Below are 285,000 nucleotides of genomic sequence, written 5' to 3' on the forward strand. Positions count from 1 at the left end.
CAGTACAGTACATATTTATTAGTAGATTACACAGTACAGTACATATTTATTAGTAGATTACACAGTTCAGTACATATTTATTAGTAGATTACACAGTTCAGTACATATTTATTAGTAGATTACACAGTTCAGTACATATTTATTAGTAGATTACACAGTACAGTACATATTTATTAGTAGATTACACAGTTCAGTACATATTTATTAGTAGATTACACAGTTCAGTACATATTTATTAGTAGATTACAAAGTTCAGTACATATTTATTAGTAGATTACACAGTACAGTACATATTTATTAGTAGATTACACGGTTCAGTACATATTTATTAGTAGATTACACAGTTCAGTACATATTTAATAGTAGATTACACAGTACAGTACATATTTATTAGTAGATTACACGGTTCAGTACATATTTATTAGTAGATTACACAGTTCAGTACATATTTATTAGTAGATTACACAGTACAGTACATATTTATTAGTAGATTACACGGTTCAGTACATATTTATTAGTAGATTACACAGTACAGTACATATTTATTAGTAGATTACACAGTACAGTACATATTTATTAGTAGATTACACAGTTCAGTACATATTTATTAGTAGATTACACAGTACAGTACATATTTATTAGTAGATTACACAGTTCAGTACATATTTATTAGTAGATTACACGGTTCAGTACATATTTATTAGTAGATTACACGGTTCAGTACATATTTATTAGTAGATTACACAGTTCGGTACATATTTATTAGTAGATTACACAGTTCGGTACATATTTATGAGTAGATTACACAGTTCAGTACATATTTATGAGTAGATTACACAGTTCAGTACATATTTATGAGTAGATTACACAGTTCAGTACATATTTATTAGTAGATTACACAGTTCAGTACATATTTATTAGTAGATTACACAGTTCAGTACATATTTATTAGTAGATTACACAGTTCAGTACATATTTATTAGTAGATTACACAGTACAGTACATATTTATTAGTAGATTACACAGTACAGTACATATTTATTAGTAGATTACACAGTACAGTACATATTTATGAGTAGATTACACAGTACAATACATATTTATGAGTAGATTACACAGTTCAGTACATATTTATTAGTAGATTACACAGTTCGGTACATATTTATGAGTAGATTACACAGTTCAGTACATATTTATGAGTAGATTACACAGTTCAGTACATATTTATGAGTAGATTACACAGTTCAGTACATATTTATTAGTAGATTACACAGTTCAGTACATATTTATTAGTAGATTACACAGTTCAGTACATATTTATTAGTAGATTACACAGTTCAGTACATATTTATTAGTAGATTACACAGTACAGTACATATTTATTAGTAGATTACACAGTACAGTACATATTTATTAGTAGATTACACAGTACAGTACATATTTATGAGTAGATTACACAGTACAATACATATTTATGAGTAGATTACACAGTTCAGTACATATTTATTAGTAGATTGCACAGTACAGTACATATTTCGTACAATTGACCACTAAATGGTAACACCCCAATAAGTTTTTCAACATGTTTAAGGGTCCACGTTAATCAATTCATGGTAAAATGTTACAAAACACTCTCTAAAATTTTAGGACTCCAGCGAACCAAGGTGAGAACCATTTTTCCAAAATATAGACAACATGGAGCAGCTAGAAGTGGTCGGCCTTCAGTGTTTTGTACTACCTTGTTAATGAAATAAAGTTTCAAATATTTTTTTTTTAATTTAATTTCTTTATTTATTTTTATTTCAAATATAATTTAATTTTTTTCCACATTCAATGTCTTTATTAAGCAGAGGTAAACACAAGTCTCAAAAGAGCCAAAAAGTGCCGATGTTAAGCGGCTAAAGCTCCATTGAAGCCCTCGATGACGTCACACGTCACTAGGCCCCGCCTTTTAAACGAACACGCGCTCTTTTTTTTTTTTTTTTCCTTTTTTTTGAATTTTATAAACCTTTATAATATGAAACATTTACATACAATCAAGTAATAATAATAATCAAAACAAGTACATAAATAGTACAAAATAGTGCCAGGGGGTTGTAAACTCAATAAAGTAACTCAAATAGAATGCAATATGTAACAAAATGTAAAGCCATAGGCTCACACAATTTCAGTAAATAACTAAAATGTGGAACACAGCATCATAGTTTTCACAGCTTTTTGGTTGTTAGTGGTTGAAAACTGTTTTTAAAATAAAGTTCTAATTCTTTTTTAAAGGCACAAAAAACAAGCCGGGTATTGAGAAACTTACATTTATGAATATAAAACTTAGCCAAAAGTATAATGAGGTTGCAAAGATAAAATTATTTTTCACATTTTTTCTCATACTGTGTAAATCCAAATAGCACATCTTTAAAACAAAACACACATTAGTCATGGATATTGTCCAGGAATTTTTAATATAATTATCTTTTTTTTAAAAATTTTATTTTATAAACATTTATAAATTGCGACATTTATAAACAATTGAGAAATAGTAATAATTAAAGCTGCAAGCAGCGTTGGACGGGCCCGCGTATTTGGCAGGTGCTAGTCCTAAGTGTCCCAATACTTTTGTCTACTTGTAGTCTGAAGTGTCCCAAGACTTTTGTCTAGTGTACCTACCTTGTCTGCATTGTGTGGGCACGTTGGTGCTTCCTGCTTTTAAGCAGTCTTTGAAGGCTCATAAAATCAAAACCGGAGAAGTTATAAAAAAAAAGCGCTTCTGTTGTTGTATTCACAAGGGTTTAATCTCTCTCCTGTGTAATTTTGAAGGCGAAACGACAAACGCGCTCAGAGGAGTTCGTTTTTGAAGGAAGGTGACCGGTTTTTACAAAAAATTTGTTTTGAAGGGGGAATAGCAAACTTCCTGTTGATTTTTGCTGGGGGTTGTCAATTTATGAAATGTAGGTCTAAGTGAGACCTACATAGAGGTTTTTGTTTCATGTCTCTCCGAGCTTCCCAGTGGGAGTTACAGGCAGTTTTGTCAGATTTTTCATCCGAGGAGCAGTTTTTTGTGCGTTCTATTAAAAAATTGCTGTAGAGCACAATTTTTAGATTTGGGGTTAGGTTTTTTCCATTAGATCACAGTTTTAGCCAGTCCTGATGTGTGTGTTCAGTTTGGTGAGTTTTGAAGCATGTTAAGGGGGTCAAATTACAGCTCAAAGAGGCAAAAGTGACTGTTTTTAGTACTTTTTTGTCTTGAAGGGGGAATTGCCAACTTCCTGTAGATTTTAGCCCGAGAATGTACCATTATGAAAGTTAGGTCTGAGTCAGACCTACATAGAGGTTTTTGTTTCATGTCTTTCCGACCTTCCTAGTGGGAGTTACAGGCAGTCTAGTTTTTTTTTCCCTAGGGGGCGCTAGAGCGCAATTTTGATTTTTGCGGTTCAGTTTTTTTATTAAAAGACCATTTTCGCAGGTCCTGATGGGTGGGTCAAATATGGTGAGTTTTGAAGCATGTTAAGTGGGTCAAATTAGTGCTCAAAGAGGCGGCGGAAGAATAATAAAGAATAAAACGAACGAATAACAATAGGTCCTTATGTCCCATTGCAAAAGGACTCCCTGTGGGAGTCCTTTTGCAATGGGCCATTGCGGGCCCTAATAATAATAATAAAACCTTAGAAATTCAATAGGTCCTTATGTCCCATTGCGGGCCCTAATAATCAAAATAAGTACAAAAATAGTACTAAACAGCGCCAGGGGGTTGTAAACTCAATAAAGTAACTAAAATAGAATGCAAAATATATATATGTAACAAAATGTAAAGACCTGGGCTCACTCAATTTCAGAAATTACTTAAATTTGGAACACAGCATCATAGTTTTCACAGCTTTTTGGTTGTTAGAGGTAGAAAGTGTTTTTAATTAAATTTCTAATTACTTTTTAAAGGCACAAAAAACAGGTCGGGTATTAAGAAACGTACATTTATGAATATAAAACTTAGCCAATATTATAATGAGGTTGCAAAGATAAAATTCATTTTCAAATGTTTTCTCCAAATCCAAATAGCACATCTTTAAAACAAAGCACACATTTGTAAATGGTAAATGGGTTATACCTGTGTAGCGCTTTTCTGCCTTCTAGGTACTCAAAGTGCTTCGACACTATTTCCACATTCACACACTGATGGAGGGAGCTGCCATGCAAGGCCCTAACCAGCACCCATCAGGAGCAAGGGTGAAGTGTCTTGCTCAAGGACACAACGGACGTGACAAGGTTGGTAAAAAGGTGGGGATCGAACCATGAACCCTCAGGTCCTGGCACGGCCACTCTTCCAGCCGCGCCACGCCGCCCCCATATTTGTCATGAATATTGTCCAGGATTTCGAATATAAAATGTATTTATTTTAATTTTTTATTTCCTTTCTTTCTTTCTTTAGTTTATTCCGAACATGAACACACTTACATCATAATACATCACACAATTTCATTTTACATCATGCCCGAAAAGGAGTAGGAAGAAGCAAAGCTTATTTAATCCTACCCCTTTCCCACTTCAAAGCGTTTACAAATATATAGAATAATTTACTGACCTTTTTATATAATAAAATAACATCTATGAATTAAAGCTGCAAGCAGCATTGGTCGGGCCCGCGTATTTGGCAGGTGCTAGTCCTAAGTGTCCCAATACTTTTGTCTACTTTTAGTCTGAAGTGTCCCAAGACTTTTGTCTAGTGTACCTACCTTGTCTGCATTGTGTGGGCACGTTGGTGCTTCCTGCTTTTAAGCAGCCATCTTAAAAAAAAAACTTTGAAGGGTCATAAAATCAAAACCGGAGCAGGTATTAAAAAGCTGTTCTGTTAATTTATACACAAGGGTTTAATCTCTCTCCTGTGTTAGTTTGAAGCCTAAACGACAAACGCGCTCAGAGGAGATAGTTTTTGAAGGAAGGTGACCGGTTTTTACAAAAAAATTGTTTTGAAGGGGGAATAGCAAACTTCCTGTAGGTTTTGCTGGGGGTTGTCAATTTATGAAATGTAGGTCTAAGTAAGACCTACGGAGAGGTTTTTGTTTCATGTCTCTCCGACCTTCCCAGTGGGAGTTACAGGCAGTTTTGTCATTTTTTTCTTCCGAGGAGCAGTTTTTTTCTCCGTTTTATTCAAAAATTGCTCTAGAGCGCAATTTTATGATTTGGGGTTAGGTTTTTTTTTATTAGATCGCAATTTTTGCCAGTCCTGATGTGTGTGTTCAGTTTGGTGAGTTTTGAAGCATGTTAAAAGGGTCAAATTACAGCTCAAAAAGGCAAAAGTGACTGTTTTTAGTACTTTTTTGTCTTGAAGGGGGAATTGCCAACTTCCTATTGATTTTTGCCCGAGAATATACAATTATAAAAACTAGGTCTAAGTCAGACCTACATAGAGGTTTTTGTTTCATGTCTTTCCAACCTTCCTAGTGGGAGTTACAGGCAGTCTAGTTTTATTTTTTCCTAGGGGGCGCTAGAGCGCAATTTTGATTTTTGCGGTCCGGTTGTTTTATTAAAAGACAATTTTCGCAGGTCCTGATGTGTGGGTCAAATATGGTGAGTTTTGAAGCATGTTAAGTGGGTCAAATTAGTGCTCAAAGAGGCGGCCGGTATAATAATAATAATAAAACCTTACAAATTCAATAGGTCCTTATGTCCCATTGCATAAGGACTCCCTTTGGGAGTCCTTATGCAATGGGCCATGCGGGCCCTAATTAGTATACAACAGTTTTGTAATATGTAATTAATTAATTAATACAGTCATTATTAACATACTGAGATGAAGAATATCTTATTTTCAATAAGGTTGAAAGTATTTCTCATAATTCTTCTTCTTTGTACTCTGTAAGCACTATTATTTTGAACAACCTCTTAAACTGGATCATATCAGTACAATTTTTAACTTCTTTACTTAATCCATTCCATAATTTAATTCCACATACTGATATGCTAAAAGTTCTAAGTGTTGTACGTGCATATACAGGTAAAAGCCAGTAAATTAGAATATTTTGAAAAACTTGATTTATTTCAGTAATTGCATTCAAAAGGTGTAACTTGTACATTATATTTATTCATTGCACACAGACTGATGCATTCAAATGTTTATTTCATTTAATTTTGATGATTTGAAGTGGCAACAAATGAAAATCCAAAATTCCGTGTGTCACAAAATTAGAATATTACTTAAGGCTAATACAAAAAAGGGATTTTTAGAAATGTTGGCCAACTGAAAAGTATGAAAATGAAAAATATGAGCATGTACAATACTCAATACTTGGTTGGAGCTCCTTTTGCCTCAATTACTGCGTTAATGCGGCGTGGCATGGAGTCGATGAGTTTCTGGCACTGCTCAGGTGTTATGAGAGCCCAGGTTGCTCTGATAGTGGCCTTCAACTCTTCTGCGTTTTTGGGTCTGGCATTCTGCATCTTCCTTTTCACAATACCCCACAGATTTTCTATGGGGCTGAGGTCAGGGGAGTTGGCGGGCCAATTTAGAACAGAAATACCATGGTCCGTAAACCAGGCACGGGTAGATTTTGCGCTGTGTGCAGGCGCCAAGTCCTGTTGGAACTTGAAATCTCCATCTCCATAGAGCAGGTCAGCAGCAGGAAGCATGAAGTGCTCTAAAACTTGCTGGTAGACGGCTGCGTTGACCCTGGATCTCAGGAAACAGAGTGGACCGACACCAGCAGATGACATGGCACCCCAAACCATCACCCAACCATGCAAATTTTGCATTTCCTTTGGAAATCGAGGTCCCAGAGTCTGGAGGAAGACAGGAGAGGCACAGGATCCACGTTGCCTGAAGTCTAGTGTAAAGTTTCCACCATCAGTGATGGTTTGGGGTGCCATGTCATCTGCTGGTGTCGGTCCACTCTGTTTCCTGAGATCCAGGGTCAACGCAGCCGTCTACCAGCAAGTTTTAGAGCACTTCATGCTTCCTGCTGCTGACCTGCTCTATGGAGATGGAGATTTCAAGTTCCAACAGGACTTGGCGCCTGCACACAGCGCAAAATCTACCCGTGCCTGGTTTACGGACCATGGTATTTCTGTTCTAAATTGGCCCGCCAACTCCCCTGACCTTAGCCCCATAGAAAATCTGTGGGGTATTGTGAAAAGGAAGATGCAGAATGCCAGACCCAAAAACGCAGAAGAGTTGAAGGCCACTATCAGAGCAACCTGGGCTCTCATAACACCTGAGCAGTGCCAGAAACTCATCGACTCCATGCCACGCCGCATTAACGCAGTAATTGAGGCAAAAGGAGCTCCAACCAAGTATTGAGTATTGTACATGCTCATATTTTTCATTTTCATACTTTTCAGTTGGCCAACATTTCTAAAAATCCCTTTTTTGTATTAGCCTTAAGTAATATTCTAATTTTGTGACACACGGAATTTTGGATTTTCATTTGTTGCCACTTCAAATCATCAAAATTAAATGAAATAAACATTTGAATGCATCAGTCTGTGTGCAATGAATAAATATAATGTACAAGTTACACCTTTTGAATGCAATTACTGAAATAAATCAAGTTTTTCAAAATATTCTAATTTACTGGCTTTTACCTGTATGTCAGAGGTTCTGAAATGTCTTGTATAACCTTTTTTTATCGTTACCATATCTATTCCATGACAGTCGGTCGAGGTCTTGGATTTACAATTTTTTACAATTTTGATTATTTCTTCTTTTGTTACACTTTTAAGAAACATGGAATTGGGGATTTCTGTCTATGAGCTCACTCAAGGCCTCAACTGACCCATCATCTGCATTTGGAATTCTTTGATCCAGATTTTTTTCCGATATTAACAAAATAATCGTTGAAGAAATCTGCGTTCAAGGCTTATTAGTGATTCCCAGAGCCCAAAAAAAGTCTGCGGGCTGTAGAGCGTTTTCTATTCGGGCTCCAGCACTATGGAATGCCCTCCCGGTAACAATTAGAGATGCTACCTCAGTAGAAACATTGAAGTCCCATCTCAAAACTCATTTGTATACTCTAGCCTTTGAATAGCCCCCCTTTTTTTAGACCAGTTGATCTGCCGTTTCTTTTCTTTTCTCCTCTGTTCCCCCCTATCCCTTGTGGAAGGGGAGACACACAGATCCGGTGGCCATGGATGGGGTGCTGGCTGTCCGGGGTCGGGACCCGGGGTGGACCACTCGCCTGTATATTGGTTGGGAACATCTCTGCGCTGCTGACCCGTCTCCGCTCGGGATGGGTTCCTGCTGACCCCACTATGGACTGGACTCTTACTGTTATGCTGGATCCACTATGGACTGGACTCTCACAATATTATGTTAGACCCACTCGACATCCATTGCATTCGGTCTCCCTAGAGGGGGGGGGGGGGGTTACCCACATATGCGGTCCTCTCCAAGGTTTCTCATAGTCATTCACATCGACGTCCCACTGGGGTGAGTTTTTCCTTGCCCTTATGTGGGCTATACCGAGGATGTCGTTGTGGCTTGTGCAGCCCTTTGAGACACTTGTGATTTAGGGCTATATAAATAAACTTTGATTGATTGATTGATTGATTGAAACGTTCAGCTATTTGGTTCATATTGTAATTTTTTTGTATTTCCATCTAGAAAGTACTGGGGGTAATCTTTCTTAGCACCATTTTTAATGATGCTATTTAGGATGCCCCATGTTGCTCTCATGTTGTTTTTGTTCTTGTTTAATAATTGACTGTAGTATTCAATCAATCAATCAATCAATGTTTATTTATATAGCCCTAAATCACAAGTGTCTCAAAGGGCTGCACGAGCCACAACGACATCCTCGGTACAAAGCCCACATACGGGCAAGGAAAAACTCACCCCAGTGGGACGTCGATGTGAATGACTATGAGAAACCTTGGAGAGGACCGCATATGTGGGTAACCCCCCCCCCCCCTCTAGGGAGACCGAATGCAATGGATGTCGAGTGGGTCGGGCAATATGCCCATTCGTATAGTTAGGAGGAGATGCCTCATTTAGCGCAAAAAATTCGTCTGGTTTGAGCCAGGTTTCGCTAAGACCAATGACGTTAAGATTGTTGTCTCTAATGACCTCATTAACTAATAACGTTTTGGGAGACAATGATCTTATGTTTAAAAAGCCCATATTATAAGTATTGGGCTGTTTTGACGAGTTTTTGTTTAAATTATCCGTAGTAGAAATATTAATAATGTTGCGTTTATTATACGTAGTGCACTTTAAATAGTTTCGACCATATCTAGGAATTGATACGACGGGAATTTTCAGATTGTTTGCTTGATGCTGCGATCGACTGAACGCATCATGATTTGCCACCTCAGTAGAATGCATATCTACCCCGGACACATTCACAACAGAAAACACATTATGTGAGTTGTGTGTTATTCTAAGAAAATTGCTATGCGTACAGGAATTATCCAGCCTGGTGCTGGCTAGTTCTAGCTTAACTGACTCCTCACCCGGACTAGCAGGCTCTGTAATTGCCTGTGACCGGGCTTGCTCTAGTGTAGTTAGTCAAATGTGACTTAAACAGTAGTCTATATTCTTAGACAGGATGATGGCGCCTTCCTGGTTAGGGTGAAGGCCGTCCCTCATCAGCAAGCCTGGTTTGCCCCAGAAAGAGGGCCAATTATCAATAAACGTTAGTCCCTGTTGTCTACAGAAGCTAGTATTCCTTCTTACATGTTCGTAGTATACCAATTAGTTTGTTTTTATATTTCTTATACTTATTTTCTGCCTCTATAGATCTCTGTGTTATAAATATTCGATACAATGTGTTTTTTTTGTGACAAGCATTTTTCAGTCCTTTTGTCATCCATGGTTGGTTGTTTTTCTTTTGCTTCTTACTACGTTCTTTCCATGGGCAATGTTTATCATAGAGTGTAGGAAAGGTGTTAACAAAATTCCCATATGCATCATCTACATCATCTTCATTATATACGTTGTCCCAAATTTGTTTCCTCAGATCCTTCCTGAAGGAAATCATTCCTTCCTCTGTGCATAGTCTTTGAAATGTCTTTTTGTCAATGTTCTTCTTCCTGTAGTTCCCATCATAAATAGTGAAGACTGGCAGATGGTCGCTGATGTCGGTTGTTAACAGTCCACTTGTTGTATTATTTTCAAAGACATTGTCAATAAGTGTAGCACTGTGACTTGCAATTCTGGTTGGCCTTGTGATTTGGGGATACAAACTCATACTATACATTGTATCTGTCAAGACTTGGACTTTGGCTTGGTTTGTTCTCCCGTGGTGCAAATGAACTGGACTGGTCATGGCGTGAAGGTAAATACATGATTTATTTAAACTATCAAAAAAGGAATAAACGAAAAGCGCGCACAGGGGCGGAGGTACAAAACTAGACTTTAAACACAAAACTTGCACATTGGCAGAAACTATGAACAATTAAACAAAACACTAACTGTGGCTTAACAAACAAAAACTTACTTGGCATGGAACCGGCATGAAAAAAAAGAGTAGCAAGGGTCATCAGGGTGTGGAGAGTGTGCAGGAGCATAAATGCGGGGATGTCGTCAGGACGAACAACAGAAAATGAATGAACTTAAATACTATGGACATGATTAGTGAATGCAGGTGCGTGATGTGACAGGTGAAAACCAATGGTTGCTATGGTGACAAGAGTGCACAATGAGTCCAAACGTGGAACAGGTGCGTGACGTGACAGGTGAAACTAATGGTTGCTATGGTGACAAAACAAAACAAAAGTGCACAAAAAGTCCAAAATTTAAACCGAACATTACTAAAACAAAACATGATCACACAGACATGACAGTATCTGTGAAATCATTAATGGACTTTTGCTTGTTGGGGTTCAAGAGATCAATGTTGAAGTCTCCACATAGAAAAAGTACTTTTTGACTGATTCCATTGAAAGTTCCCTTAATCCAGTCTTCAAATCCTTCAATAAAGTTAAAGTTAAAGTTAAAGTACCAATGATTGTCACACACACACTAGGTGTGGCGAAATTATTCTCTGCATTTGACCCATCACCCTTGATCACCCCCTGGGAGGTGAGGGGAGCAGTGGGCAGCAGCGGTGGCCGCGCCCGGGAATCATTTTTGGTGATTTAACCCCCAATTCCGAAGTGTCCCAAGACTTTTGTCTAGTGTACCTACCTTGTCTGCATTGTGTGGGCACGTTGGTGCTTCCTGCTTTTGAGCAGCCATCTTAAAAAAAACAGCACCGCAGGAGCATCGGTGCAGCGGGTCTTTGAAGGGTCATAAAATCAAAACCGGAGCAGGTATCACAACTCTTTCACCAACTTTTAATCAGAAGGGTTCAATCTCTCTCCTGTGTTAGTTTGAAGCCGAAACAACAAACGCGCTCAGAGGAGATAATGTTTGAAGAAAGGTGACGGGTTTTTACAAAAATGTTGTGTTGAAGGGGGAATAGCAAACTTCCTGTATATTTTTGCTGGGGGTTGTCAATTTATGAAATGTAGGTCTAAGTGAGACCTACGGAGAGGTTTTCGTTTCATGTCTCTCCGACCTTCCCAGTGGGAGTTACAGGCAGTTTTGTCAGATTTTTCATCCGAGGAGCAGTTTTTTGTGCGTTTTATTAAAAAATTGCTGTAGAGCACAATTTTTAGATTTGGGGTTAGGTTTTTTCATTAGATCACAGTTTTAGCCAGTCCTGATGTGTGTGTTCAGTTTGGTGAGTTTTGAAGCATGTTAAGGGGGTCAAATTACAGCTCAAAGAGGCAAAAGTGACTGTTTTTAGTACTTTTTTGTCTTGAAGGGGGAATTGCCAACTTCCTGTTGATTTTAGCCCGAGAATGTACCATTATGAAAGTTAGGTCTGATTCAGACCTACATAGAGGATTTTGTTTCATGTCTCTCTGACTTTCCTAGTGGGAGTTACAGGCAGTCTAGTTTTTTTTCAAATCCTTCAATACTTGAGTTGGGTGCCCTATATATACAACTGATCAATACATTTCTACTTCTTTCATGACATATCTCAATGGTTATACACTCTAAAACATTGTCAATAGCCAGTGACATGTTTTTTTACCACCTTGTAATGGAAGTCCTTCATCACATATACAGCAACTCCGCCTCCATTCTTATTTACTCTATTAATATAATTGAGTTCATATCCTTCTAGTCCAAAGTCCATTCCTTTTTTCGGATCCATCCATGTCTCTGATACAGCGATCATTTTGAAAGGTTCTTTAAATTGTTCCAAAAATGATTTCATATTGTTCAAATTGGCATACAAGCTTCTGCAGTTAATGTGAATAATTGACAGTTTGTTATTGGAATTAATGTTGGTGTTGTACTGTACTTCTGTATAATATAAACAATTATTGTCCATGTGAGAAAAAAAAATGTGTGTCTGGATCTATAGCACTGTCCAATTCCGTCCTGTTATATTCAATGCTGGAAAAGGTTATAAATTCTCTGTTTGATTGATTATTGTTTGTTTGTGTCATGGTTGTGTTTAATTATTTTATAAACCTTTATTTATAAATTGCAACATTTACAAACAATTGAGAAATAATAATAATCAAAATAAGTACAAAAACAGCGCCAGGGGGTTGTAAACTCAAAGTAACTAAAATAGAATGCTATATGTATACATATACAGTATATATATGTATATATATATATATATATATATATATATATATATATATATATATATATATATATATATATATATATATATATATATATATATATATATATATGTCTTAATAAGGTTATCCAAAAAATAGTGCTCGATACCGTAGTAGAGCGCAATATATGTATGTGTGGGAAAAAAAATCACAAGACTATTTCATCTCTACAGGCCTGTTTCATGAGGGGGGGTACCCTCAATCATCAGGAGATTTTAATGGGAGCATTCGCATACCATGGTTTATATAGGGCACAGAGTGGGTGGGTACAGGCTGGCCTAGGGGCGTGGTGATTGGCTCATGTGTTACCTAGGAGGTGTTTCCGTCTATGGCGGCATGCTGTTACAATTTCGCTGCGCTTGTTGAGGGATGACAGGTCTGGACGGTAAATAATAAACAGTTTCTCTTTCAAGCATAGGTTGCATCTTTTATTACCACTATTGTAAGGTGTGCTGGATGCAAGAATTTGCCATGTTATTGAATATTCAACATTATTGTCTTTGAGGTCCCAAATGTGTTTGCTGAGTTCTGTGGTATTTTGCAGGTTTTTGTTCCTGAAAGAAGCCTTGTGATTGTTCCATCTGGTTTTGAATTCTCCCTCGGTTAATCCTACATATGTGTCGGATGTGTTAATGTCCTTGCGTATTACCTTAGATTGGTAGACAACTGATGTTTGTAAGCATCCCCCGTTGAGAGGGCAATCAGGTTTCTTTCGACAGTTACAGCCTTTGTTGGTTTTGGAGTCGCTCTGTCTGGGGGCCGACGGCTCATTTGCAATTGTTTTGTTGTGGTTTGAGATGATTTGTCGTATATTGTATATATAACAAAGTGCAAAGCTATAGGTTCACACAAGTTCAGTAAATAATTTAAATTTGGAACACAGCATCATTGTTTTATTTCGAATATACATATACATATACATATATATATATATATATATATATATATATATATATATATATATATACTGCGATGAGGTGGCGACTTGTCCAGGGTGTACCCCGCCTTCTGCCCGATTGTAGCTGAGATAGGCTCCAGCGCCCCCCGCGACCCCAAAAGGGAATAAGCGGTAGAAAATGGATGGATGGATATATATATATATATATATATATATATTTTTTTTTTATGGTTTAGGTTTTTTATTTTATTTATTTTGTTATAAATCTTTATTTATAACTTTTACCATTTAAAAAAACAACCATATGAACAATAACAACCAACCACCGTGGATCGATTGGTGCTGGGCCGCACAAGAAAAAAAAAAAGAAAGAAAAAAAAAAAAAAAAAAAAAAAAAAAAAAAAAATATATATATATATATATATATATATTTTATTTTTTTTATTTTTTAATAAGTCAACATAAAAAACACAAAAGGGGTTGTTTCTTTCTGTTATTAATATTGTGGTTCCTACATTATATATCAATATATATCAATACAGTCTGCAAGGGATACAGTCCGTAAGCACACATGATTGTATTTTTTTATGACAAAAAAAACAAAACAAAACAAAACAAAAAAAACCCATAACCCCCCCCCCCAAGCGTGGACCGGTCCGCAATTACAAAAAGGTTGGGGACCACCGCTGTGTAGTTTAGGTTTTTATTTTTTTTTATTTTTCAACATTTACAAACAGTTGAGAAATAATCATATTTCAGAATATCAAATCGGCTGTACCTCGCGCTCGCGATGACGTCACGCCCGGCTCTCGCGACACTTCCGAAGGCAGCCGAAGACGAGACGGAAGTGGCCGAAGAGCGCACACGCTGCGTCAACCTCCCCCCCCCTCTCCCCCGCCCCTCCTGTTTTAAACATGGCCGCCGCGTCTACTCTGCCAACTAAGTAACGTCCAGCCTGCGAAGTGATCGCCGGCCTGCTGCCTCCTTCTGCCCGCCGTCACCGGCCCTTTTTGGATGCCAACCTCCTCCACTCCCCTCCCCCTCTCCGCTTCCGCAGAACCCGCTTTTATTCGGCGCGATCACCACCGTCTTCAGCAGCCAGCCGCCGGGCCATTTTTGTGAAAGGTGTCTTACTATATAGCCCCTCGGAGTGTCAAGCCGGGTACAGAAGCAGCTTCTCCCCGGCCATGCATTGATCGGAGCCCCCCTCACCCCCAGCTGTGCTCTCCATGAACAATGTGCGACAACTGCGCCGAGCTGGTGGAGGTTTTAAACGAAAGTAAGTCCTTCGCTACATGCTAACTAGCTATCAAAGTGCATGACACCTTTTATCTCCTCCAAGTCTGCCATTTACACGCGTGGGTGCGTGGTTGTCGTGCTGGGTGTTTCATTGCATTCTAGCGGGATTGTCGTGCTCAAATGTTCCAATCATTCTAGTCTTCAAAGGCCACTTTGGGGGGGAGATGAAAGTTAGCCAGCTAGCTAGCCGGGCGAGCTAGCTGGCTAACCTAACATACATTTTCTCCTCGCCTCGCAGTCTTATGTCGCGCTTTTTGCCCGCAACGTCCCACGGAGTGATGGCGTTTTATCACCACCGAGGTTGGAAATGTCTCCTTTTACGGGCGCCGTTAGAGCTAAGCTACCCGCGGCTAAGTTAGCATCCGACATTAATGGCTGATTTTTTTTTTCGTCCCCCCCACAAACACATAATGTCGTTGCCGTGTGAGAAGACGTTGGCTTGGGGGCATAAAGTTCCATTGTCGCGCCGTCATGTCGGACCGAGAATGTGCTATCTCAGCGGCGTCAGGGGAAGGCAGTCAATGTAAACAAGCCCCGCTAGCCGTGCTAAGCTAACAGGTGCTAGCCGTGCTAAGCTAACATGGCTAGTTGTGCTAAGCTAACAGGGGCTAGCCGTGCTAAGATAGAAAGGGCTAGCCGTGCTAAGCTAACAGGGGCCGGCCGTGCTAAGCTAACAAAGCTAGTCGTGCTAAGCTAACAGGTGCTAGCCGCGCTAAGCTAACAGGTGCTAGCCGCGCTAAGCTAACAGGTGCTAGCCGTGCTATGCTAACAGGGGCTAGCCGTGCTAAGCTAACAGGGCCTAGCTAGCTGTTGCCATCATTGCTTCCATTGTGTGTCGCTCAGCTCGTTTGTTCTTTTTTTTTTTTGGACTTGATACAAGCAAGTTAGTGATGGTAAAATGCATCAAAGTCAGCTATCCCACAACATTAGGTACACCACAACTCTACATATATGCTAGAGTGGTCCAAATATGGGTGCAGTCATATTTACAGGTGTTGGAACATGACCAGCTTTGTGTTGTTGTTGTTGTTGTTACTACTGTAATTTAAAGTTGTGTTTGTTTTTGTTACTACTGTAATTTAAAGTAAACGACGCACTAACCCCTGTTCCACCGTGCTGCCCGATATCGAAGATGTGATCATTCATATACAGGTAAAAGCCAGTAAATTAGAATATTTAGAAAAACTTGATTTATTTCAGTAATTGCATTCAAAAGGTGTAACTTGTACATTATATTTATTCATTGCACACAGACTGATGCATTCAAATGTTTATTTCATTTAATTTTGATGATTTGAAGTGGCAACAAATGAAAAATCCAAAATTCCGTGTGTCACAAAATTAGAATATTGTGTAAGGCTAATACAAAAAAGGGATTTTTAGAAATGTTGGCCAACTGAAAAGTATGAAAATGAAAAATATGAGCATGTACAATACTCAATACTTGGTTGGAGCTCCTTTTGCCTGAATTACTGCGTTAATGCGGCGTGGCATGGAGTCGATGAGTTTCTGGCACTGCTCAGGTGTTATGAGAGCCCAGGTTGCTCTGATAGTGGCCTTCAACTCTTCTGCGTTTTTGGGTCTGGCATTCTGCATCTTCCTTTTCACAATACCCCACAGATTTTCTATGGGGCTAAGGTCAGGGGAGTTGGCGGGCCAATTTAGAACAGAAATACCATGGTCCGTAAACCAGGCACGGGTAGATTTTGCGCTGTGTGCAGGCGCCAAGTCCTGTTGGAACTTGAAATCTCCATCTCCATAGAGCAGGTCAGCAGCAGGAAGCATGAAGTGCTCTAAAACTTGCTGGTAGACGGCTGCGTTGACCCTGGATCTCAGGAAACAGAGTGGACCGACACCAGCAGATGACATGGCACCCCAAAGCATCACCCAACCATGCAAATTTTGCATTTCTTTTGGAAATCGAGGTCCCAGAGTCTGGAGGAAGACAGGAGAGGCACAGGATCCACGTTGCCTGAAGTCTAGTGTAAAGTTTCCACCATCAGTGATGGTTTGGGGTGCCATGTCATCTGCTGGTGTCGGTCCACTCTGTTTCCTGAGATCCAGGGTCAACGCAGCCGTCTACCAGCAAGTTTTAGAGCACTTCATGCTTCCTGCTGCTGACCTGCTCTATGGAGATGGAGATTTCAAGTTCCAACAGGACTTGGCGCCTGCACACAGCGCAAAATCTACCCGTGCCTGGTTTACGGACCATGGTATTTCTGTTCTAAATTGGCCCGCCAACTCCCCTGACCTTAGCCCCATAGAAAATCTGTGGGGTATTGTGAAAAGGAAGATGCAGAATGCCAGACCCAAAAACGCAGAAGAGTTGAAGGCCACTATCAGAGCAACCTGGGCTCTCATAACACCTGAGCAGTGCCAGAAACTCATCGACTCCATGCCACGCCGCATTAACGCAGTAATTGAGGCAAAAGGAGCTCCAACCAAGTATTGAGTATTGTACATGCTCATATTTTTCATTTTCATACTTTTCAGTTGGCCAACATTTCTAAAAATCCCTTTTTTGTATTAGCCTTAAGTAATATTCTAATTTTGTGACACACGGAATTTTGGATTTTCATTTGTTGCCACTTCAAATCATCAAAATTAAATGAAATAAACATTTGAATGCATCAGTCTGTGTGCAATGAATAAATATAATGTACAAGTTACACCTTTTGAATGCAATTACTGAAATAAATCAAGTTTTTCTAAATATTCTAATTTACTGGCTTTTACCTGTATATAGCAGAGGTGGGTAGAGTAGCCAGAAATTGAACTCAAGTAAGAGTACTGTTACTTTAGAGATTTATTACTCAAGTAAAAGTAAGGAGTAGTCACCCAAATATTTACTTGAGTAAAAGTAAAAAGTATGTTGTGAAAAAACTACTGAAGTACTGAGTAACTGATGAGTAACATACACACACATATCATATATATATATATATATATATATATATATATATATATATATATATATATATATATATATATATATATATATATACATACACATACACTGATATATACAGTATATAATTTATTTTTTATTTATTTTGCCGTTTTTGTTTACATGTTAAAGGTGTTTTAATGAATATACATGCATGTTTAACACATATAGATTCCTTTCTTTCATGAAGACAAGAATATAAGTTGGTGTATTACCTGATTCTGATGACTTGCATTGATTGTAATCAGACAGTAGTGATGATAACGTCCACGTTTTCAAATGGAGGTGAAAAAAAGTTCCTCCTTTCTGTCTAATACCACAGGAAAGTGGTTGATTTTTGGCATCTTATTTTTCCATATTCGTTTGTATACACTTTACAAGAAATACATTGGCGGCAAACTCCGTAGCTTGCTAGCTTGTTTGCGCTGGCTTTCGGAGACTCTTGTTTTGAAAGCGCAGGCGCGATGGAGCGGCACTTTTATTGTGAAGACAGGAACTGTGCAGTCAGTCTTTAGGCTTTTGACGGGATGCACGGTTGAAATAAAAAAGGGTCTTTTTTCCTTCACACTTTTGATTGATTGATTGGAACGTTTATTAGTAGATTGCACAGTACAGTACATATTCCCTACAATTGACCACTAAATGGTAACACCCCAATAAGTTTTTCAACTTGTTTAAGTCAGGTCATGTGACCGCCTGGCTCTGTTTGATTGGTCCAACGTCACCAGTGACTGCATCTGATTGGTGGAACGGAGTGAACGTCACCAGTGACTATATTTGTTGAAACGCAGGCACTATGAAGGTCTGTCTGACAGACCAAAACAAACAAAGCGTGCATTAACAGATCGATAAAAATTAGTAGCGAGCTGAATGTAGATAAAAGTAGCGGAGTAAAAGTAGCGTTTCTTCTCTATAAATATACTCAAGTAAAAGTAAAAGTATGTTGCATTAAAACTACTCTTAGAAGTACAATTTATCCCAAAAGTTACTCAAGTAGATGTAACGGAGTAAATGTAGCGCGTTACTACCCACCCCTGATATATATATAGATAGATAGATAGATATACATACATATCTGTGTGTATGTATGTACAAACCCCGTTTCCATATGAGTTGGGAAATTGTGTTAGATGTAAATATAAACGGAATACAATGATTTGCAAATCCTTTTCAACCCATATTCAGTTGATATTTGATGTTCAAACTCATAAACTTTATTTATTTTTTTTGCAAATAATAATTAACTTAGAATTTCATGGCTGCAACACGTGCCAAAGTAGTTGGGAAAGGGCATGTTCACCACTGTGTTACATGGCCTTTCCTTTTAACAACACTCAGTAAATGTTTGGGAACTGAGGAGACACATTTTTTGAAGCTTCTCAGGTGGAATTCTTTCCCATTCTTGCTTGATGTACAGCTTAAGTTGTTCAACAGTCCGGGGGGTCTCCCTTGTGGTATTTTAGGGTTCATAATGCGCCACACATTTTCAATGGGAGACAGGTCTGGGCTACAGGCAGGCCAGTCTAGTACCCGCACTCTTTTACTATGAAGCCACGTTGATGTAACACGTGGCTTGGCATAGTCTTGCCAAGCAGGGGCGTCCATGGTAACGTTGCTTGGATGGCAACATATGTTGCTCCAAAACCTGTATGTACCTTACAGCATTAATGGCGCCTTCACAGATGTGTAAGTTACCCATGTCTTGGGCACTAATACACCCCCATACCAGCACACATGCTGCCTTTTACACTTTGACCCTAGAACAATCCGGATGGTTCTTTTCCTCTTTGGTCCGGAGGACACGACGTCCACAGTTTCCAAAAACAATTTGAAATGTGGACTCGTCAGACCACAGAACACTTTTCCACTTTGCATCAGTCCATCTTAGATGAGCTCAGGCCCAGCGAATCTGACGGCGTTTCTGGGTGTTGTTGATAAACGGTTTTCGCCTTGTATAGGAGAGTTTTAACTTGCACTTACAGATGTAGCGACCAACTGTAGTTACTGACAGTGGGTTTCTGAAGTGTTCCGGAGCCCATGTGGTGATATCCTTTACACACTGGTGTCGCTTGTTGATGCAGTACAGCCTGAGGGATCGAAGGTCACGGGCTTAGCTGCTTACGTGCAGTGATTTCTCCAGATTTTCTGAACCCTTTGATGATATTACAGAGCGTAGATGGTGAAATCCCTAAATTCCTTGCAATAGCTGGTTGAGAAAGGTTTTTCTTAAACTGTTCAACAATTTGCCCACACATTTGTTGACAAAGTGGTGACCCTCGCCCCATCCTTGTTTGTGAATGACTGAGCATTTCATGGAATCTACTTTTATACCCAATCATGGCACCCACCTGTTCCCAATTAGCCTGTTCACCTGTGGGATGTTCCAAATAAGTGTTTGATGAGCATTCCTCAACTTGATCAGTATTTATTGCCACCTTTCCCATCTTCTTTGTCACGTGTTGCTGGCATCAAATTCTAAAGTTAATGATTATTTGCACACACAAAAAAAAGTTATCAGTTTGAACATCAAATATGTTGTCTTTGTAGCATATTCAACTGAATATGGGTTGAAAAGGATTTGCAAATCATTGTATTCCGATATATATATATATATATATATATATATATATATATATATATATATATATATATATATAGTGTGTATATGTATGTATGACACGTAGACTTACAAAAACGAATTAGTTTTATATTGAAGATATGATCATTTTTATGTTAACTCCCACAGTTTATTAACCCCCACAGTTTAACTCCCACCGTTGTTGTTGGTATTAACTCCCACCGTTGTTGTTGGTATTAACTCCCACTGTTGTAGTTATTAACTCCCACAGTTGTTGTTGTTATTAACTCCCACAGTTTATTAACTTCCACCATTGTTGTTGTTACTAACTCCCACCGTTGTTGTTATTAACTCCCACCGTTGTTGTTGTTGTTGGTATTAACTCCCACCGTTGTTGTTGTTGGTTTTATCTCCCACCGTTGTTATTAACTCCCACAGTTTGTTATTAACTCCCACCGTTGTTGTTGTTAACTCCCACCCTTGTTATTAACTCCCACAGTTTAACTCCCACAGTTTAACTCCCACCGTTGTTGTTGTTATTAACTCCCACCGTTGTTGTTGTTGTTATTAACTCCCACTGTTGTTGTTAGTATTAACTCCCACCATTGTTGTTGTTGGTATTAACTCCCACCGTTGTTGTTAAATCCCACCATTGTTGTTGTTGTTAACTCCCACAGTTTATTAACTCCCACCGTTGTTGTTGGTATTAACTCCCACCGTTGTTGTTGTTAACTCCCACCATTGTTGTTGTTATTAACTCCCACAGTTTGTTATTAACTCCCACAGTTGTTGTTGTTGTTATTAACTCCCACCGTTGTTGTTGTTGATATTAACTCCCACCGTTGTTGTTGTTGATATTAACTCCCACCGTTGTTGTTGTTGGTATTAACTCCCACCGTTGTTGTTGTTGATATTAACTCCCACCGTTGTTGTTGTTGATATTAACTCCCACCGTTGTTGTTGTTGGTATTAACTCCCACCGTTGTTGTTGTTGTTATTAACTCCCACCGTTGTTGTTGTTGGTATTAACTCCCACCGTTGTTGTTAACTCCCACCATTGTTGTTGTTATTAACTCCCACAGTTTGTTATTAACTCCCACAGTTGTTGTTGTTGTTGTTGTTGTTATTAACTCCCACCGTTGTTGTTGGTATTAACTTCCACCGTTGTTGTTGTTAACTCCCACCGTTGTTGTTGTTGTTATTAACTCCCACCGTTGTTGTTGGTATTAACTCCCACCATTGTTGTTGTTGGTATTAACTCCCACCGTTGTTGTTAACTCCCACCGTTGTTGTTAAGTCCCACCATTGTTGTTGTTATAAACTCCCACAGTTTAATAACTCCCACAGTTTATTAACTCCCACCGTTGTTGTTGTTATTGGTATTAACTCCCACCGTTGTTGTTGGTATTAACTCCCACCGTTGTTGTTGTTGTTGGTATTAACTCCCACAGTTGTTGTTGTTGTTGGTATTAACTCCCACCGTTGTTGTTGTTGTTGGTATTAACTCCCACAGTTGTTGTTGTTGTTGGTATTAACTCCCACCGTTGTTGTTAAGTCCCACCATTGTTGTTGTTATAAACTCCCACAGTTTAATAACTCCCACAGTTTATTAACTCCCACCGTTGTTGTTGTTATTGGTATTAACTCCCACCGTTGTTGTTGTTGGTGGTATTAACTCCCACCGTTGTTGTTGTTGTTGGTATTAACTCCCACAGTTGTTGTTGTTGTTGTTGGTATTAACTCCCACAGTTGTTGTTGTTGGTATTAACTCCCACCGTTGTTGTTGTTGTTGGTATTAACTCCCACAGTTGTTGTTGTTGTTGGTATTAACTCCCACAGTTGTTGTTGTTGTTGGTATTAACTCCCACAGTTGTTGTTGTTGGTATTAACTCCCACCGTTGTTGTTGTTGTTGTTGGTATTAACTCCCACAGTTGTTGTTGGTGGTATTAACTCCCACCGTTGTTGTTGTTGTTGGTATTAACTCCCACAGTTGTTGTTGTTGTTGTTGTTGGTATTAACTCCCACAGTTGTTGTTGTTGGTATTAACTCCCACCGTTGTTGTCGGTATTAACTCCCACAGTTGTTGTTGTTGTTGGTATTAACTCCCACAGTTGTTGTTGTTGTTGGTATTAACTCCCACAGTTGTTGTTGTTGTTGTTGGTATTAACTCCCACAGTTGTTGTTGGTGGTATTAACTCCCACCGTTGTTGTTGTTGTTGGTATTAACTCCCACAGTTGTTGTTGTTGTTGTTGTTGGTATTAACTCCCACAGTTGTTGTTGTTGGTATTAACTCCCACCGTTGTTGTCGGTATTAACTCCCACAGTTGTTGTTGTTGGTATTAACTCCCACAGTTGTTGTTGTTGGTATTAACTCCCACCGTTGTTGTTGGTATTAACTCCCACAGTTGTTGTTGTTGGTATTAACTCCCACAGTTGTTGTTGTTGGTATTAACTCCCACAGTTGTTGTTGTTGGTATTAACTCCCACAGTTGTTGTTGTTGTTGTTGGTATTAACTCCCACAGTTGTTGTCGGTATTAACTCCCACAGTTTTTATGTTATTAACTATTGTAGATTGTTAACATTACAGTTGATGTTACTATTATAGTTTTTATGTTGTTAAATATTACAGATTGTATGTTAACTATCACAGTTGTTATGTTAACTATTCCAGTTTGTATGTTAGTGTTTGCTTTTTACGTTAACATTTTACGTTCTGCTATTCTTGATAACCAGCCCCGACATAAAAACTGTCAAAGTTAGACAAACATTTTTGCAGCAGAAACATTTGGGACAAGTTTGGGGAGATTTTGCTGTTATGAATCATAATTGGTTAATAACCGTAACGGCACAAATGAATAGCAGTGTTATTGTAATAGTTGCAAAGACGAGGGGGGCAACTTCACACAGATGAATAATGTCATTTCAAAATAAAACCCATCGATTGTTCATTAAGTGAAGTTATTATTACTTGTGTACTCACAATTGCTTTTGAATAGGGCTGTCAAAGTTACCACCATATATCAGTTCCAATAACATAACTCATTTTTTTTAATGCACGGTCAACTATGAGCCACAAGCAGAAAACTAGCGAGCAGAAATGGACAAAGAAAAGTGCACATTATGGAAATAGCAGCTTTAAAACCATGTTGGCCCGACAAGAAAGGACTGTTTTTGTGTCCAAATGTTCTGCTGATGACCTTTGACCCGAGACTTGCTGCTTCAGCGTGGTAGACAAAACCTTTGTTAGGCCCCCCCTCCCCCTTCACTTGTGCTTGTCCAAATATTTATGCTGCTTTGTTTATAGGACCAGGTGTCAGCACGGGGACAGGTGCACACAGGGGATCTTAAAGTCCCAGGAGAACCACAAACGTCACCCTAAAAAAATCAAGGTGTTGCAAACAAGCTCATAAACACATTATAACGGAACTGTGTGCATAACTCCAGGTATCTAAAAGCTGGCGTCACACCGAGCCACACCTCCACTCCACCATATTAGGTCAATTATATTATTTGGCACATTTTCATTTTTAGCAAGCAATTTTGTAAAGCGTGTTTTGTCATTGATGCAACATTTAAAATGAAAACGTGTGGTGAACATGTTTTATTTTTGGTTAATAGTGCTGGGCAATATGGCAGAAAACTATCACCATATAAGTGTGTTGTATCACTAATTATTAGTGCTGATTATTATGGCTGAAAACTATCACAATATAAGTGTTATATCGCTAATTATTAGTGCTGAGTATTATGTCTGAAAACTATCACAAAATAAGTGTTATATCAGTAATTATTAGTGCTGATTATTATGTCAAACTATCACAATATAAATGTTATATCACTAATTATTAGTGCTGATTATTATGTCTGAAAACTATCACAATATAAGTGTTATATCACTAATTATTAGTGCTGATTATTATGTCTGAAAACTATCACAATATAAGTGTTATATCACTAATTATTAGTGCTGATTGTTATGTCTGAAAACTATCACAATATAAGTGTTATAGCACTAATTATTAGTACTGATTATTATGTCTGAAAACTATCACAATATAAGTGTTATATCTCTAATTATTAGTGCTGATTATGTCTGAAAACTATCACAATATAAGTGTTATATCACTAATTATTAGTGCTGATTATTATGGATAAAAACTATCACAATATAAGACTTATATCGCTAATTATTAGTGCTGATTATTATGGCTGAAAACCATCACGATATAAGTGTTATATCATTAATTATTAGTGCTGATTATTATGGCTGAAAACTATCACAATATAAGTGTTATAGCACTAATTATTAGTGCTGATTATTATGTCTGAAAACTATCACAATATAAGTGTTATATTGCTAATTATTAGTGCTGATTATTATGGCTGAAAACTATCACAGTATAAGTGTTATATCTCTAATTATTAGTGCTGATTATTATGGATAAAAACTATCACAATATTAGTCTATATCGCTAATTATTAGTGCTGATTATTATGGCTGAAAACCATCACAATATAAGTGTTATATCATTAATTATTAGTGCTGATTATTATGGCTGAAAACTATCACAATATAAGTGTTATGTCGCTAATTATTAGTGCTGATTATTATGTCTGAAAACTATCACAATATAAGTGTTATATCGCTAATTATTAGTGCTGATTATTATGGCTGAAAACTATCACAGTATAAGTGTTATATCTCTAATTATTAGTGCTGATTGTTATGTCTGAAAACTATCACAATATAAGTGTTATATCACTAATTATTAGTGCTGATTATTATGTCTGAAAACTATCACGATATAAGTGCGTTATATCACTAATTATTAGTGCTGATTGTTATGTCTGAAAACTATCACAATATAAGTGTTATATCACTAATTATTAGTGCTGATTATTATGGCTGAAAACCATCACAATATAAGTGTTATATCTCTAATTATTAGTGCTGATTATTATGGCTGAAAACTATCACAATATAAGTGTTATATTGCTAATTATTAGTGCTGATTATTATGGATAAAAACTATCACAATATAAGTCTTATATCACTAATTATTAGTGCTGATTGTTATGCCTGAAAACTATCACAATATAAGTGTTATATCACTAATTATTAGTGCTGATTATTATGTCTGAAAACTATCACGATATAAGTGCGTTATATCACTAATTATTAGTGCTGATTGTTATGTCTGAAAACTATCACAATATAAGTGTTATATCACTAATTATTAGTGCTGATTATTATGGCTGAAAACCATCACAATATAAGTGTTATATCTCTAATTATTAGTGCTGATTATTATGTCTGAAAACTATCACAATATAAGTGTTATATTGCTAATTATTAGTGCTGATTATTATGACTGAAAACTATCACAGTATAAGTGTAATATCTCTAATTATTAGTGCTGATTATTATGGATAAAAACTATCACAATATAAGTCTTATATCACTAATTATTAGTGCTGATTATTATGTCTGAAAACTATCACGATATAAGTGTTATATCACTAATTATTAGTGCTGAGTATTATGTCTGAAAACTATCACAATATAAGTGTTATATCGCTAATTATTAGTGCTGATTATTATGGATAAAAACCATCACAATATAAGTCTTATATCGCTAATTATTAGTGCTGATTATTATGGCTGAAAACCATCACAATATAAGTGTTATATCATTAATTATTAGTGCTGATTATTATGGCTGAAAACTATCACAATATAAGTGTTATAGCACTAATTATTAGTGCTGATTATTATGTCTGAAAACTATCACAATATAAGTGTTATATTGCTAATTATTAGTGCTGATTATTATGGCTGAAAACTATCACAGTATAAGTGTTATATCTCTAATTATTAGTGCTGATTATTATGGATAAAAACCTTCACAATATTAGTCTTATATCGCTAATTATTAGTGCTGATTATTATGGCTGAAAACCATCACAATATAAGTGTTATATCATTAATTATTAGTGCTGATTATTATGGCTGAAAACTATCACAATATAAGTGTTATGTCGCTAATTATTAGTGCTGATTATTATGTCTGAAAACTATCACAATATAAGTGTTATATCGCTAATTATTAGTGCTGATTATTATGGCTGAAAACTATCACAGTATAAGTGTTATATCTCTAATTATTAGTGCTGATTGTTATGTCTGAAAACTATCACAATATAAGTGTTATATCACTAATTATTAGTGCTGATTATTATGTCTGAAAACTATCACGATATAAGTGCGTTATATCACTAATTATTAGTGCTGATTGTTATGTCTGAAAACTATCACAATATAAGTGTTATATCACTAATTATTAGTGCTGATTATTATGGCTGAAAACTATCACAATATAAGTGTTGTATTGCTAATTATTAGTGCTGATTATTATGGCTGAAAACTATCACAGTATAAGTGTAATATCTCTAATTATTAGTGCTGATTATTATGGATAAAAACTATGACAATATAAGTCTTATATCGCTAATTATTAGTGCTGATTATTATGGAGCAAGGGCTTCCTCTCAGCCTCTTAGTCCATGACTGAGGACTGTGGACACTGACACCTGTGTTCCAGCAGCTTCCAATTCATTGCAGACCTGCTTTTTGGTGGTTCTCGGTTGACTCTTGATCATCCTGACCAATTGTCTCTCAGCAGCAGGTGATAGCTTGCGTTTTCTTCCTGATCGTGGCAGTGACAAAACTGTGCCATGCACTTTATACTAATTGCCCGCACAGTTGCTCTTGGGACCTTAAGATGCTTTGAAATGGCTCCAAGTGAATTTTCCTGACTTGTTCCATCCCTAATCACATGGACTTAGGTGTACCTAATGAAGTGTCCCCACCTGTGTGCTTGCTCCTCAGTTTCAGATGCAGACGGCAGTGAGGGCGGCTTCCAGTTGAAGAAGGATCAAGCCCTGCGAGTGCTGGCTCACATCGGCTCGTGGACACAGAGGTGAGCGCCACTTCCTTTCCCCTCGCCAAAACCACGTTAGACGCTGAAGCCCAGCTAGAAGGTTCCATGCGGGGCTTGGCGCTCTGCACGGTGTCCATCACTCCGTGCGGAATCGAACTTGCTTTAAGGACGCCATTTCGTTCATGGCTGCGACAACCAAACATGTCGTCAGAATTCTAGAAATATTCCACAAAGCCATAGAAAGTGCAGTCATTTGATGGTGTAAGGGGGCGTGGCCACTGGAACACTGGCCAGCATGAGGGAGAAGTCCATGGCGGTGCAAAGATAGTATGAGAGTACACCCTTAGACGTGGAAATTATCTTGGAATGAACTCTTATTCAAATCCTTACTGTTGCCATGGCAACGCGAGCGCTCTCTCACAGCTTCCTGTTTCCTTTGCAGACAATGTCTGTGCTGCTTCAAGGAGTACAAGCACCTGGAAGTCTTCAACCAGCTGGTGTGCGCCCTCATCAACCTGGTCGTGGTCCAGATCGCCAGCCTCAGGGAGCGCCTTTGCAGCGTCCAGGGCCACGCCCACGAAGGAGGCGGGTCTGGAGCCGCGCAGGAGGCGGCGGCGGAGCAGCAGCACAAGCCCCTCCCTCAGCCGGCCTCGCCCGGGGACGACGAGCCGGTCAACGTCGAGCGGGACTCTGCGGAGGAGGACGCTGACACTCCGGACCCGAACCGCGAGCGGGGTCATGGGGGAAACCCGTCTGGGGAAACCCAGATGCAGCCGGGACTCGGGGAGAGCGCCGGTGGCTCCGAAGCTGCTGACGGTTGCTTGGCGGCGGGCAGCACCGGACACGAGGGCCATGACACGTTAAGCATGTGGAGCACCGAGGAGAGAGAGAAACTTCTGCTGTGTGCTGCCAAGATCTTCCAGATCCAGTTCCCTCTTTACACTGCCTACAAACACAACACACACCCCACCATCGAGGTGAGCACACACACACACACACACACACACACACACACACTTACCTTGTATCTGTGGCTTCCCCAGTTGTTTAACACGATGTGTGTCTTCCAGGACATATCTGCTCATGAAAGCAGCATCCTGGGCTCCTACTGTGACATGAATGTAAGCGCTGCACCTTCACCAACCACCTTAAATATGTCTTTGTTCCACCTTAAATATGTCTTTATTCCACCTTAAATGTCTTTGTTCCACCTTAAATATGTCTTTGTTCCACCTTAAATACGTCTTTTCCACCTTAAATATGTCTTTGTTCCACCTTAAATACGTCTCTTCCATACGTCTTTTCCACCTTAAATACGTCTTTTCCACCTTAAATACGTCTTTTCCACCTTAAATACGTCTTTTCACCTTAAATACGTCTTTGTTCCACCTTAAATATGTCTTTGTTCCACCTTAAATACGTCTCTTCCATACGTCTTTTCCACCTTAAATACGTCTTTTCCACCTTAAATACGTCTTTTCCACCTTAAATTCGTCTTTTCCACCTTAAATACGTCTTTATCACCATAAATGTCTTTTCCACATTAAATACGTCTTTATCACCATAAATGTCTTTTTCACCTTAAATACATCTTTTCCACCTTAAATACGTCTTTATCACCATGAATGTCTTTTCCACCTTAAATACGTCTTTTCCACCTTAAATACCGGTATGTCTTTATCACCATAAATGTATTTTCCACCTTAAATACATCTTTTCCACCTTAAATACATCTTTTCCACCTTAGATACGTCTTTTCTGTCTTTTCCACCTTAAATACGTCTTTTCCATACGTCTTTTCCACCATTAAAAATGTATTTTCCACCTTAAAAATGTATTTTCCACCTTAAATACATCTTTTCCATTCGTCTTTTCCACCTCAAATTTGTCTTTTCCACCTTAAATACGTCTTTTCCAAATAAAAAATGTATTTTCCACCTTAAATACATCTTTTCCATTTGTCTTTTCCAACTTAAATACGTTTTTTCCCCCATGTTTTTTCCACCTTAAATACCGTATTTTCCGCACCATAAGGCGCCCTGGGTTATAAGCCGCGCCTTCAATGAACGGCATATTTCAAAACTTTGTCCACCAATAAGCCGCCCCATGTTGTAAGCCGCATCTAACTGCGCTAAAGGAATGTCAAAAAAACAGTCAGATAGGTCAGTCAAACTTTAATAATATATTAAAAACCAGCGTTCTAACAACTCTGTTCACTCCCAAAATGTACGCAAATGTGCAATCACAAACATACGTATATCAACATGGACAGAGCTGCGTGAAAAAAGCCACCCGGCCTCTTCGCGTAAACTTAAACTTACCTTAACCACTCGCTCATCTTTTCTTCATCCATCCCTTCGAGTTAGCTTTTATGATGACGCCGGCTGGAAAGGTCTCTTTTGGCAAGGTCTTCCTTTTGAATATCACCATGGGTGGAAGTTTCTGGCCATTAGCATGGCAAGCTAGAACCACAGTGAAGGATGACTTCTCATTCCCTGTGGTGCGAATATTCACCGTACGTGCTCCCGTTGTATCCACAGTGCGGTTCACAGGAATAGCAGTTGCTGTGAAATAGTAATCCGTGTGCGGATGGAGAGATTGCGTCTTTTCATGAACCGGATCCCTGTCGCTTAGTAGGAGCCATTTTGTGGTCTTTACAGATGTAAACACACAAAGGAAATGAAACGTACGGTGATATCCGCGCGCTTTTTCTTCTTCTACGCGGGCGGGTGGTTGCTTACAGTAGAAGAAGAAGCGCTTCCTGTTCTATGGGGGCGGGTGCTTACCTTGGCGGTTGCTTGCGTAGAAGAAGAAGCGCTTCCTGTTCTACCGGGAAAAAAGATGGCGGCTGTTTACCGAAGTTGCGAGACCGAAACTTTATGAAAATGAATCTTAATATTTATCCATATATAAAGCGCACCGGGTTATAAGGCGCACTGTCAGCTTTTGAGAAAATTTGTGGTTTTTAGGTGCGCCTTATAGTGCGGAAAATACGGTATGTCTTTTTCCATACGTCTTTTCCACCTTAAATATGTCTTTACCACCTTAAATATGTCTTTTCCACCGTAAATACGACTTTTCCACCTTAAATACATCTTTTCCACCTTAAATACGTCTTTTCCATACGTCTTTTCCACCATAAAAATGTATTTTCCACCTTAAATATGTTTTTTTCCATATGTCTCTTCCACCTCAAATATGTCTCTTCCACCTCAAATTTGTCTTTTCCACCTTAAATACGTCTTTTCCAAATAAAAAATGTATTTTCCACCTTAAATACATCTTTTCCATTTGTCTTTTCCAACTTAAATACGTTTTTTCCCCCCCATGTTTTTTCCACCTTAAATGTCTTTTTCCATACGTCTTTTCCACCTTAAATACGTCTTTTTTGTCTTTACCACCTTAAATATGTCTTTACCACTTTAAATGTCTTTTCCACCGTAAATACGACTTTCCACCTTAAATGTCTTTTCCACCTTAAATACGTCTTTTCCATACGTCTTTTCCACCTTAAATATGTCTTTACCACCTTACATACGTCTTTTCCATACGTCTTTTCCACCTTACATACGTCATATTCATACGTCTTTTCCACCTTAAATACGTCTTTTCCATTTGTCTTTACCACCTTAAATGTCTTTACCACCTTTAAATACGTCTTTTCCATACGTCTTTTCCACCTTACATACGTCATATTGATACGTCTTTCCACCTTAAATACGTCTTTTCCATTTGTCTTTTCCACCTTAAATATGTCTTTACCACTTTAAATGTCTTCCACCGTAAATACGACTTTCCACCTTAAATGTCTTTTCCACCTTAAATACGTCTTTTCCATACGTCTTTTCCACCTTAAATATGTCTTTACCACCTTACATACGTCTTTTCCATACGTCTTTTCCACCTTACATACGTCATATTCATACGTCTTTTCCACCTTAAATACGTCTTTTCCATTTGTCTTTACCACCTTAAATGTCTTTACCACCTTAAATACGTCTTTTCCATACGTCTTTTCCACCTTACATACGTCATATTGATATGTCTTTCCACCTTAAATATGTCTTTTCCATTTGTCTTTTCCACCTTAAATACGTCTTTTCCATTTGTCTTTTCCACCTTAAATATGTCTTTACCACTTTAAATGTCTTTTCCACCGTAAATACGACTTTCCACCTTAAATGTCTTTTCCACCTTACATACGTCATATTCATACGTCTTTTCCACCTTAAATACGTCTTTTCCATTTGTCTTTACCACCTTAAATGTCTTTACCACTTTAAATGTCTTTTCCACCGTAAATACGACTTTCCACCTTAAATGTCTTTACCACCTTAAATACGTCTTTTCCATACGTCTTTTCCACCTTACATACGTCATATTGATACGTCTTTTCCACCTTAAATATGTCTTTACCACCTGAAATACGTCTTTTCCACCTTAAATATGTCTTTTCCATTTGTCTTTACCACCTTAAATATGTCTTTACCACTTTAAATGTCTTTTCCACCGTAAATACGACTTTCCACCTTAAATGTCTTTACCACCTTAAATACGTCTTTTCCATACGTCTTTTCCACCTTACATACGTCATATTGATATGTCTTTTCCACCTTAAATATGTCTTTTCCACCTTAAATATGTCTTTACCACCTGAAATACGTCTTTTCCATACGTCTTTTCCACCTTAAATATGTCTTTTCCACCTTAAATACGTCTTTTCCATACGTCTTTTCCACCTTACATACGTCATATTCATACGTCTTTTCCACCTTAAATACGTCTTTTCCATTTGTCTTTACCACCTTAAATATGTCTTTACCACTTTAAATGTCTTTTCCACCGTAAATACGACTTTCCACCTTAAATGTCTTTACCACCTTAAATACGTCTTTTCCATACGTCTTTTCCACCTTACATACGTCATATTGATACGTCTTTTCCACCTTAAATATGTCTTTTCCACCTTAAATACGTCTTTTCCATTTGTCTTTTCCACCTTAAATATGTCTTTACCACCTAAAATACGTCTTTTCCATACGTCTTTTCCACCTTAAATATGTCTTTTCCATCTTAAATACGTCTTTTCCATTTGTCTTTACCACCTTAAATATGTCTTTACCACCTTAAATATGTCTTTACCACTTTAAATGTCTTTTCCACCGTAAATACGACTTTCCACCTTAAATGTCTTTTCCACCTTACATACGTCATATTCATACGTCTTTTCCACCTTAAATATGTCTTTTCCCATGTTTTTTCCACCTTGAATATGTCTTTTCCATACGTCTTTTCCACTTTAAATGTCTTTTCCATACATCTTTTCCACCTAAAATGTGTTTTCCATACATCTTTTCCACCTTAAATATGTCTTTTCCACCTTAAATACGTCTTGTCCATACGTCTTTTCCACCTTAAATATGTCTTTACCACCTTAAATACGTCTTTTCCACCTTAAATACGTCTTTTCCATTTGTCTTTTCCACCTTAAATATGTCTTTACCACCTGAAATACGTCTTTTCCATACGTCTTTTCCACCTTACATACGTCATACTCATACGTCTTTTCCACCTTAAATACGTCTTTTCCATTTGTCTTTTCCACCTTAAATATGTCTTTTCCACCTTAAATACGTCTTTTCCATTTGTCTTTACCACCTTAAATATGTCTTTACCACTTTAAATGTCTTTTCCACCGTAAATACGACTTTCCACCTTAAATGTCTTTTCCACCTTACATACGTCATATTCATACGTCTTTTCCACCTTAAATATGTCTTTTCCACCTTAAATACGTCTTTTCTATTTGTCTTTTCCACCTTAAATATGTTTTTCCCCATGTTTTTTCCACCTTGACTGTCTTTTCCATACGTCTTTTCCACCTTAAATGTCTTTTCCATACATCTTTTCCACCTTAAATATGTCTTTTCCACCTTAAATACGTCTTTTCCATACGTCTTTTTCATCTTAAATATGTCTTTTCCATACGTCTTTTTCACCTTAAATATGTCTTTTCCATACGTCTTTTACACCTTGAATACGTCATATCCATACGTCTTTTCCACCATAAATGTCTTTTCCACATTAAATACGTATTTTCCATACGTCTCTTCCGCCTTAAATGTGTTTGCTCCGCCTTAAATGTGTTTGTTCCACCTCAAATATGTTTGCACAATTAGCTCCTTCTCTTTCATTATTTAGCTCTGAAATGCCGAGAGGTGACAAGAAGTGAAGTTTAACAATTTTTTTCTACAAGGAGTAAGTACGTAGGAGAGTGACCCGAGCTAAAATGGTTGCCTGTCTCTCATGCGAGTGTCCGCCTAATTTAGCTTGCCCAGGGAGTGATAGAAACTGAAAGTTAACTTAACATTCTCCTCCACTCTCTCTCTCCGGGCTGCTACATTGTTAAACGAGAGAAAATGTGTATATAAGCCGCACCCACTAAATTTAGAATACAAAGTATTTTTCCATATTAGCTGCATGGGACTGTTTAGTAAGTAAGAATAGTTTTAGTTATATTGCAAAAACCTAGAAACGTTGTTTGGCGTGATTAATGAAGAATCCATACGAGTGGAAACGCTATGGATGGCTGGAAGACGGAATGGCACGGTTCAAAGCCAGTCCAAACACACGCTGCAGTTAGCAAACTCGTCCAACAGATGGCGCCATAGCACAAACAATATCACACCTTTTTCAGTGTCTTCGCCTGTTGTTGTTTTTTTACATATACGGCCGTCAGCGAAGAAAAATCCATAAATAAGCCGCAGGTTTGAAATGGAATGTAGGGTATGTCAGAAAGCTTATGTAACGAGTGTGTCAGCTTGTGATTTCTAATTATTCTGCCAAAAGGAGGGAAAATGTTCCTTCCAACATGGCTGCGTCTTTTCAAAGTAAAAGCTCTAAACCTGTGTCCAGGACGTGGAGGTCCCGCTGCACCTGCTGCGCTACGTGTGTCTCTTCTGCAGGGAGCACGGCCTGTCGCTCATGAAGGAGTGCTTCGAGTCGGCCACGCCCGAGAGTCTGCCCTTCCCCATCGCGCACGCCTTCATCAACATCGTCTCCAACGTGAGTCCCCGCAGGCTCCCCCCCCCCCCCCGTGACGTGTGTTCACCTCGGTTTGTTTGTGCGCAGATCCGGATATGGTTGCACATTCCTGCAGTCATGCAGCACATCATCCCCTTCCGCACGTATGTCATACGGTACGTGGACGTGCACCATCACACGCTACTTCTTACCACTCAATGGTTTTAAACGTACTTGCTGCTCGAGTTGTGGCCAACTTTGTGCTACTTTAGGGGGTTTTGACTGGAAAAAGACCATTTCAGGATGTCATTAAGTGTGCTGTACTTCAGGGTTTAGTTGGGATTTATTTGATTAAATGTATTTTTTCTCCCTTTATTTGCAGTATATTTAATTTATTAGATTTGTTTTTAGTTTTTAGTTTTATCCTGTTAAACTGTAAGCAGGTTAGAAATAATTATTGAATTTGTTTAAAATCAAGAGTAGGATTTCTAATTCAGCCTGAGTGGCCCCGGGCCCCCCTGTAGTGGAAAAGTTGGCCCCCACGAGCCGTCAAAGAAGGTATCTGTTTCTCAACTGTGGTCCGTATGGGCTAGTGCAGGGGTGCTCACACTTTTTCTGCAGGCGAGCTACTTTTCAATTGATCAAGTCGTGGGGATCTACCTCATTCATATATATAATTTATATTTACTTATTTATGAAATATATGTTTTTGTTAACAAGTTAAAGGTGTTTAATGATAATGCAAGCATGTTTAACACATATAGTTAATATTGTTAAAAAATGAAAGGTGTTTAATGATAATACAAGCATGTTTAATACATATAGTTAATATTGTTAACAAGTTAAAGGTGTTTAATGATAATACAAGCATGTTTAACACATATAGTTAATATTGTTAAAAAATGTAAGGTGTTTAATGATAATACAAGAATGTTTAATACATATAGTTAATATGGTTAACAAGTAAAAGGTGTTTAATGATAATACAAGAATGTTTAATACATATGGTTAATATTGTTAACAACTTAAAGGTGTTTAAAGATAATACAAGCATGTTTAACACATATAGTTAATATTGTTAATAAGTTAAAGGTGTTTAAAGATAATACAAGCATGTTTAACACATAGTTAATGTTAAAAAATGAAAGGTGTTTAATGATAATACAAGAATGTTTAATACATATAGTTAATATTGTTAACAAGTAAAAGGTGTTTAATGATAATACAAGAATGTTTAATACATATGGTTAATATTGTTAACAACTTAAAGGTGTTTAAAGATAATACAAGCATGTTTAACACATATAGTTAATATTGTTAATAAGTTAAAGGTGTTTAAAGATAATACAAGCATGTTTAACACATAGTTAATATTGTTAAAAAATTAAAGGTGTTTAATGATAATACAAGAATGTTTAATACATATAGTTAATATTGTTAACAAGTAAAAGGTGTTTAATGATAATACAAGAATGTTTAATACATATGGTTAATATTGTTAACAACTTAAAGGTGTTTAAAGATAATACAAGCATGTTTAACACATATAGTTAATATTGTTAATAAGTTTAAGGTGTTTAAAGATAATACAAGCATGTTTAACACATATAGTTAATATTGTTAATAAGTTAAAGGTGTTTAAAGATAATACAAGCATGTTTAACACATATAGTTAATATTGTTAATAAGTTAAAGGTGTTTAAAGATAATACAAGCATGTTTAACACATATAGATTCCTTTCTTTCATGAAGACAAGAATATAAATTGGTGTATTACCTGATTCTGATGACTTGCATTGATTGGAATCAGACAGTGGTGATGATAATGTCCGCATTTTCGAATGGAGGAGAAAAAAAGTCCTCCTTTCTGTCCAATACCACATGAAAGTGGTTGTTTTTTGGCATCTTATTTGTCCAGCTTCCGTACTCCTTTGTATACACTTTACAAGAAATACATTGTCGGCAAACTCCGGAGCTTGCTAGCTTGTGCACGCCAGATTTCTGAGACTCTTATTTTGGTAGCACAACTGTGCAACTGTGCAGTCGGTCTTTGGCGTTTTGACGACAGGTACGGCGCCAGAGTCTGTTGAAATAAAGTGTTTCTCGCCTTCCTGTCGGTAATTTTAAAGAGCTGGCAGCAGCCAGCGTCATCTCAGAAGACCCTCGGGTGCCGTGAATGTCAATCAAGTGACGAAAGTGACGTCATAGTGAAGATTTATGATCGCTCATTTTTAGGACTATTTTTTTAATGCCTGGCTGGTGATCGACTGACACACCCTCCGAGATCGACCGGTAGCTCGCGATCAACGTAATGAGCACCCCTGGGCTAGTGGTACTCGGTTGTAGTACACTTCTCCACCACTTGTGGCAGTAATGACAATATCAAACAAACAGAAGTTGTAGAAAAGTTTAAGCGCAAAAATGATGACTATAGTGTGGAAGATGTGTTTTCGTTTGCTCTTTCATTTTGACGGTTTTTAAGAAACTATTAATTTAGAATTTATTTTAGCATTGCATAATAAGTAAATGTATTTTTTGTACCTTCTTCGGCTGTGGTCCGTATGGGCTGCAGTGGTACTCAGTTGTAGTACACGTTTCCGCCACTTGTGGCAGTAATGACAATATCAAACAAACAGAAGTCAGGAGAAGAAGTTGTAGAAAAGTTTAAGGGCAAGAATTATGACTATAGTGTGGTAGATGTGTTTTCGTTTGCACTTTAATTTAGACAGTTTTTAAGAAACTATTGATTTAGAATTTATTTTAGCATTGCATAATAATAAGTAAATGTATTTTTTGTACCTTCAGCTGTGGTCCATATGGGTCGCAGTGGTACTCAGTTGTAGTACAATTTTCCACCACTTGTGGCAGTAATGACAATATCAAACAAACAGAAGTTGTAGAAAAGTTTAAGCGCAAAAATGATGACTATAGTGTGGAAGATGTGTTTTCGTTTGCACTTTAATTTTGACAGTTTTTAAGAAACTATTAATTTAGAATTTATTTTAGCATTGCATAATAAGTAAATGTATTTTTTGTACCTTCTTCAGCTGTGGTCCGTATGGGCTGCAGTGGTACTCAGTTGTAGTACACGTTTCAGCCACTTGTGGCAGTAATGACTATATCAAACAAACAGAAGTCAGGAGAAGAAGTTGTAGAAAAGTTTAAGGGCAAGAATTATGACTATAGTGTGGTAGATGTGTTTTCGTTTGCACTTTAATTTAGACAGTTTTTAAGAAACTATTGATTTAGAATTTATTTTAGCATTGCATAATAATAAGTAAATGTATTTTTTGTACCTTCAGCTGTGGTCCATATGGGTCGCAGTGGTACTCAGTTGTAGTACAATTTTCCACCACTTGTGGCAGTAATGACATTATCAAACAAACAGAAGTTGTAGAAAAGTTTAAGCGCAAAAATGATGACTATAGTGTGGAAGATGGGTTTTCGTTTGCACTTTAATTTTGACAGTTTTTAAGAAACTATTAATTTAGAATTTATTTTAGCATTGCATAATAAGTAAATGTATTTTTTGTACCTTCTTCAGCTGTGGTCCGTATGGGCTGCAGTGGTACTCTGTTGTAGTACACTTATCCACCACTTGTGGCAGTAATGACAATACCAAACAAACAGAAGTCAGGAGAATAAGTTGTAGAAAAGTTTAAGCGCAAGAATTATGACAATAGTGTGGTAGATGTGTTTTCGTTTGCACTTTAATTTAGACAGTTTTTAAGAAACTATTGATTTAGAATTTATTTTAGCATTGCATAATAATAAGTAAATGTATTTTTTGTACCTTCAGCTGTGGTCCATATGGGTCGCAGTGGTACTCAGTTGTAGTACAATTTTCCACCACTTGTGGCAGTAATGACATTATCAAACAAACAGAAGTTGTAGAAAAGTTTAAGCGCAAAAATGATGACTATAGTGTGGAAGATGGGTTTTCGTTTGCACTTTAATTTTGACAGTTTTTAAGAAACTATTAATTTAGAATTTATTTTAGCATTGCATAATAAGTAAATGTATTTTTTGTACCTTCTTCAGCTGTGGTCCGTATGGGCTGCAGTGGTACTCGGTTGTAGTACACTTCTCCACCACTTGTGGCAGTAATGACAATATCAAACAAACAGAAGTCAGGAGAAGAAGTTGTAGAAAAGTTTAAGGGCAAGAATTATGACTATAGTGTGGTAGATGTGTTTTCGTTTGCACTTTAATTTAGACAGTTTTTAAGAAACTATTGATTTAGAATTTATTTTAGCATTGCATAATAATAAGTAAATGTATTTTTTGTACCTACAGCTGTGGTCCATATGGGTCGCAGTGGTACTCAGTTGTAGTACAATTTTCCACCACTTGTGGCAGTAATGACAATATCAAACAAACAGAAGTCAGGAGAAGAAGTTGTAGAAAAGTTTAAGCGCAAGAATTATGACAATAGTGTGGTAGATGTGTTTTCGTTTGCACTTTAATTTAGACAGTTTTTAAGAAACTATTTTAGAATTTATTTTAGCATTGCATAATAATAAGTAAATGTATTTTTTGTACCTTCAGCTGTGGTCCATATGGGTCGCAGTGGTACTCAGTTGTAGTACAATTTTCCACCACTTGTGGCAGTAATGACAATATCAAACAAACAGAAGTTGTAGAAAAGTTTAAGCGCAAAAATGATGACTATAGTGTGGAAGATGTGTTTTCGTTTGCTCTTTCATTTTGACGGTTTTTAAGAAACTATTAATTTAGAATTTATTTTAGCATTGCATAATAAGTAAATGTATTTTTTGTACCTTCTTCAGCTGTGGTCCGTATGGGCTGCAGTGGTACTCAGTTGTAGTACACGTTTCCGCCACTTGTGGCAGTAATGACAATATCAAACAAACAGAAGTCAGGAGAAGAAGTTGTAGAAAAGTTTAAGCGCAAGAATGATGACTATAGTGTGGTAGATGTGTTTTCGTTTGCACTTTAATTTAGACAGTTTTTAAGAAACTATTTTAGAATTTATTTTAGCATTGCATAATAATAAGTAAATGTATTTTTTGTACCTTCAGCTGTGGTCCATGTGGGTCGCAGTGGTACTCAGTTGTAGTACAATTTTCCACCACTTGTAGCCGTAATGACAATATCAAACAAACAGAAGTCTGGAGCTAAAGTCTGAGAGGTTTCTTATACGCAAAAATTATGACTATAGTGTGGAAGATGGGTTTTCTTTTGCACTTTAATTTTGACAGTATTATATTAGTTTCAAATGTATTTTAGCACTGTATAATAAAATGTATTTTTTGTACCTTCTTTTGCAGTTTATTTGATACATATTTATTTTTATGATTTTATTTTTTAGGTTTATTCTGTTAAATTGTAAGCAGGTTGGAAATATTATTAAATACGTTTAAAATCAAGAGTAGAATTTCTAATTCAGTAGTGGTAAAGTTGGGCCCCGCAAGCGCCCTCTAGAACAGTGGTTTTCAACCACTGGCCGTGAGATACAGTCTGGTGTGCCGTGGGAGATTATGTTATTTCGCCTATTTGGGTAAAAAATATTTTATGCTAACCAGTAATTATAATCTGCAAATAAAGTGCCGTAGTTGAGTGTTGGTAAACGTTGTATCTAATGCTTTAAACCAAAAATACACAAAAGGCGAGTGCCCCTAAAAAGGCATTGAAGCTTAGGGAAGGCTATGGAAAATGAAACTAAAACCGAACTGGCTACAAAGTAAACAAAAACAGAATGCTGGACGACAGCAAAGACTTACTGTGGAGCAAAGACAAAGTACATCCGAATATGACATGACAGTCAACAATGTCCCCACAAAGAAGGATAAAAACAACTGAAATATTCCTGGTTGCTAAAACAAAGTAAATGTGGGAAATATTTCTCAAAGGAAGACATGACACTGCCACAGGAAAATACCAAAAAAAGAGAAAAAGCCACCAAAATAAGAGCGCAAGACAAGAAGTAAAACACTACACTCATGAACACAGCAAAAAACTCAATAAGTCAGGGTGTGATGTGACAGGTGGTGACAGTACACCTACTTTGAGACAAGAGCTAGAGTGATGCATGCTTGGTTATGCTTTAAAGTCATATCCAACAACGAGTTTTTACTGTCAACTGAGTTTAGTTTTTTAATGATTTCTGCTGGTGGCGTGCCTCCGCATTTTTTCAACGCAAAAAATGTGCCTTGGCTCAAAAAAGGTTGAAAAACACTGCCCTCGAGGGCCGTCAAAAGTATCTGTTCCTCAGCTGTGGTCCTCAGTTGTAGTACACTTTTCCACCACTTGTGGCAGTAATGACAATATCAAACAAACAGAAGTCTGGAGCAGAAGTTGTAGAAAAGTTTCTTCAGCGCAAAAATTATAACTATAGTGTGGAATATGTTTTCGTTTTATTGACAGTATTTAAGAAACAAATATGTTATGGATTCAGTTAGACTTTATTTATGTAATTATATGTAAATGTATTTTTCATCAGTTTTCATGATTTAGTATTAATTTTTAGGTTGTTTTTTTTTATCCTGTTAAACTGTAAGTAGGTTAAAAATAATTATCGAATACCATTTAAAATCAAGAATAAGATTTCTAATAGTGGAAAAGGCTAAGAACCCCTGCTGCACTTAATAAATACACTACCGTTCAAAAGTTTGGGGTCACCCAAACAATTTTGTGTTTTCCATGAAAAGTCACACTTATTCACCACCATACGTTGTGAAATGAATAGAGTATAGAGTCAAGACATTGACAAGGTTAGAAATAATGATTTGTATTTGAAATAAGATGTTTTTTACATCAAACTTTGCTTTCGTCAAAGAATCCTCCATTTGCAGCAATTACAGCATTGCAGACCTTTGGCATTCTAGCTGTTCATTTGTTGAGGTAATCTGGAGAAATTGCACCCCACGCTTCTAGAAGCAGCTCCCACAAGTTGGATTGGTTGGATGGGCACTTCTTGCGTACCATACGGTCAAGCTGCTCCCACAACAGCTCAATGGGGTTCAGATCTGGTGACTGCGCTGGCCACTCCATTACCGATAGAATACCAGCTGCCTGCTTCTTCTCTAAATAGTTCTTGCACAATTTGGAGGTGTGTTTTGGGTCATTGTCCTGTTGTAGGATGAAATTGGCTCCAATCAAGCGCTGTCCACTGGGTATGGCATGGCGTTGCAAAATGGAGTGATAGCCTTCCTTATTCAGAATCCCTTTTCTCTCCACCATGTTTAACAGATGGCGTCAGGCATTCTTCCAGTATCTTTTCAGTTGTTCTGCGTCTCACAAACGTTCTTCTTTGGGATCCAAACACCTCAAACTTGGATTCATCCGTCCACAACACTTTTTTCCAGTCTTCCTCTATCCAATGTCTGTGTTCTTTTGCCCATCTTAATCTTTTTCTTTTATTGGCCAGTCTCAATTATGGCTTTTTCTTTGCCACTTTGCCATGAAGCCCAGAATCCCGCAGCCGCCTCTTCACTGTAGATGTTGACACTGGTGTTTTGCGGGTACTATTTAATGAAGATGCCAGTTGGGGACCTGTGAGGCGTCTGTTTCTCAAACTAGAGACTCTAATGTACTTATCTTCTTGCTCAGTTGTGCAACGCGGCCTTCCACTTCTTTTTCTACTCTGGTTAGAGCCTGTTTGTGCTGTCCTCTGAAGGGAGTAGTACACACCGTTGTAGGAAATCTTCAATTTCTTAGCAATTTCTCGCATGGAATAGCCTTCATTTCTAAGAACAAGAATAGACTGTCGAGTTTCAGATGAAAGTTCTCTTTTTCTGGCCATTTTGAGCGTTTAATTGACCCCACAAATGTGATGCTCCAGAAACTCAATCTGCTCAAAGGAAGGTCAGTTTTGTAGCTTCTGTAACAAGCTAAACTGTTTTCAGATGTGTGAACATGATTGCACAAGGGTTTTCTAATCATCAATTAGCCTTCGGAGCCAATGAGCAAACACATTGTACCATTAGAACACTGGAGTGATAGTTGCTGGAAATGGGCCTCTATACATCTATGTAGATATTGCACCAAAAACCAGACATTTGCAGCTAGAATAGTCATTTACCACATTAGCAATGTATAGAGTGTATTTCTTTAAAGTTAAGACTAGTTTAAAGTTATCTTCATTGAAAAGTACAGTGCTTTTCCTTCAAAAATAACGACATTTCAATGTGACCCCAAACTTTTGAACGGTAGTGTGTATATAAATATATTAAAAAAAATTATTTAATTTTTTTAATTGTTTTTATTTATTTTATTTATTTATGTATTTAAATGTATCTATCTATTTTTAAATCTAATTGATCAATATTACTATTTAAACATGTCACCTGATAGGTGTCGTTCTGCCGCTCGCGGGCGGCAGTTAAAATTCTGACGGCTCGGAAGAGCTGTGGTCACCATAGCAACCGTTTCCAGGCCTCCAGCAAAGCTCCCCTCACATGACCTTGGAGGAGGCCGAGTGCAGGCAACGCTGACTCAGCGACTAGTAGGGATGTATATTGTTCAGGTTCTATCCAAACCAATACCCATGGGTACTCTTATCAGCACATCTATACATCAAATCATTTTATTGTACAGCAGCAACATCATGGAACATCTCACAGCAAGGAAGTCTTACAAGTCATCTATGTTTGCAGAACCTTAACGGTCCTCCCGATTAGGAACCGGTACCAAAAAGTACGGGTGCTCAGTACACATCCCGCGTGAATAGAAACATCGTTGCGCCAAATGACATCAGGGCTGTCGTCAGTGTCTTCTTGTCCTGAAGCAAGATGTCTTCCAGGTACCTGTGCAAGCTCTCCGACCAGGAACTGCGGCAGAGCGCGGCACGCAACATGGCCGACATGATGTGGAGCACGGTGAAGGAGCCGCTGGACAGTGCGCTGTGCTTCGACAAGGAGAGTCTGGACCTGGCCTTCAAGTACTTCATGTCGCCCACGCTCACCATGCGCCTGGCCGGCCTCAGCCAGATCACCGTGAGTCCGAATGCACGCCATCTTGGCGCCACGTCTGCCTCCTCACTCACTCACGGCGCTTGAATGTTTCCCTCAGAACCAGCTGCACACTTTCAACGACGTCTGCAACAACGAGTCTCTGGTGTCTGACACGGAAACGTAAGTTGCTCTCTCTCTGTGTGTGTGTGTGTTCTCGTGTGTGTGTTCTCGTGTGTGTGTTCTCGTGTGTGTGTGTGTGTGTTCTCATGTGTGTGTGTGTTCTCGTTTGTGTGTTGTAGTTTGTGTGGGTGTGTTCTCGTGTGTGTGTGTGTGTGTTCTCGTGTGTGTGTTCTCGTTTGTGTGTTGTAGTTTGTGTGGGTGTGTTCTCGTGTGTGTGTGTGTTCTCGTGTGTGTGTTGTAGTGTGTGTGTGTGTGTGTGTTCTCGTGTGTGTGTGTGTGTTCTCGTGTGTGTGTGTTCTCGTGTGTGTGGGTTCTCGTGTTCGTTTGTGTTTGTGTTCGTTTGTGTTTGTGTTCGTTTGTGTTTGTTTGTGTTTGTGTTCGTTTGTGTTCGTTTGTGTTTGTGTTCGTGTTCGTGTTCGTTTGTGTTCGTGTTCGTTTGTGTTCGTGTTTGTTTGTGTTTGTGTTTGTGTTCGTTTGTGTTCGTTAGTGTTTGTGTTTGTGTTTGTGTTCATGTGTGTTTGTGTTCGTGTGTGTTTGTGTTCGTGTTCATTTGTGTTTGTGTTTGTGTTAGTCTTCGTGTGTGTTTGTGTTCGTGTTCGTTTGTGTTCGCGTTCGTGTTTGTTTGTGTTCGTGTTCGTTTGTGTGTTCGTGTGTGTTCGTGTTCGTGTGTGTTCGTGTGTGTTCGTGTGTGTTCGTGTTTGTGTGTGTTTGTGTTCGTGTTCGTTTGTGTTCGTGTGTGTGTGTCCGTGTTTGTTTGCGTTCGTGTTTGTTTGTGTTTGTGTTCGTTTGTGTGTTCGTGTGTGTGTGTTCGTGTGTGTTCGTGTTTGTGTTTGTGTGTGTTTGTGTTCATGTTCGTTTGTGTGTTCGTTTGTGTTTGTGTGTGTTTGTGTTCGTGTGTGTTTGTGTTTGTGTGTGTTTGTGTTCGTGTTCGTGTGTTTTCGTGTTCGTGTGTGTTCGTGTGTGTGTGTGTTCGTGTTCGTGTGTGTGTTCGTGTTCGTGTTCTTTTGTGTGTGTGTTCGTTTGTTTGTGTTCGTGTTTGTGTGTGTTCGTGTTTGTGTGTGTTCGTGTTTGTGTGTGTTTGTGTTCGTGTGTGTTTGTGTTCGTGTGTGTTTGTGTGTGTTTGTGTTTGTGTTCGTGTTCGTGTGTGTTTGTGTTCGTGTGTGTGTTCATGTTTGTTTGTGTGTGTGTGTTCGTGTTCGTGTGTGTGTGTTTGTGTGTGTGTTCGTATTTGTGTGTGTGTTCGTGTTTGTGTGTGTGTGTTTGTGTTCGTGTTCGTGTGTGTGTGTGTTCGTGTGTGTGTTCGTGTTCGTGTGTGTGTTCTTGTTCGTGTGTGTGTTCGTGTGTGTCTTCATTTGTGTGTGTGTTCGTTTGTGTTTGTGTTCGTTTGTGTTAGTGTTTGTGTGTGTTTGTGTGTTCGTGTTTGTGTGTGTTCGTGTGTGTTTGTTTGTGTTCGTGTGTGTTTGTGTTCGTGTGTGTTTGTGTGTTTTCGTGTTTGTGTGTTTTCGTGTTCGTGTTTGTTTGTGTTTGTGTTCATTTGTGTGTTCGTGTTCGTGTGTCTTCGTGTTTGTGTGTGTTTGTGTTCGTTTGTGTTTGTGTTCGTTTGCGTTTGTGTTTGTTTACACAGTCACCTTTAGGGGACCTCTGACGGTATGGGGACAAAACAACAGGTCCCCTAAAGGCAAACCTTTTTAAATGATAGTCAGATCCATTGTGAAGATGCCTCAGTGATTTTTAAGCTTTGAAGCGGGAATGGCCAGCAGTGAAGTTGTGTGTGTGTGTGTGTGTGTGTGTGTGTGTGTGTGTGTGTGTGTGTGTGTGTGTGTGTGTGTGTGTGTGTGTGTACAAACGCATTACGGCCTACTCAAGGAGATTGCAGGTCAAATAGTAGATTAAGAGATAATCAGCAAGACTGGTTAAGTAGAACAGTTCTTTATGTTCAATGTTGTTAAAAATACAAGTTTAAATGAGTTTGTATTTTATTTCTGTGGTTTAAGGTAAGATAAGATAATCCTTTATTGATCCCACAACAGGGAAATTTGGGTTACTTTGTTTACGTGTTTCAAATATTGGTAAAAGAGAAAATACATTTTCTTCAAAAGTGAAACATTTGTAGTCCTGGCATTAATAGTACTGTGATTCTGGATGGTATCCATCCTTTGTTAAAACTCATATATTTGTCCAAAAACAAAATCTGGTTCAGTGTTCCTTAGGATGATATTTTCATACAGCATGATTATAAAACATTATTACCTTCTGACAAAGCTTAACCTATTGTTACTATAACAATCTACAAGGTTAATGTAGGTTGCTTCTCTTTCTCCCCCTCCATTTTTCTGCATTCTTTCGTATCTCAAGTTATCATTACGTATATGTATTGTTGCATTTGAACAACTGTATTGTTGATAATAAAGGTAAAAGTATTGGTAGTGTTCTTCATCAATAGTGATATTTCTATTGGTATTTGTATTGATCCATTTGTAGTGTAATAATGCTCATTGTCATTTCTGTATTATTTTTTTATTTTTCGCTAACTGCTTATTTGCTATTACTTTTACCATCATATTTGTACATGTTGTATTTGCTGATGTTGCTCTATTGTTGTTGTTTGCTGTTGTTGTTTTTGTCTCTCTGTCTAATCCCCCTCTTGTCCCCACAATTTCCCCCTCTGTCTTCTTTTTTTTTCTCTTTCTATCCCCTCCTGCTCCGGCCCGGCTGCACTAAATGATAATATAAATACATTTAAATGTGGTCCCCATAGGAAGTCTATTTCCCCAGAGTCCCCAGTAAGAATGATCAGCACATTACTTCATCAATCCAGAGATTTAAAGACATGTATGAGCTAACTGGACAGTGGACATTTTACACCATTTTACCTTTTTATGCCTCGACAACATGTAGAAAGGCTGGTCCTCACAAGTCATAATCAAAAACTTGCTCCCCATTCCAAATGATAACCAGTATGTGTGTGTGTGTGTGTGTTCCAGGTCCATAGCAAAGGAACTGGCTGACTGGTTGATCCACAATAATGTGGTGGAGCACATTTTTGGACCTAACTTGCACATTGAGGTGAGCGTTGCTGAAGATGGCATGTTTCACACACTTTATGGCGTGGAGCAGGGGGGGGCCATTATGTTGATGATGGAGGGTGTGTCAGTCTGGACAAATAAGATGGCAAAAAGCAAGCACTTTCATGTGGTATTGGACAAAAAGGAGGACTTTTTTCCTCCTCCATTTGAAAATGAAGGTTTGAGTCCCGTGCAGACTCTACATAGTACCGTATTTTCCGCACTATAAGGCGCACCGGATTATTAGCCGCACCTTCAATGAATTACATATTTCATAACTTTGTCCACCAATAAGCCGCCCCGGATTATAAGCCGCGCCTACGCTGCGCTAAAGGGAATGTCAAAAAAACAGTCAGATAGTTCAGTCAAACTTTAATAATATATTGAAAACCAGCGTTCTAACAACTCTGTCCCAAAATGTACGCAAATGTGCAATCACAAACATAGTAAAATTCAAAATGGTGTAGAGCAATAGCAACATAATGTTGCTCGAACGTTAATGTCACAACACACAAAATAAACATAGCGCTCACCTTCTGAAGTTATTCTTCATTCGTAAATCCTTCGAATTCTTCGTCTTCGGTGTCCGAATTGAAAAGTTGCGCAAGCGTGGGATCCAAAAATGGCCGGCTCCGTCTCGTCGAAGTCATCGGATTCAGTGTCGCTGTTGTTGTGCAGCAGTTCTGTGAATCCTGCCTTCCGGAAAGCTCGGACCACAGTTGTGACCGAAATATCTGCCCAGGCATTTACGATCCACTGGCAAATGTTGGCGTATGTCGTCCGGCGCTGTCTGCCCGTCTTAGTGAAGGTGTGTTCGCCTTCGGAGCTGTGTGAAAAAAGCCACCCGGCCTCTTCGCGTAAACTTCCCTTAACCACTCGCTCATCTTTTCTTCATCCATCCATCCCTTCGAGTTAGCTTTTATGATGACGCCGGCTGGAAAGGTCTCTTTTGGCAAGGTCTTCCTTTTGAATATCACCATGGGTGGAAGTTAGCATGGCAAGCTAGAACCACAGTGAAGGATGACTTCTCATTCCCTGTGGTGCGAATATTCACCGTACGTGCTCCCGTTCCACAGTGCGGTTCACAGGAATATCAGTTGCTGTGAAATACGGTAGTAATCCGTGTGCGGATGGAGAGATTGCGTCTTTTTATGAACCGGATCCTTGTCGCTTTGTAGGAGCCATTTTGTGGTCTTTACAGATGTAAACAGGAAATGAAACATACGGTGATATCCGCGCGTTTTTTCTTCTTCTTCCGGGGGCGGGTGGTTGCTTACAGTAGAAGAAGAAGCGCTTCCTGTTCTATGGGGGCGGGTGCTTTCCTTGGCGGTTGCTTGCGTAGAAGAAGAAGCGCTTCCTGTTCTACCGGGAAAAAAGATGGCGGCTGTTTACCGAAGTTGCGAGATCGAAACTTTATGAAAATGAATCGTAATAAAGCGCACCGGGTTATAAGGCGCACTGTCAGCTTTTGAGAAAAATTGTGGTTTTTAGGTGCGCCTTATAGTGCGGAAAATACGGTAACTTTTTTTAAGCTAATTTTGCAGCCGTACACTTAGGAGTTATATCGTTTGATTCCAATTATTACAGCGTCCATTTCAATGTTGACAGTATGTCTTAGTACATTTTCTGCCATTCAGTCCACATTCCATCAGCATTTCCTGCACACGGCAGTTTCTTCATCCAGTTGACGTTTGTGTTTCAGATCATCAAACAGTGCCAAGTGATCCTTAACTTCCTGGCTGCAGAATGCCGACTCAGCACGCAGCACGTGGACTGCATCTGGGCCGCGGCTCAGGTGAGACTCCCTGCCATGTAGCCGGGTGGCATACGACGTCACGTCCGCTTTTCTTCTTGCTTTCATTGCCACGACGGTCGAGCAGTTTGATCAGAAAATGTCGTACTTTTGTTCTGTTCTCGGGTGTTCCAGTTGTTCAACTCGAGCAGGGTTGTCAGACGTAGGTTTAATTCGGCCCGCAAGAGGAGTTTACTCACTATAAAAATTAGCTGCAATTTTTTTTTTTAACCAAACAAACTGCTGTTCTAAATGTGTCCACTGAATATCACAATGGCGATTCAAGTGTAGCCCACGTTAGGGATGTCCCGATCCGATATTTGGATCGGATCGGCCGCCGATATTTGCAAAAAAATGCGTATCGGCAAGGCATGAGAAAATGCCGGTCCAGATCCAGTTAAAAAAAACAAACTCCACTCCGTGTTTTCCAACGCACCGATTTAAATAGTACATTCCACTTTTCTGCTGCTCCCTAATTTCCGTTCCGCATTTTCCAGCACACCTTCAACACATCCACAGGTCTGTGGATTCTCACGCAGTTGCTTTTAGCTGCTGGCATTACACGACAGGCTCTTCTCACTCTTTCCTGTGTCTCCCTCTCACAGACAGCGAGCGCACCTTCTTACACACGTCACATACTGTCACGTCATACTTCACATACGTATACGTCCTCCCCGAGCAGAGAGGTAGCAGCATGGCTAACCTTAGCTGTGATGCTAGCGCAGCCGTGTGACCAACGTTCTCTCTAAGGTGCGCGCCTGTGCAATTGCGCACTGTTTAAGCGTCCTCTGCGCATAGCAATTATATGCCACGCACAAAATCAAATAAAAAAATAAGCGCATAACAATTTTCGACACACCGACACGACAGAGAAAACAGTTTTCGTCATCATTGTTCAAATATTGTAACGTCTGTCGAGACGCTTATCTCCATTCGGTGCCACACGTCCACACCATCAAAATGCTGAGGCAAAAATTTCCACATCAACACCGTATGAAAAAATTAGTGATTTTTTTTAGTTGTGATTTCTTTCTCTGCATGAAAGTTTAAAAGTAGCATATATTAATGCAGTATGAAGAAGAATGTTTTAATGTAGACATGCAAGCCTTGAAAGAAAATGTTGAAAATCAAGACTACATTTCCTGCAAATGGATGCATTTCTACCCTATATTTTAACTTTAGATTTATTCTCATATCAAACTCTTTTGGCTGTCTTTTTGACACTTACATCCGGCGCCCCCTCCACACCCTGGATTATAAATAATGTAAATAATTCAATGTGATTATCTTGTGTGATGACTGTATTATGATGATAGTATATATCTGATAGTATATATCTGTATCATGAATCAATTTAAGTGGACCCCGACTCAAACAAGTTGAAAAACTTATTGGGGTGTTACCATTTAGTGGTCAATTGTACGGAATATGTACTTCACTGTGCAACCTACTAATAAAAGTCTCAATCAATCAATCAAAACACATAGAATCATCATACTGCTGTGATTATATGCATCAAGTGTTCATTCAAAGGCTAAGGCAAAATATCGAGATATATATCGTGTATCGCAATATGGCCTTAAAATATCGCAATATTAAAAAAAGGCCATATCGCCCAGCCCTAGTTTCAATGATGCCATTTCTGTTTGTCATGTATGATTTTGTTTATTTTGTGTTTATCCTTGAATAAACAGGTCAGTTTCTTGTTACCAACCATTGTGTATTATTCAAACTCCCCTAATTCAGCTGGCTAGTTGTTATCAAGAGTACTAAAACCCTTTTCAACATGATTCTGACAACTAAGTAGGCTAAATAACTTTAAACTTTAATACATGCTCGGATAGGCCATTATCGGTCAGTATCGGTATCGGTCAGTATCGGTATCGGATCGGAAGTGCAAAAACAATATCGGTATCGGATCGGAAGTGCAAAAACCTGGATCGGGACATCCCTAGCCCACGTCACACATGACACTATTTAAAGATGACGTGTCAGCTGACTTGAAGTGCCCTCTGGAATGGCTGCCGCTCCTCCAATCAGCGCAGGTGCAAACGATCAGCTGCTTCTGTTGTGGCTGGCAGACTGACGCAGTATCGACGCACAATATCTTCTTTCATCGTAAATTATCCACTCAACGGTAAAATGCAAAGACTTAAGTCAACATGACCATCATCTTTTTACTTAAGAGTTCCGTGCTGGTTGACTGTGCGATGCGCACCCTGAACTCCATTGTAAAAAAAGTGTTTCTACATTTGTAGTTTATTCTGTTTTGTTATGCTTAAATCTACTATGTTCATCTTGATTAGGTTTGATTTCGGCTATGGTGTCATTTTGATAATAGTTTTGTTTATATTGTAATTGTAATATTTGAATGATAATAATAATAATGGATTAGATTTTATATCGCGCTTTTCTATTATTACATACTCAAAGCGCTCACAGAGAAGCGGGAACCCATCATTCATTCACGCCTGGTGGTGGTAAGCTACATTTGTAGCCACAGCTGCCCTGGGGTAGACTGTTGATAGATGAATGTGTTGTGGCAGTTGTGGATGTCACCAATGCGGCGATTGCTTCTCTAAACACGTCTTTAATGAACTGCCAACATGAGAATGCTAAACAGGAGGTGCTTTAAGTGTAATGGTTTTGTAAATATACTGAGAAAAAGTGAAGTGAATTATATTTATATAGCGCTTTTCTCAAGTGACTCAAAGCACTTTACATAGTGAAACCCAATATCTAAGTTACATTTAAAGCAGTGTGGGTGGCACTGGGAGCAGGTGGGTAAAGTGTCTTGCCCAAGGACACAACGGCAGTGGAAGTGGGTATCGAACCTGGAACCCTCAAGTTGCTGGCACGGCCGCTCTACCAACCGAGCTATACCGCCCCAAAAAGTCATTGTGTTCTTCATGCTGTTTTTGAAACTGCTCCAATTTTTCCCTCAGAATTTGTTGTTCTACTTTTGGCCAAAGTGAAACAATCTGAAGTTGTCTTTATTTTTAGGTTATTTCGCTATGATTTTACCAACCCGGCCCACGTAGGAATAGATTTTCCTCTGAGCTAAAATGAGTCTTGACACCCCTGGAAAAGAGAGATAGGAAATATCTTTTCATAGAGTCCCCAAAGAAGTGGTTCATAAAGGTTATAAAGTCAGGGGAAAATATCACTTTCATCATCTCGTGTTTGCAGAGATCACTTTGTAAAAGGTTTGTTTGACAAACTTTCTGTGATGCAATCCAGTTTATTCTCTACTATAAAGGTCAACTTGTGTTCTTTTGTACTTCCTGCCACAGCTGAAACACTGCAGTCGCTACATCCACGACCTTTTTCCTCTGCTCATCAAGAACTTGGACCCGGTGCCTCTGCGCCACGTCCTCAACTTGGTGTCAGGGCTGCACCCCAGCGCGCACACGGAGCAGGTACCTTCTGACTCGCCGAGTACGACACAGAGTTACACCAAAGTGTTTGTTTGCAGACACTCTACCTGGCCTCCATGCTCATCAAGGCTCTGTGGAACAACGCCTTGACCGCCAAGGCGCAGCTGTCCAAGCAGAGCTCCTTCGCCTCGCTGCTCAACACCAACATCTCCATGGGCAACAAGAAGGGTCGGTCCGGCTGCACCACAGCGACAGGAGCGTGGTTCTCACACGCCGCGTCTTTGTCATTGTTTGTCCGCCAGGCTCGCCCGCCGCCAGTCCCGACAGCAGCGACAACAGCGACACGCAGCACAGCGCAGGAAGTGACATGGACATGGACGAGCAGATGATGGCGGGAAGCAAGCGTGGCCAACAGAGGCTCTCTGACACTGAGGTAGGAAGACTTTTGTTTTTAAATACCAACACCAATAGAAACATTAAAGCTGCAAGCAGCATTGGTCGGGCCCGCGTATTTGGCAGGTGCTAGTCCTAAGTGTCCCAATACTTATATCCAGTTTTAGTCCTAAATTTCCCAATACTTTTGTCAAGTTGTAGTCCTAAGTGTCCCAATACTTTTGTCCAGTGTAGGTGTCCCAATACTTTTGTCCAGTGTAGGTGTCCCAATACTTTTGTCCAGTGTAGGTGTCCCAATACTTTTGTCCAGTTGTATTCCTAAGTGTCCCAATACTTATGTCCAGTTTTCGTCCTAAGTGTCCCAATACTTTTGTCAAGTTATAGTCCCAAGTGTCCCAATACTTTTGTCAAGTTTTAATCCTAAGTGTCCCAATACATTTGTCCAGTGTAGGTGTCCCAATACATTTGTCCAGTGTAGGTGTCCCAATACTTTTTTCCAGTGGTAGTCCTAAGTGTCCCAATACTTTTGTCTACTTTTAGTCCGAAGTGTCCCAATACTTTTGTTCAGTGGTAGTCCTAAGTGTCCCAATACTTTTGGCAATTTGTAGTCCTAAGCGTCCCAATACTTTTGTCCAGTTTTCGTCCTAAGTGTCCCAATACTTTTGTCAAGTTGTAGTCCTAAGTGTCCCAATACTTTTGTCCAGTGTAAGTGTCCCAATACTTTTGTCAAGTTGTAGTCCTAAGTGTCCCAATACTTTTGTCCAGTGGTAGTCCTAAGTGTCCCAATACTTTTGTCAAGTTGTAGTCCTAAGTGTCCCAATACTTTTGTCCAGTGTAAGTGTCCCAAAGCTTTTGTCCAGTGGTAGTCCTAAGTGTCCAAATACTTTTGTCTACTTTTAGTCCGAAGTGTCCCAATACTTTTGTTCAGTGGTAGTCCTAAGTGTCCCAATACTTTTGTCAATTTGTAGTCCTAAGCGTCCCAATACTTTTGTCCAGTTTTCGTCCTAAGTGTCCCAATACTTTTGTCAAGTTGTAGTCCTAAGTGTCCCAATACTTTTGTCAAGTTTAGGCGTAAGTGTCCCAATACTTTTGTCCAGTGTAAGTGTCCCAAGACTTTTGTCCAGTGGTAGTTCTAAGTGTCCCAATACTTTTGTCAAGTTGTAGTCCTAAGTGTCCCAATACTTTTGTCCAGTGTAAGTGTCCCAAAGCTTTTGTCCAGTGGTAGTCCTAAGTGTCCAAATACTTTTGTCTACTTTTAGTCCGAAGTGTCCCAATACTTTTGTTCAGTGGTAGTCCTAAGTGTCCCAATACTTTTGTCAATTTGTAGTCCTAAGTGTCCCAATACTTTTGTCCAGTTTTCGTCCTAAGTGTCCCAATACTTTTGTCAAGTTGTAGTCCTAAGTGTCCCAATACTTTTGTCCAGTGTAAGTGTCCCAATACTTTTGTCAAGTTGTAGTCCTAAGTGTCCCAATACTTTTGTCCAGTGGTAGTCATAAGTGTCCCAATACTTTTGTCCAGTTGTAGTCCTAAGTGTCCCAATACTTTTGTCCAGTTGTAATCCTAAGTGTCCCAATACTTTTGTCCAGTTGTAGTCCTAAGTGTCCCAATACTTTTGTTCAGTGGTATTCCTAAGTGTCCCAATACTTTTGTCAAGTTTTAGTCCCAAGAGTCCCAATACTTTTGTTCAGTGGTATTCCTAAGTGTCCCAATAATTTTTTCCAGTGTAAGTGTCCCAATACTTTTGTTCAGTTTCCGTCATAAGTGTCCCAATACTTTTGTCTGCTTTTAGTCCGAATTGTCCCAAGACTTTTGTTTAGTGTACCTACCTTGTCTGCATTGTGTGGGCGCGCTGGTGCTTCCTGCTTTTATTTTAAGCAGCCATCTTAAAAAAACAGCAGCGCAGCAGCATCAGCGCAGCGGCTCTTTGAAGGGTCATAAAATCAAAACCGGAGCAGGTATCAAAACTCTTTCGCCAACTTTTAATCAGAAGGGTTCAATCTCTCTCCTGTGTTAGTTTGAAGCCGAAACAACAAACGCGCTCAGAGGAGATAATGTTTGAAGAAAGGTGACCGGTTTTTACAAAAATGTTGTTTTGAAGGGGGAATAGCAAACTTCCTGTTGATTTTTGCTGGGGGTTGTCAATTTATGAAATGTAGGTCTAAGTGAGACCTACATAGAGGTTTTTGTTTCATGTCTCTCCGACCTTCCCAGTGGGAGTTACAGGCAGTTTTGTCATTTTTTTCTTCCGAGGAGCAGTTTTTTTCTGCGTTTTATTCAAAAATTGCGCTAGAGCGCAATTTTGAGATTTGGGGTTAGGTTTTTTTTTTAGATTGCAATTTTTGCCAGTCCTGATGTGTGTGTTCAGTTCGGTGAGTTTTGAAGCGTGTTAAGGGGGTCAAATTACAGCTCAAAGAGGCAAAAGTGACTGTTTTTAGTACATTTTTGTCTTGAAGGGGGAATTGCCAACTTCCTGTTGATTTTTGCCCGAGGAAATTAAATAATGAAAAGTAGGGCTAAGTGAGCCCTACATAGAGGTTTTTGTTTCATGTCTCTACAACATTCGTACTGGGAGTTATAAGCAGTTTTCTTTCTAGGGGGCGCTAGAGCGCAATTTTGAGTTTTGGGGTTCGTTTTTTTTAATTAAAAGACAATTTTCGCAGGTCCTGATGTGTGGGTCAAATATGGTGAGTTTTGAAGCATGTTAAGTGGGTCAAATTAGTGCTCAAAGAGGCGGCGGAATAATAATAAAACCTTAGAAAAACAATAGGTCCTTATGTCCCATTGCAAAAGGACTCCCGTTGGGATTCCTTTTACTATGGGCCATGCGGGCCCAATAATATGATAGAGATCCACTGATATGGTTTTTTTAGGGCCGATACTGATATCGACTCTTAGTACAAAAGCCAAAAGCAGTGAGGTTGTCACGTTGTGTAAATGGTAAATAAAAAGAGAATACAACAAATCCTTTTCAACTTATCTTCAATTGAATAGACGGCAAAGACAAGATACTTAATGTTCAGACTCGGGATGTCCCGATCCAGGTTTTTGCACTTCCGATCCGATACCGATATTGTTTTTGCATATCCGATACTGACCGATACCGATACTGGCCTATCCAAGCATGTATTAAAGTTTAAAGTTATTTAGCCTACTTATCTAATCCATCATTATTATTATCATTCAAATATTACAATTACAATATAAACAAAACTATTATCAAAATGACACCATAGCCGAATTCAAACCTAATCAAGATGAACATAGTAGATTTAAGCATAACAAAACAGAATAAACTACAAATGTAGAAACACTTTTTTTACAATGGAGTTCAGGGTGCGCATCGCACAGTCAACCAGCACGGAACTCTAACTAAAAAGATGATGGTCATGTTGACTTAAGTCTTTGCATTTTACCGTTGAGTGGATAATTTACGATGAAAGAAGATATTGTGCGTCGATACTGCGTCAGTCTGTCGCCATCTTCTGCCAGCCACAACAGAAGCAGCTGATTGTTTGCACCTGCGCTGATTGGAGGAGCGGCAGCCATTCCAGAGGGCACTTCAAGTCAGCTGACACGTCATCTTTAAATAGTGTCATCTGTGACGTGGGCTAGGGATGTCCCGATCCAGGTTTTTGCACTTCTGATCCGATACCGATATTGTTTTTGCATTTCCGATCCGATACCGATACATACCGATACTGGCCTATCCGAGCATGTATTAAAGTTTAAAGTTATTTAGCCTACTTAGTTGTCAGAATCACGTTGAAAAGGGTTTTAGTACTCTTGATAACAACTAGCCAGCTGAATTAGGGGAGTTTGAATAATACACAATGGTTGGTAACAAGAAACTGACCTGTTTATTCAAGGATAAGCACAAAATAGACAAAATTATACATGACAAACAGAAATGGCATCATTGAAACTAGGGCTGGGCGATATGGCCTTTTTTTAATATTGCGATATTTTAAGGCCATATTGCGATACACGATATATATCTCGATATTTTGCCTTAGCCTTGAATGAACACTTGATGCATATAATCACAGCAGTATGATGATTCTATGTGTTTTGATTGATTGATTGAGACTTTTATTAGTAGGTTGCACAGTGAAGTACATATTCCGTACAATTGACCACTAAATGGTAACACCCCGATAAGTTTTTCAACTTGTTTAAGTCGGGGTCCACTTAAATTGATTCATGATACAGATATATACTATCAGATATATACTATCATCATAATACAGTCATCACACAAGATAATCACATTGAATTATTTACATTATTTATAATCCAGGGTGTGGAGGGGGGCGCCGGATGTAAGTGTCAAAAAGACAGCCAAAAGAGTTTGATATGAGAAGAAATCTAAAGTTAAAATATAGGGTAGAAATGCACCCATTTGCAGGAAATGTAGTCTTGATTTTCAACATTTTCTTTCAAGGCTTGCATGTCTACATTAAAACATTCTTCTTCATACTGCATTAATATATGCTACTTTTAAACTTTCATGCAGAGAAGGAAATCACAACTAAAAAAATCACTAATTTTTTCATACGGTGTTGATGTGGAAATTTTTGCCTCAGCATTTTGATGGTGTGGACGTGTGGCACCGAATGGAGATAAGCGTCTCGACAGACGTCGCAATATTTGAACAATGATGACGAAAACTGTTTCCTCTGTCGTGTCCGTGTGTCGAAAATTGTTACGCGCTTATTTTTTCATTTGATTTTGTGCGTGGCATAGATTTGCCTTGCGCAGAGGACGTTTGAGCGGTGCGTAATTGCACAGGCGAGCACCTTAGAGGGAGCGTTGCTCGCACGGCTGCGCTAGCATCACAGCTAACGTTAGCCATGCTGCTACCTCTCTGCTCGGGGAGGACGTATACGTATGTGACGTATGACGTGACAGTATGTGACGTGTGTAAGAAGGTGCGCTTGCTGTCTGTGAGAGGGAGACACAGGAAAGAGTGAGAAGAGCCTGTCGTGTAATGCCAGCAGCTAAAAGCAACTGTGTGAGAATCCACAGACCTGTGGATGTGTTGAAGGTGTGCTGGAAAATGCGGAACGGAAATTACGGAGCAGCAGAAAAGTGGAATGTATTATTTAAATCGGTGCGTTGGATAACACAGACCGGAGTTTTTTTTTTAAACTGGATCTGGATCGGCATTTTCCCATGCCTTGCCGATATGCAATTTTTGGCAAATATCGGCAGCCGATCCGATCCAAATATCGGATCGAGACATCCCTAGTTCAGACTGACAAACTTTGTTATTTTTTGCAAATAATCATGAACTTAGAATTTAATTGCAGCAACACATTGCAAAAAAGGCATTTTTACCAGTGTGTTACATGGCCTTTCCTTTTAACAACACTCGGTAAAGGTTTGGGAACTGAGGAGACACATTTTTGAAGTGGAATTATTTCCCATTTTTGCTTGATGTACAGCTTAAGTTGTTCAACAGTCCGGGGTCTCCGTTGTGCTATTTTAGGCTTCATAATGCGCCACATTTTTTTTTTTTTCAATGGGAGACAGGTCTGGACTACAGGCAGGCCAGTCTAGTACCCACACTTTTTTACTATGAAGCCACGCTGTTGTAACACGTGCAGAGTTTAGTTTAGTTTATCATTTCTTCGGTCAGTGGTCAACAAATTAAACAAACAGTTTTACATAAACAAACAGTTGTACATTCATAAATTGAAAATGTTGCAGACCGAACACTTAATGCACCTAACCCTATAAACAATGTCAAATACAAGCTGAGCTTCCAAAAATTTGAATTGAAGTCTCAACGATCGTCACACACACACTGGGTGTGGTGAAATTGGTTCCTCTGCATTCGACCCATCCCCTTGTTCACCCCCTGGGAGGTGAGGGGAGCAGTGAGCAGCGCTTGAGAATCATTTTTGGTGATTTAACCCCCAATTCCAACCCTTGATGCTGGGTGCCGAGCATGGAGGCAATGGGTCCCATTTTTATAGTCTTTGGTATGACTCGGCCGAGGTTTGGCTTGGTATTGTCTTGCTGAAATAAGCAGGGGCGTCCATGATAACGTTGCTTGGATGGCAACATATGTTGCTCCAAAAGCTGTATGCACCTTTCAGCATTAATGGTGCCTTCACAGATGTGTAAGTTACCCATGTCTTGGGCACTAATACACCCCCATACCATCACACGTGCTGCCTTTTACACTTTGCATCCATAACAATCCGGATGGTTCTTTTCCTCTTTGGTCCGGAATACACGACGTCCACAGTTTCCAAAAACAATTTGAAATGAGGACTCGTCAGACCACAGAACACTTTTCCACTTTGCATCAGTCCATCTTAGATGAGCTCGGGCCCAGCAAAGCCGGCGCCGTTTCTGGGTGTTGTTGATAAATGGCTTTCGCTTTGCTTAGTACAGTTTTAATTTGCACACACAGATGTAGCGATGAACTGTCGTTACTGACAGTGGTTTTCTGAAGTGTTCCTGAGCCCATGTGGTGATATCCTTTACACACTGATGTCGCTTTTTGACGCAGTACCGCCTGAGGGATCGAAGGTGTGTAATATCATGGCTTACGTGCAGTGATTTCTCCAGATTCTCTGAACCTTTTGATGATATTACGGAGCGTAGATGGTGAATTCCATAAATTCCTTGCAATAGCTGCTTGAGAAATGTTGTTCTTAAACTATTTGCTCAGGCATTTGTTGACAAAGTGGTGACCCTCGCCCCGTCCTTGTTTGTGAACGACTGAGCATTTCATGGAAGCTGCTTTTATACCCAATCATGGCACCCACCTGTTCCCAATTAGCCTGTTCACCTGTGGGATGTTCCAAATAAGTCTTTGATGAGCCTTCCTCAACTTTATCACTCTTTTTTGCCACTTGTGCCAGCTTTTTGGAAACATGTTGCAGGCATCAAATTCCAAATGAGCTAATATTTGCAATAAATAACAAAGTTTCTGAGTTCGAACTTTAATATCTGGTGGGGCGGTATAGCTCGGTTCAGTGTTTCCCACAGGACAGGCATCTATTTGTGGTGGTGTGGTCGGGGGGTGGCGGCGGCAGCGGCGATGACCAAGAAGAACGCGGAGTTGGAATATAATTACAACATTTTGTGTACATATTTATATACAGATTTGAACAATTAGTGATTCACTGAAATATATTTATTAATTGTGGTTCTTACAAAAAATATATCTTATAAAATATAAAAGCTAAAATGTCTTTTAAAGCTCTGCCCCTTTAATTAGTGAATACTAAATATTTTAACTTTAGCCTACTACTACAACCATATTATTTACCAGCAACATGAAGTGAAACAGAGGCAGAGGTGTCCTGCCACAGTCAGTCAACCTCCTCCTCCTCCTCCTGCTGCTGCTGAACAGGCCTACCTCCTCTCCAAGTCGAGCCCTTTTCGGCCGTTGAAAATATTTTTCTATACTCATCTGTGTGAAGGAGTGAACATCCAACATTAGAATGTATTACTAACGAGCAGAAGCGCTCTATGTACAGTACCTTAAGCGGCAGCAGCTCAACACATGCAGGGTTCAACGTTAAGGTTTTTTTCTACTTGCCTGACTTCTCAAATCTACTTGCCCCAATATTTTTACTTGTCCTGCCTAGGTTTTTTTCTGGCTGTGTAGTGCTCATGGCTTATATCTTACTAAAATTCTTCCCGTTGACTATTTACAACACTACACAGTATTTATTATTGGCATTGCATACATGTAAAATTAAATGCTATTTCACATTATTTGACCAGTAGCAGTTACACTCATCTGAACAGGTCAGCCACCTGTTTAAAGCCCGATCACAGTTGAAATCTTGAAATGAAGGGCCTTTAATGGCCAAAACATTAACCTGGACAACATTTTAACAGCTGCTTGGCTCAGATTTTATTCTTTTCATTGCATTCACATGCTGCAGTGGACAGTGGACAATTTAGCTTCAGTCCACGTGTGTTTATTGACAACAGGGTTATAACCTGGACACGTTAGCTCGTCGGTATGGTAACGGGTGACTGTTACTACGTGCGTCTGCCCGGCCCCAGAGTCAAACAGCGGCGGTGTTAATGAAGCAGCGTCAGACTGCTCACCGTCAGTGAAACGCTCGGTGAAATCGCGGATTAACGTTAAATATATGACGAGCCGCGAGCGATGCAGCTATAACCTATCTACTAGAGATGCGCGGTTTGCGGGCACAACCGCGGAGTCCGCGGATTATCCGCGGATCGGGCGGATGAAATTAAAAAAAATTAGATTTTATCCGCGGGTCGGGTCGGGCGGTTGAAATAAAAAAAAATTAGATTTTAAATAGATTCAGGCGGGTGGCAGTTAAACCAATTGGGAAATATATATACATAGTTAAATGTTGTTACCCACATACGAAAAACGAGCAGGCACCTGCTGCATATGCCACAACAGAAGAAAAAAAAAAGAAGAGATGGACACTTTTACGGAGCGGAGAAGGCCCCCGACGCCTCGCCGGGGTCCGGGACCGAGGCCCCTTCCCCCGAGAGGGCCCCACCGGGATCCGTAGCTGAGGCGATCCGCGAGAAGGGCCCGACGCACGTCCAGGGTCATCACCGCGCCCACCGCACCGACACCCCGCCTCGTCCGCCTTCGCCGCGGCCGGCGTCACGCGCAGCAGGTAAGCAGCTTACCTGCCCGCCACCCCCGTGGCCGGGGGCTCGTAACAGGGGTCACTCCGCGCGCTCTGCGCGCGCAGCATACCTGCCCGCCACCCCTGTTGCCGGGGGCGCGTAACAGGGGTCACTCCGCGCGCAGTGCGCTCAGGAAAGGGGTGGGGTTCACCCTGGTTGATATAGACAGCAGGACGGTGGCCATGGACGTCGGAACCCGCTAAGGAGTGTGTAACAACCCACCTGCCGAATCAACTAGCCCTGAAAATGGATGGCGCTGGAGCGTCGGGCCCATATACCCGGCCGTCGCCGGCAGCGAGACGCGCTTGGAGGTGCGCTCAGCGCGGCTCCCATATGATTGCGCACTGGTGTGCGTCTGGGTCGTGACAGCGTGGCACGCGAATGTCTCTGCTGCATTGGATCAGTCTCCTTTCTTTAACAGGCAAAAGCTTTATAACCTCACTAATGCCTTGCATCGTCTATATTAGATATATAACAACGGGCGGGTGCGGGCGGATGGCGGGCGGGTGCGGTTCTGATCAAATGTTACATCGGGTGGATGGCGGATGGTTGACGACTTTCTGATGCGGTTGCGGATGAAATAATTGCCTATCCGCGCATCTCTACTATCTACCTATAACCTATATTACCCTCGTATTTTGATCCCGTCCCGTCCGTCTGTCCCTCTTCTTCTTCTTCTTCTTCTTCTGGCCCACCAGGTGAATTAAGTGCTATTGGCGGAGTTACAATGCATAGTAGGCTACCGCCACCTACTGCACCGGAGTTGTAACTACAAGCAACATTCACAGACAGTCCCATTGCTTTTATGAGCGGTCGAGCGAGTCAAAAGGCGAAAAATCCATTTGTGGCGGACGTAATTCTTTCGTGGCGGGCCGCCACAAATAAATTAATGTGTGGGAAACACTGATATATACACATTGATATATACAGTATATAATTTATATGTATTTATTTTGCTGTTTTTGTTTACATGTTAAAGGTGTTTTAATGAATATACATGCATGTTTAACATATAGATTCCTTTCTTTCATGAAGACAAGAATATAAGTTGGTGTATTACCTGATTCTGATGACTTGCGTTGATTGTAATCAGACAGTAGTGCTGATAACGTCCACGTTTTCAAATGGGGGAGAAGAAAAGTTCCTCCTTTCTGTCTAATACCACATGAAAGTGGTGGGTTTTTGGCATCCTATTTGTCCAGCTTCCATATTCGTTTTTATACACTTTACAAGAAATACATTGGCGGCAAACTCCGTAGCTTGCTAGCTTGTTTGCGCTGGCTTTCGGAGACTCTTGTTTTGAAAGCGCAGGCGCGATGGAGCGGCACTTTTATTGTGAAGACAGGAACTGTGCAGTCAGTCTTTAGGCTTTTGACGGGAAGTACGGTTGAAATAAAAAAGTATCTTTTTTCCTTCACACTTTTGATTGATTGATTGGAACTTTTATTAGTAGATTGCACAGTACAGTACATATTCCGTACAATTGACCACTAAATGGTAACACCCCAATAAGTTTTTCAACTTGTTTAAGTCAGGTCATGTGACCGCCTGGCTCTGTTTGATTGGTCCAACGTCACCAGTGACTGCATCTGATTGGTGGAACGGAGTGAACATCACCAGTGACTATATTTGTGGAAACGCAGGCACTATGAAGGTCTGTCTGACAGACCAAAACAAACAAAGCGTGCATTAACAGATCGATAAAAATTAGTAGCGAGTAGCGAGCTGAATGTAGATAAAAGTAGCGGAGTAAAAGTAGCGTTTCTTCTCTATAAATATACTCAAGTAAAAGTAAAAGTATGTTGCATTAAAACTACTCTTAGAAGTACAATTTATCCCAAAAGTTACTCAAGTAGATGTAACGGAGTAAATGTAGCGCGTTACTACCCACCTCTGTAAATAACAAAGTTTCTGAGTTCGAACGTTAAATATCTTGTCTTTGCAGTCTATTCAATTGAATATAAGTTGAAAAGGATTTGTTGTATTGTCTTTTTATTTACCATTTACTAGAGATGCGCGGATAGGCAATTATTTCATCCGCAACCGCATCAGAAAGTCGTCAACCATCCGCCATCCACCCGATGTAACATTTGATCAGAACCGCACCCGCCCGCACCCGCCCGTTGTTATATATCTAATATAGACGATGCAAGGCATTAGTGAGGTTATAAAGCTTTTGCCTGTTAAAGAAAGGAGACTGATCCAATGCAGCACAGACATTCGCGTGCCACGCTGTCACGACCCAGACGCACACCAGTGCGCAATCATATGGGAGCCGCGCTGAGCGCACCTCCAAGCGCGTCTCGCTGCCGGCGACGACCGGGTATGGGCCCGACGCTCCAGCGCCATCCATTTTCAGGGCTCGTTGATTCGGCAGGTGGGTTGTTACACACTCCTTAGCGGGTTCCGACTTCCATGGCCACCGTCCTGCTGTCTATATCAACCAGGGTGAGCCCCACCCCTTTCGTGAGCGCACTGCGCGCGCAGTGACCCCTGTTACGCGCCCCCGGCAACAGGGGTGGCAGGCAGGTAAGCTGCGCGGGCGGAGCGCGCGGAGTGACCCCTGTTACGAGCCCCCGGCCACGGGGGTGGCGGGCAGGTAAGCTGCTTACCTGCTGCGCGTGACGCCGGCCGCGGCGAAGGCGGACGAGGCGGGGTGTCGGTGCGGTGGTGACCCTGGACGTGTGTCGGGCCCTTCTCGCGGATCGCCTCAGCCACGGCTCCCGGTGGGGCCCTCTCGGGGGAAGGGGCCTCGGTCCCGGACCCCGGCGAGGCGTCCCTTCTCCGCTCCGTAAAAGTGTCCATCTCTTTTTCTTTTTTTTCTTCTGTTGTGGCATATGCAGCAGGTGCCTGCTCGTTTTTCGTATGTGGGTAACAACATTTAACTATGTATATATATTTCCCAATTGGTTTAACTGCCACCCGCCTGAATCTATTTAAAATCTAATTTTTTTTTATTTCAACCGCCCGACCCGACCCGCGGATAAAATCTAATTTTTTTTAATTTCATCCGCCCGATCCGCGGATAATCCGCGGACTCCGCGGTTGTGTCCGCAAACCGCGCATCTCTAATATATATATATATATATATATATATATATATATATATATATATATATATATATACTAGAGATGCGCGGATAGGCAATTATTTCATCCGCAACCGCATCACAAAAGTAGTCAACCATCCGCATCCACCCGAACTAACATTTAATCAAAACCGCACCCGCCCTCGTATGTGTGTGTGTGTGTGTGAGAATGTGTCTGTCTTTGTCATCTTACTTGTTACATAATTGTGCCATTTGTCCCTCGTTAGTGGGACCTGAGTGGGGTGGGAGGGTGGTTTGGGTTTTAAGGGAAAGGGTGTGAATCATTTACTGACTTTAAAATTGTACTTGTTTTGAAAATGCCAATAAAAAAAGTTAAAAAAAAAAAAGAAACGCACCCGCCCGTTGTTGTATATCTAATATAGACGATGCAAGGCATTAGTGAGGTTATAAAGCTTTTGCCTGTTAAAGAAAGGAGACTGATCCAATGCAGCAGAGACATTCAATGCGTGCCACGCTGTCACGGCCCAGACATCATCTGGGAGCCGCGCTGAGCGCACCGGCCTCCAAGCGCGCCCGCGCCACTCAAACTGCTGCAGGCAGCTGCGTTCTATCTTGTTTTAACAACCTGTGGCACTCTTCTGGGATCGCGGCGGACGAAAATGCTCATGCTCAGGGTGTTTGTGGAGGTTCGGGGTTTTGCACAAATGTGATGCACCATGTTAGATGTCCCGGACTCCGCGGTTGTGCCCGCAAACCGCGCATCTCTACCATTTACACAACGTGACAAGTTCACTGCTTTTGGGTTTTGTAACAAAATGAGAAGAGTCAACACTGCTACACGTAGAAATGCAAAATATCGGTGTCGATAATCAGTGGCTTGCTAATGCATAATCATCCAATGGCAGTTGTTGTTGTTGTTGTTGTTGTTTGACTGTCTTGTGGTGGTTGTCAGGAGTCCATGCAGGGCAGCTCTGACGAGACGGCCAACAGCGTGGAGGAGGGCAGCAGCGGGCCGGGCAGCACCAGCGGCCGCAGCGACGCCACCAGCAACGAGGCCGCCTCCAGCAGAGTCAGCCAATCAGCCGGCAGCCCCGGCAGCGAGCTGCACTCGGACGACATGGCAGACAGCGAGGCCCTGAAGGAGGAGGAGGAGGAGGAAGACGAGGAAGACGAGGAGGAGGAGGAGGATGACGATGAGGAGGAAGAGGAGGACGATGACGAGGAGGAGGAGGAGGATGATGAGGCGCATGTTGAAGACGGCCAGCAGAAAGATCCCCGGGACCAAGTAGAGTCGAGGAAGAGGAAGGCGGGCGAGGCTCTCGGTGAAGGCTCCTGCCTAGGGGCGGGGCCTAGTGGAGCCTGTGGCGGGGCCAAACCCAAAGTTCTCTCCTTCAGCCCGGAGACGTCCGCCATCATGGCTACGGCGGCGTCAACGTCACTGGAGAGTTGCATGAGGATGATGGACGTGTGCCCGACGCCGTCGTCCGCTCGACTCGACGACCCCGAGCGCCCCCAGGGGCCGGACGGAAGCCCCTCCCGGGTGGCCCAGGGCCCTCAGGAGCCCCCCTGCATCTCCCGGCCTGCAGACTTCCTCGGAGAGGCCATGGGCGGCGAGCTCTTCACCTGTCGTCGTTTCATCGGCCCTCAGCATCATCACCCCCACCACCATCACCACCACCACCATCACCACCACCACCATCACCATGAAGGGTAAGTCTTCCTCACCAGACTCTTTCGGAGGTCTTTTCTCTCCTTCCTGACAACCCCCCCCTCACAGGCCCATGGTGGAGGACATGCTGAGTGCCGATGACGTCAGCTGCAGCAGCTCCCAGGTCAGCGCCAAGTCCGAGAAGAACATGGCCGACTTTGACGGCGAGGAGTCGGGCTGCGAGGAGGAGCTGGTCCAGATCAACTCCCACGCCGAGCTGAGCTCCCACCTCCAGCAGCACCTCCCCAACCTGGCCTCCATCTACCACGAGCACCTGGGGCAAGGTGAGGTTCTCTTTTTGCACTTTGTTCAGGGACAGCTGCAGTCTGCTTTTGATGTTGTTCAGTGCCAGTTGGCTCAGTTGAGACTAGTACTAAACGCAGAGAATTCTAAGGATATTATTTACAAATGTTAAACGTCTACCACTGAACATTCCAAAGATATCAGCTGCTCTAAAGGTTGAACTTCAAATGGTCACGACTTAGAAGTCATTGGTGAGAACTTGTCTTTTAAATCTCACATTAAAAAACTTGTGGCTAAACTTCAAATGAAAGTCTTTAGAAACTAGTCCTGTTTGTACAAACCCCGTTTCCATATGAGTTGGGAAATTGTGTTAGATGTAAATATAAACGGAATACAATGATTTGCAAATCCTTTTCAACCCATATTCAGTTGAATGCACTACAAAGACAACATATTTGATGTTCAAACTCATAAACTTTTCTTTTTTTTTTTGCAAATAATTAACTTAGAATTTCATGGCTGCAACACGTGACAAAGTAGTTGGGAAAGGGCATGTTCACCACTGTGTTACATCACCTTTTCTTTTAACAACACTCAATAAACGATTGGGAACTGAGGAAACTAATTGTTGAAACTTTGAAAGTGGAATTCTTTCCCATTCTTGTTTTATGTAGAGCTTCAGGCGTTCAACAGTCCGGAAAATGGGAATTCCTGGAATTTTTTGGAACTTGAAAAAAATGATAGTTTGAATGTGCAGGATGAGTGGAATATGTTGAAGGTGGAATGGTTTGAATAGGTTGAAAAATGTGGAAACGGTGTAAGTTTGAAAAATGGCCAATTCAATTTATATAGGAAAAATGTCCCGGAAAACCTGGAATTCTGGGAAATCTGGGATTTTTTTTTACAATTGTTGCAAGGGAGGACACAATTCCCGAACAGGCTGAATATTTTGAAGTTGGAACGGTTTGAATCAAGGGGAAAAAAATGTGGGAGTTGTGGAACTTTGAAAAATGGCCCCTTTTTTTTCAATAGGAATTTTATGGAAATTTGGGAATTTCGGGAAAAAAGGGAATTTTTTGAAAAATGCTAAAACAAAAAACAAAAATAGAATGTTGTGAATGAGTTCAAATGGTTGGTGTTGGAATTTTTCATATCGATCGAGAAATGAAGTATTAACATTATAATTGAGAAATGGTATTACGGAATTCCTGGAATCTCTGGAAAACCGGGAATTTTTCCAGTTCCAGTTTGTTTTTTGTCCTGATTAAGAGGAATGTTTTGACATTCGAACGGTTGAAGTGGGTGGAAAAATGTGGAAGGAGTTGTCGACAGAAAAAAGGGCTTGAAAAAAATGGGAATTCCTGGAATTTTTTTGAACTTGAAAAAATGATAGTTTGAATGTGCAGGATGAGTGGAATATGTTGAAGGTGGAATGGTTTCAATAGGTTGAAAAATGTGGAAACGGTGTAAGTTTGAAAAATGGCCAATTCAATTTATATGGGGAAAAATGTCCCGGAAAACCTGGAATTCTGGGAAATCTGGGATTTTTTTTTTTACAATTGTTGAAAGGGAGCACACAATTCCTGAACAGGCTGAATATTTTGAAATTGGAAAGGTTTGAATAGGATTAAAAATGTGGGAGTTGTGGAACTTTGAAAAATGTCCCTTTCTTTTCAATGGGAATTTTATGGAAATTTGGGAATTTCGGGAAAAAAGGGAATTTTTTGAAAAATGCTAAAACAAAAAACAAAAATAGAATGTTGTGAATGAGTTCAAATGGTTGGTGTTGGAATTTTTCATATCGATCGAGAAATGAAGTATTAACATTATAATTGAGAAATGGTATTACGGAATTCCTGGAATCTCTGGAAAACCGGGAATTTTTCCAGTTCCAGTTTGTTTTTTGTCCTGATTAAGAGGAATGTTTTGACATTCGAACGGTTGAAGTGGGTGGAAAAATGTGGAAGGAGTTGTCGACAGAAAAAAGGGCTTGAAAAAAATGGGAATTCCTGGAATTTTTTTGAACTTGAAAAAATGATAGTTTGAATATGCAGGATGAGTGGAATATGTTGAAGGTGGAATGGTTTCAATAGGTTGAAAAATGTGGAAACGGTGTAAGTTTGAAAAATGGCCAATTCAATTTATATGGGGAAAAATGTCCCGGAAAACCTGGAATTCTGGGAAATCTGGGATTATTTTTTTTACAATTGTTGAAAGGGAGCACACAATTCCTGAACAGGCTGAATATTTTGAAATTGGAAAGGTTTGAATAGGATTAAAAATGTGGGAGTTGTGGAACTTTGAAAAATGTCCCTTTCTTTTCAATGGGAATTTTATGGAAATTTGGGAATTTCGGGAAAAAAGGGAATTTTTTGAAAAATGCTAAAACAAAAAACAAAAATAGAATGTTGTGAATGAGTTCAAATGGTTGGTGTTGGAATTTTTCATATCGATCGAGAAATGAAGTATTAACATTATAATTGAGAAATGGTATTACGGAATTCCTGGAATCTCTGGAAAACCGGGAATTTTTCCAGTTCCAGTTTGTTTTTTGTCCTGATTAAGAGGAATGTTTTGACATTCGAACGGTTGAAGTGGGTGGAAAAATGTGGAAGGAGTTGTCGACAGAAAAAAGGGCTTGAAAAAAATGGGAATTCCTGGAATTTTTTTGAACTTGAAAAAATGATAGTTTGAATATGCAGGATGAGTGGAATATGTTGAAGGTGGAATGGTTTCAATAGGTTGAAAAATGTGGAAACGGTGTAAGTTTGAAAAATGGCCAATTCAATTTATATGGGGAAAAATGTCCCGGAAAACCTGGAATTCTGGGAAATCTGGGATTATTTTTTTTACAATTGTTGAAAGGGAGCACACAATTCCTGAACAGGCTGAATATTTTGAAATTGGAAAGGTTTGAATAGGATTAAAAATGTGGGAGTTGTGGAACTTTGAAAAATGTCCCTTTCTTTTCAATGGGAATTTTATGGAAATTTGGGAATTTCGGGAAAAAAGGGAATTTTTTGAAAAATGCTAAAACAAAAAACAAAAATAGAATGTTGTGAATGAGTTCAAATGGTTGGTGTTGGAATTTTTCATATCGATCGAGAAATGAAGTATTAACATTATAATTGAGAAATGGTATTACGGAATTCCTGGAATCTCTGGAAAACCGGGAATTTTTCCAGTTCCAGTTTGTTTTTTGTCCTGATTAAGAGGAATGTTTTGACATTCGAACGGTTGAAGTGGGTGGAAAAATGTGGAAGGAGTTGTCGACAGAAAAAAGGGCTTGAAAAAAATGGGAATTCCTGGAATTTTTTTGAACTTGAAAAAATGATAGTTTGAATATGCAGGATGAGTGGAATATGTTGAAGGTGGAATGGTTTGAATAGGTTGAAAAATGTGGAAACGGTGTAAGTTTGAAAAATGGCCAATTCAATTTATATGGGGAAAAATGTCCCGGAAAACCTGGAATTCTGGGAAATCTGGGATTTTTTTTTTTACAATTGTTGAAAGGGAGCACACAATTCCTGAACAGGCTGAATATTTTGAAATTGGAAAGGTTTGAATAGGATTAAAAATGTGGGAGTTGTGGAACTTTGAAAAATGTCCCTTTCTTTTCAATGGGAATTTTATGGAAATTTGGGAATTTCGGGGAAAGACGGAATTTTTTGAAAAATGCTTAAAAAAAAAAAAAAAATTGAATGTTGTGAATGAGTTCAAACGGTTGGTGTTGGAATTTTTCAAATCGGTCGAAAAATGTTGAAGTAGTAACATTTTTAATTGAGAAATTGTATTACGGAATTCCAGGAATCTCGGGAAAACAGGGCATTTTTCCAGTTCCAGTTTGTTTTTTGTCCTGATTAAGAGGAATATTTTGACGGAACGGTTGAAGTGGGTGGAAAAATGTGGAAGAAGTAGTCAACAGAAAAAGGGATTTGAAAAAAATGGGAATTCCTGGAATTTGTTGTTTTTTGAACTGGAAAAATTCCCAGTTTCCCCGAGATTCCAGGAATTCCGTAATACCATTGCTCAATTAAAATGTTACTACTTCAACATTTCTCAATCGATTTGAAAAATTCCAACACCAACCATTTGAACTCATTCACAACATTGTTTTTTTTTTTTTTTTTTATAGCATTTTTCGAAAAATTCCCTCTTTTCCCGAAATTCAGAAATTTCCATAAAATTTCTATTGAAAAGAATGGGACATTTTTCCAAGTTTCACAACTCCCACATTTTTTATCCGATTCAAATCGTTCCAACTTCAAAATATTCAGCCTGTTCAGGAATTGTGTGCTCCCTTGCAACAATTGTAAAAAAAAAAAAAATTCCCAGATTTCCCAGAATTCCAGGTTTTCCGGGACATTTTTCCCATATAAATTGAATTGGCCATTTTTCAAACTTACACCGTTTCCACATTTTTCAACCTATACAAACCATTCCACCTTCAACATATTCCACTCATCCTGCACATTCAAACTATCATTTTTTCAAGTTCAAAAAAATTCCAGGAATTCCCATTTTTTTCAAGCCCTTTTGTCTGTCGACAACTCCTTCCACATTTTTCCACCCACTTCAACCGTTCGAATGTCAAAGCATTCCTCTTAATCAGGACAAAAAACAAAGTTGTTTTTTGAACTGGAAAAATTCCCAGTTTCCTCGACATTCCAGGAATTCCGTAATACCATTGCTCAATTAAAAAGTTACTACTTCAACATTTCTCACTCGATTTGAAAAATTCCAACACCAACCATTTGAACTCATTCACAACATTCAATTTTTATTTTATTTTTAGCATTTTTCAAAAAATTCCCTCTTTCCCCGAAATAAAAAATTTCCATAAAATTCCCATTGAAAAGAAAGGGACATTTTTCAATCAATCAACTCATTCACAACATTGTATTTTTTTATTTATTTTTATAGCATTTTTCGAAAAATTCCCTCTTTTCCCGAAATTCCCAAATTTCCATAAAATTCCCATTGAAAAGAATGGGACATTTTTCCAAGTTTCACAACTCCCACATTTTTTATCCGATTCACATCGTTCCAACTTCAAAATATTCAGCCTCTTCAGGAATTGTGTGCTCCCTTTCAACAATTGTAAAAAAATTTTTCCCAGAATTCCAGGTTTTCCGGGACATTTTTCCCATATAAATTGAATTGGCCATTTTTCAAACTTACACCGTTTCCACATTTTTCAACCTATTCAAACCATTCCACCTTCAACATTCCACTCATCCTGCACATTCAAACTATCATTTTTTCAAGTTCAAAAAAATTCCAGGAATTCCCATTTTTTTCAAGCCCTTTTTTCTGTCGACAACTCCTTCCACATTTTTCCACCCACTTCAACCGTTCGAATGTCAAAGCATTCCTCTTAATCAGGACAAAAAACAAAGTTGTTTTTTGAACTGGAAAAATTCCCAGTTTCCCCGACATTCCAGGAATTCCGTAATACCATTGCTCAATTAAAAAGTTACTACTTCAACATTTCTCAATCGATTTGAAAAATTCCAACACCAACCATTTGAACTCATTCACAACATTGTATTTTTTATTTTTTTTTATAGCATTTTTCGAAAAATTCCCTCTTTTCCCGAATTTCCATAAAATTCCCATTGAAAAGAATGGGACATTTTTCCAAGTTTCACAACTCCCACATTTTTTATCCGATTCAAATCGTTCCAACTTCAAAATATTCAGCCTGTTCAGGAATTGTGTGCTCCCTTGCAACAATTGTAAAAAAAAAAGATTCCCAGATTTCCCAGAATTCCAGGTTTTCCGGGACATTTTTCCCATATAAATTGAATTGGCCATTTTTCAAACTTACACCGTTTCCACATTTTTCAACCTATACAAACCATTCCACCTTCAACATATTCCACTCATCCTGCACATTCAAACTATCATTTTTTCAAGTTCAAAAAAATTCCAGGAATTCCCATTTTTTTCAAGCCCTTTTGTCTGTTGACAACTCCTTCCACATTTTTCCACCCACTTCAACCGTTCGAATGTCAAAACATTCCTCTTAATCAGGACAAAAAACAAAGTTGTTTTTTGAACTGGAAAAATTCCCAGTTTCCCCGAGATTCCAGGAATTCCGTAATACCATTGCTCAATTAAAAAGTTACTACTTCAACATTTCTCAATCGATTTGAAAAATTCCAACACCAACCATTTGAACTCATTCACAACATTGTATTTTTTATTTTTTTTTATAGCATTTTTCGAAAAATTCCCTCTTTTCCCGAATTTCCATAAAATTCCCATTGAAAAGAATGGGACATTTTTCCAAGTTTCACAACTCCCACATTTGTTATCCGATTCAAATCGTTCCAACTTCAAGATATTCAGCCTGTTCAGGAATTGTGTGCTCCCTTGCAACAATTGTAAAAAAAAAAATTCCCAGATTTCCCAGAATTCCAGGTTTTCTGGGACATTTTTCCCATATAATTTGAATTGGCCATTTTTCAAACTTACACCGTTTCCACATTTTTCAACCTATTCAAACCATTCCACCTTCAACATATTCCACTCATCCTGCACATTCAAACTATCATTTTTGTCAAGTTCCAAAAAATTCCAGGAATTCCCATTTTTTTCAAGCCCTTTTTTCTGTCGACAACTCCTTCCACATTTTTTCCACCCACTTCAACCGTTCGAATGTCAAAACATTCCTCTTAATCAGGACAAAAAACAAAGTTGTTTTTTGAACTGGAAAAATTCCCAGTTTCCCCGAGATTCCAGGAATTCCGTAATACCATTGCTCAATTAAAAAGTTACTACTTCAACATTTCTCAATCGATTTGAAAAATTCCAACACCAACCATTTGAACTCATTCACAACATTCTATTTTTTTTTTTTTTTTTTTAAAGCATTTTTCAAAAAGTTCACTCTTTTCCCGAAATTCCCAAATTTCCATAAAATTCCCATTGAAAAGAATGGGAAATTTTTCCAAGTTTCACAACTCCCACATTTTTTATCCGATTCAAATCGTTCCAACTTCAAAATATTCAGCCTGTTCAGGAATTGTGTGCTCCCTTTCAACAATTGTAAAAAAAATTCCCGGATTTCCTAGAATACCAGGTTTTCCGCAACATTTTTCCCATACAAATTGAATTGGTCATTTTTCAAACTTACACCGTTTCCACATTTTTCAACCTATTCAAACCATTCCACCTTCAACATATTCCACTCATCCTGCACATTCAAACTATCATTTTTGTCAAGTTCCAAAAAATTCCAGGAAGTCCCATTTTTTTCAAACCCCTTTTTCACCCTTTTTTTCTGTTGATTACTTCTTCCACATTTTTCCACCCACTTCAACCGTTCCGTCAAAACATTCCTCTTAATCAGGACAAAAAACAAACTGGAACTGGAAAAATGCCCGGTTTTCCCGAGATTCCTGGAATTCCGTAATACCATTTCTCAATTAAAAATGTTACTACTTCAACATTTTTCGACCGATTTGAAAAATTCCAACACCAACCGTTTGAACTCATTCACAACATTCAATTTTTTTTATTTTTTTTTAGCATTTTCAAAAAATTCCCTCTTTTCCCGAAATTCCCAAATTTCCATAAAATTCCCATTGAAAAGAAAGGGATATTTTTCAAAGTTCCACAACTCCCACATTTTTAATCCTATTCAAACCTTTCCAACTTCAAAATATTCAGCCTGTTCAGGAATTGTGTGCTCCCTTGCTTCAATTGTAAAAAAAAAAATTTTTTTTAAATTCCCAGATTTCCCAGAATTCCAGGTCTTCCGGGACATTTTTCCCATACAAATTGAATTGGCCATTTTTAAAACTTACACCGTTTCCACATTTTTCAAACCATTCCTGCCCATTCAAACTACCGTATAATTTTTTCAAGTTCCAAAAAATTCCAGAATTTCCCATTTTTTTCAAACCCCTTTTTCGCCCTTTTTTCTGTCGACAACTCCTTCCACATTTTTTCCACCCACTTCAACCGTTCGAATGTCAAAACATTCCTCTTAATCAGGACAAAAAACAAAGTTGTTTTTTGAACTGGAAAAATTCCCAGTTTCCCCGAGATTCCAGGAATTCCGTAATACCATTGCTCAATTAAAAAGTTACTACTTCAACATTTCTCAATCGATTTGAAAAATTCCAACACCAACCATTTGAACTCATTCACAACATTCAATTTTTATTTTATTTTTAGCATTTTTCAAAAAATTCCCTCTTTCCCCGAAATAAAAAATTTCCATAAAATTCCCATTGAAAAGAAAGGGACATTTTCAATCAATCAACTCATTCACAACATTGTATTTTTTTTTTTTTTTTTTGTATAGCATTTTTCGAAAAATTCCCTCTTTTCCCGAAATTCCCAAATTTCCATAAAATTCCCATTGAAAAGAATGGGACATTTTTCCAAGTTTCACAACTCCCACATTTTTTATCCGATTCAAATCGTTCCAACTTCAAAATATTCAGCCTCTTCAGGAATTGTGTGCTCCCTTTCAACAATTGTAAAAAAAAAAAATTCCCAGAATTCCAGGTTTTCCGGGACATTTTTCCCATATAAATTGAATTGGCCATTTTTCAAACTTACACCGTTTCCACATTTTTCAACCTATTCAAACCATTCCACCTTCAACATATTCCACTCATTGTGCATATTCAAACTATCATTTTTTCAAGTTAAAAAAAATTCCAGGAATTCCCATTTTTTTTCAAGCCCTTTTTTCTTTCGACAACTCCTTCCGCATTTTTCCACCCACTTCAACCGTTCAATTTGTCAAAACATTCCTCTTAATCAGGACAAAAAACAAAGTTGTTTTTTGAACTGAAAAAATTCCCAGTTTCCCCGAGATTCCAGGAATTCCGTAATACCATTGCTCAATTAAAAAGTTACTACTTCAACATTTCTCAATCGATTTGAAAAATTCCAACACCAACCATTTGAACTCATTCACAACATTCTATTTTTTTTATTTTTTTTTTATAGCATTTTTCAAAAAAATCCCTCTTTTCCCGAAATTCCCAAATTTCCATAAAATTCCCATTGAAAAGAAAGGGACATTTTTCAAAGTTCTACAACTCCCACAATTTTTATCCGATTCAAACCTTTCCAACTTCAAAATATTCGGCCTGTTCAAGAATTGTGTGCTCCCTTGCTTCAATTGTAAAAAAAAAAATTCCCAGATTTCCCAGAATTCCAGGTCTTCCGGGACATTTTTCCCATACAAATTGAATTGGCCATTTTTAAAACTTACACCGTTTCCACATTTTTCAAACCATTCCTGCCCATTCAAACTACCGTATAATTTTTTCAAGTTCCAAAAAATTCCAGAATTTCCCATTTTTTTCAAACCCCTTTTTCGCCCTTTTTTCTGTCGACAACTCCTTCCACATTTTTTCCACCCACTTCAACCGTTCGAATGTCAAAACATTCCTTTTAATCAGGACAAAAAACAAAGTTGTTTTTTGAACTGGAAAAATTCCCAGTTTCCCCGAGATTCCAGGAATTCCGTAATACCATTGCTCAATTAAAAAGTTACTACTTCAACATTTCTCAATCGATTTGAAAAATTCCAACACCAACCATTTGAACTCATTCACAACATTGTATTTTTTTATTTTTTTTATAGCATTTTTCGAAAAATTCCCTCTTTTCCCAAATTTCCATAAAATTCCCATTGAAAAGAATGGGACATTTTTCCAAGTTTCACAACTCCCACATTTTTTATCCGATTCAAATCGTTCCAACTTCAAAATATTCAGCCTGTTCAGGAATTGTGTGCTCCCTTGCAACAATTGTAAAAAAAAAAAAAATTCCCGGATTTCCTAGAATACTAGGTTTTCCGGGACATTTTTCCCCATACAAATTAACTCGATGAGTTTTTAGCAGGTTAAATAAAGGATACTGATGAATATTAATTGAATGTAATATTTTCAAGAAGCTAAGTTGTGGTGTTGGTGTGCAGGTCCCGCCGTGCACAAGCATCAGTACTCCGGCGGCCACGCGGTGACGGACGTCAACCTGGACAGCGTCTGCAAGAAGGGCAGCACGCTCCTGTGGGACCTGGTGCAGGACGAGGACGCGGTATGATCCGCTTCTACATTTATTTCCTCTATCAATCACAATTTGTCTGTGGAGTGCTTAAAGGGCTTCACAAACCTGAACTGTGTCCCCTGATCTGAACACACATCCGGGCAAAGAAAAACTCCAAAAGCCCAAAAATGCAGACGCATGTCTTCATGAATGTGCCCGTGACAGAGAAATCAACTCAATGAGTTTCTAGCAGTGTCCAGATCTCATTTTTGGATGGCTGATTTTACTGCGATATCATCAAAACGTGCTTGCGTGTAAAGTGTGATATCACGTGCGATACAAGCAGTCCTGCTGTGTGTTTATGTGTTAGTGTGATATCACACGCGATACAAGCAGTCCTGCAGTGTGTTTACATGTCTGTGTGTGATATCACGTGCAATACAAACAGTCCTGCAGTGTGTTTACATGTGTGTGATATCACGTGCGATAACAAGCAGTCTTGCAGCATGTCTGATATCATGTGCGATACAAGTAGTCATGCTGCATGTTTACTTGTGTGTGTGATATCATGTGCGATACAAGCAGTCCTGCAGCGTGTTTACCTCTGTGATATGTGCGATACAAGCAATCCTGCAGCGTGTTTGGTTGTGTGATATCACGTGCGATACAAGCAGTTCTGCAGCGTGTTTGCTTGTGTATGATATCATGTGCGATAAAAGCAGTTCTGCAGCGTGTTTGCTTGTGTATGATATCATGTGCGATACAAGCAGTCCTGCAGCGTGTTTGCTTGTGTGTGATATCATGTGCGATAAAAGCAGTCCTGCATTGTTTGCTTGTGTGTGATATCATGTGCGATGCAAGCAGTCCTGCAGCGTGTTTGCTTGTGTGTATTATCATGTGCGATACAAGTAGTCATGCTGCATGTTTACTTGTGTGTGATATCATGTGCGATACAAGCAGTCCCGCAGAGTGATTACCTGTGTGTGATATCATGTGCGATACAAGCAGTCCTGCAGCGTGTTTACCTCTGTGATATGTGCGATACAAGCAATCCTGCAGCGTGTTTGGTTGTGTGATATCACGTGCGATACAAGCAGTTCTGCAGCGTGTTTGCTTGTGTATGATATCATGTGCGATAAAAGCAGTTCTGCAGCGTGTTTGCTTGTGTATGATATCATGTGCGATACAAGCAGTCCTGCAGCGTGTTTGCTTGTGTGTGATATCATGTGCGATAAAAGCAGTCCTGCATTGTTTGCTTGTGTGTGATATCATGTGCGATGCAAGCAGTCCTGCAGCGTGTTTGCTTGTGTGTATTATCATGTGCGATACAAGTAGTCATGCTGCATGTTTACTTGTGTGTGATATCATGTGTGATACAAGCAGTCCTGTAGCGTGTTTGCTTGGGTGTGATATCATGTGCAATACAAGCAGTCCCGCAGAGTGATTACCTGTGTGTGTGATATCATGTGCGATACAAGCAGTCCTGCAGTGTGTTTGGTTGTGTGATATCACGTGCAATACAAGCAGTCCTGCAGCGTGTTTGCTTGTGTGTGATATCATGTGCGATACTAGCAGTCCTGCATTGTTTGCTTGTGTGTGATATCATGTGCGATTCAAGCAGTCCTGCAGTGTCTTTGGTTGTGTGATATCACGTGCGATACAAGCAGTCCTGCAGCGTATTTGCTTGTGTGTGATATCATGTGTGATACAAGCAGTCCTGCATTGTTTGCTTGTGTGTGATATCTTGTGCGATTCAAGCAGTCCTGCAGTGTGTTCGCTTGTGTATGATATCATGTGCGATACAAGTAGTCCTGCAATGTGTATGATATCATGTGCGATACAAGTAGTCCTGCAATGTGTATGATATCATGTGCGATTTAAGCAGTCCTGCATTGTGTTTGCTTGTGTGTGATATCATGTGTGATTCAAGCAGTCCTGCAGTGTGTTTGCTTGTGTATGATATCATGTGCGATACAAGCAGTCCTGCAGCGTATTTGCTTGTGTGTGATATCATGTGTGATACAAGCTGTCCTGCATTGTTTGCTTGTGTGTGATATCTTGTGCGATTCAAGCAGTCCTGCAGTGTGTTCGCTTGTGTATGATATCATGTGCGATACAAGTAGTCCTGCAATGTGTATGATATCATGTGCGATACAAGTAGTCCTGCAATGTGTATGATATCATGTGCGATTTAAGCAGTCCTGCATTGTGTTTGCTTGTGTGTGATATCATGTGTGATTCAAGCAGTCCTGCAGTGTGTTTGCTTGTGTATGATATCATGTGCGATACAAGCAGTCCTGCAGCGTGTTTGCTTGTGTGTGATATCATGTGCGATACAAGCAGTCCTGCAGTGTCTTTGGTTGTGTGATATCACGTGCGATACAAGCAGTCCTGCAGCGTGTTTGCTTGTGTATGATATCATGTGCGATGCAAGCAGTCCTGCAGCGTGTTTGCTTGTGTGTGATATCATGTGTGATACAAGCAGTCCTGCATTGTTTGCTTGTGTGTGATATCTTGTGCGATTCAAGCAGTCCTGCAGTGTGTTCGCTTGTGTATGATATCATGCGATACAAGTAGTCCTGCAATGTGCATGATATCATGTGCGATACAAGCAGTCCTGCAGCCTGTTTGCTTGTGTGTGATATCATGTGTGATTCAAGCAGTCCTGCAGTGTGTTTGCTTGTGTATGATATCATGTGCGATACAAGCAGTCCTGCAGCGTGTTTGCTTGTGTGTGATATCTTGTGCGTTACAAGCAGTCCTGCAGCGTGTTTGCTTGTGTGTGATATCATGTGCGATACAAGTAGTCATGCTGCATGTTTACTTGTGTGTGATACCATGTGCAATGCAAGCAGTCCTGCAGAGTGTTTACTTCTGTGATATCATGTGTGATACAAGCAATCCCGCAGAGTGATTACGTGTGTGATATGTGCGATACAAGCAATCCTGCAGTATGTTTGGTTGTGTGATATCATGTGCGATACAAGCAGTCATGCAGCCTGTTTGCTTGTGTGTGATATCATGTGCGATTTAAGCAGTCCTGCATTGTGTTTGCTTGTGTGTGATATCATGTGTGATTCAAGCAGTCCTGCAGTGTGTTTGCTTGTGTATATCATGTGCGATACAAGCAGTCCTGCAGCGTGTTTGCTTGTGTGTGATATCATGTGCGATACAAGTAGTCATGCTGCATGTTTACTTGTGTGTGATATCATGTGCAATGCAAGCAGTCCTGCAGAGTGTTTACTTCTGTGATATCATGTGTGATACAAGCAGTCCCGCAGAGTGATTACGTGTGTGATATGTGCGATACAAGCAATCCTGCAGTATGTTTGGTTGTGTGATATCACGTGCGATACAGGCAGTCCTGCAGCGTGTTTGCTTGTGTGTGATATCATGTGTGATACAAGCAGTCCTGCATTGTTTGCTTGTGTGTGATATCTTGTGCGATTCAAGCAGTCCTGCAGCGTGTTTGCTTGTGTATGATATCATGTGCGATACAAGCAGTCCTGCAGCGTGTTTGCTTGTGTGTGATATCATGTGCGATACAAGCAGTCCTGCAGCCTGTTTGCTTGTGTGTGATATCATGTGCGATTTAAGCAGTCCTGCATTGTGTTTGCTTGTGTGTGATATCATGTGTGATTCAAGCAGTCCTGCAGTGTGTTTGCTTGTGTATGATATCATGTGCGATACAAGCAGTCCTGCAGCGTGTTTGCTTGTGTGTGATATCTTGTGCGTTACAAGCAGTTCTGCAGCGTGTTTGCTTGTGTGTAATATCATGTGTGATACAAGTAGTCATGCTGCATGTTTACTTGTGTGTGATATCATGTGCGATACAAGCAGTCCTGCAGCGTGTTTGCTTGTGTGTGATATCATGTGCGATACAAGTAGTCATGCTGCATGTTTACTTGTGTGTGATACCTTGTGCAATGCAAGCAGTCCTGCAGAGTGTTTACTTCTGTGATATCATGTGTGATACAAGCAGTCCCGCAGAGTGATTACGTGTGTGATATGTGCGATACAAGCAATCCTGCAGTATGTTTGGTTGTGTGATATCACGTGCGATACAGGCAGTCCTGCAGCGTGTTTGCTTGTGTGTGATATCATGTGCGATACAAGCAGTCCTGCAGCCTGTTTGCTTGTGTGTGATATCATGTGCGATTTAAGCAGTCCTGCATTGTTTGCTTGTGTGTGATATCATGTGCGATTCAAGCAGTCCTGCAGTGTGTTTGCTTGTGTATATCATGTGCGATACAAGCAGTCCTGCAGCGTGTTTGCTTGTGTGTGATATCTTGTGCGTTACAAGCAGTTCTGCAGCGTGTTTGCTTGTGTGTAATATCATGTGCGATACAAGTAGTCATGCTGCATGTTTGCTTGTGTGTGATATCATGTGCGATACAAGTAGTCATGCTGCATGTTTACTTGTGTGTGATACTATGTGCAATGCAAGCAGTCCTGGAGAGTGTTTACTTCTGTGATATCATGTGTGATACAAGCAGTCCCGCAGAGTGATTACTTGTGTGATATATGCGATACAAGCAGTCCTGCAGCCTGTTTGCTTGTGTGTGATATCATGTGCGATTCAAGCAGTCCTGCATTGTTTGCTTGTGTGTGATATCATGTGCGATTCAAGCAGTCCTGCAGCGTGTTTGCTTGTGTATGATATCATATGCGATGCAAGCAGTCCTGCAGCGTGTTTGCTTGTGTGTGATATCATGTGCGATACAAGTAGTCATGCTGCATGTTTACTTGTGTGATATCATGTGCGATACAAGCAGTCCTGCAGCGTGTTTGCTTGTGTGTGATATCATGTGCGATACAAGCAGTCCTGCATTGTTTGCTTGTGTGTGATATCATGTGCGATTCAAGCAGTCCTGCAGCATGTTTGCTTGTGTATGATATCATATGCGATGCAAGCAGTCCTGCAGCGTGTTTGCTTGTGTGTGATACAAGCAGTTCTGCAGCGTGTTTGCTTGTGTGTGATATCATGTGCGATACAAGTAGTCATGCTGCATGTTTACTTGTGTGTGATATCATGTGCGATACAAGCAGTCCTGCAGCGTGTTTGCTTGTGTGTGATATCATGTGCGATACAAGCAGTCCTGCAGCGTGTTTACTTGTGTACGATATCATGTGCGATGCAAGCAGTCCTGCAGCGTGTTTGCTTGTGTGTGATACAAGCAGTTCTGCAGCGTGTTTGCTTGTGTGTGATATCATGTGCGATACAAGTAGTCATGCTGCATGTTTACTTGTGTGTGATATCATGTGCGATACAAGCAGTCCTGCAGCGTGTTTGCTTGTGTGTGATATCATGTGCGATACAAGCAGTCCTGCAGCGTGTTTACTTGTGTATGATATCATGTGCGATGCAAGCAGTCCTGCAGCGTGTTTGCTTGTGTGTGATACAAGCAGTTCTGCAGCGTGTTTGCTTGTGTGTGATATCATGTGCGATACAAGTAGTCATGCTGCATGTTTACTTGTGTGTGATATCATGTGCGATACAAGCAGTCCTGCAGCGTGTTTGCTTGTGTGTGATATCATGTGCGATACAAGTAGTCATGCTGCATGTTTACTTGTGTGTGATATTATGTGCGATACAAGCAGTCCTGCAGAGGGTTTACTTCTGTGATATCATGTGCGATACAGGCAGCCAGTTAACATCTAAATGTCCTCCAATAAACACACAATTTCTTCTATTTTACTAAAGCCATTTACAAAAGGTAAACACGTTAGGCTATAGGCTACTAGCAACTACACAACAGTTAAGCACACAGTAGCGCACAAGCTAGACATAGATACAAGTAGTCATGCTGCATGTTTACTTGTGTGTGATATCATGTGCGATACAAGCTAGACATAGCTTGTGCAATAAACAATGAATTGACCGATGAACCAGCACATTTGTCATTATAAACAAGTATCAAATAAGTATAGTCACACAGCACTTACAGACGCAAAGTATTAAAGTATCCAGTAACAAATGTGTCCGCATCATTCAACAAACTGCGTCTTTTGGTTACCATTCCACTTCAACTTAAAGATGGCATAATTCCATTCCAGATGGTTGATAATAAATAGGTTAGTGTTTTTCATAGCTACCATTCTTCTCTGACTCATTTGACACATGCCACACTACAAATGAAAAAAAGGTATGATTCACCATCGTCCAGGGGTGACGGAGTCCATGCTGTGTTTCAGATCCACCTGTCTGAGGGTCTCATCAACGAGGCGGAGAAGCTGCTGTGCTCGCTGGTGTGCTGGTTCACCGACCGGCAGATCCGCATGCGCTTCATCGAGGGTTGCCTTGACAACCTGGCACACCACCGGTGAGACCGTGGGCGTGGTGGTCCCGGTAAGGAGGTGACACTAATCATCTTGTTTGTTGTTGCTGCACAGCTCTGTGGTGGTCTCCCTGCGACTGCTCCCCAAGCTCTTTGGCACCTTCCAGCAGTTTGGTTCCAGCTACGACACCCACTGGATTACCATGTAAGTCTGGTGTGGCACCATGCAAGTCTGGTGTGGCACCATGTAAGTCTGGTGTGGCACCATGTAAGTCTGGTGTGGCACCATGTAAGTGTGGTGTGGCACCATGCAAGTCTGGTGTGGCACCATGTAAGTGTGGTGTGGCACCATGCAAGTGTGGTGTGGCACCATGCAAGTGTGGTGTGGCACCATGCAAGTGTGGTGTGGCACCGTGCAAGTGTGGTGTGGCACCGTGTAAGTGTGGTGTGGCACCATGTAAGTGTGGTGTGGCACCGTGTAAGTGTGGTGTGGCACCGTGTAAGTGTGGTGTGGCACCGTGTAAGTGTGGTGTGGCAGCATGGAAGTCTGGTGTGGCACCATGGAAGTCTGGTGTGGCACCATGCAAGTCTGGTGTGGCACCATGCAAGTCTGGTGTGGCACCATGCAAGTGTGGTGTGGCACCATGTAAGTGTGGTGTGGCACCATGTAAGTGTGGTGTGGCACCATGAAAGTCTGGTGTGGCACCATGCTAGTCTGGTGTGGCACCATGTAAGTGTGGTGTGGCACCATGTAAGTGTGGTGTGGCACCATGTAAGTGTGGTGTGGCACCATGTAAGTCTGGTGTGGCACCATGTAAGTGTGGTGTGGCACCGTGTAAGTGTGGTGTGGCACCGTGTAAGTGTGGTGTGGCAGCATGGAAGTCTGGTGTGGCACCATGGAAGTCTGGTGTGGCACCATGCAAGTCTGGTGTGGCACCATGCAAGTCTGGTGTGGCACCATGTAAGTGTGGTGTGGCACCATGAAAGTCTGGTGTGGCACCATGCTAGTCTGGTGTGGCACCATGTAAGTGTGGTGTGGCACCATGCAAGTCTGGTGTGGCACCATGCTAGTCTGGTGTGGCACCATGTAAGTGTGGTGTGGCACCGTGTAAGTGTGGTGTGGCACCGTGTAAGTGTGGTGTGGCACCGTGTAAGTGTGGTGTGGCACCGTGTAAGTGTGGTGTGGCACCGTGTAAGTGTGGTGTGGCACCGTGTAAGTGTGGTGTGGCACCGTGTAAGTGTGGTGTGGCACCGTGTAAGTGTGGTGTGGCACCGTGTAAGTGTGGTGTGGCACCATGTAAGTGTGGTGTGGCACCATGTAAGTGTGGTGTGGCACCGTGTAAGTGTGGTGTGGCACCGTGTAAGTGTGGTGTGGCACCGTGCAAGTGTGGTGTGGCACCATGCAAGTGTGGTGTGGCACCATGCAAGTCTGGTGTGGCACCATGCTAGTCTGGTGTGGCACCATGTAAGTGTGGTGTGGCACCATGTAAGTGTGGTGTGGCACCATGCAAGTCTGGTGTGGTACCATGCTAGTCTGGTGTGGCACCATGCTAGTCTGGTGTGGCACCGTGTAAGTCTGGTGTGGCACCGTGTAAGTGTGGTGTGGCACCGTGTAAGTGTGGTGTGGCACCGTGTAAGTGTGGTGTGGCACCGTGTAAGTGTGGTGTGGCACCGTGTAAGTCTGGTGTGGCACCATGTAAGTGTGGTGTGGCACCATGCAAGTGTGGTCTGGCACCGTGTAAGTCTGGTGTGGCACCGTGTAAGTCTGGTGTGGCACCATGTAAGTGTGGTGTGGCACCATGCAAGTGTGGTGTGGCACCATGTAAGTGTGGTGTGGCACCATGTAAGTGTGGTGTGGCACCATGCAAGTCTGGTGTGGCAGCATGTAAGTGTGGTGTGGCAGCACAGGTGTGTAAGTTGTGTTGTGTACAGGTGGGCGGAGAAGGAGCTGCACATGATGAAGCTCTTCTTTGACAACCTGCAGCACTACATCCAGGAGGTCCGCCTGCAGCGCCACAAGTTTGCACTGTGAGTCTGCTCAGCACACACACACAACTCAACACCCGGACTAAGCGCAACTGAACACTAGACATGTTGAACTAAGCACAACTAGACATGTTGAACTAAGCACAACTAGACATGTTGAACTAAGCACAACTAGACATGTTGAACTAAGCACAACTAGACATGTTGAACTAAGCACAACTTGACACGTTGAACTGAGCGCAACTTGACACGTTGAACTAAGCGCAACTTGACACGTTGAACTAAGCGCAACTTGACACGTTGAACTAAGCGCAACTTGACACGTTGAACTAAGCGCAACTTGACACGTTGAACTAAGCGCAACTTGACACGTTGAACTAAGCGCAACTTGACACGTTGAACTAAGCGCAACTTGACACGTTGAACTGAGCGCAACTTGACACGTTGAACTGAGCGCAACTTGACACGTTGAACTAAGCGCAACTTGACACGTAGAACTAAGCGCAACTTGACACGTAGAACTAAGCGCAACTTGACACGTTGAACTAAGCGCAACTTCACACGTTGAACTAAGCGCAACTTGACGCGTAGAACTAAGCGCAACTTGACACGTTGAACTAAGCGCAACTTGACACGTTGAACTAAGCGCAACTTGACACGTTGAACTAAGCGCAACTTGACACGTTGAACTAAGCGCAACTTGACACGTTGAACTAAGCGCAACTTGACACGTTGAACTAAGCGCAACTTGACACGTAGAACTAAGCGCAACTTGACACGTTGAACTAAGCGCAACTTGACACGTTGAACTAAGCGCAACTTGACACGTAGAACTAAGCGCAACTTGACATGTAGAACTAAGCGCAACTTGACACGTTGAACTAAGCGCAACTTGACGCGTTGAACTAAGCGCAACTTGACACGTTGAACTAAGCGCAACTTGACACGTTGAACTAAGCGCAACTTGACACGTAGAACTAAGCGCAACTTGACGCGTAGAACTAAGCGCAACTTGACACGTTGAACTAAGCGCAACTTGACACGTTGAACTAAGCGCAACTTGACGCGTAGAACTAAGCGCAACTTGACACGTTGAACTAAGCGCAACTTGACGCGTTGAACTAAGCGCAACTTCACACGTTGAACTGAGCGCAACTTGACACGTTGAACTAAGCGCAACTTGACACGTAGAACTAAGCGCAACTTGACACGTAGAACTAAGCGCAACTTGACACGTTGAACTAAGCGCAACTTCACACGTTGAACTAAGCGCAACTTGACGCGTAGAACTAAGCGCAACTTGACACGTTGAACTAAGCGCAACTTGACACGTTGAACTAAGCGCAACTTGACACGTTGAACTAAGCGCAACTTGACACGTTGAACTAAGCGCAACTTGACACGTTGAACTAAGCGCAACTTGACACGTTGAACTAAGCGCAACTTGACACGTAGAACTAAGCGCAACTTGACACGTTGAACTAAGCGCAACTTGACACGTTGAACTAAGCGCAACTTGACACGTAGAACTAAGCGCAACTTGACATGTAGAACTAAGCGCAACTTGACACGTTGAACTAAGCGCAACTTGACGCGTTGAACTAAGCGCAACTTGACACGTTGAACTAAGCGCAACTTGACACGTTGAACTAAGCGCAACTTGACACGTAGAACTAAGCGCAACTTGACGCGTAGAACTAAGCGCAACTTGACACGTTGAACTAAGCGCAACTTGACACGTTGAACTAAGCGCAACTTGACGCGTAGAACTAAGCGCAACTTGACACGTTGAACTAAGCGCAACTTGACGCGTTGAACTAAGCGCAACTTCACACGTTGAACTAAGCGCAACTTGACGCGTAGAACTAAGCGCAACTTGACACGTTGAACTAAGCGCAACTTGACACGTTGAACTAAGCGCAACTTGACACGTTGAACTAAGCGCAACTTGACGCGTAGAACTAAGCACAACTTGACATATTGAACTAAGCACAACTAGACATGTTGAACTAAGCACAACTAGACATGATGAACTAAGCGCAACTAGACATGTTGAACTAAGCGCAACTTGACACGTTGAACTAAGCGCAACTTGACACCTTGAACTAAGCGCAACTTGACATGTTGAACTAAGCACAACTAGACATGTTGAACTAAGCACAACTAGACATGTTGAACTAAGCACAACTAGACCTGTTGAACTAAGCACAACTAGACATGTTGAACTAAGCACAACTAGACATGTTGAACTAAGCACAACTAGACATGTTGAACTAAGCACAACTAGACATGTTGAACTAAGCACAACTAGACCTGTTGAACTAAGCACAACTAGACATGTTGAACTAAGCACAACTAGACATGTTGAACTAAGCACAACTAGACATGTTGAACTAAGCACAACTAGACATGTTGAACTAAGCACAACTAGACCTGTTGAACTAAGCACAACTAGACATGTTGAACTAAGCACAACTAGACATGTTGAACTAAGCACAACTAGACATGTTGAACTAAGCACAACTAGACCTGTTGAACTAAGCACAACTAGACCTGTTGAACTAAGCACAACTAGACCTGTTGAACTAAGCACAACTAGACATGTTGAACTAAGCACAACTAGACATGTTGAACTAAGCACAACTAGACATGTTGAACTAAGCACAACTAGACATGTTGAACTAAGCACAACTAGACATGTTGAACTAAGCACAACTAGACATGTTGAACTAAGCACAACTAGACATGTTGAACTAAGCACAACTAGACATGTTGAACTAAGCACAACTAGACATGTTGAACTAAGCACAACTAGACATGTTGAACTAAGCACAACTAGACATGTTGAACTAAGCACAACTAGACATGTTGAACTAAGCACAACTAGACATGTTGAACTAAGCACAACTAGACATGTTGAACTAAGCACAACTAGACATGTTGAACTAAGCACAACTTGACATGTTGAACTAAGCACAACTAGACATGTTGAACTAAGCACAACTAGACATGTTGAACTAAGCACAACTAGACCTGTTGAACTAAGCACAACTAGACATGTTGAACTAAGCACAACTAGACATGTTGAACTAAGCACAACTAGACATGTTGAACTAAGCACAACTAGACCTGTTGAACTAAGCACAACTAGACCTGTTGAACTAAGCACAACTAGACATGTTGAACTAAGCACAACTAGACATGTTGAACTAAGCACTACTAGACATGTTGAACTAAGCACAACTAGACATGTTGAACTAAGCACAACTAGACATGTAGAACTAAGCACAACTAGACATGTTGAACTAAGCACAACTAGACATGTTGAACTAAGCACAACTAGACATGTTGAACTAAGCACTACTAGACATGTTGAACTAAGCACAACTAGACATGTTGAACTAAGCACAACTAGACATGTTGAACTAAGCACAACTAGACATGTTGAACTAAGCACAACTAGACACGTTGAACTAAGCACAACTAGACACGTTGAACTAAGCACAACTAGACACGTTGAACTAAGCACAACTTGACACGTTGAACTGAGCGCAACTTGACACGTAGAACTAAGCGCAACTTGACACGTAGAACTAAGCGCAACTTGACACGTAGAACTAAGCGCAACTTGACACGTAGAACTAAGCGCAACTTGACACGTTGAACTAAGCGCAACTTGACACGTAGAACTAAGCGCAACTTGACACGTAGAACTAAGCGCAACTTGACACGTTGAACTAAGCGCAACTTGACACCTTGAACTAAGCGCAACTTGACACCTTGAACTAAGCGCAACTTGACACCTTGAACTAAGCGCAACTTGACGCGTAGAACTAAGCGCAACTTGACGCTTAGAACTAAGCGCAACTTGACGCTTAGAACTAAGCGCAACTTGACGCGTAGAACTAAGCGCAACTTGACACGTTGAACTAAGCGCAACTTGACACGTTGAACTAAGCGCAACTTGACACGTTGAACTAAGCGCAACTGGACACGTTGAACTAAGCGCAACTTGACACGTTGAACTAAGCGCAACTTGACACGTTGAACTAAGCGCAACTTGACACGTAGAACTAAGCGCAACTTGACACGTAGAACTAAGCGCAACTTGACACGTAGAACTAAGCGCAACTTGACACGTTGAACTAAGCGCAACTTGACACGTTGAACTAAGCGCAACTTGACACGTTGAACTAAGCGCAACTTGACACGTTGAACTAAGCGCAACTTGACACGTAGAACTAAGCGCAACTTGACACGTAGAACTAAGCGCAACTAGACCTGTTGAACTAAGCACAACTAGACCTGTTGAACTAAGCACAACTAGACCTGTTGAACTAAGCACAACTAGACACGTTGAACTAAGCGCAACTTGACACGTTGAACTAAGCGCAACTTGACACGTAGAACTAAGCGCAACTTGACACGTTGAACTAAGCGCAACTTGACACGTTGAACTAAGCGCAACTTGACACGTAGAACTAAGCGCAACTTGACACGTAGAACTAAGCGCAACTTGACACGTTGAACTAAGCGCAACTTGACACGTTGAACTAAGCGCAACTTGACACCTTGAACTAAGCGCAACTTGACACCTTGAACTAAGCGCAACTTGACACGTAGAACTAAGCGCAACTTGACACGTAGAACTAAGCGCAACTTGACACGTAGAACTAAGCGCAACTTGACACGTAGAACTAAGCGCAACTTGACACCTTGAACTAAGCGCAACTTGACACCTTGAACTAAGCGCAACTTGACACGTAGAACTAAGCGCAACTTGACACGTAGAAGTAAGCGCAACTTGACACGTAGAACTAAGCGCAACTTGACACCTTGAACTAAGCGCAACTTGACATGTAGAACTAAGCTCAACTTGACACCTTGAACTAAGCGCAACTTGACACGTTGAACTAAGCACAACTTGACACGTAGAACTAAGCGCAACTTGACACGTAGAACTAAGCGCAACTTGACACGTAGAACTAAGCGCAACTTGACACGTAGAACTAAGCGCAACTTGACACGTTGAACTAAGCGCAACTTGACACGTTGAACTAAGCGCAACTTGACACCTTGAACTAAGCGCAACTTGACACGTTGAACTAAGCGCAACTTGACACGTTGAACTAAGCGCAACTTGACACGTAGAACTAAGCGCAACTTGACACGTAGAACTAAGCGCAACTTGACACGTTGAACTAAGCGCAACTTGACACGTTGAACTAAGCGCAACTAGACACGTTGAACTAAGCGCAACTTGACACGTTGAACTAAGCGCAACTTGACACGTTGAACTAAGCGCAACTTGACACGTTGAACTAAGCACAACTAGACATGTTGAACTAAGCACAACTAGACCTGTTGAACTAAGCACAACTAGACATGTTGAACTAAGCACAACTAGACATGTAGAACTAAGCACAACTAGACACGTTGAACTAAGCGCAACTAGACACGTTGAACTAAGCGCAACTTGACACGTTGAACTAAGCGCAACTTGACACGTTGAACTAAGCGCAACTTGACACGTAGAACTAAGCGCAACTTGACACGTTGAACTAAGCGCAACTTGACACGTAGAAGTAAGCGCAACTTGACACGTAGAAGTAAGCGCAACTTGACACGTAGAACTAAGCGCAACTTGACACGTTGAACTAAGCGCAACTTGACACGTTGAACTAAGCGCAACTTGACACGTTGAACTAAGCGCAACTTGACACGTTGAACTAAGCGCAACTTGACACGTTGAACTAAGCGCAACTTGACACGTTGAACTAAGCGCAACTAGACATGTTGAACTAAGCACAACTAGACATGTTGAACTAAGCACAACTAGACACGTTGAACTAAGCACAACTAGACATGTTGAACTAAGCACAACTAGACATGTTGAACTCAGCACAACTAGACATGTTGAACTAAGCACAACTAGACATGTTGAACTAAGCACAACTAGACCTGTTGAACTAAGCACAACTAGACATGTTGAACTAAGCACAACTAGACATGTTGAACTAAGCACAACTAGACATGTTGAACTAAGCACAACTAGACATGTTGAACTAAGCACAACTAGACATGTTGAACTAAGCACAACTAGACATGTTGAACTAAGCACAACTAGACCTGTTGAACTAAGCACAACTAGACCTGTTGAACTAAGCACAACTAGACATGTTGAACTAAGCACAACTAGACATGTTGAACTAAGCACAACTAGACATGTTGAACTAAGCACAACTAGACACGTTGAACTAAGCGCAACTTGACACGTTGAACTGAGCGCAACTTGACACGTTGAACCGAGCGCAACTTGACACGTAGATTTAAGCGCAACTTGACACGTAGAACTAAGCGCAACTTGACGCGTTGAACTAAGCGCAACTTGACGCGTTGAACTAAGCGCAACTTGACACGTTGAACTAAGCGCAACTTGACACGTTGAACTAAGCGCAACTTGACACGTAGAACTAAGCGCAACTTGACACGTTGAACTAAGCGCAACTTGACACGTAGAACTAAGCGCAACTTGACACGTTGAACTAAGCGCAACTTGACACGTTGAACTAAGCGCAACTTGACACGTAGAACTAAGCGCAACTTGACATGTTGAGCTAAGCGCAACTAAAGACGTGAACTAAGCACAACTAGACACGATGAACCAGGTTGGTCTGCAGCAGGTTTTGAAAGGATCAAGTCTTGTGTGTTTGCAGGTACAGTCACAGTGCAGAGGTGCAGGTGCGCCTGCAGTTCCTCACCTGTGTCTTCTCCACTCTGGGATCACCTGACCACTTCAGTGAGTTCTACCTTCTCCTCCTCACGTCCGAGTCTCAGTATGTCACCTTGACGTTTGCGGCCGCCTCCTGCCAGGACTAAGTCTGGAGCAGGTGGACATCCTGTGGCACTGCCTGGTGGAGGACGTGGAGTGCTACGACGACGCCCTCCACTGGTTCCTCAACCAGGTGCGCAGCAAGGATCAGCACGCCATGGGCATCGAGACCTACAAGCACCTCTTCCTGGAGAAGGTAGCCAATGGACAAGAACGTTCACCAACATTTCAAATGTCAGATGGAGTTTTTATCTTGATGAACCTGTACGACCACTGAGTGAGCGGGTGGTGTCGCTAGCAAACAGGGACGTGCAAAAATAGAAATAATGACTTCTACGAGATACTTAACGGCTACTACGCGGAACGTCAATACTCATTACCAGCTTGACTCGTGAAAAAGACGACAGTTTTGCCTTGCATGACGACCACTTTATTTTTGTGTTAGTCGTAGGGCTGGGCGGTATACCGGTATTATCGTTAATACCGGAACATTTTAGAAAGATATATATATATTTGAGACAATACCGCCATACCAGTATCTTTTTGATGTTCCCTTTGTTACGGCCGGAATGCCCCAGCAGGCATCGTAGCTGAGGAAGGAACCTGAGATATACGTACAGTAGAGATGCGCGGATAGGCAATTATTTCATTCGCAACCGCATCAGAAAGTCGTCAACCATCCGCCATCCACCCGATGTAACATTTGATCAGAACCGCACCCGCCCGTTGTTATATATCTAATATAGACGATGCAAGGCATTAGTGAGGTTATAAAGCTTTTGCCTGTTAAAGAAAAGAGACTGATGGTTGACTACTTTTGTGATGCGGTTGCGGATGAAATAATTGCCTATCCGCGCATCTCTAGTATATATATATATATATATATATATATATATATATATATATATATATATATATATATATATATATATATATATATATATATATATATATATATATTAGAGATGCGCGGTTTGCGGGCACAACCGCGGATCGGGCGGATGAAATTAAAAAAAATTAGATTTTATCCGCGGGTCGGGTCGGGTCGGGTCGGGTGGTTGAAATAAAAAAAAATTAGATTTTAAATAGATTCAGGCGGGTGGCAGTTAAACCAATTGGGAAATATATATACATAGTTAAATGTTGTTACCCACATACGAAAAACGAGCAGGCACCTGCTGCATATGCCACAACAGAAGAAAAAAAAAAAAAGAGATGGACACTTTTACGGAGCGGAGAAGGGACGCCTCGCCGGGGTCCGGGACCGAGGCCCCTTCCCCCGAGAGGGCCCCACCGGGAGCCGTAAATGAGGCGATCCGCGAGAAGGGCCCGACGCACGTCCAGGGTCACCACCGCGCCCACCGCACCGACACCCCGCCTCGTCCGCCTTCGCCGCGGCCGGCGTCACGCGCAGCAGGTAAGCAGCTTACCTGCCCGCCACCCCCGTGGCCGGGGGCTCGTAACAGGGGTCACTCCGCGTGCTCCGCCCGCGCAGCTTACCTGCCCGCCACCCCCGTGGCCGGGGGCTCGTAACAGGGGTCACTCCGCGTGCAGTGTGCTTACGAAAGGGGTGGGGCTCACCCTGGTTGATATAGACAGCAGCTAGGACGGTGGCCATGGAAGTCGGAACCCGCTAAGGAGTGTGTAACAACCCACCTGCCGAATCAACTAGCCCTGAAAATGGATGGCGCTGGAGCGTCGGGCCCATATACCCGGCCGTCGCCGGCAGCGAGACGCGCTTGGAGGTGCGCTCAGCGCGGCTCCCATATGATTGCGCACTGGTGTGCGTCTGGGTCGTGACAGCGTGGCATGCGAATGTCTGTGCTGCATTGGATCAGTCTCCTTTCTTTAACAGGCAAAAGCTTTATAACCTCACTAATGCCTTGCATCGTCTATATTAGATATATAACAACGGGCGGGTGCGGGCGGATGCGGTTCTGATCAAATGTTAGATCGGGTGGATTGCGGATGGTTGACGACTTTCTGATGCGGTTGCGGATGAAATAATTGCCTATCCGCGCATCTCTAATATATATATATATATGTATGAAATACTTGACTTGGTGAATTCTAGCTGTCAATATACTCCTCCCCTCTTAACCACGCCCTGCCCCACCCCCGACCACGCCCCCCACCCCCCGAAATCGGAGGTCTCAAGGTTGGCAAGTATGGACATTAGACAAACTTTATTGATCCACAAGGGAAATTGTTCCACACAGCTCAGTTATAAGATATAAACATTGGTTGTGCTTTAAAGTCATATCCAACGATTGCGACGACTTTTTACTGTCAACTGAGTTCGTTTTTTTACTGATTTCTGCTGGTGGTGTGCCTCTGCGGTTTTTTCAACGCAAAAAATGTGCCTTGGCTCAAAAAAGGTTGGACTTAGAAGCAGTGCCTGTTTGAAGTGGTTGTGAGTAACCTGGTACCTTGTGGTGTGAAGATGCCTCAGCTGAAGCCAGAGACCATCAGCATGACGGGCCTCAACCTCTTCCAGCACCTTTGTAACCTGGCCCGCCTCGCCACCAGCGCTCTGGACAACGCCGCCAGCTGCGAGGTAAGCCAACGCCTACAGTGGCCACTGAGGCGCTCAACGTCGGATCACATGACTTCCTCTTTGCCTCCGCGTGCAGCTGTGTGGGATGGACCAGCTGTGGGGCATCGCTCTCCGAGCCCAGTCAGCCGACATCAGCCGCGCCGCCATCCAGTACATCAACTCCTACTACATCAACGGTCAGTCTGTCGCCGTCAGACCGGGAAGTTGGCCGCATCGCTCAGTCCGTGTTTGTGTTGTCTCCAGCTGGTAAGACGGGCCTGGAGAAGGAGCAGGAGTTCATCAGGAAGTGCATGGAGAGTCTGCTGATGGCGTCTGCCAACCTGGAGAAGGACGCCCAGTCCAGCCTGACCAGCATCGAGAGGGGGCTGCTCATGCTCAAAACTCACCTGGAGGCCTTCCGACGCAGGTACGGCAGCTCCAGGTGCTCAGGTCTCACAAGGCCGCTCCTTTACCGTCTGGTCTCAAGCTGCGCTCCTTGCCACCTGCACAGGTTCGCCTATCACCTGCGACAGTGGCAGATCGAAGGCACGGGAATCAGCAGCCACCTGAAAGCTCTGAGTGACAAACAGTCGCTTCCACTCAGGATCGTCTGTCAGCCAGCGGGCCTGCCAGATAAGGTATGGTGATATCAGTATCATGTTTCCACCATCTGCTCCTTCCTAACAAGGATGTATGCAGAGTACCCCTTCATAATTAGGAAGATTCTGCAGAACTGCTTGTATCACACACAAGTAAACATGCTGAAGAACTGCTTGTATCGTACATGATATCACACACAAGTCAACACTTGCAGGACTGCTTGTATCGCACATGATATCACACACAAACACGTTGCAGGTCTGCTTGTACTGCATGTAATATCACACTAGTAAACACGCTGCAGGACTGCTTGTATCGCACATGGTATCACACACAAACACGCTGCAGGTCTGCTTGTACTGCATGTAATATCACACTAGTAAACACGCTGCATGACTGCTTGTATCGCACATGGTATAACACACAAGTAAACACACTGCAGGACTGCTTGTAACGCACATGGTATAACACACAAGTAAACACGCTGCAGGACTGCTTGTATCGCACATGGTATAGCACACAAGTAAACACGCTGCAGGACTGCTTGTATCGTACATGATATCACACACAAGTAAACACGCTGCAGGACTGCTTGTATCGCACATGATATCACACACAAACACGTTGCAGGTCTGCTTGTACTGCATGTAATATCACACTAGTAAACACGCTGCAGGACTGCTTGTATCGCACATGGTATACCACACAAGTAAACACACTGCAGGACTGCTTTTATCGCACACAAGTAAACACGCTGCAGGACTGCTTGTATCGCACATATACACAAGTAAACATGTTGAAGAACTGCTTGTATCGTACATGATATCACACACAAGTCAACACTTGCAGGACTGCTTGTATCGCACATGATATCACACACAAACACGCTGCAGGTCTGCTTGTACTGCATGTAATATCACACTAGTAAACACGCTGCAGGACTGCTTGTATCGCACATGGTATAACACACAAGTAAACACGCTGCAGGACTGCTTTCATCGCACACAAGTAAACACTCTGCAGGACTGCCTGTATCGCACATGATGTCACACACAAGTAAACATGCTGAAGGACTGCTTGTATCGTACATGATATCACACACAAGTCAACACTTGCAGGACTGCCTGTATCGCACATGATATCACACACAAACACGTTGCAGGTCTGCTTGTACTGCATGTAATATCACACTAGTAAACACGCTGCAGGACTGCTTGTATCGCACATGGTATAACACACAAGTAAACACGCTGCAGGACTGCTTGTATCGCACATGATATCACACACAAACACGTTGCAGGTCTGCTTGTACTGCATGTAATATCACACTAGTAAACACGCTGCATGACTGCTTGTATCGCACATATACACAAGTAAACATGTTGAAGAACTGCTTGTATCGTACATGATATCACACACAAGTCAACACTTGCAGGACTGCTTGTATCGCACATGATGTCACACACAAACACGCTGCAGGTCTGCTTGTACTGCATGTAATATCACACTAGTAAACACGCTGCAGGACTGCTTGTATCGCACATGGTATAACACACAAGTAAACACGCTGCAGGACTGCTTTTATTGCACACAAGTAAACACTCTGCAGGACTGCTTGTATCGCACATGATGTCACACACAAGTAAACATGCTGAAGGACTGCTTGTATCGCACATGGTATAACACACAAGTAAACACACTGCAGGACTGCTTGTATCGCACATGATATCACACACAAACACGTTGCAGGTCTGCTTGTACTGCATGTAATATCACACTAGTAAACACGCTGCAGGACTGCTTGTATCGCACATGGTATAACACACAAGTAAACGCTGCAGGACTGCTTGTATCGCACATGATATCACACACAAACACGTTGCAGGTCTGCTTGTACTGCATGTAATATCACACTAGTAAACGCGCTGCATGACTGCTTGTATCGCACATGGTATAACACACAAGTAAACACGCTGCAGGACTGCTTTTATCGCACACAAGTAAACACGCTGCAGGACTGCTTGTATCGCACATATACACAAGTAAACATGTTGAAGAACTGCTTGTATCGTACATGATATCACACACAAGTCAACACTTGCAGGACTGCTTGTATCGCACATGATATCACACACAAACACGCTGCAGGACTGCTTGTATCGCACATGATATCACACACAAACACGTTGCAGGTCTGCTTGTACTGCACGTAATATCACACTAGTAAACACGCTGCAGGACTGCTTGTATCGCACATGGTATAACACACAAGTAAACACGCTGCAGGACTGCTTGTATCACACATGATATCACACACAAACACGTTGCAGGTCTGCTTGTACTGCATGTAATATCACACTAGTAAACACGCTGCAGGACTGCTTGTAACGCACATGGTATAACACACAAGTAAACACGCTGCAGGACTGCTTGTATCGCACATGATATCACACACAAACACGTTGCAGGTCTGCTTGTACTGCATGTAATATCACACTAGTAAACACGCTGCATGACTGCTTGTATCGCACATGGTATAACACACAAGTAAACACGCTGCAGGACTGCTTTTATCGCACACAAGTAAACACGCTGCAGGACTGCTTGTATCGCACATATACACAAGTAAACATGTTGAAGAACTGCTTGTATCGTACATGATATCACACACAAGTCAACACTTGCAGGACTGCTTGTATCGCACATGATATCACACACAAACACGTTGCAGGTCTGCTTGTACTGCATGTAATATCACACTAGTAAACATGCTGAAGAACTGCTTGTATCGTACATGATATCACACACAAGTCAACACTTGCAGGACTGCTTGTATCACACATGATATCACACACAAACACGTTGCAGGTCTGCTTGTACTGCATGTAATATCACACTAGTAAACACGCTGCATGACTGCTTGTAACGCACATGGTATAACACACAAGTAAACACACTGCAGGACTGCTTGTATCGCACATGATATCACACACAAACACGCTGCAGGTCTGCTTGTACTGCATGTAATATCACACTAGTAAACACGCTGCAGGACTGCTTGTATCGCACATAGTATAACACACAAGTAAACACGCTGCAGGACTGCTTTTATTGCACACAAGTAAACACTCTGCAGGACTGCTTGTATCGCACATGATGTCACACACAAGTAAACATGCTGAAGGACTGCTTGTATCGTACATGATATCACACACAAGTCAACACTTGCAGGACTGCCTGTATCGCACATGATATCACACACAAACACGCTGCAGGTCTGCTTGTACTGCATGTAATATCACACTAGTAAACACGCTGCAGGACTGCTTGTATCGCACATGGTATAACACACAAGTAAACACGCTGCAGGACTGCTTGTATCGCGCATGATGTGCGACACAAGTAAACACTCTGCAGGACTGCCTGTATCACACATGATATCACACGCGAGTAAACACTGCAGGACTGCTTGTATCACACATGATATTGCGCACCAGTAAACACGCTACAGGACTGCTTGTGTCGCACATGATATCACACACGAGTAAACACGCTTCGGGACTGCTTGTATCACACATGGTATCCTACACAAGTAAGCACTCTGCAGGACCTCTTGCATCGCACATGATATCACACACAAGTAAACATGCTGAAGGACTGCTTGTATCACACATGATATCACACACGAATAAACATGCTGCAGGACTGCTTGTATCAGACACAATATCACACACAAGTCAACACTCTGCAGGACTGCTTGTATCGCACATGATATCACACACAAACACGTTGCAGGTCTGCTTGTACTGCATGTAATATCACACTAGTAAACACGCTGCAGGACTGCTTGTATCGCACATGGTATAACACACAAGTAAACACGCTGCAGGACTGCTTGTATCGCACATGATATCAAACGACTAAACATGCTGCAGCACTGCTCGTTTTCCATGTGATGTCACAGACAAGTAAACACGCTGCAGGACTGCTTGTCTCGCACATGATATCACACGCGAGTAAACACTGCAGGACTGCTTGTATCACACATGATATTGCGCACAAGTAAACACGCTACAGGACTGCTTGTGTCTCACATGATATCACACACGAGTAAACGCGCTTCGGGACTGCTTGTATCACACATGGTATCCTACACAAGTAAACACTCTGCAGGACTGCTTGTATCGTACATGATATCACACACAAGTCAACACTTGCAGGACTGCTTGTATCGCACATGATGTCACACACAAACACGCTGCAGGTCTGCTTGTACTGCATGTAATATCACACTAGTAAACACGCTGCAGGACTGCTTGTAACGCACATGGTATAACACACAAGTAAACACACTGCAGGACTGCTTGTATCGCACATGATATCACACACAAACACGTTGCAGGTCTGCTTGTACTGCACGTAATATCACACTAGTAAACACGCTGCAGGACTGCTTGTATCGCACATGGTATAACACACAAGTAAACACGCTGCAGGACTGCTTTTATCGCACACAAGTAAACACGCTGCAGGACTGCTTGTATCGCACATATACACAAGTAAACATGTTGAAGAACTGCTTGTATCGTACATGATATCACACACAAGTCAACACTCTGCAGGACTGCTTGTATCGCACATGATATCACACACAAACACATTGCAGGTCTGCTTGTACTGCATGTAATATCACACTAGTAAACACGCTGCAGGACTGCTTGTATCGCACATGGTATAACACACAAGTAAACACGCTGCAGGACTGCTTGTATCGCACATGATATCACACACAAACACGTTGCAGGTCTGCTTGTACTGCACGTAATATCACACTAGTAAACACGCTGCAGGACTGCTTGTATCGCACATGGTATAACACACAAGTAAACACGCTGCAGGACTGCTTTTATCGCACACAAGTAAACACGCTGCAGGACTGCTTGTATCGCACATATACACAAGTAAACATGTTGAAGAACTGCTTGTATCGTACATGATATCACACACAAGTCAACACTTGCAGGAATGCTTGTATCGCACATGATATCACACACAAACACGTTGCAGGTCTGCTTGTACTGCATGTAATATCACACTAGTAAACATGCTGAAGAACTGCTTGTATCGTACATGATATCACACACAAGTCAACACTTGCAGGACTGCTTGTATCGCACATGATATCACACACAAACACGTTGCAGGTCTGCTTGTACTGCATGTAATATCACACTAGTAAACACGCTGCAGGACTGCTTGTATCGCACATGGTATAACACACAAGTAAACACGCTACAGGACTGCTTGTATCGCACATGGTATAACACACAAGTAAACACTCTGCAGGACTGCCTGTATCACACATTATATCACACGCGAGTAAACACTGCAGGACTGCTTGTATCACACATGATATTGCGCACCAGTAAACACGCTACAGGACTGCTTGTGTCGCACATGATATCAGACACGAGTAAACACGCTTCGGGACTGCTTGTATCACACATGGTATCCTACACAAGTAAGCACTCTGCAGGACCGCTTGCATCGCACATGATATCACACACAAGTAAACATGCTGAAGGACTGCTTGTATCACACATGATATCAGACACGAATAAACATGCTGCAGGACTGCTTGTATCAGACACAATATCACACACAAGTCAACACTCTGCAGGACTGCTTGTATCGCACATGATATCACACACAAACACGTTGCAGGTCTGCTTGTACTGCATGTAATATCACACTAGTAAACACGCTGCAGGACTGCTTGTATCGCACATGGTATAACACACAAGTAAACACGCTGCAGGACTGCTTTCATCGCACACAAGTAAACACTCTGCAGGACTGCTTGTATCGCACATGATATCAAACGACTAAACATGCTGCAGCACTGCTCGTTTTCCATGTGATGTCACAGACAAGTAAACACGCTGCAGGACTGCTTGTCTCGCGCATGATGTGCGACACAAGTAAACACTCTGCAGGACTGCCTGTATCGCACATGATATCACACGCGAGTAAACACTGCAGGACTGCTTGTATCACACATGATATTGCGCACAAGTAAACACGCTACAGGACTGCTTGTGTCTCACATGATATCACACACGAGTAAACGCGCTTCGGGACTGCTTGTATCACACATGGTATCCTACACAAGTAAACACTCTGCAGGACTGCTTGTATCGCACATGGTATAACACACAAGTAAACACTCTGCAGGACTGCTTGTATCACACATGATATCACTCTCAAGTAAACACTCTGCAGGACTGCTTGTATCGCGCATGATGTGCGACACAAGTAAACACTCTGCAGGACTGCTTGTGTCGCACATGATGTCACACGAGTAAACACTGCAGGACTGCTTGTATCACACATGATATTGCGCACAAGTAAACACGCTGCAGGACGGCTTGTATCGCACATGATATCACACACGAGTAAACACGCTTCGGAACTGCTTGTATCACACATGGTATCCTACACAAGTAAGCACTCTGCAGGACCGCTTGTATCGCACACAAGTAAACATGCAGAAGGACTACTTGTATCGCACATGATATCAGACACGAGTAAACATGCTGCAGGACTGCTTGTATCAGACACAATATCACACACAAGTAAACACGCTGCAGGACTGCTTGTATCGCACATGATATCACACACAAGTAAACACGCTGCAGGACTGCTTGTCTCGCACATGATATTGCACACAAGTAAACACGCTACAGGACTGCTTGTGTCGCACATGATATCAGACACGAGTAAACACGCTCCGAGACTGCTTGTATTGCACATGATATCACACACAAGTAAACACGCTGCAGGACTGCTTGTGTCGCACATGATATCAGACACAAACACGTTGCAGGTCTGCTTGTACTGCATGTAATATCACACTAGTAAACACGCTGCATGACTGCTTGTATCGCACATGGTATAACACACAAGTAAACACGCTGCGTGTGTGATACTGCTTGTATCACACATGGTATCAGACACGAGTAAACATGCTGCAGGACTGCTTGTATCAGACACAATATCACACACAAGTCAACACTCTGCAGGACTGCTTGTATCGCACATGATATCACACACAAGTAAACACGCTACAGGACTGCTTGTGTCGCACATGATATCAGACACGAGTAAACACGCTCCGGGACTGCTTTTATTGCACATGATATCACACACAAGTAAACACGCTGCAGGACTGCTTGTATCACACATGACATCACACACAAGTAAACACGCTGCTGGACTGCTTGTATCGCACATTTTCCACTTCAATAAAATGGATGCATGTTCTTGCGTTACTATTTAGAATGGCTATGCGACTGCGGAGTGGTTGACAGGTGTGTGCATGTTGGTCAGCAGATGACCATCGAGATGTACCCCAGCGACCAAGTGGCGGACCTGCGGGCGGAGGTGACCCACTGGTACGAGAACCTGCAGAAGGAGCAGATGAACCAGCAGGCCCAGCTGCAGGAGTTTGGTCAGAGCAGCAGACAGCCAGGAGACTTCTCAGGTGAAGCCCCGCCCCCCCCTTTAGCGTGCGGCGTGCTCGCTCGCTGACACGCAGCCATGTCGCCAGCAGGGGGTCTGATGGGTCCGGTCCGGATGATCTCGTCGGGTCACGAGCTGACCACGGACTACGACGAGAAGACTCTCCACGAGCTGGGCTTCAAGGACTTGCAGGTGACCTCGCGTCGTCTACTCGGGAGGACGTTTCACGTCAACGCGCACGTGGAGTGTCACCTGGGTTTTTCTTTTGTGTCCAGATGGTCTTCGTGTCTCTGGGGGCGCCGCGGCGGGAGAGGAAGGGGGAGGGCATCCAGCTGCCGGCGTCCTGCCTGCCTCCACCTCAGAAGGAGCACATTCCCATGCTGCTGCTCCTGCAGGAGCCACACCTCACCACGCTCTTTGACCTGCTGGAGATGCTGGCCTGCTTCAAGCCGCCCAACACGGAGAAGGTGCCGGACAGTCCTGAGGTCAGTGCTGGGGGAGGAGCTTACGCAGAGCACGTCTACATTTGCTATGTGTGTAGATGGCACGCTGCGAGGAGCTCCACCTCCACGCCGAGAACCTCTCTCGCCGCGTCTGGGAGCTGCTCATGTTGCTGCCCACCTGTCCCAAGATGCTGGTGGCCTTCCAGAACATCTCCGACGACACGGTCAGCCTCCCGAGCTTCCTGTCTTCCTCCTCCTCCTCCGGGTGTTGTTGACTTTGTCTTTGCAGAATGAAGGTCTGTGCTGGAAGGAGCTGCTGAGGATCAGAAGTGCCCACAAGCTTCTTTACGCTCTGGAGATCATCGAAGCTCTGGGCAAGCCCAACCGCCGCATCCACCGAGAGTCCACGGTAACCCACTTGGAGCTCCACAAACATGACATTATGGGATGGATCCAAAGCATTCTAATATTAACATGCTAGCTTTTTTGACACATTTGCACCTCAGCATCAAATATTTGATTCTTTGACGGATGATGCCTGTAATCATGCTAACGTTCGTATGCCAGCTTTTTTTTTTTAAGCTAATTTTGTAGGCGTACACATAGACATCTTCTAAGGGTACGCAGCACTGGCGCTGACGAGACGCGGGGCCGCCATCTTGGAGTGGTGATCCGCTCCACTCAGTGCAATTCATTTGGCAGGAGCAACTTTCAGTGCATTTAATTCATTTTACCTCACTGAATAATACTGATTTTCACCCGCTTTTTTGTCATACGTGTAGCTATGATAAAGGACACCTGTTTTATTATTGCTTAACAGTAATAGAATATTCTTATATGCTATAAGTGACCAGACGTCAGATCAAAACTGGGAATATAATCCATACTTGCCAACCTTGAGACCTCCGATTTCGGGAGGTGGGGGGAGGGGGTGGGGCGGGCGTGGTCGGGGGTGGGGGTGGGGCGTGGTTGGGGTGGGGGCGTGGTTAAGAGGGGAGGAGTATATTTACAGCTAGAATTCACCAAGTCAAGTATTTCATATATATATATATATATATGTATATCTAAGAAATACTTGACTTTCAGTGAATTCTAGCTATATATATATATATATATATATATTATTTTATTATATATATATATGTATATATAAATAAAAGAAATACTTGAATTTCAGTGTTCATTTATTTACACATACAGGTAAAAGCCAGTAAATTAGAATATTTTGAAAAACTTGATTTATTTCAGTAATTGCATTCAAAAGGTGTAACTTGTACATTATATTTATTCATTGCACACAGACTGATGCATTCAAATGTTTATTTCATTTAATTTTGATGATTTGAAGTGGCAACAAATGAAAATCCAAAATTCCGTACAATATTGTGTAAGGGTTAAATTTTGAAGACACCTGGTGCCACAAACTAATCAGCTGATTAACTCAAAACACCTGCAAAGGGCTTTAAATGGTCTCTCAGTCCAGTTCTGAAGCCTACACAAACATGGGGAAGACTTCAGATTTGACAGCTGTCCAAAAGGCAACCATCGACACATTGCACAAGGAGGGAAAGACACAAAATGTTATTGCTGAAGAGGCTGGCTGTTCTCAGAGCTCTGTGTCCAAACACATTAATGGAGAGGCAAAGGGAAGGAAAAACTGTGGTCAGAAAAAGTGTACAAGCGATAGGGATCACCGCGCCCTGGTCAAGATTGTGAAAAAAAAAAACATTCAAAAATGTGGGGGAGATTCAGAAGGAGTGGACAGCTGCTGGAGTCAGTGCTTCAAGATCCACCACCAAGAGACGCTTGAAAGACATGGGTTTCAACTGCCGCATACCTCGTGTCAAGCCACTGTTGACCAAGAAACAGCGCGCAAAGCGTCTCACCTGGGCTAAGGAAAAAAAGAGCTGGACTGCTGCTGAGTGGTCCAAAGTCATGTTTTCTGACGAAAGCAAATTTTGCATTTCCTTTGGAAATCGAGGTCCCAGAGTCTGGAGGAAGACAGGAGAGGCACAGGATCCACGTTGCCTGAAGTCTAGTGTAAAGTTTCCACCATCAGTGATGGTTTGGGGTGCCATGTCATCTGCTGGTGTCGGTCCACTCTGTTTCCTGAGATCCAGGGTCAACGCAGCCGTCTACCAGCAAGTTTTAGAGCACTTCATGCTTCCTGCTGCTGACCTGCTCTATGGAGATGGAGATTTCAAGTTCCAACAGGACTTGGCGCCTGCACACAGCGCAAAATCTACCCGTGCCTGGTTTACGGACCATGGTATTTCTGTTCTAAATTGGCCCGCCAACTCCCCTGACCTTAGCCCCATAGAAAATCTGTGGGGTATTGTGAAAAGGAAGATGCAGAATGCCAGACCCAAAAACGCAGAAGAGTTGAAGGCCACTATCAGAGCAACCTGGGCTCTCATAACACCTGAGCAGTGCCAGAAACTCATCGACTCCATGCCACGCCGCATTAACGCAGTAATTGAGGCAAAAGGAGCTCCAACCAAGTATTGAGTATTGTACATGCTCATATTTTTCATTTTCATACTTTTCAGTTGGCCAACATTTCTAAAAATCCCTTTTTTGTATTAGCCTTAAGTAATATTCTAATTTTGTGACACACGGAATTTTGGATTTTCATTTGTTGCCACTTCAAATCATCAAAATTAAATGAAATAAACATTTGAATGCATCAGTCTGTGTGCAATGAATAAATATAATGTACAAGTTACACCTTTTGAATGCAATTACTGAAATAAATCAAGTTTTTCAAAATATTCTAATTTACTGGCTTTTACCTGTATGTTATTGATGTTATAGATGGCAGTATTGTCTTGATTTAGAGTGTCACAACATTGCTGTTTACGGCAGACGAACTGCTTTACGGTAGAAAAACGTGACTGCTGCTGTTGTGTGTTGTTTCCGCGCTGGGAGGACGTTAATGAAACTGCCTAACAATAAACCCACATAAGAAACCAAGAACTCGCCCTCCATCATTCTACAGTTATAATGTGATTGGGCAGGGACACTGTTTATATCGTGGGAAAGCGGACTCAGGTCCGCATTGGGGCTGGAGGGGGCGTGGCCTCCAGCTCCGCCTGAATTTCGGGAGATTTTCGGGAGAAAATTTGTCCCGGGAGGTTTTCGGGAGAGGCGCTGAATTTCGTGAGTCTCCCGGAAAATCCGGGAGGGTTGGCAAAATGATATAATCCCAGAGAAGGGGGAACAAAACGGTCAGCTATTTTTAAGTTGAAGAAACAATATGATTAGGTTATATATACATGCTGTCGGAGGCAGATATTTACATATATCCGAATTTAAGTTGTACTTCTTTTATTTCATAGTCATATTTGAAAACAGCTCGTGTTTTCCATTTCTTCTCTTGCTGCTCTGTCTGCAAGTATACTGTGTGTGTTAACCTTGAGTTCTTTGGAATGTGTTTTGACTAGCATTTGTTTTGTCTACAGAGATGGGACGAGAGAGAGGGTGGTGGGATCGGGAAGACAGACCATTCTGGGAGGCGCAATAGAATGTTCTAGGGTTAGACTGGTCTCAATCAATGTATATTGGCAAAGCTTTGAGAATATACAAGAAAATACCTATTCTGTCTCTGGTGGTTTTTCAACTCAGCTTTAAGTGTCGGAAAGAACTTGGGAGCGAATTGTGACTAGAATTCCCTGGGAGGAACAACTGGTCCAAAACGCAACAATGCGTATATCCTACATAAACAATGTATGAATACTTTAGATCATCTATATATCTTATAGACTGTATCTCTGTTGCTGCAGCAGCAGAGAGTTTATTCTGTCTTGACACTTTGTATTGATATTTTGTATTACATTCTTCCCTTAAATGATCATGTTTACAGTGATTGTTTTATATGTATTTTTTATGTATGTCGCTTTGGATAAAAGCGTCTGTCAAATACTTAAACATCCATCCATCCATCTTCTTCCGCTTATCCGAGGTCGGGTCGCGGGGGCAGCAGCCTAAGCAGGGAAGCCCAGACTTCCCTCTCCCCAGCCACTTCGTCCAGCTCCTCCCGGGGGATCCCGAGGCGTTCCCAGGCCAGCCGGGAGACATAGTCTTCCCAACGTGTCCTGGGTCTTCCCCGCGGCCTCCTACCGGTCGGACGTGCCCTAAACACCTCCCTAGGGAGGCGTTCGGGTGGCATCCTGACCAGATGCCCGAACCACCTCATCTGGCTCCTCTCGATGTGGAGGAGCAGCGACTTTACTTTGAGCTCCCCCCGGATGACAGAGCTTCTCACCCTATCTCTAAGGGAGAGCCCCGCCACCCGGCGGAGGAAACTCATTTCGGCCGCTTGTACCCGTGATCTTGTCCTTTCGGTCATAACCCAAAGCTCATGACCATAGGTGAGGATGGGAACGTAGATCGACCGGTAAATTGAGAGCTTTGCCTTCCGGCTCAGCTCCTTCTTCACCACAACGGATCGATACAGCGTCCACATTACTGAAGACGCCGCACCGATCCGCTTGTCGATCTCACGATCCACTCGTCGATCTCACGATCCACTCTTCCCTCACTCGTGAACAAGACTCCGAGGTACTTGAACTCCTCCACTTGGGGCAAGATCTCCTCCCCAACCCGGAGATGGCACTCCACCCTTTTCCGGGCGAGAACCATGGACTCGGACTTAAACATAAACACCTGAAAGCCTTTATATCAGCTAAAACCACCAATCTGCCTTTATCTTCATCATTTATTTCAACTGTATATTATTCAATCAACTTTATTCAAGTCAAGTATGACATTTTTAAATGTAATTAATTTCATTGACAAGCAATTCTATTATGGTCATAATCTTTGTTTTCTACCTGTCAACTGTCAGTTTAAGCTGCTCATCACCACTTCAAGATGGCCGCCCAATTTCTCGCGTCACAGCAGCCAATGCTGCGTCTACTTATAACATGTCTATGGGCGTACACCTCAGTCATATTTTAGTACTTACTAACGTTAGGTGGCAAATTTTATTTTTTATTTTAGGTACATACCTCAGAGTCATATATTTTCAGCATTCACACAAAATTTTCACCAAAATCGACGTCTTTGGGGGGGAAAAAATGATATTTTGTGTTTGTCTGCGCTCAGGGGAGCTACAGCGACCTGTACCCAGACTCTGACGACTCCAGCGAGGACCAGATAGAGAACAGCAAGAACTCGTGGAGCTGCAAGGTGAGGAAAAAAATGACCGACAGGAAGTTCGGCCTGCGTGTGGCAGACAGAAACTGAGAACTACTTCGTCTTTCAGTTTGTTTCGTCCGGAGGCCTGCAGCTCCTCCTGGAGATCTTCAACTCCGCCATTCTGGAGCCCAAAGACCAGGAGTCCTGGACTGTGGTGAGCCTCGGAATGAGATCTTTGACTTGGGTCTTGACTGGATGACGACATGGTGTGTCTGCTCCGCAGTGGCTGCTGGACTGCCTGGCCTGCCTGCTCAAGCTCATCTGCCAGTTTGCCGTGGACCCCACAGACCTGGACCTGGCCTACCATGACGTCTTCTCCTGGTCCGGCCTCGCCGACAGCCAGCGCAAACGCGCGTGGCCGGGCAAGTCCCGCAAGTCTGGGGTAGACCACGGCAAGAGTCTGCACATCCCGAGACTCACCGAGGTGTGTGTGTGTGTACACCATGGCACTAGAGAGATGATGTCCACTTCCTGTATCGTCATGGCGATGTCATATCTCCTCCCAGGTCTTCCTCAGCCTGGTCCAAGGAACCAACCTGATCCAGCGTCTGATCAACGTGGCGTACACCTACGACAACCTGGCACACAGGTGACGGACTATGTCCTTTCTTTCGCATAAGTGTCACTTCTGAGACGATATGGGCCGATACCAATGTTGATTTGACGCGATATCAGCAGGAATCTGCTGCAGGACTGCTTGTATCGCACGTGATATCGCACGAGTAAACACGCTGCAGGACTGCTTGTAGCCCACATGATATCACACACAAGTAAACACGCTGCAGGACTGCTTGTATCGCACATGATATCACACAAGTAAACACGCTGCAGGGATGCTTGTATCGCACATGATATCACACACAAGTAAACACGCTGCAGGGCTGCTTGTATCACATATAACATCACACACAAGTAAACACGCTGCAGGGCTGCTTGTATCGCACATGATATCACACACAAGTAAACACACTGTAGGGCTGCTTGTATCACACATGATATCACACACAAGTAAACACACTGCAGGGCTGCTTGTATCACACATGATATCACACACAAGTAAACACACTGCAGGGCTGCTTGTATCACACATGACATCACACACAAGTAAACACGCTTCAGGACTGCTTGTATCGCACATGATATCACACACAAGTAAACACACTGCAGGACTGCTTGTATCACACATGACATCACACACAAGTAAACACGCTGCAGGGCTGCTTGTATCGCACATGATATCACACACAAGTCAACACGCTGCAGGACTGCTTGTATTGCACATGATATCACACACAAGTAAACACACTGCAGGACTGCTTGTATCGCACATGATATCACACACAAGTAAACACGCTGCAGGGCTGCTTGTATCGCACATGATATCACACACAAGTAAACACACTGCAGGACTGCTTGTATCACACATGACATCACACACAAGTAAACACGCTGCAGGGCTGCTTGTATCGCACATGATATCACACACAAGTAAACACGCTGCAGGACTGCTTGTATTGCACATGATATCACACACAAGTAAACACGCTGCAGGACTGCTTGTATTGCACATGATATCACACACAAGTAAACACGCTGCAGGACTGCTTGTATCGCACATGATATCACACACAAGTAAACACACTGTATGGCTGCTTGTATCACACATGATATCACACACAAGTAAACACGCTGCAGGACTGCTTGTATCGCACATGATATCACACAAGTAAACACGCTGCAGGACTGCTTGTATCACACATGACATGACACAAGTAAACACGCTGCAGGACTGCTTGTATCGCACATGATATCACACACAAGTAAACACGCTGCAGGGCTGCTTGTATCACATATGACATCACACACAAGTAAACACGCTGCAGGACTGCTTGTATTGCACATGATATCACACACAAGTAAACACGCTGCAGGACTGCTTGTATCGCACATGATACCACACACAAGTAAACACGCTGCAGGACTGCTTGTATCGCACGTGATATCACACACTAGTAAACACGCTGCAGGACTGCTTGTATCGCACATGATATCACACACAAGTAAACACGCTGCAGGACTGCTTGTATTGCACATGATATCACACACAAGTAAACACACTGCAGGACTGCTTGTATCGCACATGACATCACACACAAGTAAACACGCTGCAGGGCTGCTTGTATCGCACATGATATCACACACAAGTAAACACACTGCAGGACTGCTTGTATCACACATGACATCACACACAAGTAAACACGCTGCAGGACTGCTTGTAGCCCACATGATATCACACACAAGTAAACACGCTGCAGGACTGCTTGTATCGCACATGATATCACACACTAGTAAACACGCTGCAGGACTGCTTGTATCGCACATGATACCACACACAAGTAAACACGCTGCAGGACTGCTTGTATCGCACGTGATATCACACACTAGTAAACACGCTGCAGGACTGCTTGTATCGCACGTGATATCACACACTAGTAAACACGCTGCAGGACTGCTTGTATCGCACGTGATATCACACACTAGTAAACACGCTGCAGGACTGCTTGTATCGCACATGATACCACACACTAGTAAACACGCTGCAGGACTGCTTGTATCGCACGTGATACCACACACAAGTAAACACGCTGCAGGACTGCTTGTATCACAAGTAAACACGCTGCAGGACTGCTTGTATCGCACATGATATCACACACTAGTAAACACGCTGCAGGACTGCTTGTATCGCATGTGATATCACACACTAGTAAACACGATGTAGGACTGCTTGTATCGCACATGATATCACACACAGGTACACACGCTGCAGGACTGCTTGTATCGCACATGATATCACACACAGGTACACACGCTGCAGGACTTTGATTCGCACGTGACATCACACACAAACATGCTGAAGGGCTGCTTGTATCGCACATATCACACACAAGTATACACGCTTAAGGGCTGCTTGTATCGCACATGATATCACACATTTTTATTTGCTGACATGGCACTGATATTTCATATTTGAGTGGGAACACCCCCAGTAGGTATGTCCCACTCCAGTCCTGCGGGGGCAGTCATGCACGAACAAAGCAGGTCTTTCTCTTCTGCTGATCACTGCCCCACTTCACCCTGATGACATGTGTTTGTTTGTTGGTGTTCTACAGAGTCCTGAGGGCCCAGACGGACCACAGGTCCCGGCATGAAGGTGAGAGGTGGCTGTGGTGGATTAGAAAGAGTATTTCCACGGTCTCACACTCTGTGTCCCGAGCAGTGACCCACTACTCCATGTGGCTGCTGGTGAGCTGGGCCCACTGCTCGTCCTCCGTCAAGTCCAGTCTGGCTGACAGCGAGCACCTGCACGACTGGCTGAGGAAGCTCACCCTGCTGGTACCTGAGGTGAGAGCAGCAGCGCCCTCTGGTGGACGCTCAAGTGTTGGACCGTGCAGCAACATGTGTGTGTGTGTGTGTGTGTGTGTGTTGTGTGCAGCCGGCGGTGCGACACGAGGCGTGTAATGGCCTCTACAAGCTCTCTCTGTCCGGCCTGGAAGGAGGAGAGTCCATCAACAGATCTTTCCTGCTGCTCGCCGCCTCCACGCTGCTCAAGTTCCTGCCTGACGCACAAGCTGTCAAACCTCTGAGGGTAGGACGTGCACACACACACACACACACACACACACACACACACACACACACACACACACACACACACACACACACACACACACACACACACACACATCTTGTTGCAAGCTACACTAGACTTAGAGGGGGAGGGCAATAAAATTATGTGGCAGACCACATAACATTATTTAGCGGGCCACTTCAAAAAGACGTGGCTGACCAAATGAAATGTTGTGGCCAACCACTACAAAACTGTAGCTGGTGGCAGGCCCCGTAAAATGAAGTGGCGGGCCACATAAATGATGTGGTGGGCCACGTTAAGTTGTGCCTGATCAAATAAAATGATGTGGTGGCCCACATTCCGTCTCATAATTTAACATAGCAGGCCACATAAATGATGTGGTGGGCCACGTTGAGTTGCGCCTGATCAAATAAAATGATGTGGTGTCCCACAACCCGTCCCATAATTTAATGTAGGGGGCCACATTAAGTTGTGACTGATCAAATAAAATGAAGTGGCGGGCCCCATAAAATGAAGTGGCGGGCCACATAAATGATGTGGTGGGCCATCTTAAGTTGTGCCTGATCAAATAAAATGACGTGGCGGCCCACAACGCGTCCCATGATTTAATGTAGCAGGCCACAGAAATGATGTGGTGGGCCAAGTTAAGTTGTGCCTGATCAAATAAAATGAAGTGGCGGGCCACGTAAAATGATGTGGTGGCCCACAACCCGTCCCATAATTTAATGTAGCGGGCCCCATTAAGTTGTGCCTCATCAAATAAAATGACGTGGTGGCCCGCAACCTGTCCCATAATTTAACGTAGCAGGCCACATAAATGATGTGGTGGGCCACATTAAGGTGCCTGATCTAAGAAAAAACGGCGTGGTGGGATCAATGAAGCGAAGACTTGACTTGTGGACTTGCTGCTGTTAGGATGTCTATTATTAATAGTGTGTGTGTCTGCACACCATGATGTGTGTGTAAGTGTGTGTGTCTGCACGCCATGATGTGTGTGTAAGTGTGTTTAATAATGTGTGTGTGTGCACAGATGGAGGACTACGAGGAAGAGCCGGTGCTCAGAAGCGGTTGCAAGGAGTACTTCTGGCTGCTGTGTAAACTCATCGACAACATCCACGTGAAAGACGCCAGTCAGGTGGGACCGTGCTAACCAGCTCATTAGCATAAAGTCATGTGACCTGCTCGCTGGCGATGCTATCCCTGATGACATGAACGCACACATTCGGTCATGCTTGAATGTGGCTCGCATTGTTTGGTGTGTTTGAACTCACAGAAGGTCTCTCCCTCTCTGTCGCTGGCCGGCTCCGTGCAGACCACCCTGCTGGACCTGGACGCCCTCGCACGACACCTGGCCGACTGCATCCGCAGGTGCGCTTGAACACTCTGACTTCAACCTTAGCCACACTCTTGTAGACACTCCCACTTCCATGGCAGCAAATGACAATTTGTTTTTAACTGAATGAATTAAGAATGGACAAGTTAGAGAGGATAATATCAAAAATGTCTGTTGCTGTGCAGCGTACACGTAAGAGTAAAGTAGATCCATTCATATATCGATGGTGTCGACATTTAGGATATCTGTATGAGATGGATATTTTACATCTTTTTTTAGGGCCCGCATGGCCCATTGTATAAGGACTCCCAAATCCTTATGCAATGGGCCATAAGGACCTATTGTATTTGTAAGGTTTTATTATTCTTTATTCTTCCGCCGCCACATTAAACTGTAATTTGACCCACTTAACATGCTTCAAAACTCACCATATTTGACCCACACATCAGGACCTGCGAAAATTACCTTTCTTTAAAAAAAAAAACCGAACCCCAAAACTCAAAATTGCGCTTTAGCGCCCCCTAGGAAGAAAAAAAAACTAGACTGCCTATATCTCCCACTAGGAAGATCGGAGAGACATGAAACAAAAACCTGTAAGTAGGTCTGACTTAGACCTAGTTTTCATAATTGTATATCATCGGGCAGAAATCAACAGGAAGTTGGCGATTCCCCCTTCAAGACAAAAAAGTACTAAAAACAGTCACTTTTGCCTCTTTGAGCTGTAATTTGACCCCCTTAGCCCGCTTCAAAACTCACCGAACTGAACACACACATCAGGACTGGCTAAAACTGTGATCTAATGAAAAAACCTAACCCCAAATCTAAAAATTGTGCTCTACAGCAATTTTTTAATAGAACGCACAAAAAACTGCTCCTCGGATGAAAAATCTGACAAAACTGCCTGTAACTCCCACTGGGAAGCTCGGAGAGACATGAAACAAATACCTCTATGTAGGTCTCACTTAGACCTACATTTCATAAATTGACAACCCCCAGCAAAAATCAACAGGAAGTTTGCTATTCCCCCTTCAAAACAAATTTTTTGTAAAAACCGGTCACCTTCCTTCAAAAACGAACTCCTCTGAGCGCGTTTGTCGTTTCGCCTTCAAAATTACACAGGAGAGAGATTGAACCCTTGTGAATACAACAACAGAAGCGCTTTTTTTATAACTTCTCCGGTTTTGATTTTATGAGCCTTCAAAGACCCGCTGCGCTGATGATGCTGCGCTGCTGTTTTTTTAAGATGGCTGCTTAAAAGCAGGAAGCACCAATGTGCCCACACAATGCAGACAAGGTAGGTACACTAGACAAAAGTCTTGGGACACTTCAGACTACAAGTAGACAAAAGTATTGGGACACTTAGGACTAGCACCTGCCAAATACGCGGGCCCGTCCAACGCTGCTTGCAGCTTTAATTCTTTATTCTTCCGCCGCCACATTAAACTGTAATTTGACCCACTTAACATGCTTCAAAACTCACCATATTTGACCCACCCATCAGGACCTGCAAAAATTACCTTTTTTTTAAAAAAAAAACCGAACCCCAAAACTCAAAATTGCGCTTTAGCGCCCCCTAGGAAGAAAAAAAAACTAGACTGCCTATATCTCCCACTAGGAAGATCGGAGAGACATGAAACAAAAACCTGTATGTAGGTCTGACTTAGACCTAGTTTTCATAATTGTATATCATCGGGCAGAAATCAACAGGCAATCTGGCAATTCCCCCTTCAAGACAAAAAAGTACTAAAAACAGTCACTTTTGCCTCTTTGAGCTGTAATTTGACCCCCTAACACGCTTCAAAACTCACCGAACTGAACACACACATCAGGACTGGCAAAAATTGCGATCTAATAAAAAAAAACCTAACCCCAAATTTAAAAATTGCGCTCTACAGCAATTTTTGAATAAAACGGAGAAAAAAACTGCTCCTCGGAAGAAAAAAAATGACAAAACTGCCTGTAACTCCCACTGGGAAGGTCGGAGAGACATGAAACAAAAACCTCTCCGTAGATCTCACTTAGACCTACATTTCATAAATTGACAACCCCCAGCAAAAATCAACAGGAAGTTTGCTATTCCCCCTTCAAAACAAATTTTTTGTAAAAACCGGTCACCTTCCTTCAAAAACGATCTCCTCTGAGCGCGTTTGTCGTTTCGCCTTCAAACTAACACAGGAGAGAGATTGAACCCTTGTGATTACAATGACAGAAGCGCTTTTATTCTAACTGCTCCGGTTTTGATTTTATGACCCTTCAAAGACCCGCTGCGCTGCTGTTTTTTTAAGATGGCTGCTTAAAAGCAGGAAGCACCAACGTGCCCACACAATGCAGACAAGGTAGGTACACTAGACAAAAGTCTTGGGACACTTCAGACTAAAAGTAGACAAAAGTATTGGGACACTTATGACTATCACTGGACAAAAGTATTGGGACATTTAGGACTAGCACCTGCCAAATACGCGGGCCCGACCAACGCTGCTTGCAGCTTTAATTTTTGTTTGTTTTTTGTCAATGTTTACAAATTGTGGGAATAATCCCTTTATGGCAAAATCCAAAGGATTTAAGAGTAGTCTATAGTAGTTTTTACTTTTGTTTACTTGTTGTGTACTCTTGACTAGGCTGGCTGAAAACTGTATCACGATACCAGTGGTTTGTATCGGTCTATCGATAGTTATTTACATTTTTTATGACCTAAGGAGCAGGAGAAAAATATACTTTATTTCAAATGTAACTTCCTCTGGCTGTAATCCCCTCAGAAAGGAAAGGAAATGTCAACACGAGCATGGAAAAAAAACACTCAATGTAAACAAAATGGTCAAATCACATTGAACACTTGACAAAAAGTTAGGAACTGTTCCCTTGTGGATCAATAAAGTTTGTCTAAGTTTAAGTAAGAATTGCTTAATAAAGTGTAACAATTTCTTTGAGAATTTTAGAGATAAAGGGGAGGTGTGACACCATCTTTTAAGTAGAGGATGAATAAATGAGAACATGTAAACATAGAGAAACATGAGAAGAACTATTTTCTGCAGGTTTAGTGGCAGCTGTGCTCTAAAGGGTGAGCGCAGCTGCTAAGGTAATGTGGTATTTCCCTTTTGGATCAATAAAGTTTGTCTAAGTTTAAGTAAGAAATGCTTAAAGTGTACGAAAATAGTGCAAAGTGTGAAAATGAAAGCCGACTGAAAAGGGTTCACAAAAATTGTTAGACGTTTGGTATTTGTTAAGCTGCTGTGCAACAATTACTTTGAGAATTTTAGAGATAAAGGGGAGGTGCGACACCATCTTTTAAGTAGAGGATGAATAAATGAGAACATGTAAACATAGAGAAACATATTTTCTGCAGGTTTAGTGGCAGCTGTGCTCTAAAGGGTGAGCGCGGCTAAGGTGGTGTGGTATTTCCCTTTTGGATCAATACAGTTTGTGTAAGTTTAAGTAACACGTGCTTAATAAAGTGTACAAAAATAGTGCAAAGTGTGGAAATGAAAGCCGACTGAAAGGGTTCACAAAGATTGTTAGATGTTTGGTATTCGTTTAGCTGCTGTGCAACAATTTCTTTGAGAATTTTAGAGATAAAGAGGAGGTGCGACACCATCTTTTAAGTAGAGGATGAATAAAGGAGAACATGTAAACAGAGAGAAACATGAGAACTATTTTCTGCAGGTTTAGTGACAGCTGTGCTCTAAAGGGTGAGCGCGGCAAAGGTGGTGTGGTATTTTCCTTTTGGATCAATACAGCTTGTCTAAGTTTAAGTAACACATGCTTAATAAAGTGTACAAAAATAGTGCAAAGTGTGGAAATGAAAGCCGACTGAAAGGGTTCACAAAGATTGTTAGACGTTTGGTATTCGTTTAGCTGCTGTGCAACAATTTCTTGGAGAATTTTAGAGATAAAGGGGAGGTGCGACACCAGCTTTTAAGTAGAGGATGAATAAAGGAGAACATGTAAACAGAGAGAAACATGAGAACTATTTTCTGCAGGTTTAGTGGCAGCTGTGCTCTAAAGGGTGAGGTGGTGTGGTATTTCCCTTTTGGATCAATACAGTTTGTCTAAGTTTAAGTAACACATGCTTAATAAAGTGTACAAAAATAGTGCAAAGTGTGGAAATGAAAGCCGACTGAAAGGGTTCACAAAGATTGTTAGACGTTTGGTGTTCATTAAGCTGATGTGCAACAATTACTTTGAGAATTTTAAAGATAAAGGGGAGGTGCAACACCATCTTTTAAGTAGAGGATGAATAAAGGAGAACATGTAAACAGAGAAACATGAGAACTATTTTCTGCAGGTTTAGTGGCAGCTGTGCTCTAAAGGGTGAGCGCGGCTAAGGTGGTGTGGTATTTCCCTTTTGGATCAATACAGTTTGTCTAAGTTTAAGTAACACATGCTTAATAAAGTGTACAAAAATAGTGCAAAGTGTGGACATGAAAGCCGACTGAAAGGGTTCACAAAGATTGTTAGACGTTTGGTATTCGTTTAGCTGCTGTGCAACAATTTCTTGGAGAATTTTAGAGATAAAGGGGAGGTGCGACACCAGCTTTTAAGTAGAGGATGAATAAAGGAGAACATGTAAACAGAGAGAAACATGAGAACTATTTTCTGCAGGTTTAGTGACAGCTGTGCTCTAAAGGGTGAGCGCGGCAAAGGTGGTGTGGTATTTTCCTTTTGGATCAATAAAGTTTGTCTAAGTTTAAGTAACACATGCTTAATAAAGTGTACAAAAATAGTGCAAAGTGTGGAAATGAAAGCCGACTGAAAGGGTTCACAAAGATTGTTAGACGTTTGGTATTCGTTTAGCTGCTGTGCAACAATTTCTTGGAGAATTTTAGAGATAAAGGGGAGGTGCGACACCAGCTTTTAAGTAGAGGATGAATAAAGGAGAACATGTAAACAGAGAGAAACATGAAGAACTATTTTCTGCAGGTTTAGTGGCAGCTTTGCTCTAAAGGGTGAGCGCGGCTAAGGTGGTGTGGTATTTTCCTTTTGGATCAATACAGTTTGTCTAAGTAACACATGCTTAATAAAGTGTACAAAAATAGTGCAAAGTGTGGAAATGAAAGCCGACTGAAAGGGTTCACAAAGATTGTTAGACGTTTGGTGTTCATTAAGCTGATGTGCAACAATTACTTTGAGAATTTTAAAGATAAAGGGGAGGTGCAACACCATCTTTTAAGTAGAGGATGAATAAAGGAGAACATGTAAACAGAGAAACATGAGAACTATTTTCTGCAGGTTTAGTGGCAGCTGTGCTCTAAAGGGTGAGCGCGGCTAAGGTGGTGTGGTATTTCCCTTTTGGATCAATACAGTTTGTCTAAGTTTAAGTAACACATGCTTAATAAAGTGTACAAAAATAGTGCAAAGTGTGGACATGAAAGCCGACTGAAAGGGTTCACAAAGATTGTTAGACGTTTGGTATTCGTTTAGCTGCTGTGCAACAATTTCTTGGAGAATTTTAGAGATAAAGGGGAGGTGCGACACCAGCTTTTAAGTAGAGGATGAATAAAGGAGAACATGTAAACAGAGAGAAACATGAGAACTATTTTCTGCAGGTTTAGTGACAGCTGTGCTCTAAAGGGTGAGCGCGGCAAAGGTGGTGTGGTATTTTCCTTTTGGATCAATAAAGTTTGTCTAAGTTTAAGTAACACATGCTTAATAAAGTGTACAAAAATAGTGCAAAGTGTGGAAATGAAAGCCGACTGAAAGGGTTCACAAAGATTGTTAGACGTTTGGTATTCGTTTAGCTGCTGTGCAACAATTTCTTGGAGAATTTTAGAGATAAAGGGGAGGTGTGACACCAGCTTTTAAGTAGAGGATGAATACATGAGAACATGTAAACATAGAGAAACATGAGAAGAACTATTTTCTGCAGGTTTAGTGGCAGCTGTGCTCTAAAGGGTGAGCGCAGCTGCTAAGGTAATGTGGTATTTCCCTTTTGGATCAATAAAGTTTGTCTAAGTTTAAGTAAGAAATGCTTAAAGTGTACGAAAATAGTGCAAAGTTTGAAAATGAAAGCCGACTGAAAGGGTTCACAAAGATTGTTAGACGTTTGGTATTCGTTTAGCTGCTGTGCAACAATTTCTTGGAGAATTTTAGAGATAAAGGGGAGGTGCGACACCATCTTTTAAGTAGAGGATGAATAAAGGAGAACATGTAAACAGAGAGAAACATGAGAACTATTTTCTGCAGGTTTAGTGGCAGCTGTGCTCTAAAGGGTGAGCGCGGCTAAGGCGGTGTGGTATTTCCCTTTTGGATCAATACAGTTTGTCTAAGTTTAAGTAACAAATGCTTAATAAAGTGCAAAGTGTGCAAATGAAAGCCGACTGAAAGGGTTCACAAAGATTGTTCCACGTTTGGTATTCATTTAGCTGCTGTGCAACAATTTCTTTGAGAAATTTAGAGATAAAGGGGAGGTGACCACAGTCCCTTTTGGGGGAAAAAAGTGCAACGCTGTTGATTGTTGATACTGTTACCTGATTGGCTGTGATCACTTCCTGCGTTGTTCGGTTACCAGAGAGCGGGTGCCTTTGTTCATGCAACCAACCTTGCCTCCATACTTCTTAGGAAAAAGAAACAAAAATGAATCAACATTTTATAGAACACATTTTCTAATAGGATAGGATAGGTCTTTATTGTCATTGCACAAGTACAACGAAACTATGTTTTCAGCACAAACCCGTTCAAGATTAGACAAACAAACAGTGTACAGGGTTACAAAACAGGAACGCTGATGGGTCGCCAAAGGCGCCCCGTAAAAGATAAGAAAAAGGTAAAGCGCTGGGGAAGAAGATGAGTAAAAAAATACAATCTCGACTGGGCTCCTAAGGGGGCCTAGTCTGGAGTGGGGAAAAAACCTCCATGCAATGCACACAAACACGTTACATTTAATCATGACAACTCTCAACAGAGGGGCGGGGAATTGGGGCCCTGGAGGTCGACTGCTGCTACGAAGCGCTGCCAGCCGCCCATCACCCCGAAGGGAAACAAGCGGTGGTGAAGGCGTGTTTTGATTGTAATTAAAGGAAGTAGTTTAAATATTGTGTTGATATTGTTCAATAGTTATCACTATCAATATATCGAAATATTTACTGTTATTAAATTTGATCGGTGTTTGTATCGGCTGATCACACTCATGGAGGATGGATCAGAATAAAACCCTGATTGGACCATAAACAACACTTGTTCAACAGAATCCTGTTTTTGTCGGATCTCATGAGACCCCCCTCTCTTTCAGCCGTGAAATCCTGGACCAGCAGGACGGGAGCGTGGAGGACGACGGCCTGACGGGCCTCCTGCGCCTCGCCACCAGCGTCCTCAAACACAAACCCCCCTTCAAGTTCTCGCGCGAGGGCCAGGAGTTCCTCCGGGACGTCCACAACCTCCTCTTCCTCCTCCCCAGCCTGGCCGACCGGGCCCAGCCCAAGTGCAAGTCCCACGCCGCCCGGGCCGCCGCCTACGACCTGCTGGTGGAGACGGTGAAGGGCTCGCTGGAGAACTACCGGCTGCTCCACAACTGGGTCATGTCGCAGCACATGCAGGGTGAGATGCTGGCTCCTACACGCACGCAGGTAGACCAGGATCAGGACTTCTTTTCGGCCAATTTTAACCCAATGCGGCCCCCCCCGAGTCAAAAAGTTTGGGAACCACTGCTCTAAGGTGTATGGCTGGGGAATTAGAGTAAAAAGTGTAAAATTAGCTAAAAAAGTTAGCACTTTAATGTTAGCACCCTAACAAAGTAACAAGTGTCACAAACCAGGTTAAATGGCTGTAGGGTAAACGGTTGCAAAAATTAGCTCAAAAAGCTTGCACTTTAATGCCAGCATGCTAACGTTAACATGCTAACAGTTAGTTTGTTTCACATACCAAGTTATAAAAGGTTAAAAATTGATGTATTGGTTTTGAAAATGAAAAATACCAAAAGGTTAAAAATCGATGTATTGGTTTTGAAAATGAAAAATACCAAAAGGTTAAAAATCGGTGTATTGGTTTTGAAAATGTAAAATAGCAAAAGGTTAATCTATGTATTGGTTTTGAAAATGAAAAATAGCAAAAGGTTGAAAATCGATGTATTGGTTTTGAAAATTAAAAAATGCCAAAAGGTTAAAAATCAATGTATTGGTTTTGAAAATTAAAAATAGCATAAGGTTAAAAATCGATGTATTGGTTTTGAAAATGGAAAATACCTAAAGGTTAAAAATTGATGTATTGTTTTGAAATTGAAAAATAGCAAAAGGTTAAAAATGTATGTATTGGTTTTGAAAATGAAAAATAGCAAAAGGTTGAAAATCAATGTATAGGTTTTGAAAATGAAAAATACCTAAAGGTTAAAAATCGATGTATTGTTTTGAAAATGAAAAATAGCAAAAGGTTAAAAATCGATGTATTGGTTTTGAAAATGGGAAATACCAGAAGGTTAAAAATCGATGTATTGGTTTTGAAAATGAAAAATACCAAAAAGGGTAAAAATCGATGTATTGGTTTTGAAAATGAAAAATAGCAAAAGGTTAAAAATGTATGTATTGGTTTTGAAAATGAAAAATACCAAAAGGTAAAAAATTTATGTATTGGTTTTGAAAATAAAAAATACCAAAAGTTTAAAAATCGATGTATTGGTTTTGAAAATGGAAAAATACCAAAAGGGTAAAAATCGATGTATTGGTTTTGAAAATCAAAAATAGCTAAAGGTTAAAAATCGATGTATTGGTTTTGAAAATGAAAAATAGCAAAAAATAAAAAATCTATGTATTGGTTTTGAAAATTAAAAAAAGCAAAAAGTTAAAAATTGATGTATTGGTTTTGAAAATGAAAAATACCAAAAGGGTTAAAATCTATGTATTGGTTTTGAAAAAGAAAAATACCAAAAGGTTAAAAATCGATGTATTGGTTTTGAAAATGAAAAATACCAAAAGGGTAAAAATCGATGTATTGGTTTTGAAAAAGAAAAATACCAAAAGGTTAAAAATCGATGTATGGGTTTTGAAAATGAAAAATGTCAAAATGGCCGCCGCATGATTGAATTTTTTAGTGAAAAAGTTTGGACGCCCCTGGTTTAAGGGCTAAAATGAGACCGACTTCAGCATAAAAATAGCATTCATATTCTTTTAGTCACTTAATACGAGCCACAGCCCAGTGGCCCCGCCCCCTGCTGACGTTCATGTCCCCCCCGCAGCCTCGCACGCGCCGTACAAGTGGGACTACTGGCCTCATGACGACGTGCGCGCCGACTGTCGCTTCGTGGGTCTGACCAACCTGGGCGCCACCTGCTACCTGGCCTCCACCATCCAGCAGCTCTACATGATCCCCGAGGCGCGGCAGGCCATCTTCACCGCCAAGGTGCGTTTTGGAGCACGCCATAGTTGTATCCTTAGTGATTGTGTGTGTGTGTGTGTGTGTGTGTCAGTACGCCGAGGACATCAAACACAAGACCACACTGCTGGAGCTCCAGAAGATGTTCACGTACCTGATGGTGAGTTCCCGTCCGTGGACTCGTACTCGCGTTCCAAGTCTGGATTCAGACTCCTCCCGCCTCCGCAGGAGAGCGAGAGGAAGGCGTACAACCCGCGGCCCTTCTGCAAGACCTACACCATGGACAAGCAGCCGCTCAACACGGGCGAGCAGAAGGACATGACCGAGTTCTTCACCGACCTCATCACCAAAATCGAGGAGATGTCCCACGAGCTGGTACGCCCCTCCCCCGCACGTCACATGACTCCCCGATGAAAGGCGTGACTCATGAGTTTTTTTCCCCGCAGAAGAACACGGTGAAGAGTCTGTTTGGAGGCATCATCACCAACAATGTGGTTTCTCTGGTAGGTTCACTCTCCTCCTCGTTCTAGAGAGTACAGTGGAACCTCCATTTACCAACGCAGCTGGTTAGGGATGTCCGATAATATCGGGTTGCCGATATTATCGGCCGATAAATGCTTTAAAATGTAATATCGGAAATTATCGGTATCTGTTTCAAAAAGTAAAATGTATGACTTTTTAAAAGGCCGCTGTGTACACGGACGTAGGGAGAAGTACAGAGCGCCAATACACCTTAAAGGCACTTCCTTTGCGTGCCGGCCCAGTCACATAATATCTACGGCTTTTTACACACACAAGTGAATGCGAGGCATACTTGTTCAACAGCCATACAGGTCACACTGAGGGTGGCCGTACAAACAAGTTTAACACTGTTCCAAATATGCGCCACACTGTGAACCCACACCAAACAAGAATGACAAACACATTTCGGGAGAACATCCGCACCGTAACACAACAGAACAAATACCCAGAACCCCTTGTAGCACTGACTCTTCCGGGACACTACAATATACAAAAACCCCCCAACCCCGCCCACCTCAACCTCCTCATACTCACTCAGGGAGAGCATGTCCATGTTGGCATTTTTTTTCCATAACTTCAATCCAATCCACTTTATTTATATAGCACATTTAAACAACAAAATGTTTCCAAAGTGCTGCACAACAATATTAAACACAATTAAAAACAATAAAAAAATAAATATGATTAAAAACAATTTCAAAGGGTAAAACCAATTAAAACAGTAAATAGAAAGCAAAATTTTAAAAACACAGAGGACAACAGAGGACCACACAACTCACGTAGTGTTAAAAGCCAGAGAATAAAAGTGGGTCTTAAGACGAGACTTAAAACACTCCACTGTGGGAGCAGTTCGAACATGGAGGGGCAGAGTGTTCCAGAGCTTAGGGCCGACCACAGAGAAGGCCCTGTCTCCCCTGGTTTTAAGTCTCGTCTTGGACACCACGAGCTGGAGCTGGCTCTCGGACCTCAGAGCGCGCGCAGGATTGTAAGTTTGGATGAGGTCCGAGATATACTGAGGTGCCAGTCCATGTAAAGCTTTAAAAACAAACAGCAAGGTTTTAAAATCAATTCTAAAATGAACAGGGAGCCAGTGCAAACTCTCAAGGATTGGGGTTATATGCTGGCGTCTCCTGGCCCCTGTTAAAAGTCGTGCTGCCGCATTCTGGACTAACTGCAACCGGGAGAGAGCTTTTTGGCTAATGCCAGCATAAAGTGCATTGCAGTAGTCCAGGCCACTTGAAATAAAAGCATGCACGACTTGTTCAAAAAGGTTAAAAGATAAAAACGGTTTTACCTTTGCTAAAAGACGAAGATGATAAAAACACGATTTTAAAACGCCATTGACTTGTTTGTCAAGTTTAAAATGGCTGTCTATAGTGACGCCAAGGCTGCTGACTTTGGGACGCACATCATTTTGCAATGGTCCCAAGTCAGTGAGGGCCGGACCAAACACTAAAATTTCCGTTTTTCCCTCATTCATTATTCAAAAATTCTGGGCTAACCAAGCCTTGACGTGGCATAGACAGTTGAGAAGGGGTGTCAGGGGTCCGTGGCCTTTTGAAATAGGCATATAAATTTGGCAGTCGTCTGCATAAAAGTGATAAGACACTCCATGCCTCTTAAAAATCTCTCCCAAGAGGGAGGAGATATAGAGCGAACAGGATGGGGCCTAGAATAGATCCCTGGGGGACACCACAGTAAAGTGGCGTCCCCCAGCCTGACAGAGAAGGACCTTTCTGACAGGTAGGATCTGAACCACTCTAATGCAGTCCCCCTGACACCCACACAGTCTCTCAGGCGATCTAAAAGAATTGTGTGGTGGACTGTGTCAAAGGCAGCTGGAAGATCTAAAAGCACTAAAATGGCAGAGCTGCCAGAATCAGATATTAAAAGCAAATCATTAAAAACCTTTAAAAGTGCAGATTCAGTACTGTGCAAAGCTTTGTATCAATCAATCAATCAATCTTTATTTATATAGCCCTAAATCACAAGTGTCTCAAAGGGCTGCACAAGCCACAACGACATCCTCGGTACAAAGCCCACATAAGGGCAAGGAAAAACTCACCCCAGTGGGACGTCGATGTGAATGACTATGAGAAACCTTGGAGAGGACCGCATATGTGGGTAACCCCCCCCCCCTCTAGGGGAGACCGAAAGCAATGGATGTCGAGTGGGTCTGACATAATATTGTGAGAGTCCAGTCCATAGTGGATCCAACATAATAGTAAGAGTCCAGTCCATAGTGGGGCCAGCAGGACACCATCCCGAGCGGAGACGGGTCAGCAGCGCAGAGATGTTCCCAGCCGATGCACAGGCGAGCGGTCCACCCCGGGTCCCGACTCTGGACAGCCAGCACTTCATCCATGGCCACCGGACCTGTGCCCCCCTCCCCCTCAAGGAAAAGGGGAGCAGAGGAGAAAAGAAAAGAAACGGCAGATCAACTGGTCTAACAGGGGGGCTATTCAAAGGCTAGAGTATACAAATGAGTTTTAAGATGGGACTTAAATGCTTCTACTGAGGTAGCATCTCTAATTGTTACCGGGAGGGCATTCCATAGTACTGGAGCCCCAATAGAAAACGCTCTATAGCCCGCAGACTTTTTTTGGGCTCTGGGAATCACTAATAAGCCGGAGTTCTTTGAACGCAGATATCCAGACTGAAATGGATCTAAAGTGCTATTTTCATCTAAAAAAGGCTGTAGTTGCGCCAAAACACATTTCTCCAAAATTTTTGACACAAAAGGTAATTTAGAAATGGGCCGATAATTTGACAAACTGTTTTTTTTTTTATCAAAGGCTCAACAACAGCTCCTTTACAAAAAGAGGGCACACTGCCAGAAATCAAGCTGCTGTTGATGATGTCCCTAACAGACAAGTCAATAGAGTCCCAGACTTCTTTAAAAAAGCGAGGGGGGACCCGGGTCTGTGGGACAGGACGAGGGTTTTAGTTTGTCGACTATTCCTGTAAGCTCAGGCATGGACACAGGCTCAAATTGACAAAATACAGCCGAGCACCGAGTGGCCACATTGAAACTAAATGGAGAAGGAGAAAGATTTGCCCGAATAGTAGCAACCTTGTCGTTAAAAAAGGAGAGACATTTTTCACAGGTTTCCCTTGTCATCTCCAGTGAAGTGGCCGGATTCGGATTAAGAACAGAACTAATAGATTTAAAAAGAACACGTGGCTTGTTGATACTACAGGTAAAAGCCAGTAAATTAGAATATTTTGAAAAACTTGATTTATTTCAGTAATTGCATTCAAAAGGTGTAACTTGTACATTATATTTATTCATTGCACACAGACTGATGCATTCAAATGTTTATTTCATTTAATTTTGATGATTTGAAGTGGCAACAAATGAAAATCCAAAATTCCGTGTGTCACAAAATTAGAATATTACTTAAGGCTAATACAAAAAAGGGATTTTTAGAAATGTTGGCCAACTGAAAAGTATGAAAATGAAAAATATGAGCATGTACAATACTCAATACTTGGTTGGAGCTCCTTTTGCCTCAATTACTGCGTTAATGCGGCGTGGCATGGAGTCGATGAGTTTCTGGCACTGCTCAGGTGTTATGAGAGCCCAGGTTGCTCTGATAGTGGCCTTCAACTCTTCTGCGTTTTTGGGTCTGGCATTCTGCATCTTCCTTTTCACAATACCCCACAGATTTTCTATGGGGCTAAGGTCAGGGGAGTTGGCGGGCCAATTTAGAACAGAAATACCATGGTCCGTAAACCAGGCACGGGTAGATTTTGCGCTGTGTGCAGGCGCCAAGTCCTGTTGGAACTTGAAATCTCCATCTCCATAGAGCAGGTCAGCAGCAGGAAGCATGAAGTGCTCTAAAACTTGCTGGTAGACGGCTGCGTTGACCCCGGATCTCAGGAAACAGAGTGGACCGACACCAGCAGATGACATGGCACCCCAAACCATCACCCAACCATGCAAATTTTGAATTTCCTTTGGAAATCGAGGTCCCAGAGTCTGGAGGAAGACAGGAGAGGCACAGGATCCACGTTGCCTGAAGTCTAGTGTAAAGTTTCCACCATCAGTGATGGTTTGGGGTGCCATGTCATCTGCTGGTGTCGGTCCACTCTGTTTCCTGAGATCCAGGGTCAACGCAGCCGTCTACCAGCAAGTTTTAGAGCACTTCATGCTTCCTGCTGCTGACCTGCTCTATGGAGATGGAGATTTCAAGTTCCAACAGGACTTGGCGCCTGCACACAGCGCAAAATCTACCCGTGCCTGGTTTACGGACCATGGTATTTCTGTTCTAAATTGGCCCGCCAACTCCCCTGACCTTAGCCCCATAGAAAATCTGTGGGGTATTGTGAAAAGGAAGATGCAGAATGCCAGACCCAAAAACGCAGAAGAGTTGAAGGCCACTATCAGAGCAACCTGGGCTCTCATAACACCTGAGCAGTGCCAGAAACTCATCGACTCCATGCCACGCCGCATTAACGCAGTAATTGAGGCAAAAGGAGCTCCAACCAAGTATTGAGTATTGTACATGCTCATATTTTTCATTTTCATACTTTTCAGTTGGCCAACATTTCTAAAAATCCCTTTTTTTGTATTAGCCTTAAGTAATATTCTAATTTTGTGACACACGGAATTTTGGATTTTCATTTGTTGCCACTTCAAATCATCAAAATTAAATGAAATAAACATTTGAATGCATCAGTCTGTGTGCAATGAATAAATATAATGTACAAGTTACACCTTTTGAATGCAATTACTGAAATAAATCAAGTTTTTCAAAATATTCTAATTTACTGGCTTTTACCTGTATGTGACTCCATGGCAAATAAACTGTATTCCCACTTAGTCTGCTTTGTTAGATTGTGTACCTCTTGAGCAGCACCAATAAGCGGGTTCTTTGCAAGTCAAGTCTTGTTGGTCTTGCAGGACTGCGACCACGTGAGTCAGACGGCGGAGGAGTTCTACACGGTCCGATGTCAGGTTGCCGACATGAAGAACATCTACGTGAGTACATTTTGTCACGCCGGTTCACACACACGTGCGCCGCCACCAAGCATGTGTACCGCCGTCTCTGCGCAGGAGTCCCTGGACGAGGTGACCATCAAGGACACGCTGGAGGGGGACAACATGTACACCTGCTCCCACTGCGGCAAGAAGGTCCGCGCCGAGAAAAGGTTAGCGTGCTCCTCGTAGGCGGGGCTAGGACACACTGCGCGTTGGGAAGGAGAGACATAACCTCTGCGCTTTGCCCTGCAGGGCTTGCTTCAAGAAGCTTCCACGGATCCTGAGCTTCAACACCATGCGCTACACCTTCAACATGGTGACCATGATGAAGGAGAAGGTCAACACGCACTTCTCCTTCCCGCTGCGTCTGGACATGACGCCCTACACCGAGGACTTCCTCATGGGCAAGGGGGAGCGCAAAGAAGGTGCGTGATGCGGCGTGTGCCCCAATTTGGCCTGGCTCAGACGGTAGAGCGGCAGACCAGAAACTTGAGGGTTTCAAGTGTCACATACCAGGTTAAATGGCTGTAGGGTAAACGGTAGCAAAAATGTGCTCAAAAAGCTTGCACTAAAACGCCAGCATGCTAACGTTAACATGCTAACAGTTAGCTTGTTTCACATATCAACTTATAAAAGGTTAAAAATCGATGTATTGGTTTTGAAAATGGAAAATAGCAAAAGGTTAAAAATCGATGTATTGGTTTTGAAAATGGAAAATAGCAAAAGGTTAAAAATCGATGTATTGGTTTTGAAAATGAAAAATACCAAAAGGTTAAAAATCAATGTATTGGTTTTGAAAATGAAAAATAGCAAAAGGTTAAAAATCGATGTATATGTTTTGAAAATGGAAAATACCAAAAGGTTAAAAATCGATGTATATGTTTTGAAAATGGAAAATACCAAAAGGTTAAAAATCGGTGTATTGGTTTTGAAAATGAAAAATAGCAAAAGGTTAAAAATCGATGTATTGGTTTTGAAAATGAAAAATAGCAAAAGGTTGAAAATCGGTGTATTGGTTTTGAAAATTAAAAAATGCCAAAAGTTTAAAAATCGATGTATTGGTTTTGAAAATTAAAAATAGCAAAAGGTTAAAAATCGATGTATTGGTTTTGAAAATGGAAAATACCAAAAGGTTAAAAATCGATGTATTGGTTTTGAAAATGGAAAATACCAAAAGGTTAAAAATCGATGTATTGGTTTTGAAAATGGAAAATACCAAAAGGTTAAAAATCGGTGTATTGGTTTTGAAAATGAAAAATACCAAAAGGTTAAAAATCGATGTATTGGTTTTGAAAATGAAAAATAGTAAAAGGTTGAAAATCGATGTATTGGTTTTGAAAATTAAAAAATGCCAAAAGTTTAAAAATCGATTTATTGGTTTTGAAAATGAAAAATAGCAAAAGGTTGAAAATCGGTGTATTGGTTTTGAAAATGAAAAATAGCAAAAGATTAAAAATCGATGTATTGGTTTTGAAAATGAAAAATAGCAAAAGGTTAAAAATCGATGTATTGGTTTTGAAAATGGAAAATACCAAAAGGTTAAAAATCGATGTATTGGTTTTGAAAATGAAAAATACCAAAAGGTTAAAAATCGATGTATATGTTTTGAAAATGGAAAATACCAAAAGGTTAAAAATCGATGTATATGTTTTGAAAATGGAAAATACCAAAAGGTTAAAAATCGATGTATTGGTTTTGAAAATTAAAAATGGCAAAAGGTTAAAAATCGATGTATTGGTTTTGAAAATGGAAAATACCAAAAGGTTAAAAATCGATGTATTGGTTTTGAAAATGGAAAATACCAAAAGGTTAAAAATCGATGTATTGGTTTTGAAAATGGAAAATACCAAAAGGTTAAAAATCGGTGTATTGGTTTTGAAAATGAAAAATAGCAAAAGGTTAAAAATCGATGTATTGGTTTTGAAAATGAAAAATAGCAAAAGGTTGAAAATCGATGTATTGGTTTTGAAAATTAAAAAATGCCAAAAGTTTAAAAATCGATGTATTGGTTTTGAAAATTAAAAATAGCAAAAGGTTAAAAATCGATGTATTGGTTTTGAAAATTAAAAATACCTAAAGGTTAAAAATCGATGTATTGTTTTGAAAATTAAAAATAGCAAAAGGTTAAAAATGTATGTATTGGTTTTGAAAATGAAAAATACCAAAAGATTAAAAATCGATGTATTGGTTTTGAAAATGAAAAATACCAAAAGTTTAAAAATCGATGTATTGGTTTTGAAAATGGAAAAATAGCAAAAGGTTTAAAATCGATGTATTGGTTTTGAAAATGGACCAGAAACTTGAGGGTTTCTGGTCTGAATCCAGCGTTCGCCATCCTCGTCGCCGCGTTTGTGTCTTTGAGCAAGACACTTCACCTACCGGTGCCAATGTGGAACAGTGGTTCTCAAACTTTTTCCACCATAAAGCGCAACATTAAAATACGGTAGCCTAGTAGGCCCAAGTATCCATTAAAAATAAGGCTGATTTTTATTTTATTTTTTCTTTGATAAGTACCATATCTTCCTGACTATAGAGCACATATAAGCCACACCCACTCAATTTGAGAAGAAAAATATATTTTTCCGATATATTAGCCGCCCCCGACTATAAGCCGCAGATATATACGTTGTCCATCCATCCATTTTTTTTAACCGCTTGTCCCTTTTGCGTTTGTGTCTTTGAGCAAGACACTTCACCTACCAGTGCCACCACGGAACAGTGGTTCTCAAACTTTTTCCACCATAAAGCGCAACATTAAAATGCGGTAGCCTAATAGGCCCACGTATCCATTAAAAACAAGGTGGATTTTTTTTCTTTGATTAAAAAGTACCATATTTTCCTGACTATAGAGCACATATTGTGAATTAGATTTTATATAGCGCTTTTCTCTAGTGACTCAAAGCGCTTTTACTTGTGGTTAGAGTGTCCGCCCTGAGATGGGTAGGGTGTGAGTTCAAACCCCGGCCGAGTCATACTAAAGGAGCCATAACCTCCCTGCTAGGCACTCAGCATCAAGGGTTGGAATTGGGGGTTAAATCACCAAAAATGATTCCCGGGCACGGCCACCGCTGCTGCTCACTGCTCCCCTCACCTCCTGATCGAGGGTGATGGGTCAAATGCAGAGAATAATTTTGCCACACCTAGTGTGTGTGTGATAGAGATGCGCGGTTTGCGGACACAAGGAGTGCGGGCGGTTGAAATAAAAAAAAAAAAAAGATTTATTTGGACTTTCCCTGATTACATGGCAACAGCTGTTTCTAAGGGAGGGGGGTCGTAAACAGCCATTGCCTTTGATTAAAAACAGTTCAAAGAAAAGATGCCTGGAGCTTGTGTCAGGTCCTGCTTCCACTCCGCTTTGTAGAGCTCGGGTCAGGATAAAATCTTCCTATGGATTAAATTAGAAGAAAGAAACCGACGCTTTCATGTCGCTTCCCATCGTACACAGTGGAGTTTTACAAGCCTTCTGCTTGGTAGGATCAAAGACAGCTTTTGTCTGCTTGCCGGGAACTCATCGAAACACAAAGTTTTGTGATAACTTAGATACAATTATTCTGACAACTACATTACGATAGCACGTACAAATGTGCGTGAAAACAGTCCTACAGACATCACACATGGGACTGTTTAGTGAGTAAGAATTGTTTTAGTTGTATTGTAAAACTTTCAAGCGTTGCTTGGAGTGGTGAATCAAATCAAATCAACTTTATTTATAAAGCACATTTATAATTTACCACAGGGGTAGCCAAAGTGAAGGACGAATCCATACGAGTAGAAACGCTACGGACGATTAGAAGTCGAAACGGCACTTCGACTTCCGGTTCAAAGCTTTAAACAGCAGGAAGCACTCTAGGCATTCACACAACAGCGCCTAACTAACACAGACACTCATAAAAGAGGATGGCTTGACTACTGTCAGGTTCAAACGCTGATGACATCTATTAAACAGACAAAGAAGCAAGGAGTCAAACAGAGACAGAATTAAATTTGTCTCAATGAGAAGAAATGTGTAGACACTGTACCCTTTACAGTGTCGTCCCACGCTCTGACAAAAGATTGTACGCCTCCTCTTTTATTTGGACTTTCCCTGATTACATGGCAACAGCTGTTTCTAAGGGAGGGGGGTCGTAAACAGCCATCGCCTTTGATTAAAAACAGTTCAAAGAAAAGGTCATAAAAAAACAGTTCAAAGAAAAGATGCCTGGAGCTTGCGTCAGGTCCTGCTTCCACTCCGCTTTGTAGAGCTCGGGTCAAGATAAAATCTTCCTATGGATTAAATTAGAAGAAAGAAACCGACGCTTTCATGTCGCTTCCCATCGTACACAGTGGAGTTTTACAAGCCTTCTGCTTGGTAGGATCAAAGATGCCGGGAACTCATCGAAACACAAAGTTTTGTGATAACTTAGATACAATTATTCTGACAACTACATTACGATAGCACGTACAAATGTGCGTGAAAACACTCCTACAGACATCACACATGGGACTGTTTAGTGAGTAAGAATTGTTTTAGTTGTATTGTAAATCTTTCAAGCGTTGCTTAGAGTGGTGAAGGACGAATCCATACGGGTAGAAACGCTACGGACGATTAGAAGTCGAAACGGCACTTTGACTTCCGGTTCAAAGCTTTAAACAGCAGGAAGCACTCTAGGCATTCACACAGCTAGCGAACTTGTCCTAAAGATGGCGCCATAGCACAAACGTCACACACATTTTCTGTGTCTTTGCTTGTGTCTAATTAAAACTATTTGCTTTATTGCCGTCAGCGAAGAAAAATCCATAAATTAGCCGCACCGTTTTTATAAGCCGCGACGTACAAAGCGTAGGGGAAAAAAAGTAGAATTGAGGGTCTATTCAATATTTTTTCCCCACTGTTTGAACAGTAAGACTGTGTTTGAATGTTAGAAAACAAAAGACTGTACTTTCAGTGAGAGTGTGTTCTCCCACGTCAGGTTTTCGGGAAGAAGGCGAGTCCAAGCTCACGGAGAGTTACGAGTACGACCTCATCGGCGTGACGGTGCACACGGGCACGGCGGACGGCGGCCATTACTACAGCTTCATCAGAGACATCATCAACCCTCACGCCTACAAGATCAACAAGTGGTGCGTGGGGGCGGGGCCATGTGGCGGTGGGAGGGGCTTGGGCCTCAGACATAGCACATGTTTCTAATGGTGAGCACACAACCCTGCAGGTATCTGTTCAACGACGCCGAGGTCAAACCCTTTGACTCCGCCCAGCTGGCATCAGAGTGCTTCGGGGGGGAGATGACAGTACGTGCCCCCGCCAGCTGACCTTTGACCTGTCCCCCGCTTTTCACTAAATTGCTGTTTGTCGTGCAGACGAAAACTTACGACTCTGTGACCGACAAGTTCATGGACTTCTCCTTCGAGAAGGTGAGACTTTGTGTGTCTGTGTGAAGATGTGTTAGTGTGTGTGTGTCTGCGTGAAGATGTGTTAGTGTGTGTGTGTCTGTGTGAAGATGTGTTAGTGTGTGTGTGTCTGTGTGAAGATGTTTGTGTGCCTGTGTCTGTGTGAAGATGTTTGTGTGCCTGTGTGTGTCTGTGTGAAGATGTGTTAGTGTGTGTCTGTGTGAAGATGTGTTAGTGTGTGTGTCTGTGTGAAGATGTGTTAGTGTGTGTCTGTGTGAAGATGTGTTAGTGTGTGTGTGTCTGTGTGAAGATGTTTGTGTGCCTGTGTCTGTGTGAAGATGTTTGTGTGCCTGTGTGTGTCTGTGTGAAGATGTGTTAGTGTGTGTCTGTGTGAAGATGTGTTAGTGTGTGTGTCTGTGTGAAGATGTGTTTGTGTATTTGTGTGAAGATGTTTGTGTGCCTGTGTGAAGATGTGTTAGTGTGTGTGTCTGTGGGAAGACGTGTTAGTGTGTGTGTCTGTGTGAAGATGTGTTAGTGTGTGTGTCTGTGTGAAGATGTGTTAGTGTGTGTGTCTGTGTGAAGATGTGTTAGTGTGTGTCTGTGTGAAGATGTGTTAGTGTGTGTCTGTGTGAAGATGTGTTAGTGTGTGTGTGTCTGTGTGAAGATGTGTTTGTGTGTCTGTGTGAAGATGTGTTAGTGTGTGTCTGTGTGAAGATGTGTTAGTGTGTGTGTCTGTGTGAAGATGTGTTAGTGTATCTCTGTGAATATGTGTTAGTGTGTGTCTGTGTGAAGATGTGTTAGAGTGTGTCTGTGTGAAGATGTGTTAGTGTGTGTCTGTGTGAAGATGTGTTAGTGTGTGTCTGTGTGAAGATGTTAGTGTGTGTCTGTGTGAAGATGTGTTTGTGTGAAGATGTGTTAGTGTGTATGTCTGTGTGAAGATGTGTTAGTGTGTGTCTGTGTGAAGATGTGTTTGTGTGAAGATGTGCTAGTGTGTGTCTGTGTGAAGATGTGTTTGTGTGAAGATGTGTTTGTGTGAAGATGTGTTAGTGTGTGTCTGTGTGAAGATGTGTTAGTGTGTGTGTGTCTGTTTGAAGATGTGTTTGTGTATCTGTGTGAAGATGTGTTAGTGTGTGTGTCTGTGTGAAGATGTTTGTGTGTCTGTGTGAAGTTGTGTTAGTGTGTGTCTGTGTGAAGATGTGTTAGTGTGTGTCTGTGTGAATATGTGTTAGTGTGTGTCTGTGTGAAGATGTGTGAAGATGTGTTAGTGTGTGTCTGTGTGAAGATGTGTTAGTGTGTGTCTGTGTGAAGATGTGTTAGTGTGTGTGTGTCTGTTTGAAGATGTGTTAGTGTGTGTGTCTGTGTGAAGATGTTTGTGTGTCTGTGTGAAGATGTGTTAGTGTGTGAAGATGTGTTAGTGTGTGTGTCTGTGTGAAGATGTGTTAGTGTGTGTGTCTGTGTGAAGATGTGTTTGTGTGTCTGTATGAAGATGTGTTTGTGTGTCTGTGTGAAGATGTGTTTGTGTGTCTGTGTGAAGATGTGTTAGTGTGTGTCTGTGTGAAGATGTGTTTGTGTGAAGATGTGCTAATGTGTGTCTGTGTGAAGATGTGTTAGTGTGTGTCTGTGTGAAGATGTGTTAGTGTGTGTCTGTGTGAAGATGTGTTAGTGTGTGTCTGTGTGAAGATGTGTTAGTGTGTGTCTGTGTGAAGATGTGTTAGTGTGTGTGTCTGTGTGAAGATGTGTTTGTGTGTCTGTGTGAAGATGTGTTAGTGTGTGTCTGTGTGAAGATGTGTTAGTGTGTGTCTGTGTGAAGATGTGTTTGTGTGTCTGTGTGAAGATGTGTTAGTGTGTGTCTGTGTGAAGATGTTTGTGTGCCTGTGTGAAGATGTGTTAGTGTGTGTGTCCGTGGGAAGATGTGTTAGTGTGTGTGTCTGTGGGAAGACGTGTTAGTGTGTGTGTCTGTGTGAAGATGTGTTAGTGTGTGTGTCTGTGTGAAGATGTGTTAGTGTGTGTCTGTGTGAAGATGTGTTTGTGTATCTGTGTGAAGATGTGTTTGTGTGTCTGTGTGAAGATGTGTTTGTGTGTCTGTGTGAAGATGTGTTAGTGTGTCTGTGTGAAGATGTGTTAGTGTGTCTGTGTGAAGATGTGTTAGCGTGTGTCTGTGTGAAGATGTGTTTGTGTGTCTGTGTGAAGATGTGTTTGTGTGTCTGTGTGAAGATGTGTTAGTGTGTGAAGATGTTAGTGTGTGTCTGTGTGAAGATGTGTTTGTGTATTTGTGTGAAGATGTGTTAGTGTGTGTCTGTGTGAAGATGTGTTAGTGTATCTGTGTGAAGATGTGTTAGTGTGTGTCTGTGTGAAGATGTGTTAGTGTGTATCTGTGTGAAGATGTGTTTGTGTGTGTCTGTGTGAAGATGTGTCAGTGTGTGTGTGAAGATGTGTTAGTGTGTGAAGATGTGTTAGTGTGTGTCTGTGTGAGGATGTGTTAGTGTGTGTCTGTGTGAAGATGTGTTAGTGTGTGTCTGTGTGAAGATGTGTTAGTGTGTGTCTGTGTGAAGATGTGTTAGTGTGTGTGTGTCTGTTTGAAGATGTGTTTGTGTATCTGTGTGAAGATGTGTTAGTGTGTGTGTCTGTTGGAAGATGTGTTAGTGTCTGTGTGAAGATGTTTGTGTGTCTGTGTGAAGTTGTGTTAGTGTGTGTCTGTGTGAAGATGTGTTAGTGTGTGTCTGTGTGAATATGTGTTAGTGTGTGTCTGTGTGAAGATGTGTGAAGACGTGTTAGTGTGTGTCTGTGTGAAGATGTGTTAGTGTGTGTCTGTGTGAAGATGTGTTAGTGTGTGTCTGTGTGAAGATGTGTTAGTGTGTGTCTGTGTGAAGATGTGTTTGTGTGTCTGTGTGAAGATGTGTTAGTGTGTGTGTCTGTGTGAAGATGTGTTAGTGTGTGTGTCTGTGTGAAGATGTGTTTGTGTGTCTATGTGAAGATGTGTTAGTGTGTGTCTGTGTGAGGATGTGTTAGTGTGTGTCTGTGTGAAGATGTGTTAGTGTGTGTCTGTGTGAAGATGTGTTAGTGTGTGTCTGTTTGAAGATGTGTTAGTGTGTGTGTGTGTCTGTTTGAAGATGTGTTTGTGTGTCTGTGTGAAGTTGTGTTAGTGTGTGTCTGTGTGAAGATGTGTTAGTGTGTGTCTGTGTGAATATGTGTTAGTGTGTGTCTGTGTGAAGATGTGTGAAGACGTGTTAGTGTGTGTCTGTGTGAAGATGTGTTAGTGTGTGTGTCTGTGTGAAGATGTGTTAGTGTGTGTCTGTGTGAAGATGTGTTAGTGTGTGTCTGTGTGAAGATGTGTTAGTGTGTGTCTGTGTGAAGATGTGTTAGTGTGTGTGTGTCTGTTTGAAGATGTGTTAGTGTGTGTGTCTGTGTGAAGATGTTTGTGTGTCTGTGTGAAGATGTGTTAGTGTGTGAAGATGTGTTAGTGTGTGTGTCTGTGTGAAGATGTGTTTGTGTGTCTGTGTGAAGATGTGTTAGTGTGTGTGTCTGTGTGAAGATGTGTTTGTGTGTCTGTATGAAGATGTGTTTGTGTGTCTGTGTGAAGATGTGTTTGTGTGTCTGTGTGAAGATGTGTTAGTGTGTGTCTGTGTGAAGATGTGTTAGTGTGTGTCTGTGTGAAGATGTGTTAGTGTGTGTCTGTGTGAAGATGTGTTAGTGTGTGTCTGTGTGAAGATGTGTTAGTGTGTGTCTGTGTGAAGATGTGTTAGTGTGTGTGTCTGTGTGTGTGTGTGTGTGTGTGTGTGTGTGTGTGTGTGTGTGTGTGTGTGTGTGTGTGTGTGTGTGTGTGTGTGTGTGTGTGTGTGTGTAGTGAAGATGACAGAGTGTGTGTTCCAGACACACAGTGCCTACATGCTGTTCTACAAGCGTGTGGAGCTAGAAGACAACACCAAGGATTTGACTTTTGATGTTTCTCCTGACCTGCTGGAGGTATTCTTCTTCTTCTTCTTCATCCACTTGACTTGTACTTGTACTTGCTCCTTGACTGACACCTCTGTGTGTGTGTGTGTGTGTGTGTGTGTGTGTGTGTGTGTGTGTGTGTGTGTGTGTGTGTGTGTGTGTGTGTGTGTGTGTGTGTGTGTGTGTGTGTGTGTGTGTGTGTGTGTGTGTGTGTGTGTGTGTGTGTGTGTGTGTGTGTCTTCTAGTGGATCTGGCACGACAACATGCAGTTCCTCCAAGACAAGAACATCTTTGAACACACCTACTTTGGGTAGGTTTCATCTCCTACTATGTCATCAGTCATACATGTTATATGTATCGTCATGTATCATACGTGTCATGTGTGTTATATGTATCGTCATGTATCATACGTGTCATCTGTGTTATATGTATCGTCATGTATCATACATGTCATGTGTGTTATATGTATCGTCATGTATCATACATGTCATGTGTGTTATATGTATCGTCATGTATCATACCTGTCATGTGTGTTATATGTATCGTCATGTATCATACGTGTCATGTGTGTTATATGTATCGTCATGTATCATACGTGTCATGTGTGTTATATGTATCGTCATGTATCATACGTGTCATGTGTGTTATATGTATCGTCATGTATCATACGTGTCATGTGTGTTATATGTATCGTCATGTATCATACATGTCATGTGTGTTATATGTATCGTCATGTATCATACGTGTCAAGTGTGTTCAATGCATCGTAACGTGTATTATATGTATCGTATGTGTGTCATGTGTATTATATGTATCGCATGTGTGTCATGTGTATTATATGTATCGCATGTGTGTCATACGTGTCATGTGTATTATATGTATCGTATGTGTGTCATGTGTATTATATGTATCGTATGTGTGTCATGTGTATTATATGTATCGTATGTGTGTCATGTGTATTATATGTATCGTATGTGTGTCATGTGTATTATATGTATCGTATGTGTGTCATGTGTATTATATGTATCGCATGTGTGTCATGTGTATTATATGTATCGCATGTGTGTCATGTGTATTATATGTATCACATGTGTGTCATACGTGTCATGTGTATTATATGTATCGTTATGTGTGTCATGTGTATTATATGTATCGTATGTGTGTCATGTGTATTATATGTATCGTATGTGTGTCATGTGTATTATATGTATCGTATGTGTGTCATGTGTATTATATGTATCGCATGTGTGTCATGTGTATTATATGTATCGTATGTGTGTCGTGTATTATATGTATCGCATGTGTGTCGTGTATTATATGTATTGCATGTGTGTCATGTGTATTATATGTATCGTATGTGTGTCATGTGTATTATATGTATCGTATGTGTGTCATGTGTATTATATGTATCGTATGTGTGTCATGTGTATTATATGTATCGTATGTGTGTCATGTGTATTATATGTATCGCATGTGTGTCATGTGTATTATATGTATCGTATGTGTGTCATGTGTATTATATGTATCGCATGTGTGTCATGTGTATTATATGTATCGTATGTGTGTCATGTGTATTATATGTATCGTATGTGTGTCATGTGTATTATATGTATCACATGTGTGTCATACGTGTCATGTGTATTATATGTATTGTATGTGTGTCATGTGTATTATATGTATCGTATGTGTGTCATGTGTATTATATGTATCGTATGTGTGTCATGTGTATTATATGTATCGCATGTGTGTCATGTGTATTATATGTATCGTATGTGTGTCGTGTATTATATGTATCGCATGTGTGTCGTGTATTATATGTATTGCATGTGTGTCATGTGTATTATATGTATCGTATGTGTGTCATGTGTATTATATGTATCGCATGTGTGTCATATGTGTCGTGTATTATATGTATCATATGTGTGTCATGTGTATTATATGTATCGTATGTGTGTCATATGTGTCGTGTATTATATGTATCGTATGTGTGTCATGTGTATTATATGTATCGTATGTGTGTCATGTGTATTATATGTATTGCATGTGTGTCATGTGTATTATATATATCGTATGTGTGTCATGTGTATTATATGTATCGCATGTGTGTCATATGTGTCGTGTATTATATGTATCATATGTGTGTCATGTGTATTATATGTATCGTATGTGTGTCATATGTGTCGTGTATTATATGTATCGTATGTGTGTCATATGTGTCGTGTATTATATGTATCATATGTGTGTCATATGTGTCGTGTATTATATGTATCGTATGTGTGTCATATGTGTCGTGTATTATATGTATCATATGTGTGTCATATGTGTCGTGTATTATAGGTATCATATGTGTCGTGTATTATATGTATCGTATGTGTGTCATGTGTATTATGTGTATCGTATGTGTGTCATATGTGTCGTGTATTATATGTATCGTATGTGTGTCATGTGTATTATATGTATCGTATGTGTGTCATGTGTATTATATGTATCGTATGTGTGTCGTGTATTATATGTATCGCATGTGTGTCGTGTATTATATGTATTGCATGTGTGTCATGTGTATTATATGTATCGCATGTGTGTCATGTGTATTATATGTATCGCATGTGTGTCATGTGTATTATATGTATCGCATGTGTGTCATGTGTATTATATGTATCGCATGTGTGTCATGTGTATTATATGTATCATATGTGTGTCATGTGTCATACGTATAATGTGTGTTGTATGTGTCATTTATTGTATTTCAGGTGTGTCATATGTAGCGTATGGGTCATGTATTGTGTGTCATGTGTATCGCGTGTGTGTCGTATGTGTCATGTCATGTATCATATGTATCAGGTGTGTCAAACGTATTGTGTGTGTCATAGGTATCGTATGCGTTTATCATATGTGTATCATATGTGTCCTATGTATCAAGGGAGTCATATGTCAGGTTAGTCATGTATCGTATGTATCAGGCGTGTCATTTGTATCAAGTTTGGCATGTATTGTGTGTGTCATATGTATCATGTGTGTCATACATTGTCATGTGTCATTTATTGTACGTCATCGTGTCATATGTATCATGTGTCATATGCATTGTGTCAAGTGTGTCATATGTATTGTCACGTGTCATGTATTGTATGTCACGTGTCATATGCATTGTGTGTCGTATGTATTGTCATGTATCATGTGTGTCATATGTATCGTATGTGTCAGGTTTGTCATATTTCTCACGTGTGTATTATGTGTCATGTCAGGTGTCATGTCTCACGTGTGTATTATGTATCACATCAGGTGTGTTATATGCATCACGTGTGTCATATGCATCTTGTCATGTATCGTATGTGAGGTGTGTTATAGGTATCGTGTTTGTAACAAGTGTCATGTGTATCCTGTGTCATCTATCATGTTTATCATGTGTGTATCGTGTGTGTCATGTGTATGATGTGTGCTTGTTGTGCTCTAGTTTCATGTGGCAGCTCTGCAGCAGCATTCCCAGCAGTCTGCCTGACCCCAAAGCCATCTCCCTCATGACTGCCAAGGTAAGTCAACTCTACACTCTATTGATCTATACTCTGGAGCTACATGTACGTAGGTACTGTTGCGTTTTGGACCAGTTGTTCCTCCCAGGGAATTCAAGTCACAAGTCGCTCCCAAGCTCTTTCCGACACTTAAAGCTGAGTTGAAAAACCACCAGAGACAGAATAGGTATTTTGTTGTGTATTCTCAAAGCTTTGCCAATATACATTGATTGAGACCAGTCCAACCCTAGAACATTCTATCGCGCCTCCCAAAATGGTCTGTCTTCCCGATCCCACCGCCCTCTCTCTCGTCCCATCTCTGTAGACAAAACAAATGCTAGTCAAAACACATTCCAAAGAACTCAAGGTTAACACACACAGTATACTTGCTGACAGAGCATCAAGAGAAGAAATGGAAAACACGAGCTGTTTTCAAATATGACAAAGAAATGGAAGAAGTACAACTTAAATTCAGATATATGTAAATATCTGCCTCCGACAGTACATACCAGTGTAGAAGTAGATGCATACCAGTGTAGATACATACCAGTGTAGAAGTAGATACATACCAGTGTAGATACATACCAGTGTAGATACATACCAGTGTAGAAGTAGATACATACCAGTGTAGATACATACCAGTGTAGATACATACCAGTGTAGAAGTAGATGCATACCAGTGTAGATACATACCAGTGTAGAAGTAGATACATACCAGTGTAGATACATACCAGTGTAGATACATACCAGTGTAGAAGTAGATGCATACCAGTGTAGATACATACCAGTGTAGAAGTAGATGCATACCAGTGTAGATACATACCAGTGTAGAAGTAGATACATACCAGTGTAGATACATACCAGTGTAGATATAGATACATACCAGTGTAGAAGTAGATACATACCAGTGTAGATACATACCAGTGTAGATACATACCAGTGTAGAAGAAGATGCATACCAGTGTAGATACATACCAGTGTAGATACATACCAGTGTAGAAGTAGATGCATACCAGCGTAGATACATACTAGTGTAGAAGTAGATACATACCAGTGTACATACTGTTGCGTTTTGGACCAGTTGTTCCTCCCAGGGAATTCAAGTCACAATTCGCTCCCAAGTTCTTTCCGACACTTAAAGCTGAGTTGAAAAACCACCAGAGACATAATAGGTATTTTGTAATATATTTGCAAAGCTTTGCATATATACATTGAGACCAGTCCAGCATAGAACATTCAATCGCGCCGCCAAGATGGTCTGCCCCCCCCGACAAAACCCTCTCCCCTTTTAAGTCCCTGGCAGTCATGTCTCTCCAGCCAAAACACATGCTTATTATCGCTCTCTCTAACATTCCTCACTTCAAGGTTAAGCACACAGTTTTGCAGACAACCAAAAGACCACATTTGGAAGAAAAACACTAGCAGTTTTGTAATATGATTATGAAATAAAAAGAAGTAACACTTAAATTCGGATATATGTAAATATCTGCCTCCGACAATACATACCAGTGTAGATACATACCAGTGTAGATACATACCAGTGTAGAAGTAGATACATACCAGTGTACATACTGTTGCGTTTTGGACCAGTTGTTCCTCCCAGGGAATTCAAGTCACAAGTCGCTCCCAAGCTCTTTATGACACTTAAAGCTGAGTTGAAAAACCACCAGAGACAGAATAGGTATTTTGTAATATATTTGCAAAGCTTTGCATATATACATTGAGACCAGTCCAGCATAGAACATTCAATCGCGCCGCCAAGATGGTCTGCCCCCCCCCGACAAAACCCTCTCCCCTTTTAAGTCCCTGGCAGTCATGTCTCTCCAGCCAAAACACATGCCCATTATCTCTCTCTCTAACATTCCTCACTCAAGGTTAAGCACACAGTTTTGCAGACAACCAAAAGACCACATTTGGAAGAAAAACACTAGCTGTTTTGTAATATGATTATGAAATAAAAAGAAGTAACACTTAAATTCGGATATATGTAAATATCTGCCTCCGACAATACATACCAGTGTAGATACATACCAGTGTAGATACATACCAGTGTAGAAGTAGATACATACCAGTGTACATACTGTTGCGTTTTGGACCAGTTGTTCCTCCCAGGGAATTCAAGTCACAAGTCGCTCCTAAGCTCTTTACGACACTTAAAGCTGAGTTGAAAAACCACCAGAGACAGAATAGGTATTTTGTAATATATTTGCAAAGCTTTGCATATATACATTGAGACCAGTCCAGCATAGAACATTCAATCGCGCCGCCAAGATGGTCTGCCCCCCCCGACAAAACCCTCTCCCCTTTTAAGTCCCTGGCAGTCATGTCTCTCCAGCCAAAACACATGCCCATTATCTCTCTCTCTAACATTCCTCACTTCAAGGTTAAGCACACAGTTTTGCAGACAACCAAAAGACCACATTTGGAAGAAAAACACTAGCTGTTTTGTAATATGATTATGAAATAAAAAGAAGTAACACTTAAATTCGGATATATGTAAATATCTGCCTCCGACAATACATACCAGTGTAGATACATACGAGTGCAGGCGCGGATGGGTAGGAGTGCGGGCGCGGATGGGTGCAAGAAAGAAAGAAAAATAGGTTGGCAAGTGAGAACAAGGAATTTGGTTCACTGGGAGCCTTTCCTGAACAGGAAGCAGCCTTCGGTACCCATCCCTAATAGCCATAGAAAGTGTGAGGTAGACAGAAATCTACTCAGCAGCAGATGGACGACTTGTTGTCATCTACTTCTCTAATGTCTTCACCTCACTTTGCTTTTATTTTGCAGCTCAGCACCTCCTTTGTGCTGGAAACCTTCATTCACTCCAAGGAGAAGGTAAGTTGACACCTGCACTGCACAAGTACCCTCAGCAAAAAAACTCCACAGTGACGCACCTCACCTGCAGTGAGCGAACTCGTCCAAAAGATGGCGCCAAAGCACAAATCATAAAACACCATTTCAGTGTCTTTGCGCGGTGCCGATCCGTGGATCGATTGGTACCGGGCCGCACAAGAAATACAATTAAAGGGGAACATTATCACCAGACCTATGTAAGCGTCAATATATACCTTGATGTTGCAGAAAAAAAGACCATATATTTTTTTAACCGATTTCCGAACTCTAAATGGGTGAATTTTGGCGAATTAAACGCCTTTCTATTATTGACGTGACGTCACATCGGGAAGCAATCCGCCATTTTCTCAAACACCGAGTCAAATCGGCTCTGTTATTTTCCGTTTTTTTCGACTGTTTTCCGTACCTTGGAGACATCATGCCTCGTCGGTGTGTTGTCGGAGGGTGTAACAACACCAACAGGGACGGATTCAAGTTGCACCAGTGGCCCAAAGATGCCAAAGTGGCAAGAAATTGGACGTTTGTTCCGCACACTTTACCGACGAAAGCTATGCTACGACAGAGATGGCAAGAATGTGTGGATATCCTGCGACACTCAAAGCAGATGCATTCCCAACCATAAAGTCAAAGAAATTTGCCGCCAGACCCCCATTGAATCTGCCGGAGTGTGTGAGCAATTCAGGGACAAAGGACCTCAATAGCACGGCAAGCAATGGCGGCAGTTTGTTCCCGCAGACGAGCGAGCTAAACCCCCTAGCTTCCCTGGCCTGCTGACATCAACTCCAAAACTGGACAGATCAGCTTTCAGGAAAAGAGAGCGGATGAGGGTATGTCTACAGAATATATTAATTGATGAAAATTGGGCTGTCTGCACTCTCAAAGTGCATGTTTTTGCCAAATGTATTTCATATGCTGTAAACCTAGTTCATAGTTGTTAGTTTCCTTTAATGCCAAACAAACACATACCAATCGTTGGTTAGAAGGCGATCGCCGAATTTGTCCTCCCTTTCTCCCGTGTCGCTGGCTGTCGTGTCGTTTTCGTCGGTTTCGCTTGCATACGGTTAAAATAGCTTCAGTTTCTTCTTCAATTTTGTTTTCGCTACCTGCCTCCACACTACAACCATCCGTTTCAACACATGCGTAATCTGTTGAATCGCTTAAGCCGCTGAAATCCGAGTCTGAATCCGAGCTAATGTCGCTATAGCTTGCTGTTCTTTCCGCCATGTTTGTTTGTGTTGGCTTCACTATGTGACGTCACAGGAAAATGGACGGGTGTTTATAACGATGGTTAAAATCAGGCACTTTGAAGCTTTTTTGTAGGGATATTGCGTAATGGGTAAAATTTTGAAAAAATCTTCGAAAAATATAATAAGCCACTGGGAACTGATTTTTAATGGTTTTAACCATTCTGAAATTGTGATAATGTTCCCCTTTAAAACATTATTTTTTTTTATTTATTAAATCAACATAAAAAACACAAGATACATTTGCAATTAGTGCACCAACCTAAAAAACCTCCCTCCCCCATTTACACTCATTCACACAAAAGAGTTGTTTCTTTCTGTTATTAATATTTATGGTTCCTACATTATACATCAATATATATCAATACAGTCTGTAAGCACACATGATTGTATTTTTTTATGACAAAAATAAAAATCACTAAGAGCGGCCCATTCTTTCACAAATGTTTGTAGAAACAGTCTCCATGCCTAAGTGCTTGATTTTATACACCGGGCCTAGTGATTAGAACACCTGATTCTCATCATTTGGATGGGTGTCCAAATACTGTTGGCAATATAGTGTGTGTATGTGTACCGTATTTTCCGCACTATAAGGCGCACCGGATTATTAGCCGCACCTTCAATGAATGGCATATTTCATAACTTTGTCCACCAATAAGCCGCCCCGGACTATAAGCCGCGCCTACGCTGCGCTAAAGGGAATGTCAAAAAAACAGTCAGATAGGTCAGTCAAACTTTAATAATATATTAAAAACCAGCGTTCTAACAACTCTGTTCACTCCCAAAATGTACGCAAATGTGCAATCACAAACATAGTAAAATTCAAAATAGTGCAGAGCAATAGCAACATAATGTTGCTCGAACGTTAATGTCACAACACACAAAATAAACATAGCGCTCACTTTCTGAAGTTATTCTTCATTCGTAAATCCTTCGTCTTCGGTGTCCGAAGTGAAAAGTTGGGCAAATTTACGATCCACTGGCAGATGTTGGCGTCGTCTGGCGCTGCCTCCTCGTCTTAGTGAAGGTGTGTTCGCCTTCTGTCATCCATTGTTCCCACGCAGTTAGCAGTCTAGCTTCGAATGCCCTGTTGACACCAATATCTAGCGGCTGGAGGTCTTTTGTCAATCCACCCGGAATGACGGCGAGTATTGAATTAAGCGCGTAAGCGTGTCTCTCAATGTGCTGTTATGAGCTAGCAAATATAACAACTACACTACCCAGCATGCAACGATAGTTACGAGCATGCGCGGTAGCCCTGAGAAGCGTTGTATGCTGGCAGTTAGAATGTGGTTATGAGCACGCTGTGAGTAAACGTTGAGAACTCAGTTAACACGCCTCGTCTGCATTATTTATAATTAGACAGACAACACACTTAATAGGAGCCATTTTGGGGTCTTTACATAAACACACAAATGGAAATGAAACATCACATATCCCAGCATGCACCGCGCGCTTCTTCTACGGGGAAAAAAGATGGCGGCTGTTTACCGTAGTTGCGAGACCTAAACTTTATGAAAATGAATCTTAATATTTATCCATATATAAAGCGCACCGGGTTATAAGGCGCACTGTCAGCTTTTGAGAAAATTTGTGGTTTTTAGGTGCGCCTTATAGTGCGGAAAATACGGTATATGTATATATATATATCAGTGACGTGCGGTGAGGTTGATGGCTGGTGAGGCACTGACTTCATCACAGTCAGATTTACAAACATATGAACCCTAAAGAGTATCTTATTCACCATTTGATTGGCAGCAGTTAACGGGTTATGTTTAAAAGCTCATACCAGCATTCGTCCCTGCTTGGCACTCAGCATCAAGGGTTGGAATTGGGGGTTAAATCACCAAAAATGATTCCCGGGCGCGGCGCCGCTGCTGCCCACTGCTCCCCTCACCTCCCAAGGGGATGGGTCAAATGCAGAGAACAAATTTCACCACACCTAGTGTGTGTGTGACAATCATTGCTACTTTAACTTAACTTTAACTTTACACACAAACTGTAGCACACAAAAAAGCACATTTAATTAAAAAAAACGTTATTGTGGTCTTACCTTTACTTATAAGTGCGGGAACAGTGGTGTTCGTGTTGGAGGAGTTGTGAATGAATGAAATATGAAATCCGTGCTGCAGTCTGCAGGTGTACCTAATGTTGTGTCCCTGCAGTCGTTCACGGCTCCTCCGGCGCGAGCATAGTTGTTTTTGCACTTTTTGGCTTCTTGTTAAGTGACTTTTTTTTGGGTGGATTCGGTTTTGCACGTGGAGGGTTTGGGTGTGGGCTTCGGTTGGTGTGGCGCTCCCGTTGGGGGGTGCATTCTGCGGCGGGGGGTGCATTAACCTGCACCAGGAGGCGGGATTACTGCGTGCCTCACCCAGTGCGTCTTCGCAGCAGTTTTATGATCGCTCAGCACAAGAAATACGTTACACACATACAGTTGTTGACAAAATACACTGTACATTATATACCTCAGCTAATAAATGTATAATATAATTCATATAGCAATACGGTCTCACTGCACAGCAGGCCAGCAGTTAGCCGAGTCCGTTCATGTTGAGGCACTGAGTGACGTGCCTCAACTGGCTGCTGATCACCGCACCGTCTCTTCTCAGTATTTGAACGGCAAATGTGAAAATTCAGCGATTTTAAATAAAAATAATCTAAAACTGGTGAAGTTAAATGGAAAATAACTTTACAGTATAATCACTGAATACATTTAACAATTTATTTAATTTTTTTTCTTTTTACATTTTTTTCTTTCAATGACCGTACGTCACTGATATGTATATATCTCCAATCATTACTTGAATTTGTTTTCACACAAAAAAACTCATTTTTAAGGTGTTGGCTTTTATTTTGCTGTGGTGTTGCACCATGATCAGTTCCAGACTGTGTGTACTGTACTAGTACTGTTACTCAGTATTACAGATGGCTGATTGAGTGTAAAGTACTTCTCGTTAAATCAAGCCTTGTTGTGTGATCAGCCCACCATGTTGCAGTGGATAGAACTTCTCACCAAACAGTTCAACAACAGCCAGGCGGCTTGCGAGGTGACTGCAACACACACACACACACACACATTGTTGTGTACACTTGTATTCATGTCTGCTCTCCTCCCAGTGGTTTTTGGATCGGATGGCAGATGACAACTGGTGGCCCATGCAGATCCTCATCAAGTGTCCCAACCAGATTGTCAGACAGGTACTTTGTTCTTGTTCTCGTCCCCCTGGACCCGCCCGCTCACATCCTCCGCCTCCTTCTCCCAGATGTTCCAGAGGTTGTGTATCCACGTCATCCAGAGGCTGCGGCCGGTTCACGCTCACCTCTACCTGCAGCCCGGCATGGAGGACGGGTACTTCTCTCCCTGACTCTCACACATCATACACAGCTGAAGCTCCATTTACCAATTCAATGGGCTTTGTAAATAGAAAAGTTTGTAAGGTGAAGCAAATTTCTCCTTAAACAATGTAAATATGAATAATTGGGTCCTGCCTGGGCAAAAGGATGGTACACTTTGAAAATAATGTCAGATTCAAACACCGATGACATCTATTAAACAGACAAGAAGCAAGGAATTAAACAGACAGGATTCAATTTGGCTCAATGAGGAGAAACGTGTAGACCTGTACCTTTGTACAGTGTCGTCCCTAACCCTGACGACAGGATTGTACGCCTCTTTTATTTGGACTTTCCCTGATTACATGGCAACAGCTGTTTCTAAGGGGAGAGGGGGTCGTAAACAGCTGTTGCCCTCGGTCACAAAACAGTTCAAAGAAAAGATGCCTGGAGCTTGCGTCAGGTCCTGCTTCCTCTCCGCTTTGTAGATCTCGGGTCAAGACAAAATCTTCCTGTGGATTATCTAAAAATAAATATATTTATTAATTTTTTTTAAAAACAACTAAATAAATTTTTACTATATTTTGCTAAAAACATCAAAATTAATTGTATTTTAATTTGTATTTTTTCCCGACTCCTTATTACATCCAGCCATAGAATTATACATTAAAATAAACATATTGGAAATAATTTTAAGTGATCATAATAATAATTCATTTAAAATGACCATATTTAATTATTAAAATAATTGCTTGTATATCAACAACTTTAGCATTTTATTCATTACATTTTGAAGCTCTCAGAAGCCAAGTTATGTTATATTAAGATTTATTTATGCAAGTTTGAAGTATCAATTATCCAAACACAGTTTTGTTTGCATATTTTCAGGATGTAGATGTGTATTTATATATATATATATATATATATATATATATATATATATATATATATATATATATATATATATATATGTATGTATGTATGTATGTATGTATAAAATACTTGACTTGGTGAATTCTAGCTGTCAATATACTCCTCCCCTCTTAACCAATATACCCCCCCCCCGAAATCGGAGGTCTCAAGGTTGGCTTGTAACAGGATTGTACGCCTCTTTTATTTGGACTTTCCCTGATTACATGGCAACAGCTGTTTCTAAGGGGAGAGGGGGTCGTAAACAGCTGTTGCCCTCGGTCACAAAACAGTTCAAAGAAAAGATGCCTGGAGCTTGCGTCAGATCCTGCTTCCTCTCCGCTTTGTAGATCTCGGGTCAAGACAAAATCTTCCTGTGGATTACAATAGATCAAAGAAACCAACACATCATGTCGCTTCCCATCGTACACAGTGGAGTTTTACAAGCCGTTTGATTGGTAAATTCAAAGATAGCTTTTGTCTTGTCTGTGAACTCAATGTAACACAGAAGTTGTGTGATGACTTCTATACAATTATTCTGACATAATATATACCAGGGGTGGCCATTATTGGATGGCAGAGGGTGTGTCAGTCGATCGCCAAACAGGCATTAAATAAATAGACCTAAAAACTAGCGATCATCAATCTTCACCAAGACGTCACTTTGGTCACTTGATTGACATTCACGGCACCCGAGGGTCTTGTGAGATGACGCTGGCTGCTGCCAGATCATTATTAAGAAAAAATGACCGACTGCACAGGTCCTGTCTTCACAATAAAAGCGCTAACAAAATAAGAGTCTCAGAAAACTGGCACACACAAGCTAGCAAGCTATGGAGTTTGCCGCCAATGTATTTCTTGTAAAGTGTATAAAAAGGAGTATGGAAGCTGGACAAATAAGATGGCAAAAACCAACCACTTTCATGTGGTATTGGACAGAAAGGAGGACTTTTTTTCTCCTCCATTTGAAAATGTGGACGTTATCATCACGACTGTCTGATTCCAATCAATGCAAGTCATCAGAATCATACCAACTTATATTCTTGTCTTCATGAAAGAAAGGAATCTAAATGTGTTAAACATGTTTGTATTATCATTAAATACCTTTTAACTTGTTAACAAAAACCTCTCTTTCATGAATAAATAAATATAAATGATATATGAGAATTGGCCCTAGTGAGTGAGTGTGAATGTTGTTTATCTGTGTTGGCCCTGTGATAAGGTGGCGACTTGTCCAGGGTGTACCCCGCCTACCGCCCCAATGCAGCTGAGATAGGCTCCAGCACCTCCCACGACCCCAAAAGGGACAAGTGGTAGAAAATGAATGGATATATTGGAATGAGGTAGATCTCCTCCACTTGGTCAATGGAAAAGTAGCTCGCCTGCAGAAAAAGTGTGCGCACCCCTGATATACAGTACCGTATTTTCCGCACCATAAGGCGCCCTGGGTTAAAAGCCGCGCCTTCAATGAACGGCATATTTCAAAACTTTGTCCACCTATAAGCCGCCCGGTGTTGTAAGCCGCATCTAACTGCGCTAAAGGAATGTCAAAAAAAACAGTCAGATAGGTCAGTCAAACTTTAATAATATATTAAAAACCAGCGTTCTAACAACTCTGTTCACTCCCAAAATGTACGCAAATGTGCAATCACAAACATACGTATATCAACATGGACAGAGCTGCGTGAAAAAAGCCACCCGGCCTCTTCGCGTAAACTTTAACTTACCTTAACCACTCGCTCATCTTTTCTTCATCCATCCCTTCGAGTTAGCTTTTATGATGACGCCGGCTGGAAAGGTCTCTTTTGGCAAGGTCTTCCTTTTGAATATCACCATGGGTGGAAGTTTCATTAGCATGGCAAGCTAGAACCACAGTGAAGGATGACTTCTCATTCCCTGTGGTGCGAATATTCACCGTACGTGCTCCCGTTCCACAGTGCGGTTCACAGGAATATCAGTTGCTGTGAAATACGGTAGTAATCCGTGTGCGGATGGAGAGATTGCGTCTTTTCATGAACCGGATCCTTGTCGCTTTGTAGGAGCCATTTTGTGGTCTTTACAGATGTAAACACACAAAGGAAATGAAACGTACGGTGATATCCGCGCGCTTTTTCTTCTTCTACGCGGGCGGGTGGTTGCTTACAGTAGAAGAAGAAGCGCTTCCTGTTCTATGGGGGCGGGTGCTTACCTTGGCGGTTGCTTGCGTAGAAGAAGAAGCGCTTCCTGTTCTACCGGGAAAAAAGATGGCGGCTGTTTACCGAAGTTGCGAGATCGAAACTTTATGAAAATGAATCTTAATATTTATCCATATATAAAGCGCACCGGGTTAAAAGCCACACTGTCAGCTTTTGAGTAAATTTGTGGTTTTTTAGGTGCGGCTAATAGTGCGGAAAATACGGTATACAAAATAAAGTACTGTATATCAAACATAACACAGTGATGGATCAATTGTCTCTTTATCAACAAGCCAAAACAGCAACAGCAAGTTCAACTGCTCTGCCAACACTTGCACAAACACAGAAATTCCTTTCGTGCCCTCAAAAACGATCAGAAATCACAAAAATCCTTATGTTTAACAACCAAAAGTCAAATCCACTTACCATATTTTCCGGACCATAGGGCGCACCGGAATATAAGGCGCACTGCCGATGAGTGGGTCTATTTTCATACAAAAGGCGCACCGTATTGTAAGGCACATTAAAGGAGTCATATTATTATGATTTTCTTCTAAACGTAAAAGACTTCCTTGTGGTCTACATAACATGTAATGGTGGTTCTTTGCTCAAAATGTTGCATGGATGATGTTTTACACATCTTCAACTCACTTTCTGACAGCCTCTTTAGGATGCACCATTTTGTCTTATTTACGCGGCTCACCTTCGACAGCGTCTTCTCCCCCGTCATCTTTGTTGTAGCGGTGTAGCGTGCAAGGACGGGAGTGGAAGAAGTGTCAAAAGATGGAGCTAACTGTTTTAACCTTCCTCTTTTGTTAGCTTTCTGTTACCATCTCTTATGTTAACGGGTCGGTTTTGAGCCATGTCTTAAATCAGCTGTCAAATACACTAAAAACTATTATCTATCATCCAATTTGTTTCTCATCTCTTGGTTACCTTGTTAGGCTTCCTTATCCATGAAAATATTGGTTTTAATATTTTTGGTGTGGGCCATTGGGCCTTTTGTTTTGTCAGTATACCCCTCGATTTCAATTTAAATAATGGTCAAATGAACCTCAAGAGAATCGTATAAATAAATAAAAGGTTGTTGTGTTACCTGACTATTATTGAGGGTTATTAGAACACATCTCTTGAATACATTTGTTTAATTTATTTTTTCATTTTAATAATTTTAACTATAGTAACATCTATGGTGTTACGGGCCAATTTCGACCCATGTATATTTACTTCAAGAAAAAGGCTAAAAATTATTTTTTTCAGCTACAGAACTTTAATACAAACACAAAATGAAAGGCAGAACAAGTCATAACACAAAATATAGATTTGCAAGGTCAAACAACCAATCAAGCAAATCAAGTTAAGTTCAAGTTCAAGTTAAAGTAGCAATGATTGTCACACACACACACAAGGTGTGGCAAAATTATTCTCTGCATTTGACCCATCACTCTTGATCACCGCCTGGGAGGTGGGGGGGGAGCAGTGAGCAGCAGCGGTGGCCGCGCCCGGGAATCATTTTTGGTGATTTAACCCCCAATTCCAACCCTTGATGCTGAGTGCCAAGGGAGGTAATGGGTCCCATTTTTATAGTCTTTGTCGTGATTCAGCCGGGGTTTGAACTCACAACCCACCGATCTAAAGTACCAATGATTGTCACACACACATTAGGTATGGTGAAATTTGTCCTCTGCATTTGACCAATCACCCTTGTTCACCCCCTGGGAGGTGAGGGGAGCAGTGGGCAGCAGTGGTGCCGCGCCCGGGAATCATTTTTGGTGATTTAACCCCCAATTCCAACCCTTGATGCTGAGTGCCAAGCAGGGAGGTAATGGCTGTTATAGTCTTTGGTATGACCTCCTCATCAGACTCATCAGATGTGTCTGTGTCTACTGGATGATACTCCACATTGTCTTCCTCCTCAGAAACATGTTCATCCGTATCACTATGCTGCTCTGTGTCCTCTCCCTCATTTTCACCAAAAATATTATCCCGAACTCCTCACTGTAAATCTTTTTTTCATTTTTGCATGCTGCAAATTGGAGATGTGCACTCTGCAAGTCACCAACTCTATACTGAATTGACCTCACATGTCTGGACATGCCTGTCTTTGTTTGTTTTAGTGCTGGATAACAAGGTAAAATGAGAATCCCCTAAAGCTCACATGATTGGTAGAGGAGCTGGATGTCAGTGTGTTCAGTTTTGGCTCTAATTATTGCTTTATTATCTTCTTTTTATAATTGGGTCGAAACCGACCCTAAAGACACCAAGGTCATAATTTCAACCAGAGCATTTTATAATTTAGTGGGGGAAAAAAAGAAGTTTTATTTTGTTGAAATAGAGGTTCCTGACAAAGTCAAAAAGCCTTGATGCAAAAAAAATTATTTATTTAGTTCTTTTATGCATTCAAAAACTAAAACGGGTCGGTGCCGACCCAAACACAAGACGAAGGTTAATGACATTCAGACTTTACTTCAATCAATAACGGAGCAGCATCTCCTCATCCGTGGCTCACTAGTGCAACAACAACGCCCGTGAAAAACCACCCTCTAAATAAACTAAAGTTCCGTGGGTGGATTATGTAAACCCACTACAGTTTTTAGAGCTTTGATGGCTAGTTTACTGACAGATATAAGTAAGAACTGTACACTACTTTATATTAGAAATGGCAACAGCGGAGGATGAATGTCACATAAGAAGGTAGAGACCATACTTGCCAACCCTCCCGAATTTTCCGGGAGACTCCCGAAATTCAGCGCCTCTCCCGAAAACCTCCCGGGACAAATATTCCCCCGAAAATCTCCCGATTTTCAGCCGGAGCTGGAGGCCACGCCCCCTCCAGCTCCACGCGGACCTGAGTGAGGACAGCCTTTTTTCACGACGGGAGGACAACAGGGTGACAAGAACTCAATCATCCAGACTAGAGAGAAATTGTATTATTATGTTTATCTTACCTAAAAATAAATATATTTATTAATTTAAAAAAAAAAACGAAATAAATTTTTACTATATTTTGCTAAAAACATCAAAATTAATTGTATTTTTATTTGTGTTTTTTCTGACTCCTTATTACATCCAACCATAGAATTATACATTCAAATAAACATATTTGAAATAATTAATTTTAAATGATCATAATAATTCATTTAAAATGACCATATTTAATTATTAAAATAATTGCGTGTTTATCAACAACTTTAGCATTTTATTCATTACATTTTGAAGCTCTCAGAAGCCAAGTTATGTTATATTCCTTAAGATTTATTTATGCAAGTTTGAAGTATCAATTATCTAAACACAGTTTTGTTTGCATATTTTCAGGATGTAGATATATATATATACAGGTAAAAGCCAGTAAATTAGAATATTTTGAAAAACTTGATTTATTTCAGTAATTGCATTCAAAAGGTGTAACTTGTACATTATATTTATTCATTGCACACAGACTGATGCATTCAAATGTTTATTTCATTTAATTTTGATGATTTGAAGTGGCAACAAATGAAAATCCAAAATTCCGTGTGTCACAAAATTAGAATATTACTTAAGGCTAATACAAAAAAGGGATTTTTAGAAATGTTGGCCAACTGAAAAGTATGAAAATGAAAAATATGAGCATGTACAATACTCAATACTTGGTTGGAGCTCCTTTTGCCTCAATTACTGCGTTAATGCGGCGTGGCATGGAGTCGATGAGTTTCTGGCACTGCTCAGGTGTTATGAGAGCCCAGGTTGCTCTGATAGTGGCCTTCAACTCTTCTGCGTTTTTGGGTCTGGCATTCTGCATCTTCCTTTTCACAATACCCCACAGATTTTCTATGGGGCTAAGGTCAGGGGAGTTGGCGGGCCAATTTAGAACAGAAATACCATGGTCCGTAAACCAGGCACGGGTAGATTTTGCGCTGTGTGCAGGCGCCAAGTCCTGTTGGAACTTGAAATCTCCATCTCCATAGAGCAGGTCAGCAGCAGGAAGCATGAAGTGCTCTAAAACTTGCTGGTAGACGGCTGCGTTGACCCTGGATCTCAGGAAACAGAGTGGACCGACACCAGCAGATGACATGGCACCCCAAACCATCACCCAACCATGCAAATTTTGCATTTCCTTTGGAAATCGAGGTCCCAGAGTCTGGAGGAAGACAGGAGAGGCACAGGATCCACGTTGCCTGAAGTCTAGTGTAAAGTTTCCACCATCAGTGATGGTTTGGGGTGCCATGTCATCTGCTGGTGTCGGTCCACTCTGTTTCCTGAGATCCAGGGTCAACGCAGCCGTCTACCAGCAAGTTTTAGAGCACTTCATGCTTCCTGCTGCTGACCTGCTCTATGGAGATGGAGATTTCAAGTTCCAACAGGACTTGGCGCCTGCACACAGCGCAAAATCTACCCGTGCCTGGTTTACGGACCATGGTATTTCTGTTCTAAATTGGCCCGCCAACTCCCCTGACCTTAGCCCCATAGAAAATCTGTGGGGTATTGTGAAAAGGAAGATGCAGAATGCCAGACCCAAAAACGCAGAAGAGTTGAAGGCCACTATCAGAGCAACCTGGGCTCTCATAACACCTGAGCAGTGCCAGAAACTCATCGACTCCATGCCACGCCGCATTAACGCAGTAATTGAGGCAAAAGGAGCTCCAACCAAGTATTGAGTATTGTACATGCTCATATTTTTCATTTTCATACTTTTCAGTTGGCCAACATTTCTAAAAATCCCTTTTTTGTATTAGCCTTAAGTAATATTCTAATTTTGTGACACACGGAATTTTGGATTTTCATTTGTTGCCACTTCAAATCATCAAAATTAAATGAAATAAACATTTGAATGCATCAGTCTGTGTGCAATGAATAAATATAATGTACAAGTTACACCTTTTGAATGCAATTACTGAAATAAATCAAGTTTTTCAAAATATTCTAATTTACTGGCTTTTACCTGTGTGTATATATATATATATATATGAAATACTTGACTTGGTGAATTCTAGCTGTCAATATACTCCTCCCCTCTTAACCACGCCCTTAACCACGCCCTGCCCCACCCCCGACCACGCCCCCACCCCCCACCTCCCGAAATCGGAGGTCTCAAGGTTGGCAAGTATGGTAGAGACAAATAAAAAGCAAAATAAAAAGCTTATCGACTACAGACTACAAAGGCGGACCCGCGCACATTTTCAGGACTTATACAGATCCCAAATACACATCAGCAGGTACCAGAAGGTAAGTAAAGTTGGTTTTGCATAATATTGTGAAACGAAACGGCAGATAATGTCTGCTAATAGGTGCCATTTTGCGGTCCTTATACACACACCATAATAATACTTGAATGTTTAATGCGCCGACAATCCATCAATCGGTGCGGCTTCATAGCTTACCGAAGTCGTACTAAAAACATTTTTGATAGATTTTTGAGTGCCGTGTGTAATGTTCTATATTCTCAATGGAACATTTAAAGTTTTGGTGTTTACTGGCGTCATATTGCAGTCTGCACGTATCTCTTGTGTGACTGCCATCTACTGGTCACACTTATCGTTACACCATGTACCAAATAAAATAGCTTTGAGGTTGGTAAGCACAACCAGAATTATTCCATACATTAGGCGCACCGGGCTATAAGGCGCACTGTCGAATTTTGAGAAAATGAAAGGATTGTGAGTGCGCCTTTTAGTCCGAAAAAAAATGGGTATTTGACTCAATGTAAAAGTCTGCAGATAGAGAGGTTCCACGATGTCACCTTGTTGTTGTTTCACCACTTGGCCGCTGACTCCTTTTGTTCCCCCGCCAGTTCCGACGACATGGACGGCCCGGTGGAGGACATCGGCAGCCGGTCGTGCGTGACTCGCTTCGTCAAGACCTTGTTGTCCATCATGGAGCACGGCGTGAAGCCTCACAGCAAACACCTGACCGAGTACTTTGCCTTCCTCTACGAGTTTGCCAAGATGGGCGAGGAGGAGGTTGGTTTGCGCCGCCGGTTACGCGTGACGTGCGGACCGCCGGGTTGACTTTGGCCGGTGTCTTCTTCTCCCCCGCAGAGCCAGTTCCTGCTGTCGCTACAAGCCATCTCCATCATGGTCCACTTCTACATGGGAACCAAAGGCCCGGAGAACGTGAGTCCTTTGCGGTTTTACTGGAGGCGCCGTCCCCAGCAGGTCTTGTTCACCCGCAGTTTGTCTCCGCAGCCGCAAGTGGAGGTGCTGTCGGAGGAGGAAGGCGAGGAGGAGGACGAGGAAGAAGACATCTTGTCTCTGGCCGAGGAGAAATATCGTCCCGCCGCCCTGGAGAAGATGATCGCCCTCGTCGCCCTGCTGGTGGAGCAGTCTCGCTCTGAGAGGTAAGGGAAGGGAATCCCAACCTAATTATAAAGGTCCACCAATCATCAACGTCCATATTTGGCATTTACTTTTGGTTGTTAAAGATAAGGATTTTTGTGATTTCTGATCGTTTTTGAGGGCACCGGAGGAACTTCTGTGTGCACAAACCTGGTGGTTTGTGCACGTGACAAAGATTTATTGGTATCTTTCTTATATATTTGATCGGCTTATTTATTGGTATCTTTTATTTATATATAGCCGATCCAAGATATATATACCGTATTTTTCGGAGTATAAGTCGCACCGGAGTATAAGTTGCACCTGCCGAAAATGCATAATAAAGAAGGAAAGAAACATATATAAGTCGCACTGGAGCCCGCCCAAACTATGAAAAAAACACTGCGACTTATAGTCCGAAAAATACGGTATATATATATATATATATATATATATATATATGTCTTAATAAGGTTATCCAAAAAATAGTGCTCGATACCGTAGTAGAGCGCAATATATGTACCGTATTTTCCGCACTATAAGCCGCCCCGGGTTATTAGCCGCACCTTCAATGAATGGCATATTTCAAAACTTTGTCCACCTATAAGCCGCCCCGGACTATAAGCCGCGCCTACGCTGCGCTAAAGGGAATGTCAAAAAAACAGTCAGATAGGTCAGTCAAACTTTAATAATATATTAAAAACCAGCGTTCTAACAACTCTGTTCACTCCCAAAATGTACGCAAATGTGCAATCACAAACATAGTAAAATTCAAAATAGTGTAGAGCAATAGCAACATAATGTTGCTCGAACGTTAATGTCACAACACACAAAATAAACATAGCGCTCACTTTCTGAAGTTATTCTTCATTCGTAAATCCTTCGAATTCTTCGCCTTCGGTGTCCGAATTGAAAAGTTGGGCAAATGTGGGATCCAAAATGGCCGGTTCCGTCTCGTCGAAGTCATCGGAGTCAGTGTCACTGTTATCCAGCAGTTCTGTGAATCCTGCCTTCCGGAAAGCTCGGACCACAGTTGTGACCGAAATATCTGCCCAGGCATTTACGATCCACTGGCAGATGTTGGTGTCGTCTGGCGCTGTCTGCCTGTCTTAGTGAAGGTGTGTTCGCCTTCTGTCATCCATTGTTCCCACGCAGTTAGCAGTCTAGCTTCGAATGCCCTGTTGACACCAATATCTAGCGGCTGGAGGTCTTTTGTCAATCCACCCGGAATGACGGCGAGTATTGAATTAAGCGCGTAAGCGTGTCTCTTAATGTGATGTTATGAGCTAGCAAATATAACAACTACACTACCCAGCATGCAACGATAGTGACGAGCATGCGCGGTAGCCCTGAGAAGCGTTGTTGTATGCTGGCAGTTAGAATGTGGTTATGAGCACGCTGTGAGTAAACGTTGAGAACTCAGTTAACACGCCTCGTCTGCATTATTTATAATTAGACAGACAACACACTTAATAGGAGCCATTTTGGGGTCTTTACATAAACACACAAATGGAAATGAAACGTCACATATCCCAGCATGCACCGCGCGCTTCTTCTTCTTCCGGGGGCGGGTGGTTGCTTACAGTAGAAGTAGAAGCGCTTCCTGTTCTATGGGGGCGGGTGCTTACCTTGGCGGTTGCTTGCGTAGAAGAAGAAGCGCTTCCTGTTCTACCGGGAAAAAAGATGGCGGCTGTTTACCGAAGTTGCGAGAACGAAACTTTATGAAAATTAATCTTAATATTTATCCATATATAAAGCGCACCGGGTTAAAAGCCGCACTGTCAGCTTTTGAGTAAATTTGTGGTTTTTAGGTGCGGCTAATGGTGCGGAAAATACGGTATGTGTGGGAAAAAAATCACAAGACTACTTCATCTCTACAGGCCTGTTTCATGAGGGGTTCCCTCAATCATCAGGAGATTTTAATAGAAGCATTCACATACCATGGTTTATATAGGGCACAGAGTGGGTGGGTACAGGCTGGCGTAGGGGCGTGGTGATTGGCTCATGTGTTACCTAGGAGGTGTTTCCGTCTGTGGCGGCATGCTGATACAATTTCGCTGCGCTTGTTGAGGGATGACAGGTCTGGACGGTATATAATAAACAGTTTCTCTTTCAAGCATAGGTTGCATCTTTTATTACCACTATTGTAAGGTGTGCTGGATGCAAGAATTTGCCATGTTATTGAATATTCAACATTATTGTCTTTGAGGTCCCAAATGTGTTTGCTGAGCGGAATACCACAGAACTCAGCAAACACATTTGGGACCTCAAAGACAATAATGTTGAATATTCAATAACATGGCAAATTCTTGCATCCAGCACACCTTACAATAGTGGTAATAAAAGATGCAACCTATGCTTGAAAGAGAAACTGTTTATTATATACCGTCCAGACCTGTCATCCCTCAACAAGCGCAGCGAAATTATATCAGCATGCCGCCACAGACGGAAACACCTCCTAGGTAACACATGAGCCAATCACCACGCCCCTACGCCAGCCTGTACCCACCCACTCTGTGCCCTATATAAACCATGGTATGTGAATGCTTCCATTAAAATCTCCTGATGATTGAGGGAACCCCTCATGAAACAGGCCTGTAGAGATGAAGTAGTCTTGTGATTTTTTTCCCCACACATACATATATATATATATATATAATATATATATATATATATATATATATATATATATATATATATATATATATATATATATATATATATATATATAGGGAACCAATAAATAAGCCGATCCGATTATATGACTATTGTAGATTGTCACTGAAGGCATCACAACTATGACACCTGTGAAGTGAAGACCATTTCAGGTGACTACCTCTTGAAGCTCATGGAGAGAATGCCAAGAGTGTGCAAAGCAGTAATCAGAGCAAAGGGTGACTATTTTGAAGAAACTAGAATATAAAACATGTTTTCCGTTATTTCACCTTTTTTTGTTAAGTACGTAACTCCACATGTGTTCATTCCTAGTTTTGATGTGACAATCTACAATGTAAATAGTCATGAAAATAAAGAAAAACACATTGAATGAGGAGAAGGTTTGGCCTGTACTGTATGTCATTACATTTTACTTCTGTCTATGGTAGTAAAATAAGTTAAAAAGGTAAAAATAGAATACATTTAAAGTATTTGTATTTTTTTTTTATATTACTATTATTTAAATGTATTGCTATTACTGTCATTCTATTGTACTTATTTGTTACAGTTGATTGTTCTTTTAAATGATATTTAAAGTTTTGTGTTGGCGCTACAATAAATTGTCATGTTTTCAAATGAATGAATAATTGTTATTAATTGTGATTTCAATACCAATCAGAATAGTGGTGATTATCTTTGCAATGATCATCCAGCCCTACGTACTCATCAGCCAGGCCTGAATTTGCAAATCATAACAAAAACGACAAAACAATTTTGTGGGGATAAAATATTGATCTAATCACTGTTGGTATCGTTATTGTCGATGTTGGTATCGATCCGTCCACCCTCTGTTTACATTTAAGACCTCTAGAATAGCTTCGCTATGCTTATTGGGATCATCTTGGTGTTGCATGTTTAGCGGTGATAACGATACTTGTAGGAAAGTGTTTATTCTGCATCGTGGAGGCGAGGTGTCGCGGTTTAGAAGCTGCCTTGTGGAGGGACCTGTCACCGACAATATCAAATTGGTATGGTGTATTGTCTGTATGTGCAGACACCTGACGCTGTCCCAGAGCGACATGGCGGCGCTGACGGGAGGGAAAGGATTCCCCTTCCTCTTCCAGCACATCAGAGACGGCATCAACATCCGACAGACCTGCAACCTCATCTTCAGCCTCTGTCGCTATAACAACCGTCTGGCCGAGCACGTAGGTCCAGCACGCTTCTTTGTCCTCGCCGTCTGCAGCGTCTTGACGCCTCTTCTGTCTGCAGATCGTGTCCATGCTCTTCACCTCCATCGCCAAGCTGACCCCAGAGGTGAGGAACCTTGTCGGTCACCTGGGCTAACACTGTTGTGGGAAGTGAAGAAAAAGTCTGGCGCTAACGTCGTAGAGAAGTTTCTTTAGCGCAAAAATTATGACTAAAGTGGTGAAGCTGTATTTTAATTTGCGCTTTAATTTTAATTGACAGTTTACGAAAAATATATGTTTATAAATTCATTTTTCATCAGTTATTTACGAGTCCCTTCTTGTGCAGTATATTCGATTGGTACTTATTTTCTAATCAGCCTGACCTAAGGCTTTGTGATGAACACATGCTTTCATGTCATTGGACAAGGTTGTAACTGGAGAAGTCCAATAATGGCTTTTTTGCCGATATTCCGATATTGTCCAACTCTTAATTACCGATTCCGATATCAACCGATACCGATATATATAGAGGTGGAATGAACACATTATTATGCCTAATTTTGTGGATTGCTGGATGCATTAAACAATGTAACAAGGTTTTCCAAAATAAATCAACTCAAGTTATGGAAAAAAATGCCAACATGGCACTGCCATATTTAGGGCCCGCATGGCCCATTGTATAAGGACTCCCAAAGGGAGTCCTTATGCAATGGGACATAATTAGGGCCCGCATGGCCCATTGTATAAGGACTCCCAAAGGGAGTCCTTATGCAATGGGACATAAGGACCTATTGAATTTGTAAGGTTTTATTATTATTATTCTTCCGCAACTTTGCGCTGTAATTTGACCCCCTTAGCATGCTTCAAAACTCACCAAATTCTACACACACATCAGTAATATACGGCAAAACGTTTTATCAAAAAACCAAACCCCAAAACTCAAAATTGCGCTCTAGCGCCCCCTAGAAAGAAAACTGCTTATAACTCCCAGTACGAATGTTGTAGAGACATGAAACAAAAACCTCTATGTAGGTCTTACTTAGACCTACTTTTCATTAATTAATTTCCTCGGGCAAAAATCAACAGGAAGTTGGCAATTCCCCCTTCAAGACAAAAAAGTACTAAAAACAGTAACTTTTGCCTCTTTGAGCTGTGTTTTCACCCTCTTAACATGCTTCAAAACTCACCAAACTGAACACACACATCAGGACTGGCAAAAATTGCGATCTAATAAAAAACCTAACATCAAATCTCAAAATTGCGCTCTAGCGCAATTTTTGAATAAAACGCAGAAAAAACTGCTCCTCGGAAGAAAAAAATGACAAAACTGCCTGTCACTCCCACTGGGAAGGTCGGAGAGACATGAAACAAAAACCTCTATGTAGGTCTCACTTAGACCTACATTTCATATATTGACAACCCCCAGCAAAAATCAACAGGAAGTTTGCAATTTCCCCTTCAAAACAAATTTTTTTTATAAACCGGTCACTTCTCTTCAAACATTATCTCCTCTGAGCGCGTTTGTCGTATCAGCTTCAAAATAACACAGGAGAGAGATTGAACCCTTCCAAATAAAAGTTATCGAAATAATTTTTCTAACTGCTCCGGTTTTGATTTTATGAGCCTTCAAAGAACTGCTGCGCTGATGCTGCTGCGCTGCTGTTTTTTTAAGATGGCTGCTTAAAAGCAGGAAGCACCAACGGGCCCACACAATGCAGACAAGGTAGGTACACTAGACAAAAGTCTTGGGACACTTCAGACTAAAAGTAGACAAAAGTATTGGGACCCTTGGGACTAAAACTTGACAAAAGTATTGGGACACTTAGGACTAGCACCTGCCAAATACGCGGGCCCGACCAACGCTGCTTGCAGCTTTAATTATTATTGAAGTCACAAAGTGCATTATTTTTTTTAACATGCCTCAAAACAGCAGCTTGGAATTTGGGACATGCTCTCCCTGAGAGAGCATGAGGAGGTTGAGGGGGCAAGGTTGAGGTGGGGGGTGTATATTGTAGTGTCCCGGAAGAGTTAGTGCTGCAAGGGGTTCTGGGTATTTGTCCTGTTGTGTTTATGTTGTGTTACGGTGCTGATGTTCTCCCGAAATGTGTTTGTCATTCTTGTTTGGTGTGGGTTCACAGTGTGGCGCATATTTGTAACAGTGTTAAAGTTGTTTATACGGCCACCCTCAATGTGACCTGTATGCATACTTGCCAACCCTCCCGGATTTTCCGGGAGACTCCCGAAATTCAGCACCTCTCCCGAAAACCTCCCGGGACAAATTTTATCCCGAAAATCTCCCGAAATTCAGGCGGAGCTGGAGGCCACGCCCCCTCCAGCTCCATGCGGACCTGAGTCCGCTTTCCCACAATATAAAGAACGTCTACAGTAAAGCAGTCCGTCTGCCGTAAACAGCAATGTTGTGACACTCTTAAACAGGACAATACTGCCATCTAGTGCATTTGAAGAAAGCACTTTTGTGCGTGCCACACAGCAATGCATCATCAGAGAGGGTGTTCAGCATGGTTAGAAAGATAGTGACAGAGAATAGAACAAGGATGGACAATTCAACCCTTAACTCAACAATGAGTAGATGAGTGTTATGTGTGTATATGTGTAAATAAATGAACACTGAAATTCAAGTATTTCTTTTATTTTTATATATATATATATATATATATATATATATATATATATATATATATATATATATATAGCTAGAATTCACTGAAAGTCAATTATCTCTTTTTATTTATTTATATATATATATATATATATATATATATATATATATATATATATATATATATATATATATACAGCTAGAATTCACTGAAAGTCAATTATCTCTTTTTATATCTATCTATCTATCTATCTATCTATCTATCTATCTATCTATCTATCTATCTATCTATCTATCTATCTATCTATCTATCTATCTATCTATCTATCTATCCATCCATCCATCCATCCATTTACTACCGCTTATTCCCTTCGGGATATATATATATATATATATATATATATATATATATATATATATATATATATGTATGTGTGGGAAAAAAATCACAAGACTATTTCATCTCTACAGGCCTGTTTCATGGGGGGGGGTTCCCTCAATCATCAGGAAAAAAGAAAAAAAAATCTCCTGATGATTGAGGGAACCCCCCCTCATGAAACAGGCCTGTAGAGATGAAATAGTCTTGTGATTTTTTTCCCACACATACATATATTGCGCTCTACTACGGTATCGAGCACTATTTTTTGGATAACCTTATTAAGACATATATATATATATATATATATATATATATATATATATATATATATATATATACAGCTAGAATTCACTGAAAGTCAATTATCTCTTTTTATATCTATCTATCTATCTATCTATCTATCTATCTATCTATCTATCTATCTATCTATCTATCTATCTATCTATCTATCTATCTATCCATCCATCCATCCATCCATTTACTACCGCTTATTCCCTTCGGGATATATATATATATATATATATATATATATATATATATATATATATATATATATGTATGTGTGGGAAAAAAATCACAAGACTATTTCATCTCTACAGGCCTGTTTCATGGGGGGGGGTTCCCTCAATCATCAGGAAAAAAGAAAAAAAAATCTCCTGATGATTGAGGGAACCCCCCCTCATGAAACAGGCCTGTAGAGATGAAATAGTCTTGTGATTTTTTTCCCACACATACATATATTGCGCTCTACTACGGTATCGAGCACTATTTTTTGGATAACCTTATTAAGACATATATATATATATATATATATATATGAAATACTTGACTTGGTGAATTCTAGCTGTAAATATACTCCTCCCCTCTTAACCACGCCCCCGCCCCAACCACGCCCCCGCACCCACCCCCCACCTCCCGAAATTGGAGGTCTCAAGGTTGGCAAGTATGCCTGTATGGCTGTTGACCAAGTATGCTTGGCATTCACTTGTGTGTGTGAAAAGCCGTAGATATTATGTGACTGGGCCGGCACGCAAAGACAGTGCCTTTAAGGTTTATTGGCGCTCTGTACTTCTCCCTACGTCCGTGTACACAACGGCCTTTTAAAAAGTCATACATTTTACTTTTTGAAACCGATACCGATCATTTCCGATATTACATTTTAAAGCATTTATCGGCCGATAATATCGGCAGTCCGATATCATCAGACATCTCTAGTTGTAACCTGAGGTTGAGATCATTATCGATTACGAATAAAATCAAGAGTAAGATGACTAATTCAGCGTTAATATTTGAATGGCCCCCACTCCCTCTGTAGTGGAGAAGTTGGGCCCCCAGGTCAAAAAAGGTTAAGAGTCCCTGCTCCAAAGTTCAGAGCACTCTCGTCTCTCATGCTTTTGTCCATCTTGCAATTTCGCCTTGACTGGGATCGAAACCGAAAGTTAACTTGGTGTGAGTGTGTGGATCTTCTGTACGCTTCCCTCCACGTGGGAGAGCTGCTTCTCATTCAGGCGGTTTTCCCTCCTCAGGCTGCCAACTCCTTCTTCAAGCTGCTGACCATGCTGATGGAGTTTGCGGGCGGACCGCCAGGCATGCCGTCCTTCGCCTCCTACATCCTGCAGAGGATCTGGGAGGTAAGCGCGCCGCCAAGTCCGTCTTGGGACCGCCGCAGAGGAAAGAACGAGGTCGTGTGTTTCCAGGTGATCGAGTACAACCCGTCCCAGTGTCTGGACTGGCTGGCGGCCCAGACTCCTCGGAACAAGCTGGCCCACAGCTGGGTCCTCCAGAACATGGAGACCTGGGTGGAGCGCTTCCTGCTGGCTCATAACTACCCGCGCGTGCGCACGTGTGAGCGCTCGCCCCCCCCCCCCGACCCCCGCCGGCTTTGTTTGGTCCTGCGCTTTGTGACCGTGTTTTCTCCCCCCCCCCGCAGCGGCGGCGTACCTCCTGGTCTCGCTCATTCCCAGCAACTCCTTCCGCCAGATGTTCCGCTCCACGCGCTCCCTCCACCTGCCCACCCGCGAGCTGCCGCTGTCCCCCGACACCACGGTGGTCCTGCACCAGGTCTACAACCTGCTGCTGGTCCTGCTGGGCCGCGCCAAGCTCTACGTGGACGCCAGCGTGCACGGCACCACCAAGCTGGTGCAGTACTTCGGCTTCATGACCTACTGCCTCATCTCCAAGACGGAGAAGCTCATGTTCTCCACTTACTTCATGGACCTGTGGAACCTCTTCCAGGTAGGGTGTGGCGCTTTAGACTAGTGGCGTGGAAGGAGGGTGCCTGGGTGACACGGGCTGTCTTGCCGCTTTCAGCCCAAGCTGTCGGAGCCCTCCATCTCCACCAACCACAACAAGCAGGCGCTGCTCTCCTTCTGGTACAACGTGTGTGTGGACTGCCCGGAGAACGTGCGGCTGGTGGTGCAGAACCCCATGGTGACCAAGAACATCGCCTTCAACTACATCCTGGCCGACCACGACGACCAGGAGGTGGTGCTGTTCAACCGCGGCATGCTGCCCACCTACTACGGCATCCTGCGCATGTGCTGCGAGCAGTCGGCCGCCTTCACGCGCCAGCTGGCCTCGCACCAGAACATCCAGTGGGCCTTCAAGAACCTCACGCCGCACGCCAGCCAGTATCCTGGGGTGGGTTCTTATTTCTCTATTTTTATTAGGATTAGAACTACTTCATCTAAGTAAGTCTAAGTGACCCTTTAGGTCGTAACTGACCCTTCAGGTTCTGACTGACCCTTTAGGTTCTAAGTGACCCTTCAGGTTCTGACTGACCCTTTAGGTTCTAAGTGACCCTTCAGGTTCTAACTGACCCTTTAGGTTCTAAGTGACTCTTCAGGTTCTAAGTGACCCTTCAGGTTCTGACTGACCCTTTAGGTTCTAAGTGACCCTTCGGGTTCTGACTGACCCTTCAGGTTCTAAGTGACCGTTCAGGTTCTGACAGACCCTTCAGGTTCTAAGTGACCCTTCAGGTTCTAAGTGACCGTTCAGGTTCTGACAGACCCTTCAGGTTCTAAGTGACCCTTCAGGTTCTAAGTGACCCTTCAGGTTCTAAGTGACCCCTTCAGGTTCTGACAGACCCTTCAGGTTCTGACAGACCCTTCAGGTTCTAAGTGACCCTTCAGGTTCTAAGTGACCCTTCAGGTTCTGACTGACCCTTCAGGTTCTGACTGACCCTTTAGGTTCTAAGTGACCCTTTGGGTTCTGACTGACCCTTCAGGTTCTAAGTGACCCTTCAGGTTCTGACTGACCCTTCAGGTTCTGACTGACCCTTTAGGTTCTAAGTGACCCTTTGGGTTCTGACTGACCCTTTAGGTTCTAAGTGACCCTTTATGTTCTAAGTGACCCTTCAGGTTCTGACTGACCCTTCAGGTTCTGACTGACCCTTTAGGTTCTAAGTGACCCTTCAGGTTCTAAGTGACCCTTCAGGTTCTAAGTGACCCTTTAGGTTCTGACTGACCCTTCAGGTGCTAAGTGACCCTTCAGGTTCTGACTGACCCTTCAGGTGCTAAGTGACCCTTCAGGTTCTAAGTGACCCTTCAGGTTCTAAGTGACCCTTTAAGTTCTAACCGACCCCTTTAGATTCTAAGTGACCCCTTTAGCTTCTAAGTGACCCCTTTAGGTTCTAAGTGACCCTTTAGGTTCTAAGTTACCCTTTAGGTTTTAACCGACCCTTTAGGTTCTAAGTGACCCCTTTAGGTTCTAAGTGACCCCTTTAGGTTCTTAGTGACCCTTTAAGTTCTAACCAACCCTTTAGGTTGTAAGTGACCCCTTTAGGTTCTAACCGACCCTTTAGGTTCTAAGTGACCCTTTAGGTTGTAACCGACCATTTAGGTTCTGACTGACCTTTCAGGCTCTAAGTGACCCTTCAGGTTCTAACCGACCCTACAGGTTCTAACCGACCCTTTAGGTTCTAACCGACCCCTTTAGGTTCTGACCGACCCTTTAGGTTGTAAGTGACCCCTTTAGGTTGTAACCGACCCTTTAGGTTCTAAGTGACCCTTTAGGTTCTGACTGACCTTTCAGGCTCTAAGTGACCCTTCAGGTTCTAACCGACCCTTCAGGTTCTAACCGACCCCTTTAGGTTCTAACCGACCCCTTTAGGTTCTGACTGACCCTTTAGGTTGTAAGTGACCCTTTAGGTTCTAAGTGACCTCTTTAGGTTGTAACCGACCCTTTAGGTTCTAAGTGACCCCTTTAGGTTATGACTGACCCTTCAGGTTCTAAGTGACCCTTCAGGTTCTAAGTGACTCTTTAGGTTCTAAGTGACCCCTTTAGGTTCTAACCGACCGCTAAATGTTGTAATTAGTAATATTACTGTATTTATATCATTCTAATAGTTATTGGGGTCATAATAGACAAGTGGTAGAAAAGTTGTTGCTGAAAGTTGAGTGTCCACGCTGCCCCCTGCAGGCGGTGGAGGAGCTGTTCAACCTGATGCAGCTCTTCGTGGCGCAGCGGTCGGACATGAGAGAAGAAGAAGTGGAGGACGTGAAGCAGTTCAAGAAGACCACCATCAGCTGCTACCTGCGCTGCCTGGATGGACGCTCATGCTGGACCACACTCATCAGGTTCTCACCACACCTTCTGGCCACTGTCAGCTGCTTCTTCATCGTCTGACGCTCCTCTTTGCTGCAGTGCCTTCAGGGTTCTGCTGGAGAACGACGAGGACCGGCTGCTGGTGGTCTTCAACCGAGGACTGGTCCTCATGACCGAGGTGGACGTAGTGTCCTCACACTTTGATGATGATGATGATGATGATGATGATGATGATTGACGAGCTCTTGTCTGCAGTCCTTCAACACGCTGCACATGATGTACCACGAGGCCACGGCCTGTCACGTCACTGGAGACCTGGTGGAGCTGCTGTCCATCTTCCTGTCGGTCCTCAAGGCCACCAGACCGTACCTGCAGCGCAAAGGTCAGCCTCCACGCCTTCCTCTTCCCCTTCCTCAGCCTAACGTCCCTCGCTGGTTCTGCAGATGTCAAGCAGGCGCTGATCCAGTGGCAGGAGAGGATCGACTTTGCCCACAAGCTGCTCACGCTCCTCAACTCCTACAGCCCGCCCGAGCTCCGCAACGCCTGCCTGGGTGAGACTGACCCTTCAGGTTCTAGCTGACCCTTCGGGTTCTAAGTGACCCTTCGGGTTCTAAGTGACCCTTCGGGTTCTAAGTGACCCTTCGGGTTCTAAGTGACCCTTCGGGTTCTAAGTGACCCTTCAGGTTCTGACTGACCCCCAAGTTCACATCAGTCAGCTGTTGTTTTCCTACTCTGTCCTGCAGATGCACTGAAGGAGCTGGTTCTTCTGAGTCCACATGACTTCTTGCACACGCTGGTGCCTTTCCTGCAACACAACCACTACACTTACCATCACAGCAACATCCCTAGTGAGTCACACACCCACACACACACACACACACACACACACACACACTCAGTGACTCACTGTGCCTGAGTCAATGAATGTGTTTGTGAGTAAGTCAATGAGTCACTGTGTGTGAGTCAAGGAGTCACTGTGTGTGAGTCAAGGAGTCACTGTGTGTGAGTCAAGGAGTCAATGTGTGTGAGTCAAGGAGTCACTGTGTGTGAGTCAATGAGTCACTGTGTGTGAGTCAAGGAGTCACTGTGTGTGAGTCAATGAGTCACTGTGTGTGAGTCAATGAGTCACTGTGTGTGAGTCAAGGAGTCACTGTGTGTGAGTCAATGAGTCACTGTGTGTGAGTCAAGGAGTCACTGTGTGTGAGTCAAGGAGTCACTGTGTGTGAGTCAAGGAGTCACTGTGTGTGAGTCAAGGAGTCACTGTGTGAGTCAAGGAGGCACTGTGTGTGAGTCAAGGAGTCACTGTGTGTGAGTCAATGAATGAATGTGTGTGAGTGAGTCAATGAGTAAATGTGAGTCAATAATTAAATGAATGAGTGAGTCAGTGGTGAGTGAATCAACGTGAGTGTGTGAATCAATGAATGAGTGTGTGAGTCAATAATTAAATGAATGAGTGGGTGTGTGAATCAATAGGTGAGTGAGTCGATGAGTAAGTGAGCAAGTGTGTGAGTCAATGAGTGAGTGACTTGACTGCAAGTCGAGTGAGTGGGTGAGCGGCTGCGGGTCAATTACTGAGTGAGTGACTGCGAGTCAATGAGTGAGTGAGCAAGCGAGTGACTGAATCAGTGAGTGAGTGTGTGAGTCAATGAGTGAGGGAGTGACTGCGAGTCAATGACTGAGTGACTGCGAGTCAATGAGTGAGTTAGTCAATAACTGAGTGAGCAAGCGAGTGACTGAATCAATGAGTGAGTCAGTTAGTGAGTCAGTGAGTGAATTAATGAGTGAGTGACTGAATCAGTGAGTGAGTGTGTGAGTCAGTGAGTGAGGGAGTGACTGCGAGTCAATGACTGAGTGACTGCGAGTCAATGAGTGAGTTAGTCAATAACTGAGTGAGCAAGCGAGTGACTGAATCAATGAGTGAGTCAGTTAGTGAGTCAGTGAGTGAATTAATGAGTGAGTGACTGAATCAGTGAGTGAGTGTGTGAGTCAGTGAGTGAGGGAGTGACTGCGAGTCAATGACTGAGTGACTGCGAGTCAATGACTGAGTGACTGCGAGTCAATGAGTGAGTTAGTCAATGACTGAGTGAGCAAGCGATTGACTGAATCAATGAGTGAGTCAGTTAGTGAGTCGAGTGAGTCAGTGAGTGAATTAATGAGTGAGTGAGTGTGTGAGTCAGTGAGTGAGGGAGTGACTGCGAGTCAATGACTGAGTGACTGAGAGTCAATGACTGAGTGACTGCGAGTCAATGAGTAAGTTAGTCAATGACTGAGTGAGTCAATGAGTGAGGGAGTGACTGCGAGTCAATGACTGAGTGACTGCGAGTCAATGAGTGAGTTAGTCAATGACTGAGTGAGCAAGCGAGTGACTGAATCAATGAGTGAGTCAGTTAGTGAGTCGAGTGAGTCAGTGAGTGAATTAATGAGTGAGTGACTGAATCAGTGAGTGAGTGAGTGTGTGAGTCAGTGAGTGAGTCAGTGACTGCGAGTCAATGAGTGAGTGAGTGAGTCAATGAGTGAGTGAATGAGTCAATGAGTGACTGAATTAATGAGTGAGTCAATGAGTGAGTTAGTGAGTGAGTGAGTGAATGAATGAGTGAGAGGGTGAATCAATGAGTGAGTGAGTGAGTGAGTGAGAGTGAATGAATGAGTGAGTGGGTGAATCAATGAGTGAGTCAATGAGTGAGTGAGTGAGTGAATGAATGAGTGAGTGGGTGAGTGAATGAATGAGTGAGTGGGTGAGTGAATGAATGAGTGAGAGGGTGAGTGAATGAATGAGTGAGAGGGTGAGTGAATGAATGAGTGAGTGGGTGAATCAATGAGTGAGTCAATGAGTGAGAGTGAATGAATGAGTGAGTGGGGGAATCAATGAGTGAGTCAATGAGTGAGAGTGAATGAATGAGTGAGTGGGTGAGTGAATGAATGAGTGAGAGGGTGAGTGAATGAATGAGTGAGTGGGTGAGTGAATGAATGAGTGAGAGGGTGAGTGAATGAATGAGTGAGAGGGTGAATCAATCAGTGAGTCAATGAGTGAGAGTGAATGAATGAGTGAGTGGGTGAATCAATGAGTGAGTCAATGAGTGAGAGTGAATGAATGAGTGAGTGGGTGAGTGAATGAATGAGTGAGAGGGTGAGTGAATGAATGAGTGAGTGGGTGAGTGAATGAATGAATGAGGGTGAGTGAATGAATGAGTGAGAGGGTGAATCAATGAGTGAGTCAATGAGTGAGAGTGAATGAATGAGTGAGTGGGTGAATCAATGAGTGAGTCAATGAGTGAGAGTGAATGAATGAGTGAGTGGGTGAGTGAATGAATGAGTGAGAGGGTGAGTGAATGAATGAGTGAGTGGGTGAGTGAATGAATGAGTGAGAGGGTGAGTGAATGAATGAGTGAGGGTGAATCAATGAGTGAGTCAATGAGTGAGAGTGAATGAATGAGTGAGTGGGTGAATCAATGAGTGAGTGGGTGAGTGAATGAATGAGTGAGAGGGTGAGTGAATGAATGAGTGAGAGGGTGAATCAATGAGTGAGTCAATGAGTGAGAGTGAATGAATGAGTGAGTGGGTGAGTGAATGAATGAGTGAGTGAGTGAATGAATGAGTGAGTGAGTGGGTGAGGCCTACCTGCAGTGACGTGGTGATGTCCCTGCAGTGTCTCTGGGTCCTTACCTGCCCTGCAGAGACAACCTGAAGGTGATGGCCACCAAAAGCAACATCAGACCTCCCAGACCAGAACTCAACATGTGTCTGCTGCCCTCCATGCTGGAGAGCGCCAAGGTGAGGCCCCGCCTCCTGCCGCCCTGTCAGGTGAGCTGTCAATCATGGCGTGTGCGTGTGTCAGGGCAAAGACGAGGCGTACGACCGCCTGCTGCTGGACCACTTCCTGTCCTACCAGCAGTTCATCCACCTGCTGTGTCGCGTGGCCATCAACTGCGACAAGTTCAGCGACACGCTGGTCAAGCTGAGTGCGTACGGCGCCCGCCGTCCAACACAGGAAGTGCGCTAAATGTCTTTACCCTCCAGGTGTGCTGCTGGCCTACGAAGGACTTCCTCTCCACCTGGCCATCTTCCCCAAACTGTGGACGGAGCTGTGCCAGTCTCAGGTGGGAGGAGCCTCTCCGTCCTCACGAGTCGCCTGGCTGAGCCCCGCCTCTTTTGTCTTGCAGTCGCCCGTGTCCAAGACCTGCGTGAAGCTGCTGTGCGACGACCCCGCCTTCAGCGAGTACATCAAGTGCATCCTGATGGAGCAGCGCGACTTCCTCAACAACAACGTGGCCTACGCCTTCCTCACCTGCTTCCTGCACAAGGTCCGCCTCCTCCTCCTCCTCGCCGCCGCCGCCATGTCATCACATGTGACCTCACCTCCTGTCTCCAGGTGCAGGTGCTGTCAGGCGCCAGCTGCTCCAACCTGACCGGCGTCCTGGTGGCCAGCGTGCTCGCCGAACAAGGCGGCCTGCGGCCCGAGCTGGCCTCTCATTGGCCGGAGCTCAGCGGGACCGGCGCCCTGCTCAACGCCGTACGTGCACGCTCGCACGCACGTGCACGTGCACGTGCCGCAGCTAAAACCTCTCCTTCCTTTCCAGGACTTGAGGGCGTTGATGCTGCTGCTGTCCATCCAGGCGCCGCCCGTCCTCGACCCCGCCCTCTGCCCCGCCCTGCAGGACCTGCTGGGCCGCTGTCAGGCGTGCGTGCAGCAACGCAGCGCCCTGGACCTGGACCTGGAGGACCCCCACCAGGCCAAAGGTACACACACACTTTCTCCTATTTCTGACTTCGTTATTACAGTATGTCTCTACATACATATTTATTTGATGTTTTGTCATTAATTTTGGCCTAAGGGGGCGCATTTCAGTTTCTTACACACTTGTTATTTCATATGTTGACCAGAGGGGGAGCACTTTTAAAACCAACACAGTCAATCGGAAAAATCCCTCCTTTTTGGGACCACGCTAATTTTGATAGGTTTCACCACCAGGGGGGGGAAAATTAGATATTTCTCTATTAGATGACTTAGACAGGGGGCAGAGCAGTGGCACTCTATGCAACTTTTGAATTAGCATACAGTAGATCCAGAGTTGTATTGTCCCGTGTTGCACAGTGCACATATTAGTGGAAAGTGGGTGAAATTGAGTCCAAAGAAGCAAGATTAAAGTCACCCGAAATGAGAACGAGGGCATCAGGGTGTTTGGTCTGTTGCCTAACAACGAGGGCATCGAGGTGTTTGGTCTGTTGCCTAACAACGAGGGCATCGGGGTGTTTGGTTTGTTGCCTAACAACGAGGGCATCGGGGTGTTTGGTCTGTTGCCTAACAACAGCGGCATGAATGGTGTCGCAAGCAGCAGCCTCGTCTGCAGAAGGATGGTGTCTGATACTGCACATGCTGTACTCCTTTGGAGTTCTGACCAGCCCAAACAATTTGTCCATTTTATTCGCCAAAAACCGCTCCTTCACCTTTGTGCCGGCACTGCATCCTCGCCGCTTTTTCCCTCGTTCCACAGGAAGGGCCGACTGCTCAACTGATTAAAGGCCGACACAAAACGGCCCGAAAATGAAAAGTAAATGAAGGAAAACACACAAACGCGCCCAGGAACCATAATTATGATTTATGGAAAGGATAAGTAGTTGAGAAGAAATCCAAAAATGAAGTAAAATGAGGAGCTAGTGTGATGTGCTGCCACTTGTTCACCTCCTCATATGGAAGATACTTTTCCTTCTTCATGTCTCAAGAAGGAAATACAAGAACACACACACAGACACACACAGACACACACACACTTTTGTGTCACACACACACCTTCATGTCACACACACACACACAAACACACACACCATCTCACAAACACACACACCATCTCACAAACACACACACACACACACACACACACACACACACACCATGTCACACACACACACACACACACACACCTTCATGTCACACACACATCTTCATATCACACATACACAAACACACACATCATGTCACACACACACACACACACACACACACACACACACACACACACCTTCTTGTCACAAACACACACACACACACACACCTTCATGTCACACACACACACACATGTCACACACACTCAAACACACACACACACACCTTCATGTCACACACACACACACACATGTCACACACTCAAACACAAACACACACACATACACACACCTTCATGTCACACACACACATAATGTCACACACATACACACACCTTCATGTCACACACACACACACACACACACCTTCATATCACACACACATCATGTCACACACACACACCTTCATGTCACACACACACCTTCATGACACACACACACACACACACACACACACACACTTCATGTCACACACACACACACCTTCATGTCACACACACACCTTCATGTCGCACACACACACTCACACCATGTTTCACATATGTTTCACACACACACACACACACACACCTTCATATCACACACATACCTTCATGTCACACAAACACACACACACCTTCATGTCGCACACACACATACTCACACCATGTCTCACACACACACACACACACACACCTTCATGTCACACACATACCTTTATGTCACACACACACACACACCATGTCACACACACACACACCTTCATATCACACACACACATCATGTCACACACACACACACACACACACACACCTTCATATCACACACACCTTCATATCACACACACACACACACACACACCCACCTTCATGTCACACACACACACACACACAACACACACACACACACACACACTTGTTGTCTCATTGTGTGTGTGTGTGTGTTGTGTGTGTGTGTGTGTGAGCAGAGGACGAGGAGGCCACACCGGTGAAGCGGCGGCGTGTGAGCAGCGACGACGAAGCGGCGGCGCACTGCGTGGCCGCCTCCTCTTCCTCCTCCTCCTCCTCCACCACCCTCCCCCCGTGCGGGGAGTCCAAGTGTGAGCAGCAGGGGGCGCTGACGCCCGCCAGCACCTCTGACACGGAGACGCGGGACTCCTCCTCCCTGATCGACCCGGGCACCGAGCAGGACCCGCCCTCCCCTCCTGACCCCGCCCCCAGCTCCCCGAAGGAGGAGAAGATGGAGGCGGAGTCGTCGTCGTCCTTCTCCTCCGCCTCCTCTCTGCTGCCGGAGGCGGAGTCGGCGCACCACGAGGGGGAGGACCCCCTGGGGGGCGTGGCCTCCTCAAAGGCGAGGAGGGACGACAGGGGGGCCCCGCCCCTCTCTGAGGACGCCGCCGTCTCGACGGGCCTGGCGGGGGAGGGCTGCGGAGGCCACGCCCCTTCCCCGAGCGCCGCCGCCCCGCCGGACGTGCTGGACGTGCTGTACAGGACGCTGGAAGCGGCCATCGCCATAGTTACCAAACTGAGTGTTCAAGCCCCGCCCTCCTCGTGACATCACACTTTTCTTCTCTGCTTGTCGCCTCCGAGTTGAACCTTCTTCCTTTGAGAAGACAAGCAGCTTTTTTTCTTTCCTGTTTTATACAAAGTGCGTTTTTATTTGCTAATTTAATGCATTTTTACTGTAAAGAAGCTCGTCCTTTGTGCCACTTTTCTACTTCAACACTTTTGTTGGCAACACGCTGAAGTGTATATAAATATCTTCATATATATACATAGGAGTCTATACATATATATATAAGAATCATAGAAGTGGTGCAAATAAAGCCCCCGTGTGGGAGCTTTTATTTTCTTTACTGAACAACATTCCATGTGTTGCTTTTCTGCTGTGTCATGCTTTTATTGCAAGAGAATAAAATGCTTTATTATCGACGACAACCAGCTTCTGACTTTTCATCTCACCGTCTTCCCCTTTACCACGTCTTTGCTGCAGGTGTCAAAGTCACTTCCTGTTTGCGGACTTCCTGTTTGTGACGGGGTCACAATAATAGGAACAGGACTTGAAGACCGTTTGGTTACATTTTTACATGAAGATGTTAAAAGCTAGTCGACAACAAAACATCCACGTTAGCTTTGTAGTACAAGTGACAACTTGGGCTGTCAAAAATGGAATTTATATTTAGAATAGAAAGTACTTTATTGATCCCTGGGGGAAATTCAGCAACACAGTTCGCTCACAATAGACAATAAACACTTGGGTATTTTTTACATGTGAATAATATAAATACAGTCTATTATACAGCATTATTTACATGTGAATAACATAAATACAGTCTATTATACAGCATTATTCACGTGTGAATAATATAAATACAGTCTATTATATAGCAATATTTACATGTGAATAACATAAATACAGTCTATTATACAGCATTATTCACGTGTGAATAATATAAATACAGTCTATTATATAGCATTATTCACATGTGAATAATATAAATACAGTCTATTATACAGCATTATTCACGTGTGAATAATATAAATACAGTCTATTATATAGCATTATTCACATGTGAATAATATAAATACAGTCTATTATACAGCATTATTTACATGTGAATAACATAAATACAGTCTATTATACAGAATTATTTACATGTGAATAACATAAATACAGTCTATTATACAGCATTATTCACATGTGAATAACATAAATACAGTATTATACAGCATTATTAACATGTGAATAACATAAATACAGTCTATAATACAGCATTATTCACATGTGAATAACAAATACAGTATTATACAGCATTATTCACATGTGAATAATATAGTCTATCATACAGAATTATTTACATGTGAATAACATAAATACAGTCTATTATACAGCATTATTCACATGTGAATAACATAAATACAGTCTATTATACAGCATTGTTCACATGTGAATAATATAAATACAGTCTATTATACAGCATTATTCACATGTGAATAACATAAATACAGTCTATTATACATAATTATTTACATGTGAATAACATAAATACAGTCTATTATACAGCATTATTCACATGTGAATAATATAAATACAGTCTATTATACAGAATTATTTACATGTGAATAACATAAATACAGTCTATTATACAGAATTATTTACATGTGAATAACATAAATACAGTCTATTATACAGCATTATTCACATGTGAATAACATAAATACAGTCTTATTATACAGCATTATTCACATGTGAATAATATAAATACAGTCTATTATACAGCATTATTCACATGTGAATAACATAGTCTATTATACAGCATTATTCACATGTGAATAACATAAATACAGTCTATTATACAGAATTATTTACATGTGAATAACATAACTACAGTCTATTATACAGAATTATTCACGTGTGAATAATATAAATACAGTCTATTATACATCATTATTCACATGTGAATAACATAAATACAGTCTATTATACAGCATTATTCACATGTAAATAACATAAATACAGTCTATTATACAGCATTATTCACATGTGAATAATATAAATACAGTCTATTATACAGAATTATTTACATGTGAATAACATAAATACAGTCTATTATACAGAATTATTTACATGTGAATAACAAATACAGTCTATTATACAGCATTATTCACATGTGAATAACATAAATACAGTCTTATTATACAGCATTATTCACATGTGAATAATATAAATACAGTCTATTATACAGCATTATTCACATGTGAATAACATAAATACAGTCTATTATACAGCATTATTCACATGTGAATAATATAAATACAGTATTATACAGAATTATTTACATGTGAATAACATACAGTCTATTATACAGAATTATTTACATGTGAATAACATAAATACAGTCTATTATACAGCATTATTCACATGTGAATAACATAAATACAGTTTTATTATACAGCATTATTTACATGTGAATAATATAAATACAGTCTATTATACAGCATTATTCACATGTGAATAACATAAATACAGTTTATTATACAGCATTATTCACATGTGAATAATATAAATACAGTCTATTATACAGAATTATTTACATGTGAATAACATAGTCTATTATACAGAATTATTTACATGTGAATAACATAAATACAGTCTATTATACAGCATTATTCACATGTGAATAATATAAATACAGTCTATTATACAGCATTATTCACATGTGAATAATATAAATACAGTCTATTATACAGCATTATTCACATGTGAATAATATAAATACCGTCTATTATACAGCATTATTCACATGTGAATAACATAAATACAGTCTATTATACAGCATTATTCACATGTGAATAACATAAATACAGTCTATTATACAGCATTATTCACATGTGAATAACATAAATACAGTCTATTATACAGCATTATTCACATGTAAATAACATAAATACAGTCTATTATACAGCATTATTCACATGTGAATAATATAAATACAGTCTATTATACAGCATTATTCACATGTGAATAATATAAATACAGTCTATTATACAGAATTATTTACATGTGAATAACATAAATACAGTCTATTATACAGCATTATTCACATGTGAATAACATAAATACAGTCTACTATTTAGGGCTATATAAATAAAGATTGATTGATTGATGATATTATACAGAATTATTTACATGTGAATAACATAAATACAGTCTATTATACAGCATTATTCACATGTGAATAATATAAATACAGTCTGTTATACAGCATTATTTACATGTGAATAATATAAATACAGTCTATTATACAGCATTATTCACATGTGAATAACATAAATACAGTCTATTATACAGAATTATTTACACGTGAATAACATAAATACAGTCTATTATACAGCATTATTCACATGTGAATAATATAAATACAGTCTGTTATACAGCATTATTTACATGTGAATAATATAAATACAGTCTATTATACAGCATTATTCACATGTGAATAACATAAATACAGTCTATTATACAGCATTATTCACATGTGAATAACATAAATACAGTCTATTATACAGCATTATTCACATGTGAATAACATAAATACAGTCTATTATACAGCATTATTCACATGTAAATAACATAAATACAGTCTATTATACAGCATTATTCACATGTGAATAATATAAATACAGTCTATTATACAGCATTATTCACATGTGAATAATATAAATACAGTCTATTATACAGAATTATTTACATGTGAATAACATAAATACAGTCTATTATACAGCATTATTCACATGTGAATAACATAAATACAGTCTATTATACAGAATTATTTACATGTGAATAACATAACTACAGTCTATTATACAGAATTATTCACGTGTGAATAATATAAATACAGTCTATTATACATCATTATTCACATGTGAATAACATAAATACAGTCTATTATACAGCATTATTCACATGTGAATAACATAAATACAGTCTATTATACAGCATTATTCACATGTGAATAACATAAATACAGTCTATTATACAGCATTATTCACATGTGAATAACATAAATACAGTCTATTATACAGCATTGTTCACATGTGAATAATATAAATACAGTCTATTATACAGCATTATTCACATGTGAATAACATAAATACAGTCTATTATACATAATTATTTACATGTGAATAACATAAATACAGTCTATTATACAGCATTATTCACATGTGAATAATATAAATACAGTCTATTATACAGAATTATTTACATGTGAATAACATAAATACAGTCTATTATACAGAATTATTTACATGTGAATAACATAAATACAGTCTATTATACAGCATTATTCACATGTGAATAACATAAATACAGTCTTATTATACAGCATTATTCACATGTGAATAATATAAATACAGTCTATTATACAGCATTATTCACATGTGAATAACATAGTCTATTATACAGCATTATTCACATGTGAATAACATAAATACAGTCTATTATACAGAATTATTTACATGTGAATAACATAACTACAGTCTATTATACAGAATTATTCACGTGTGAATAATATAAATACAGTCTATTATACATCATTATTCACATGTGAATAACATAAATACAGTCTATTATACAGCATTATTCACATGTAAATAACATAAATACAGTCTATTATACAGCATTATTCACATGTGAATAATATAAATACAGTCTATTATACAGAATTATTTACATGTGAATAACATAAATACAGTCTATTATACAGAATTATTTACATGTGAATAACAAATACAGTCTATTATACAGCATTATTCACATGTGAATAACATAAATACAGTCTTATTATACAGCATTATTCACATGTGAATAATATAAATACAGTCTATTATACAGCATTATTCACATGTGAATAACATAAATACAGTCTATTATACAGCATTATTCACATGTGAATAATATAAATACAGTATTATACAGAATTATTTACATGTGAATAACATACAGTCTATTATACAGAATTATTTACATGTGAATAACATAAATACAGTCTATTATACAGCATTATTCACATGTGAATAACATAAATACAGTTTTATTATACAGCATTATTTACATGTGAATAATATAAATACAGTCTATTATACAGCATTATTCACATGTGAATAACATAAATACAGTTTATTATACAGCATTATTCACATGTGAATAATATAAATACAGTCTATTATACAGAATTATTTACATGTGAATAACATAGTCTATTATACAGAATTATTTACATGTGAATAACATAAATACAGTCTATTATACAGCATTATTCACATGTGAATAATATAAATACAGTCTATTATACAGCATTATTCACATGTGAATAATATAAATACAGTCTATTATACAGCATTATTCACATGTGAATAATATAAATACCGTCTATTATACAGCATTATTCACATGTGAATAACATAAATACAGTCTATTATACAGCATTATTCACATGTGAATAACATAAATACAGTCTATTATACAGCATTATTCACATGTGAATAACATAAATACAGTCTATTATACAGCATTATTCACATGTAAATAACATAAATACAGTCTATTATACAGCATTATTCACATGTGAATAATATAAATACAGTCTATTATACAGCATTATTCACATGTGAATAATATAAATACAGTCTATTATACAGAATTATTTACATGTGAATAACATAAATACAGTCTATTATACAGCATTATTCACATGTGAATAACATAAATACAGTCTACTATTTAGGGCTATATAAATAAAGATTGATTGATTGATGATATTATACAGAATTATTTACATGTGAATAACATAAATACAGTCTATTATACAGCATTATTCACATGTGAATAATATAAATACAGTCTGTTATACAGCATTATTTACATGTGAATAATATAAATACAGTCTATTATACAGCATTATTCACATGTGAATAACATAAATACAGTCTATTATACAGAATTATTTACACGTGAATAACATAAATACAGTCTATTATACAGCATTATTCACATGTGAATAATATAAATACAGTCTGTTATACAGCATTATTTACATGTGAATAATATAAATACAGTCTATTATACAGCATTATTCACATGTGAATAACATAAATACAGTCTATTATACAGCATTATTCACATGTGAATAACATAAATACAGTCTATTATACAGCATTATTCACATGTGAATAACATAAATACAGTCTATTATACAGCATTATTCACATGTAAATAACATAAATACAGTCTATTATACAGCATTATTCACATGTGAATAATATAAATACAGTCTATTATACAGCATTATTCACATGTGAATAATATAAATACAGTCTATTATACAGAATTATTTACATGTGAATAACATAAATACAGTCTATTATACAGCATTATTCACATGTGAATAACATAAATACAGTCTATTATACAGAATTATTTACATGTGAATAACATAACTACAGTCTATTATACAGAATTATTCACGTGTGAATAATATAAATACAGTCTATTATACATCATTATTCACATGTGAATAACATAAATACAGTCTATTATACAGCATTATTCACATGTGAATAACATAAATACAGTCTATTATACAGCATTATTCACATGTGAATAACATAAATACAGTCTATTATACAGCATTATTCACATGTGAATAACATAAATACAGTCTATTATATAGCATTACTCACATGTGAATAACATAAATACAGTCTATTATACAGCATTATTCACATGTGAATAATATAAATACTAGGGGTGTGGGAAAAAATCGATTCGACGTGCGATTCAGAATCGATTCTCATTTTTAAAAAATCTTAATTTTTTTTTTAATTAATTTTTTGAATTTTTTTGAATTTTTATTTCAAAATTTTTAATTAATCAATCCAATGAAACAATACACAACAATACCATAACAATGCAATCCAATTCCAAAACCAAACCCGACCCAGCAAAACTCAATAAACAGAGCAATTGAGAGGAGACACAAACACCACACAGAACGAACCAAAAGTAGTGAAACAAAAATGAATATGATCAACAACAGTATCAATATTAGTTACAATTTCAACATAGCAGTGATTAAAAATCCCTCATTGACATTATCATTAGACATTTATAATAAAAGAACAATAGTGTCACAGTGGCTTACACTTGCATCGCATCTCATAAGCTTGACAACACACTGTGTCCAATATTTTCACAAAGATAAAATAAGTCATATTTTTGCTTCATTTAAGAGTTGAAACAAATGTACATTATTGCAATCAGTTGATAAAACATTGTCCTTTACAATTATAAAAGCTTTTTACTCTGCTTGCATGTCAGCAGACTGGGGTAGATCCTGCTGAAATCCTATGTATTCAATGAATAGACAATCCTTTTCAATCGGGAAAATATCCTTTTTGGATCGAGAATCGTGTTGAATTGGAGAAAAAATCGATTTTGCCCAGACCCAGGCAAAAGGTTCAGAGAATCTGGAGAAATCACTGCACGTAAGCCATGATATTACGTACCTTGGATCCCTCAGGCGGTACTGCATCAAAAAGTGACATCAGTGTGTAAAGGATATCACCACATGGGCTCAGGAACACTTCAGAAAACCACTGTCAGTAACTACAGTCGGTCGCTACATCTGTATGTGCAAGTTAAAACTCTCCTATGCAAAGAGAAAGCCATTTATCAACAACACCCAGAAACGGAGCCGGCTTCTCTGGGCCCGAGCTCATCTAAGATGGACTGATGCAAAGTGGAAAAGTGTTCTGTGGTCTGACAAGTCCACATCTCAAATTGTTTTTGGAAACTGGACGTTCCACAAAGGAGGAAAAGAACAATCCGGAATGTTCAAGGGTCAAAGTGTAAAAGGCAGCATGTGTGATGGTATGGGGGTTGTTGCGTTTTGGACCGGTTGTTCCTCCCAGGGAATTCAAGTCACAATTCGCTCCCAAGCTCTTTACGACACTTAAATGTAAGTTGAAAAACCACCAGAGACAGAATGGGTATTTTGTTGTATATTTTCAAAGCTTTGCAAATATACTTTTTGAGACCAGTCTAGCATAGAACATTCTATCGCGCCGCCAAAAATGGTCTGCCTTCCCGATCCCAAAAACCCCTAACCCCCCTGGCAGTCATGTCTCTCTTAGCCAAAACAAATGCTTATTATCGCTCTCTCAAACATTCCTCACTTCAAGGTTAAGCACACACAGTTTACTTGGAGACAAAGCAGCAAGAGAAGAAATGGAAAACACGAGCTGTTTTCAAATATGACTATGAAATAAAAGAAGTACAACTTAAATTCGAAAAAATCGATTTTGAATCCAATCGTGACCCCAAGAATCGATATTTAATCGAAACGTGGGACACCCAAAGATTCGCAGCCCTAGTGTGTATAATATATATATATACATATATATACAGGTAAAAGCCAGTAAATTAGAATATTTAGAAAAACTTGATTTATTTCAGTAATTGCATTCAAAAGGTGTAACTTGTACATTATATTTATTCATTGCACACAGACTGATGCATTCAAATGTTTATTTCATTTAATTTTGATGATTTGAAGTGGCAACAAATGAAAATCCAAAATTCCGTGTGTCACAAAATTAGAATATTACTTAAGGCTAATACAAAAAAGGGATTTTTAGAAATGTTGGCCAACTGAAAAGTATGAAAATGAAAAATATGAGCATGTACAATACTCAATACTTGGTTGGAGCTCCTTTTGCCTCAATTACTGCGTTAATGCGGCGTGGCATGGAGTCGATGAGTTTCTGGCACTGCTCAGGTGTTATGAGAGCCCAGGTTGCTCTGATAGTGGCCTTCAACTCTTCTGCGTTTTTGGGTCTGGCATTCTGCATCTTCCTTTTCACAATACCCCACAGATTTTCTATGGGGCTAAGGTCAGGGGAGTTGGCGGGCCAATTTAGAACAGAAATACCATGGTCCGTAAACCAGGCACGGGTAGATTTTGCGCTGTGTGCAGGCGCCAAGTCCTGTTGGAACTTGAAATCTTCATCTCCATAGAGCAGGTCAGCAGCAGGAAGCATGAAGTGCTCTAAAACTTGCTGGTAGACGGCTGCGTTGACCCTGGATCTCAGGAAACAGAGTGGACCGACACCAGCAGATGACATGGGTTGGTTTGGTTTGCATTTCCTTTGGAAATCGAGGTCCCAGAGTCTGGAGGAAGACAGGAGAGGCACAGGATCCACGTTGCCTGAAGTCTAGTGTAAAGTTTCCACCATCAGTGATGGTTTGGGGTGCCATGTCATCTGCTGGTGTCGGTCCACTCTGTTTCCTGAGATCCAGGGTCAACGCAGCCGTCTACCAGCAAGTTTTAGAGCACTTCATGCTTCCTGCTGCTGACCTGCTCTATGGAGATGGAGATTTCAAGTTCCAACAGGACTTGGCGCCTGCACACAGCGCAAAATCTACCTGTGCCTGGTTTACGGACCATGGTATTTCTGTTCTAAATTGGCCCGCCAACTCCCCTGACCTTAGCCCCATAGAAAATCTGTGGGGTATTGTGAAAAGGAAGATGCAGAATGCCAGACCCAAAAACGCAGAAGAGTTGAAGGCCACTATCAGAGCAACCTGGGCTCTCATAACACCTGAGCAGTGCCAGAAACTCATCGACTCCATGCCACGCCGCATTAACGCAGTAATTGAGGCAAAAGGAGCTCCAACCAAGTATTGAGTATTGTACATGCTCATATTTTTCATTTTCATACTTTTCAGTTGGCCAACATTTCTAAAACTCCCTTTTTTGTATTAGCCTTAAGTAATATTCTAATTTTGTGACACACGGAATTTTGGATTTTCATTTGTTGCCACTTCAAATCATCAAAATTAAATGAAATAAACATTTGAATGCATCAGTCTGTGTGCAATGAATAAATATAATGTACAAGTTACACCTTTTGAATGCAATTACTGAAATAAATCTAGTTTTTCAAAATATTCTAATTTACTGGCTTTTACCTGTGTGTGTGTATATATATATATATGTATGTGTGTATATACTGCGATGAGGTGGCGACTTGTCCAGGGTGTACCCCGCCTTCCGCCCGATTGTAGCTGAGATAGGCTCCAGCGCCCCCCGTGACCCCAAAGGGAATAAGCGGTAGAAAATGGATGGATGGATGGATGTGTGTATATATATATATATGTATGTGTGTATATATATATATATATGTATATATATATATATGTATATATATATATATATATGTATGTATATGTACAGTACCGTATATGTGTGTCGAGGTTTCTGTGGTTTATCCGTTATACAGTCCTCATTATTGGGGTAGTGCGGAATATACGTTAGGTCAGGAAAAAACACAGAGTATTTCATCCCTACAAGCCTGTTTTGCAGGTTTTCCCCTCAGGGGAGTTTCTCTCCTGAAGAGCGTTTGAAACTCCCTTGAAGAGCAGGGAAACCTGCAAAACAGGCTTGTAGGGATGAAATAGGTTAGGAAAAACCACAGAGGCTAACGTATATACATATATATATATATATATATATATATATATATATATATATATATATATATATATATATATATATGTGTATATGTAATGCATTTAAGTGGGGCCACAAGTGTGTGTGTGTGTGTGAGTGTGTGTGTGTGTGTGTAGTGAGTTGTTGAGCAACATTGTGATAAGATCAAGTTCCTTTTTGAGGTTTGATCTGTGAGCAGAAAACATCTTCATCATCTTCATCATCGGCAACCAGGTCCAACAAGGTGGGTCGAATATTTCTTGTCTCCTTCTTGAAACTTTCAAGAAATAACACATTTTGTTTTTGTGTGCGTGCGTGTGTGTGTAGATGGCTGATGTGCGCTGGCGGTTGTTGGCACTTATTGTGGTTGTCATGGCAACAAAGACCCAGGCCATCGACCAGAACGTGCTTGGCCCAATTGTTGAAGAAGTCCTCCGAAGGTACTTTACTTCCTGTTTGTTGTTTGTTTACTATTGTTGTTTGTTTGTCATACTTGTTTGTTTGTGATAGTGCGGTGTTTGAACCTGACACAATCTATTAAACAAAGACAAGAAGCAAGGAATCAAACAGAGACAGGATTCAATTTAGCGACCCTCGTACATAGTCGCCCCCAAGCTCTGAGGAAAGGGTTCCGCGCCTCCGCATTTATTTGGGCATTTCCTGATTACATAGCTGCAGCTGCTTCAAAGGGGAGGTGGTCATAAACTGCTGCTGCGCTGGGTCATAAACCATACCATACCATACCATACCAACTTTATTTATAAAGCCCTTTAAAAACAAGCACAGTTGAAAAACAAAGGGCTGTACACCACAAAGAAATAGAGGCAAAGGACAGACTAAAAAATAACATTTAAAACAGAAATAAAAATACACAATTTAAAAAGCAAATATAAATTAAAGCTGCAAGCAGCGTTGTTCGGGCCCGCGTCTTTGGCAGGTGCTAGTCCTAAGTGTCCCAATACTTTTGTCTACTTTTAGTCTGAAGTGTCCCAAGACTTTTGTCTAGTGTACCTACCTTGTCTGCATTGTGTGGGCACGTTGGTGCTTCCTGCTTTTGAGCAGCCATCTTAAAAAAACAGCACCGCAGGAGCATCAGTGCAGCGGGTCTTTGAAGGGTCATAAAATCAAAACCGGAGCAGGTATCACAACTCTTTCACCAACTTTTAATCAGAAGGGTTCAATCTCTCTCCTGTGTTAGTTTGAAGCCGAAACAACAAACGCGCTCAGAGGAGATAATGTTTGAAGAAAGGGGACGGGTTTTTACAAAAATGTTGTGTTGAAGGGGGAATAGCAAACTTCCTGCATATTTTTGCTGGGGGTTGTAAATTTATGAAATGTAGGTCTAAGTGAGACCTACATAGAGGTTTTTGTTTCATGTCTCTCTGACCTTCCCAGTGGGAGTTACAGGCAGTTTTGTAATTTTTTTTTCTTCCGAGGAGCAGTTTTTTATCAGTTTTATAAAAAAATTGCTGTCGAGCGCAATTTTTGAATTTGGGGTTAGGTTTTTTTATTAGATCACAGTTTTTGCCAGTCCTGATGTGTGTGTTCAGTTCTGTGAGTTTTGAAGCATGTTAAGGGGGTCAAATTACAGCGCAAAGAGGCAAAAGTGACTGTTTTTAGTACTTTTTTGTCTTGAAGGGGGAATTGCCAACTTCCTGTTGATTTTAGCCCGAGGATGTACAATTATGAGAACTAGGTCTAAGTCAGACCTACATAGAGGATTTTGTTTCATGTTTTTCCGACCTTCCTAGTGGGAGTTAGAGGCAGTCTAGTTTTTATTTTTCCTAGGGGGCGCTAGAGCGCAATTTTGAGTTTTGAGGTTTGGTTTTTTGATAAAAAGTTTTGCCGTATATTACTGATGTGTGTGTAAAATTTGGTGAGTTTTGAAGCATGTTAAGGGGGTCAAAGTAGTGCGCAAAGCTGCGGAAGAATAATAATAATAATAAGAATAAAACCTTAGAAATACAATAGGTCCTTATGTCCCATTGCATAAGGACTCCCTGTGGGAGTCCTTATGCAATGGGCCATGGCGGGCCCTAATTAAAGCTGCAAGCAGCATTGGTCGGGCCCGCGTATTTGGCAGGTGCTAGTCCTAACTGTCCCAATACTTTTGTCCAGTGATAGTCATAAGTGTCCCAATACTTTTGTCTACTTTTAGTCTGAAGTGTCCCAAGACTTTTGTCTAGTGTACCTACCTTGTCTGCATTGTGTGGGCACGTTGGTGCTTCCTGCTTTTAAGCAGCCATCTTAAAAAAAACAGCAGCGCAGCAGCATCAGCGCAGCGGATCTTTGAAGGGTCATAAAATCAAAACCGGAGCAGTTAGAAAAAAAAGCGCTTCCGTCATTGTAATCACAACGGTTCAATCTCTCTCCTGTGTTAGTTTGAAGGCGAAACGACAAACGCGCTCAGAGGAGTTCGTTTTTGAAGGAAGGTGACCGGTTTTTACAAAAAATTTGTTTTGAAGGGGGAATAGCAAACTTCCTGTTTATTTTTTGCTGGGGGTTGTTAATTTATGAAATGTAGGTCTAAGTGAGACCTACATAGAGGTTTTTGTTTCATGTCTCTCCGACCTTCCCAGTGGGAGTTACAGGCAGTTTTGTCATTTTTTTCTTCCGAGGAGCAGTTTTTTTTTTTGCGTTTTATTAAAAAATTGCAGTAGAGCGCAATTTTGGGATTTGGGGTTAGGTTTTTTTTTTTTAGATCGCAATGTTTGCCAGTCCTGATGTGTGCGTTCAGTTTGGTGAGTTTTGAAGCATGTTAAGGGGGTCAAATTACAGCTCAAAGAGGCAAAAGTGACTGTTTTTAGTACTTTTTTGTCTTGAAGGGGGAATTGCCAACTTCCTGTTGATTTTAGCCCGAGAATGTACTATTATGAAATCTAGATCTGAGTCAGACCTACATAGAGGTTTTTGTTTCATGTCTCTCCGACCTTCCTAGTGGGAGTTACAGGCAGTCTAGTTTTTTTTTCTTCTAGGGGGCGCTAGAGCGCAATTTTAAGTTTTGAGGTTTGTTTTTTTGATAAAAAGTTTTGCCGTATATTACTGATGTGTGTGTAAAATTTGGTGAGTTTTGAAGTATGTTAAGGGGGTCAAATTACAGCGCAAAGTTGCGGAAGAATAATAATAGTAAAACCTTAGAAATTCAATAGGTCCTTATGTCCCATTGCATAAGGACTCCCGAAGGGAGTCCTTATGCAATGGGCCATGCAGGCCCTAATTACCCTAAGAACAGTTTGTTAGATAAAAACAGTTTAAAAGTTAAAAACAGTTCAAAGTCTCATGCTGGGTTAAAAGCCAGTGAATAAAAATGGGTTTTAAGAAGGGTCTTGAAAATAGCCAAAGAAGGGGGCCTGTCTCACATGGAGAGGGAGATCGTTCCAGACAGGTGCTTGGAGCGGTGTCGGGTTTGCCCCCTCTCTGTTTTGTAGATTGTCTTGCCCAAGGACACAACGGACGTGACGAGGATGGTAGAAGGTGGGGATTGAACCCCAGTAACCAGCAACACTCCGATTGCTGGCACGGCCACTCTACCAACTTCGCCACGCCGTCCCTTATATATAGATTGGTCACATCTAGTCTTAGACTTAGATTGTTACATCTAGTCTTAGACTTAGATTGGTCACATCTAGTCTTAGACTTAGATTGGTCACATCTAGTCTTAGACTTAGATTGGTCACATCTAGTCTTAGACTTAGATTGGTCACATCTAGTCTTAGACTTAGATTGGTCACATCTAGTCTTAGACTTAGATTGGTCACATCTAGTCTTAGACTTAGATTGGTACATCTAGTCTTAGACTTCGATTGGTCACATCTAGTCTTAGACTTCGATTGGTCACATCTAGTCTTAGACTTAGATTGTTACATCTAGTCTTAGACTTAGATTGGTCACATCTAGTCTTAGACTTAGATTGTTACATCTAGTCTTAGACTTAGATTGTTACATCTAGTCTTAGACTTAGATTGGTCACATCTAGTCTTAGACTTAGATTGTTACATCTAGTCTTAGACTTAGATTAGTCACATCTAGTCTTAGACTTAGATTGTTACATCTAGTCTTAGACTTAGATTGGTCACATCTAGTCTTAGACTTAGATTGGTCACATCTAGTCTTAGACTTAGTTTGTTACATCTAGTCTTAGACTTAGATTGTTACATCTAGTCTTAGACTTAGATTGGTCACATCTAATCTTAGACTTAGATTGGTCACATCTAGTCTTAGACTTAGATTGTTACATCTAATCTTGGACTTAGATTGTTACATCTAGTCTTAGACTTAGATTGGTCACATCTAGTCTTAGACTTAGATTGGTCACATCTAGTCTTAGACTTAGATTGGTCACATCTAGTCTTAGACTTAGATTGGTCACATCTAGTCTTAGACTTAGATTGGTCACATCTAGTTTTAGACTTAGATTGGTCACATCTAGTCTTAGACTTAGATTGGTCACATCTAGTCTTAGACTTAGATTGGTCACATCTAGTTTTAGACTTAGATTGGTCACATCTAGTCTTAGACTTAGATTGGTCACATCTAGTCTTAGACTTAGATTGGTACATCTAGTCTTAGACTTCGATTGGTCACATCTAGTCTTAGACTTAGATTGTGACATCTAGTCTTAGACTTAGATTGGTCACATCTAGTCTTAGACTTAGATTGTTACATCTAGTCTTAGATTTAGATTGGTCACATCTAGTCTTAGACTTAGATTGTTACATCTAGTCTTAGACTTAGATTGGTACATCTAGTCTTAGACTTCGATTGGTCACATCTAGTCTTAGACTTAGATTGTGACATCTAGTCTTAGACTTAGATTGGTCACATCTAGTCTTAGACTTAGATTGTTACATCTAGTCTTAGATTTAGATTGGTCACATCTAGTCTTAGACTTAGATTGTTACATCTAGTCTTAGACTTAGATTGTTACATCTAGTCTTAGACTTAGATTGGTCACATCTAGTCTTAGACTTAGATTGGTCACATCTAGTCTTAGACTTAGATTGTTACATCTAGTCTTAGACTTAGATTGGTCACATCTAGTCTTAGACTTAGATTGGTCACATCTAGTCTTAGACTTAGATTGTTACATCTAGTCTTAGACTTAGATTGGTCACATCTAGTCTTAGACTTAGATTGGTCACATCTAGTCTTAGACTTAGATTGGTCACATCTAGTCTTAGACTTAGATTGGTCACATCTAGTCTTAGACTTAGATTGGTACATCTAGTCTTAGACTTCGATTGGTCACATCTAGTCTTAGACTTAGATTGTGACATCTAGTCTTAGACTTAGATTGGTCACATCTAGTCTTAGACTTAGATTGGTCACATCTAGTCTTAGACTTAGATTGTTACATCTAGTCTTAGACTTAGATTGGTCACATCTAGTCTTAGACTTAGATTGGTCACATCTAGTCTTAGACTTAGATTGTTACATCTAGTCTTAGACTTAGATTGGTCACATCTAGTCTTAGACTTAGATTGGTCACATCTAGTCTTAGACTTAGATTGGTCACATCTAGTCTTAGACTTAGATTGGTCACATCTAGTCTTAGACTTAGATTGGTACATCTAGTCTTAGACTTCGATTGGTCACATCTAGTCTTAGACTTAGATTGTGACATCTAGTCTTAGACTTGGATTGGTCACATCTAGTCTTAGACTTAGATTGGTCACATCTAGTCTTAGATTTAGATTGGTCACATCTAGTCTTAGACTTAGATTGGTCACATCTAGTCTTAGACTTAGATTGTTACATCTAGTCTTAGACTTAGATTGTTACATCTAGTCTTAGACTTAGATTGTTACATCTAGTCTTAGACTTAGATTGGTCACATCTAGTCTTAGACTTAGTTTGTTACATCTAGTCTTAGACTTAGATTGTTACATCTAGTCTTAGACTTAGATTGGTCACATCTAGTCTTAGACTTAGATTGGTCACATCTAGTCTTAGACTTAGAATGGTCACATCTAGTCTTAGACTTAGTTTGTTACATCTAGTCTTAGACTTAGATTGTTACATCTAGTCTTAGACTTAGATTGGTACATCTAGTCTTAGACTTCGATTGGTCACATCTAGTCTTAGACTTCGATTGGTCACATCTAGTCTTAGACTTAGATTGGTCACATCTAGTCTTAGACTTAGATTGGTCACATCTAGTCTTAGACTTAGATTGGTCACATCTAGTCTTAGACTTAGTTTGTTACATCTAGTCTTAGACTTAGATTGTTACATCTAGTCTTAGACTTAGATTGTTACATTTAGTCTTAGACTTAGATTGGTCACATCTAGTCTTAGACTTAGATTGGTCACATCTAGTCTTAGACTTAGATTGGTCACATCTAGTCTTAGACTGGGTTAAAAGCCAGTGAATAAAAATGGGTTTTAAGAAGGGTCTTGAAAATAGCCAAAGAAGGGGCCTGTCTCACATGGAGAGGGAGATCGTTCCAGACAGGTGCTTGGAGCGGTGTCGGGTTTGCCCCCTCTCTGTTTTGTAGATTTCGGGGTCATGATAAGGTCTCCCTGTGGCCGTCCAATAGCTCAAAGAAACCGACACCTCCACGATCAAAGACAGCTTTTGTCTTCTCGCAGGGCGACCTGGGAAAACAAGTTATATACAATCATTCTGACAGTGATACAAGTTTGTTCGTGATGATTCTTTGTTTGTGATAGTTGTTCCTTTTTTTTGTGTTCCCACACCTGCAGGCTTCACGTGGATCGGTGAGTTATGGCAAGAAGATTATTGGTGTTGGAGCAAAGGTCACATGGTTAATGTGTGTGTGTGTGTGTGTGTGTGTCCTAGGGGACTGCCCATGTTCAGTGTGGCCGTGAGCGTCCCCCTGGGTTCTAACGGTCAATATGACGTCGCCGCCATACCTGACCCGGGCGAGAACATCAAGAACGCCATCCTGAAATGCCGCGTCTACGAGGACGAGCACGTGGTGGCCGCCACCCTCCTGAGGTGGCCCGACGTGCTCACCATGTGCCCCAAAGAGAAGGTGCCGTGGAAAGATGTTCTGAGGAAGTGCGGGCGGTCCTCCATGACCTGGCAGGAAGTCGGGGAGAACTGCGTAAAAGGCGCGCGAGCGGACCACGCCGAGTACCGCGTTCTGAAGACCTTTGAGGCGTGGGCGGCTGACAAGAAGAAGACGGGTCTGATGCTCCTCTACGTCTTCGCCTCGCCGTGCACAAGCAGATGCACGCATGAGAACAGCGGGCTGAGCATCCTAAAGCTGGTGGAGAACATTGCGCTGTGGCCGCAGCACGCCGTGGTCTTCTCCAAGGTCTTCCAACCTAAAGGCAAAGACCCCGTCAAGGTCAACCAACTCAAGGGCGGCCTCAGCAACCTGGGACGCCATCTCGGCAGCGGCGGCCTCGGGAACATCTTCCGCTGCGACATGAAGTGTGTCAGCTGCTCCGGCGGAGGGGGGCAGGTCACACCTTACTGCTACCAAAGTGGGCGGGGCCAGAGCATCCAGGAAGGACGGGGCGGCGGGGGTAACGTGAGGCGGGGCCGAGGGGGCGGGAGGAGGAGAAGAAGCCTCCAGAAGAGCCCAGTGGTGGAAAGTGACGTCTCCGACGTGACCCCGCCCGAGCAGCCGGAGTCCACCACAGGACCTCCGCCAGCCAAAGGTCCCGGAAGGAAAATGAAGCGTGGGCGTGGCCAGAAGAAGACAGACAAAGGAGGCGGCACCAAGCGTGGGCGTGGCCAGAAGAAGACCGACAAAAGAGGCGGGAGCAAGCGTGGGCGTGGCCAGAAGAAGACAGACAAAAGAGGCATGACCAAACATGGGCGTGGCCAGAAGAAGACAGACAAAAGAGGCGGGAGCAAGCGTGGGCGTGGCCAGAAGAAGACAGACAAAAGAGGCGGGAGCAAGCGTGGGCGTGGCCAGAAGAAGACAGACAAAAGAGGCATGACCAAACATGGGCGTGGCCAGAAGAAGACAGACAAAAGAGGCGGGACCAAGCGTGGGCGTGGCCAGAAGAAGACAGACAAAAGAGGCGGGAGCAAGCGTGGGCGTGGCTGATCTCCCCCCGGGGGGCGGCGCCGAGGTTGACAGCGACCAATTATGAGAGCCGGAAAAAAAAATAAAAAAAATCAGCTTTTGCTTCCACGCTAACGCTAGCATGCTAACATGATGAACATGTGAATTTCTGATTTTGCATTTAAAAAAAAAGCAAGCGTGGGCGTGGCCAGAAGAAGACAGACAAAGGAGGCGGGACCAAGCGTGGGCGTGGCCAGAAGAAGACAGACAAAATAGGCGGGAGCAAGCGTGGGCGTGGCCAGAAGAAGACAGACAAAAGAGGCATGACCAAACGTGGGCGTGGCCAGAAGAAGACAGACAAAGGAGGCGGCACCAAGCGTGGGCGTGGCCAGAAGAAGACAGACAAAAGAGGCGGGACCAAGCGTGGGCGTGGCCAGAAGAAGACAGACAAAAGAGGCATGACCAAACGTGGGCGTGGCCAGAAGAAGACAGACAAAAGAGGCGGGGTAAAGCGTGGGCGTGGCCAGAAGAAGACAGACAAAAGAGGCGGGAGCAAGCGTGGGCGTGGCCAGAAGAAGACAGACAAAAGAGGCGGGAGCAAGCGTGGGCGTGGCCAGAAGAAGACAGACAAAAGAGGCGGGAGCAAGCGTGGGCGTGGCTGATCTCCCCCCGGGGGGCGGCGCCGAGGTTGACAGCGACCAATTATGAGAGCCGGAAAAAAAAAAAAAAAAATCAGCTTTTGCTTCCACGCTAACGCTAGCATGCTAACATGATCAACATGTGAATTTCTGATTTTGCATAAAAAAAAAAGCTTTTAGCAAACATTTCTCTGCTCTTTAATTGGAAGACGCAACAACATATTTCACTCCTCTGATAATAAAGAATGAATATTTGAGAAGATGTCACGTTGTGTAAATTTCGACTTTCTTATCTAATCATTTCGACTTGTTTCCCCTAATAATTATTACTTTTAATCTCATAATTTAGATTTTTTATTTTTTTTTATTTCATAATTATTTTATGTCTAGTGACAGAAACGGGCTTCCATAGTTTTGAGTAGTTTAACATGATCGAGTTTTTTCCTAACATTCCACACTACAAAATAAAAGCATGTACAATATCATTTGTACTGATATCATATCAAATTAATATCCGTATCGGCCAATACTCTGTATCGTATATATATCAACAACAATGTCGCCTTTAATACAAAGTTGACAAAAAGTTATATCTTTAAATCTACAAAAGCCAAAAGCAGTGAAGTTGTCAGGTTGTGTAAATGGTAAATAAAAAGAGAATCCTTTTCAACTTATATTCAATTAAATAGACTGCAAAGACAAGATATTTAACATCGAACTGGTAAACTTTCTTATTTTTTGCAAATATTAGCTCATTTGGAATTTGATGCCTGCAGCATGTTTCAAAAAAGCTGGCACAAGTGGCAAAAAAGAGTGATAAAGTAGAGGAATGCTCATCAAAGACTTATTTGGAACATCCCACAGGTGAACAGGCTAATTGGGAACAGGTGGGTGCCATGATTGGGTATAAAAGCATGAAATGCTCAGTCGTTCACGAGGGTCACCACTTTGTCGACAAATGCCTGAGCAAATTGTTTAAGAACAACATTTCTCAAGCAAGGAATTTAGGGATTTCACCATCTACGCTCCGTAATATCATCAAAAGGTTCAGAGAATCTGGAGAAATCACTGCACGTAAGCCGTGATATTACGCACCTTGGATCCCTCAGGCGGTACTGCATCAAAAAGTGACATCAGTGTGTAAAGGATATCACCACATGGGCTCAGGAACACTTCAGAAAACCACTGTCCGTAACTACAGTCGGTCGCTACATCTGTAAGTGCAAGTTAAAACTCTCCTATGCAAAGGGAAAGCCATTTATCAACAACACCCAGAAACGGAGCCGGCTTCTCTGGGCCCGAGCTCATCTAAGATGGACTGATGCAAAGTGGAAAAGTGTTCTGTGGTCTGACGAGTCCACATCTCAAATTGTTTTTGGAAACTGGACGTTCCACAAAGGAGGAAAGGAACAATCCGGAATGTTCAAGGGTGAAAGTGTAAAAGGCAGCATGTGTGATGGTATGGGGGTGTATTAGTGCCCAAGACATGGGTAACTTACACATCTGTGAAGGCACCATTAATGCTGAAAGGTACATACAGCTTTTGGAGCAACATATCAACGTTACCATGGACGCCCCTGCTTATTTCAGCAAGACGATACCAAGCCACGTGTTACACCAGCGTGGCTTCGTAGTAAAAGAGTGCGGGTACTAGACTGGCCTGCCTGTAGTCCAGACCTGTCTCCCGTTGAAAATGTGTGGCCTAAAATAGCACAAATCATTGTATTCTCTCTTTATTTACGATTTATTTACACAACGTGACAACTTCACTGCTTTTGTAAAGTAAGCATGCTGAAGGCACACTTGCAAAAATCAACGGAATGCCTTCCAGACCACTTTATGAATGCAGCAATGTGTTTATTTGTGTGGTTTTGCATGAACACAAACTCTTGCTCACCACCAACTTGATGTAAAAAATCAGATATGATGAGAATAATAAACATATTGTGACATAAATAACTCCCTGAGATGAATTATTTACACCTTTTCTCTTGCAGGTGTCCCTAATGAACAGGCTTGTTATTGTGCTATTAGTATAATATAATATGTTTTTATTTAAATGACTTATCTTTGAAAGAAAATGTAATTACATTAAAAAAAAAAAAAAATCTTAAAAAGACGATATTTGCCTCTTTTGCGGATTTTTAATGCAAAAAAAAAAATGTCATACAAAATTCTCACTATTTTCAAGCTATATAAGACAAAATACAGTAAAATGGTACAAAGATAAACTACTTTCTGAACTATATTTCCCGTTTATATATTTTTCCTTTATATACATTTCAATGTTGAGGTAAAAAAATCTGTTGCGACCGCAGTCACTGATACAAAAATGGAAGTACAAGCACAGTTTATACCTCTATTAATATTATAAACATTTTTGATGTACAGTTTTTCTATCTGTATCAGGGGGGGGGGAAATATGATGACTACCTGAAATATAAGGTGGTGTCAAAACTAAAATTAAAAAAAAAAAAATACAAATAATTAAAGCTGCAAGCAGTGATGGACGGGACCGACTTTGACGGCACATAAAATCCAAACCGGAGCAGTAATTAAAACACTTTCGTCAACCTTTAATCAGAAGAGTTCAATCTCTCTCCTGTGCAAGTTTGAAGCCGACACGACAAATGCGCTCAGAGATCATTTTTTTAAAAAGGTGACTGGTTTTTACAAAACTTTTTTTTTGAAGGGGGAATTGCAAACTACCTGTTAATTTTAGCTGGGGTTGTCAATATATGAAATGTGGGTCTAAGTGAGACCTACATAGAGGTTTTTGTTTCATGTCTCTAAGACATTCCTACTGGAAGTTACAGGCAGTTTTGTTTGTTTTCTTCCTAGGAACAGTTTTGTCTGTGTTTTCTTCCTAGAGCGCAATTTGGAGTTTTGGCGTTGTTTTTTTTTTTTATTAGATCGTAATTTTTGCCAGTCCTGATGTGTGTGTCCAGTTTGGTGAGTTTTGAAGCATGTTAAGGGGGTCAAATTATAGCTATAGGAGGCAAAAGTGACTGTTTTTACAAAACTTTTTTTTTGAAGGGGGAATTGCAAACTACCTGTTAATTTTAGCTGGGGTTGTCAATATATGAAATGTGGGTCTAAGTGAGACCTACATAGAGGTTTTTGTTTCATGTCTCTAAGACATTCCTACTGGAAGTTACAGGCAGTTTTGTTTGTTTTATTCCTAGGTGCAGTTTTGTCTGTGTTTTCTTCCTAGAGCGCAATTTGGAGTTTTGGCGTTGTTTTTTTTTTTTTATTAGATCGCAATTTTTGCCAGTCCTGATGTGTGTGTCCAGTTTGGTGAGTTTTGAAGCATGTTAAGGGGGTCAAATTATAGCTCTAGGAGGCAAAAGTGACTGTTTTTACAAAACTTTTGTTTTGAAGGGGGAATTGCAAACTACCTGTTAATTTTAGCTGGGGTTGTCATATGAAATGTAGGTCTAAGTGAGACCTACATAGATGTTTTTGTTTCATGTCTCTAAGACATTCCTACTGGAAGTTACAGGCAGTTTTGTTTGTTTTCTTCCTAGGTGCAGTTTTGTCTGTGTTTTCTTCCTAGGGGGCGCTAGAGCGCAATTTTGAGTTTTGGCGTTTTTTTTTTTTTTTTTATTAGATCGCAATTTTTGCCAGTCCTGATGTGTGTGCCCAGTTTGGTGAGTTTTGAAGCATGTTAAGGGGGTCAAATTATAGCTCTAGGAGGCAAAAGTGACTGTTTTTACAAAACTTTTGTTTTGAAGGGGGAATTGCAAACTACCTGTTAATTTTAGCTGGGGTTGTCATATGAAATGTAGGTCTAAGTGAGACCTACATAGAGGTTTTTGTTTCATGTCTCTAAGACATTCCTACTGGAAGTTACAGGCAGTTTTGTTTGTTTTCTTCCTAGGTGCAGTTTTGTCTGTGTTTTCTTCCTAGGGGGCGCTAGAGCGCAATTTGGAGTTTTGGCCTTGTTTTTTTTTTTTTTTTATTAGATCGCAATTTTTGCCAGTCCTGATGTGTGTGTCCAGTTTGGTGAGTTTTGAAGCATGTTAAGGGGGTCAAATTATAGCTCTAGGAGGCAAAAGTGACTGTTTTTACAAAACTTTTGTTTTGAAGGGGGAATTGCAAACTTCCTGTTAATTTTTGCTGAAGGATGTTAGTGTATGAAATCTAGGTCTAAGTGAGACCTACATAGAGGTTTTTGTTTCATGTCTCTACAGGCAGTTTTGTTTGTTTTCTTCCTAGGTGCAGTTTTGTCTGTGTTTTCTTCCTAGGGGGCGCTAGAGTGCAATTTTGAATTTTGGCGTTGTTTTTTTTTTTTTATTAGATCGCAATTTTTGCCAGTCCTGATGTGTGTGTCCAGTTTGGTGAGTTTTGAAGCATGTTAAGGGGGTCAAATTATAGCTATAGGAGGCAAAAGTGACTGTTTTTACAAAACTTTTTCTTTGAAGGGGGAATTGCAAACTACCTGTTGATTTTAGCTGGGGTTGTCAACATATGAAATGTAGGTCTAAGCGAGACCTACATAGAGGTTTTTGTTTCATGTCTCTAAGACATTCCTACTGGATGTTACAGGCAGTTTTGTTTGTTTTCTTCCTAGGAGCAGTTTTGTCTGTGTTTTCTTCCTAGAGCGCAATTTGGAGTTTTGGCGTTGTTTTTTTTTTTTTTTTATTAGATCGCAATTTTTGCCAGTCCTGATGTGTGTGTCCAGTTTGGTGAGTTTTGAAGCATGTTGTAAATTATAGCTCTAGGAGGCAAAAGTGACTGTTTTTACAAAACTTTTGTTTTGAAGGGGGAATTGCAAACTACCTGTTGATCTTAGCTGGGGTTGTCAATATATGAAATGTAGGTCTAAGTGAGACCTACATTGAGGTTTTTGTTTCATGTCTCTAAGACATTCCTACTGGAAGTTACAGGCAGTTTTGTTTGTTTTCTTCCTAGGTGCAGTTTTGTCTGTGTTTTCTTCCTAGGGGGCGCTAGAGCGCAATTTTGAGTTTTGGCGTTGGTTTTTTTTTTTTTATTAGATCGCAAATTTTTGCCAGTCCTGATGTGTGTGTCCAGTTTGGTGAGTTTTGAAGCATGTTAAGGGGGTCAAATTATAGCTCTAGGAGGCAAAAGTGACTGTTTTTACAAAACTTTTTTTTGAAGGGGGAATTGCAAACTACCTGTTGATTTTAGCTGGGGTTGTCAATATATGAAATGTAGGTCTAAGTGAGACCTACATAGAGGTTTTTGTTTCATGTCTCTAAGACATTCCTACTGGAAGTTACAGGCAGTTTTGTTTGTTTTCTTCCTAGGTGCAGTTTTGTCTGTGTTTTCTTCCTAGGGGGCGCTAGAGCGCAATTTTGAGTTTTTGGCGTTGTTTTTGTTTTTTATTAGATCGCAATTTTTGCCAGTCCTGTTGTGTGTGCCCAGTTTGGTGAGTTTTGAAGCATGTTAAGGGGGTCAAATTATAGCTCTAGGAGGCAAAAGTGACTGTTTTTACAAAACTTTTGTTTTGAAGGGGGAATTGCAAACTTCCTGTTGATTTTAGCTGGGGTTGTCAATATATGAAATGTAGGTCTAAGTGAGACCTACATAGAGGTTTTTGTTTCATGTCTCTAAGACATTCCTACTGGAAGTTACAGGCAGTTTTGTTTGTTTTCTTCCTAGGTGCAGTTTTGTCTGTGTTTTCTTCCTAGGGGGCGCTAGAGCGCAATTTTGAGTTTTGGCGTTGGGTTTTTTTTTTTTTAGATCGCAATTTTTGCCAGTCCTGATGTGTGTGTCCAGTTTGGTGAGTTTTGAAGCATGTTAAGGGGGTCAAATTATAGCTCTAGGAGGCAAAAGTGACTGTTTTACAAAACTTTTGTTTTGAAGGGGGAATTGCAAACTACCTGTTAATTTTAGCTGGGGTTGTCATATGAAATGTAGGTCTAAGTGAGACCTACATAGAGGTTTTTGTTTCATGTCTCTAAGACATTCCTACTGGAAGTTACAGGCAGTTTTGTTTGTTTTCTTCCTAGGAGCAGTTTTGTCTGTGTTTTCTTCCTAGGGGGCGCTAGAGCGCAATTTTGAGTTTTGGCGGTTTTTTTTTTTTATTAGATCGCAATTTTTGCCAGTCCTGATGTGTGTGTCCAGTTTGGTGAGTTTTGAAGCATGTTAAGGGGGTCAAATTATAGCTATAGGAGGCAAAAGTGACTGTTTTTACAAAACTTTTGTTTTGAAGGGGGAATTGCAAACTACCTGTTAATTTTAGCTGGGGTTGTCAATATATGAAATGTGGGTCTAAGTGAGACCTACATAGAGGTTTTTGTTTCATGTCTCTAAGACATTCCTACTGGAAGTTACAGGCAGTTTTGTTTGTTTTCTTCCTAGGAACAGTTTTGTCTGTGTTTTCTTCCTAGAGCGCAATTTGGAGTTTTGGCGTTGTTTTTTTTTTTTATTAGATCGCAATTTTTGCCAGTCTTGATGTGTGTGTCCAGTTTGGTGAGTTTTGAAGGATATTGTAAATTATAGCTCTAGGAGGCAAAAGTGACTGTTTTTACAAAACTTTTGTTTTGAAGGGGGAATTGCAAACTACCTGTTGATCTTAGCTGGGGTTGTCAATATATGAAATGTAGGTCTAAGTGAGACCTACATAGAGGTTTTTGTTTCATGTCTCTAAGACATTCCAACTGGAAGTTACAGGCAGTTTTGTTTGTTTTCTTCCTAGGAGCAGTTTTGTCTGTGTTTTCTTCCTAGGGGGCGCTAGAGCGCAATTTTGAGTTTTGGCGTTGTTTTTTTTTTTTATTAGATCGTAATTTTTGCCAGTCCTGATGTGTGTGTCCAGTTTGGTGAGTTTTGAAGCATGTTAAGGGGGTCAAATTATAGCTCTAGGAGGCAAAAGTGACTGTTTTTACAAAACTTTTGTTTTGAAGGGGGAATTGCAAACTACCTGTTAATTTTAGCTGGGGTTGTCAATATATGAAATGTAGGTCTAAGTGAGACCTACATAGAGGTTTTTGTTTCATGTCTCTAAGACATTCCTACTGGAAGTTACAGGCAGTTTTGTTTGTTTTCTTCCTAGGAGCAGTTTTGCCTGTGTTTTCTTCCTAGGGGGCGCTAGAGCGCAATTTGGAGTTTTGGCGTTGTTTTTTTTTTTTTTTTTATTAGATCGCAATTTTTGCCAGTCCTGATGTGTGTGTCCAGTTTGGTGAGTTTTGAAGCATGTTAAGGGGGTCAAATTATAGCTCTAGGAGGCAAAAGTGACTGTTTTTACAAAACTTTTTTTTTGAAGGGGGAATTGCAAACTACCTGTTAATTTTAGCTGGGGTTGTCAATATATGAAATGTGGGTCTAAGTGAGACCTACATAGAGGTTTTTGTTTCATGTCTCTAAGACATTCCTACTGGATGTTACAGGCAGTTTTGTTTGTTTTCTTCCTAGGAGCAGTTTTGTCTGTGTTTTCTTCCTAGGGGGCGCTAGAGCGCAATTTTGAGTTTTGGCGTTTTTTTATTTTTTTTATTAGATCGCACTTTTTGCCAGTCCTGATGTGTGTGTCCAGTTTGGTGAGTTTTGAAGCATGTTAAGGGGGTCAAATTATAGCTCTAGGAGGCAAAAGTGACTGTTTTTACAAAACTTTTGTTTTGAAGGGGGAATTGCAAACTACCTGTTAATTTTAGCTGGGGTTGTCATATGAAATGTAGGTCTAAGTGAGACCTACATAGAGGTTTTTGTTTCATGTCTCTAAGACATTCCTACTGGAAGTTACAGGCAGTTTTGTTTGTTTTCTTCCTAGGAGCAGTTTTGTCTGTGTTTTCTTCCTAGGGGGCGCTAGAGCGCAATTTTGAGTTTTGGCGGGTTTTTTTTTTTATTAGATCGCAATTTTTGCCAGTCCTGATGTGTGTGTCCAGTTTGGTGAGTTTTGAAGCATGTTAAGGGGGTCAAATTATAGCTATAGGAGGCAAAAGTGACTGTTTTTACAAAACTTTTTTTTGAAGGGGGAATTGCAAACTACCTGTTGATTTTAGCTGGGGTTGTCAATATATGAAATGTAGGTCTAAGTGAGACCTACATAGAGGTTTTTGTTTCATGTCTCTAAGACATTCCTACTGGAAGTTACAGGCAGTTTTGTTTGTTTTCTTCCTAGGTGCAGTTTTGTCTGTGTTTTCTTCCTAGGGGGCGCTAGAGCGCAATTTTGAGTTTTGGCGTTTTTTTTTTTTTTATTAGATCGCAATTTTTGCCAGTCCTGATGTGTGTGTCCAGTTTGGTGAGTTTTGAAGCATGTTAAGGGGGTTCAAATTATAGCTCTAGGAGGCAAAAGTGACTGTTTTTACAAAACTTTTGTTTTGAAGGGGTAATTGCAAACTACCTGTTGATTTTAGCTGGGGTTGTCAATATATGAAATGTAGGTCTAAGTGAGACCTACATAGAGGTTTTTGTTTCATGTCTCTAAGACATTCCTACTGGAAGTTACAGGCAGTTTTGTTTGTTTTCTTCCTAGGTGCAGTTTTGTCTGTGTTTTCTTCCTAGGGGGCGCTAGAGCGCAATTTGGAGTTTTGGCGTTGTTTTTTTTTTTTTTTTTTATTAGATCGCAATTTTTGCCAGTCCTGATGTGTGTGTCCAGTTTGGTGAGTTTTGAAGCATGTTAAGGGGGTCAAATTATAGCTCTAGGAGGCAAAAGTGACTGTTTTTACAAAACTTTTGTTTTGAAGGGGGAATTGCAAACTACCTGTTGATTTTTGCTGAAGGATGTTAGTGTATGAAATCTAGGTCTAAGTGAGACCTACATAGATGTTTTTGTTTCATGTCTCTAAGACATTCCAACTGGAAGTTACAGGCAGTTTTGTTTGTTTTCTTCCTAGGTGCAGTTTTGTCTGTGTTTTCTTCCTAGGGGGCGCTAGAGCGCAATTTTGAGTTTTGGCGTTGTTTTTTTTTTTTTTATTAGATCATAATTTTTGCCAGTCCTGATGTGTGTGTCCAGTTTGGTGAGTTTTGAAGCATGTTAAGGGGGTCAAATTATAGCTATAGGAGGCAAAAGTGACTGTTTTTACAAAACTTTTTTTTGAAGGGGGAATTGCAAACTACCTGTTAATTTTAGCTGGGGTTGTCAATATATGAAATGTGGGTCTAAGTGAGACCTACATAGAGGTTTTTGTTTCATGTCTCTAAGACATTCCTACTGGAAGTTACAGGCAGTTTTGTTTGTTTTCTTCCTAGGAACAGTTTTGTCTGTGTTTTCTTCCTAGAGCGCAATTTGGAGTTTTGGCGTTTTTTTTTTTTTTTTTTTTTATTAGATCGCAATTTTTGCCAGTCTTGATGTGTGTGTCCAGTTTGGTGAGTTTTGAAGCATGTTAAGGGGGTCAAATTATAGCTCTAGGAGGCAAAAGTGACTGTTTTTACAAAACTTTTGTTTTGAAGGGGGAATTGCAAACTACCTGTTAATTTTAGCTGGGGTTGTCAATATATGAAATGTAGGTCTAAGTGAGACCTACATAGAGGTTTTTGTTTCATGTCTCTAAGACATTCCAACTGGAAGTTACAGGCAGTTTTGTTTGTTTTCTTCCTAGGAACAGTTTTGTCTGTGTTTTCTTCCTAGAGCGCAATTTGGAGTTTTGGCGTTGTTTTTTTTTTTTATTATTAGATCGCAATTTTTGCCAGTCCTGATGTGTGTGTCCAGTTTGGTGAGTTTTGAAGCATGTTAAGGGGGTCAAATTATAGCTCTAGGAGGCAAAAGTGACTGTTTTTACAAAACTTTTGTTTTGAAGGGGGAATTGCAAACTACCTGTTAATTTTAGCTGGGGTTGTCATATGAAATGTAGGTCTAAGTGAGACCTACATAGACGTTTTTGTTTCATGTCTCTAAGACATTCCTACTGGATGTTACAGGCAGTTTTGTTTGTTTTCTTCCTAGGTGCAGTTTTGTCTGTGTTTTCTTCCTAGGGGGCGCTAGAGCGCAATTTTGAATTTTGGCGTTGTTTTTTTTTTTTTTTATTAGATCGCAATTTTTGCCAGTCCTGATGTGTGTGTCCAGTTTGGTGAGTTTTGAAGCATGTTAAGGGGGTCAAATTATAGCTCTAGGAGGCAAAAGTGACTGTTTTTACAAAACGTTTTTTTGAAGGGGGAATTGCAAACTACCTGTTGATTTTAGCTGAGGTTGTCAATATATGAAATGTAGGTCTAAGTGAGACCTACATAGAGGTTTTTGTTTCATGTCTCTAAGACATTCCTACTGGAAGTTACAGGCAGTTTTGTTTGTTTTCTTCCTAGGAGCAGTTTTGTCTGTGTTTTCTTCCTAGGGGGCGCTAGAGCGCAATTTTGAGTTTTGGCGTTGGTTTCTTTTTTATTAGATCGCAATTTTTGCCAGTCCTGATGTGTGTGTCCAGTTTGGTGAGTTTTGAAGCATGTTAAGGGGGTCAAATTATAGCTCTAGGAGGCAAAAGTGACTGTTTTTACAAAACTTTTGTTTTGAAGGGGGAATTGCAAACTACCTGTTAATTTTAGCTGGGGTTGTCATATGAAATGTAGGTCTAAGTGAGACCTACATAGAGGTTTTTGTTTCATGTCTCTAAGACATTCCTACTGGAAGTTACAGGCAGTTTTGTTTGTTTTCTTCCTAGGTGCAGTTTTGTCTGTGTTTTCTTCCTAGGGGGCGCTAGAGCGCAATTTGGAGTTTTGGCGTTGGTTTCTTTTTTATTAGATCGCAATTTTTGCCAGTCCTGATGTGTGTGTCCAGTTTGGTGAGTTTTGAAGCATGTTAAGGGGGTCAAATTATAGCTCTAGGAGGCAAAAGTGACTGTTTTTACAAAACTTTTGTTTTGAAGGGGGAATTGCAAACTACCTGTTAATTTTAGCTGGGGTTGTCAATATATGAAATGTAGGTCTAAGTGAGACCTACATAGAGGTTTTTGTTTCATGTCTCTAAGACATTCCTACTGGAAGTTACAGGCAGTTTTGTTTGTTTTCTTCCTAGGTGCAGTTTTGTCTGTGTTTTCTTCCTAGGGGGCGCTAGAGCGCAATTTTGAGTTTTGGCGTTGTTTTTTATTTTTTTATTAGATCGCAATTTTTGCCAGTCCTGATGTGTGTGTCCAGTTTGGTGAGTTTTGAAGCATGTTAAGGGGGTCAAATTATAGCTCTAGGAGGCAAAAGTGACTGTTTTTACAAAACTTTTGTTTTGAAGGGGGAATTGCAAACTTCCTGTTAATTTTTGCTGAAGGATGTTAGTGTAGTGAAATGTAGGTCTAAGTGAGACCTACATAGAGGTTTTTGTTTCATGTCTCTACGACATTCCTAGTGGGAGTTACAGGCAGTTTTGTCTGTGTTTTCTTCCTAGGTGCAGTTTTGTCTGTGATAAATCATTAAGATGAACAGTGTTTCCACACAGATAAATATAATTAATTATTAATAATAACATAGAGTTAAAGTACATGTAACTTAAAATGAGAAATATATAACATCTGCAGATGAAACCTAAAAAAAAAACGGTGAAAAGTGTTGTTTAATAATTTCAGTTTGCATGCAATTATATTATATTTTCACATTTGAAGTTGAATTGCTGACATGAACTTTTGCACAATATTCAATTTTTTTTGGAGTTTCACCTGTACTTATTACATTACATAGTATTTCCTTAATAATACAATTTAAAAAATCAGTAACCTCGACCGAGTTTATAAAAAAAATTAAAACATTTCATAATATAATAATAAAATCTAATATAATAAAGTTGATAAACATAATTAGGCTTAATTAAACGATAAATAAACTTGATAATTTTCCCGTCATCATTAAATGTGTTTGTTCTCTTCCTCTCTCGCTTCCATGTATGGTGCAATAGAGTTCACTCTCAGCACCCTTTTATTCAATAGCAGAATTAAAGTTAGAAAGGGGCAGAGGTGGGTAGTAACGCGCTACATTTACTCCGTTACATCTACTTGAGTAACTTTTGGGATAAATTGTACTTCTAAGAGTAGTTTTAATGCAACATACTTTTACTTTTACTTGAGTATATTTATAGAGAAGGAACGCTACTTTTACTCCGCTACTCGCTACTAATTTTTATCGATCTGTTAATGCACGCTTTGTTTGTTTTGGTCTGTCAGACAGACCTTCAAAGTGCCTGCCTTACTGCTGACGTTTCACTTCGTTCCACCAATCAGATGCAGTCACTGGTGACGTTGGACCAATCAAACCGAGCCAGGTGGTCACATGACCTGACTTAAACAAGTTGAAAAACTTATTGGGGTGTTACCATTTAGTGGTCAATTGTAGGGAATATGTACTGTACTGTGCAATCTACTAATAAAAGTTCCAATCAATCAATCAAAAGTGTGAAGGAAAAAAAGATACTTTTTTATTTTAAGCCTAAAAACTGACCGCACATGAGGACGTTCCTGTCTTCACAATAAAAGTGCCGCTCCATCGCGCCTGCGCTTTCAAAACAAGAGTCTCCGAAAGCCAGCGCAAACAAGCTACGGAATTTGCCGCCAATGTATTTCTTGTAAAGTGTATAAAAACGAATATGGAAGCTGGACAAACAAGATGCCAAAAACCCACCACTTTCATGTGGTATTAGACAGAAAGGAGGAACTTTTCTTCTCCTCCATTTGAAAACGTGGACGTTATCAGCGCTACTGTCTGATTCCAATCAATGCAAGTCATCAGAATCAGGTGATACACCAACTTATATTCTTGTCTTCATGAAAGAAAGGAATCTATATGTGTTAAACATGCATGTATATTCATTAAAACACCTTTAACATGTAAACAAAAACAGCAAAATAAATACATACAAATTATATACTGTATATATCAATGTATATGTATGTATGTATGTATATATATATATATATATATATATATGTATGTGTGGGAAAAAAAATCACAAGACTATTTCATCTCTACAGGCCTGTTTCATGAGGGGGGTTCCCTCAATCATCAGGAAAATCTCCTGATGATTGAGGGAACCCCCCCTCATGAAACAGGCCTGTAGAGATGAAATAGTCTTGTGATTTTTTTCCCCACACATACATATATTGCGCTCTACTACGGTATCGAGCACTATTTTTTGGATAACCTTATTAAGACATATATATATATATATATATATATATATATATATATATATATATATATATATATATATATATATATATATATATATATATGAGTGTGTATGTTACTCATCAGTTACTCAGTACTTGAGTAGTTTTTTCACAACATACTTTTTACTTTTACTCAAGTAAATATTTGGGTGACTACTCCTTACTTTTATTTGAGTAATAAATCTCTAAAGTAACAGTACTCTTACTTGAGTACAATTTCTGGCTACTCTACCCACCTCTGGAAAGGGGTAGGATTGAATAAGCTTTGCTTCTTCCTACTCCTTTTCGGACATGATGTAAAGTGAAATGATATGAAATTGTGTGATGTATTATACTGTAAGTGTGTTCATGTTCGAAATAAACGAAAGAAAGAAAGAAAGAAAGAAAGGCGATGATGTCGACGATTTGTTGTTATAAGCAGAGGTGGGTAGAGTAGCCAGAAATTGTACTCAAGTAAGAGTACTGTTACTTTAGAGATTTATTACTCAAGTAAAAGTAAGGAGTAGTCACCCAAATATTTACTTGAGTAAAAGTAAAAAGTATGTTGTGAAAAAACTACTCAAGTACTGAGTAACTGATGAGTGACATACACACACATATCATATATATATATATATATATATATATATATATATATATATATATATATATATATATATATATACATACATACACATACATATATATATATATATATATATATATATATATATATACATACACATACATTGATATATATATACACATACATTGATATATACAGTATATCATTTATATTTATTTATTTTGCCGTTTTTGTTTACATGTTAAAGGTGTTTTAATGAATATACATGCATGTTTAACACATATAGATTCATTTCTTTCATGAAGACAAGAATATAAGTTGGTGTATTACCTGATTGTGATGACTTGCATTGATTGTAATCAACGTGGATAACATCCACGTTTTCAAATAGAGGAGAAAAAAAGTTCCTCCTTTCTGTCTAATACCACATGAAAGTGGTTGGTTTTTGGCATCTTATTTGTCCAGCTTCCATATTCGTTTTCACACACTTTACAAGAAATACATTGGCGGCAAATTCCGTAGCTTGCTAGCTTGTTTGCGCCGGCTTTCGGAGACTCTTATTTTGTAAGTGCAGGCGCGATGGAGCGGCACTTTTATTGTGAAGACAGGAACTGTGCAGTCAGTCTTTAGGCTTTTGACGGGATGTACGGTTGAAATAAAAACGTGTCTTTTTTCCTTCACACTTTTGATTGATTGATTGAAACTTGTATTATTAGATTGCACAGTACAGTACATATTCCCTACAATTGACCACTAAATGGTAACACCCCAATAAGTTTTTCAACTTGTTTAAGTCAGGTCATGTGACCGCCTGGCTCTGTTTGATTGGTCCAACGTCACCAGTGACTGCATCTGATTGGTGGAACGGAGTGAAACGTCAGCAGTAAGGCAGGCACTTTGAAGGTCTGTCTGACAGACCAAAACAAACAAAGCGTGCATTAACAGATCGATAAAAATTAGTAGCGAGTAGCGAGCTGAATGTGGATAAAAGTAGCGGAGTAAAAGTAGCGTTTCTTCTCTATAAATATACTCAAGTAAAAGTAAAAGTAAGTTGCATTAAAACTACTCTTAGAAGTACAATTTATCCCAAAAGTTACTCAAGTAGATGTAACGGAGTAAATGTAGCGCGTTACTACCCACCTCTGGTTATAAGTAAAGACATCCGCGAACCTTTATTTTGAAAGAACACCGAAATACAAATACTGTGCAAGTATTTTGACGCATGCGCAAACGGATCGGACAGTGACGTCGTTTTGTTTTGCCTTTTCGTTGCTTTAATGGTGAATGCTCTCGATATTTTTATGTTCACTTTTTTTTTTTTTTTTTTTTTTAAAGTATTAAATATTCCGTTTATTTCCATGTTCGTATCGTTGGTGTTTGTTTTGTATCACATTGTTGTCGAAATAAAGTTGTGGGGAAAAAAAAAAAAAAAAAAAAAAGACCTGACCAAGATGGCGGAGGCGGAAGCTAGCAGAAGTCTGCTTGCGCTGCTCAATGGCGTCGCTCAGCAACTTTACTACGGCAAGAGTGAGGTGACGGAGGAAATGTTACACGGCCAGCTCTTCCCCGACATGACCCGGGAACACTTTAAGGCCTTCTACCACAAAATGAGAGCACTTTTAAAGGTACACGACGTCGCTAGCCGCTCTTTTTTCGAAACACGCCTTCGTTAATATTATTGTGTTGAATTGTTATAGTTGTGTTTTTGCTTCCAGTTAATAGTCAATAGTAGTGATGGGTTGATGAGGCGTCATGAAGCGTTTCGAAACATTGCAAAACTGTATTGATACTGTGTCGATACTGTGTCACTAAATACTGACATCTGCTGGACGTTAAAAATCCCTACAGGCAACCTATGGACCGACTCAACTGACACTGATTTGATGCCCTAGTACAGGGGTCACCAAACCAAAAACTACTTCTTGGGTACTGATTAATGCGAAGGGCTACCAGTTTGATACACACTTAAATAAATAAATATATTGTCATTTGTAAGTTACACGTAAGTGTGATTTAAACAAGAATAGCTAAATAAATACATTTATATACAGTGGGGCAAAAAAGTATTTAGTCAGCCACCGATTGTGCAAGTTCTCCCACTTAAAATGATGACAGAGGTCTGTAATTTTCATCATAGGTACACTTCAACTGTGAGAGACAGATTGTGAAAAAAAAATCCAGGAATTCACATTGTAGGAATTTTAAAGAATGTATTTGTAAATTCCATCCATCCATCCATCCATCTTCTTCCGCTTATCCGAGGTCGGGTCGCGGGGGCAGCAGCCTAAGCAGGGAAGCCCAGACTTCCCTCTCCCCAGCCACTTCGTCCAGTTCCTCCCGGGGGATCCCGAGGCGTTCCCAGGCCAGCCGGGAGACATAGTCTTCCCAACGTGTCCTGGGTCTTCCTCGTGGCCTCCTACCGGTCGGACATGCCCTAAACACCTCCTTAGGGAGGCGCTCGGGTGGCATCCTGACCAGATGCCCGAACCACCTCATCTGGCTCCTCTCGATGTGGAGGAGCAGCGGCTTTACTTTGAGCTCCCCCCGGATGGCAGAGCTTCTCACCCTATCTCTAAGGGAGAGCCCCGCCACCCGGCGGAGGAAACTCATTTCGGCCGCTTGTACCCGTGATCTTGTCCTTTCGGTCATAACCCAAAGCTCATGACCATAGGTGAGGATGGGAACGTAGATCGACCGGTAAATTGAGAGCTTTGCCTTCCGGCTCAGCTCCTTCTTCACCACAACGGATCGATACAGCGTCCGCATTACTGAAGACGCCGCACCGATCCGCCTGTCGATCTCACCATCCACTCTTCCCTCACTCGTGAACAAGACTCCGAGGTACTTGAACTCCTCCACTTGGGGCAAGATCTCCTCCCCAACCCGGAGATGGCACTCCACCCTTTTCCGGGCGAGAACCATGGACTCGGACTTGGAGGTGCTGATTCTCATCCCAGTCGCTTCACACTCGGCTGCGAACCGATCCAGTGAGAGCTGAAGATCCTGGCCAGATGAAGCCATCAGGACCAAATCATCTGCAAAAAGCAGAGACCTAATCCTGCAGCCACCAAACCGGATCCCCTCAACGCCTTGACTGCGCCTAGAAATTCTGTCCATAAAAGTTATGAACAGAATCGGTGACAAAGGGCAGCCTTGGCGGAGTCCAACCCTCACCGGAAACGTGTCCGACTTACTGCCGGCAATGCGAACCAAGCTCTGACACTGATCATACAGGGAGCGGACCGCCACAATCAGACAGTCCGAAACCCCATACTCTCTGAGCACTCCCCACAGGACTTCCCGAGGGACACGGTCGAATGCCTTCTCCAAGTCCACAAAGCACATGTAGACTGGTTGGGCAAACTCCCATGCACCCTCAAGGACCCTGCCGAGAGTATAGAGCTGGTCCACAGTTCCACGACCAGGACGAAAACCACACTGTTCCTCCTGAATCCGAGGTTCGACTATCCGGCGTAGCCTCCTCTCCAGTACACCTGAATAGACCTTACCGGGAAGGCTGAGGAGTGTGATCCCACGATAGTTAGAACACACCCTCCGGTTCCCCTTATTTGTAAATTATGGTGGAAAATAAGTATTTGGTCACTTCAAACAAGGAAGATCTCTGGCTCTCACAGACCTGTAACTTCTTCTTTAAGAAGCTCTTCTGTCCTCCACTCATTACCTGTATTAATGGCCCCTGTTTGAACTGGTTATCTGTATAAAAGACACCTGTCCACAGCCTCAAACAGTCAGACTCCAAACTCCACTATGGCCAAGACCAAGGAGCTGTCGAAGGACACCAGGAAAAGAATTGTAGACCTGCACCAGACTGTGAAGAGTGGATCTACAATAGGCAAGCAGCTTGGTGTGAAAAAAATCAACTGTGGGAGCAATTATCAGAAAATGGAAGACATACAAGACCACTGATAATCTCCCTCGATCTGGGGCTCCACGCAAGATCTCATCCCGTGGGGTCAAAATGATCATGAGAACGGTGAACAAAAATCCCAGAACCACACGGGGGGACCTGCTGAATGACCTGCAGAGAGCTGGGACCAAAGTAACAAAGGTTACCATCAGTAACACACTACGCCGACAGGGAATCAAATCCTGCAGTGCCAGACGTGTCCCCCTGCTTAAGCCAGTGCATGTCCAGGCCCGTCTGAAGTTTGCCAAAGAGCACATGGATGATACAGCAGAGGATTGGGAGAATGTCATGTGGTCAGATGAAACCAAAATAGAACTTTTTGGTATAAACTCAACTCGTCGCGTTTGGAGGAAGAAGAATACTGAGTTGCATCCCAAGAACACCATACCTACTGTGAAGCATGGGGGTAGAAACATCATGCTTTGGGGCTGTTTTTCTGCTAAGGGGACAGGCCGACTGATCCGTGTTAAGGAAAGAATGAATGGGGCCATGTATCGTGAGATTTTGAGCCAAAACCTCCTTCCACCAGTGAGAGCTTTGAAGATGAAACGTGGCTGGGTCTTCCAGCATGACAATGATCCCAAACACACCGCCCGGGTAACGAAGGAGTGGCTCCGTAAGAAGCATTTGAAAGTCCTGGAGTGGCCTAGCCAGTCTCCAGACCTCAACCCCATAGAAAATCTGTGGAGGGAGTTGAAAGTCTGTGTTGCTCGGCGACAGCCCCAAAACATCACTGCTCTCGAGAAGATCTGCATGGAGGAATGGGCCAAAATACCAGCTACTGTGTGTGCAAACCTGGTAAAGACCTATAGTAATCGTTTGACCTCTGTAATATAACCTTTGTTGGCAATAACAAAGTATTGAGTTTAATTTTTGTTATTGACCAAATACTTATTTTCCACCATAATTTACAAATAAATTCTTTAAAAATCCTACAATGTGAATTCCTGGATTTTTTTTTCACATTCTGTCTCTCACAGTTGAAGTGTACCTATGATGAAAATTACAGACCTCTCATCATTTTAAGTGGGAGAACTTTCACAATTGGTGGCTGACTAAATACTTTTTTGCCCCACTGTATATATAAAAAAATGGGTATTTCTGTCTGTCATTCCGTCGTACATTTTCTTTTCCTTTTACGGAATTTTTTTTTGTAGAGAATAAATGATGAAAAAAACACTTAATTGAACGGTTTAAAAGAGGAGAAAACACGAAAAAATTTAAAATAAAATTCAATTTCGACTCTTTAAAATAAATAAATTTATATATATATATATAAAAAAATGGGTATTTCTGTCTGTCATTCCGTCGTACATTTTTTTTTTCCTTTTACGGAAGGTTTTTTGTAGAGAATAAATGATGAAAAAAACACTTAATTGAACAGTTTAAAAGAGGAGAAAACACGAAAATTTTAAAATAAAATTAAATTTCGACTCTTTAAAATAAATAAATGTGTATATATATATATATAAAAAAATGGGTATTTCTGTCTGTCATTCCGTCGTACATTTTTTTTTCCCTTTTACGGAAGGTTTTTTGTAGAGAATAAATGATGAAAAAAACACTTAATTGAACGGTTTAAAAGAGGAGAAAACACGAAAAAATTTAAAATAAAATTCAATTTCGACTCTTTAAAATAAATACATTTATATATATATATATAAAAAAATGGGTATTTCTGTCTGTCATTCCGTCGTACATTTTTTTTTTCCTTTTACGGAAGGTTTTTTGTAGAGAATAAATGATGAAAAAAACACTTAATTGAACGGTTTAAAAGAGGAGAAAACACGAAAAAATTTAAAATAAAATTCAATTTCGACTCTTTAAAATAAATAAATTTATATATATATATATAAAAAAATGGGTATTTCTGTCTGTCATTCCGTCGTACATTTTTTTTTTCCTTTTACGGAAGGTTTTTTGTAGAGAATAAATGATGAAAAAAACACTTAATTGAACGGTTTAAAAGAGGAGAAAACACGAAAAAATTTAAAATAAAATTAAATTTCGACTCTTTAAAATAAATAAATGTATATATATATATATATATAAAAAAATGGGTATTTCTGTCTGTCATTCCGTCGTACATTTTTTTTTTCCTTTTACGGAAGGTTTTTTTGTAGAGAATAAATGATGAAAAAAACACTTAATTGAACGGTTTAAAAGAGGAGAAAACACGAAAAAATTTAAAATAAAATTCAATTTCGACTCTTTAAAATAAATAAATGTATATATATATATAAAAAAATGGGTATTTCTGTCTGTCATTCCGTCGTACATTTTTTTTTTCCTTTTACGGAAGGTTTTTTGTAGAGAATAAATGATGAAAAAAACACTTAATTGAACGGTTTAAAAGAGGAGAAAACACGAAAAAATTTAAAATAAAATTCAATTTCGACTCTTTAAAATAAATAAATTTATATATATATATATAAAAAATGGGTATTTCTGTCTGTCATTCCGTCGTACATTTTTTTTTCCCTTTTACGGAAGGTTTTTTTGTAGAGAATAAATGATGAAAAAAACACTTAATTGAACGGTTTAAAAGAGGAGAAAACACGAAAAAATTTAAAATAAAATTCAATTTCGACTCTTTAAAATAAATAAATGTATATATATATATAAAAAAATGGGTATTTCTGTCTGTCATTCCGTCGTACATTTTTTTTTTCCTTTTACGGAAGGTTTTTTGTAGAGAATAAATGATGAAAAAAACACTTAATTGAACGGTTTAAAAGAGGAGAAAACACGAAAAAAATTTAAAATAAAATTCAATTTCGACTCTTTAAAATAAATAAATTTATATATATATATATATATATATATATATATATATATAAAAAATGGGTATTTCTGTCTGTCATTCCGTCGTACATTTTTTTTTCCCTTTTACGGAAGGTTTTTTGTAGAGAATAAATGATGAAAAAAACACTTAATTGAACGGTTTAAAAGAGGAGAAAACACGAAAAAATTTAAAATAAAATTCAATTTCGACTCTTTAAAATAAATAAATTTATATATATATATATAAAAAAATGGGTATTTTTGTCTGTCATTCCGTCGTACATTTTTTTTTTCCTTTTACGGAAGGTTTTTTGTAGAGAATAAATGATGAAAAAAACACTTAATTGAACGGTTTAAAAGAGGAGAAAACACGAAAAAATTTAAAATAAAATTTTGAAACATAGTTTATCTTCAATTTCGACTCTTTAAAATTCAAAACTCAACCGACAAAAAGAAGAGAAAAACTAGCTAATTTGAATATTTTTGAAAAAATTAAAAAAAATAATTTATGGAACATCATTAGTAATTTTTCCTAATTAAGATACATTTTAGAATTTTGATGACATGTTTTTAAATTGGTTAAAATCCAATCTGGCACTTTGTTAGAATATTTAACAAATTGGACCAAGCTATATTTCTAACAAAGACAAATCAGTATTTCTTCTAGATTTTCCAGAACAAGAATTTTAAAAGAAATTCAAAATACTTTGAAATAAGATTTAAATTTGATTCTTGTTACATCTAGTCTTGGACTTAGATTGGTCACATCTAGTCTTAGACTTAGATTGTTACATCTAGTCTTAGACTTAGATTGTTACATCTAGTCTTAGACTTAGATTGGTCACATCTAGTTTTAGACTTTGATTGGTCACATCTAGTCTTAGACTTCGATTGGTCACATCTAGTCTTAGACTTAGATTGGTCACATCTAGTCTTAGACTTAGATTGTTACATCTAGTGTTAGACTTAGATTGTTACATCTAGTCTTAGACTTAGATTGGTCACATCTAGTCTTAGACTTAGATTGTTACATCTAGTCTTAGACTTAGATTGGTCACATCTAGTCTTAGACTTAGATTGTTACATCTAGTGTTAGACTTAGATTGTTACATCTAGTCTTAGACTTAGATTGGTCACATCTAGTCTTAGACTTAGATTGTTACATCTAGTCTTAGACTTAGATTGGTCACATCTAGTCTTAGACTTAGATTGTTACATCTAGTGTTAGACTTAGATTGTTACATCTAGTCTTAGACTTAGATTGGTCACATCTAGTCTTAGACTTAGATTGTTACATCTAGTCTTAGACTTAGATTGGTCACATCTAGTCTCAGACTTCGATTGGTCACATCTAGTTTTAGACTTTGATTGGTCACATCTAGTCTTAGACTTCGATTGGTCACATCTAGTCTTAGACTTCGATTGGTCACATCTAGTCTTAGACTTAGATTGTTACATCTAGTGTTAGACTTAGATTGTTACATCTAGTCTTAGACTTAGATTGGTCACATCTAGTCTTAGACTTAGATTGGTCACATCTAGTCTTAGACTTAGATTGTTACATCTAGTGTTAGACTTAGATTGTTACATCTAGTCTTAGACTTAGATTGGTCACATCTAGTCTTAGACTTAGATTGTTACATCTAGTCTTAGACTTAGATTGGTCACATCTAGTCTTAGACTTAGATTGGTCACATCTAGTCTTAGACTTAGATTGTTACATCTAGTGTTAGACTTAGATTGTTACATCTAGTCTTAGACTTAGATTGGTCACATCTAGTCTTAGACTTAGATTGTTACATCTAGTCTTAGACTTAGATTGGTCACATCTAGTCTTAGACTTAGATTGTTACATCTAGTCTTAGACTTAGATTGGTCACATCTAGTCTTAGACTTAGATTGTTACATCTAGTGTTAGACTTAGATTGTTACATCTAGTCTTAGACTTAGATTGGTCACATCTAGTCTTAGACTTAGATTGTTACATCTAGTCTTAGACTTAGATTGGTCACATCTAGTCTCAGACTTCGATTGGTCACATCTAGTTTTAGACTTTGATTGGTCACATCTAGTCTTAGACTTCGATTGGTCACATCTAGTCTTAGACTTCGATTGGTCACATCTAGTCTTAGACTTCGATTGTTACATCTAGTGTTAGACTTAGATTGTTACATCTAGTCTTAGACTTAGATTGGTCACATCTAGTCTTAGACTTAGATTGTTACATCTAGTCTTAGACTTAGATTGGTCACATCTAGTCTTAGACTTAGATTGTTACATCTAGTGTTAGACTTAGATTGTTACATCTAGTCTTAGACTTAGATTGGTCACATCTAGTCTTAGACTTAGATTGTTACATCTAGTCTTAGACTTAGATTGGTCACATCTAGTCTTAGACTTAGATTGGTCACATCTAGTCTTAGACTTAGATTGTTACATCTAGTGTTAGACTTAGATTGTTACATCTAGTCTTAGACTTAGATTGGTCACATCTAGTCTTAGACTTAGATTGTTACATCTAGTCTTAGACTTAGATTGTCACATCTAGTCTTAGACTTAGATTGTTACATCTAGTGTTAGACTTAGATTGTTACATCTAGTCTTAGACTTAGATTGGTCACATCTAGTCTTAGACTTAGTTGTTACATCTAGTCTTAGACTTAGATTGGTCACATCTAGTCTTAGACTTAGATTGTTACATCTAGTCTTAGACTTAGATTGGTCACATCTAGTCTTAGACTTAGATTGTTACATCTAGTGTTAGACTTAGATTGTTACATCTAGTCTTAGACTTAGATTGGTCACATCTAGTCTTAGACTTAGATTGTTACATCTAGTCTTAGACTTAGATTGGTCACATCTAGTCTCAGACTTCGATTGGTCACATCTAGTTTTAGACTTTGATTGGTCACATCTAGTCTTAGACTTCGATTGGTCACATCTAGTCTTAGACTTCGATTGGTCACATCTAGTCTTAGACTTCGATTGTTACATCTAGTGTTAGACTTAGATTGTTACATCTAGTCTTAGACTTAGATTGGTCACATCTAGTCTTAGACTTAGATTGTTACATCTAGTCTTAGACTTAGATTGGTCACATCTATTCTTAGACTTAGATTGTTACATCTAGTGTTAGACTTAGATTGTTACATCTAGTCTTAGACTTAGATTGGTCACATCTAGTCTTAGACTTAGATTGTTACATCTAGTCTTAGACTTAGATTGGTCACATCTAGTCTTAGACTTAGATTGGTCACATCTAGTCTTAGACTTAGATTGTTACATCTAGTGTTAGACTTAGATTGTTACATCTAGTCTTAGACTTAGATTGGTCACATCTAGTCTTAGACTTAGATTGTTACATCTAGTCTTAGACTTAGATTGTCACATCTAGTCTTAGACTTAGATTGTTACATCTAGTCTTAGACTTAGATTGGTCACATCTAGTCTTAGACTTAGATTGTTACATCTAGTCTTAGACTTAGATTGGTCACATCTAGTCTTAGACTTAGATTGTTACATCTAGTGTTAGACTTAGATTGTTACATCTAGTCTTAGACTTAGATTGGTCACATCTAGTCTTAGACTTAGATTGTTACATCTAGTCTTAGACTTAGATTGGTCACATCTAGTCTCAGACTTCGATTGGTCACATCTAGTTTTAGACTTAGATTGGTCACATCTAGTCTTAGACTTTGATTGGTCACATCTAGTGTTAGACTTAGATTGTTACATCTAGTCTTAGACTTAGATTGGTCATATCTAGTCTCAGACTTCGATTGGTCACATCTAGTTTTAGACTTAGATTGGTCACATCTAGTCTTAGACTTTGATTGGTCACATCTAGTGTTAGACTTAGATTGTTACATCTAGTCTTAGACTTAGATTGGTCACATCTAGTCTCAGACTTCGATTGGTCACATCTAGTTTTAGACTTAGATTGGTCACATCTAGTCTTAGACTTTGATTGGTCACATCTAGTGTTAGACTTAGATTGTTACATCTAGTCTTAGACTTAGATTGGTCATATCTAGTCTCAGACTTCGATTGGTCACATCTAGTTTTAGACTTCGATTGGTCACATCTAGTCTTAGACTTAGATTGTTACATCTAGTGTTAGACTTAGATTGTTACATCTAGTCTTAGACTTAGATTGGTCACATCTAGTCTTGGACTTAGATTGTTACATCTAGTCTTGGACTTAGATTGTTACATCTAATCTTAGACTTAGATTGGTCACATCTAGTCTTAGACTTAGATTGGTCACATCTAGTCTTAGACTTCGATTGGTCACATCTAGTCTTAGACTTAGATTGTTACATCTAGTCTTAGACTTTGATTGGTCACATCTAATCTTGGACTTAGATTGGTCACATCTAGTCTTAGACTTCGATTGGTCACATCTAGTCTTAGACTTAGATTGGTCACATCTAGTCTTAGACTTCGATTGGTCACATCTAGTCTTAGACTTAGATTGGTCACATCTAGTCTTAGACTTAGATTGGTCACATCTAGTCTTAGACTTAGATTGGTCACATCTAGTCTTGGACTTAGATTGGTCACATCTAGTCTTAGACTTCGATTGGTCACATCTAGTCTTAGACTTCGATTGGTCACATCTAGTGTTAGACTTAGATTGGTCACATCTAGTCTTAGACTTAGATTGTTACATCTAGTCTTAGACTTAGATTGGTCACATCTAGTCTTAGACTTAGATTGGTCACATCTAGTGTTAGACTTAGATTGTTACATCTAGTCTTAGACTTAGATTGGTCACATCTAGTCTTAGACTTCGATTGGTCACATCTAGTCTTAGACTTCGATTGGTCACATCTAGTCTTAGACTTCGATTGGTCACATCTAGTCTTAGACTTAGATTGGTCACATCTAGTCTTAGACTTAGATTGGTCACATCTAGTCTTAGACTTAGATTGGTCACATCTAGTCTTAGACTTAGATTGGTCACATCTAGTCTTAGACTTAGATTGGTCACATCTAGTGTTAGACTTAGATTGGTCACATCTAGTCTTAGACTTAGATTGGTCACATCTAGTCTTAGACTTAGATTGTTACATCTAGTCTTAGACTTAGATTGGTCACATCTAGTCTTAGACTTGAACGCAGACGTCTGCCCGTCCTCACAGTCCATTGCCACGGCCGACATGGACCACGCCCAGCTGGAGGCCTTTCTCACCGCCCAGACCAGGAAGCAAGGGGCGGGCGGCGCCGACCCCGAGCAGGCCGCCGCCCTCGCTCGCTTCTGGAAGATTCACCGTGTCCGCGTGAGGGAGAGCCTGCTGTCCCACAGCCGCTGGGAGCCTGGACTCAGGGGTCTGTCCTGGAGGGTGGACCTCCAGACGGCGGCCGGCAGAGGCCCCCTGGCTCTGATGGAGATGGAGCTGGGCGGTAGCGGCGGCCAGGTGAGACCTTCTCAAGGAACCAGGGTACGACCCAGCTGAGGAACTTTTGTCTTTCAGGACTCTCAGTTTGTGTGCGTGGAGATGGACGAGGACAAGGTCCACGAGGTGCTCAAGAAGATGGCCGAGGTCCAGGCCAGCATTGACGCCATCCTTCAGCGCACCTGACTCGCCCGTTTAGACCGCCTCGCCCTGACTAAGCCAGTCTCATACGTGAAGATTCCAGAGACATTGCAGAGCCTCGCTGACCATTCCCCAACCTTGAAGACCTGGACAACCTGAGAACAAAAACTATTGAGACCAGCTCTGTTGTTGTTGTTGTTGTTGTTGTTGTTGTCATGTGACTTCAATAAACATCTACAGCCTTGTTGTGTGACAGCTGGCTGTTAGACGTCCAAGTCTTCTAACCACCACCCGGCAGCAGCAAGGGGGTGAAGTGTTTTGCCCAAGGACACGTCGGCCGTGACCAGGATGACAGAAGCTGGATACGAACCAGGAACCCTCAAGTTGCCAAACATTAGCATTAGCCACTATAACACGTTTACATCCAAGTTTCTGTTAGTGTTAGCCACGTTAGCACCTTTAAATGAAATTGTTAGCATTTGCCACATAGCACCTTGACATCGACGTGTCTTTTAGCATTAGCCATTTTAGCACCTTGACATCGAAGTGTCTGTTAGCATTAGCCATGTTAGCACCTTGACACTGAAGTGTCTGTTAGCATTAGCCATGTTAGCACCTTGACATCGACGTGTCTTTTAGCATTAGCCATTTTAGCACCTTGACATCAAAGTGTCTGTTAGTATTAGCCATGTTAGCACTGAAGTGTCTGTTAGCATTAGCCATGTTAGCACCTTGACATCGAGGTGTCTGTTAGCATTAGCCATGTTAGCACCTTGACATTGACGTGTCTGTTAGCATTAGCCATGTTAGCACCTTGATATCGAGGTGTCTGTTAGCATTAGCCATGTGAGCACCTTCATATCAAAGTCTGTTAGCATTAGCCATGTTAGCACCTTCAGTGTCTGTTAGCATTAGCCATGTTAGCACTTTGACATCGACGTGTCTTTTAGCATTAGCCCTTTTAGCACCTTGACATCAAAGTGTCTGTTAGTATTAGCCATGTTAGCGCCTTGACATCGACGTGTCTTTTAGCATTAGCCCTTTTAGCACCTTGACATCAAAGTGTCTGTTAGTATTAGCCATGTTAGCACCTTGACACTGAAGTGTCTGTTAGCATTAGCCATGTTAGCACCTTGACATCGAGGTGTCTGTTAGCATTAGCCATGTTAGCACCTTGACATCGACGTGTCTGTTAGCATTAGCCATGTTAGCACCTTGATATCGAGGTGTCTGTTAGCATTAGCCATGTGAGCACCTTCATATCAAAGTCTGTTAGCATTAGCCATGTTAGCACCTTCAGTGTCTGTTAGCATTAGCCATGTTAGCACTTTGACATCGACGTGTCTTTTAGCATTAGCCCTTTTAGCACCTTGACATCAAAGTGTCTGTTAGTATTAGCCATGTTAGCACCTTGATATCGAAGTCTGTTAGCATTAGCCATGTTAGCACCTTGACATCGACGTGTCTGTTAGCATTAGCCATGTTAGCACCTTGACACTGAAGTGTCTGTTAGCATTAGCCATGTTAGCACCTTGACATCGAGGTGTCTGTTAGCATTAGCCATGTTAGCACCTTGACATCGACGTGTCTGTTAGCATTAGCCATGTTAGCACCTTGATATCGAGGTGTCTGTTAGCATTAGCCATGTGAGCGCCTTCATATCAAAGTCTGTTAGCATTAGCCATGTTAGCACCTTCAGTGTCTGTTAGCATTAGCCATGTTAGCACTTTGACATCGACGTGTCTTTTAGCATTAGCCCTTTTAGCACCTTGACATCAAAGTGTCTGTTAGTATTAGCCATGTTAGCACCTTGATATCGCAGTCTGTTAGCATTAGCCATGTTAGCACCTTGACATCGACGTGTCTGTTAGCATTAGCCATGTTAGCACCTTGACATCGAGGTGTCTGTTAGCATTAGCCATGTTAGCACCTTGATATCGAGGTGTCTGTTAGCATTAGCCATGTTAGCACCTTGATATTGAAGTCTGTTAACATTAGCCATGTTAGCACCTTGACATCGAAGTGTCTGTTAGTATTAGCCATGTTAGCACCTTGACACTGAAGTGTCTGTTAGCATTAGCCATGTTAGCACCTTGACATCGAGGTGTCTGTTAGCATTAGCCATGTTAGCACCTTGACATTGACGTGTCTGTTAGCATTAGCCATGTTAGCACCTTGATATCGAGGTGTCTGTTAGCATTAGCCATGTGAGCACCTTCATATCAAAGTCTGTTAGCATTAGCCATGTTAGCACCTTCAGTGTCTGTTAGCATTAGCCATGTTAGCACTTTGACATCGACGTGTCTTTTAGCATTAGCCCTTTTAGCACCTTGACATCAAAGTGTCTGTTAGTATTGGCCATGTTAGCACCTTGACACTGAAGTGTCTGTTAGCATTAGCCATGTTAGCACCTTGACATCGAGGTGTCTGTTAGCATTAGCCATGTTAGCACCTTGACATCGACGTGTCTTTTAGCATTAGCCATTTTAGCACCTTGACATCGAAGTGTCTGTTAGCATTAGCCATGTTAGCACCTTGACACTGAAGTGTCTGTTAGCATTAGCCATGTTAGCACCTTGACACTGAAGTGTCTGTTAGCATTAGCCATGTTAGCACCTTGACATCGACGTGTCTTTTAGCATTAGCCATTTTAGCACCTTGACATCAAAGTGTCTGTTAGCATTAGCCATGTTAGCACCTTGACACTGAAGTGTCTGTTAGCATTAGCCATGTTAGCACCTTGACATCAAGGTGTCTGTTAGCATTAGCCATGTGAGCACCTTCATATCAAAGTCTGTTAGCATTAGCCATGTTAGCACCTCCAGTGTCTGTTAGCATTAGCCATGTTAGCACTTTGACATCGACGTGTCTTTTAGCATTAGCCCTTTTAGCACCTTGACATCAAAGTGTCTGTTAGTATTAGCCATGTTAGCACCTTGATATCGAAGTCTGTTAGCATTAGCCATGTTAGCACCTTGACATCGACGTGTCTTTTAGCATTAGCCCTTTTAGCACCTTGACATCAAAGTGTCTGTTAGTATTAGCCATGTTAGCACCTTGATATCGAAGTCTGTTAGCATTAGCCATGTTAGCACCTTGATATCGAAGTCTGTTAGCATTAGCCATGATAGCACCTTGACATCGACGTGTGTTTTAGCATTAGCCCTTTTAGCACCTTGACATCGACGTGTCTGTTAGTATTAGCCATGTTAGCACCTTGATATCGAAGTCTGTTAGCATTAGCCATGTTAGCACCTTGACATCGAGGTGTCTGTTAGCATTAGCCATGTTAGCACCTTGACATCGACGTGTCTGTTAGCATTAGCCATGTTAGCACCTTGATATCGAGGTGTCTGTTAGCATTAGCCATGTGAGCACCTTCATATCAAAGTCTGTTAGCATTAGCCATGTTAGCACCTTCAGTGTCTGTTAGCATTAGCCATGTTAGCACTTTGACATCGACGTGTCTTTTAGCATTAGCCCTTTTAGCACCTTGACATCAAAGTGTCTGTTAGTATTAGCCATGTTAGCGCCTTGACATCGACGTGTCTTTTAGCATTAGCCCTTTTAGCACCTTGACATCAAAGTGTGTGTTAGCATTAGCCATGTTAGCACCTTGACACTGAAGTGTCTGTTAGCATTAGCCATGTTAGCACCTTGACATCGAGGTGTCTGTTAGCATTAGCCATGTTAGCACCTTGACATCGAGGTGTCTGTTAGCATTAGCCATGTTAGCACCTTGATATCGAGGTGTCTGTTATCATTAGCCATGTTAGCACCTTGATATCGAAGTCTGTTAGCATTAGCCATGTTAGCACCTTGACATCGACGTGTCTGTTAGCATTAGCCATGTTAGCACCTTGACATCGAGGTGTCTGTTAGCATTAGCCATGTTAGCACCTTGACATCGACGTGTCTGTTAGCATTAGCCATGTTAGCACCTTGATATCGAAGTCTGTTAACATTAGCCATGTTAGCACCTTGACATCGAAGTGTCTGTTAGCATTAGCCATGTTAGCACCATGATATCGAAGTCTGTTAACATTAGCCATGTTAGCACCTTCAGTGTCTGTTAGTATTAGCCATGTTAGCACTTTGACATCGACGTGTCTTTTAGCATTAGCCCTTTTAGCACCTTGACATCAAAGTGTCTGTTAGTATTAGCCATGTTAGCACCTTGACACTGAAGTGTCTGTTAGCATTAGCCATGTTAGCACCTTGACATCGAGGTGTCTGTTAGCATTAGCCATGTTAGCACCTTGATATCGAGGTGTCTGTTAGCATTAGCCATGTTAGCACCTTGATATCAAAGTCTGTTAGCATTAGCCATGTTAGCACCTTCAGTGTCTGTTAGCATTAGCCATGTTAGCACTTTGACATCGACGTGTCTTTTAGCATTAGCCCTTTTAGCACCTTGACATCAAAGCGTCTGTTAGTATTAGCCATGTTAGCGCCTTGACATCGACGTGTCTTTTAGCATTAGCCCTTTTAGCACCTAGACATCAAAGTGTCTGTTAGTATTAGCCATGTTAGCACCTTGACACTGAAGTGTCTGTTAGCATTAGCCATGTTAGCACGTTGACATCGAGGTGTCTGTTAGCATTAGCCATGTTAGCACCTTGACATCGACGTGTCTGTTAGCATTAGCCATGTTAACACCTTGATATCGAGGTGTCTGTTAGCATTAGCCATGTTAGCACCTTCATATCAAAGTATGTTAGCATTAGCCATGTTAGCACCTTCAGTGTCTGTTAGCATTAGCCATGTTAGCACTTTGACATCGACGTGTCTTTTAGCATTAGCCCTTTTAGCACCTTGATATCAAAGTGTCTGTTAGTATTAGCCATGTTAGCACCTTGATATCGAAGTCTGTTAGCATTAGCCATGTTAGCACCTTGACATCGACGTGTCTGTTAGCATTAGCCATGTTAGCACCTTGACACTGAAGTGTCTGTTAGCATTAGCCATGTTAGCACCTTGACATCGAGGTGTCTGTTAGCATTAGCCATGTTAGCACCTTGACATCGACGTGTCTGTTAGCATTAGCCATGTTAGCACCTTGATATCGAGGTGTCTGTTAGCATTAGCCATGTGAGCACCTTCATATCAAAGTCTGTTAGCATTAGCCATGTTAGCACCTTCAGTGTCTGTTAGCATTAGCCATGTGAGCACCTTCATATCAAAGTCTGTTAGCATTAGCCATGTTAGCACCTTCAGTGTCTGTTAGCATTAGCCATGTTAGCACTTTGACATCGACGTGTCTTTTAGCATTAGCCCTTTTAGCACCTTGACATCAAAGTGTCTGTTAGTATTAGCCATGTTAGCACCTTGATATCGAAGTCTGTTAGCATTAGCCATGTTAGCACTTTGACATTGACGTGTCTGTTAGCATTAGCCATGTTAGCACCTTGACATCGAGGTGTCTGTTAGCATTAGCCATGTTAGCACCTTGACATCGAAGTGTCTGTTAGCATTAGCCATGTTAGCACCTTGACACTGAAGTGTCTGTTAGCATTAGCCATGTTAGCACCTTGACATCGAGGTGTCTGTTAGTATTAGCCATGTTAGCGCCTTGACATCGACGTGTCTTTTAGCATTAGCCCTTTTAGCACCTTGACATCAAAGTGTCTGTTAGTATTAGCCATGTTAGCACCTTGACACTGAAGTGTCTGTTAGCATTAGCCATGTTAGCACCTTGACATCGAGGTGTCTGTTAACATTAGCCATGTTAGCACCTTGACATCGACGTGTCTGTTAGCATTAGCCATGTTAGCACCTTGATATCGAGGTGTCTGTTAGCATTAGCCATGTTAGCACCTTGATATCGAGGTGTCTGTTAGCATTAGCCATGTTAGCACCTTGATATCGAAGTCTGTTAACATTAGCCATGTTAGCATTAGCCATGTTAGCACCTTGACATCGACGTGTCTGTTAGCATTAGCCATGTTAGCACCTTGATATCGAAGTCTGTTAACATTAGCCATGTTAGCATTAGCCATGTTAGCACCTTTACATCGAAGTGTCTGTTACCGTGTTAATGTTGCCAATCAACCTAAAAAGAAGAAATTAATTAATGTCAAATATACGTGATGTTTGATATCGTAACTGTATGCGCATTAAGAAAATAAAGGTGCAGTGATGCCCCCTGGTGGAAGAAGCGAGCACAATCACAGTAAAGTTAATACAAAAAAAGGTGCAGTGACGCCCCCTGGTGGAAGATGCAAGCACAACCACAAGCAATCACCTTGATGAGCTTCAGCTGATAAGCACTTAAGTGACGTCACTTCCTTTTTTACGTCGTTAGCAAGTCTAAAAGAAAAATGTTTGCTAGCAAAATGTCAACAATCTTTATGGAAAGTTCTGCACTCTTTCTGCTCCTCTTTTGGACCTCCTGCCAAGCACAAGTAAGAACTTAGTTTCTTTGTGTTGCTCTGTGTAATATTAATACATGTTGTGTGTACTTATTGTGTTTATGTTCGTGTGTTGTGTTCAGATGCACGTGGAAGAAGCTGAACACACTTCAGGTCAGATGAAATAAAACTTATATTATTATCTTTTTTTTTTTTTTTTTTTTAAATAAAAAATATATTCAGACAGTTAATAAACTGAACTATTTGAATTTCATTTAAAGCTGATCTTAAATAAAAACATTTTGTGTTTAAATCATGACGTAACAAAATAAACTACATATCTAATCAAGACTACATAAAATATATCAAATGTGACTAAATATGTTAAATAGGACTAAATAAAATATATTAAATGTGACTAAATAAAATATATCAAATGTGACTAAATAAAATATACTAAATGTGACTAAAATATTCTAAATAAAAACATAGACAAATGTGCATAATTATTTTATGTCTAAATAAAATATGACTAAACAAATACAGTAAATTTGTCAAATATAATGAATGAGATGAAATATATTAAATGTGACTAAACTACAGTATATTCAATGTCTGAATAAAATAAATGTGACTAGATACATATATTAAACATGACTAAATAACTACAGTATATTAAATGTGACAAAATAAAATAAATGTAACAAAATAAGACATAAAATGTGACTAAACTAATTATTTTACATATGACAAAAAAAATCAAATATGACTTACCAAATATATTAATTTTTTAAAAATAGAATAAATGTGACTAAATATATTAAATGTGACTAAATAAAATATATTAAATGTGACTTAAATATACTAAATAAAAACAAACAAATGTGCATAATTATTTTACATGACTAAATAAAATGACTTAACAAATATAATACATTTGTCGAAAATATAATGAATGAGATGAAATATATTAAATGTGACTAAACTACAGTATATTAAATGTGACTAAATAAAATAAATGTAACTAAATAAAAGATATCAAATGTGACTAAACTATATATTATTTTTTTTTTTAAATAGAATAAATGTGACTAAATATATTAAATGTGACTAAATAAAATATATTAAATGTGACTTAAATATACTAAATAAAAACAAACAAATGTGCATAATTATTTTTACATGACTAAATAAAATGACTTAACAAATATAATACATTTGTCGAAAATATAATGAATGAGATGAAATATATTAAATGTGACTAAACTACAGTATATTAAATGTGACTAAATAAAATAAATGTAACTAAATAAAAGATATAAAATGTGACTAAACTATATATTAATTTTTTTTAAAATAGAATAAATGTGACTAAATATATTAAATGTGACTAAATAAAATATATTAAATGTGACTTAAATATACTAAATAAAAACAAACAAATGTGCATAATTATTTTACATGACTAAATAAAATGACTTAACAAATATAATACATTTGTCGAAAATATAATGAATGAGATGAAATATATTAAATGTGACTAAACTACAGTATATTAAATGTGACTAAATAAAATAAATGTAACTAAATAAAATATATAAAATGTGACTAAACTATATATTAATTTTTTTTTAAATAGAATAAATTTGACTAAATATATTAAATGTGACTAAATAAAATATATTAAATGTGACTTAAATATACTAAATAAAAACAAACAAATGTGCATAATTATTTTTACATGACTAAATAAAATGACTTAACAAATATAATACATTTGTCGAAAATATAATGAATGAGATGAAATATATTAAATGTGACTAAACTACAGTATATTAAATGTGACTAAATAAAATAAATGTAACTAAATAAAAGATATAAAATGTGACTAAACTAATTATTTTAGATATGAATAAATCAAATATGACTTAACAAATATATTACATTTTTCTAAAATATAATAAATCTGACTAACTATATAAACTGTTACTAAATAAAATATATTAAATGTGACTAAACTACAGTATATTCAATGTCTGAATAAAATAAATGTGACTAGATACATATATTAAACATGACTAAATAACTACAGTATATTAAATGTGACTAAATAAAATAAATGTAACAAAATAAGACATAAAATGTGACTAAACTAATTATTTTACATATGAAAAAAAAAAAATCAAATATGACTTACCAAATATATTAATTTTTTTTAAATAGAATAAATGTGACTAAATATATTAAATGTGACTAAATAAAATATATTAAATGTGACTTAAATATGCTAAATAAAAACAAACAAATGTGCATAATTATTTTACATGACTAAATAAAATGACTTAACAAATATAATACATTTGTCGAAAATATAATGAATGAGATGAAATATATTAAATGTGACTAAACTACAGTATATTAAATGTGACTAAATAAAATAAATGTAACTAAATAAAAGATATAAAATGTGACTAAACTATATATTATTTTTTTTTAAAATAGAATAAATGTGACTAAATATATTAAATGTGACTAAATAAAATATATTAAATGTGACTTAAATATACTAAATAAAAACAAACAAATGTGCATAATTATTTTTACATGACTAAATAAAATGACTTAACAAATATAATACATTTGTCGAAAATATAATGAATGAGATTAAATATATTAAATGTGACTAAACTACAGTATATTAAATGTGACTAAATAAAATAAATGTAACTAAATAAAAGATATAAAATGTGACTAAACTAATTATTTTAGATATGAATAAATCAAATATGACTTAACAAATATATTACATTTTTCTAAAATATAATAAATCTGACTAACTATATAAACTGTTACTAAATAAAATATATTAAATGTGACTAAACTACAGTATATTCAATGTCTGAATACAATAAATGTGACTAGATACATATATTAAACATGACTAAATAACTACAGTATATTAAATGTGACTAAATAAAATGTAACGAAATAAGACATAAAATGTGACTAAACTAATTATTTTACATATGACAAAAAAAATCAAATATGACTTACCAAATATATTAATTTTTTAAAAATAGAATAAATGTGACTAAATATATTAAATGTGACTAAATAAAATATATTAAATGTGACTTAAATATACTAAATAAAAACAAACAAATGTGCATAATTATTTTACATGACTAAATAAAATGACTTAACAAATATAATACATTTGTCGAAAATATAATGAATGAGATGAAATATATTAAATGTGACTAAACTACAGTATATTCAATGTCTGAATAAAATAAATGTGACTAGATACATATGTTAAACATGACTAAATAACTACAGTATATTAAATGTGACTAAATAAAATAAATGTAACAAAATAAGACATAAAATGTGACTAAACTAATTATTTTACATATGACAAAAAAAAAAAATCAAATATGACTTACCAAATATATTATTTTTTTTTAAATAGAATAAATGTGACTAAATATATTAAATGTGACTAAATAAAATATATTAAATGTGACTTAAATATACTAAATAAAAACAAACAAATGTGCATAATTATTTTTACATGACTAAATAAAATGACTTAACAAATATAATACATTTGTCAAATATAATGAATGAGATGAAATATATTAAATGTGACTAAACTACAGTATATTAAATGTGACTAAATAAAATAAATGTAACTAAATAAAAGATATAAAATGTGACTAAACTATATATTAATTTTTTTTAAAATAGAATAAATGACTAAATATATTAAATGTGACTAAATAAAATATATTAAATGTGACTTAAATATACTAAATAAAAACAAACAAATGTGCATAATTATTTTACATGACTAAATAAAATGACTTAACAAATATAATACATTTGTCGAAAATATAATGAATGAGATGAAATATATTAAATGTGACTAAACTACAGTATATTAAATGTGACTAAATAAAATAAATGTAACTAAATAAAAGATATAAAATGTGACTAAACTATATATTAATTTTTTTTTAAATAGAATAAATGACTAAATATATTAAATGTGACTAAATAAAATATATTAAATGTGACTTAAATATACTAAATAAAAACAAACAAATGTGCATAATTATTTTACATGACTAAATAAAATGACTTAACAAATATAATACATTTGTCGAAAATAAAATGAATGAGATGAAATATATTAAATGTGACTAAACTACAGTATATTAAATGTGACTAAATAAAATAAATGTAACTAAATAAAAGATATAAAATGTGACTAAACTAATTATTTTAGATATGAATAAATCAAATATGACTTAACAAATATATTACATTTTTCTAAAATATAATAAATCTGACTAACTATATAAACTGTTACTAAATAAAATATATTAAATGTGACTAAACTACAGTATATTCAATGTCTGAATAAAATAAATGTGACTAGATACATATGTTAAACATGACTAAATAACTACAGTATATTAAATGTGACTAAATAAAATAAATGTAACAAAATAAGACATAAAATGTGACTAAACTAATTATTTTACATATGACAAAAAAAAATCAAATATGACTTACCAAATATATTATTTTTTTTAAAATAGAATAAATGTGACTAAATATATTAAATGTGACTAAATAAAATATATTAAATGTGACTTAAATATGCTAAATAAAAACAAACAAATGTGCATAATTATTTTACATGACTAAATAAAATGACTTAACAAATATAATACATTTGTCGAAAATATAATGAATGAGATGAAATATATTAAATGTGACTAAACTACAGTATATTAAATGTGACTAAATAAAATAAATGTAACTAAATAAAAGATATAAAATGTGACTAAACTAATTATTTTAGATATGAATAAATCAAATATGACTTAACAAATATATTACATTTTTCTAAAATATAATAAATCTGACTAACTATATAAACTGTTACTAAATAAAATATATTAAATGTGACTAAAATATTCTAAATAAAAACATAGACAAATGTGCATAATTATTTTATGTCTAAATAAAATATGACTAAACAAATACAGTAAATTTGTCAAATATAATGAATGAGATGAAATATATTAAATGTGACTAAACTACAGTATATTCAATGTCTGAATAAAATAAATGTGACTAGATACATATATTAAACATGACTAAATAACGACAGTATATTAAATGTGACTAAATAAAATAAATGTAACAAAATAAGACATAAAATGTGACTAAACTAATTATTTTACATATGACAAAAAAAATAATCAAATATGACTTACCAAATATATTAATTTTAAAAAAATAGAATAAATGTGACTAAATATATTAAATGTGACTAAATAAAATATATTAAATGTGACTTAAATATACTAAATAAAAACAAACAAATGTGCATAATTATTTTGACATGACTAAATAAAATGACTTAACAAATATAATACATTTGTCGAAAATATAATGAATGAGATGAAATATATTAAATGTGACTAAACTACAGTATATTAAATGTGACTAAATAAAATAAATGTAACTAAATAAAAGATATAAAATGTGACTAAACTAATTATTTTAGATATGAATAAATCAAATATGACTTAACAAATATATTACATTTTTCTCAAATATAATAAATCTGACTAACTATATAAACTGTTACTAAATAAAATATATTAAATGTGACTAAAATATACTAAATAAAAACAAACAAATGTGCATAATTATTTTACATGATTAAATAAAATAAATATGATGACAAAAATATATTAAATTTGTCTACAATATATAAAATGTGACTAAATAAATATATTACATGTGACTAGATCACTACAGTATATTAAATGTGTCTAAATAAAAGTGATGAAATAAAATATATTAAATGTGACTAGGTAAATATATCAAACCTGACTAAATAACTACAGTATATTACATGTGATTAAAATAAATGTAACTAAATAAAAGATATAAAATGTGACTAAACTAATTATTTTACATATGACTAAATAAATTAAATTAAATATGACTTTAAAAAATATATATAAAATGTGTCTAAAATATAATAAATGTGACCAGATAAATATATCAAATGTGACTAAATAAAATATATTAAATGTGACTAAATATATTAAACATGACTAAACTACAGTATATTAAATGTGACTAAATAAAATAAATGTGACTACATATATTAAACATGACTAAACTACAGTATATTAAATGTGACTAAATAAAATAAATGTGACTACATATATTAAACATGACTAAACTACAGTATATTAAATGTGACTAAATAAAATAAATGTAACAAAATAAGACATAAAATGTGACTAAACTAATTATTTTACATATGACAAAAAAAAAAAATCAAATATGACTTACCAAATATATTAATTTTTTAAAAATAGAATAAATGTGACTAAATATATTAAATGTGACTAAATAAAATATATTAAATGTGACTTAAATATACTAAAAAACAAACAAATGTGCATAATTATTTTACATGACTAAATAAAATGACTAAACAAATATAATACATTTGTCGAAAATATAATGAATGAGATGAAATATATTAAATGTGACTAAACTACAGTATATTAAATGTGACTAAATAAAATAAATGTAACTAAATAAAATATATAAAATGTGACTAAACTATATATTAATTTTTTTTAAAATAGAATAAATGTGACTAAATATATTAAATGTGACTAAATAAAATATATTAAATGTGACTTAAATATACTAAATAAAAACAAACAAATGTGCATAATTATTTTACATGACTAAATAAAATGACTAAACAAATATAATACATTTGTAGAAAATATAATGAATGAGATGAAATATATTAAATGTGACTAAACTACAGTATATTAAATGTGACTAAATAAAATAAATGTAACTAAATAAAAGATATAAAATGTGACTAAACTAATTATTTTAGATATGAATAAATCAAATATGACTTAACAAATATATTACATTTTTCTAAAATATAATAAATCTGACTAACTATATAAACTGTTACTAAATAAAATATATTAAATGTGACTAAACTACAGTATATTCAATGTCTGAATAAAATAAATGTGACTAGATACATATATTAAACATGACTAAATAACTACAGTATATTAAATGTGACTAAATAAAATAAATGTAACAAAATAAGACATAAAATGTGACTAAACTAATTGTTTTACATATGACAAAAAAAAATCAAATATGACTTACCAAATATATTAATTTTTTAAAAATAGAATAAATGTGACTAAATATATTAAATGTGACTAAATAAAATATATTAAATGTGACTTAAATATACTAAATAAAAACAAACAAATGTGCATAATTATTTTTACATGACTAAATAAAATGACTTAACAAATATAATACATTTGTCGAAAATATAATGAATGAGATGAAATATATTAAATGTGACTAAACTACAGTATATTAAATGTGACTAAATAAAATAAATGTAACTAAATAAAAGATATAAAATGTGACTAAACTAATTATTTTAGATATGAATAAATCAAATATGACTTAACAAATATATTACATTTTTCTAAAATATAATAAATCTGACTAACTATATAAACTGTTACTAAATAAAATATATTAAATGTGACTAAAATATACTAAATAAAAACAAACAAATGTGCATAATTATTTTACATGATTAAATAAAATAAATATGATGACAAAAATATATTAAATTTGTCTAAAATATATAAAATGTGACTAAATAAATATATTAAATGTGACTAGATCACTACAGTATATTAAATGTGTCTAAATAAAAGATATAAAATGTGACTAAACTATTTATTTTACATATGACTAAATAAATTAAATTAAATATGACTTTAAAAAAAATATATAAAATGTGTCTAAAATATAATAAATGTGAGTGACCAGATAAATATATTAAATGTGACTAAATAAAATATATTGAATGTGACTAAATATATTAAACATGACTAAACTACAGTATATTAAATGTGACTAAATAAAATAAATGTGACTACATATATTAAACATGACTAAACTACAGTATATTAAATGTGACTAAATAAAATATATTTAAATGGAACTAAAATATACTAAATAAAAACAAACAAATGTGACTAAACTAATTATTTTACATATGACTAAATAAGATAACTAAACAAATATAATAAATGTGTCTAAAATATAATAAATGTGACTAAATATATTGAATGTGACTAGATAAATATATTAAATGTGACTAAATATATTAAACATGACAAAACTACAATATATTAAATGTGACTAAATAAAAACAGTATATTAAATGTGACTAAATATATTAAACATGATTAAATGTGACTGAAAAAAATATAATAAATGTGACTAAATATATTAAATATGACTAACTACAGCATATTAAATGTGACTAAGATATTAAATGTGACTAGTAAATATATTAAATATCACTAAATAACTACAGCATATTAAATGTGATTAAATGTAATAAATGTGACTAAATATATTAAATATGACTAAATAACTACAGCATATTAAATGTGACTAAATATTATAAATGTGACTAAATAAAACATATTAAATGTGACTAAATAACTACAGTATATTAAATGTGACTAAATATTATAAATGTGACTAAATAAAATATATTAAATGTGACTAAATAACTACAGTATATTAAATGTGACTAAATAAAATAAATGTGACTAAATATATTAAACATGATTAAATAACCCCAGTATATTAAGTGTGACTAAATAAAATAAATGACTAAATATATTAAACATGATTAAATAACCACAGTATATTAAATGTGACTAAATAAAATAAATTACTACATATATTAAACATGATTAAATAACCACAGTATATTAAAAGTGACTAAATATATTAAACATGATTAAATAACCACAGTATATTAAATGTGACTAAATAAAATAAATGACTACATATATTAAACATGATTAAATAACCACAGTATATTAAAAGTGACTAAATAAAAGTGACTAAATATATTAAACATGATTAAATAACCACAGTATATTAAATGTGACTAAATATATTAAACATGATTAAATAACCCCAGTATATTAAATGTGACTAAATAAAATAAATGACTAAATATATTTAACATGATTAAATAACCACAGTATATTAAGTGTGACTAAATAAAATAAATGACTAAATATATTAAACATGATTAAATAACCACAGTATATTAAATGTGACTAAATAAAATAAATTACTACATATATTAAACATGATTAAATAACCACAGTATATTAAAAGTGACTAAATATATTAAACATGATTAAATGTGACTAAATAAAATAAATGACTACATATATCAAACATGATTAAATAACCACAGTATATTAAAAGTGACTAAATAAAAGTGACTAAATATATTAAACATGATTAAATAACCACAGTATATTAAATGTGACTAAATAAGTGACTAAATATATTAAACATGATTAAATAACCCCAGTATATTAAATGTGACTAAATAAAATAAATGACTAAATATATTAAACATGATTAAATAACCACAGCATATTAAAAGTGACAAAATATATTAAACATGATTAAATAACCACAGTATATTAAATGTGACTAAATAAAATAAATGACTACATATATTAAACATGATTAAATAACCACAGTATATTAAAAGTGACTAAATAAAAGTGACTAAATATATTAAACATGATTAAATAACCACAGTATATTAAATGTGACTAAATAAGTGACTAAATATATTAAACATGATTAAATAACCCCAGTATATTAAATGTGACTAAATAAAATAAATGACTAAATATATTAAACATGATTAAATAACCACAGTATATTAAATGTGACTAAATAAAATAAATTACTACATATATTAAACATGATTAAATAACCACAGTATATTAAACGTGACTAAATATATTAAACATGATTAAATAACCACAGTATATTAAATGTGACTAAATAAAATAAATGACTAAATATATTAAACATGATTAAATAACCACAGCATATTAAAAGTGACAAAATATATTAAACATGATTAAATAACCACAGTATATTAAATGTGACTAAATAAAATAAATGACTACATATATTAAACATGATTAAATAACCACAGTATATTAAAAGTGACTAAATAAAAGTGACTAAATATATTAAACATGATTAAATAACCACAGTATATTAAATGTGACTAAATAAGTGACTAAATATATTAAACATGATTAAATAACCCCAGTATATTAAATGTGACTAAATAAAATAAATGACTAAATATATTAAACATGATTAAATAACCCCAGTATATTAAATGTGACTAAATAAAATAAATGACTAAATATATTAAACATGATTAAATAACCACAGTATATTAAATGTGACTAAATAAAATAAATGACTAAATATATTAAACATGATTAAATAACCACAGTATATTAAATGTGACTAAATAAAATAAATTACTACATATATTAAACATGATTAAATAACTACAGCATAATAAATGTGACTAAATATAATAAATTATAACTATATAAAATGTGAGTGAACAAAAGGTCATGACTAAAGTGTGAAAGACCTCCCTCAGGTGCACATGGCGAAGGGGGCGGGGCCTTCTTTGCGCTGAGGAGCTGCCACCAGCTGCTGCAAGGCGACAGCGGCGAGTTCTTCTCTCCAGACTACGTGTGCGCCAACCCGCCTCTGTGGTGCAACTGGACCATCCAGGTGGGTCCCGGCAAGCGGGTCCAGCTGCACCTGGAGGACCTGACCCCGGACGACGCCTGCAACCTGAAACAAGACCAGATCCACGTGGATGAGCCCGCCGGCCCCTCGGGGGCTCACAAGGTCCTGCAGAGGTGCTGGCGGGAGGCCAAGTACACGTCCTCGTCTCGGACCGTGCACGTGGTCCTGCTGATCGGGGGCTGGCCCGCTCAGAGCTACCGAGGCTTCTACGGCCGCTACCGGGCCTTTGGACCGCCTATGGCCTATCACCCGCAGGACGGCGTCCCAGAGACTGACCTGAGGTCCAAGTTGTCCCACGGCCTTGAGTTTGGAGAGACCACGGCGGGGGGACAACATCCTACATCGTCGTTTGTGGAGTGGACCATACGCGCTGAGGTGAGTGGACATGCTGGACCTGGTGGGGACACAAAGGTTCTGACAATATCTAGAAAAGACCACCAGGTGGCAGCCTTGCTCTTTACCTTTCCTTTGATGCCTTTTTACACTTCAACTTTTCATGGTTAAGATGGGACAGATCGCGTGATGCTAAGCTAACATGCTAACGCCAGGACTTTGTGCTTCTTTCTTGGAGCTGGCGTGTGGAATTGCAACTTTTTCACCGGCGTTGATGTGCCGCTTTCACCGAGATTGTTTGCGACGTAAACACGGAAGTGTGGCGCCGCTCAAATAGCAAGGAAAAAGAAAAGCGGTGCGCTGCCTATTTTGTGTCCTCTTCTACTGATTTGTTTTATTACTGCAATCGTACTTTGAGTTGAACACTGTTGAGAAAATGCTAAAATATCATAAATACTCTAAGTCTTTTAAAATAAATAAATTTGAACAAGGATGGGAACACAAATGCAAGGTTTTGAGAGGGAAAAAACACTTAAACATGTCTTTAATCTTAGAGGAACTGCACTTAAAAAAAAAAAAAAAAAAAAAAAAAAAAAGTATAATTCACAATCATCATGTAAGACAACACGTTTTTCCTTTTTTAATATTATAAACTAGCAAAAGTCAGTAAAATATTTAAATGAGTCGCTCCTTACCATCTATAAAGTGCGCTAAAAAACCTCCAAGGTTTTATATACACATAAGTATATATTTAATATATACATGATGTAAGTATATTTGTCATGTAGTAACATTCATAATAACAGGTAATATATATATGTAATGTAGTAACGTTCATAATAACATTTAATATATACATGATTTAAGTATATGTCATGTAGTAACATTCATAATAACATGTAATATATACATGATGTAAGTATATATGTCATGTAGTAACATTCATAATAACATGTAATATATACATGATGTAAGTATATATGTCTTGTAGTAACATTCATAATATGTAATATATACACGATGTAAGTATATATGTCATGTAGTAACATTCATAACATGCAATATATACATGATGTAAGTATATATGTCTTGTAGTAACATTCATAATAACATGTAATATATACACGATGTAAGTATATATGTCTTGTAGTAACATTCATAATATGTAATATATACACGATGTAAGTATATATGTCATGTAGTAACATTCATAACATGCAATATATACATGATGTAAGTATATATGTCTTGTAGTAACATTCATAATAACATGTAATATATACACGATGTAAGTATATATGTCTTGTAGTAACATTCATAATAACATGTAATATATAGATGATGTAAGTATATATGTCATGTAGTAACATTCATAATAACATGTAATATATACACGATGTAAGTATATATGTCTTGTAGTAACATTCATAACATGCAATATATACATGATGTAAGTATGTCATGTAGTAACATTCATAATAACATGTAATATATACATGATGTAAGTATATATGTCATGTAGTAACATTCATAATAACATGTAATATATACATGATGTAAGTATATGTCATGTAGTAACATTCATAATAACATGCAATATATACATGATGTAAGTATATATGTCATGTAGTAACATTCATAATAACATGTAATATATACATGATGTAAGTATATATGTCATGTAGTAACATTCATAATGACATGTAATATATACATGATGTAAGTATATATGTAGTATCTAGTAACATTCATAATATGTAATATATACATGATGTAAGTATATATGTCATGTAGTAACATTCATAATAACATGTAATATATACATGATGTAAGTATATATGTCATGTAGTAACATTCATAATAACATGTAATATACACATGATGTAAGTATATATGTCATGTAGTAACATTCATAATATGTAATATATACATGATGTAAGTATATATGTCATGTAGTAACATTCATATGTAATATATATATGATGTAAGTATATGTCATGTAGTAACATTCATAATAACATGTAATATATACATGATGTAAGTATATATGTCATGTAGTAACATTCATAATAACATGTAATATATACATGATGTAAGTATATGTCATGTAGTAACATTCATAATAACATGCAATATATACATGATGTAAGTATATATGTCATGTAGTAACATTCATAATAACATGTAATATATACATGATGTAAGTATATATGTCATGTAGTAACATTCATAACATGTAATATATACATGATGTAAGTATATATGTCATGTAGTAACATTCATAATAACATGCAATATATACATGATGTAAGTATATATGTCATGTAGTAACATTCATAATCACATGTAATATATACATGATGTAAGTATATGTCATGTAGTAACATTCATAATATGTAATATATACATGATGTAAGTATATGTCATGTAGTAACATTCATAATAACATGTAATATATAGATGATGTAAGTATATGTCATGTAGTAACATTCATAATAACATGTAATATATACATGATGTAAGTATATATATGTCATGTAGTAACATTCATAATAACATGTAATATATACATGATGTAAGTATATATGTCTTGTAGTAACATTCATAATAACATGTAATATATACATGATGTAAGTATATATGTCTTGTAGTAACATTCATAATAACATGTAATATATACATGATGTAAGTATATATGTCATGTAGTAACATTCATAATAACATGCAATATATACATGATGTAAGTATATATGTCATGTAGTAACATTCATAATAACATGTAATATATACATGATGTAAGTATACATGTCTTGTAGTAACATTCATAATAACATGTAATATATACATGATGTAAGTATATATGTAATGTAGTAACATTCATAATATGTAATATATACATGATGTAAGTATATGTCATGTAGTAACATTCATAATAACATGTAATATATACATGATGTAAGTATATGTCATGTAGTAAAATTCATAACATGTAATATATACATGATGTAAGTATATATGTCATGTAGTAACATTCATAATAACATGTAATATATACATGATGTAAGTATATATGTCTTGTAGTAACATTCATAATAACATGTAATATATACATGATGTAAGTATATGTCATGTAGTAAAATTCATAACATGTAATATATACATGATGTAAGTATATATGTCATGTAGTAACATTCATAATAACATGTAATATATACATGATGTAAGTATATATGTCATGTAGTAACATTCATAATAACATGTAATATATACATGATGTAAGTATATGTCATGTAGTAACATTCATAATGACATGTTATACATGATGTAAGTATATATGTCATGTAGTAACATTCATGACATGTAATATATACATGATGTAAGTATATATGTCATGTAGTAACATTCATAATGACATGTAATATATACATGATGTAAGTATATATGTAGTATCTAGTAACATTCATAATAACATGTAATATATACATGATGTAAGTATATATGTAGTATCTAGTAACATTCATAATAACATGTAATATATACATGATGTAAGTATATATGTCATGTAGTAACATTCATAATATGTAATATATACATGATGTAAGTATATATATGTCATGTAGTAACATACATAATAACATGTAATACATACATGATGTAAGTATATATGTCATGTAGTAACATTCATAATAACATGTAATATATACATGATGTAAGTATATATGTCATGTAGTAACATTCATAATAACATGTAATATATACATGATGTAAGTATATATGTCATGTAGTAACATTCATAATAACATGTAATATATACATGATGTAAGTATACATGTCTTGTAGTAACATTCATAATAACATGTAATATATACATGATGTAAGTATATATGTCATGTAGTAACATTCATATGTAATATATATATGATGTAAGTATATATGTCATGTAGTAACATTCATAATAACATGCAATATATACATGATGTAAGTATATATGTCATGTAGCAACATTCATAATAACATGTAATATATACATGATTTAAGTATATATGTCATGTAGTAACATTCATAATAACATGTAATATATACATGATGTAAGTATATATGTCATGTAGTAACATTCATAATAACATGTAATATATACATGATGTAAGTATATATGTCATGTAGTAACATTCATAATAACATGTAATATATACATGATGTAAGTATATATGTCATGTAGTAACATTCATATGTAATATATATATGATGTAAGTATATATGTCATGTAGTAACATTCATAATAACATGCAATATATACATGATGTAAGTATATATGTCATGTAGTAACATTCATAATAACATGTAATATATACATGATGTAAGTATATGTCATGTAGTAACATTCATAATAACATGTAATATATACATGATGTAAGTATATATGTCATGTAGTAACATTCATAATAACATGTAATATATACATGATGTAAGTATATATGTCATGTAGTAACATTCATAATAACATGTAATATATACATGATGTAAGTATATGTCATGTAGTAACATTCATAATAACATGTAATATATACATGATGTAAGTATATATGTCATGTAGTAACATTCATAATAACATGTAATATATACATGATGTAAGTATATATGTCATGTAGTAACATTCATATGTAATATATATATGATGTAAGTATATATGTCATGTAGTAACATTCATAATAACATGCAATATATACATGATGTAAGTATATATGTCATGTAGTAACATTCATAATAACATGCAATATATACATGATGTAAGTATATATGTCATGTAGCAACATTCATAACATGTAATATATACATGATTTAAGTATATATGTCATGTAGTAACATTCATAATATGTAATATATACATGATGTAAGTATATATGTCATGTAGTAGCATTCATAATAACATGTAATATATACATGATGTAAGTATATATGTCATGTAGTAACATTCATAATAACATGTAATATATACATGATGTAAGTATATATGTCATGTAGTAACATTCATAATAACATGTAATATATACATGATGTAAGTATATGTCATGTAGTAACATTCATAATAACATGTAATATATACATGATGTAAGTATATATGTCATGTAGTAACATTCATAATAACATGTAATACATACATGATGTAAGTATATAAGTCATGTAGTAACATTCATAATATGTAATATTTACATATTTTCATCATTTTAAGCACATGGCAATGTATTAATTTCACGTTTCCTTCAACAAGACTACTAATCATGGCACACTTGATGAGAGACAACAAAGACTACTTTGGGACAAATGATGATCCCAGAACCTGATATTTTTGAGCCTGAATATAAAGAGGAAGATCTACAAATTTTAGAAGCTGTGTGCTAAACAGATGCAGCTTTAGTGAAACACAAAGCATCATGTAGCATTATTGCTAAGTGCTAAACAAGATATACAAACATGATAAAAAAAAAAAATCACTTACTGTACAATGTCTGCTCTCACTGGGATAAAGACTGGTGGGATGTTTTATCTTCTCCTTTACATGAATCCAATCATAATCCTCATGAAGGGTTGAAAAATCCCCCCCCAGCATCTTTTTGTGTCTTTCTCGCCATCTGCGGGTCTAAGTGGTATGTCAAAGTTGACCAACTTGTGGGTTTATGTCTACGACCTTCTACTATCCAGGTGAGAGGCATGATTTATAATCTAGAATTAACTTTCACCAGCTCAGAGGCGATGCAGCGGCTCGATATGTGGACATAGCAGCATACGCTAGTGTCTCAAAGGGCTGCACAAGCCACGACAACATCCTCGGTTCAGAGCCCACAAAAGGGCAAGGAAAAACTCACAACCCAGTGGGATGTCAATGTGAATGACTATGAGAAACCTTGGAGAGGCTTGCTGATGTGGGGGACCCACCGTCCCCCCCCCCTTCCCTTCTAGGGGAGACCGGATGCAATGGACGTCGAGTGGGTCTAGCATAATATTGTGAAAGTCCAGTCCATAGTGGATCTAACATAATAGTGAGAGTCCAGTCCATAGTGGATCTAACATAATATTGTATAAGTCCAGTCCATAGTGGATCTAACATAATAGTGAGAGTACAGTCCATAGTGGATCTAACATAATATTGTATAAGTCCAGTCCATAGTGGATCTAACATAATAGTGAGAGTCCAGTCCATAGTGGTTCTAACATAATATTGTATAAGTCCAGTCCATAGTGGATCTAACATAATAGTGAGAGTCCAGTCCATAGTGGATCTAACATAATAGTGAGAGTCCAGTCCATAGTGGATCTAACATAATATTGTATAAGTCCAGTCCATAGTGGATCTAACATAATAGTGAGAGTCCAGTCCATAGTGGATCTAACATAATAGTGAGAGTCCAGTCCATAGTGGGTCTAACATAATATTGTATAAGTCCAGTCCATAGTGGATCTAACATAATAGTGAGAGTCCAGTCCATAGTGGATCTAACATAATATTGTATAAGTCCAGTCCATAGTGGATCTAACATAATAGTGAGAGTACAGTCCATAGTGGATCTAACATAATAGTGAGAGTCCAGTCCATAGTGGATCTAACATAATATTGTATAAGTCCAGTCCATAGTGGATCTAACATAATAGTGAGAGTCCAGTCCATTGTGGATCTAACATAATATTGTATAAGTCCAGTCCATAGTGGATCTAACATAATAGTGAGAGTACAGTCCATAGTGGATCTAACATAATATTGTATAAGTCCAGTCCATAGTGGATCTAACATAATAGTGAGAGTACAGTCCATAGTGGTTCTAACATAATATTGTATAAGTCCAGTCCATAGTGGATCTAACATAATAGTGAGAGTCCAGTCCATAGTGGATCTAACATAATATTGTATAAGTCCAGTCCATAGTGGATCTAACATAATAGTGAGAGTACAGTCCATAGTGGATCTAACATAATATTGTATAAGTCCAGTCCATAGTGGATCTAACATAATAGTGAGAGTACAGTCCATAGTGGTTCTAACATAATATTGTATAAGTCCAGTCCATAGTGGATCTAACATAATAGTGAGAGTCCAGTCCATAGTGGATCTAACATAATAGTGAGAGTCCAGTCCATAGTGGGTCTAACATAATATTGTATAAGTCCAGTCCATAGTGGATCTAACATAATAGTGAGAGTCCAGTCCATAGTGGATCTAACATAATATTGTATAAGTCCAGTCCATAGTGGATCTAACATAATAGTGAGAGTCCAGTCCATAGTGGATCTAACATAATATTGTATAAGTCCAGTCCATAGTGGATCTAACATAATAGTGAGAGTCCAGTCCATAGTGGATCTAACATAATATTGTATAAGTCCAGTCCATAGTGGATCTAACATAATAGTGAGAGTCCAGTCCATAGTGGATCTAACATAATAGTGAGAGTACAGTCCATAGTGGGGCCAGCAGGAGACCATCCCGAGCGGAGACGGGTCAGCAGCGCAGAGATGTCCCCAACCGATGCATAGGCGAGCGGTCCACCCCGGGTCCCGACTCTGGACAGCCAGCACTTCATCCATGGCTACCGGACCTGTACCCCCCCTCCACAAGGGAGGGAGGGGCAGAGGAGAAAAGAAACGGCAGATCAACTGGTCTAAAAAGGGAGTCTATTTAAAGGCTAAAGTATACAAATGAGTTTTAAGATGGGACTTAAATCTTAAAGTAAGATAAGTAAATCCAAAGTCTTGTGGGACTCTACCCACAGTCGGGTCCTTTTGTACCATCTTTCAAGCAGCTTAAGGTTACTTGGTGTCAGTCTTGTATAACAGATGAGAAGTAGCCAAAACACGCATCAATGTCTCCAAAACAAGACCCGGTGACCGCAGCCAAGCATAGTCAACTTCTTAGACGCTTTGAAGTCCTCAAGAATTCAAACCTACGGAGTGAATTTGTGTTTAAGATTCTTTGGGTCCTTTTTAGCAAGAATAATCAAAGAATTAAAATATTTTTCATGTCAGTCTCCGTCCTCAGAGAAGAACTTCTTGGCGGAGCCAACGTCGCCAACATCCGGCCACGGCATCTCCCGCTCGCAGAGAGGCGTCGCTCGCATGCTTTCTGACCTTCCAGCAGCCGAGCGTCCCCACGGGAGCCCGGCAACCAAACGCAGGGACGTGGACGAGGGCCCGGTACTCCCGGGAGACCACGCCAAGAATCAAGCCGCCGTGCGAGGGTTACTCGGAGACCATGAGGACGTGGCCTCGAAACGCAGAGAAGGCGCTGAAAACAAGGTGGCGGAATTGGACCGACCTGTCTCGCCCTCTGAAGAAGCTGGCGAGCAAAGTCCACCGCACCCCAACATGGTGGAACCGCTGTCAGACCTCCAGGGGAACCGTGAGTACAAACTACTGATTCACAAATATGGTGCAGAGTGAGAGGTCCTCCAAATCATTTTGTAGGGAACGTCCACAACGGTTCTGGAGTCCACGGGCCCAGTGGTGAGTTCATGTTGGACCACATCTTAGAAACCAAACCTAACAAGTACTGTCTCGTCGTCTGCAGACCATCTCTTTGAAGTGACTGTGGAGGTCCACTTCAGTCAGAACCAGGTCCAGACGGGCGGGTCCCTGATGAAGTCAGTCAAGGCTCTGGTACGTGGCCCGGGTCCACGGTTTTACATTTGTTGGCGTCTAACCAGGCGGTTCTGCAGGTTCTACAACATCTGAACGGGCTGGACGTCCCGCTCACGCTGACCTTTAAGAGAATCAAACGGTTGGTCCGAGAAGCTCCCTTCCTGCTTATGCAAAACGCTGAGTGGTGTTTGTGTCCAGGCTGCGAGCGGGAGAACTTCACATCATTTGGGTCAACACCGGCTCGGACAGCGAGAACCACCACGTCTACGCCAGCGTGCACTCAGACCTGCAGGGACTCGTCGGCGTCTCTCTGAAGGGGAACCAAAACAAGGCCGTCATCGCCTCGGTGTCCATCGCAGGTAGGGTCCGGCAGTCGTGTCATCAGAACCTAAAGACATAAATGCCAGAACTTTGGACTGGAACCGAAGCAGATTCATCATTTTGCAGACGTCAACGAGTGTGGGACCCAGTTGGCGCGGTGTGACGTCAATGCAGAATGTTCCGACCAATTTGGATCCTACTCCTGCCGCTGCAAAGCGGGCTTCAGGGACGAGTCTCATCCGGGTCCTGGCGGAACCGTCTGTGTCGAAGAGAAGGCGGAAGGTGACCATGAGAAAATGTTCAAGTGACACCTCACTATGTTGATTGTGGTTCAGGTACCAGTTCCGGCTGCACTGGAGGTCTGTCGGCCGAGACCAAGGGCGTGTACGTGGTCTTCTTCCTGCTCAGCGCCCTCATCGTCCTTCTGCTGGTGACCGCCTGCACCTTGTACCGCCGCCACCACCGGGGGGGCTTCTCGCTACGCTGCGGCAGCAAAGGCCACGCCTCTCAGCATTGCCGTGACGACGGCTACTCCAGCCCCGCCAACTCGGACCTTCCGCCGCCCCCGCCGCCTAGCAGGGGGCCTCGCGACGGTTGGGCCCCGCAGAGGGAGCGGCGCGCGGCGGTCGATGTGCCGCTGCTCCGCTTCGGCGCGCTGAGACCGTCCGACAGCTACACGCAGGCGGCCGGCAGGAGTTGACGTTTCTTTGGCTTTTGTGTTACCATGGTTACAAAGGTTTTTGGTGACCATGCCACCATTAGGTACGCATCCAAATAAAAGTTCCGTATTTGCCGCGATCAGGTCTTCATTGAACATACCGTTGCGCTTGTAGAAACTTCCAGAAGTGCAGGGAACACAAATGTTCTCCGGGGGGGGGGGGGGGGGGCGCTATGGGGCTTGTGAGACCCGAGGAGTCTATTAAAGAGTTTGGACTAACATGGTGCCCTGTCGCTGGGTGAGGAGCTTTTGACCTACCTGGCCATACTCTCTCTGATTGGTCAAAAGCCTGTCACATGATGACAGGGCGCCATGTTTGGGAGCGACAATGTTTGATGTTAACATACAGGAAGTAGTGAAGGACTAAAGAAAGGAATGAGAAGTGATGTCAGGTGCACCTAAAATTTAGACTTGTATTTTATTCAATAAATGTTACCTCGGGTGTACTAAATGTTTTGGTTGTGCCTAATACTTTGAAAAGTTTAGTGTAGTTTTTGTTGTGTGCACTCTAAGCTTAATAATCCTGCCTTTACTTCCTACACTTCCCGGTGTCCAACACATGTCGTCATATCCTGTGTCCCCCGCCCTTAAATTCCCCTTTCAATGGTTCCGTTATTGTCCTGCGACCTGAGCAACCAATACATGAGTTTTGGGACCTGTTAGGACCTTTTGTCGATGATAGGTTGTCCTCGAATATTCAGAGTAATTAGTGACGTAAGGTGTAGCGCAGCATCTTCCACTAGGGGGCGGTGGTGTCTACAAACTAGAGATGCGCGGATAGGCAATTATTTCATCCGCAACCGCGTCAGAAAGTCGTCAACCATCCGCCATCCACCCGATGTAACGTTTGATCAGAACTGCACCCGCCCACCATCCGCCCGTTGTTATATATCTAATATTAATAAAAAAAATTAAAAAAAGGGTGAAAACTATGCGAATTGCACCTTGTGCAGACAAGATGTTTCGATCGGACACGGAGGAATTAGCGATGTAAAAGACCACGTTGGGACAAAAAAACACAAGTCTAATGCCGTTGCTAGCGATACAAGTGGAAAACTTTCAACGTTTTTCGTCGCCCAAACAGATTCTTTGGATGTGATAAATGCCGAAGTTTTATTTACGGAGGCAATAATTGAGCATGGACTTCCAATCGCACTGGCTGATCACATGGGACAGTTAATAATGTAATGCAACCTTTAAAAATCATTACGCGGTGATCGCGATCCCAAAAATAAACTTTTCTTGCATGATAATGTCCAGAAAAATTCGCTTTATATTACTATAGAGTCCTTTTAACGAATGAGTTTGATGGTTTATCACAAACCTTAAATGAAAGAAGTCCTTTGTTCTCCTGCACCATGCATGCGCAATCCTGTCGGCTGTATTTCACAGCACGACATACTGTAAAAAGTGTTTATACTATTTATACTTTCAATTAACAAATTGAAGTCTTGTGAAAGGTTGACAGGATAACTGGCATTAACTGTCAAAATAATTTCAAACTATTGAAGTTAGCTTACAGAATAAACATGTCAATCAACCCATATGATTTTTGCTGTAATATTTTTGTTTTGAAAAGTCACTGTGACTGATAGAAAAGTGATGGTTTTAGCAACATTTTAACCTGTCTGAATGCTAATAGTCATTTTGCGTCGGGGGGCGAAGCCCTGAACCCTCCACCAGGACTTTGTCCTGGACCTACCGGGGCCTGCGGCCCTTGGACCCTGGCTACTAGGTTTTTCTGATTTAAAAGTTGGCAGGTATGGTGAGGTTATAAAGCTTTTGCCTGTTAAAGAAAGGAGAATGATCCAATGCACAGACATTCGCGTGCCACGCTGTCACGACCCAGACGCACACCAGTGCGCAATCATATGGGAGCCGCGCTGAGCGCACCTCCAAGCGCGTCTCGCTGCCGGCGACAGCCAGGTATGGGCCCACGCTCCAGCGCCATCCATTTTCAGGGCTAGTTGATTCGGCAGGTGGGTTGTTACACACTCCTTAGCGGGTTCCGACTTCCATGGCCACCGTCCTGCTCTCTATATCAACCAGGGTGAGCCCCACCCCTTTCATGAGCGCACTACGCGCGGAGTGACCCCTGTTACGCGCCCCCGGCAACAGGGGTGGCAAGCAGGTAAGCTGCGCGGGCGGAGCGCGCGGAGTGACCCATGTTACGAGGCCCCGGCCACGGGGGTGGCGGGCAGGTAAGCTGCTTACCTGCTGCGCGTGACGCCGGCCGCGGCGAAAGCGGACGAGGCGGGGTGTCGGTGCGGTGGGCGCGGTAGTGACCCTGGACGTGCGTCGGGCCCTTCTCGCGGATCGCCTCAGCTACGGCTCCTGGTGGGGCCCTCTCGGGGGAAGGGGCCTCGGTCCCGGACCCCGGCGAGGCGTCCCTTCTCCGCTCCGTAAAAGTGTCCATCTCTTTTCTTTTTTTTCTTCTGTTGTGGCATATGCAGCAGGTGCCTGCTCGTTTTTCGTATGTGGGTAACAACATTTAACTATGTATATATATTTCCGAATTGGTTTAACTGCCACCCGCAAAAAAAAAAACAAACAAAAAAATTAATCCGCCCGACCCGACCCGCGAGCGGATAAAATCTTAGTTTTTTTAATTTCATCCGCCCGATCCGCGGATAATCCGCGGACTCCGCGGTTGTGTCCGCAAACCGCGCATCTCTACTACAAACGATCACGTGATCAGGGAGCTAACAAGGGCCCAGAGCATAATACTACCACCACCATGCTTGACAGTAGGAATTGGTGTTCCTGGGATTAAAGGTCCCAACATATTGCTGGGTATTGTGGCCAAACAGCTCAACTTTTGTTTCATCTGACCACAGAACTTTCCTCCAGAAGGTCTTATCTTTGTCCATGTGATTAGCAGCAAACTTTAGACGAGCCTTAAGGTGTGGATTCTGTAGCAAGGGCTTCCTTCTTGCATGGTAGCCTCTCAGTCCAAAACACGCTTGACTGTGGACACTGACACCTGTGTTCCAGCAGCTTCCAATTCATTGCAGACCTGCTTTTTTTTAGATAGATTACTGCCATCATCTTCCTCGTCATACCATAGATAGTCTACTGCAGTCATCTTCCTAGTCATACCATAGTCTACTGCCATCATCTTCCTAGTCATACCATAGTCTACTGCCGTCATCTTCCTAGTCATACCATAGTCTACTGCCGTCATCTTCCTAGTCATACCATAGTCTACTGCCGTCATCTTCCTAGTCATACCATAGTCTACTGCCGTCATCTTCCTAGTCATACCATAGTCTACTGCCGTCATACCATAGTCTACTGCCGTCATACCATAGTCTACTGCCGTCATCTTCCTAGTCATACCATAGTCTACTGCCGTCATCTTCCTAGTCATACCATAGTCTACTGCCGTCATCTTCCTAGTCATACCATAGTCTACTGCCGTCATACCATAGTCTACTGCCGTCATACCATAGTCTACTGCCGTCATCTTCCTAGTCATACCATAGTCTACTGCCGTCATCTTCCTAGTCATACCATAGCCTACTGCCGTCATCTTCCTAGTCATACCATAGTCTACTGCCATCATCTTCCTAGTCATACCATAGTCTACTGCCGTCATCTTCCTAGTCATACCATAGTCTACTGCCATCATCTTCCTAGTCATACCATAGATAGTCTACTGCCATCATCTTCCTAGTCATACCATAGTCTACTGCCATCATCTTCCTAGTCATACCATAGATAGTCTACTGACATCATCTTCCTAGTCATACCATAGATAGTCTACTGCCATCATCTTCCTAGTCATACCATAGTCTACTGCCATCATCTTCCTAGTCATACCATAGTCTACTGCCATCATCTTCCTAGTGATACCATAGATAGTCTACTGACATCATCTTCCTAGTCATACCATAGATAGTCTACTGACATCATCTTCCTAGTCATACCATAGATAGTCTACTGCCATCATCTTCCTAGTCATACCATAGATAGTCCACTGCCATCATCTTCCTAGTCATACCATAGATAGTCCACTGCCATCATCTTCCTAGTCATACCATGGATAGCCTACTGCCATCATCTTCCTAGTCATACCATAGTCTACTGCCATCATCTTCCTAGTCATACCATAGTCTACTGCCATCATCTTCCTAGTCATACCATAGTCTACTGCATCATCTTCCTAGTCATACCATAGTCTACTGACATCATCTTCCTAGTCATACCATAGATAGCCTACTGCCATCATCTTCCTAGTCATACCATAGTCTACTGCCATCTTCCTAGTCATACCATAGTCTACTGCCGTCATCTTCCTAGTCATACCATAGATAGTCTACTGCCATCATCTTCCTAGTCATACCATAGATAGTCCACTGCCATCATCTTCCTAGTCATACCATAGATAGTCCACTGCCATCATCTTCCTAGTCATACCATAGTCTACTGCCATCTTCCTAGTCATACCATAGTCTACTGCCGTCATCTTCCTAGTCATACCATAGTCTACTGCCATCATCTTCCTAGTCATACCATAGATAGTCTACTGCATCATCTTCCTACTCATACCATAGTCTACTGCATCATCTTCCTAGTCATACCATAGTCTACTGCCATCATCTTCCTAGTCATACCATAGATAGTCTACTGCCATCATCTTCCTAGTCATACCATAGATAGTCTACTGCCATCATCTTCCTAGTCATACCATAGATAGTCTACTGCCATCATCTTCCTAGTCATACCATAGTCTACTGCCATCTTCCTAGTGATGTCATACCATAGTCTACTGTCATCATCTTCCTAGTCATACCATAGTCTACTGTCATCTTCCTAGTGATACCATAGATAGTCTACTGACATCATCTTCCTAGTCATACCATAGATAGTCTACTGCCATCATCTTCCTAGTCATACCATAGATAGCCTACTGCCGTCATCTTCCGAGTCATACCATAGATAGCCTACTGCCGTCATCTTCCTAGTCATACCATAGTCTACTGCCATCATCTTCCTAGTCATACCATAGTCTACTGCCGTCATCTTCCTAGTCATACCATAGTCTACTGCCATCATCTTCCTAGTCATACCATAGATAGCCTACTGCCATCATCTTCCTAGTGATACCATAGATAGTCTACTGACATCTTCCTAGTGATACCATAGATAGTCTACTGACATCATCTTCCTAGTCATACCATAGATAGTCTACTGCCATCATCTTCCTAGTCATACCATAGTCTACTGCCGTCATCTTCCTAGTCATACCATAGATAGTCTACTGCCATCATTTTCCTAGTCATACTACAGCTGGCCTGCTGATATATACAGCGGCGGTGCCCCGGTACACCGCTAATTCTCATACTTGCCAAACCTCCCGGGAGACTCCTACATCATCTTCCTAGTCATACCATAGATAGCCTACTGCCATCATCTTCCTAGTCATACCATAGTCTACTGCCGTCATCTTCCTAGTCATACCATAGTCTACTGCCGTCATCTTCCTAGTCATACCATAGTCTACTGCCGTCATCTTCCTAGTCATACCATAGATAGTCTACTGCCATCATCTTCCTAGTCATGCCATAGATAGTCCACTGCCATCATCTTCCTAGTCATACCATAGATAGTCCACTGCCATCATCTTCCTAGTCATACCATAGATAGTCCACTGCCATCATCTTCCTAGTCATACCATAGATAGTCTACTGCCATCATCTTCCTAGTCATACCATAGATAGTCTACTGCCATCATCTTCCTAGTCATACCATAGATAGTCTACTGCCGTCATCTTCCTAGTCATACCATAGTCTACTGCCATCATCTTCCTAGTCATACCATAGATAGCCTACTGCCATCATCTTCCTAGTGATACCATAGATAGTCTACTGACATGTTCCTAGTGATACCATAGATAGTCTACTGACATCATCTTCCTAGTCATACCATAGATAGTCTACTGCCATCATTTTCCTAGTCATACTACAGCTGGCCTGCTGATATATACAGCGGCGGTGCCCCGGTACACCGCTAATTCTCATACTTGCCAAACCTCCCGGGAGACTCCTACATCATCTTCCTAGTCATACCATAGATAGCCTACTGCCATCATCTTCCTAGTCATACCATAGTCTACTGCCGTCATCTTCCTAGTCATACCATAGTCTACTGCCGTCATCTTCCTAGTCATACCATAGTCTACTGCCGTCATCTTCCTAGTCATACCATAGTCTACTGCCGTCATCTTCCTAGTCATACCATAGATAGTCTACTGCCATCATCTTCCTAGTCATGCCATAGATAGTCCACTGCCATCATCTTCCTAGTCATACCATAGATAGTCCACTGCCATCATCTTCCTAGTCATACCATAGATAGTCCACTGCCATCATCTTCCTAGTCATACCATAGATAGTCTACTGCCATCATCTTCCTAGTCATACCATAGATAGTCTACTGACATCATCTTCCTAGTCATACCATGATAGTCTACTGCCATCATCTTCCTAGTCATACCATAGATAGCCTACTGCCATCATCTTCCTAGTCATACCATAGATAGTCTACTGCCGTCATCTTCCTAGTCATACCATAGTCTACTGCCATCATCTTCCTAGTCATACCATAGATAGCCTACTGCCATCATCTTCCTAGTGATACCATAGATAGTCTACTGACATCTTCCTAGTGATACCATAGATAGTCTACTGCCATCATCTTCCTAGTCATACCATAGATAGTCTACTGACATCATCTTCCTAGTCATACCATGATAGTCTACTGCCATCATCTTCCTAGTCATACCATAGATAGCCTACTGCCATCATCTTCCTAGTCATACCATAGATAGTCTACTGCCGTCATCTTCCTAGTCATACCATAGTCTACTGCCATCATCTTCCTAGTCATACCATAGATAGCCTACTGCCATCATCTTCCTAGTGATACCATAGATAGTCTACTGACATCTTCCTAGTGATACCATAGATAGTCTACTGACATCATCTTCCTAGTCATACCATAGATAGTCTACTGCCATCATTTTCCTAGTCATACTACAGCTGGCCTGCTGATATATACAGCGGCGGTGCCCCGGTACACCGCTAATTCTCATACTTGCCAAACCTCCCGGGAGACTCCTACATCATCTTCCTAGTCATACCATAGATAGCCTACTGCCATCATCTTCCTAGTCATACCATAGTCTACTGCCGTCATCTTCCTAGTCATACCATAGTCTACTGCCGTCATCTTCCTAGTCATACCATAGTCTACTGCCGTCATCTTCCTAGTCATACCATAGATAGTCTACTGCCATCATCTTCCTAGTCATGCCATAGATAGTCCACTGCCATCATCTTCCTAGTCATACCATAGATAGTCCACTGCCATCATCTTCCTAGTCATACCATAGATAGTCCACTGCCATCATCTTCCTAGTCATACCATAGATAGTCTACTGCCATCATCTTCCTAGTCATACCATAGATAGTCTACTGACATCATCTTCCTAGTCATACCATAGATAGTCTACTGCCATCATCTTCCTAGTCATACCATAGATAGCCTACTGCCATCATCTTCCTAGTCATACCATAGATAGTCTACTGCCGTCATCTTCCTAGTCATACCATAGTCTACTGCCATCATCTTCCTAGTCATACCATAGATAGCCTACTGCCATCATCTTCCTAGTGATACCATAGATAGTCTACTGACATCTTCCTAGTGATACCATAGTCTACTGACATCATCTTCCTAGTCATACCATAGATAGTCTACTGCCGTCATCTTCCTAGTCATACCATAGTCTACTGCCATCATCTTCCTAGTCATACCATAGATAGCCTACTGCCATCATCTTCCTAGTCATACGATAGCCTACTGCCATCATCTTCCTAGTCATACCATAGTCTACTGCCGTCATCTTCCTAGTCATACCATAGTCTACTGCCGTCATCTTCCTAGTCATACCATAGATAGTCTACTGCCATCATCTTCCTAGTCATACCATAGTCTACTGCCATCATCTTCCTAGTCATACCATAGTCTACTGCCATCATCTTCCTTGCCATACCATAGTCTACTGCCATCATCTTCCTAGTCATACCATAGTCTACTGCCATCATCTTCCTAGTCATACCATAGATAGTCTACTGCCATCATCTTCCTAGTCATACCATAGATAGTCTACTGCCGTCATCTTCCTAGTCATACCATAGATAGCCTACTGCCGTCAACTTCCTAGTCATACCATAGTCTACAGCCGTCATCTTCCTAGTCATACCATAGATAGCCTACTGCCATCATCTTCCTAGTCATACCATAGTCTACTGACATCATCTTCCTAGTCATACCATAGTCTACTGCCGTCATCTTCCTAGTCATACCATAGATAGTCTACTGCCATCATCTTCCTAGTCATACCATAGTCTACTGCCATCATCTTCCTAGTCATACCATAGATAGTCTACTGCCATCATCTTCCTAGTCATACCATAGATAGTCTACTGCCATCATCTTCCTAGTCATACCATAGATAGTCTACTGACATCATCTTCCTAGTCATACCATAGATAGCCTACTGCCATCATCTTCCAAGTCATACCATAGATAGCCTACTGCCATCATCTTCCTAGTCATACCATAGCCTACTGCCATCATCTTCCTAGTCATACCATAGTCTACTGCCATCATCTTCCTAGTCATACCATAGTCTACTGCCATCATCTTCCTAGTCATACCATAGTCTACTGCCATCATCTTCCTAGTGATACCATAGATAGCCTACTGCCATCATCTTCCAAGTCATACCATAGATAGCCTACTGCCATCATCTTCCTAGTCATACCATAGCCTACTGCCATCATCTTCCTAGTCATACCATAGTCTACTGCCATCATCTTCCTAGTCATACCATAGTCTACTGCCATCATCTTCCTAGTCATACCATAGTCTACTGCCATCATCTTCCTAGTGATACCATAGTCTACTGACATCATCTTCCTAGTCATACCATAGTCTACTGACATCTTCCTAGTCATACCATAGTCTACTGACATCATCTTCCTAGTCATACCATAGATAGTCTACTGCCATCATCTTCCTAGTCATACCATAGTCTACTGACATCATCTTCCTAGTCATACCATAGTCTACTGACATCATCTTCCTAGTCATACCATAGATAGTCTACTGCCATCATCTTCCTAGTCATACCATAGTCTACTGCCATCATCTTCCTAGTGATACCATAGTCTACTGACATCATCTTCCTAGTCATACCATAGTCTACTGCCATCATCTTCCTAGTCATACCATAGATAGTCTACTGCCATCATCTTCCTAGTCATACCATAGATAGTCTACTGCCATCATCTTCCTAGTCATACCATAGTCTACTGCCATCATCTTCCTTGCCATACCATAGTCTACTGCCATCATCTTCCTAGTCATACCATAGTCTACTGCCATCATCTTCCTAGTCATACCATAGATAGTCTACTGCCATCATCTTCCTAGTCATACCATAGATAGTCTACTGCCGTCATCTTCCTAGTCATACCATAGATAGCCTACTGCCGTCAACTTCCTAGTCATACCATAGTCTACAGCCGTCATCTTCCTAGTCATACCATAGATAGCCTACTGCCATCATCTTCCTAGTCATACCATAGTCTACTGACATCATCTTCCTAGTCATACCATAGTCTACTGCCGTCATCTTCCTAGTCATACCATAGATAGTCTACTGCCATCATCTTCCTAGTCATACCATAGTCTACTGCCATCATCTTCCTAGTCATACCATAGATAGTCTACTGCCATCATCTTCCTAGTCATACCATAGATAGTCTACTGCCATCATCTTCCTAGTCATACCATAGATAGTCTACTGACATCATCTTCCTAGTCATACCATAGATAGCCTACTGCCATCATCTTCCAAGTCATACCATAGATAGCCTACTGCCATCATCTTCCTAGTCATACCATAGCCTACTGCCATCATCTTCCTAGTCATACCATAGTCTACTGCCATCATCTTCCTAGTCATACCATAGTCTACTGCCATCATCTTCCTAGTCATACCATAGTCTACTGCCATCATCTTCCTAGTGATACCATAGATAGCCTACTGCCATCATCTTCCAAGTCATACCATAGATAGCCTACTGCCATCATCTTCCTAGTCATACCATAGCCTACTGCCATCATCTTCCTAGTCATACCATAGTCTACTGCCATCATCTTCCTAGTCATACCATAGTCTACTGCCATCATCTTCCTAGTCATACCATAGTCTACTGCCATCATCTTCCTAGTGATACCATAGTCTACTGACATCATCTTCCTAGTCATACCATAGTCTACTGACATCTTCCTAGTCATACCATAGTCTACTGACATCATCTTCCTAGTCATACCATAGATAGTCTACTGCCATCATCTTCCTAGTCATACCATAGTCTACTGACATCATCTTCCTAGTCATACCATAGTCTACTGACATCATCTTCCTAGTCATACCATAGATAGTCTACTGCCATCATCTTCCTAGTCATACCATAGTCTACTGCCATCATCTTCCTAGTGATACCATAGTCTACTGACATCATCTTCCTAGTCATACCATAGTCTACTGCCATCATCTTCCTAGTCATACCATAGATAGTCTACTGCCATCATCTTCCTAGTCATACCATAGATCTTGGGTGTCAAACTCTGGCCCGCGGGCCAAATTTGACCCGCCGTGTAATTTCACTTCGGTGATATCAATTTAACACTACAGCTGGCCTGCTGATATATACAGCGGCGGTGCCGCGGTACACCGCTAATTCTCATACTTGCCAAACCTCCCGGGAGACTCCTACATCATCTTCCTAGTCATACCATAGATCGCCTACTGCCATCTATTGTCTTGAAGTGTCCGACCAGCAGGTCTTCACCTGGCCCGACTTGTCTCCACGGGCCGTGATGACGCCGCCGGCCATGGCGGGTGGCGTTGCAGTGATTGGGGAGGGGGTGTGTTAGCCTCGTTAGCATGTGTGCTCATTGTCTGCTCACACAATGACAACAAACTAGACATTAGGATGCAAATGGAGCTCATTTTGTAGCTGATGAGCTGCCTCGGCCTTGCAACGCTCCCTGCTGGCATCGAACACGCGACTCAGTGTGAAGAAGTCACCGCAAGGAACAAAAGGTCCATTGTTCAGATGAAGACAATCAACATCGATCGTCTTATATTGCCCGTTAAAGATGAGACGTCAAACATGTTTGAAGTGAGGGTTACATGGCAATTATGGCTGCCTTCACAGGGCCGCTTGTAACAGTGAATATTTATGATCAATCAATCAATGTTGACTTATATAGCCCTAAATAACGAGTGTCTCAAAGGGCTGCACAAGCCACAACGACATCCTCGGCTCAGATCCCACATCAGGGCAAGAAAAAACCCAATGGGATGATGTATAATACTTACTAATACCTATGATATACATATATGTATTAATATGAATGATGCATATACAATATTTATTAATATCTATGATGTATATACAATATTTTAGATTCTTGATGTATATAAAATATTAATATTTAAGATGTATATATATGTATTAATATGTATGATGTATTTACAATATTATCTATTATATATATACAATATTAATATTTATTTATATAAAATATTTTATATTTTTGATGTATATAAAATATTTATTAATATGTATGTATATAAAATATTTATTAATATGTATGTATATAAATCATTTAATATTTTTGATGTATACAAAATATTTATTAATATATATATGTATTAATATGTATGATGTATATACAATATTGATTAATATCTATGATGTATATAAAAATATTTATTAATCATGATATATGTATGTATTAATATGTATGATGTATATACAATATTTATTGATATCTATGATGTATATAAAATGCGATGAGGTGGCGACTTGTCCAGGGTGTACCCCGCCTTCCGCCCGATTGTAGCTGAGATGGGCTCCAGCGCCCCCCGCGACCCCAAAAGGGAATAAGCGGTAGAAAATGGATGGATGGATGGATATATAAAATATTTATTAATATTTATGTATATACAATATTTTATATTTTGATGTATATAAAATATTTATTAATATTTAAGATGTATATATGTATTAATATGTATGATGTATATACAATATTGATTAATATCTATGATGTATATAAAATATGTATTAATATTTATGATATATGTATGTATTAATATGTATGATGTATATACAATATCTATTATCTGTAATGTATATAAAATATTTATTAATATTTATGTATATAAAATATTTTATATTTTTGATGTATATAAAATATTTATTAATATTTAAGATGTATATATATGTATTAATATGTATGATGTATTTACAATATTGATTAATATCTATTATGTATATACAATATGTATTAATATGTTTGTATATAAAATATTTTATATTTTTGATGTATATAAAATATTTATTAATATTTATGTATATATGTATTAATATGTATGATGTATATACAATATTGATTAATATCTATGATGTATATAAAATATTTATTAATATTTATGTATATAAAATATTTTATATTTTTGATGTGTATAAAATATTAATATTTAAGATGTATATATATGTATTAATATGTATGATGTATATACAATATTTATTAATATCTATCATGTATATAAAATAAGTATTAATATTTATGTATATAAAATATTCTATATTTTTGATGTATATAAAATATTTACTTATATTTAAGACGTATATATATATATGTATTAATATGTATGATATATATACAATATTGATTAATATATATTATGTATATAAAATATTGATGTATATAAAATATTTTATATTTTTGATGTATATAAAATATTTACTAATATTTAAGGCGTATATATATGTATTAATATGTATGATGTATATACAATATTGATTAATATCTATTATGTATATAAAATATGTATTATTTATGTATATAAAATATTTTATATTTTTGATGTATATAAAATATTTATTAAGATTTATGTATATAAAATATTTTTGATGTATATATGTATGATGTATATACAATATTGATTAATATCTATGATGTATATCAAATATGTATTAATATTTATGATGTATTAATGTATTATGTTTGATGTACATACAATATTTATTAATATCTTTGATGTATATAAAATATTTAATATTTATGCACATAACATATTTTATATTTTTGATGTATATAAAATATGTATTATGTATGATGTATATATGTATTAATATGTATGATGTATATACAATATATATTAATATATATTATGTATATAAAATATTTATTAATATTTATGATGTATATAAAATATTTATTAATATTTATTATGTATATAAAATATGTATTAATATTTATGATGTATATAAAATATTTATGACGTATATTAGCCTCCCTACACAATTTGCAAAGTGCCTATTATATTTTTACCAATAGATTGATGATCACTTGCTTTGAAGGTGACAAGCAGATAGGTACCTATTTATTTTGGATGAACAAAAAACTGCTTGGAATCTTGGTTGGTAGAGCGGCCGTGCCAGCAACTTGAGGGTTCCAGGTTCGATCCCCGCTTTAGCCATCTGTGTCACTGCCGTTGTGTCCTTGGGCAAGGCACTCTACCCACCCGACCCCAGTGCCACCCACACTGCTTTAAATGGAACATAACGATGTCGATAATGGCTTTCACTGTGTCAAACGCTTTGAATCTCTGGAGAAAAACGCTATATAAATATAATTCACTCTTACTACATGACATATATACTTACATCATGTATATATTACATGTTATTATGAATGTTACTACATGACATATATACTTACATCATGTATATATTACATGTTGTTATGAATCTTACTACATGACATACAGGTAAAAGCCAGTAAATTAGAATATTTTGAAAAACTTGATTTATTTCAGTAATTGCACCAGCAGATGACATGGCACCCCAAACCATCACCCAACCATGCAAATTTTGCATTTCCTTTGGAAATCGAGGTCCCAGAGTCTGGAGGAAGACAGGAGAGGCACAGGATCCACGTTGCCTGAAGTCTAGTGTAAAGTTTCCACCATCAGTGATGGTTTGGGGTGCCATGTCATCTGCTGGTGTCGGTCCACTCTGTTTCCTGAGATCCAGGGTCAACGCAGCCGTCTACCAGCAAGTTTTAGAGCACTTCATGCTTCCTGCTGCTGACCTGCTCTATGGAGATGGAGATTTCAAGTTCCAACAGGACTTGGCGCCTGCACACAGAGCAAAATCTACCCGTGCCTGGTTTACGGACCATGGTATTTCTGTTCTAAATTGGCCCGCCAACTCCCCTGACCTTAGCCCCATAGAAAATCTGTGGGGTATTGTGAAAAGGAAGATGCAGAATGCCAGACCCAAAAACGCAGAAGAGTTGAAGGCCACTATCAGAGCAACCTGGGCTCTCATAACACCTGAGCAGTGCCAGAAACTCATCGACTCCATGCCACGCCGCATTAACGCAGTAATTGAGGCAAAAGGAGCTCCAACCAAGTATTGAGTATTGTACATGCTCATATTTTTCATTTTCATACTTTTCAGTTGGCCAACATTTCTAAAAATCCCTTTTTTGTATTAGCCTTAAGTAGTATTCTAATTTTGTGACACACGGAATTTTGGATTTTCATTTGTTGCCACTTCAAATCATCAAAATTAAATGAAATAAACATTTGAATGCATCAGTCTGTGTGCAATGAATAAATATAATGTACAAGTTACACCTTTTGAATGCAATTACTGAAATAAATCAAGTTTTTCAAAATATTCTAATTTACTGGCTTTTACCTGTATATACTTACATCATGTATATATTACATGTTATTATGAATGTTACTACATGACATATATACTTACATCATGTATATATTACATGTTATTATGAATGTTACTACATGACATATATACTTACATCATGTATATATTACATATTATGAATGTTACTACATGACATATACTTACATCATGTATATATTACATGTTATTATGAATGTTACTACATGACATATATACTTAAATCATGTAAATATTACATATTATGAATGTTACTACATGACATATATACTTAAATCATGTAAATATTACATGTTATTATGAATGTTACTACATGACATATATACTTACATCATGTATATATTACATGTTATTATGAATGTTACTACATGACATATATACTTACATCATGTATATATTACATGTTATTATGAATGTTACTACATGACATATATACTTACATCATGTATATATTACATGTTATTATGAATGTTACTACATGACATATATACTTAAATCATGTATATATTACATGTTATTATGAATGTTACTACATGACATATATACTTAAATCATGTATATATTACATGTTATTATGAATGTTACTACATGACATATATACTTAAATCATGTATATATTACATGTTATTATGAATGTTACTACATGACATATACTTACATCATGTATATATTACATGTTATTATGAATGTTACTACATGACATATATACTTAAATCATGTAAATATTACATATTATGAATGTTACTACATGACATATATACTTAAATCATGTAAATATTACATGTTATTATGAATGTTACTACATGACATATATACTTACATCATGTATATATTACATGTTATTATGAATGTTACTACATGACATATATACTTACATCATGTATATATTACATGTTATTATGAATGTTACTACATGACATATATACTTAAATCATGTATATATTACATGTTATTATGAATGTTACTACATGACATATATACTTACATCATGTAAATATTACATGTTATTATGAATGTTACTACATGACATATATACTTACATCATGTATATATTACATGTTATTATGAATGTTACTACATGACATATATACTTAAATCATGTATATATTACATGTTATTATGAATGTTACTACATGACATATATACTTACATCATGTAAATATTACATGTTATTATGAATGTTACTACATGACATATATACTTACATCATGTATATATTACATGTTATTATAAATGTTACTACATTACATATATACTTACATCATGTAAATATTACATGTTATTATGAATGTTACTACATGACATATATACTTAATTCATGTAAATATTACATGTTATTATGAATGTTACTACTTGACATATATACTTACATCATGTATATATTACATGTTATTATGAATGTTACTACATGACATATATACTTACATCATGTATATATTACATGTTATTATGAATGTTACTACATTAAATATATACTTACAGCGTTTATATATATATTAAAAAAAACTGATAAGAGGTTTTTGGATGTTTTTAGAGCGCTTTGTAGGCAGAATAGAGCGACTCCCATTGGCTCCATTGTTAGCTGACTCTTGCTAACGTTTATTTACGAGTTAGAATGCATACAAAAAGTATGTGTTGTTGAATGATAGACAAAATTGCAAAAATGTTGTTCCCCTTTAAATGTAAGTTGATTATGGTTTTAGGGTTTGGTTATGTAACTTGCGTGGGATTGCACTTACTTCGAAGGGATAACATTTTTAATTGTTTAAGAATAATGAGAAAAGGTGTTTCCAGCATAAAAGCCTTTACTGACTCAGCAGCTTTTATGCTAACGGCTACTAATGTGAGAAATACATTTTCATAAGCAATTCTAGTCTTCAAGTCAAAAATCATCAAGAATATTTCAAATGTGAAATGAAATATCAGAAAATGACACTTTTATTTTGCTATTTTTTTCAACCTTCTGAAGGGGCCTGGGGAGTCATGGGGGTCAGAGGTCAAAGAGGATTTGGGAGATTAGACTGCAGGCTTTGTCTGAAGACTTGGAGATTTAAAAAAAAAAAAGATTTGCAGGGGGGGGGGGGGGGGGGGGGGGGCTGCAAAGCAGATTTTGGAGGCAGGTGTTGATGAGATTTTCAGAATAAAAGCTTCCTGATGTTTTAATGTGACGTGGCAGTGTTTACATTGTGTTCCGATATTTGACTTCATTATGAAATGACATCAACTCTTTGAAAGTTGAGTTGATTACCAGTCATCAGAGGTGTGTTTATCAGCATTGTGACATTCCATAGACTTTTAAGACAACTCGCCGATTGGACTAAAGCCCTGTCCAAATGTTTGTGTTTTGTTTTTGAAACGCGCATGTGTCAAACTCAAGGCCGGGGGGGGGCCACATCTTTTTATGTGGCCTGGATGAGCTTCAAGAGGTTCTCACCTGAAATGGTTTTCTCTTCACAGGTGTGCTTGTAGCTCATGGAGAGAATGCCAACAGTGTGCAAATCAGTAGTCATTCCTTTTCACAATACCCCACATATTTTCTATGGGGCTAAGGTCAGGGGAGTTGGCGGGCCAATTTAGAACAGAAATACCATGGTCCGTAAACCAGGCACGGGTAGATTTTGCGCTGTGTGCAGGCGCCAAGTCCTGTTGGAACTTGAAATCTCCATCTCCATAGAGCAGGTCAGCAGCAGGAAGCATGAAGTGCTCTAAAACTTGCTGGTAGACGGCTGCGTTGACCCTGGATCTCAGGAAACAGAGTGGACCGACACCAGCAGATGACATGGCACCCCAAACCATCACTGATGGTGGAAACTTTACACTAGACTTCAGGCAACGTGGATCCTGTGCCTCTCCTGTCTTCCTCCAGACTCTGGGACCTCGATTTCCAAAGGAAATGCAAAATTTGCATGGTTGGGTGATGGTTTGGGGTGCCATGTCATCTGCTGGTGTCGGTCCACTCTGTTTCCTAAGATCCAGGGTCAACGCAGCCGTCTACCAGCAAGTTTTAGAGCACTTCATGCTTCCTGCTGCTGACCTGCTCTATGGAGATGGAGATTTCAAGTTCCAACAGGACTTGGCGCCTGCACACAGCGCAAAATCTACCCGTGCCTGGTTTACGGACCATGGTATTTCTGTTCTAAATTGGCCCGCCAACTCCCCTGACCTTAGCCCCATAGAAAATCTGTGGGGTATTGTGAAAAGGAAGATGCAGAATGCCAGACCCAAAAACGCGGAAGAGTTGAAGGCCACTATCAGAGCAACCTGGGCTCTCATAACACCTGAGCAGTGCCAGAAACTCATCGACTCCATGCCACGCCGCATTAACGCAGTAATTGAGGCAAAAGGATCTCCAACCAAGTATTGAGTATTGTACATGCTCATATTTTTCATTTTCATACTTTTCAGTTGGCCAACATTTCTAAAAATCCCTTTTTTGTATTAGCCTTAAGTAATATTCTAATTTTGTGACACGGAATTTTGGATTTTCATTTGTTGCCATTTCAAATCATCAAAATTAAATGAAATAAACATTTGAATGCATCAGTCTGTGTGCAATGAATAAATATAATGTACAAGTTACACCTTTTGAATGCAATTACTGAAATAAATCAAGTTTTTCAAAATATTCTAATTTACTGGCTTTTACCTGTAGTAGTATAAGAAAGAGACAAATAGATAGAGATTATATCTCCTAATGAGTTGCATCCACGAAACAGGCTTGTTGAGATGAACCTGTACTCTATTTATATATTTATTATAATACTATATGTATGTATGTATTCGGATGTGAATCAATTATTTTCAAACATCCAGTCAAACATCTACCTTGTGATTGACATCTCCAGCTGTTTGACGCACTAAGCCGCACAAAACGATACACAAAATATATCATTTTAATAAAACTTCTGAAATGACAATGTGGTTCTTTTATTTTGAAATCCTCCTCTCACCAGCTGAATGGTCGAGTGTAAAAAAACAAAAAAGCCAACCCTTTCCGTCAATTAGGATAATACGCTAATGTGTTAGACTGTTCACATATGCGCAATATGGCACTCTGCACATTTGTTCCCACACATAGGCTGGGGTGGGGGAAACATAGCCCCCGCTAATGTGAGGGGCGGAGCCTATTTTGGCGAGAAGAAACCAATGCCAACATTTGAAGGAACATATCTGTGGCGCCTACTCGCTAAATATATAGAGTGCGGTCTTTAGCGAACAGGAGTCATGGCTAGCCAGGGGAAGCCAAATTTTTGTTCACTACCTTAAGCAGAAAAAGTAGCAGAGAGACGACTCATATCTCAAAGGTGGGACACTCGTAATGCGAGACACCGCTTATCAACTTGTTGATGAATCAGACCGTCACAGCAGAGTCATGAAAGCAGTTAAAAAGATGGCCGCGTGTAGCAGGTGTTGCGTCGACCAGCTCTTCCTCCCAGGGAATCTAAGTTACTGGTCAATCCTAAATTCTTTCGATGACATATATGCTGAGTAAGAAGGACCATCAAGACAGAATTGGAATATTTTCAAGTTTTACTAAAGCTTTAGGATGTCAACTTAACTAATCCAATCCAATCCAATCCACTTTATTTATATAGCACATTTAAACAACAAAATGTTTCCAAAGTGCTGCACAACAATATTAAACACAATTAAAGCTGCAAGCAGCGTTGGACGGGCCCGCGTATTTGGCAGGTGCTAGTCCTAAGTGTCCCAATACTTTTGTCTACTTTTAGTCTGAAGTGTCCCAAGACTTTTGTGTAGTGTACCTACCTTGTCTGCATTGTGTGGGCACGTTGGTGCTTCCTGCTTTTAAGCAGCCATCTTACAAAAACAGCAGTGCAGCAGCATCAGCGCAGCGGTTCTTTGAAGGCTCATAAAATCAAAACCGGAGCAGTTATAAAAAAACTGTTCTGTTAATTTATACACAAGGGTTTAATCTCTCTCCTGTGTTAGTTTGAAGCCGAAACGACAAACGCGCTCAGAGGAGATAGATTTTGAAGGAAGGTGACCGGTTTTTCCAAACAAATTGTTTTGAAGGGGGAATAGCAAACTTCCTGTTGATTTTTGCTGGGGGTTGTCAATTTATGAAATGTAGGTCAAAGTGAGACCTACATAGAGGTTTTTGTTTCATGTCTCTCCGACCTTCCCAGGGAGAGTTACAGGCAGTTGTGTAAGATTTTTCGTCCGAGGAGCAGTTTTTTGTGCGTTTTATAAAAAAATTGCTGTAGAGCACGATTTTTAGATTTGAGGTTAGTTTATTTCATTAGATCACAGTTTTAGCCAGTCCTGATGTGTGTGTTCAGTTTGGTGAGTTTTGAAGCATGTTAAGGGGGTCAAATTACAGCTCAAAGAGGCAAAAGTGACTGTTTTTAGTACTTTTTTGTATTGAAGGGGGAATTGCCAACTTCCTGTAGATTTTAGCCCGAGAATGTACCATTATGAAAGTTAGGTCTGAGTCAGACCTACATAGAGGTTTTTGTTTCATGTCTTTCCGACCTTCCTAGTGGGAGTTACAGGCAGTCTAGTTTTTTTGTTTCCTAGGGGGCGCTAGAGCGCAATTTTGTTTTTTGCGGTTCAGTTTTTTTACTAAAAGACAATTTTCGCAGGTCCTGATGGGTGGGTCAAATATGGTGAGTTTTGAAGCATGTTAAGTGGGTCAAATTAGTGCTCAAAGAGGCGGCGGAAGAATAATAAAGAATAAAGAATAAAGAATAAAACGAACGAATAACAATAGGTCCTTATGTCCCATTGCATAAGGACTCCCTGTGGGAGTCCTTTTGCAATGGGCCATTGCGGGCCCTAATTAAAAACAATAAAAAATAAATATGATTAAAAACAATTTCAAAGGGTAAAACCAATTAAAACAGTAAATAGAAAGCAACATTTTAAAAACACAGAGGACAACAAAGGACCACACAACTCACGTAGTGTTAAAAGCCAGAGAATAAAAGTGGGTCTTAAGACGAGACTTAAAACACTCCACTGTGGGAGCAGTTGGAACATGGAGGGGCAGAGTGTTCCAGAGCTTAGGGCCGACCACAGAGAAGGCCCTGTCTCCCCTGGTTTTAAGTCTCGTCTTGGACACCACGAGCTGGAGCTGGCTCTCGGACCTCAGAGCGCGCGCAGGATTGTAAGTTTGGATGAGGTCCGAGATATACTGAGGTGCCAGTCCATGTAAAGCTTTAAAAACAAACAGCAAGGTTTTAAAATCAATTCTAAAATGAACAGGGAGCCAGTGCAAACTCTCAAGGATTGGGGTTATATGCTGGCGTCTCCTGGCCCCCGTTAAAAGTCGTGCTGCCGCGTTCTGGACTAACTGCAACCGGGAGAGAGCTTTTTGGCTAATGCCAGCATAAAGTGCATTGCAGTAGTCCAGGCCACTTGAAATAAAAGCATGCACGACTTGTTCAAAAAGGTTAAAAGATAAAAACGGTTTTACCTTTGCTAAAAGACAAAGATGATAAAAACACGATTTTAAAACGCCATTGACTTGTTTGTCAAGTTTAAAATGGCTGTCTATAGTGACGCCAAGGCTGGTGACTTTGGGACGCACATCATTTTGCAATGGTCCCAAGTCAGTGAGGGTCGGACCAAACACTAAAATCTCAGTTTTTTCCTCATTCATTATTCAAAAATTCTGGGCTAACCAAGCCTTGACGTCGCATAGACAGTTGAGAAGGGGTGTCAGGGGTCCGTGGCCTTTTGAAATAGGCATATAAATTTGGCAGTCGTCTGCATAAAAGTGATAAGACACTCCATGCCTCTTAAAAATCTCTCCAAGAGGGAGGAGATATAGAGCGAACAGGATGGGGCCTAGAATAGATACCTGGGGGACACCACAGTAAAGCGGAGCAGAAGAAGAAGTGGCGTCCCCCAGCCTGACAGAGAAGGACCTTTCTAATACATTCATATTGGCTACTCTAGTTGATCTGACATTCAAACGGAAAAGCCAACTCCTTGCACACAAAGAAAGCCCCCTCCTCTCCCCCTCGCAATACTGATAAGGAGAGAAACATGGGGGTTGTCTTCACATTCCAAGGGTAAAGACACTAACCAGGCATCTGAAATGTCGAAAAAAACTGGTAGAATATACAAAGGAAAAGTACTAGATTCTCTAAACATGGCTATGTAAAAAGAAAGAACTCTTAAACATATATGCATCCTCCACACAAGTAAACCTGTTCATCAGGTGATGTGTGAACTTTGCCCCTTTGTGGCCAAGCACCCCTTTCCCATGCGAGTTAATGCAAGAGTCAGAATAAGAAGACATCCAGATTGGTGTACATCTGCTGTTTCTGGCGACAGGACGAGACCTGGCAGCCGCAGCACAGCCTCGCATTACTAACCGTATCCACTCGGCATCCATTGCACCGGTCACCCAAGGGGGTGGCGGGGATCCCCACATCTACGGCCCTTTCCAAGGTTTCTCGTTGTTCCCATTGGGTTTACTTTTTCTTGCATGATATGGGATCTGAGGATGTCGTTGTGGCTTGTGCAACCCTTTGAGACATGTGTGATTAAAGGCTATCGAAGTCAACTTTTTAATTGATTGAGGCGCTAACCCCTACCATCCGCCGCCCCTCCCGTTTGAGCAGGCGCCTTCCATCGCTGACTAGTGTCGGAGGCAGATATTTACATATATCCGAATTTAAGTTGTACTTCTTTCATTTCTTAGTCATATTTGAAAACAGCTCGTGTTTTCCATTTCTTCTCTTGATGCTCTGTCAGCAAGTAAACTGTGTGTGTTAACCTTGAGTTCTTTGGAATGTATTATGACTAGGGAGACGTTGTGCTTGTATTATGGCTAGGGAGGGGGAAGGAAAGAGGGGTTTTTGGCGTTGGGAAGACAGACCATTTTGGGAGGCGCGATAGAATGTTCTAGGGTTAGACTGGTCTCAAAATGTATATTGGCAAAGCTTTGAAAATATACAACAAAATACCTATTCTGTCTCTGGTGGTTTTTCAACTCAGCTTTAAGTGTCGTAAAGAGCTTGGGAGCGAATTGTGACTTTGAATTCCCTGGGAGGAACAACTGGTCCAAAACGCAACAATTTGGGGGCTCGTCCGAAATCAGAAATAACTCAAACTCAACTAAATCCTAAATTTTATGTACCGTATTTTCCGCACTATAAGGCGCACCGGATTATTAGCCGCACCTTCAATGAATGGCATATTTCAAAACTTTGTCCACCTATAAGCCGCCCCGGACTATAAGCCGCGCCTACGCTGCGCTAAAGGGAATGTCAAAAAAACAGTCAGATAGGTCAGTCAAACTTTAATAATATATTAAAAACCAGCGTTCTAACAACTCTGTCCCAAAATGTACGCAAATGTGCAATCACAAACATAGTAAAATTCAAAATAGTGCAGAGCAATAGCAACATAATGTTGCTCGAACGTTAATGTCACAACACACAAAATAAACATAGCGCTCACCTTCTGAAGTTATTCTTCATTCGTAAATCCTTCGAATTCTTCGTCTTCGGTGTCCGAATTGAAAAGTTGGGCAAATGTGGGATCCAAAATGGCCGGTTCCGTCTCGTCGAAGTCATCGGAGTCAGTGTCACTGTTGTCCAGCAGTTCTGTGAATCCTGCCTTCCGGAAAGCTCGGACCACAGTTGTGACCGAAATATCTGCCCAGGCATTTACGATCCACTGGCAAATGTTGGCGTATGTCGTCCGGCGCTGTCTGCCTGTCTTAGTGAAGGTGTGTTCGCCTTCGGTCATCCATTGTTCCCACGCCGTTCGCAGTCGTGATTTGAATGCCCTGTTGACACCAATATCCAGCGGTTGGAGTTCTTTGGTTAATCCACCCGGAATGACGGCGAGTGTTGTATTTGTGTGCCTCACTTGTTTTTTGACACCATCTGTGATGTGGGCGCGCATAGAGTCGTGTATCAACATGGACGGAGCTGTGTGAAAAAAGCCACCCGGCCTCTTCGCGTAAACTTCCCTTAACCACTCGCTCATCTTTTCTTCATCCATCCATCCCTTCGAGTTAGCTTTTATGATGACGCCGGCTGGAAAGGTCTCTTTTGGCAAGGTCTTCCTTTTGAATATCACCATGGGTGGAAGTTTCAGGCCATTAGCATGGCAAGCTAGAACCACAGTGAAGGACGACTTCTCATTCCCTGTGGTGCGAATATTCACCGTACGTGCTCCCGTTGTATCCACAGTATCCACAGTGCGGTTCACAGGAATATCAGTTGCTGTGAAATAGTAATCCGTGTGAGGATGGAGAGATTGCGTCTTTTCATGAACCGGATCCTTGTCGCTTAGTAGGAGCCATTTTGTGGTCTTTACAGATGTAAACAGGAAATGAAACGTACGGTAATATCCGCGCGCTTTTTCTTCTTCTACGCGGGCGGGTGGTTGCTTACAGTAGAAGAAGAAGCGCTTCCTGTTCTATGGGGGCGGGTGCTTACCTTGGCGGTTGCTTGCGTAGAAGAAGAAGCGCTTCCTGTTCTACCGGGAAAAAAGATGGCGGCTGTTTACCGTAGTTACGAGACCGAAACTTTATGAAAATGAATCTTAATATTTATCCATATATAAAGCGCACCGGGTTAAAAGCCGCACTGTCAGCTTTTGAGTAAATTTGTGGTTTTTAGGTGCGGCTAATGGTGCGGAAAATACGGTACCTTATTCAATATGGTGAAAGCTTCAAAATATGCCTATATTTATATCGACACACCCTTAGCGAAATCAGAAATAACTCAAACTCAACTAAATCCTAAATTTTATGTACCTTATTCAATATGGTGAAAGCTTCAAAATATGCCTGTATTTATATCGACACAAATACTAGAAAAACACTAACCTTATGGCGGATGCCTTCGCAATAGCAATTTGAAATTTCACCACGCCTGGTGGCCACAATAACAAATTAAGTCAAGCTCATGTTGTAGAAAGTCGAATGATGCGGACACGTTTGTTACTGAATACTTTCTATCAGACTTCTGTCATGGTGACTGTGTGTATGTAATAAGCAACTATAATTTTTTGATATGCCACCCCCCCCCCACCCGGCAACAAGCATTGTCGCTGTATGTAAATATGCCGGGGAGGTGGAGGGGCGCAGGGGCAATAAATGAAAGTTTGCCTTAAATCCCAGGAATAATGGTGGCAGAGATAAACAGAGGGATTACTCCTCGCTTTTGCATCAGTCACCCTCCTCTGGGTGGCCCCGACCGTCATGGAGGCAAAGAGCGGCGAGGGCAGGGAGGGGGTGTCGAGGGAAGAAAGCCCGTTTAACGCACGGACATTCACACGGCACGTAGCCGGGGAACGAGTGAGCCTAATTCCATCAAAGACGAGAAAATAGCAATTAATTTATTCGAACCCCCCCCCCCCCCCCGGCCCCCCGCCCTTTCTACCTTCAGCGTAATTGTTGCTCCTGCAACATCTGGTCCAGGCTGGTCCAGGAGCAGCCAAGCTTTCTCCATTAACGCAGGAAATCTGCCTTTTCTTGTGCAGGAAGATTAGTTTGCTGCCAGCAATCACTAAAAATGTTGCTCTTTTTTTGCAGGCCATGCAGAACCTCCACTGCCATTTGCAATTGTCATTTCGAGAACAATTAACGGAGTTAAAAGATTGTGAAAATGTTGAACAAGCGCGAAGGCTATCGTGCTCAAGGGTGCATGAACCTGCCGCCTCTGGCTGGCTGCGCCGATAAAAGCGCTAATGAAAGAATGTAGCGCTTTGCTAATGACAAATTCAAGTGTTCTGCACCTTTGGGCTCACTCAGCTCTTTGTGCCGCTCTCCCAAGACAACACTACAGGAACACAAACAATGTAAGGTCGCTTCATACAAGAAGACATGGAAATGATCTAAAACCTAAAACACGAAGACCATAATGTGTGAGGCCAGTTCAGAAACTTTCACACTAAACGGAAGTTAGCTTCAGTCTACAAGCAAGTTAGCCGAACAAGCAACCACGGCTGTCTTTGAGAACTGGACTACCGTATTTTCCGCACCATTAGCCGCACCTAAAAACCACAAATTTACTCAAAAGCTGACAGTGCGGCTTTTAACCCGGTGCGCTTTATATATGGATAAATATTAAGATTCATTTTCATAAAGTTTCGATCTCGCAACTACGGTAAACAGCCGCCATCTTTTTTCCCGGTAGAACAGGAAGCGCTTCTTCTTCTACGCAAGCAACCGCCAAGGTAAGCACCCGCCCCCATAGAACAGGAAGCGCTTCTTCTTCTACTGTAAGCAACCACCCGCCCCCAGAAGAAGAAGAAGAGCGCGGATTTCGTTTCATTTCCTTTGCGTGTTTACATCTGTAAAGACCAGACTACAAAATGGCTCCTACTAAGCGACACGCGTATAACGCAGAATTTAAACTTAAGGCAATAAGTCATGCCGAAGAACACGGAAATAGAGCAGCAGCAAGAGAATATAACATAAATGAATCAATGGTGCGTAGGTGGAGGAAGCAAGAAGATGACCTGCGCCAGGTAAAGAAGACAAAACCGAGTTTCCGAGGGAACAAAGCAAGATGGCAACTGTTGGAGGACAAACTCGAACAGTGGGTTGTTGAGCAGAGAGCAGCAAGCAGAAGTGTCAGCACCATCACTATTCGAATGAAGGCAACAAGCGAACTTCACCTGGATGATTTTAAAGGTGGTGCTTCTTGGGGTTTCCGGTTCATGAAAAGACGCAATCTCTCCATCCGCACACGGACCACTATTTCACAGCAACTGCCTAACGACTTTAAAGAAAAGCTGGCTACTTTCCGTGCATATTGTAAAAACAAGATAGCTGAAAAAAAGATCCGGCCAGAGCACATTATCAACATGGACGAGGTTCCACTGACTTTTGATATTCCTGTGAACCGCACTGTGGATACAACGGGAGCACGTACGGTGAATATTCGCACCACAGGGAATGAGAAGTCCTCCTTCACTGTGGTTCTAGCTTGCCATGCTAATGGCCTGAAACTTCCACCCATGGTGATATTCAAAAGGAAGACCTTGCCAAAAGAGACCTTTCCAGCCGGCGTCATCATAAAAGCTAACTCGAAGGGATGGATGGATGAAGAAAAGATGAGCGAGTGGTTAAGGGAAGTTTACGCGAAGAGGCCGGGTGGCTTTTTTCACACAGCTCCGTCCATGTTGATATACGACTCTATGCGCGCCCACATCACAGATGGTGTCAAAAAACAAGTGAAGCACACGAATACAACACTCGCCGTCATTCCGGGTGGATTAACCAAAGAACTCCAACCGCTGGATATTGGTGTCAACAGGGCATTCAAATCACGACTGCGAACGGCGTGGGAACAATGGATGACCGAAGGCGAACACACCTTCACTAAGACAGGCAGACAGCGCCGGACGACATACGCCAACATTTGCCAGTGGATCGTAAATGCCTGGGCAGATATTTCGGTCACAACTGTGGTCCGAGCTTTCCGGAAGGCAGGATTCACAGAACTACTGGACAACAACAGCGACACTGACTCCGATGACTTCGACGAGATCCTACATTTGCCCAACTTTTCAATTCGGACACCGAAGACGAAGAATTCGAAGGATTTACGAATGAAGAATAACTTCAGAAAGTGAGCGCTATGTTTATTTTGTGTGTTGTGACATTAACGTTCGAGCAACATTATGTTGCTATTGCTCTACACTATTTTGAATTTTACTATGTTTGTGATTGCACATTTGCGTACATTTTGGGACAGAGTTGTTAGAACGCTGGTTTTCAATATATTATTAAAGTTTGACTGACCTATCTGACTGTTTTTTTGACATTCCCTTTAGCGCAGCGTAGGCGCGGCTTATAGTCCGGGGCGGCTTATTGGTGGACAAAGTTATGAAATATGCCATTCATTGAAGGTGCGGCTAATAATCCGGTGCGCCTTATAGTGCGGAAAATACGGTACTTTGCAGTTGTTAGATTATTGTAGCAAATATACACTTAAATAAACTTTATGTACGTTCACTCTTCTTTGTCTCGAACTTCTTCTTCGACCTTAAGCCTGACTGGAGCACACACTATTTCTTCTCAATATCTTTGTTGTTGTGAGAACATCATGAAACTGTTATGGCTATTCCTCACAGGACTGAAAAAATTGTCACTATGTGTCTTGTAAACTTAAAACTAATATAATAATGACACAATCTATAGTTTTAATTAGATATACAACTTCCTCTTATCAACCGATGGCTCCGCTAAGGCGCCGCCTCATGGCCTTGTTGTGCCAGACCACCTGGACTATTATTCCTTGGACTCGCCCCCACCTTCGTGAAGACCCATTTGGCCATGGATGGTCCCCCAGGACAGAAGAGATTTGCTGCTCTGTGGACTATAAGAAGAGCAAATAGTCATTGATCAAGGCTCTTTCCTCTCGCCAGTAGCTAGCTGATTGTGACTGAGACCAATGCTGTTTTTGTCACCTGTGACCTGTTTTGAATAAATGTTGTTCTATCTTGCAAAAGGACCTGGCCTCAGACTGTTCAATCGAAGAATGCGGGAAGAGTCTAACAGTCGTACCCAATAAAAAAAAGTAGAGTCACCAAGGTGTGAATTCTTTGTTTGGATATGCTGAATGGCCCTGCGATGAGGTGGCGACTTGTCCATGGTGTACCCCGCCTACCGCCCGAATGCAGCTGAGATAGGCTCCGGCACACCCCGCGACCCCAAAAGGGATAAGCTGTAGAAAATGGATGGATATGCAGACAAATAGACTAGTTTGTAAGACGAATGTTTGGCCGTTGGATAACCAGACGGTTGCCAAAAACCGAATCATACAAAATTGGAGCATACGAAAAAGAAGTTTCACTTCTTCACCCCTACTTTGTTGACATTGTTATTTCCCAGGATGCTCGGCAGATGCCGCACATAACCGCCAGCGCTGAAAGAACACAAAAGCACAACAAGGCGCAGACTCGCGGGAGCAGAGGCGGCGGTCCCGGCCCGACCGCCTCTCGGCCTCACTGTCCGCCAGGCCTGCTCCGACTGCGAGCGGATGCTCTGATCCCTCCAGAGCGTCCATGTTTTAACACCTTCAAGGACCACATGGCGCTGATGGCATAAAGACAACTAAATGAGAAACGGGAAGGATTTTTAAAAAAATGCCGGGGGCCTCTTCTTTCAAGGCGACCGCCCATTCAGAGCACTGCCCTGAAAGAGAAGATAAGAAAAGAGTTTTACTGGGGGTGTGGATGAGGAAAGTTGCTAGGAAAATGGCACTTTAGCCGACCTGAAGTAATCATCAATTTGACGCAGGGAGATTCGTTAGCAGAGAATTGAAAACTGCTAGTAGAAAGGGGGGCGAGAAGCTCAAACGTAATGAGATCACTAACATCTTGAGGCGGCGCCATCACAGCCAAACAAGGAGATGAAAGGCGAATGGTCCCGGGTTCCCGCTGGCGGCTTCACAAGCACTTTAATAGCATGGAGCCCTGTGGTAGATTCATCTTTGAGAGCTTAATGGCAGGGCACCTTTTGTCATGAGATGGTGGACTCGCTAGTCAGGCACCTCTCAGGTGAGCTTTGTTTTGTCCTCATCAAACAAAGGTTTATGATTAAGGTCCACCACTCAAACGTCATGAAGGTAGAAGTTGTCCAGCAGATCAACACAGAATGTCCATTTTTTGCAACCGATGCTGGGGCGGTCAATGGGGGGGCAGCGGGGTCTTTCTACTGGGGATTAGCTTTGGTGACTTAAGAAGGCCGACTACCTCCGTGCCCCCGCCATCTGCGAGCGCACCCCCCCCAAAAGCCTGCTGACGGCCGAGCCTTTCACTGCTGCTAACAATCATCTCCACCGCACAGACCCACTCCAAGTAATTAAATCAATCCTTTGTGGCGCACAATATTAGCCTCCAGTGGGGGGGGGCGCGGTCCAAGATCTGATTAGGGGTCTTCAAGCATACTTCATGCATATTCAGCTCTATACTTCCAGCACAATCTCAGACTTTTTCATACGAGCGTCCGTCTCACGCTTCCTTCTTTTTGTGCGTTTGCCACTAAACATGTATTTGTGGCGGTGAGCACGAGGAGGCGTGTTGGACAGGAAGCCAGAAGATGAGAAGTTCGCAGTCCCAAAGACAAATTGGATTAACAAGTATTGGATTAATGGTAAAACGCAGGATAACAAACAAGAAAAGCTGCCTGTGATCACAGACTTTAATATATTTCTTCTCCCCCTCCCCTTTTCTCGCTTTTCTTTTGGAGGGAAAGGCTTAAATGCAGGCTTAAAACAGACTTATTAAAAGTGGGATTCATTTGTAATGCTGCCCTAACCCTGAGGGTCAAACACACGTTTGTTATCTAAAGCAAACAGGAAAATGTACTAAACAAGACACGAAGGCTTTAAGCAAAGGTCTTGAGGGACATTTGAAGCTCTATGACCAAATATCAACATTAACTTTAATCTTTGTCATCAAACATCGGCAAGAAATTGAATCTTTGCGACCGAATATCGACAAGAACTTCAATATTTTTGATCAAATATCGACAACAACTTTAATCTTTGTGAAAACAGACACAAAATGTTTGTCTTTGTGAGCAAATTACAAGAACTTGGACCTTTGGGACCAATTGTCCTTTAGAACGTCAATCTTTGTGACCAAATAACAACAACAACTTCGATCTTAGAGAGCAAATTATCGAAAAAAAACTTTTGACTAATGAGCCAACGTCAACAAGAACTCTGATCTTTGTGACCAAATGTCGACAAGAACTTGGATCTTTGTGACCAAATGTAGAAACTTGGATATTATCAACCGTACCCACTCGGCATCCATTGCATCGGTCGCCCGGGGAGGAGGTCCCCACAGCTGCGGTCCCCCCCAAGGTTTCTCGTTGTGCGATAGATAGTACTTTATTGATTCCTTCAGGAGAGTTCCCTCAGGAAAATTAAAATTCCCATTGGGTTTAGTTTTTTCTTGCCCTGATGTGGGATCTGAGCCGAGGACGTCGTTGTGGCTTGTGCAGCCCTTTGAGACACTTGTGATTAAGGGCTGTATAAAATAAACTTTGATTGATTGATTGTGACCAAAAATCAACAAGAACTTCAATCAACAAGAACTTCGATCTTTGTCACCAAATGTCGACAACTTCGATCTGTGACCAAATGTCGACAAAAACGTCAATCTTTGTGACCAAATGTCCACAAGAACTTGGATCTTTGTGACCAAAAGTCAACAAGAACATGGATCTTTGTGACCAAATGTCTACAAGAACTTGGATCTTTGTGACCAAATGTCAACAAGAACATGGATCTTTAATGTCCACAAGAACTTGGATCTTTGTGACCAAATGTCCACAAGAACTTGGATCTTTGTGACCAAAAGTCAACAAGAACATGGATCTTTGGGACCAAATGTCAACAAGAACATGGATCTTTGTGACCAAATGTCCATAAGAACTTGGATCTTTGTGACCAAATGTCAACAAGAACGTGGATCTTTGTGACCAAATGTCAAAAAGAACTTGGATCTTTGTGACCAAATGTCAACAAGAACATGGATCTTTAATGTCCACAAGAACTTGGATCTTTGTGACCAAATGTCGACAAAAACGTCAATCTTTGTGACCAAATGTCAAAAAGAACTTGGATCTTTGTGACCAAATGTCAACAAGAAGATGGATCTTTGTGACCAAATGTCCACAAGAACTTGGATCTTTGTGACCAAATGTCCACAAGAACTTGGATCTTTGTGACCAAATGTCAACAAGAACATGGATCTTTAATGTCCACAAGAACTTGGATCCTTGTGACCAAAAGTCAAAAAGAACATGGATCTTTGTGACCAAACTTCCACAAGAACATGGATCTTTGTGACCAAACTTCCACAAGAACATGGATCTTTGTGACCAAATGTCCACAAGAACTTGCATCATTTGTGACCAAATGTCCATAAGAACTTGGATCTTTGGGACCAAATGTCAACAAGAACATGGATCTTTGTGACCAAATGTCCATAAGAACTTGGATCTTTGTGACCAAATGTCAACAAGAACGTGGATCTTTGTGACCAAATGTCCACAAGAACTTGGATCTTTGTGACCAAAAGTCAACAAGAACATGGATCTTTGTGACCAAATGTCTACAAGAACTTGGATCTTTGTGACCAAATGTCAACAAAAACATGGATCTTTAATGTCCACAAGAACTTGGATTTTTGTGACCAAATGTCCACAAGAACTTGGATCTTTGTGACCAAAAGTCAACAAGAACATGGATCTTTGTGACCAAACTTCCACAAGAACATGGATCTTTGTGACCAAATGTCCACAAGAACTTGCATCATTTGTGACCAAATGTCCATAAGAACTTGGATCTTTGTGACCAAATGTAAACAAAAACAATGGATCTTTGTGACCAAATGTCAACAAGAACATGGATCTTTGTGACCAAATGTCCATAAGAACTTGGATCTTTGTGACCAAATGTCAACAAGAACGTGGATCTTTGTGACCAAATGTCTACAAGAACTTGGATCTTTGTGACCAAATGTCAACAAGAACATGGATCTTTAATGTCCACAAGAACTTGGATCTTTGTGACCAAATGTCAATAAGAACATGGATCTTTGTGGCTAAATGTCAACAAGAACTTGGATCTTTGTGACCAAATGTCCACAAGAACTTGGATCTTTGTGACCAAATATCCACAAGAACTTGGATCTTTGTGACCAAATGTAAACAAGAACATGGACTTTTGTGACCAAATGTCCACAAGAACTTGGATCTTTGTGACCAAATGTCAATAAGAACATGGATCTTTGTGACCAAATGTAAACAAGAACATGGATTTTTGTGACCAAATGTCCACAAGAACTTGGATCTTTGTGACCAAATGTCAATAAGAACTTGGATCTTTGTGACTAAATGTAAACAAGAACATGGATCTTTGTGACCAAATGTCCACAAGAACTTGGATCTTTGTGACCAAATGTCCACAAGAACTTGGATCTTTGTGACCAAATGTCCACAAGAACTTGGATCTTTGTGACCAAATGTCCACAAGAACTTGGATCTTTGTGACCAAATGTCCATAAGAACATGGATCTTTGTGACTAAATGTCAACAAGAACATGGATATTTAATGTCCACAAGAACTTGGATCTTTGTGACTAAATGTCAACAAGAACATGGATCTTTGTGACTAAATGTCAACAAGAACATGGATCTTTAATGTCAACAAGAACATGGATCTTTGTGACTAAATGTCAACAAGAACATGGATCTTTAATATCCACAAGAACTTGGATCTTTGTGACCAAATGTAAACAAGGACATGGATTTTTGTGACCAAATGTCCACAAGAACTTGGATCTTTGTGACCAAATGTCAATAAGAACTTGGATCTTTGTGACTAAATGTAAACAAGAACATGGATCTTTGTGACCAAATGTCCACAAGAACTTGGATCTTTGTGACCAAATGTCCACAAGAACTTGGATCTTTGTGACCAAATGTCCACAAGAACTTGGATCTTTATGACCAAATGTCCACAAGAATATGGATCTTTGTGACTAAATGTCAACAAGAACATGGATATTTAATGTCCACAAGAACTTGGATCTTTGTGACTAAATGTCAACAAGAACATGGATCTTTGTGACTAAATGTCAACAAGAACATGGATCTTTAATGTCAACAAGAACATGGATCTTTGTGACTAAATGTCAACAAGAACATGGATCTTTAATGTCAACAAGAACATGGATCTTTGTGACTAAATGTCAACAAGAACATGGATCTTTGTGACCAAATGTCCATAAGAACTTGGATCTTTGTGACCAAATATCCACAAGAACTTGGATCTTTGTGACCAAATGTAAACAAGAACATGGATTTTTGTGACCAAATGTCCACAAGAACTTGGATCTTTGTGACCAAATGTCAATAAGAACTTGGATCTTTGTGACTAAATGTAAACAAGAACATGGATCTTTGTGACCAAATGTCCACAAGAACTTGGATCTTTGTGACCAAATGTCCACAAGAACTTGGATCTTTGTGACCAAATGTCCACAAGAACTTGGATCTTTATGACCAAATGTCCACAAGAACATGGATCTTTAATGTCAACAAGAACATGGATCTTTGTGACTAAATGTCAACAAGAACATGGATCTTTAATGTCCACAAGAACTTGGATCTTTGTGACCAAATGTCAACAAGAACATGGATCGTTGTGACTAAATGTCAACAAGAACATGGATCTTTGTGACCAAATGTGAGTTCTCTGTTAAGTTATCACTCTCCATCTAATAGATATTTTCACATGGTCAAAGATACCATCTTCATCTTTCATGATGGTTGCGGCGTTTGAGCGGCTTGGACTGGGCTGTCGACCGTTCTGTTAACCGACAGGACGGACACTCAAAAGTATTTTGTTCTTGTTTCCCTGCCCCTTACTATTCCTGTATTTTAACTGTCATGGAAAATCAATGATCTGCCGTGTTGCCGGAGCCGCACAGCTTTCGGTCAACTCTGCATTCGGTAGCTTCTAAATTCAGACTTTCAGAACAAACGCACGGCTGTAAATCAACACGGTTGGAACTTTCTGCCAGCGCTCCCTTCTGTAATGTTATGTGCTCTCATATATTTACTATATCAGTTTGAAGTCCTCCATGGTGCCACCCACAATATGCTCCCTGGGCTAAAAATTGGTCAGCCCCTTATTTTCTAATAAATGTGTTAAGTCTCCTAAAAGCAGAAATGATCAGCTCTTTATTCCTGATGATCAATACATAATCTTGTGCAGGAGCTTATCCAATGGAGCGACTGGGACGTGCGTGGTTAGGGTCATGTGGTGCTTGTGTGCTGCACAGTGATTGGCTGCACTGCTACAATCCCACCACTGCAATGGACACAACTCGACTTCATAGCCAGGGGGCGCTACGAAGACAAGTTCACCTTTTATGACTGAAGCCTGAGAGGACGGCTGTTCTTCTCCAGAGTACCATGTCCTCCATGATGGCTGACGCATGTCCAACGATGAAGTCACATGTCCAGGCGTCTCAAAAAGACATGAGCGCGCACAAGTCCATCAAGTGAGGCAAAGCTTGGCGCTCTTGGATATTTCGACGTGGACCTCCTGGGGCATTCCTGAGCCGTGCCAGCAGCGTTCACACGGTTACCACGGCGACGCTTTGTTGAACGTTTGTGAATGGACGCAGGTTTAAACGTGATCGCCTGAGGGACAACACTGAGAGAGACAAGGACGGGACTGGGGGTCTAGGGGGGAGACATAATCCTAAAAGGATTGCAAGACACACAAACACACAGTTTAGGGGTGACGGGTTCTGGACGAGGTCAGTTGGTCTCATGGTTCTGGTGTCTGATTCCACCCCTCCTCATTAGTTTGTAATAAGAGGGGCTGGGCCAGTGGGGCTTTGATTGACAGTTTCATCCCCCCAGGTTGTTCTGCACTGTCTCCAAGTGTTCACTATACTATAGTTAGCTTACATGCTAACACGAATACGTGAGACATTAACGTCATTCCCCATTAGGAAACAACATGCTCCAATATGACCGTGTGAGGCACTAAAGTGCACATTGAACCTACAGACTGTGCTTTCTTAGAACAGAGAGATCGAACTTCACTCCACGGAATCATGACAACAGGAAGTGAACTGGCGTGACGTCACCGAAACCGGAAGTGAGGCATCCAAAATCCCTCTTTTTTTTTTTAAACATTGTAAAACTACAAGATAAAACGGAAGAAGATAAACATATTTAAACACTCAACTAGGGATGTCCCGATCCGATATTTGGATCGGATCGGCTGCCGATATTTGCCAAAAATTGCGTATCGGCAAGGCATGGGAAAATGCCGATCCAGATCCAGCTTAAAAAAAAACTCCGGTCCGTGTTTTCCAACGCACCTATTTAAATAATACATTCCACTTTTCTGCTGCTCCGTAATTTCCGTTCCGCATTTTCCAGCACACCTTCAACACATCCACAATTCTCACGCAGTTGCTTTTAGCTGCTGGCATTACACGACAGGCTCTTCTCACTCTTTCCTGTGTCTCCCTCTCACAGACAGCGAGCGCACCTTCTTACACACGTCACATACTGTCACGTCATACGTCACATACTGTCACGACATACATCACATACGTATACGTCCTCTCCCAGCAGAGAGCGAGGTAGCGGCATTACTAACGTTAGCTGTGATGCTAGCGCAGCCGCTAAGGTGCGCGCCTGCTCAAGCGTCCTCTGCGCACAGCAAATCTATGCCACGCACAAAATCAAATAAAAAAATAAGCGCATAACAATTTTCGACACACGGACACGACAGAGACAACAGTTTTCGTCATCATTGTTCAAATATTGTGACGTCTGTCGAGACGCTTATCTCCATTCGGTGCCACACGTCCACACCATCAAAATGGCAAAAATTTCCACATCAACACCGTATGAAAAAATTTGTGATTTTTTTTAGTTGTGATTTCCTTCTCTGCATGAAAGTTTAAAAGTAGCATATATTAATGCAGTATGAAGAAGAATGTTTTAATGTAGACATGCAAGCCTTGAAAGAACATTTTGAAAATCAAGACTACATTTCCTGCAAATGGGTGCATTTCTACCCTATATTTTAACTTTAGATTTATTCTCATATCAAACTCTTTTGTCTGTCTTTTTGACACTTACATCCGGCGCCCCCCTCCACACCCTGGATTATAAATAATGTAAATAATTCAATGTGATTATCTTGTGTGATGACTGTATTATGATGATAGTATATATCTGATAGTATATATCTGTATCATGAATCAATTTAAGTGGACCCCGGACTTAAACAAGTTGAAAAACTTATCGGGGTGTTACCATTTAGTGGTCAATTGTACGGAATATGTACTTCACTGTGCAACCTACTAATAAAAGTCTCAATCAATCAATCAAAACACACAGAATCATCATACTGCTGTGATTATATGCATCAAGTGTTCATTCAAGGCTAAGGCAAAATATCGAGATATATATTGCGTATCGCAATATGGCCTTAAAATATCGCAATATTAAAAAAAGGCCATATCGCCCAGCCCTAGTTCAATGATGCCATTTCTGTTTGTCATGTATAATTTTGTCTATTTTGTGTTTATCCTTGAATAAACAGGTCAGTTTCTTGTTACCAACCATTGTGTATTATTCAAACTCCCCTAATTCAACTGGCTAGTTGTTATCAAGAGTACTAAAACCGTTTTCAACATGATTCTGACAACTAAGTAGGCTAAATAACTTTAAACTTTAATACATGCTCGGATAGGCCAGTTTCGGTCAGTATCGGTATCGGTCAGTATCGGTATCGGATCGGAAATGCAAAAACAATATCGGTATCGGACGAAAGTGCAAAAACCTGGATCGGGACATCCCTACACTCAACTAAAAATAATTATAATATGGCTCTTACAAAGACAACACTATTTAATATTTCTTCTGCCAATAAAAGTATATTGTGTGGTGGATTTGTGTCTAATAAAACTTGGTTCAAAGGTGTCAGAGTGTATATAAGTACTTATTGAAGATGTTCAATAATGATAACCCTGATATGAATTTGTCACCTGGTTATATCCCTGATGGTGTTGCGTCATCTTGTGGAGCGACGTGACGGTTCTAGTGCACACTTGGGAGTGCACTTACACAACCACACTGACGATACATGAGACAAAACATTGACTGGCGTGTCTCCTACCTGCACGCCCGCGGACTTCCTCATGTCCTCCTGTACACCTGCTCAGCTTGTCCTTGTCCTAGCAGCCT

At 39.9% G+C, this 285,000-nt stretch overlaps 4 protein-coding genes across 10 annotated transcripts; all 4 read left to right on the top strand.

Annotated features, from left to right (window-relative positions):
- The first annotated feature begins 14,405 nt into the window (after window positions 1-14,405).
- On the top strand, window positions 14,406-175,667 carry usp34 (ubiquitin specific peptidase 34). Of its 7 annotated transcripts, none has more exons than XM_061984359.1 (78): window positions 14,406-14,786; window positions 27,224-27,314; window positions 27,718-28,252; window positions 28,346-28,396; window positions 34,191-34,340; window positions 34,407-34,474; window positions 43,063-43,255; window positions 43,332-43,393; window positions 46,378-46,459; window positions 48,161-48,253; window positions 51,544-51,669; window positions 51,726-51,855; window positions 51,930-52,060; window positions 64,669-65,426; window positions 65,494-65,708; window positions 75,620-75,738; window positions 81,883-82,010; window positions 82,081-82,170; window positions 83,898-83,993; window positions 90,668-90,750; window positions 90,825-90,979; window positions 93,227-93,340; window positions 93,417-93,516; window positions 93,584-93,746; window positions 93,831-93,957; window positions 101,309-101,462; window positions 101,529-101,632; window positions 101,716-101,925; window positions 101,982-102,107; window positions 102,173-102,292; window positions 106,990-107,073; window positions 107,150-107,236; window positions 107,306-107,506; window positions 107,589-107,671; window positions 110,253-110,293; window positions 110,360-110,484; window positions 110,576-110,728; window positions 111,762-111,866; window positions 112,005-112,099; window positions 119,290-119,594; window positions 121,225-121,388; window positions 121,456-121,521; window positions 121,590-121,736; window positions 121,808-121,864; window positions 126,790-126,867; window positions 126,943-127,037; window positions 127,120-127,292; window positions 131,817-131,967; window positions 132,057-132,135; window positions 132,205-132,258; window positions 136,105-136,197; window positions 136,413-136,477; window positions 139,619-139,694; window positions 142,464-142,511; window positions 146,755-146,820; window positions 146,891-146,971; window positions 147,037-147,122; window positions 155,960-156,128; window positions 156,207-156,281; window positions 156,354-156,505; window positions 160,192-160,345; window positions 160,410-160,454; window positions 164,853-164,957; window positions 165,024-165,171; window positions 165,257-165,561; window positions 165,637-165,966; window positions 167,746-167,903; window positions 167,971-168,049; window positions 168,127-168,253; window positions 168,315-168,422; window positions 168,615-168,719; window positions 171,518-171,642; window positions 171,707-171,830; window positions 171,889-171,968; window positions 172,032-172,172; window positions 172,241-172,381; window positions 172,449-172,608; window positions 174,698-175,667. In XM_061984359.1, exons 1-78 carry the CDS (start codon window positions 14,744-14,746, stop codon window positions 175,282-175,284), a joined length of 10,893 nt encoding a protein of 3,630 aa, XP_061840343.1. In that variant the 5' UTR covers window positions 14,406-14,743; the 3' UTR covers window positions 175,285-175,667. The 7 variants fall into 7 exon arrangements, with proteins under 7 accessions (XP_061840343.1, XP_061840348.1, XP_061840345.1 ...); XM_061984364.1 differs by having other exon boundaries at window positions 112,044-112,099; XM_061984361.1 differs by having other exon boundaries at window positions 101,532-101,632.
- A 10,254-nt stretch (window positions 175,668-185,921) lies between these two features.
- On the top strand, window positions 185,922-194,603 carry LOC133622059 (uncharacterized). The gene is made up of 4 exons (XM_061984603.1): window positions 185,922-186,023; window positions 186,107-186,219; window positions 192,485-192,499; window positions 192,582-194,603. Exons 2-4 carry the CDS (start codon window positions 186,107-186,109, stop codon window positions 193,804-193,806), a joined length of 1,353 nt encoding a protein of 450 aa, XP_061840587.1. The 5' UTR covers window positions 185,922-186,023; the 3' UTR covers window positions 193,807-194,603.
- A 14,821-nt stretch (window positions 194,604-209,424) lies between these two features.
- commd1 (copper metabolism (Murr1) domain containing 1) lies at window positions 209,425-220,497 on the top strand. Its single transcript, XM_061984604.1, has 3 exons — window positions 209,425-209,626; window positions 219,858-220,133; window positions 220,191-220,497. The coding sequence occupies exons 1-3, from the start codon at window positions 209,453-209,455 to the stop codon at window positions 220,296-220,298; spliced, it is 558 nt and encodes a 185-aa protein (XP_061840588.1). The 5' UTR covers window positions 209,425-209,452; the 3' UTR covers window positions 220,299-220,497.
- A 6,021-nt stretch (window positions 220,498-226,518) lies between these two features.
- On the top strand, window positions 226,519-247,898 carry LOC133622061 (uncharacterized). The gene is made up of 10 exons (XM_061984605.1): window positions 226,519-226,657; window positions 226,747-226,777; window positions 237,231-237,760; window positions 245,735-246,107; window positions 246,173-246,211; window positions 246,276-246,364; window positions 246,424-246,485; window positions 246,545-246,705; window positions 246,794-246,949; window positions 247,003-247,898. The coding sequence occupies exons 1-10, from the start codon at window positions 226,574-226,576 to the stop codon at window positions 247,365-247,367; spliced, it is 1,890 nt and encodes a 629-aa protein (XP_061840589.1). The 5' UTR covers window positions 226,519-226,573; the 3' UTR covers window positions 247,368-247,898.
- The last annotated feature ends 37,102 nt before the right edge of the window (window positions 247,899-285,000 follow it).

Source organism: Nerophis lumbriciformis, linkage group LG25, assembly GCF_033978685.3.
Source record: "Nerophis lumbriciformis linkage group LG25, RoL_Nlum_v2.1, whole genome shotgun sequence".
Classification (NCBI taxonomy): domain Eukaryota; kingdom Metazoa; phylum Chordata; class Actinopteri; order Syngnathiformes; family Syngnathidae; genus Nerophis; species Nerophis lumbriciformis.

Coding starts and splice junctions, on each gene's coding strand:
- commd1 (XM_061984604.1), top strand. CDS start 209,453: ATGGCGGAGGCGGAAGCTAGCAGAAGTCTGCTTGCGCTGCTCAATGGC. Junction 209,627..219,857: donor AAATGAGAGCACTTTTAAAG/GTACACGACGTC, acceptor CCGTCCTCACAG/TCCATTGCCACGGCCGACAT. Junction 220,134..220,190: donor TGGGCGGTAGCGGCGGCCAG/GTGAGACCTTCT, acceptor TTTGTCTTTCAG/GACTCTCAGTTTGTGTGCGT.
- LOC133622061 (XM_061984605.1), top strand. CDS start 226,574: ATGTTTGCTAGCAAAATGTCAACAATCTTTATGGAAAGTTCTGCACTC. Junction 237,761..245,734: donor AGTGGACCATACGCGCTGAG/GTGAGTGGACAT, acceptor TTTTCATGTCAG/TCTCCGTCCTCAGAGAAGAA. Junction 246,950..247,002: donor TGTCGAAGAGAAGGCGGAAG/GTGACCATGAGA, acceptor ATTGTGGTTCAG/GTACCAGTTCCGGCTGCACT.
- LOC133622059 (XM_061984603.1), top strand. CDS start 186,107: ATGGCTGATGTGCGCTGGCGGTTGTTGGCACTTATTGTGGTTGTCATG.
- usp34 (XM_061984359.1), top strand. CDS start 14,744: ATGTGCGACAACTGCGCCGAGCTGGTGGAGGTTTTAAACGAAA. Junction 75,739..81,882: donor TGGTGCAGGACGAGGACGCG/GTATGATCCGCT, acceptor GCTGTGTTTCAG/ATCCACCTGTCTGAGGGTCT. Junction 142,512..146,754: donor TCATTCACTCCAAGGAGAAG/GTAAGTTGACAC, acceptor TTGTGTGATCAG/CCCACCATGTTGCAGTGGAT.